Genomic DNA, 250000 nt, shown 5'->3' on the forward strand with positions numbered 1-250000 from the left:
CATCTTTGCTTTTTTGACAAACATCTCAGTAAAGTTCGTCACATGGTTCCAGTTAAATTCTCAGTAGAGTTTGCCAAGCTTCATATGGTTAGTAGGAACAAAACTGTTTTGTTTTTAATCTGGCATTACTTCCAAACAACAGGTTGACTTATTAAGCTATTTCAACCTATCTGTACAAAAAACAAGACAGAAATATTAGATGTATCATTGCCTTCACAGTTGACATGTCTGCATGCTGTTAGCATATAAAACCAAAGTTAAATTCCTTATTAAAGCTGTTTCTGATTAAGAGATGTTGATAGGATCTAATAATGAAGAGATGGTAAGCCCAAGATTCCAATCTTTTCTGCAGCTATTTAAATTTTTTTTGCCTCTTTTACCTTTCTGCCCAACAGCTGATTGCTGGAAATAGATTAGCTCTTGAGTCTTGAGATGGAAGAGATCCATCTTTATTTGTTTCATAGCAAACTGTCACGACGTGGTGACAGTTTTAAAAAACGTAGAACACATGTTCTTTATAAAAGTGACATATTACAACTTTAAAGAAGTTATTGGGGGGTACAAAAAGCTGTGCCTGTGTGAATTTCCTAAAAATCATTAGCTTCAAAATATTGGAATTTGGACTTTAAGAAGTTAAGAAGTACCTTATTGTAAGGCTGGCATCTTTATCAGCAATAAATTTCTCCTTGTCTGTATTTGATCAAAGATCTTTATCTATCTCAAGCTGTAGACAAACATCAAATAACCAGATAGTTCTGTTTATTTGAAGCCTAGGCAATATGTTGCCTAATATATGCAATCTTCCAGTATAAGTTATTTCCAACACTGTGTTTTCTTTCTAGGTGAGAGCAAGGTTCCCATGCACATCATGTTCCTCCTGGTGTCGGACATCATCAGCTTCTTCAGTCGTCCCTCTGTGGATCATAGCATGGAAGCTGACCCGGTCTTCTCCAGAAATGGCACAGACATCATCTTTTACTTTGGGATCATTTCCAACATCTCCCTCATGCTGTTCATAGCCCAGGAGCGCCATCTGCTGGTGGCCTACCCACAGTGTCTTGGCTGTTACACCAGTATCAGACAGTCACCTGCAGTGACCTTCCTGGCATGGGCCAGTCCTTTCGCCATGCTCACCCTCGCCTTGCTAGGCTACAACCTGTGGTTTGCCGTCTTTCTGCTCGTTCCTTTTCCCGTCCTCCTTTTTTTCGCTGTGGATTCCTGGCGGGCGCTACACTGCTCCCGATCCAACCCGCCAAGCCCAGAGAAGAGGAGGACAGTGTTTGGCATCGGGGCAATCTGGGCCAACTACACTTTCCTTTATGCCCCCTTTATCCTCAGCATCCTCTTGGAGGCTCTGTCCTTCAAGGATAAAGTCCCCTACCTGGTGCAGGTGTCTCACCTGCTTCTCTACCTCAGCCCACTGGTAGACCCCTTCCTTTATATCTTCATGACCAAGGGTCCAAAAGAGGTACTGCGAGCTCTACCCTGCTGTCAAAAATTACAAAAGAAAGAAAACACGACACCCACAGTAGAAACTGTGGCTGAAACTATAGAAACAAGACTTTGAAGACATGTATGTTCAGTATCTCTACATTGTGAGCATCCAGTTCTCTCAGTTGGATGAATTAACCCTGTCCTTCAAGGATAAAGTCCCCTGTTGGACTTCTTTAATTAACAAATAAAATTTAATGGAAAATAATTCTATACATTTTTAGGACTAAAGATGCTATTCATTGCAAAATATGCTCAAAAATTGAGCAATGGGAACAAAATCAGTTTCAATAAATCTACTTTGATAGCACCTGCTTTGTTGATGTGAGAAATATTTATCTCCAGATGAACCTCAAATTAGGAGTAAAAACTATTGACCTACTGTGGATTCTTGCTGGAACCGGACTCGGACTGAATGTCTTTTACAATCTTTAACCAATTTTTCTGCTTGTTGACAATGAAGACTCAACACGTTCATTGGCGTCTCCTTATTCAGAGTTTCAGTGTCAGGCGAATGCTGCAGATTTGGTTTCTAATCATTCTTTATCCTTCCTGTGTTTTTTTTCTTTATCCTGTGATCCTCGTCTACGGTCAGATTGAGACCAAGTGAAGTAAGAACCTAGCAAAATGTTTCTATAAGTCTGACTAGACATAAACTACATTGCCAAAAGCCTTCGGTCATTCCTTCTGATCAGCGAATTCAGGCTTGGAACACTTACCTGTTTCAAGCTAATTTACAAAAGGCAAAAGTAAAGGTTTAGTCTCATTCAAATGTATCAGGATAAATTTGGCAAGATATGAACAGTTACATTAGCAGGAAGGATTCTTGTACCCATATTACACCAATTGTCAACAACAAAGACTTCCTCCCAGGAGTGAATTCAGCAGTATTTGGAAACTGGCATAAAAAAGGTATCAAAAATAATATCAGATCTATTTGACAATAATAATACATTGATTGGCAAGGTCTATGGGAAATAGGTTTGGGAGAACTGCTTTAAATTATCCCATTCTTTGTTTTTGAGTAATAATTTTAAAGAAATTTAATAGATGAATAGATCTAGATCAATAGATGAATACATAGACAGCACAGGATTCCATATTTTCTTAATAAAATAAATTCCAATTGATCACCATTGTGTCCCAAATGTAGGACAAGGACAAGAACTTATTTTCATCTTTTCTGGGAATGCCCTTCTATATCTAGGTTCTGGAAATGTGTAACTAACTCTACAATTTTCCTGATGGAAAATCCCAAAGGGATTAATAAAATTTCTATCTAAAGAGATCAGTGCAACTATAAAGAATAGAGTTTGTAAAGATCCAGGGCAGTGTCTATTGGGGCTGTCTTCTCCAGATAAAATAATAAAAGATACACAATTCCTGCTGACCAATAAACTACTATTAGGCTGGAAATGTATTCTGCGAAACTGGATTTGTGATAAGCCTCTTACGGTAACTCGATGGTACAGGGAAATATTTGGTAAATGCCACTCTTCCAATGGAGAGTCTAATTGCAAAATTAAATGGCAAAATTGAAAACTCAAAGGCCCTTTGGCCTTTAATCAGAACTGTGACTATAATAATAATAATAATATAATAATAATGGAGCAAGGGGGTTGCGGTCTAAGAGAGAAATTCAAATGATTGACGTAGATCACTGCCAGAATCTACATTCTGATCTAGTGATCTAGCTTTATACTTATGTACTTATGTATTTAGTTATTTAATTTAATTATTTTATTGTTTATTTTTCTCTCTTTAATCCAGAGAAAGAGTTTTTTTTATGTGTGTTTTTGTTTTTTTCTTTTACCTCCTCACATGTCAGTTTATATTTAACTACACCAACTGTGAGTTGTGTTCGTACTGTTTTTGAAAATAAATTTTAAAAAGTGTTTTACAAAATGTTTCCAAAGACTTCCACTTTTGTTCAGTGTCAGTCCCAGAAATATATTTTTTTCTGGGACTGACACTGACTGACACAAGAAGCATCAAGCATTCTTTTTTGACAAATATGAAACCGGTCTTTTTGTCCTTTTTGGTCATTGGCCCATTGATGACATCTTTATGGACACTAAGGCTAATTAGACTGTTCAGAGTTCATTTGTGACCTTTTGGGTGAGTCATCAATGTGATTAATTTTTGATTGGCCAGCCACTATTTTTGAATTTATTTATTTCCGCGGCCAGCATTTATAAAAGATAATTTGAAAACATATTTTTGTACTAACAACATCTCTGCCTGATATTAAAATATGCTTGATATGAAGCCTTTAAGTTTAAGTTAAGCTTCAGTACAATGTGCTGAAGCTGGTGCTGCATTCTAAGAACTGCCATAAGATGTGGACAAACACATCTTATGGCAGTTAAACACATGTGTATTTAATTCCTACACATTGGGATTTCCATGGGGGAAGCTGCTCTTCTTGACATTCTTCTGTCCCCTATTGTCTCTGGCAACGTCATATTCATAGTTTCTGCAAGCAACATGGAGATAAGGATAGAAACTGGGACTGTAGAGCAGATAGTGAGGAAAGTGAAAGAACTAGTTGAGTCAACAAGATTTGTTTTCACATTTTGATGTTATATTTGATAGTTCCTTTTTTTCACTTTCTGACATTAAACATGCCAGACCAAATGTTTCCTGTTTTTGGTCAGTTAGGATTACTAACATTATTTCTACACTGAACAAAAATATAAATGCCCATGTCAAGAGTTTTATGAACATTTCGGTTACGCAACATACAGAGAAACTCAAAATATATTTTCAGTACTTACTGATCTTCATATCAGTAAGTTGATAACATCGCTACAAATAACATCAGGCATTTGTAGCGGATTGACAGTCAGGTTGAGGAATTTGATTTTGACCAAGTTGACTTCTCGTAGGTGTTTAAGGACAGTCTGAGGTGGGATGCGTCTGTTGTGAGAGTAATAGTCTCATCAGTCATGGACGAGCCGGGTGATCAATTGTGACCCCATCCAGTTGATGCCATTTGAGCTTTTCTCCCACAATTGATAAAAAAGATTTTGACGGAGAGTCTGATTCACCAGCTATGGTTTCATCACAGATTGAAAATGGTGGTTGATACGTTGTTGTTTGAAGAGTCTGCCTTCACTCATGCAGTGACGTAAATCAACGAATGCAGTCTGCTGCTAATCAAACTGCATGCGCACAGTGCATGGTTTGGACTAGCTGTTCTTCAGAACCATTGGTGATTTTGAAAAAAAGGGAGGAACCACACAGGTGGACACTGAAAGTGAATGAAAGAAAATAAAGTTATGTGTTTTTATACAGTGTAAATGTGTGGTTTGAATTGTAAAAATGCCATCAATATATCTTTGTATCCTAGCCAATAATATTATTATTTAGATACTTTAGGATATTTTAATCCATGATCACTTTAATTTTCTGTCTACACGTTGTGTTTTTCTGTTAATCCAAGCCCTTTGACCTTATCCCATCAAAAGATTTATTTTGTGGCCCTGTTCCTGATCAGACCAAATTGGGATTGAAAAGGGTCAAACAGTTGAATGACTGAGTAATCGTTACGTAAACTCTTTGTCTTTGTGCTTCCGATGTCAGAACAATTGCTGATAATACAATTCTAGGCTGAAAAGGCTTGATCTGGCCAAGTATTGTATGAATGACGAATGAAAGCATTCCCACAGGCAACAAAAACCCAGAAAAGACTTCAGTTTGTAAATAGTTAGGAGTCGGTAGATAGCCATTGTGTTTCTTTCTCACTAAAAGGACCAAAATAGTTGGAACCCAGAGTTAACATATCGAATGCTGACTGATTCAGTGAGGTCTGCTTTCTGCATCATTTCTTAGTCTTCAGGATCTTTCTCTACCTTCATCTTTATTTTTGGTGACATCAGAGTCAGACAGTTTTTATGTGTTGAACTTTGGCTGCAAACAGGCTTGTCTGCAGCCAAAGTTAAACGGCAAAGGTCAGCTGAAATGCAAAATCACATGTGTTGCTGGGATTTTGGCTCAATAATGTGATCAGGTTAACAAAGACTTTTATCTTATACAAATGTAGATTATGGAGTAAGACATTCTGTTAGGCACTTTGTGTATCCCACAGTACAGACTCTGGCGTGACTCTTACGCTCTTCAAAAGAGGATTGATTTCAGCTGTGAAAGAGACTTTCAAACTGGTTTTGCCTGAAACTCAGCATATTTTTTAGAAGAGAAGCATCTGAAGGAAAAACCAAAAGCTGTAAGGGATAAATTAGCTAGCTGCACAGAAAATCTTCAGCTTGCATCGGGCATCTGACCTTTAACATGGGAAAGGGCTTGCTTTTTTCAGTTTTATCGGCGCTCTGCTGGGGGGAACAGTCCCATGCTGCGGTATGTTTTGAGACAGAATCACAAAGTAAACAGAAAGTCCTCGGATCAGCTCAGAGGACAACAGTCCCAAGACACGCAGGTCCCACAGGACATGCAGGCATGCCAATAAACATACAGTCAGGGCAGATTGAAATAAGATGAGTCAGATCCCATCATGACATTGCAACGAACTCAGTCCTTCTGAAGAGTTTTACCGTTAACGGTAGAAGGTGTCAGGGCAGCAGTATATTGCAAAATTCATGCAATGTTTTTCACAGTCACATAACAGCCACAAGCTTCAATTCATTTTAGGAATTTTCTTTTCATAGACCAACACAAAGTAGGGCACAACAAAGAAAAATGTAGAAAATCATAGAAATGGTTTTGAGAAAATATTTTACAAATCTGAAAAGTGTAATGCTTAGAAGTCTAAGTGTTTCCTTCTGAATATTTTCTGCCAAAGTAGATTTAATCTACCTAACAAAACTATTTTGGACCATTTTGTGCTTACCACATAAAAGCTGGGGTAAAAGCATTGAGGTTTGTGGTTTAATGTGATAAAAATATGAATACAGTTCAATATTTTTGCCAAGCTCTCTGCATGTTTGAGTCATGGATTGTTGTTCCTCACATTTCTTCATAAGATTAATCTAAAGTCTTTCCTAGTTTTTAAAAAGTTTTATAAAAAAAATACTAACAAAATCATACCACATGGAGAAAAACACATTGTTTCATTTCATTTTTTTCTACTAATGTATAAGATAAATCGTAATTGTCTGTTTCTGTCATTGTTATGCATGTGAGCATAACAGTGTTTGTGTTTCTTTTTCATAATTCAGATGCATCTGCCCGCCTGTGGCTCTGCCATGTGCAGATGCAGACGTTTGACACATGATGACATGTTTACAGAAACCAAACACTTCATCACATTTCTAAACCTCCCAGTAGACATGTGGTGAGTATGGGAGTTTTTAGAAAGTTTTGGTGTGGCACGAATTGTTCTGCAGCAGCCCGTTGGATAAAGAGTTGCCTCAGAAACCCGAAACAAGAGGAAGCTGGTCAGCCTGAGTCGTCGGTTCCTCCCAGTTTTTTTTACCTCCACCATGTTTTTTCTGACTCCCTGCTTGAGGGAAACAAAAGTTTGGAAAAAGCTGGAACAAAGGGTGTGCGTGTGTGTGTGTGATGTTTACCTGTGCTTCTCTTTGAACGGGCTACATGCTTGTTTTGTGTGTGTGTAAAAAACACTGGGTTCCTGTCTTCCTACAGAGGAAGGAAGACGTGCAGAAGACACATAAAAGCAGAGTGAATTCAGGCTGATAAGCCTCATCAGGATGTGTTGGCACGGCTGCTCGTAGCGAGACTTTTTAGTCTTTGGTTTCAACATTGTAATTGTTTGCCATAGTCCTCTGATGCTATGTTGCCTTTTGTTCCTTAGATGTGTAACTATTTTTGTTCTCAAAGTGAAATGCAACTGAAGCATCCAACACTGGCCAACAATTGTAAACTGTTCTGTGCAGTTTGTTGAAAAAGTATCCACACCCCTGGAGAAACACCTGAGTGAAGTTACACGCCCCACCTCTTACCCCTAAACCCCTGCTCCTCCCACAATCCCCCACCCCTTCTTTAAATCAAATGAAACTGGCGTCAAATGTTTGTGCTGCAAACATTTTAATTTGTGCCACTATCATTTTAAAGATATCAATAAATGTTTTCAGAGGTGAAAGGTGAAAGGTTAACCAGTCCAACTTACAAAGTCAAAACAAACTTGTGTCATGATAATAAATTTTATTACAATTGACTTTTTAATGATAAAAACAACATGTAGAACATCAATTCAAACTAAATATAGTCCAATAAACACACTGAGTCTCTGTTAGGTAAGATCAGTATGCTTTAATAAGACATCAGTGCAGAAACACAAACTTCTTACTGGGTTAAAGTCCCCATAATGATAACAATATATTATAAGATCATTATGAAATTTAGCATATTAAAATATATCTGAATTAGCTCATATAACTGTATGGTATGACAATGACAACAGCAGAAAACAAGTAGTTGGACATGGATCCCAGTGGGAAGAAGAAAAACGATGAAGAGTCAGTGGAAGAGGAAGGCTTCACGCCACATCCATTTGTCACTTTTTGGGGAAACCCTTCAAGGAGCACAGTATGTTGAGTTAAATACAATGCCAATGTCTTGTCTATTTTACATTCCAAAGTGTTTCTTTTTTTTTTTTGTATTTCTAAATATAAAATTGCTGTTTTTCTGTTTTCTTTGATCAAATTTTCTCAAAACTTTGTTTCTGGTTGAAATTGTAGGAGCAGACGCTCATCTAAATGGGAGGTGGGATTTCTCCTCTAGGGAAATGTTTCTAATTCAACTTCTGCTTGGCCAAACCTTTCTACATACAGTTTTGCAGCTCATTGTTTTGATGTGGTCTTAATGTGAAGAGCTGATTAAAGAACAACAGAATCCATCTCAGGCGTTGTTCTGGTTTGATTTTTATTCACCATGCTGGTTTCCTGTCAGTCGTCCCTCTTTGGTCTCCAAAAACATCAACTGGACAATATTGCACTTTTATTTTCAACAACTAACAATCTTAACAAATATCTAGTAAGGTGCTTTTTTTTTTTTTTTACTGGAAACTTATTTGAGTAATTCAAAAATTCTACATTCTATACATAATTCTATACATAATTCCAGAAACAGATATAACTTTTTTTCCACTTTGAAAGACGAGGAACATCTTATTTGATTAGAGATAAAATTGTGTTCTTGCCTTAAATAAAAATGGACTCATAGAACAAGATGGTGTGTAGAGAAAAATAAGTGATATACAAAGCGGAAAAACGTTAATGTGTTAAAACTATTCTCATGTTTTGTAGAAGTAACTATTTTAGGTGAATGTGTGAAAACATAGAGGAAAGTTAATCCTGCTCTGACTTTTACTGTATTTGGGGGCTGGCCTACATCAGACACAGAATGGTACCACCAATGTTTAAAAATAAAAGTAAAATCTTAACAACTGAAGGTTGCATTCATGTTTAGATTATGTGACCTGATGGCATACTTTGATTTTTGTTTGTTTTATTTAGTTTTAACCAAACATGACCACAAACAGGAAGTGTGTTAATTTGAAAGGGTCTTCCATTCCATTCAGTTGTCTTCCATTTTGTTCCTCAGATGCGTGTAATGCAAATGAAATTTAGCAAAACTATCAGACATTTTCAACTGAACATTGATTTATTTACTCTGAAGTAAGATGAGGTTATTTTTACAGTATAAAATCTGCAATAAAATGTGTGATACTGGCTTATATTCCCCAATTAACATAATATTTGGCTTGCAATTAGAGTAAAATAAAGTGTTATACTGAACAAAAAGAGGCCTGTTTGATGATTTTCTTTAAACTCTTAAAGGAAATAAAGTTTTGCTAGATTTTAACTGTAACATACAGTACTTACACCTAGCTGCCATTACTACTGCCAGAAATCCTCACTTCAGCATTCATCCAAACTGAAATAAAAGTTCAGCTTCTCCCTGCAGTCAAATCTTTTCCTGCTAATCCTAAAACCTTTCAAACAAGAGCAGCTTCATCAGCCAATCTGACAGATTCCTGTTTGTGTGAGGAGCTAAGTAATCCATTTCCATGAGAAGTTCATTTGACTTCTCATTTGTTGTTTCCATGGAAGTTCTGCTTCATCAGCAGCTGCGTTTACATTACAGTGAGCACAAAACTTTGTCACTGAAACAACACAGTGTTGCAATTTAGGTTTCCATTAAATAAGAAACACAGTTAAAACCAGACATGAATAAGTTTGTTCTTGTGATATGTCACTAGAAAACATCCTGCGCCATCATGCTCCAACCACTTCCTGTCGTCTTCGTTTTCATGGCAACATCCAGAAAAAAAGTGTTACAATTTCAGCTTCATATCAACCAATTTCAGTAAGGCCAAAAAAACCTCTCATCTAACTTTTTATTTGTAAAACGTGGCATTTTTCTAAATGAAGCAAATTTATTTCTGAAATGTCAAATAATGGAATCATGTAATATAAACTGAGCTCCTTTTATTTTACTTGGGATTATTGGATATTTAGGGAATGTGTGAAGGAACAACTAAATCATCAGTCAAAGTTATAAAAATAACTACCCTTTTACTAATTTAACTGTGATTCCTAGATTCTTAGATGTCACGAATTTCAGTTCTTGCGGTTAATGTTTTAGCTGTTTGTCTCTTCTGCTCCTTATGAACAACTCTAACCTGATAATCTGGCTAGCCTGCAGGTTGCTGCTTTACAGATATCCCACTTGAATCTCCAGTCCTTTTTTAAATTTTTAGCTGATAGCAAAAACCAATAATAACAATAATAACGGTACTGCTGTTTCACATGCAAAATGTTAAATATTTTGTTGGAGCAGAGTAACCAAAAATATTTTCACAAAAGTTATTTGTTAATTAACAACTGCTGAAGCTGAAGGATTTAGTCGACTTTTTAGAGGGAGCAAACTGTGCACTTGAAGGGTGAACTCAATACATAATGTCATGATAAGGCACATTGTATGGGTTCAAATAATACTAATTACTAAAAAAAAAAAGAAGAAGAGGACATCAAAAAAAAATCAGTGTTAGTGAGTCCAAAACATGTAATAAAAGTACTAAAAATGACACATACATGGTCTATGAAGCACCATTATTTTATAGAAGCAACTTGAAAACTATGCAATTATGTGGCAACTTCACCGTCCTTACAATATTTAAAATGCTACATATCTCAAAAGTGAAACTTAGAAAACACATGTTCAACATTTTTACTCTGATCTGTTTTTTTGTCCTCTTTTTTGTGTAAAGTAAGAACAACAACAGTACTGGCCAGCCAACAGATTCAACAGATATTTCAGAATAAAAGAGAGGAAAGAAAACTGGTGGAGGAGGGAAAAGGTGGGGCCCAACACCACAACACGGAAACGGGATGACAGGAATTGGCCCAGAGAGAGTTCTTACCTAAACAGCATCTATGGAAAGAGGGTTGACTGAGAACAAAGTACCAGGATACATTAGACACTAAAAACACCATGTTCAACATTAGTTCTGATTTTAAATACATAACATGTATGTGTACAAAGATCAATACTTTAAAAGTGATCACCACACAGAGACATTAGCTTCAGAAACAGACAGCGAGACACAGAAAAACAAAGAAAAAAGGAAAGAAATATGTTTCACTGAAGGCATACTGACATTATCAGGGTGGAAATGAACTTATGAGCAATAATAATATTCTGTAACAAAGCTCTCTGGTGTTGGCAGCCACTCTGGTGAGAATAAAACAGGAACTGGCCTTGTCCGATAACTGTAAAATATATAAACTCTGCTTTCACAAGCTGCTGCTTTTTTATAACATTCACTTTTAATGTGAAAAATATGGGATTTTCTTCTTCCTCTGTCCGGTTTGCACAGCAGTGAGCACAGAAGTCATGGCCTGACCTCAGTGCTCTACAGGGACGACTGAAACTATATGACTTTTTTTCTACAAGCCGAACCCATAACACCCTCAAACATTTCTACATGGTTAAAGTGCCCTCCTAATTGGCCAAGATGCCCGTTTCAGTCCCTCCATACGCCCTCTGATTAACCTGAGTGATTGTCAAAAACACCTTTAAATTCTTTTACAATCTCACATTCCTTTTATTTATACCTTTTCCCCATGCTGAAAATTGCCTTTTCCACCATTGTATTTGTTCATTTCCTTTTCAGTATTTGGAAAACAAAAACTAAAAAGTTATACTCATGTATTCCTTTCATGTTTCTCTCTTATGCAATTGACTATGAAAAAAGGTCAGTTTACGTAACATTTTAGAGCTAAAAAAACAAAACCTTAAAACTTAAACTTAATGCTTTAGGTGAAAATTATTATTTACTGATTCTTTTTTCAGTCAAGTGATTTAAAAATATATATATTAAGTCAGTCTTCAATTGGAAACTAAAAGCAAGAGATGCACAGACAAATCGACCGCTATTGTACAATTTTAGATTGATTAACTGAGTGATGAATAGCTTGGAATAAAATTTAAAAAAAGGACATTTATCAGATTAGTAAGTATGCAGCTAACAGGCAAACTCAGTGATGTCAGAAGCTTCTAGAAAGAAAACCATATTTTATACAAAGACATGTTGACTGTTCATATAGGCTGCTACAGCAACCATCTGGGACATTTGAATGAACGAACTAACCAGGAGTTGATTCACCAACCGATGAAATAAGAACTAACTAGTTAGCTATGTAGCTATGTAATGCAAGCAACCATGATAGCAAACACAAAGTGCTAGAAGCTGTTTTGTCATTTTGTCTTAATTTAAAATAAAAACTCAGTTTTGGTATGTTGTCTCTGCTCCCTAATGAATGTCCGCTAGCGATGGAAAGTTTATGAACACAACAAAACTAGACATCGGAAATTAGGAACAAATCTCTGATTTGTAATGGAACGAAAATCATATGGATTTAATTATTCTAGAACCATGAAATATAAAAACAGATCTGTATTTCTCCGCCCTCCCTAGTAATCTGTGGACGTCACTGCTGCCTTTTTATCTCATGTAAAAATGTGTGCAAATCCAATTATTATGTGTAACCTGAACATTTGGTGAATAAAATTGGCACAATAAGAAAAAAAATACCCTGTTGTCATTTAGGATGTTATTCTAGATTAACACAGACACATTCAAAATAATCTGATTTAAGACAGAAATGTCTAATATTTAACTTACGCAGGAGTACATGTATGTAGTTATACAGCTATGAGAAACAAACAGAAGAATCTACTAGCTGGCTGAGTAAGAACCCAAAATACATGAGAAGGCTAGTCTTAATACAGCAGTGTTGCATCAATTCAATTAAGATATTCAGTTTGGTTAATAAAAGTAGAAGGAATCACATCAGTACAGACCAATGAAGGCTAAAGTAAAAAATATAAAGTAGATTTAATAGAGGTCTAACGCTGTGACCAGTTTGTGTTACGGTGCCTCAGCTCGAAGACGATGCGAGCTGGTGAGAAAGGCTAAAGTCTGTCAACAAAAACAACAAAAGAGCACAATGTGTGTTGAGGAGAATATGTTCTCCTCAAAGCTACACTGAGAGAAGGCAGGCCTGGGACTGCAGCTGCAGCTCCAGACATCCTGACAAAACTTTAATACACAACACAAGTGAGAGTAACATGATATAATCTGTTAAATACCAGCATTGACCTTTTTCTCCTCCCCATTCTGACCCGTTTGGTGTTGGTTGGTCGCTCTTCCACTCAGCCTGCGTCCAGTTTATGCCGCAGTATTTTAGGGTGAAAAAAACATGAATGTAGCTTGGGCCTGGTATTATACTGCATGTTTTAGTTTATGCTGAGAACTAGAGGCAGGGCAGGAAGAAGGGTGTGGGGCTGAGTAAGGCAGGATGTGGTCATGGATACTGTGCTCTACAAGTAGCTTCGTCTCAGGACTCTGAAGTCGGCCCCAAGAGGTTCAGAGGCAGAGAACAGGCAGAAGTCACGGACTGCAGGCTGAGGCTCAGAGGTGATATCCAGGCTTTATGGTGGGTTTGAGTCGGTGAAAGGGGGCGGGCTTTAGGTGCTCTGGTCCAGGGCTCGCAGCAGGTCACAGCCCTGGAGGAGGTGGAGGTTGCCCTGCAGTGGGACGTTGACCTCGCAGTCGTAGCGGGTCAGCTGCGGCAAGCAGGAGGGCTCAAACGAAGGGCCCAGCAAACGACTCGCTATGCCTGGAAGAGGACGTTAATAAAAATGTTGGCAGGGGAAGTTTGAACGTCTTGCCGACGCTTTTGGTTACTTCAGATGGAGGTTTCAGATGGAAACATTAGCAAGAATTGCTTCAAACACAGCGAGAATGTGCCATCAGTTATAAGATCCTGAGATTTAAATCAGGATAAACACAACCTCGTATGGAAATGCATAATCAGCTGTTAATAAAAACAGGGTTTCTGCAGTATAACTGACCTGTATCGTGAAATGTATGAAAGAAAACTGCTTATTTGATAGTAGTACAGAGTTCATGTAGCATAGTACATTTGTACCTGAAGACATCACATTATACTCCGTGTTGCTGCAGCTCTTTCTGGAAAAGGGTTTTTCATTTGGCCCACTAATCCCGTCCCCTGGATACCGTGATGTCCTGTGTTGTTGCAGCGAGGCGGGGAATGGGGGCCCGATGCCTGAAATCATCCGGCCCATCGCCGTCGACTCTGAGAAGAGACACAAGCTAACAGGAAGACTCGCGAATGTTTGGAACAACCAGGTGAGTGAAAAAACAAACACAGAAAGATACCTGTGAGTGACCCCGCACTGAGGGAACGGTCCATGCAGCCATCGCCCCTCATCTTCTTCCATATGGCATCCGTCAGCTTTCTTTCACCCTGAAAAGCAAAAGGTACAGTGAGGCCATCCATCCTTCCAATGATCAAATAAAAATTTTAAATGTACAAACCGCTCAATTCTTTTCAGCTCTTAATGACATGCACAGACCTGGAGCAAAACAGTAAAAGTTTGTAGTCGATATCCTAGTTTTAGCTCTCAAAACCAGGATGTTATGTTTTTGTAAAAAGAGCAATAGTAAAATATGGTAATTTGTACTTCAAGGGTTTTTAATTAAATGTAAAAAAATTATCACAGTTATAGGCCAGGGGCTGATCTACTGGGGCGACAGGGGGTGGCAGTTGACACCCCAACTGAGAGCCTTGCCACTCCTGTTGCCACCCCAGCCGGCACCTATGAATTCAATAAATAGTTATGGCAAATCGGACATTAAGCTCATGAATCTCCTTTTTCTTTCAACATTGAAAGCTTCAAATGTAAAAGTTCATAGTCTTGCGTACTGATTATCTACATTTCTGGTGACAAATTTCTTCATTTCCAAAAATCTGCATGGCTAGTCAGCGCTTAGCCATGTTTCCAGACAGCGGCAGTCACACTACGGCTCCTGTGTCTGACTCTCAGAAACATCAGCTCATTGCATATACAAAACAGCTTGATGTGAACATTGTTTCCTACAGTTTAATTTACACCCTGAATCCATGTATGCAGTGGTAAAAATGGACCTTGAATAATGACCACTCAGAGCATCTAAAAAGGCTGTGAAAGCTGCCAGTTATAGTTGTTGAAGAAAAAATGATTGAATCTGAACAATCAAAAATTGGCCACAAAACTAATGGGAGCATCACTTTATAGGAAAAACTCACCAGCGCCATCTGGTTGAAAGAACGCTTGATGCTGTTATTCATGGCCACTCTTGCTGGATCCAGATCTTTGTAGGCTTGCACAAAATTATCAATGGACCTTTACAAACCAATAAATACAAATATTTATGAACACATTCTACAGTTACAACTTTTTCTATTTACACCGTGTTCCAAAAGATTATGAAAGTGAGGATTTCTCAGATTTTCCTCAATGGTCAATATAAATGATAGTCAGTATGATTTTCAAGTCACAAACTATTAGAGTATAAATCAAATTTTATTGAACAAACCTGCCAAAATAAAAATAAAAAATTTAAAAAGCACACTCCCAAATTATTATGCACAGCAGATTTTGAAAACATCTTATGGGTTATAAGGAACTGCAAATGGTCATTGAATGTGCAGCATTAAGTGATCACATTTACTAAAGTTTAAAGCTATTTCAATCAAAAACATCTTAACAGACCGAGTTACATGTTAACATAAGACACCTTCACAGTTCTTGCATCCATTGAACTTGTGAGGTTGTGGATAGTTTCTGCCTGAGTCACCATGAGTTTCTCCCCTTTTATGCCTATAGCAGTCAATGACACAGTGGTATTCCTTGCACCATGAGATGGTGCATTGTCATGCATGAAGATGATTTTGCTACGTAAAGTACGGTTCTTCTTTTTGTACCATTGAAAAAAGTGACTCTAAAGAGGCCGACAAGCTCTCTCCCCATGATTCCCGCTCAAAGCATGACTAAACTACCTCAAAGTGGCAACTTTGTTCGAACATGGTGGCCATCCACCACCTATCCATTACTCCATCCATCTGGACCATCCAGGCTTGCACAGCATTTATCAGTGAACAAGACTGTTTGAAAATTAGTCTTCATGTATGTCTAGGCCCACTGCAACAATTTCTGCTTGTGAGCACTGGTTAGTGGTGGCCTAATAGTAGGTTTATGCATAACAGGGTTTGATCCTTTGCAGCATCCTACATCGCTATTTTCGTGGAACTAGAGAAGCACCAGCAGCTTCAAATAACTGTTTGCTGCTTTGTAAAGCATTTTAACTGACGCTCTCTTAATTTGATGAATTTGTCTAACAGAAACCTTCCTCATTATGCCTTTATCTGCACAAATCAATCTTTGCTCTGAATCAGCCACAAATCTCTTCACAGTACAACAATCACACTTCAGTTTTCATTAAATATCTAATGTTTTCATACCTTGTCCAAGACACTGCACTATCTGATGCTTTTCGGCAGCAGAGAGATCCTTTTTCTTTCCCATACTGCTTGAAACCTGAAGCCTGCTAAAGGTTTCAGATTTCTTATAGTGATTCAAAGAGCCCTGAGACACAATACCATCGATGAATTTAATGGAACAACAAAAATTAAATCTTTATGACACTTAAATCCAATTTTCATAATATTTTGGAACACGGTGTAAACCCCTTAAAGCTGCAGTAAGTAACTTTTACAAAAATATGATTTTACCATATTTGTTAAAACTGTTACCTTGTCGTGACAGTTTCATATGAGATAAGTAATTTGTGAAAACATCAATCTCTTCCACCTCCTCTGTGAGCTCCTACTGTCATCTAAAGAAACACAGCTCCCCACCAAAAACAACTAATCAGAGCCAGGACGAGGGGCTTAATCTTGTCAATCAACCTCATGTATGCTGCTCTTGGTGAAGAAACAACTCACTGTTCCAGGAAAACATGAGTAGCTATACTAACTAGCCTTAGCATTTGTGGCAGGCTATGTTGTGTAAAACCAGTTGTAGAGGCAGGGTTCTGAGCAAGAGAGTGATTGGCAGTGTTAAGACCCGCCTCCTGGCTCTGATTGGCTGTTTCTGACTGTGTGTTGTCTTTCTGCAGTTAGCACAGAGAGAAGCTCAGTTTTTTCACAGATTATCCATCTTATACTGTCACAACATAAAGATAATTAACAAATATGTAAAAAAAATTTTTTTATAAAAGTTAAACACTGCAGCTTTAATAAAGTGTGCTCTGACGCAACCTCACCTCTGTTTGTGCACTAGGTGTGATGTGTTCTGCTGGCAGGACGGCTGCTCTTCGCCCAACATGTCGTCAATCAGACAGGCCTTCGGTGGACGTTGCCGCTGTTGGTAGGTTATTATCGGGTCTGGAGGCCACTGCATGGAAGACAGCGGCGTGCCGGCCAGGCCTCGGAAAGGGGGGTTCCGTATGGGGGGCATCATGCAAGACCTTTGTCGCGTTTCCATGGCACCCTGGTTGGAGCCTCTCCTCCCACCCGTGGCCCAGGATGCTTGTGGTTGCGGCTGGTAGCGGTTCTGAGGCTGAGGGGAGGTGAGAGGTTGGAAGAGGCTGGCTACATTGTTGCAGCTCTGGTGGATGCTAAGGTTGCTCAGGCTCCCTAGGGACCCCGCTTGAGCCGCTTCCTGGGGCTCTGACTCCGGAATGATCGGATTGAGCTGGAAGTCCTCTCCGTCCATCGGGATGTATGGGGCCAGAGTCTCCAAATCCAAGTCACTCAAGTCCTCCTGCAAAAGAAGAAACAAACAAAATGGGTAAAAGGTTACGCTCAACTAAAACATTAATAGCAAAAAATCACGTTAATATAAATACAAAACAGAAGATATTTTAATTAAGGGAATCCTGTAACAATTTGACAATGAGAAATTTGTGTTTATTAAGTAGCAATGGATTATTTCAAATTGCATGAGTTTGAGTTAGTAGAGATTGCTAATTATTAGTGGATTAAGAATTTCATTTTACAAGATATAGAGCCAGATCATTTACTGACATTCAATCTCTGCAGCATTTCTAGTCACAGTCTGCCAGCATGACTTTGTCTGGTGTCTGACATCCTGTTCTACTCTTATTTTGAAGTAAAACAGAAAATAGTTCCTGAACAAACTAATTCCTGGGGCTTAGGGTTTTTATCAGACAAAGTTGAGTAATAAAGATGAGATAAGTTGACAGAAGCTTCTACCAGTTTTAATTGTTCATCTGGCAGAATTTGGATGTGCATTAAGAAAAAAAAGGAGAAATAATTTAAGAATAATTTTGTTGTTACATTTATGTGTAGCACAGGTTTATTTAGATCTCATCTTTATGTGGAGTATATAATAGAAAGAAGGTAAACCCATACAGTAATGTCATCTTATTGAGATAGTGCAGTAATAGTATCAATGCATGGGGAAATACAGTAGTGGTAAGTATTGTCACATATTTACATGTCTTTACTCTACTGGTGGGACAGATAAGAAATAGCTAAAAAAAAAGTCAGTAATGAAGTATTTTTGGATTTCAGTTATTCACAGGTGACTTTGGTCCCAAACCGTCATGAGTATCTGGGCTCCATTGTATTCATGTTTTACAATGTTTACCTTCTGTAAATTCCATCTACAACTCTGTCCTTTAAAGCGTCTTTAAAGCGTGAGAACAGCACAAGGCATTGTGGGATGCCCCCTCCAAGACCTGGACTCCATTTACACAGGCCGGGTCAAGAAGAGAGCTGGATCCATAGCCATGGATCCCAGCCACCCGGGCCACAGACTGTTTGTGCCGCTGCCATCAGGCAAGCGGTACAGGAATATACGGACTACAACAAATAGACTGAGAAACAGTTTCTTCCCCACAGCCGTCAGAGCCATTACTCCCTGCCGCCCCCCCCTCCCACACATATCATAACCTTGCAGTCATACATATATATCCCCCATGCCCACACAGCCATACTGTTCTGCACTTTGCACTGTCACATTATCTGTACTTTGCCATAATTGGACCTGCTGCTACTTCTTTGGTGTGGTTGAGTGCCTTTAGTTAATTTAGTTGTATATATTGTTATTATTATTATTGTGTGTTTGCTTATTTTTACTGTATATATTTGACCTTTTGCACGGGAGCTGCAATGGAAATTTCGTTGAATTCTGTTCAATGACAATAAATGCTATCTATCTATCTATCTATCTATCTATCTATCTATCTATCTATCTATCTATCTATCTATCTATCTATCTATCTATCTATCTATCTATCTATCTATCTATCTATCTATCTATCTATCTATCTATCTATCTATCTATCTATCTATCTATCTATCTATCTATCTATCTATCTATCTATAACATTCTCAACTCAGTACAAATGTTTCCCATTTTAGTCATTTCAACCGTTTAAATATTCTTTAGATTTATTTTTAACAACAAAATGCTCAATGGGAGAGGAAAAAGCTAAACGTTAGCTGCTAATAATGCTAAAGTTAGCATCTGCTCTTCAGCCTGACACTTAGCCTAACTGACTACAGATAAACACCTCAAAAACTATTGAATCTTTTTTGAATCAGTGACCGGAGTCCTATAGCCATACATGGCTGCTCCATCAAATAGGTCACATCTTTTAAATATTTAGGTTTGTACATAGATGGCGATCTGAGTTGGCTCACACATGTGACAAATGTATGTGCAAAGGTTCACCAGCATCTCTATTTTCTTAGACGACTTTGATTGTGTGGCATTTCTAAAATGATAATGTTGATCTTTTATAGGGCAACTGTCGAGTCTATTCTTAGATATGGCATCATTGGATGGTTTGGAAATCTTACTGTTAAAATAAAAACTCAAATTCAAAGTCTGGTGAAGATGGCAAGTAAGATTATCAACACTCCGGATCCATCTTCTCCACTGCACTTGTTTGAGTAGGCTACTATCAGGCAAGCTCATCTTGTCCCAACAGGCAAGACATGTGACCCATCTAATCTGATGGGTCACATGTGCTCGCATCAGAATATGTTCTTATGAACTCTGGGAGAAGGTTCAGGGTTCCCCTGTGCAAATATAACCGTCTGAAACATTCATTTGTACCACCCTCCATTAACCAGATAAATGGCAGACTAGCGGGGCCTGGACAGAGTAACAGGAGGTCCAGACGATGAAGAGTAGTATGTAGAGGATGTATTGTATGTGAATGGAAATGGTCATGGGGATGTACTGCCAATCTGACATTTGTGCTTTTAGGTATTTTTTTTGTTTTTATGTATATATTCATGGTTACTGTCCTTTTGGATGGGCTTTTATTGTTGTATTGCAGTTTTGCCCCTGCTTCCAAGATAAATTTCTCCTATGGGAGACAAATAAAATTATCTTATCTTATCTTATATATTTTTCGTTTTATTAATTGTAAGCTATATTTGATTATTGGTAGTTGAAATTCTCAACTACCAATGTACACTAACAGAGATTTATAAAATGCTTTAAAAAGTATTTTAAATACTTCTTAGCAATATGACCCTGAAATGGAATAATTCTGCCTTGATTTCTGTTGTTAAACCCTGAAGTGGATGTTTGGATCCCACTGGATATGATGAGATGCACCTCTGTGTGTGCAGTGCTGTCGTTTCTCTCAGCCTCCAGAGCAAACAGCTTCTCAGTGAGCTCCACCCTCAGGTCACTCTCCACTGAGCTGTAGTAATCACCTGGGCTGCTGGGCTGCAGACGGAAAACGGCAAAATGAGACGAGTGGAGAAGCCGGGAAAATGGACAGAGGTAAAAGACATGAGAGAAAAGAAGGAGCAGAAGATTTGTCACGACAAAGGCTCCATTGAAAGCTAACGGCCTGATCTATCCAAACTTCCACCCCCGATATTCTCACACACTTTGACTGACCTCGCTGAACACAGACCAAATAAACCAGGATATAAACTCAATCAACCAGTGGCAGCCTAATTAAGTCATTCAACAGAACAATGGGGCTTCTCAACCTTCCTCCTGATCCTTCTCCTCACCGTGGAGCAGCTGCTGAGGCTCGGGGTGGCGCTGCCCGGTGGAGGTTTTCTGCTGCACGGTGAACGCCCTGGCTCTGTTAGGTGCGTCCCCAGGAGCTGGAGCCAGGGTCTGAGCTGTAGCCACAGGAGCCGGCTTTTGGCTCTCGATTGTCCAACACGCAGGTCCAGGAGGGGGCATGGGTGAAGAAGACACCGGGGTGAAAGGTGCTGGCTGCTGGGACTCCTCAAACTCAGTGCGATCTAAGGCAAAGAGTCAAAAACAAAAGTGAAACAAATAGAAGTGTCTCTTTTGAGAGTAAAAACATTCCAAAAGATTTCCAGAAAATTCCAAACTGGTCCAAACTGACCAAAATCGAGGGAGATGATGGTGTCTCCAGGAGTCGGAGCCAGCTGAGCCAAATCTTCCGGCTCTGTCTTGAACTTCTTGTAGAGAGAACCTCCTGATTCTGCGTTCATGCTGGCTCCTTCAGTGGTGAAGAAGCTGCTCATGTTTGGTGACTTGAACAGTGCCTCCGTCTGCTCCAAGGAGAAAATGACCGACTTCTCCTCCACGTCACTGCACCGTGTGAGAATAAACAGTAAGCTTTCAGGAGTCAGAGAACAACAACCTCTTCCAGGCATTTTGCTCAGAAAGTCTTCACGACCTCAGGACGTAGTTGATGCACACGATGCACTGAGGCTGAGAGTTGCGGCTGTTGTAAATGACAGTTCCCTGAGTCTCCACCCAGATGTAGCCGCCATTCTTGGCCAGCATACGGTACTGACCGCTCACTGCCTGACCTTTGCTGCACACTGCCGAGGAAAAAGTGGAGATATATAGTTATGAGTGACTCATGTTCAACAGCACAACTGATTTATATTCAGCTACAGAACTGCAGCTCCAAATAAATTGTTTGAAAAATCTTGTCAAAGATTTTCGATTGAATTTAGATCAGGCAGGTTCTGGGCTACGCTTCAATTTAAACTGTTGCCTGTAGCTCTGCCTGGATGTTTAGGTCCTTCTCTTCCCAGAAGATGAAACTCTGTCCTAGAACAAACATTTTAGAAGACTAACAGGTTTTCCTACCATTTTGATGCATTTATCTTCCCCTAAACTCTAATAATCTTCTCTGTTCTGGTTGAAAAAAGTCCCCAGGCCATGTTTCATGGTGAGGATAGTGTGTTCAGGGTGACGTTTAGTGTTTTCTGTCACTTTGACCACAGATTGTATTTGGATTTTCTCTGACCAGAACGACGTTTTGATTCAGATTACTGACTTCAGCAAACGCCTGTTAATCAGCCGTCAGCTGGAATCATCTGGCCTGATGGAAACACCTCAAGCCTGCGGGACTTTAACTGTGGTACCAATGTCTTAGAGGTTTCTATTTTTAAAAGATCGACTTCGCTGTGCTCTGTGTGATAAAAAAAAAAATCAGACACATTCTACTTCGGTAAAACTGAACTTATGTTTCTGGGTTTAAGGAAGCTACTTCAAAAATTTAAACTGTCTCAGAATCATGACTTCGCCAAATCGTTCTATTCAAAAGTAGCTCACAAGCATCTGTTGCAAAGAGTCCCAGATCAACCAAACGTGTGTTAGCATGACAAAGCTAGATGTCTGACTTTAAGCTGAGAACGGGATCTGCTGGCTTCAGTCCAGGGTTCAGCGCTGGCGTGGGAAAGGAGCACGACTGGTCAAAACACGTACATTAGGCCACTGACACTATGGGTGTGTGTGTCTGAGTCACTCCCTGAGGACGTTTAGGCCAGCGCTGCATGTTCAGCGGGGAACGCTGTTCCATGTGCTGATCAACAGGCTGCTCACGTTGGCTGGGAGAGCAGAATCATGCTGACAGAGAGCGCTTTTTATCTGCTTAGCTTCCAGCCAGCTGATGTTTGGAGATCTCTTGGAGCTGAACACATCATAAGCACTAAAATCACCGATGAGATTACTCAAGCATAAATCTGTTGGTTGCCCTGGGAATTCATGCCTTTTTTCTTCACATTTTTATATTAACGTTTTGTAAATGTTTCTGGTTTCCAACAGGACAGAGAAAAGCTGGATTTAAAGGGCCAACATGGTTCCTACAAAACCATGTTGTAGGATCCGCCCCGGATTTAAGAATCCATCCATGCAGGATTTATCAGAGGTTTCCGATGAGATGACAAATTCTTGGCTATTTTAATATTAATAACATAAAAATGTCATAAAAGCTGCTAACAAATCTTTTTAAAACAAATATTTTGAGAAGAATTTGGGAATATTAATGTTGGTAAAATACTTCATACAAAAAAACTAACTAAAAGAAAATATGATGAGAACAGATGCAGAAAAATAATTATCATCAAAGACCTGAGACATAAAAGATTTGAGAAAGATTTGACTAAAAATATAAACTGGAGGTTTCCAGTGAGTTTGGCTTGACCAATATTTCTTTTTGAGAAGTTTTTTCAGTTCTTTAATTTCTTTCCTTCATTAATCATTAATGAATTTCATTAATGTCTTTTTCTGTTTTCTATTCAGCGCAAAAAACTCCAAATAAATAAAATGAAGAACAGCAAAAATATTGTTTGTCCATTTAGCAATTTCTTCATCCTAGCACAGTGTTTCTCAAACCTTTTCAGGCCGAGGACCACTTAACCCATTTAACAAACAATCATGGACCACCTACCCTGAAATTACCCTCGCGATAACAAATCTGAATATATAATGCAACCTGAAATTAAAATATTAGTCTCTTAACTCATATTGTTGTTTTCTTTGTTCAACGTAATTAGAAGAGTGGTGCTGTTTGGTAAATGTGACTGGCCACAACAAAGCCAAGAACACGTCTACTTGGGCATTTTGAGTTATTTAGAGATTCTGAAAGTGTCTAAGCTTTCTAATGATGTCAAACACATGGAAATAAAAAAAGCAGTTTTTCTTTACTACCAAGCATTAATAACATTTAAGACTATTTGTGATTAAGAAGCACAATTAAAGAAAAATGGACTTGATTTACTTTAACAGAGACAAAAAATCCTTTTCTGCACCATCAAATATAAACATAAATAATTAACCCATTTCTATCAATTGTTGTCATTTAGTTAGTTTTATTGCTTTTTAAAACTAAATTTGGACAGAATTTCCACAATAAAATGGCATGATGTAAAAGGAAACATTTAGCTGATACGGGTTTTCTCATAATATTAGTTTATTTTTCATAATTGGATCCAAAACATATTTCCCCTCTCTTTTGGTTAAAACTTTCTTTGCTATAAAATTTAAAGCTTAATATGAAGCTTAACTTCATCAGAAAACAGTTGCTAGATTTTGTTCTTGTAGAGAAACTTTGTGTGAGTTCTACCATAAAATATGACCAGAAGTCGATCTGTTTACCGGTTCAAATGTTGCTGTTTTGTTATCTACCTAAAGCAATGGCAGAAGTCTACTTATGGAAAAGTTTTATCTTCAAATGTTTTTGTGTTTCCCTTCAGATCACAGTGCTCCTGTCAGCACAGAGAAAAGCCATGACACCTTAGATCCTTGCTGGCACACAGACGCACACAAACAGTGTCATTACATTGTTGCAGAGGCCACCTTATACACCCCCCTGCCACCCGCCCTCCACTGGTTTTGGGTTTGTGGCATCAGAGGTGTGCAAACCTCATCAGGCCATCAGTGGTTTCACTTAATTTGATTAAAGACATCTTAATACCCTGCTCTGCACGCACGCACGCACGCACGCACAGAGAGAGAGAGAGAGAGAGAGAGAGAGAGAGAGAGAGAGAGAGCAAGAGAGAGCAAGAGAGAGCAAGAGAGAGCGAGAGTCACATGTTTAATGACCAGAAACAGACATGGAAGTGATCAGGTATACATCCTGCCAGCTTCTCACAACAAACTCTCAGTTATTTGCTCAATCAGCAGATTGCGCAAATGACAAGATGACATTTCACTTTCTAAAAATGATTCATTTGATCACAAATATACTCACAGTATATTCTCTGTAATGCAGATCGTAATTACATTGCATTGTAATGCAATGTATCGTGCATTCAGTAATAGATACAATTTAGGATATAACTCTGAGCTTTTATATCTCTATAGTTTTTTTTATATAAGTTTGATGAGACATTTTTAAGGGAAATAATTTGCTCTCAGGTGCTTTTCTGATTCATTCTTGATTATTTTTGGATAAAGAAATCATGACATTTTTGGATTGAAGCGCCTGCCGTTATATGTTTGCTCAAACTGATAAATCTTTGAAAAAATGCGGTAATAGATGTTTTAAAGCATCTATTAAAGCACCTTAATAGATGTTTGAAAACAAGGGGATGACAAATGACATTTGTCATTTTTTATAACGTGGCGAACACCGCCACGTGATAACATCATCAGTATCCTCTAGCTTGTATCCTCTAGCTTGCTTAGGGTATAACAGCAGTGGTAACTAGGTTATTATAATACCTTAGTTACCACAGCTATATTAGCAGCTAGTTACTGCTACGCAATAAAGATGAGAAAAAAAAAAAACACAAACAGAATATCCAAGATTAAACAGTCATGCCACAACAAAATTTAAGATCTGAGATTTAATGTATTTAAGGTTAACTTAAATCTTCTAAAGGAATTTAAGACAGTTTAAGGCCTCAATGTTAGAATCACGAATTTAAGACTTTTTAAGGATGTGTGAACAGCCAGGAATCTCCAGCTTTCAAATGGATCTGGTGAAGTCTCAGTCCGGCTGTGGAATTTTCTAACAAAATTTTTAGAGATTTCTGAAGATTGTAAAATTTAAATTTTTAGCCCCAAAAAAGAAAAAACAAACTCTTTCTAATGAAATGAGAATTAGTTTGAACATGCATGACTTACAGTTATGGTGGCTCTTGGTGACGCTGTCTGAGTCGAGGGCGTGATAGAACTCATAGACCGATCGACCCAGCAGATCCTCAGGGGTGTAACCCATCAACTCTGTCACCCTGCAACACACACACACACACCCACCCCATCATTCTCACACGTAATAATACTGCACCACATCATGCTCCTCTGAGCTTCAAAAGGCATCATGCAAGATTTCAAAATCAAACAGAATGGTGGAATATTATTCCTAAAAAAACAAGAAACATTCACATTCTCTGCCTGAGAATGGTTAATATCTCCGTCACTCTCATCACAAGTTCATCTCCTTAATCAGGACTCCACCAGCAGCTCTGGTTGCCTTAAGGGAAGAAATCCCCTTTTTGTTTTATTTCTGTCTAGCTCTTTTCAGCATATCAGTATCCAAGGCTTGGAAGAGAAATATAGGATTAAAATATAATGTTTAAGGTGCAAACTGACACAGAAAAAGCTTTATCAAATTACAACAAAATTTTATGTATTTTATTGGGATTTCATATGACTGGCCAACTCAAAGAAGCGTATGATTGCAAAGAGGAAGGAATATTTTAAATTGATGAATTTCACATGAAGTTCAAAGTCTAAGCTTTAATCCAATTGAGAATCTGCAAAATTGCTATTCATACACTCTCCTAATCCAATTTAACTACGTAAGTCTGAATAACTTTACATTAAAGTTACGTATAGGATAGAAAAATACATCAGTTTCTAGATATGTAAAGCTGGTTGAGACGTTTCTGAAACAAATGTGCATCTTTTGCAATAATTGCAGCAAAAGATGTGTCTATAAAGAACAGTAGAACCTGGAAAACTGAAAACAATAATTTCTAGATTTTATTAGTCTTTTTTACAGTGTATATCTGTTCCCCTCCACTTTACAATCAGGCTTGACTTGTGCCAATTCATAAATCTCAATTCAATACATTAAAGTTTTAAGTTGTGACAAATACTTTTGCATAAAAAATGACCAAGAATAAACAAGCACTGGACAAATGTTACTAAAGTAGCCATAAAAGAAAAACAAATGGGGATAAAATTTCATACGATGTTAACTATTCTGCAAAAGACATGTGTTAGTCGTTGTCATAATGACATGTGAGCATCTTAGTTTAGAGTTTCTGATTATTTTTCATTATTCATATCCATCTGCTAGTTTGACATGGCATTACAAAGCCAGTCCACTGCATAAAGTTGATGCACAGGTTTTAAAATCTGTGGCAAGACGTTTAAATGCCTATTCATACTAAACTTGAGCTGACTTACAAAGAGGAACAAGCAAAACCATGGATTTCCAGATGTGCACAGCTGGTAGAGACACTCCAAATGTAGCTGAAACTGGATTTTATATTAGGAGCTTAAACATACCCAGCCTCACAAAGTTTTTCCTCCCCTTTCGCTTTTTCACATTTTGTCACGTTACAACCAACAGACTTCATTCATTAAAATGTGAAAATTGGATGTATTCCACCTCAACAATACGTTGAACTTTTTACGCTTTTCACTGTTCTTACAGCTGTTTCCTTTTTTATTATTGGACTTATCTGTTAGCTGTTTGGGTAAATTTGAAGCCTGTTATAAATCAAAAGCATCATGTCAAAGTTCACTGGTGGAAGAGACTCTTCCCAAAATAAGAGCTGGACCCAAACTCTCAGCAGGAAATGACCCGAGAGCCAAGGATACAGGAAACTAAACCACAAAAAGAGGAAAACTAAAATATAAAGAGCTTAAGGAAACAAGAGAAAAATAAAATAATTGTAGAAATCCTTTAGCTTTACTTTTTCCATGTAAATCTAAAGCATGCTTTTGTGGTGAAACTCTCAAAAGTAGGATATAACCATTCTCGATTTTGTTCACAAGTTTAACGTCTTAAAATGGAAACATTAAAGATTTAACACATTTTTACTCTAGAATCGTGGTGGCTGCAGCTCTGCTACATTCGTTCTGATTTGTTCTTTTACTTTATCAATCTCTTGGCTGTGGTATTGCAGTTTTGGACAATTATTCCCTTTTGTCTGGAATGCTGTGCAGCTCTTTACTTTGTCACTTTCAGACAGTTGCCATGACAACAAGGTATTGTTTATACCTTCTACAGGGGTCTCAAACTCCAGTCTTCAAAGGGCCTCTGTCCTGCAACTTTTAGATGTGCCTCTGCTGCACCACACCTGAATAGAATAATTAGGTCATTAGTAAGGCTCTGGAGAACTGATCTACACAAGGAGGAGGTGGATGTAAGGTAAATGTAAGCCATTTCATTCCAGTGTTTTGTACCTGTGGCACATCTAAAAACTGCAGGACAGCGGCCCTTGAGGACTGGAGTTTGAGACCCCTGTATCTAGAAGCTAGACAGTATCTCAAAAGCTGTGCCCAAAGTCGGTCCTCGAGGGCCGGCATCCTGCATGTTTTAGTTTTCTCCCTGGTTTAACGCACCTGGATCCAATGATGGCTCGTTAGAAGGCCTAAGAAGAACACTGACATGCTGAAAAGGTTGTTACTACCACCAGGGAGAGAACTAAAATGTGCAGGATCCCAGCCCTTGAGGACTGACTTTGGGCACCCCTCTAATGATATCTGAACTATAAAGTGTAATGATTTCTTGTATTCTGTTGCATAAAGAATCCTGGAATGGCTTTGTGTCACGCTTTAAAACAGGAATGCTACTAAATCAGAAAACTGAGTTCTCTTAGTGTCTGCAGCCAATTCGAGCTGCAAAACAGTGAGAGAGAGCAGGACTTCAGCAGGTAACAGGAAGGCAGTACATGGAGTAGAGCAAAGTCAATCTATTTCAGCTCTTTCAGCCTCTTTCTGTGATTGGCTGCCTTTTGGAAACTTAACAGTTAATGTAAAGGTGTGAGTATTTTCAGGAGAACACACAGAGATTGCTGTTTAATAATGCTGGTCTTGCCAGTTTAAAATCTCAAATGCACATATGTGCTAAAATTAGATAGTATCAAAATTAGTGTATTTCACAAATCTTCAATGGAAACACCTTTTTCATATCACATGAGTCACGTGACCAACTACTAGTGAAAAGCTGAAGAAGACAACAGGAAGTGGTTGGAGGACAACGGCGCTGTGTGGTTTCTAATGAATGATCGCATGAACAAACTTTTAACTGTGTTTCTTATTTAATAGTATGCCGCAATTGTGAAATTGTGTTTTTTCGACATTAGTAGAATATTGACAAAGTTTTGCGCACATTTGTAACGCAAACAAAACAGTTGGTGAAATATACTATCATTTAGGCCAGTAAAGACAGCAGTCCTCAAGGGCTGCTCTCCTGCAACTTTTAGATGTGCCTCTGCTGCACCACACCTGAATGACCTAATGACCTGGTCATTAGTGTAACTAATGACCTAATGGCTAATTAGGTCATTAGCCATCAGTAAGGCTCTGGGGAACTGATCTACACAAGGAGGAAGTAATTAAGCCATTTCATTCCAGTGTTTTGTACCTGTGGCACATCTAAAAACTGCAGGACAGCGGCCCTTGAGGACTGGAGTTTGAGACCCCTGATTTAGGCTCTATTTATATAGAACACAGAAACTGATATTTAATGCAAGGAAGACTGTAATTGTCAAAAGCTGAAAGATGCTTAAAATGAAATACTGTAGATATAACATGGAGATGTTCATTTATGACTGTATGAGAACATTCTGTCGTTTAATTAATTTAAATTTATTTCTTGAAGTTTCATCTGCAGTTTCTGGCTGATTCCTATTCAACCAGGAATAAAACATGAAATTTTTCTTGGTTTTCCTGAAAAAAGTCAAAACTTTTTAAAATCCTAAAAATCATCTACAGACATTTTTTTTCTTTGAAAGTTCAGAGAGCTTATTCAGAATTAATATCTTATTGGAGCTCATTTTATAATTTTAAAGCTTGAAGTGACATTCAGTGTTTGAAGCCAAATCCTTGTAGATTTCACTTTCGAGAAAATGTAGAGGTTTGTTTGTTTTAAGCTGACAGATTATCCAATATGGGGATTTATGGAGGAAACCTCACCTACTTTCAGATGCAAACCCTGATGGGAATTAGTTAATATTAATCACTACATTCTCAAAAAAAAAGAAAACCTCCAACTCTTGCTTAAGACCATGCAAGCTGTGCAAACGGAGGATTTTGGACTAGCTGCCACTTGTTGAAGCCATGTTCTTTCCCTTTCTTTTCCTCCTCTTCTCTTCACCTCTCCTTTTTTGTTTTCCATCCAGCAGGCGCTCGCACTGCCAGAGCAGGGCTAAAGAAACACTCCGTCCTGTTCTCTAATGAGACCCCGTCCTTGCAGGGCCTGCAGACCCACCCACCTACTCATTTGCGTAATTAGAGAAAGAATTCGAGCAGCTATTAAACTCGACTTAAAAAGGTCAAAATATAAAAACAAACACATGAAATCAGCTCATTGTTTTTGTAAAAGTTCACACTTTCCTTCAGTTGGGAACCTTTGTGCTACATGAGCACTTGATACGGTTATATGCGTGAGTGTGTAATGTTTATGTGTAACTCCAATTTCTGCAAAAGAAATCATAAATAAATCAGTCATTGTGCTTTCATTTTGTTGCTGTTTGTCTCATGATCAAATATTTCAGCAGCAAGAAACAAACAAAAAATCCTTTAATCATGTTTGGAGTTTCCAGTATTGACGACAGTTGGGTAACAATGTGTCCCTCCACTCTGACAGCGTACTATTGGGGTATTAATGTTTCATCCTGGGCTTATCAAACAAGCCCAGGATGTGCACAGAGTCGTTCTTGACAAGTTAAACTGATCAGTCAACACACCATCATTACTCAAAGTGGACCTTCTGTGTGTGGGTGCTGCTTTAATAACTGTGTTTTAATTGGCAGAAGTCCAGAGTGAAAAATCGGCATCTCTGCAATTCCTCTGAACTCTGACAAAGGTTCTGTAAGAAATCCAATGCTCATTTGGTTTTTGCAACAGTGTGTTTGAAAATTTGTGGAGGAATCTTATACAATTTAGAGTTTATTTTTGAAATAATTTTGAAGTTAGAGAAAATATAATATAATGTCCAAGAAACATTGCAGTGGTGACTGCATGCATGTTTCCCCATTTCAAGTTGCTGCTGAGCTCATACAGCTTAAGCAGGCGCAACTGGTTCCACTCTGCATCTTGATGAGAAGCGTATACAGCTGATGGAGAACTGATCTCAGTTCCTCTTGGTCATTTGGTCCAGCATGTGTGCTGCAGCTTTGTGGAGGCTTGTATAGATGAAGATGCCAGGTTCATGGTTTCTCAGGTTAGTTTGCTGGAGGATTGTTTCTTATTAGAAACCCTGGATTTTGTTATTTACACTCATTTTTTCTTCAGGTTTTTCCCTGCCACCTTCAAGATTCTTCCTGCCTTATTTTTAAATAAAATTTTAACTATACTCTCCTGGTTTTGCCTCATTATTCCCTGGCCATTTGTTACTCTCCCCCCCCCAAATCCCTAAACTGTCTCGGGGATGTAACAAACGCTGAAATATTTACTGGGATATTTAGATTCAACATAATAAACATTACTGTTTATTTTATTTTTATATTTTCAGAAAAAAATGAAAAGAAAATTACAAAAAAATATTCCTTTTTACAAACAGCTAATATTATCTCAAACCAGGAATATCTTGGTGTGAGATTATTAGGTCTAGTGCTGGTATCCTCTTGTAGTATGGTTTTAAAATGGTAAGTTTACTAAAATCACAAAATCTTTTAGTGAAAAGTCAAACCAGGAAGTACGTGAAACATGAATAACAGCAATAGTGACTCCACAACGGCAACTGGAAAATTTTAAGTTCCAGTTGCCATTAGTCAAGATGCTGAAAATTTACTTAAAGTGTCAGTTTAAGCCTTTTGGGTATCTTCTAGATTGCATGTCCATGTGTTAACATTCAGTAAATAATATTTTACACAAGTGTCTCCACCTGCCACCATCCATGTTTCTCCCTGGCTTTGATGCATCTCCACCGATTCATTCAAAATGCTGCCTGAGGAATCGTTTACTCACAGCGCTGCCTGCTTTGTGCTGCTTGAGGTCCGGGAAACAGCGGCATAATTCATCCAGGCAGTTTGATGGTCAACTGCTCTTCAAAATCAAACAAGCAGCTGCCGCTTGGATGTGCCAAATTGGCCACCAGGCTGGTATTATGCAAGTGATGATGGCATTATGATGAGGTCATGTTGATAAACATGCGACCAGGACTTCCGGTTGAAGGGTGGTGCAGTGAGTTGGGTCTTGGTGTGCTCCTTTAGGTTGGTTCTTTTTAAAATTTTTGCTAGGCACTTTATCTCAGCTTCGACCTCAAACGATATAAATAATCTTTACATTGTACACAATTTTTTTTTTTTTTTGTTTGGTCACTAAAATGCCACCATGCCTGTTAAAAAAGGAAATTTGATCCAGTCTCACCTGCGGCCTGCTCCTGGTGGTGAATCCTCAACTAGTGGTGAGTCCTCTCCACCTCACACCATCATAGCCAAGCTACATTACTACACTGACTGTGTTAAAATCTTGTCGAAGGCAAGAAAGCTTCAGCGGGTCAAGGTGAACGGTATGACTATCTTTGTTTTCCCCGATTATATTGCCAGGATGACCCGAGCGCGGGCGGCCTTCACAGACTGCCGTCGTCGGCTCCATGGCATTGAGGGGGTCTGGTTCGGCCTGCTCCATCCGGCCCGGTTGCGGATCACCCATAATGGGGTTACACAGAACTTTACCTCTCTTGAGGAGGCTAATATCTACATCAGGTTGATTACCAAGTGAGAACTATAACTAGAACCCTTAGTTTCATGATCTGGGGATTTTATTTTTCTCTCTCTCTGGTTAAGTAATATTTTGAGTTAAGGAAAAAAAAATACCTTTTAACATCCGCGTTTCTTTAGTGTTACTATTCTTTCCCCCTGGCTGAGCTAGGTTGTTATATTAAATGGGGGCTTGTCCAGGATCTAATTAATACATTCCCGTGTTTACAGTTTAGGAAAAATTGTTTGGTTTTGTGTCATGAGGGTGCCTCTGTGAAGTTTGCACAGTTGGTTCACTTTAATATTTAAAACCACTTTAACATTTAAAACCACTTTAAAACTGGTCAGTTTAATATTGACCAGTTTTTGGAACAGCCTTCTCTTGATCAACTTGCTTGTTGTCATAAAGCTGACTTAGATGAAAATGCTAGTTACTTTTCCATTTATTATTCTAAGCAACTCATTAAGAAGGAGTTAAAGGATCTAATTGTGAGCGAACTGGTTGAGTTGAACTTGTTGACTTTGCCATCTGAGATTCCTGTCTCATCTGTTCTGCCAACTGTTGCTGTGCCTGCTGCAGAGACAGAATCTGTTGGCCCCTCTAATACTGCAAAGAAACCTCTGGAGCTAACAACATGGATAGACACTGAGGTTGTTGGTGGGAGTAAGACTCCTGTCACACTTCCTCGGTTTGACCCCCTCTCGGCTTCCTCTGGATCTGTTGGGTCCAAAGTTGAGGCTTTCTTGAAGGTTCGTTTTGCCAGACTGTAATTTGAGGCCGAGGAGAAAGCACTGCTCAGGCAATATCAGCTTCAAGTCAAACGGTTGGAAATTGAAGCTGAAAAGGTTATAAAGCTTTGACACCTAGAGCTTGAATATCAAGTGAGGTCCAAAGTTCAAACAACCACTGAGAGTCCTGCCATTACCTCTGGTGGGCCCTTTGACGTTACTAAATATGTGGCTTTAGTACCTGAGTTACAGAAATTGACTCGTACTTTTCTGCTTTTGAGCGGATAGCGCAGGTTTTACAGTGGCCACCTGATGTTTGGTCACTACTTCTACAGTGGAAAATCAATGGTAAAGCTCAAGAGGTTGTAGTCGCCCTCCCTCTTAAGTATGAGGTAGTTAAAGTTGCCATTTTGAAAGCTGATGAGCTTGTTCTTGAGGCTTACTGGCAAATTTTTTGTTTTTTTAAGTAAAGCCCTACTCAGACCTATGTAGAATTTGCCAGGGAGAAGGAAAGTCTCTTTGACCGATGGTGTGCTTCAAATAAGGTGAATTTTAACTCTCTGAGATAAGTAGTTCTATTAGAGATGTTCAAAAATCGTCTACTTGAGTATGTTGTTGTATATCTGAAAGAGCAAAAGGTAAAGTCTCTGTCTTCTGCTGCTGTTAGTAGATGAATATGTTCTTATACATAAGTCTACCTTTCAGTCTTGTGCTCATTGAAAGTGTGCCTGCTAAAACAGTTATGGAACAATCCAGGTTAACTCCACAAAAAGATGACAAAGAATGTTTCTATTGTCACAAAACGGATCATCTTATTGCTAACTGTTTGGCTTTGAAATGAATTAAGAACAAAGCTGAACTTGACTGCACCCCTGATCTTTGTTTTGAACCCTTCCTGTTGGATGGGTTAGTTTCATTTTCTGGAATACCTAATGATCAGCGTCCAGTTCGTATTGTGTGTGATACTGGATCCTCACAATCTGCTATCCTGGCAGACTCCTTACCTTTCTCTGAGCTGTCTGCTTGTGGCTACAGTGTTGTACTGCAAGGAGTTATGTCCCCTGACCTGTACATCTGGTACATTTGCAATCAAACAGATTTCTGGCACTTTTCCTGTTTCCGTTTGTTAGCAATTAAGGGCATTTCCTTTCTGCTAGGTAATTATATTGCTGTTGGTAAGGTAACTTCAGCACTGGAAACATTAGAAAACTCCTGCTCTCTTCCTCAGGAGGAAGAGCCTGCAACACCTAATGCCACTACTTCTTGTGTGCTCACTCAAGCTCAAAAGTTAAACAGAACCTCAGCAACTGATGTTGACTTCTGACAGTTTACTTATGTCAATCTTTTCAGAGGAGGAAAACCCATGAAGTTTAAAAATCTGGGCACGTTTAAAAAGCAATGGAAGTCAGTACTGCCACAGCTGTCACACCTCTCAGATAACTGGTAAGCCTGACGAAGGCTTACCTCCTCCTGGTCTTCACCATCCCGTTTATTACCAAAGTCCACAGCGGCCAAACCCAGAGATGTTGATGGCATGTCACTGGGAAGTCAAAATAAGAGCCATTTCTGAATTTCCAATCCTGAGCACAAGAAAAGCCCTTAGCCATCTCCTTGGTATGACTAGTTGTTACAGGAACTTATGTAGAACCTTCTTAACTATAGTCCTCCTTCTCAGTACCTTGCTGAGACTAAAAGTAAACCTTGTTTGAACTCCATAGTGTCAGCATGCATTCGAAAATGTAAAATCTCTTTTGTTTCATGCACCTGCCCTCTCTTCTATGTCTAAGGCTTTCAAACTTGAGGTTTATGATAGTGCTGCGGGAGCTGGAGCTGTATTGTTACAGCAAGGTGATGACGGAGCTGATCATCCCGTCTGTTACTTTTCTTGTAAATTTTTTAAAAGTCAGCTGAATTACTCCATCATTACGAAATAAACTCTGGCTTTGTTTCTTGCACTTCAGCACATTGAGGTCTACCTGGGATCTAGTTCTGTGCCAGTTAAAGTTTACACTGACCATAACCCCCTTATTTTCCTTTCTCGAATGTACAATCACAAGCAGGCGCAGACTCAGGCGCTGTACAAGATTGCCATCTTAACATTAAACATGAGCAGGGTGCAGTCAACTTCTTAGATGCTTTGTCTATACCATGACTCATAGTTAGCTTGTTGAAAGTGTTAATCCCTAACCTTTTGGTTTAGGTTTTAAGGGGGGAGGTGTTACGGCCAGTGGTCTTGTATGTTTTCTTTTTCTCTTCCTTTTCTGTATAGCTGCAGTTTTCCCAGTGGAATTGACTCCACTGGGAACTGGATGCAGCTCTCATTCTCCTGTGCCACTCCCTGAGACCTACAGCAAAGCTGATTGGCTCATCAATTGTCAACTCCAAAAAAATCCCTGATGAGGCCTCCCTTTATAAATCCAACACTTCCTGGGTTGAGACAGCTTGCCACTTTGATGGGTGTCTGACTGCTTTAAATAGTAGTGATGGGCAAATGAAGCCTCATGAAGCAAAGAAGCTTTCCAACCCTTTACTTTGCAAAAAGGTTCATTACTCGATGCTTCCTTCATCACTCACTAGTGACATCTGCTGGTGAAACTGTAACAGCCTTGTCACTCAGTTGGATCATACCTCCAAAAATTAGTAAATACAATACTGTCACAAAGTTTTCATCAAACTCATGTTTAGTAACAGGAGAATCAATTAAATCATATATAATTGCCATACGTTTTAATTATTAAAATGATTTGTAGCCAATCTAGTCCTGGTATATGTTGAACGTTAGTGGTTGTGATGGGGTTTCTTTTATGTCATAGACTGATTTGACAATAAAGACATTTGATGTTTTAGTATCTTGGGAGTGCAGTGCTTGTTGGGGCATTTGATTTTTCTTGGATTTCTAATTGGCTCTGATCCCTTATATTTTGCTACATGCAGAATTTTAGTCTTGCAACAGCATTAAATCTGTTTCTGCTGTGCAAGACTGATCTTTGCTGATCAAACTACAAATATAAATGGAAATTTCCAGAAGGTGAGAAAGGGGTTAATTATTTTTATTTAAGAAGAATTTTATTGTGAGCGATCATCTCAAAGTATTCCCAGAGGTCAGAGATTTTCCTCCATTTCAGACAATCAATCGAGTTTATTTGTGTAGCACATTTCAGCAACAATGCAGTTCAGAGACTTGGATAATAAAATCACAAAACTATAGTCATAAAAAAATACCATAATTGACAATTGAGAAAACCAGTAACAAACATTACATTTTGATGAATGCCATCATCAATACACATCAAATATGTTGGTCAATATTCCTTTTATTTTGGCCACTGAAGACAAATATTCTAATCTGATGCACAACCAAATGACCTACAACAACCCATGAAGCAGCACGGCTCATCGTGCTTTTATTTTGAAAACTGACACGCAAAATGAAGCAGTCACTTGTCCCAGGTGATGCGAGGTGTTGTTTGTTGTCAGTCACATGGTTTTCAGCAAGACGATACAAGCATCGAAGCGGGGCTTCATCTGACACGCCCCCTTTTTACTTGGTGCACGCCTCGAAGCCTGGATTCAGATGTCCCATCTCTATTAAATAGCACTGTCTTTCTGTGAGCTTTTTGTAAACTTTTTTGATAGCTTTGTCTCTCTGGGGGTTTAATATGTAAATTTCCAGTAGCCTACTAGAGATTTGTAGTTTGTTTTTGTTTAACGTTAGGTTTTTGGTCCAGTTTTGTGTTAAGATCTTTAGTTTACAACTCTGATTGCTTTGTGGATTTTGTTTTATTTGTTAGTTTTGGTTATAAGCCCCTACCTTTATATTATTGTTGGTTTTTCGCCTTTTATTTTGTTAACCCATACAATAAATCTTAAACTGTTAAACCCTTAACATCTGGGTTTTTTAATGTTACTTCTCCTTCCTCTTGGCTGAGCTGTGTTGTAACAGGTGTAAACTTGAAATTCAATCTATTATTGCATCTTTTTCACCTGCTTCAATTATCTATTCATCACTACCAATTAAATTATCCTCCATTACTGCAAATCCTTAAGTGTAGTGCTCTCTACACTTAAGATCTGGTCAGAATTTAGATCCCATTTTAAATTTGTGTCTCCCTCTAATAAAATGCCGTTGTTAAAAAATAATCTATTTTCTCCTGCGGCTACTAATGCTGCTTATAGAATTTGGCATGAGAAAGGCATTAGAAGAATGAGAGACCTTTACAAAGATGGCTTATTAGTTTTTCAGTATTGTCCTCAAAATGTAACCTGCCTACTTCTCATCTGTTTCTCTATTTCCAAATTAGACATTGTGTCCATTGCTGTTTCCTACTCTCCCTGCTGACTCACCATGGGTCGACCTTCTAGTTTTTGAAGGTCCAATCTGAAATCACCTCTTTCTAATAGAAAACTTGAGGCTATTGAGTCCGACTCATCTGGTAAAACCAGAACTGCTTTGGAACGTGAATTGGGTGTCGAACTGTCTGATTCATGGTGGGATAAAGTTATTCTCAGTATACGTTAAAGTACACCATGTGCTAGATTACAGCTTGTACAGTAAGTACAGTCCATGGCGTGTACAGTCCACTTCTCAAAATCTCATCTATCTAAAATTTCCCCTTCAGATGACAGATGCCGGACCTCACCTTGCAACTTAAGTCATATGTTTTTATTCTGCCCAAGTTCACATAAATTTTGAAGTAATTTATTTTCTATACTCTCAGAGGTTTTTTAGAATCCAGATCCAAAGTGATCCATTAATGGCCATTTTTGGAGTTCCAGTTACCACACTTAACCTGCACCCCCAGCAGAGATCTTGGCTCTCTGTCCTCTTCTCGCCAGACACTGTATTTTACGCTCCTGGAAATCTCCTACACCTCCGTCTACATTACAACAGCTGTAAGAACTGTAAGAACATTTTTGCAGATAGAAAAAATTTCATTAGCAGTGAGGAGCAGTTCAGGAAAATTTACTCACAAGTGGACACCTTTTGTGGAATACCTAAAATCTCTGCCTTCATAATGCATAGAATGATATAACTGACCCATCTGTGACTAAGTAAAAAAATGAGGTAAAATACTATTACCTTTTGGCTCCCCAATGCCACCCAATTTTTCACCTTTAAAAAAAAAAATGTAATTAATTAATTTATTTTTTTCCCCAAAAAATGTCTTAGACACTTGCAGAACAATTATTTCCATTGCAAGTGGAAATAATTGAAGGAAGCTGCCAATCTTCCTAGAAGTGACATCCCAAAATCTCTACATCCAGATTGTGAAATGCTCAGAGAAAAAAAAAACAAAGTAAAAACCCAATTGTTGGACTCAGTCACGGTAAGTGTTACAGTTCATGAAAGGACAAAAAAAGACAATATGGGTTGTACGGAAGGGTTGCTTGGAGAGACAAAGGTTTGACTGCAAGAACAATGTCCCTTAGACTGATGACTGATTGAGATCAAAGTCCAAACGCCTCACATCAGCACAGTGGTGGAGGGATGATGGAGTAGGGTGGTGTTCCAGGACTTGGACACCTTTACAGTCATATGACTGACCATGAACTTTGATGCATAACGAAATGTTCAAATTTACAAAAGGCAAATAATAGTGAAATTATCAAGGTATTCCATAGACCCTTTGAAAATCCAGACTTCCATAGAGCTGTTCAAAAAGAAAGGTCTACAAATCTCAATGAACCGAAGCAACACAATACAAATGAGTCAATCATGTGTCTGAATTAAGAAATGTTGTTGTTTGATGTTTTCCTTAGCTCTAGTGCCCATCAAGAAAATTGTTTTGAACTCATGAGTTGTAAATAACAGAAAACAATAAGAAGGGCCCCACAAAGTCAAAATGTGACGCACTGGAAGTTTCTCACTAAGACTGATCCGGACATCTGATATGACTGCTTGGTACGCCAAGATAAAATGCCGGTTTCTATGTGTTATGGGATCAACAAACGGAGTGCGACAGAGACAGTTTTCCAGCAGTTAGGGTCAACCCGACACACCGGATTGCAACAGTAACAAAAGCTGGATATTTTTCAACTTTCTTGTGTTGTGCAGCTTAGCCTGCATGTGCGCATCTACGCATACAAACTCGAAACTTCAAACTTGAAACTTCACGTGTACGAATTTGAGTCACTTGAGTGAAAGAGGGCAAGCAATTGTCACCTCATTGCACAAGTTCCATAGAAAATGAATGAAGAGGGAGCGATGTCTCCTCCAGTAGAGCCCATTGGTTTGTTACACAAGCTATCGTCCACATGCAGGAAGCTGGTTGTGAAGTCGCTCTGAGTTTTAAGGTACCTTAAAAGTTTTCAACCTAAAAAGAGTTACGAACTCTTGCAAGTTAAAAAAAGAGAGGTTTTACATAGTCAACTACACACTAGAAACACTTTAGTCCTGCAGTTCGTAGAGGTTTTTAGGATTCTTATTTTGGCGTCAGCTCAGAAAAGCACACTTTATGAGCGGCGTTACTGCTATAGTGGTGCCTGCTTACTTTTCATCACAGTAGGTGAACTTCATGTCCATGCTGTGTCGGCTCAGGAACGTCCTGCTGTCCAGCGGCGCGTCGATGTTAGACGGATGTGGGATGGGTTCGCACATCAGGATGGCGCAGGTGAGTGGAGGCTCCTTGTAGTTGCAGAGAACCCGCGATGGGCAGCCGTTGTACATCTTCAGTTGGCCGGTGCAGTGCAGCACCTGGAGGAATGGGAATGTCAGAACATTTTGCCTCCTGCGGCTTTTACGATGGAATCGGTTTGAATGTCAGCCTAGCCGTCTCATGTCCATCCAAGCCTTACCTTCCAGCTTGCTGACTTGAGGTTGACGGTACGTCCTCTGTTGGTCACTGTGCATTTCATCCTCATGAAGAAGTCTCGCTCTGTGCTCTGGTCTTTGCCTTTTTTACGGAAGCTCCCTAGAAAACAGAAGAGTAATAATTTAAGGTGGACCGAGATTTCACAGAATCTCATCCTGTAGAACAGATCAAGTTAATTCTGATAACAGCTAAATGATGGCCATAATAACCCAACACCTAGGGTTTCAACACCTATTTTTAAAATGGTACATTTGTTTTTGAAGTATCTGTGTCACAAAAACCAATAGGTAGAATTTTACGTAAATGTATTACAAACCCTTATCAGGATTTTTTGACACACCAACCCAAAGCAGAAAATGATGAAATGGTTTTCTTTCCCCACACTAAAAACTGCCCAAAATTCAAAAACACTTTATTGATCCCAAAGAAAAATTAAATATTATTGTGTCTTTGAGCTGCTTCTGCATACTTCTCAATAACTCCCTATGTGCCTTCCTGACTTATTAGGGAAGCATCTCACAGTTCTGGTGGGGATGCTGCTGTTCACATTGTTTGTATAGTCAGTCACACACTCAGTCATGACATGAATGATCTCTCCATGTGGCTGGCAAAGAGCAATCCAATCTGTAACCTCAAAACAACCCTGTAGGGTTTCTTCAACTTGCTGTGACCATTTTCTCAAAGCTCTTTTCTTTGTAGGCTGTCACTGAAAAAAGAGGTTTATATAATGATCAGAGAAAAACTAGGTGGTGGTCTCCTTTTTCCAGAGGAGGTCTGGCTTTGGAAATATATTAATCCTTTAGGTCTGTGTAAAACAAATCCAATGAGTTGTTTTCTCTGGTAGAGCAGTTGGCAAACTGTTGAAACATTGGTGTAAAGAGTTAACACTTCCTGTCGAGGACATTTAAAGGGCAATAATATACACCATACTGCTATAATGAATGGACTCTGTGCAATTTGTCTCTTTGTCGACTTTTTCATTTTAAACTCCTACACGTATCAAATTATATTCTTATGCTTTCAAAATATATTACAGTCATACTAAAAACCTAAAAATAATTATCTTTAAGCCTAGATATTTGTTTTAAATGACAGAAGTTTCTATTCTTGAAATATTTTTCTAACCCTCACTGGCGTATCTTGTAAATGCAGCATGCATCCTGCTACTCGGTAGCAGACTGTTTAAAAAAAGTTCAAGTCAACACTCCAGATATCTGCCTCCCCATGTGTGAACTGGAAAACAGCCCAACAGGACGTGGAATTAGGTTGAGCTTGAGGTCAGGGTTCAGCTGTTGAGTTGCAGCCACAGAGCCAAGCGTTGTGTGGTGTCTTTCACCAACGCGCCAGTCCCCGAGTGCGTTTTTATCTTTACACCAAACAAAGAGGGAAAAATGCCTTTCTGAGTGAAGGCAAAACACAAATGTAAAAATGAGGAGTAAACTAGTAGTGGAAGAGGACTATAAACCCAACGGAATTGATCTGCTTCAGTGCTGATAAGTTATCTCCAACAAATTGGTGAATGTGATTGTCTGAAGGGCAGAAATGACATTCTAGTATCAGCTTGTTTCATTAGATTATTCCTTATTTCAGGAAAGTAACACAGTTTTCTGTTTGGAGACTAAGCAGAAAACCTTCAGTATGAGTCAAATCTCTGGTGCAGACATATTGGAATCTTTCCCCACCAAAACACTACCACTTCTTATCCTTTTTCATTTGGTTCAGTCCAAGTAAAGCACAAAGAGTGCACAAACCCTTCTGTTGTATCTGTCTTTAAGTTACACTCTGCAGTATGTAACCTCCGACCTTCTGTCATCCTTTTTCTGGATGCTTGCCCATTAAATATACAGGATTATGCAATGTCCTGTACTACTGTGAGTGTTCTTTATTTTAATCCAGAGCTCAGAACAACAGGTCTAGAAGCTGCAAATTAAGTTAAGACTTCTGAGAGTTACAAACTTTATGCCCATCATTAAATACCTCACAAAGAAAAGGAAACAGTGTGGCACAACAGCAAACCTTGTTTGTTGTTCACTCACACTGCAAAGATCCTTAGCTCAGGTGGAAGAAGCTGTTTGTCAAACATTTCACTAATTTATTTTTTATGTAATATTGACAAGAAGAAGAACATTGTTGAGAGAAAGTGATGAAAAGTCCAGTTTGCAGTTTGCTACATGCCATATAGGGGACAAATCAAACATGTGGAGGAGCCTGCTCTGCTCACATGAGACCAAAATTTATCTTTCTAGTCAACATCCAAAATGTTATATGTGGTGTAAGACTGAACATCCCTTCTCCAGGGTGAAACATGGTGGGGGCAGCATCATGCTGTAGCAAGGCTGTGCTTGAATATTAGCAGGTCAGAGTTTATTGTTAGATGAATGAAGCTAAAGACAGGGCAGAGCTGGGAGAAAATCTGTTTTACGCTCCAAGTGACTCAAGCCATGGAAGTAAGTTCACAGGTCATGAAATTGCACAAATTGAAATTACAAAAATAAATTTGCTGAATGGAACACGTTTTTTGATCAAATATTTTTACGTTAGGGTGAGGTGGTTTTTCAGCCATGTCTAAATTTTTGCTTTACTAAACTGCAATGGAAACACTGTTTTGCATCACATGAGTCACCAGTTTGATTAGAATAGAATAGAATAGAATAGAATAGAATAGAATAGAATATAAGTACTTTATTCATCCCAGCAGGGAAATTACTTCGCAGTTACAGCATAGAGACAAGACACAATAACAACTACCACTGAGTAGTAGTTGTAGATAAAATAAAAATAAAAAAATAAAATGCTATAAATTGTAAAAAATAAAATGCTGTTAATATAAAAAGCAACTTAAGAGCAGTCCTGCAGTCCTTACAGCTGCAATGAGTTTATTTGTAAGCACAAACCTCCTTGGACAATATAGCTGTGGATTGTCCAAGGAGTTGTCCAACTCAACTTTTGATTGACATCAAAAGTTGAGTTTGCCATTCCAAAGAGTTGAATCCATCGCTTCTGTAAAACCCCCGATTACAAAGTCCAAAAAACACATTTGTATATAAGTTATGGAGCAGTTCCTATGTGTAAGGGACTCGTCGCTCCAATGTTTCCTCTGATGGCTGCTGATGAGCTCTAGGGCTGTGGTTGAAATATGTATGTCATATAGGTGTTTACATCTGTCGCCACCATGATTTTTAATGACATAGTCACATGTGAAAGTTTTGTTTTCACACATTTTCACATAAACAATTAGCAGAACAAAATTTTATTTTGCACCCAAAACATTTGTTTTGAGCACATTTTTATGGAAATGCATATAGTCATAAACATACAGAAAAAATGGGCAACACTTTATTTGACTGGGTGTGCATAAGACTGACATGACATTGTCATAAACATGACATAACATCTGTCGTGAACATGAAGAAGTCTTTATGAATATCTATGACTGTTGTCATAAAGTGTCACTCAGAAAATTAAGACACTTTTAATGCAAAGCTGCATTAAAAGTCCATTAAAAATTCCAACTTTGCGGGGTGTGCCGTGGTGGCATAGGGGTTAGCGCCACCCATGTTTGGGGCCTTTAGTCCTCGACGCGGCCGTCGCGGGTTCGACTCCTGGACCCGACGATATTTGCCGCATGTCTTCCCCCCTCTCCTTCCCCCTTTCCTGTCATCCTACTTTCATGTAAGGGACACTGGAGCCCACAAAAGACCCCTGGAGGGGTAAAAAAAATAAAAAATTCAAACTTTGCATTAAAAGTGTCATTATTTACCAAATAATTCAAAGTTTGCACTTTTAATTGACTTTTAATGCAATTTTTAAAGCAACTTTGCATTAAAAGTTATTTACAGAATGAGACTTTATGATAACAGTCATAAACATTCATAAAGACTCATTCATGTTCATGACAAATTTATGTCATGTTATGACAATGTCATGTCAGTCTTATGCACACCCAGTCAAATAAAGTGTTACCAAAAAGGTAATTGAATGTTTACAACATTCAATTACCTTGAATCCAGGACTATTCTAAGTCCTGGATTTGGACTTAGAATAGTCCAAATCCAGTTCAATCCAACTGAGAATCAAAGCATGGATGCTAATGCATGCTCTCCAACCAATCTAAAGGAGCTTAAGCTGTTTTGTGAATAAGAATGTTTCCAGATGTTAAGAGTTAGCAAAGACACACCCTATGGTATTACATGACATTACATGATATTCTCATTAAAATGTGTAGCTATAATGTAACTTTATCTGAAAAATCTCAATGGATGTAAATATTTTTCAATTGCACAATATGTATATTGAAGGTTATGGAACATTGTTTTTATATCAGCTTACCAAAACGCAGCCAGAGTTGTTGAAATCCTTCTAAGCCTGACTTGACATTGTCCACCTTTTAACTATTTACAAGTTTATTCTTTTATGTATTATTTGCTTACAACCTTCTATAAAACTCTGGGTTTGTCTATTTAATATATTATGAGTCTTTTGAGCCATATATTTTTGGCAGGTCGATAACATTTATATTTATTGAGGCTCCTTTTTGAGTCAACAGTGATGGGAAAGTTTTAGAAATTTGCAGCTCACTCTCAGTTCGTTATGTGAATTTGTGTCTTCTTGTGGAATAGAAATGAAAGCGTTAAGGGCCTTTGAGAGAAGATTAAAAGGCTGAAAGGCTGAACACATGGGTTTTATTTACTGCTTAGGAAGGCAAGATTTGCAATCAGTTCCCCTTAGAGGGCTCAAAGGATAAGGATGACTGTGGCTCCATTATTGCTCAAGACTACTGTGAAGTTTAGGATCATACCTCACTCTGGACTTTCCTGCTGGCTCCTTCAACCAGCCAGCATTGATCAGAAATGCAGCATCCACCGCTAAATACGGTGGATGTTTTATCATTTTGTTTTAAAGGCATAAAAAACTCGTTCTTCAAGATATTGATTTAAAGGTCCACCAGTTCTTCATACTAACACATCTTGTGACAACTAACATTATTTATGCTTTTGTATGGCTTAGTAGATCTGCTACAAAGCAGGAGAACTAACCAATCATAACTACAGAATAAGAAAGAAAATTTGTTTCCCCTTAAAATCTGTTTTTAAAGCTTCCACATGTTAGGAAAGCCCCACAAAAAGGGATGTACAGCTATTGAGATGTAACAGTGATCCTTGCAGTTAGCAAAGGCTCATTTGTTCCAATTCAGCAGCGCAGCATAACTAAATCTGGTGATTTTCTGCTCAATCATTAACCCTGCTGTGTGCTCATACTGTCCTAGTTTCCAGCTAATAGAGCAGACTTCTGCATTCATTCAGTCATTCACAGGTTTCCCAATCTATAGAAATGTGTATTTCCATTCCCAACAGATATACACAACTTTTCAGTTGTGTTGAGGTTGTACAGATTTCCACCATCAAAATGGTTCATTCAAATAACACGGCTGCTGTGACACTCTTCCAACTTGCTGTATATGCTGGTGTGTTGAAAAATGTGTTAAGTGGATCTAAAGCTGAGTGAAACAAGGGAACTTTGAGAAACTTTGAGTCCTGCCTTGTTTTGGAAGTATGGGTGTCACTTTATGTGTTCCCGTTGGGAATAGTGCATGTGTACTGGGACCTGCGGAGTAGAATTCACAATCTACAAACACTTCACTACCAAGTCTTTATACTGACTTTAGAATTAAAAAAGAAGCTTCATTTTCTGGAAAATGGCTGTCTCAGAATGAAACTTCAATGCTCTATCAGTGTCCCAAAGTGGAAGAATAATTTAAACGTTAACCAGAAAGTAGGGCATGCAGTCGCCTTCATTTTCAGTTTCAAGCATCCAGCATGCTGATGTGAGTGACGCATGTGTGGTTTTGAGTGTTAAAGTTAGAGTGTTAGATGTGTAATATGTAATGGGTAAGCATATCTTTCCATGGCATCGTGTTTTTTATGCCTTTAAAACAAAATGATAAAAAGTAATGTTAAGACACAGGTATAATAGAAAAGAACAGAAGACGTTTACTGAAAATTAGATGTTTAATCTTGCCTCCAAGATATCTCCATTAGTTTCAAACTACAAATCAAAAATATATCTTCATGTAGTTTGCCTTGCAAATAACCAAATACAAATCTGCTTCTGTGGAATAACTTATGCTCGGATGGTGAGCTCACACAAAGCTTTAATAATTGTATTAAAAATATGATGTTTTTGTTAGATTAAAATCAAGCAGAATGAGCGTGAGATTTGTTTATGTAAAAATATCTTGCAGTTGTAATGTGGGTTAGTAAGATTGAATGCTCACCTGCTGACTTCAGGCTAAGGTTTTCTCTGATCTCCTCGTGGTCACATGGGTGGGTAAAGTCAAAGATGCTGTGACCTGTGAGCTCCACCTGACACAAAACAGAATGAAGATTCTTCAGAATCAGAAGCCAACAATCTAACATTACTTCCTATCCACAATAAATGTCCACAAACAGTTTTGAACAAAATACTTGGTGCTTAAATGTAGCGGCGTCTTTTTCCTGATTATAGGATTTTTAAAGGATTTGTAATTCATGTTATATAGACATAAATATATGGAAACGCCTTCAGTATAAGGACCGTGAAAATGGTTTACAAGTGAGACGTGAAGTTGTCTAATAAAGAAGTCTGTTGATTTCTAAATGGGATATACAAATCATTATTTAGGCTAATTAATGCTATAGGTGAAAAAGCAAGGGAACAGCATCCTGTAACTTTTGTCCACAATCAATTTAATGTAACCCCATTTTGATTTGCTATCAATTTGTTATCAAAATTCAGATCAAAACATAAAGGAAACATGCTAGCATTAGCATAGCAATTCATCTAATCTGCTCACACAAAAACATCAGCTAGAGTAAGACATGAATATATTGAAGACTGTTAAAATATAATGTCTTCAACTCATGTTTTATGAGGCAAACAGTTAAACTATTTAATACTCCAATATATTCATTTTTCTAGAATATAAGACTTTGTTTATTAGAATACACTTTTAGCAATTTTTTAAAATAAGTTTTTGACTATCGTTATTTTAATGAAAGTGAAATATTTCTACAGGTTGGCTAACTTTGAAGGGTGCTAATTAGCATAAAACATGAATATTATTTAATTAGCTAACTGAAACATCCCATTGAACAGAAACAAAAAACTCTATTAAAGCTTCTTGGTAAAATACTTACTTTATGTCAGGATAAGACTCTAAGAACCTATGAGTATGAACATGCCTACACTTTCACAATACTATTTACTTAGTGCTGTTTTATTAGCAACTCACACTAATTAAACAGCAGTCATGCAAGAAAGAATGGAGGCATTGCACTAATTTACAAATTTGGATGTGGTCCGCAGATATTCATTATTATAAGCCATCTTGTCACTGGGCTAATAAGCACTCTAGGTCAACATAAATAATGTCACCAGCTGTTCTCATTAGCTACCAGTAGTGATTTATTTTGTAATAAACACACTGGAAGAACTGGGTGATGATTAGAGTGAGGAGCAAAAAAAAAAAAAAAGTCACCTCCAGATACCTGGCTTGTTTGCACCAAAACAGTCACACAATGAACTTCCTTTCTTGGATGATTCAGTTTTAAAGTGTTTGCCAAAAAAAGAAGAGAAATGTTTAGAGCTGAAACTGTCCTGTGTATACCACACACAGAGCCGACCTCACAAGTACTTCACACAAACGGAGTGGGCTTATGCGACACCTTCCGTGAAAGTCTTCTGTTTGCCTGAGTTAATATTCTCTATTAAAATAATAGTAATACATAACCGCAAAAAAACATATATACAGTCATTGGAGAAATTTTAAGCAAAAATATAATAAAGGTTTTTCTGCTTTTTAGTTTTGTCTTAATTATTCATATTGATACACTTTCTGACTGTTATTCTTAATGCATTTTAAATAATTAGTCAGACTAAACAAACTAATCCCCGATGTAGTTGTACAGACTGATTTTATGCCAGTTGCAGCTACAACGCTAGCTAGTAATCTGTGCAGCTGCATTTTGCAAGTTCAATAATAACAATAAATACTTTTCTACACATTTTTGCTGCATGTTATTACCTTAAACCACAGTGAAATGAAGTGAAGAATGATCAAGTCAAATCAAAACCAAGAGCAAATATGCTAATGTTAGCATAACCATTTAAGCTAACTGCCTCATATTGAAATGTGGTCAGCAGGATTTCGAAGGGAGTTAATTAGAGACTGTAGATGTATCTGCTCAATCAGACATGGCTTTAGAAGCAAGTGATAAAGCTTAATAGCAGCTTTCTTAATTAAAATAAAGAAAAAATAAAAATAACCTTTTATGAAAGCAACAAAGCAGGACTGTTCCACAGAAACTTAACTTTAGTGTTTATAGAATGGAACGCTTGTTTTTGCAAATGCTTAACCCTAATTTAGTCAAATTGGAAACAAAAATAAATAAATTGTGAGTGGGACATTAGTATTTGTATCTCTTTCTTCTAATAATGCTTCATTTTCTGTTTCAGTCTGATTCAGCAAAATGCCGTTCTCTCACAGAACTTGTGTACCTGCGTGAGGCCCATGAATTTGTTGATGTTCTCGGACAGGAAGATCATGTCGCCATCTGACGTTACCACTGTGACGAAGCCCTCCAGAGACTTCAGGTACAGATTGTCCATGAGCCTGTCCTCCTCGGCGTCACAGCGGCTGTGGCCTGGGAGCGGAGAAGAGATTGTTTCTGTCACTGGTTGCTGATGTTAGAACTGGCATCAGCGTAAATCTCAGCAATAGGCTTGTTTCCCCTTTTGCAACCAAATAGAGATCGTCCAGACTTGAAAAGATAACATATTAAGCAATTACTTTCAAATACACAGCGCAGCACAGTGTCCAAACATTTACACAGAGAGACTCCGGTCTGTCCTTGAGGTCTCCGTCCAAAGATAATTAATATAAAAAAAAGCACTTCTAGCACAGCTGTGCATGTGTGTGTGCGTGCTTGGACAGCAGCTTCAAGCTGAACAAAGCCCAGTAGTTGGTGGGGTGGAGGGTGGGAAGCTCGCAGTTCCTCCTCTGTGCTTCCCTGAGATAAGAGGGGAGCCGTTCCCAAGGCTCCCGGTGAGGCCTGGGGATTGAGTTTGGATCCAGGCCCGGTTCGTGCAGAACTCCCACAGGAGCCTGGAGCTTTTCCCATGGGCCCCCAAAATTGCAGCAGAGTTCTTTGGGATCCTGGTCCAAAAAGTAAGTGCCACCTTTGGCCTACATACTGTACTTAGCCGTGATTACCAGTCATTTGGACCGAGCTGCACTTTTTTCTCTGCTCTGTTTTTCGGTTGCGTAACTGACCTCGTTTGAAAATAATGGGCTGCAGAGCAGAGTCTGACACGCAGCTGCAGAACGGATAATTCCTCCTTCTTTCATGACGTTTGTGCTGCTGCCGTGTGCAGAGTACGTTGATAGGAAGGAGATTGTGTTTAGATTGTGTAACACGAAGCAGAATATGACAGAAAATATGAAAGGACCAAGTTGAGGGTGTGTAGCTAACTCCCGACAAAATCATCATGGTAACATCATCTGCTCTCTGGTATGGGCTGAGGGGACTCAGGCTCATATTTCTGGATTTCACACCAAAGACAGAAAGACATACTAAAAATCCTTAAAAAGATGGGAAGTGCAATAAATTACAGAAAATTGATAAAAGTATATTTTTGTATATCTTTATCTGGTTTAAAAATGAAGCAATGATAAATCATTTCAAAATGCTTGCGCACATAATGTGATGTATATCCTGTCCAATTAAATTAAGAAAAAAGCAAATCTGTTAAGTAGAAAAAAAACACAGCATGGCCGGTTTGCTCGCTTCTGAAAAGAGGCAATAAGTTTGACCACTAGCTGTGTTTACATTACAAATGTGTGCAAAACTTTGTCAACATTCCACAAATATAAAAAAAAGCACAATTTCACAATTTTGGTGTTTCCATTAAATAAGAAACGCAATAAAAAGCTCCCATGACTACATTTGATTATGCAATAAGTCATTATAAAACAAGCCGCTGTCATCCTCCAACTACGGTACTTCCTGTCATCTTCTTCGTGGTTTGCACCGTGGCAACCTCTGGTGCTGTTCATGTGACCCGTGTGAACACCTCATCCTAGCGCCAAAACATTTTCTAGACAAGTTTTTTCAAAAGTACCGTGTTTCCATAAGGCAAATTTATTTGTGAAATGTTGTGCAGTGGTATGGTCAATGGAAACACAGCTACTGATAGTGTTGATTTGTTGAAACAGATTCCGATTTATTTTTTATATACCGGTAAATAGAAGTGGTTAAATTTACTTTAGAAACATATTATTTTATGCAATTATTATTATTATTATTATTATTATTATTATTATTCATTTGGATAAAACTTTCAACTAAAACGTAAAAAATGTTAAAGACTTTATTTCAAACAGGTTCCCTGTGTAAGCCCGGTCAGCCAAAAAGCTCCTCCTCATCAAAGTGCTTCATCTCGCATTCATGTTATGTAACCAGGTGTTTTCTCTGCACACGCAGCACAGACAGCCGCGGATGTAGCAGCGCGCGCGGCTCGTTTGGCGCCACGGCGGTCTGCTGTTATGGCTAGCGGGGATACCGCCAGCAGCAGCCGAACGATGGGCAGAGCTCTGCTTCCACTCCGGTATCTGCCCTCATCAGCAGCAATCAGAGCGGCCCGATAGCGCTATCAGCAGCTGCATCGGATGGATCTCCCTGCTCTGTCCTGCCTTCTCACACTTCTTCCTACCCTCATCGCCTTCGCTCCTCCTCTTTCTCGTCTTTCCTCCTTCTCACCTCTCTCTCCGCACCTCCTCCTTCTCCTCCTTTACAAAAATTCCTGCAATCAATGTAGTGATTTAACTTGAATTTCAGGAAATTCAAATTAAGATGCTTAGATTGCGTTGTAATTTAAACTTCAAGTTTTGCGTGGCGCCCTGATGTTTGGTTGCCAGCAGAGGGTTCAAAAGCAGGTACGAGATCTCTTTATTAATTTATTTTTATTTGTGTCCTGTCGGCAGTGTAGCACTCAGAATTACTGTCAGAGTACCAAGCTGAACCCAACAGATTTGCTTTCACAAGTGGAGGGTTACAGCTGTGATGCTTTGCATCTGGAAAGTATTCACAGCACTTCATTTTTACAAAGTTTTTGCTATAATCTTATTCCAAATTGTACTGAATTAAAAATTTTATCAGAATTCTAGACACAAATCCTAATCTTGACAACTTGGACAAACATTTATGTCACATTTGTGTCATTGTGCCAGCTCTTTAGAAAGGCCCTTTAAGAATCTACAACGTCAATTAGCTAAAGCATAACCTAAGAAAAATTTTAGAAAAGTTGCTATACATGAGGTGGCTGTGGCTGTTTCTTTATGTTATTTCTGGATTCTATTATTTTTTGAGTGTTAATACAAATTGTATGAAAATGAACACTTTCCTCAAAGTTTTACATGCAAATATCCCGTTACGTTAATGTGGAAGGTTTTTTTAGTGTTTTAAAATTGTATTAAAAATAGCAAACCAAGAAATGAAATTTGTGTAATTATTCAGAGCCTCCATGAAGCTCAGGTCAGGGGTTGAGGAGTAAAATAAAATTGAGCTACAATAACACAAAAAAAGTTACCATATATTCTGTCTGCTATTTATAATGGTGTTAAAATATTTTAACATTTCTTTCCATTAAATGTAATTTCTCTAATTTCTCCATTACTTCTATGTCAAAGTGCTTTACTCCTTCTGGATGTCATGTAATTCCGTTTTAGCAGATCTACGACTACAGAACTGTAAATGATTTCCTTGATTGATGAAGGTGTACAAATCAAATTATGGGAAGCAGCGATGGCTGTTTGTTAATGAAGCATTGCCTCTATCCTCTGCACACAATGCAAAGCAGTTCATTACACAAACAGAACATGGACAGGCACATAGGAGCAGAATGATGGCACATTAAACATGGCGGTAAAGATTCATAGATAACATTAAGCTTTTGTGTAAATCAAAACAATTTCCTGTTTTGCTGACATGTTGTTATAAGAGTGAATTGTTGAGCTGCTGGTTATTGTTTAGAGCTGCACAAAATCGGCATCATTAAGTGCAGGAAACCACTTCTCTATAAAAAGGCATCTGAATTATGTAAAAAAAAAAAACATTTATCACTCTAAATATAACTGTCTATGGAGTATTTAGGTTGTATTATTGGTGGAAATTGTTCAACAGTGAGACACGATTTCAAGAGCTTTAATTAATTTTACTTGGAAGTATATATCAAATATTAAAAAACACCTAATCAATAAATCAAAAAGTTGAACTGGGATATTGCAGTGTAAACGTATTCATAATGTGTGAACTATTTTTCATGTTGTGTCACAATACAATAGCAGATCTAAGTGCATTTTATTGAGCTTCATTGTGAAACAGAGCATAATTAAAAAGTGGAGATAAAAAAATCTAAAAAATGTGTATCCTGCTCTCTGAGTTAATACTTTATAAGCACCCCTCACTAAAGGATGACCCTGAACATAACATCGTCCTCATGTTTTAATTGTTTGCTTGTTTGTTTTTAGGTTTGCTAATGTTCTGTTAAATTGTAACTAGAATACTTTAAAACATAATAAAGACAAAGAGAAAAAAAACATTCAAGAAGCATGATTATTTTTTGAAGAAGCAGTAAAAACTGATGTTAAAGTGTTTTCATTTCTGAATCTACATGACTGAATTTGTTCTGTATTTATTTAGTTCTTCGAATATAATTTTATTTTACTCAAACAAAATGGCTAACTTCTCCATTGTTGCCTTTACAGAACTCAAATATGAAAGAGTCCATAGGATGCAATATTTAGATTTTAAATCATGTTTCTGTTTTCATGTTCACTCTATAAGAAGATATTTGTAAGTTTTTAATCATATACTAAATTGGGGAAAATCCCTTCACATATAGGTAACTGAATTTAGAGAAAAGTTTAATAAATTCAGAGAAGAAACATGTAAATTTGCTCACTTATGATGACATTCGTTTTTTTCATAGAGTGATTAATTCTAAAGACTTTTAATTTTTATTATGGTACCAAACTCAGTTTTCAATTGTTCTTTTCTCTTTCTTGTACCCAAACGAAGGAATAACAATTATCCCAATCTGTTCAAACCTTTCCAACTAAAGTCCTTAAGAAACCAACAGCAGATTTAACTTTAAATAAACAATTGAACTTTTCATTTCCTTTGAGCGTCGCAGACTGAAGCCTAGCTTCCCACTGTTGAGCTGAGCTCACAAAGGCTTTTGTAACAGTTAGAGAAAAACAAACCTTAAAAAAAAAAAAAAAAAAACCCAATGACATCGACCAATGACGTTGCAAGTTGTTTAATTTGTTTTCCCTAAGATCTTGTTCTGAGACACCAAAAGCAGAAGAACAATAAGTCTGCTGCTTTTGTTGAATTTCCTTAGGTTCTAATCTTACAAAGACAAATAGAGGAGGATCAGGAGGAGCCTTCCAACGAGGGTTGACAATAAGTTGCATACAATAAGCCTGTAGCCAGGGCGTGCTCGCCATTTGCATTTTTCCCTTTCTGCAACTTCCACCTGTTTGCATATATAAATGCATGTAGCAGTAGTTTGTGTGAATGTACTTGTGGTGAGCAGCTTGCGTGTGCGCAGGAAGCTTATGGCCAGCCTCATGATGGAGGCCTTGTCCAGGTGGGAGCTGACGCTGTGAGGCAGTGGCAGCTGGTGGGCCAGCTCGTAGAACACCTCTGTCTCTTTGCTGCGCCTGCAGCGTGCCGCATCACGTGACTTCTCCTTACGCCGCTCTGAGCTGCTCCTGTGCCACAAACACACACACAGGAAGAAGGCAGGTTAAAATAAACTATTAGTCTGTGACAGTCCACTTCAAAGTTTTAATGTCTGCCTGCATCATTCATAAAGTTGCTTTCTGTTGATGGTTACAGACTTCTGACTCGTTAGCACCATTTAGCAAAAATCGAGCCTAAATAAACTCACTGTTTGGAGGATTTCCAGTTTGAACACTGCTGCAGGCTAGATTCAGTGTAAAGAAGGCCATGTAATTCAACAGGCATCAACACAAAATGTCGCCTTCAGAGTGTTCACTGCAGCATCAGTCATACGGACTCTCATGGTTTCCATAGAACCATGCCAATCCACCAGGTTACCTTACAGGTGATAACATGAAAATCATTTCTGGTTGTCAGTATGCTTTTACTGCTGGAGTTAGTCCATTTTGACATATACCTATTCAGTCTAGAGACAGGCCAAATGACCTGAAGGATTTTATCTAGCAGGTGCTTTTGTTCTGTAAATAAGGCCATTATCTTATAAGTACCCTGGTAATGGCCTCAACGCATCTCACAGTTGCACAATTGTTCCTTAGACTTCGACTTCGATTTAGACTGACTTTGTTGTCATTTTCAATGCACAGGGTGTATACAGAACGAAATTTCGTTGCATACGGCTCAGGACAATGTTTGAGGTTCCAATGTTGTGAGTAAAATAAAATACAGTATAAAATATGAATATAAATCTAAATATAAAATATAAAGTGCAGGACTGACAGTAAAATAGAAGTTATTTAGCTCTGTACATGTGCAAGGTATAAAGTGGAGACCAGTTTTTGAGTGCAGTCCAGTTAAGAGTTCAGCAGTCTGATGGCAAGTGGGAAAAAGCTGTTTCGGAACCAGGTGGACCTGCACCGGATGCTGCGGAACCTCTTTCCAGAGGGCAGCAGGGAGAACAGTCCATGGTGGGGGTGTGAGGGGTCACTGATGATGTTTCGGCCTCAGGACACGCATCCTGCATCGATGGTTGACCTGACACTTCGCCCTTTTGCCTGAGCTGGGTGTGGAAGGTTGTTGCCGAAGCAGTTTCTCCTTGTGTGCCTTCTTCTCACTCACATGAGAGTTACCGAACTCTTTTGCAAGCTCAACCAGGAAGTCCACCTGTCTCTCCTGCACCCCAATGCATGCCTGATAAATGTTTCCATGTTTGCCAGGTTTGCTGACCAGCTGTCACATAGTGATGGAACCTTGGTCACCCCCCGCAAGATTATGACTGAAATAAATGCCATTAGTTCTTGTGAACTAAATAGGTGAAGCAGTCACCTATTTATCCTCCACAGCACAAAAGGCTGCATGCAAATTTGCATGTGCAAAGTCTCCCAGATTTCTTTTGCTTACACTTTTTGCATGATTTTTTTGAGGTGGATCAACACAATTAATTTGGTTAGTTTATTTCTAAACTGTCATTTTATACCCTCTTAGCTTTATTTCAAAGAGAAACATTACTAATTTCTTTTAGAAAAACCTTTGCATATTTTTTGAAACAGATTGTATGTTTTGCAAACTCTATGTACATTTGGCAAAATGACCTGGATAATGCAGCACAACATCATGGATCAGCTGCAAAAGGTCACATCTCTCCAAAAACACTTCATGTATGCTTCAAAACTAAACTGACTAGTTGTAGGTATCATAGATACCCACCCCCAACATGGATTATTCACATTCCTACCTTCTGGCCTGACGGTCAACGGCCACATTTACAATTGAAGAAGAATGCTAATTTGAGCCATCAGAGTCGTCAGTTTGGACTCAGGGTCTTTTGGCCCTGTTTCAGTAAGTCTGGGGAGAAATCAAAAACCTAGTACTCCTAGTGTCAAGCAACTTTTTTGTTTTTGAGGTTGAGTCATTTAGGAACTACTTCAGTTGGATCCAGCCTGACACTTCACAGGTCAACATTTTGCAGGGAAACACTCCACCTAGTGACGTGCCTCAGAAGATAATAGGATAATAGGATAGATCTTCACATGACTGATCCATGAATTTGTTTTCAGCACCCTTATAGTCCATACATACATAGTCTTGTACATCTGTAAATAAATATTTATATCTTGTAGAGCACTTCTGGATAGATGCAAACTACATCTCGTTGCTTGTACTTGTGACAGTGCAATGACAATAAAGTTGAATTCTATTCTATTCTATAATTTCAAAATTTTTAAGGGTCAACATTACAGAACTTACAAATTGGCTGTTTCAATTAAGAATGCACAGCTATGAACATTTGGGTCGATATCCGATACAATTTTTATCTTTTCAACACAGTGACAAAAAGTCGACCATACAAACTGACACTGTTTCTCTTCTTCAGCTAAATAACCCAGAGGCCTGTCACAATAACTAATTTTGATAGACAATAAATTATTTATTGTGATAAATGATAATAGTTTTATATTGAGACCATTTTCAAGTAATAAACTGATAACGTCATAAGGTCACCCTCTCAAGACCAATAGACATTAATTTAGTAATGAACACTTCACACTGGAAATGGAAGATGTTTTAAATATTCAAAATAAAACCCAAGAAAAAACAATAAATAAATAGGAAATTTAAAGCACTTACTTTGGCACAATGAAGCAGACTTTTAAAAATTACGAAACAGAAATGGAGATATTCATGGAGACGGATAGAACCATAGACTCCATATACAAATAAAGCAAAGATCATACACAACTTTCATTTTTAATTTGTTAAAATGAGATCAGTCCAGAAAAACACGAAAAATAATAATAATAAAAAAACTTTTGACATTATTTTAAAAATCCTTTGTTTTTCTTGCCATCATATTCTTGAACAGTATGGAATTTATGAAACCATAACTAAAAGTTTTTAAAACAAATAAATATTTCAATTAAGGCTAAAAGTGTAAAAAAAAAGCTTCTGTGTTGGGTTTATGTATTTGTACATCTCGCTCCAAACTCACTACGCGTCACTCGGCATGAGAAAGAAGTCCTTCAGTGTCGGCGGCGGTTTGCCAGGTTCCCAGGGGGATCAAAGTTTCACAAACCGAGGAAAAAGACAGAATTCGAGTGCTGAAAATAGACTGTAAGTATTTTATCGTATGACATGTCATTTTCCTCATCACGTTAAAGGAATTTGTTGACTAATGAATGTCATCTATAACGCTTGAAGTCTTTATTATTATACAGACACAAACAGGAAGTAGACGTCTCCGTTGTGGATCCTGTGTTTGTTTTTAGTCACCGTTTGATTCTGACTGAGAAACACATATTGAAGCAAAAGTTGAACTTTGGAAACATACATGAATAAACGTGTTTGGAGTCCAGCAACAAGGACGCCGAGCAGATGTTCCACTGAGAGGAAACTAGTATGAAGAGAAGACGATTTGAATTTAAAAAAAAGATTACTTTGAGAATGAAAAGCCACTTGAAGATGAACATTAGAGTGATTATTATCATTTCCTCTGCTTAATTCAGTGTTGCTCTAAGGCCTCATTCAGCCTTGGATCATACACAAGGCTTGCAGTCACATATTTTTATGTTAATGCATAAAAATATGCATTCACGCTCTGTTTTCACCCAAGCAAACATGCCAGTAAATAGATCTCTGTGAATTTTTAAAAATGCAGATCCATTTTTCTCTCTGTTTTTGTCTCTGTTATGAAAACCGTTCCCAGTCTGAGGTGAAAACTCAGACAGACAAACAATCCAGATGCTACCGCATCCCAACTTCGACATATTAGGAGATTACACAAACATTTCTGGCCTCCCTCAAGTGTTCACCTTCATGAGTGATGAGTATGGTTTTATGAGCCTGTAGCGCATGCATCTGGTAAGATGGAGTGCGACAGCAGTCAGAAAAAGGCCAAGCAGCAGAGCGAGCGGTGGGGAGTGATGGCAAACATGACTTCACCCTGCTCGGTTTACCCCACTTCATCTTTTCCAGACAAGCAGCAATCTGCGTGGGAGCTCCAGCACATTTACGTAACAACAGCAGTTACCAATGGGACACGTAGAATGCTCCATGGAATTTAGCCCAGGATTCCCCCCAGTTCCCCCCATAAGCCTAGCGGCCAGCCATGCTTTACTAGCCCCCTGCCAGGCCAAACGATATTTACTTTTGTTTTTAGAAAAATTAATAATAATAAAAAATACAAAAAATTATTTTATTTTATTTCATATTTTATTCGGATTGCAAGTGTCTCTGTTGCTCTGAGTGTTTCACTGGCAGAGCAAATTTATTTATAAAATTCATAACTTATGCATTTAAAGCCGGGAGAGCGGACCAATCAAAACTGCTTGATATCAGCGCGGATCGCGCAGACTGGACACAGGATGACCTGTATGGATATTTACATCAACCACATGTGTGGAATTGTTGTTCTTTGGCGAACTCCAAATTAATGTAAGAATTTAAACCCCACCGTGTTAGCTCTGATTGCAGCTCAATGTGGGCCGCAGGAATAACTTGTAGTGGCGCTTTCAGACGTGCGCGCTGAGGATGAGAATGATTTATCTTTGTGAACAAATAATTGAGGTGTTTACATCTCAGCACGCTCCCCAGCTTGTTGAGATGATTATAAGCAATTTATGTATGTGTTCACTGTTGGCGAACACGTACATAAACAAACCTGAAAGGGGGCCGGTTACCAGCGCTAACCTCATCAGGCAGGTTCAGCCAGGTGAGGAGCTTTTACGTTGTCCTCGTAGTCACCCATCAATCTGGTTTTATATAATTATATTATTCTTTTAGTATCATTTTTTAGGCTACATGATGCACCAAATCATATTAAATGCTTTATCCACTAAGTCAGCCAGAGTTGATGCGCACGGCCGCGCGGAGATCAGAAAAACTCGTCCCATAAACTCGAGCAAACAAAACAGTTACTGTGAGCTTATTAAAAATTCAACAAACAGTAAATGGAAGAGCTACTAAAGCCACATTAGAAGCAATAATTAATTCTCCGTTTCTTGCACATCTCAGATTTAACTCTCATGCAGGGCCGGTCCAAGGCTGTATGAGGTCTGGAGCAGATTTTGACTTAGGAGCTTTTGTGTTAAGTAAGTTTACTAATTTACATTTGTGAACAAACAGAGCTCAAACCCAAAGATAAACTCACAGCATCAGATTGTAGATATGGTAACAAAACATTCTATGAATATTGTTCTTTGAACGTTTACAAAGTAAACTTACCAGCTCCTTAAAATCTAACATTTAAATGTTAAGCAATTTACAATCTTTTAATCTATGTATGCTGAAACTATTAAATCAAATTTAGCAGCTTTTATAATCTCAATAAACGAATGTTACATTTATGTAGCTTTGGTCTGTGTTAAAATATTATCATTTATGGGCTCCTGAAGCCCTGAGGGGCCTTATGAAGCCGCTGACGTAATTTGGATTAAACAGAAGGGCAAATAATTGATATTCATTTTAATTGTATTTTTTGATTTGTTGTTTTTGAGACTAGTTGTGGATTTAAATACTGTTTCACTGGTAATGTTTTCCTGTATAAAATGTCAAGTTGAGAATTAACATATAATTACACAGTAATATTAGATTTCCTGTCTACTTAACATCTTTTACTACAAAAACACGGTGAACCACCTCGGCGTCTCGACCACCAGGCTTAGCAAGTTTTCTGGGGGAAACCCTGTAGCCTGATTACTTAAAAATGAAGCTGGAGAAGTTGTCAAAGAGCCGCTTCTTCTTTCAGTTAATCAGGAGCCTGAAGATATAACAAACTGGTTCAGCAGTGTGCATTAAGTGGTAGGCAATATTGAGGCCAACCAACAAACGACAATTTTAAAACTGCTCAAATTTTCCATCATACCATTCCAAGGGTTTGAAGTCCCCATAATGATAGGAAAGTACTGATAAATTGGCCCGATCTGCTTAGTTTTGGGAGGTCAACGGTTGGCTGATACGTTCTTTATGTCCCATTTCACTCTGCAGTGAGAGAGCACTGACTGACACTTCTCCTACAATACTCACTCCAACGTTGACAACTTGGCAACTTTGTTTCTATATTTATCAACTTTTCAGACAAAACAAAAAAATCAACATCAGCCAAAAACAGAGTCAGGCTTTTTAAAGATCTGTGGCTGGCCAAAAGACTCCAATTGGTGCACCTCCAATAATTACTGCACACTGCCGGTCAGCTGAATGATATCTTACAAAAAGGTATGAGATTACTAGTCAAACAAACTTTTATGTTTCATTATTCTTATGAAATATATATTTTGCTTTCTTACTAATTTCTTAAATTTTTTCTCTGACATTTGACTTATTTGAAATGACTAAAGATTTTACTTGAGAAGTACTCCTGAAATTATCCAGGGTAAAGTATTTATCATTTACAGTAGTAGTCATATCGTCTTATGTTGTCGAGAACTGAATATTGAGGTAGAAGACTAACGGCTAGCCAACTGTTCTTTGTGATTAAAAACCAAATCTGACTCTGTTCATATCCGTGGTGTAATTAGCGGATATTAAACATCTACTCGTTTGCCATTGCTACGTTTTTTTTGTTTTTTTTGCCGAACAGGATTTATGTCACTCTGTTAAGGTACGTTAGCAGAGGCTGCTACCTGCATAAATCCATGTGGTTAGATCACGAAGTACACTTTACCATCATTTGCTGAGGCTCTAAAGCTCATACAGTCCTTTACTTCTTCAGATCTCATTATGACTTAATCCCCAAGAATTCTGCTTCATGTTTAAACTTAAAACAGCTTAAATATTCTAAAATAGAGGCCTCAACTAATTAGCTGTTAGTTTGTTTCTTACAAACTCATGGTGATATGACATTGGCCTGCCAAGTTAGGAAAATATTACTTAGAAATATTTTTACTAAACATTCTTTCAAAAAGTCGCAAGATTCAACAAATATGCTGTACTCCTCCACCGAGGAAGATGTTACCAGTTTACATACCACATTTAAGAGACAAATATGTTGTGTTTAAACAAACCAAAAAAACAGCTCCGGGTGGAAAACATGTCCCTGAACAAAGAGCTTTTTTACTTCTGATCTGCAGACTCTCTGCTGAAGATAACTTGAACAAACCACAACAAAAGAGCTGCAGTCCTGCTGAACTCTACACACCTGAAACAGCTCATTTTATCCAACCTGATCACATGCAGGGGAACAAAAAAGGGCGAAGGAAAAGTTAATATTATAGCAGTAAAACCTGAACAACGATGTTCAAACAATTAAGTAGAAGCACAGAGTGAAAAACACACTCTGGGGTAAAATAAGGAGGTTTTCCTCAATAGGCTGAAAGATAATGAAAAATAAAGCTTTAACTGAAAAACAACAACAAATGATGAACTTTTGAACCCCTTATCTTTTGATTCTCCTACTACAAGCACGTTTAATTCATAAACCCGTGAACACACTGGTATATGAGAGGAAGATGTCAAACCAAACACTGGGACCAGTCCTCCCAGCTGGAAGTTCCTTTAACACAGGAAATAAATGTTTTCATTCTGGCCAAATATCACTTCAATTATTCTTAACTTTTTCCAGCTTCATTAAAACACTTTCATGGGGCCAAAACAAACATTTGGAAAATCATTAAAAAAATTTCCTTTAATGACTCTCATCAGTTTCATTCCTCATTTCTGTCACTCAGACAGAAAAAAAGTTCAAACAACCAAGACATTAATACTCTTTTCTCATGGTATCTATTTCAAACAGACAAAAAGTAAAAATAGGAAAAGAAATAAAACTAATAATCATGCCCACTGACATGAAACTTTACATGGCTTATTTGAAAAGGAGCAGATAGAAGATCCCCTGATTTCCTGCCTCTCTCATACTCATAACCTACAAACATTTAAATTTCCAAACACCAGATAAACTCTTAAATTATTCTAACATTGAATGACACTTAAACTTCACAATCTCATCCATAAATGTACAATTATTTATATTTTTAATATCATCAGTAGCATTTTGATTTTTGAAACACCCCTCCTAAACATATTTCAAAATAAACTCCTTTTTAAGCTGTTTTTAAACTGGTTTATATTTGTACTTTTTTTTAACTCATCATTTAATCCACTCCATAAATCTACTCCACACACTGACAAACAAAAACTCTGTTTGGTTGTTCTAATACATTGTTGTTTTAAATTTCCTTCTCCTCTTAAATTATAAGCCCCCTCTCTGTCACAAAACATTTTTTTGAATATTGTTTGAAAGCAGATGGTTTATTACTTTAAACATACTTTGCGCAGTTTTGAATTTTACTAGGTCCCAAAATTTGATTTAGAAAATAACAAGTTTGTATGTTCCCAATATCCCACTTTATATAATATTCAAATGGATTTATTAATTTATTTATTTTTGTATTTTGTACAGCGGCTGTAAATTAGTTTTGTATGTATTGCGCCAAATATCCACACAATATGCTAGATGTGGAATTAGAGTATTATGCAATATAAAATAAAGAGAGATTTGTAGTCCAGAATATCTTATTCCCTTCAAAACAGCAACACTGTAGGCTTGTTTTGATTTTATTAGGTCTGGTCTAGTTAAATTTATGATTCAATATGGCAACCAGAAATCTGATCTCATTCACTCATTCTAAATCAACTCTGTCAATAGTTATTTTGATTGCATTATTTTCTTGTTTGTTGCAAATATCATGAATTTAGTTTCATTTAAATGTAATAATAATTTATTGTTTTTGAATCAATGTTTTGTTTTTTTCATTTCTGTAGTAACCACCTCTGACAGTTAACGGATATTTTCTCCTTTACAGAAGATACTAGTTTCATCTGCTAAAATAATGTATTTTATTATGATGTTGTTTATTATTATAATCCTTTTATAATGTCATTCATCCAAATTAAATAATTAGGGTCCCAACACTGATCCCTGTAGTAGACCATAATTATGTTTGATAAATCTGATTTGAATCTGATCTGTTTTCTCTGAAGCCATACTCAGTCTGTCAGAATGTTATAATTTTTAATAAAGTTATTTATCATTTTACTAAACACTTTTTCTAGTATCTTAGAAAACAGAGAAAGACAGCTAGCCTGACAGCGTCCAACAAAGGAAGCCTTCAGCACTTCCAGGTTCCGTTCCAGCATTTTGTGTTTTTATTTTTCATAGAGACAAGATGAGAACGATTTGTAAGCTGGGGAATTGCTAGCTGCTAATGATGCGTTAGTAGCTATTTCCTAGCTTCCTATCCCTGCTAAGCTAAAGTGATATTTCACATTAAGGAGTCATGAAAACATGGATAACCGGTGTGATGCTGTTTCTAAAAAAAAACATACATTAAACAACACATAAACATTAAAGTTTGAACAATATAAAATCCCATGTTCAAGGGAATTTACAGAAATGTTTGTTTTAAACATTTTAAAACATCTGAAGTTTTTAAGTTTAAAACTGTGCTTATATTTATTTATATTTTTTCACTTCAATCCCTTGTCTTTCTTTTCTTGTTTATAAAGAGATCAGAACTTGTGGCAGGTATTTTGTAAAGTCTTTTCCAGCTGTTTTGATTTGTCCTCCATTCCACGTTATGAGATGTGACAGCAAAATGTATTTTCTTCTGTGAACAGTCATTAATTTTTTTTATATAAGACACAACAAACTATTTCCTTAATTAGCTTCTTCCATCTTTGTTGTTCTTCTGACTTTATTTTTAAAACACATCATTAACACATAAAAAAAATTGCCTTCTTCATTTAGTAACAACTTCTACACCGAAGAGTGTTGTTCTCATGACCCTGAGAGAAGCAATTAGTATGCCGGATTTACTGATCAGGAAAATATCTGATTTGTTGCTTACTGACTTATCAGTCGGGGCCAATCAAGCGAAAGAATATCAACCAAATAGTAATAAATAATCAATAATTTTGATACTGACTCAGAAATCTGAAATTTAATATCAGCCAACACCGATCCGATACAGAAAAACAGTCCTGAACTGACTGAACAGAGTTAAAGGTTTGTTTTTTTTAAATACAGACAAATCTACTGAATTGGACATTTATTTTATAACTCTGCACCAGCACAGCACACTTAAATACAACAACAGCTTCACAAGCTATTCAAACATGGAAAACTAAACTGCAACAAACTTTCTTTCAAATGGTTCAGGAAGTGCAATTAGGAAATCTAAATATAATCGAAAATAACTAAAACATGAGGTCACTCATACGCCTGTCGTGATTAACGATAAGTCGTTCGATAGCTTTATCGTCTCTTGCGCCTTTTTCTCTTTCTGTTGATTACGCTAAACGAAAAATGGCTCAACTCCGGTGCTCTCCACTGACATCTCCCTTCCTCGTTTCCTTAGTGTAATGCTCAGCGCACACTACACGATTTTAGAGTTGTCGGCCGATTTTCAAAACCACACGAGACCACACATTAGCCGACAGAAATCCTAGGTATAGGTTCGATCGGGTTCGATCGGGCGTGGTGTCCAACAATGGGCACAAAATAATGGCTACAAGTCCAGTTAACTAATTTTAAAACCGGGCATTAATCAATGCTTTACTGCAATCTACCTGCAATGCATGTGGCTAGTGTCAGTCCTGACTGAATGAAAATCATTATAACCCATTTATGTCACGTTAACGAAGAACAGCTGAAAAGTTACCGGGTTTATCAACTGCGGTAGCAATTTCGCTCCAACTACCCCCCCTTGTCATTTCTGTATTCTTTGTACGAAATGTTGAATAAACATTAATGTTATTTCCACATATCATCTCCAATGTCCGCTGGACTTCGGGTTGCGCTGTGTCAGCTGTTTGGGATTACCCTTTGTAATTTCCCCTCAGAAAGCACAAAAGGGAATCTGCGCCTTCTGATTGGCTATCTGTCACATTCAACAGGCTGCATTAACGCTCCCAATCGGGGAAAACCCCTGATTTAGATCGGAGCGGCCACGACTACCTACTGTAACACACACCACACTACAGGATAATCGGTTATGAAATCGCAAGCGACAATCTTAGAACGGCCAACGTCCTAAGATTGTCTTAAGGGGAAAATCGGGGCAAAAAAACCGTGTAGTATGAACTATTGCATCATGTAGTCGGATGTGCCCATTTTCTCTATTTAAATCTAATTATTACTGAAGGGCAACATAGTATTCAGACTTCATAATCTGCACTCTTTTGGTTGAATGCAGTATTTATTTCCACTTTGGCTTTATGTTGTTTAGTTTTTATTCAATTACATTTTTTGTTAATGGAGACTGAGAATCCATTTTATTTTTGGTTGCTTTGTTTATTTTGTTTATCAGTTGCAGTGTTAAGTGTTCTGTTGAAAATAATGTGTATCTATCTTTGGCAGGAAATCGAATGCATTATTACGTCATTTCCATTAAATCAGTGTAAAAAGGTCTTCAAACAATATTATTGTTTCTCGCAATAATTTTTGAGACAATTAATCGGTCAGCAAAATTTGTTATTGTGACAGGCCTAGTCGCTCAGAGCATAAAGTATAGAGTTAGACAGAATAGATCTACTCTTATTTCCCTCTAGGATTAGTAACATTCATTCATTCATATGGAACAGGCACATTGTCCTTAGATTACCTGGTCTAGAATTTTTCTCGATATTGGAAGTGAAACAAATATTATTATCATATTACACCATGTTCCAAATTATTATGCACATTGGATTTAAGTGTCATAAAAATAAATTTTTTTGTTGTGCTATTAAATTTATAGATGATATTGTGTGTCAGGGTTCTTTGAATCACTATAATTAATTTCAGAGAGCTGGGTTGATTAGTTTGTCTGGTGAGCTCAATTAAAGGAAATCTACTTAAGAAGGATGTTCCACATTATTAAGCAGGCCACAGGTTTCAAGCAATATGGGAAAGAAAAAGGATTTCTGCTGACGAAAATCATCAGATAGTGTAGTGCCGTATGACAAGGCATGAAAACATTAGATATTTAACGAAAACTGAAGCCACAAAGAGATTTGTGGCTGATTCAGAACAAAGATGGGTTTGTACAGATAAAAGCATAATGAGGAAGGTTTCTGTTAGACAAATTCATCGGATTAAGAGAGCAGCTGTTAAAATGCCCTTACAAAGCAATAAATGGTTAGTTGAAGCTGCTGGTGCTTCTGGAACCTCAAGGTGGAGGATCCTCCAGAGGCTTGTGGTGTATGAACCTACTATTCGGCCACCCCTAACCAGTCCTCACAAGCAGAAACGGTCACAGTGGGCCCAACCGTACATGAAGATTGATTTTCAAACAGACTTGTTCACTGATGACTGCTTTGCAACCGTGGATGGTCCAGATGGACTCAGTAGTGGATTGGTGGTGGATGGCCACCACACCCCAACACGGCTGTGACGTCAGCAAGGAGGTGGTGGAGTAATTTTTTGGGCCGAAATCATGGGGAATGAGCTGGACGGCCCCTTTAGAGTCCCCGAAGGTGTGAAAATGACCTCAGCAAAGTATATGAACTTTCTGACTGATCACTGTCTTTCATGGTTCAAAGCAAAATCATCTTCATGCATGACAATGCACCATCTCATGGTGCAAGGAATACCACTGTGTCATTGGCTGCTATGGGCATAAAAGGGGAGAAACTCATGTGTGGTCACCATCCTCCTCTGACCTCAACCCTATTGAGAACCTATGGAGTTTCCTCAAGCAGAAGATCTGAGGGTGAAATGCAGTTAATATCAAAAGAGCAGCTCTGGGAAGGTATTCTGAAATCCTGCAAAGAAATTCAAGCAGAAACTATCCACAAACTCACAAGTTCAATGGATGCAATAATTGTGCAGGTGATATCAAAGAAGGGGTCCTATGTTAACATGTAACTCGGTCTGTTAAGATGTTTTTGATTGAAACAGCTTTAGATTTTAGTATATGTGACCACTTAATGCTGCACATTCAAAGAATGACCATTTGCAGTTCTTTATAATCCATAAAATGTTTAGAAAATCTGCTGTGCGTAATAATTTGGAACAGTGAATTTTGAGTTTTCTATTTTTGAAAAAATGACTGTTCTCATGGGGAGCTTTGTTCAATAAAATTTGATTTATACTGTCATAGTTTATGACTTGAAAATTATACTGACCATCATTTGCATTGACCATTTAAGAAAATCTCACTTGCATAATAATTTGGAATACAAGGTAGTGCATATCTAGCTGGAACAATACAGTTTTCCAATTTAGGGACAAATAAAACATATAAAAATAAATTTCTGTATATATAAAGAACTCCTTACGCAACAAACAAAGGTTATGGCATTCCTCATGCTAAAGGAAGAAACAGACTTTAAAAGTAATCTCTCTCCGTTTTGCCTCAGATGCTAAAAATATAATATTACCTTTCTGGCTATGACCTAAAGCTTTCACAAAAATGCACAGCAACCATCCAAACAGATTAAAAAGCAGATAGCATACAATTAGCAGAAAAGCAGAGCACAGAAGCACCATTATCTTATCTGATGCAGCATATGTCCCACCGTCTGCCCGTCTTTGAGGCTTAAACTCATTAACCCTCGACTGACGATTGCCTGAACCCTCATTACTGATGCGACAGCCACCAGATCAGGTCAGCCCAAAGGGCTAATTTCAGCCAAGCCCTGGTGTGTGTGATTCTCCTCCTTGATTGTCTGGAGCCATTGTTGCCCCCCCGTGTCCCAGCAGTCTAGTTTCAGGATGTGAAACAATGGAGGTCCACCAGGCCGCAGAGGCTCCTGATGCACCCGCTGAACCCGTCCGCGTCCATCCCCACAAACACAAAGCAGAGGTTAAAGGTGACGCCCAAGGCAGTGCACTCAGGTAAAGTTTTAACTTCTGTTTGTTTTTTTTTCTCATTTTGCTTTGATGTTACTGCCTCTCCTTTGTAGCTTCATGTCATATTTGAATTTATTAGTGCTGACACGCAAGATTATTTAGGGCCCTATGATTTCTGCATATAATAAACAAAATGGAACCCACTATACCACACATAGTTTTACTGGATGTGATGATATCGGTGGGTTCAGATGGGAGAATAAAAATTAACCAAAGTCCTTGTGGAAGTCTGCAGGTTTTCATGGTGTTCAGTTCAACTCTAAAACATTTTTAAAAGGGAAATTTAATTTATGTTAGAAACAAGATTCTTAGTTTTGTCCATAATGTTTGAGTTTTCAAAAAAATTAGGTGGAAACACTTTTTGTGAAACCAATGTTTTGTTGCACTACATTAGTTTGAGACCAAATTCATTTGTTAAACAGTAACAGGAAATGTTGACTTCTAGCTATTGATTTGTTCTTTTTTTCCATACACACCATAAATAGGTACTTTTTGGGTTAATAAATGTGGTTAAAATGGGGAAAAATGGAATTCAGAAAAATAAAAATGGAAACATTTTAATTTAGGAGAAAATAAAAATAAAACGGAATGTGGAAAAAAATAAAATGGGGTCTAATTATTATTAGCATATTGCCAATTTAAAGCAACAAAGCATCCAGATATTCATGTGCTTACATTGCAAGTGACAAGAAATCAATTTGTGCGATAAAAGCAGGGCCGTATTTAGGAGCATAAGGGCTCCCGAGCTAGAGCCAGTTTTGGTCCTCTATCCAAAATAAAGAAAAAAAGCATTGTTCATGCAAATTACAGTGCAGTAATAGGTAGAAGTTTCACATCAGTAAGTATAAAACATCCCATGTAAGATGACTCTATGTTGGTCCCAAAAATATGTACTATAACTTCAGAAGTTTCAAACATTTCAGCAGGGTTTTCCCCAGTGTATTATAAGCCTGGCAGCTCACCACGCTGGTTTTATATTATTATATTATTATTTTTAGCATTATTTTTCTGGTTACACAATGCACCAAATCATATCAAATGTTTTGTCCATTTAGTCAGCCAGAGCTAAGGGTCCCTCTTCCTGCTAAAAACATCAGCACCTCTAACAGCTTCTGTGTTAAGTAAGTTTACTAATTTGCATTTGTGAACAAACAGAGCTCAAACTCAAAGTTAAACTCACAGCATCAGATTGTAGCTATGGTAACAAAACAATCTAGGAATATTGTTCTTTGAACTTTTACAAAGTAAACTTACCAGCTCCTTAAAATCTTACATATAAATGTTAAAAAATTTTCAAAAGCACTTTGATTTTACCAGCTGGAAAATCTTTTAACAGTAAAGATTAAGTTGGTTAGAGGTGTAAGTAAAATTGAAAAATACATTTTAGTGAACATGAGTGGTCCAAAATACATAATATTCACAACATATGGGGTTTCTAAAAAAACATATTGAAAGTACAAACTGTGTGCCATGCTTGAAATTTGCGGCACCAAAATGAAATCGGGTAATCTCAGATTGAATTCTGTCATTATTGTAATCCCAAAGGTCCTACAGAATGTATAACTGAAGAGAAAATAAAATACTTTTTCACTCAACATTACCTACACGTCATGGAATCTGTTATATTTATTGACCAATAACACTTAGTAAAACTATTGACTGTTCTTGTATTTGTTCATTGACAAAAAAAATCATTGACCTTATCCATTATTTAAAATATTTTTTTAAAAATCACCCACCAATAAATCCATGCATTCAAATGATTTAATGGATGAGTTTGAAAGGTTTAACAAGGTTTTTGACAGCAACAGGGACCTCCACCGATTCATGGTTCAGTATTTGAGAATGTTTCTGTGGAGCATAACTCCAAATTATTCAAGAAATGTCTGCATAGTCACAGACGTTTTGTAGAGCATATCTAAGAAATTTGAAAGAAATGCAGCTTGAAAAAGCTGAAAAACCAGCTACAATGCCATCTGACGCTATTGGCTGGTGTTTGAGCCAATTTACTTTCGTCGCTGTGGATACAAACAGGTGAGTCTTTATCCTCACCTTAAAGGAAATCAGTATTTCAGCATCCTAACAGTAGTTTTCTGAAAGTTTCTTCCAGATTTATGGTGCATAGAAACCGAATTCTGCTTCTCTGTGTTCTGGTTCTGGAATTGCTTAACTCTGCATAGCTGCATATGAATTGGGCTGCTCTGTAAAATTCCTGTTATAATTTGAAGCCATAAAAATGAACTGAACTGAGCAGACAGCATGCTGTTATAGTGCATAAAGCACCATAGGTATGTGTTGTGAGTGCCATAAATAGATCAATCATTCATAAATAGCAGCAACAACAGTTGGTCTCTTGTGCAACTGCGGCGGGTTGGTGATACAGCATTTCAGTTGTAGCCAATTACAGCTGTGTGCACAAACACCAGCCTGTCACAACCATCTTGTGATGGTATAGCTGCTGTTTGTATGGATTCATCCCCTTCAACCTGCCCTTTGGCCAGAAACTAATCCATAAAGACATAAAGGCAAACATGCGGCAGGCCAACATACCACAAGTTGTTGCCGCAGCAGCCTGACACACAGAGCATGCAATCAGAACTCTGAAAACACTCAAGAGAGGTCACCTTTGAAGAGGGGTGTGTAATGAGCCTTCACTCTAAAGATTCCTAATAAAGGGGGCGGCAAAATAACGTCAGGGCAGAGAAATGAGAAAAAGGCAAACTCCATGGCCTCTGCTTATTGACCTCAGCAGGCTCTGAAATCAAAAACTCACACAAATCGTGGCTGTGACTTCTCTCCCTGCCAGACTACGATGTAAAAAGGGCCGATAACATTCTTTGTTCTGCCTCGATTCACAGGCACATCTCCTTGCCGCTTTTAGTACCTGTGAGAATAGCAACCCGAGCCGGGCGATGCGGGCGGCCGCCCTATTTTCATCGTCCCACACTCACGTAAACTTTGGCGTGGAGCTCTAAACGGATACCTGGTTGGAGGGGTTGACCTGTCGGGAGCCGTTCAGAACTTCAAAACTTGAAAAGAAAAAGAACCATGTTGCTTAAGAGAAAAAAGGATTGACAGAATGGCAGGTAGAGAACACATACCTAGCATACTGAAATCTCAGTGAGAGAAGTAGAGCTGTCACTCTAAACCACAGCGGGTAACATGAGCACAAAACACACACAGGAAAAGAGCACAGACATACACACACCACAGCCTGAACCACATTGAATCATTAGAGCTATTCAAACAAACAGTAAACCTTTATGCACATCACAGGGATTAACTGGGATTCCACCTTCACCAAAATAAAAATATTATAAGAATCATGCATTCCAATTATGATCCAACATTTCTTTGAAAGTAAAATGATCAAAGAAGACTTTCTTTGGTATGCATCCTTTAATATTTAAAGTTTCCTCAAACCCCCCTTCTACAACTCACTCTACTGATGGACATGAGCTTCTAGCCAGTCCTGCCTTGTCTTACGGTCTTGGATTGATCCAAATGTCTTTGGTTCTGCTTATCCTGTTGCTTTCGGGGAATTGATCACCAGTTCTCAGATCGGAAAAGATTTAAAAAGTCAAAATGTTCAGTATTCTGGGCGTGCCGTGGTGGCGTAGTGGTTAGCGCAACCAGTATTTGGAGGCCTTGAGTCCTCGACGCGGCCGTCGCGGGTTCGACTCCCGGACCCGACGACATTTGCCGCATGTCTTCCCCCCTCTCCTTCCCCGTTTCCTGTCAGCCTACTGTGATATAAGGGACACTAGAGCCCACAAAAAAAAACCCTGGAGGGGTAAAAAAAAAAAGAAAAAAAAGTTCAGTATTCTAAGCTTAGGGTAAACCTTAATCTTGACCTTTGTCCGTTGGAGACGGGCACCAACCGATTCGTGCCTCTACATGGATTAAGCGAGTATAGAAAGTAGATGGATGAAAGACTGCAGTCACTGTGGCCTTATGAAATGGTCTGGTATAGGACTTATGATCTGGACCAATACCAATAGCTTTCTATACAGTCTGAAGTAGGATTAATAATTCTGTTGTGCTTTCTGCTGAATTTCCATCTGTCCTTGATGTAGAAAACTTCTTGAAGAAAACTCATCTGACACATTAGGAAATAGCAACAACAATAGAAACCTGTGATGCAGCAAATATTTTTCATATCCCTGCATATCCAGTCAATAAAAGACGCTATAATTTAGACCATCCTAATAAGAGCAATCAGTAAACGCTGTCAGGTGAAATCCGATCAGATCAACCGACCTGATAGTTGTGTTTCTGTGGAAGCTTGCCTCAGGCAGGAGGAAATGGAAACCTGCTGAATCTGGTGTGACAGCTTCATCTTCACACTCTCATTCATTTCTCTTTTACGCCACGCAGCTTTTTCAATCACTTCTCCCACTTCGCATGCGTGTGATTAATGTGTCACTCCGCAGCTGTAGCAGGAGCTAAGTCGCAATCACTGCTGCACAACTTCCCCACCCCAAAACAAAGAAGATCTCCTAATGCAACTCCAAATCTCTGCAATAAAAAAAGGAAAAAATAGAGAGAGGAGGCAGAAGCAGAAGCAGCTCTGGGGCATGGTGGATCAGTTTGTGTCACTGCTGGGAGTAAAGGAACAGTTCCCCCTTCAGTGTTTGGATCTGCATGCTAACATGAACTGGAGTGTTGATCGCAATTATCCCAGGCATCAACTTGCATGAGCTAATGTAAGAAAATTGCTCTGTGTGCTTGTATTTGTATCAGCTGGAAAGTGACACACAGATAAAAGACTAAAGTCATTAAAGCTGCTGGATCTGACAGGCTAACACTTCCAGCTTTTCATGGCTTCAACACAAACTTATTCAATGCAAAATTATTTTGTACAATTGATGTCGTCATCATTTTCTGTTTAGACAGTGACTTTATTTAGTCACTGAAATAAAGTTGTCTGCTTTAAATTTGCTCCAGGGTTATTTCCATCTAAATGGAAAAAAAGAATGCAACAATGCAACAAACAACTCTTTTTTTTCCAGCTTTTTAGTTTTATCAGCAGCAGATGCTAACATTTTAAGAAACAGAACAAATAACCCCCACAGTTTTTCCAAATGAATCCATAAGCTGTGTTATCAATTAAGAAATGATATTGAATCTATGAATTGTGGAACATGAGAAGAAGCTTCAGAAGACAAAAGGAGAAAAGAAAGAAAAAAATATCCAGAAGGATTGGCATGCATCCTTTAAATCATTTTCAGATTATAATAAATATGTGAAAAATGTTGGATTTTTTTTCCATCTTGTTCTTTATTGTGAACATCTTTCAGATGTAACACTGGCTCTAGTGACAGTCTGGTTTCAGCTCTAGACATGTTTCCTACTGTCTTCAGAGATCAGACGCTCTTATTTAAGAGAAAAAAACAGATTGAACCAAAGATTCACTGTAGCTGTGATTACACCAGAGTCCACACACAAACATCTAACAAGGAAGTTTAACGTTTCACCTGTTCTTGTAGATAAACTTCTAAGCACCAAAACTTTCTTTGGTATCCTGAAAATAATTTGTTGTGTTACTTAGTCCAGTGTGCGCATATTTAATGTATTGTGGCTGAATTTAATTCAGACTCAAGCCAACAGCCAACTGTTTCTCTCTTCAGGATTCATCGTGCCGTCACATTCCTATCAGCAGAGCTGGTTCTTACCTCTGAGGTCAAAGTGACTGTAGTGATAACAAGGCAAGAGGAGTTCAAGGGAAAAAGGTCCTGTAACCACAGCAGGTGGGGGTGCATGTGTGTGTATATTGGTAGGACCTGAGTCTCACATCCAGCCTTACATGGAACGTTTGAACTTTGACACTAGCTAAAAAAAAATTCTCATTATTTTGTGTCAGTTTTCGTCACTGTGAAACCTGAATGTCCGATCACTACCTTTGTCTCTTAAAAGAGAAGCGCTTTTTTTTTTTTGGAAGATCCTTATTGATTTTTGAAAGTGTTGTGAAGGCGCGAGCATCTCTCTAAGTTTATGGTACGCTTTCAAAGCAAACCCTGGCTGTTTTTAATTAACAGCCAGGGCTTCAATATGCAAAAAGATGAGGGAATATGAATATTACTTTGAAAACTACGGAGCCCCCTAGAGGACATGGGGAATTTTTTTTCTTTTGCATTCCCTCGCAAAATCTTTTGCGTTCCCTCGCAATAGTGTACTGGTCAGTTATGCAGCATAATTGAATACTGCAAGCCTTTCTTACAGTGGGTGCCGTACTTTATGCTTTAATATAAGGTTATGTGAGGTTTTTCCATGAATGTTAGTATCTTTTTGTGAAATATCTGAAGTTTTATATCTTTCTTTAGGATAGAAAGGCACCACAAACCTACGATATAAACAGAAACCTTCCGTAAGTAGGAAAGAAATAAAAATACATTATAATTTGGACTATTTCTGAGTTATTATCGCGGGTAATAAATCATCTGACAGTTTTGATTGTGTCTCTGTTGTGTTCGTAGTCTGAATGGTTTAAAGAGCTGCTTTTAGTGCCGCTCCATCTTAGCCTTAACAGACATAAACATACAGTAAAAAAATCGATTTTCAATCAGTGTTTTGCACCAAATAGTTTTTATTAACAAGTTTTTATTATTAAAAACACGACAAACTAATGATGGTAAAGGGCCGCACTGGGTTAACTCGGGGAATCTCATCTGTCCGTGTATCAATCAACTCCAAACCTCTTCTTTGTTCTGTCACAATTATCGATTTCCATTTTGATGATCAGGCTCCAAACTTTGCAAGGACTGACCGCCCTGCTCACCGCTTCCTAATACACACAAAGCCAGTATCCTTCCCATTCATACCTGGTGACGTCACTCTCACGTCGACACACCTAAGTGTCAAAGCCGCCTGCTCCTGTCATATCAATAATTACTTATTTCATTCATATGGCTCTTACAGAGCCTCAGTGAAAACTTATTTATTATTATTAACTGTTTTTTGCAAAAAACAGATTGAAAATCGATTTTTTACTGTATGTTTATGTCTGTTAAGGCTAAGATGGAGCGGCACTGAAAGCAGCCCTTTAAACCATTCAGACTACGAACACAACAGAGACACAATCAAAACTGTCAGATGACTTATTACTCACGATAATAACTCAGAAATAGTCCAAATTATAATGTATTTTTATTTCTTTCCTACTTACGAAAGGTTTCTGTTTAGATCGTAGGTTTGTGGTGCCTTTCTATCCTAAAGAAAGATATAAAACTTCAAATATTTCACAAAAAGATACTAACATTCATGGAAAATCCTCACATAACCTTATATTAAAGCATAAAGTACGGCGCCCAACGTAAGAAAGGCTTACAGTATTCAATTATGCTGCATAACTGACCAGTACAGTATTGCGAGGGAACGCAAAAGTTTTGCGAGGGAATGCAAAAGTATTGCGAGGTAACGCAAAAGAAAAAAATCCCCCATGTCCCCTAGGGGGCTCCGTAGAAAACAGCCCAACAGGAGAGAAGTTAAAACAGAGGAATTTAGATATTCTCACTAGTCATTTTTTTTTTAATTCCGATATTTATAGTTACTTTTCTTGTGAAATACATCTTACATTAGGATATAAAAGGTGATCTAAGGTCTAAAAAGGCCAACTGCCTGCCCACACCCACCCACACACACGCACACACAGCTTTCCTTGCTTACAGTGAGCCTTCCTGAAGTTGTGGCGCCTGGCCGAACACAAACACAGAGCAACAATACAGTACCGGCTAATCTGTGATCCTGAGGAACATGGAGTTCTGGAAACTCAGCCAAACACCAACTCACGCACACGCACACGCACACACACGCAAACAAACAGCTATCCCAGACAGGGGCCCCGACTTTGGCTCAATCAGGGGAAGAACGATGCAGGAGATTGCTGATGATTTTGATAGTCCATGAAAGAGGCACAAACACACGGACACACACCCACGCACACAGTGCGGTACACACAAACAAACCCGCCCACAGCACACTGATGATTGGGATAGACTGGCTTTGAGAGAGGCACAGAGGGGGCGCAGAGTAAAACCACAGGTGGCGGGCCGAGGGCATGCGCTGCAGAATATCAAACACGTCTGACTGAAAACAAAATATATATATATACAGGGGCGCAACTACATATTTTTGAGGTGGATGCGAACATCTCACCGGCGCCACCCCCCGACATAGACTTGTACAAGTGAGCCAAAGAGCCGCTTCTGTTAGCCTGTGTCTGCAGGTCTGAGGCTTTTTGTTAGCATGTTTTCTATCATTCTTATAGCTTGATAGGAAGCCTGATCCAAACTGGCAACCCACATTAATAAAATGGTGAAATAATATTGACCACAAAACACTGTATTTATAAAAGATATCAAATTTTTTCCTACACAATCCTAACAAACGTTTTTAATGTTCTCTTCACAATATTTATTTACTATTAATCTATTTGTATGATTTGTTCTCTAAATTGCCATCTATATTATTTTTCGGTCTCAGGAAATGATTGCTGGATGAAGAGACTGATGTCTGGTTCTTTAGGTTCTGACAGGTCTGCGGTTCCTCCCCTGATCCATTCTGTCTGATATGAAACCCAATGGGTGCCACTGAATGTCAGCGACACATTTATTTTAATGCCCCTATTAAACTTCACTGTGATTGTTTAGCCTGTGTCTTCCCACTACCATCTGTATTTTTGCCAGAGGTTTTACTTCTAAGGACGGTGTAGTATCGGGTGGACATTTTAAAAAGACACTGGTTGATAGCAACTCTCTGCGGCTGCGTAGTGTCCGGCTCTAGGTAACCATGACAACAGCGTCAGTTCGTGGGGTCCCGCAACGACAATTTAGCTGACCCTAATATTTCCCGTGTTTTGTTTTGGTCATTATTATTATTACACTTATTGTTGAGATGTGTGTGATAGGTGTGTCTATCAGATGTTTATAGCAATACGGAATAAATCGAGTCCCGTATTGGTTCAATACGGGGCGGAGACAACAACAACCGCCTGTCATTTTAGCCTAGCTTAAGCTAACCTGAATATTTACAACTCTCTTGTTGATACACTGACATTTCTTACCTACTGTCTTTCAACCACTTTGAAAAGCTTTTCTTCGTCTCTCCAACATCTTTATCCTTCCCCCTCTTCCGTTTTCTGTTTTGTGCCCCGGAGTTTTTTCTGCGCCCATCTTTAGCTCCCTGTTGTCTAGGCATTACTACAAATTTAAAAGAAAATAACGCGCCTCAGGGCGTTCTCAAAGGGCCGCTGCCCAAGCTACCTGTATGGGAGGGGAGAGCGGCTGGCAGGGAGGGGGGCGCCTAATCAGTGCTGTTCCTCTGTTATTGATCATTTCATACACAAACAGGTGTTAAGTACATAAAATGCTGACTATAAAAAAAAAATTCCCCACATAGTTTTTGCGCCCCCTCTAGTGCAGCGCCCCTATGCGTTGCATACACTGCATAGCCACCTGTCCCAGATGTGCTCAATCGGATTCAGGTCTGGGGAACGGGCTGGCCAGTCCATAGCTTCAATGCCTTCATCTTGCAGGAACTGCTGACACACTCCAGCCACATGAGGTCTAGCATTGTCCTGCATTAGGAGGAACCCAGGGCCAACCGCAACAGCATATGGTCTCACAAGGGGTCTGAGGATCTCACCTCGGTACGTAATGGCAATCAGGCTACCTCTGGTGAGCACATGGAGGGCTGTGCGGCCCTCCAAAGAAATGCCACCCCACACCATTACTGACCCACTGCCAAACCGGTCATGCTGAAGGATGTTGCAGGCAGCAGACCGCTCTCCACGGCGTCTCCAGACTCTGTCACGTCTGTCACATGTGCTCAGTGTGAACCTGCTTTCATCTGTGAAGAGCACAAGGCGCCAGTGGCGAATTTGCCAATCCTGGTGATCTCTGGCAAATGCCAAGCGTCCTGCACGGTGTTGGGCTGTGAGCACAACCCCCATCTGTGGACGTCGGGCCCTCATACCATCCTCATGGAGTCGGTTTCTAACCGTTTGTGCAGACACGTGCACATTTGTGGCCTGCTGGAGGTCATTTTGCAGGGCTCTGGCAGTGCTCCTCCTGTTCCTTCTTGCACAAAGGCGGAGGTAGCGGTCCTGCTGCTGGGTTGTTGCCCTCCTACGGCCTCCTCCACGTCTCCTGGTGTACTGGCCTGTCTCCTGGTAGCGCCTCCAGCCTCTGGACACTACGCTGACAGACACAGCAAACCTTCTTGCCACAGCTCGCATTGATGTGCCATCCTGGATGAGCTGCACTACCTGAGCCACTTGTGTGGGTTGTGGAGTCCGTCTCATGCTACCACGAGTGTGAAAGCACCACCAACATTCAAAACTGACCAAAACATCAGCCAGACAGCATAGGTACTGAGAAGTGGTCTGTGGTCCCAACTGCAGAACCACTCCTTTATTGAGTGTGTCTTGGTAATTGCCAATAATTTCCACCTGTTGTCTATTCCATTTGCACAACAGCAGGTGAAATTGATTGTCAATCAGTGTTGCTTCCTAAGTGGACAGTTTGATTTCACAGAAGTTTGATTTACTTGGAGTTATATTGTGTTGTTTAAGTGTTCCCTTTATTTTTTTGAGCAGTGTATATATATATATGTATTATAAAAAGAAAATGTAATTTGTTGGGGATTAATTGAAGGATGTAATCATTGAAATGTATTTTTCTACAAACTACTTCAGTATTTTGCATCCGTGTACTTTATTCATATCCTGAGATCAAAAGTGATTGTTTTCCTGTGAACATTGCAGTTCGTTTTCTCATCACGACTCACCTGTTCTCCATCTTTTCTTAAACTTCTTAACCCGTTAAAGGTTCCACCAAAGGTTTCTGCTTTTCTCAGCTGAATATAAGGCGAAAGAAAGCTCTTAAAATATATGAGGGACGAGCGGAAAGGGAAACCCTAATCTCTTTCAGCTTCCTTTCTGCGCACAAACACCGACTAATCCTGAAAACAGTTGGAAAAAAGAAATCAAGACACTCTACAGTAATTTTTCCTGGAGAGTTTGTTTCCTGAGCATGTCAGTCACATGAAAGACTACTTGTAGAAATTGAAACATTGGGGTTTTCTAAATGTATACAGGTTGATGGTTAGATCTTGAAGTGGCTGACAACTCCCTCTTGACCCTAAAAGGTGACATTTTTTTGTAAAATATTTTGCTGAGCTGATTGATGGCTGGTAGCAGGAAGCGGAGCCTCCAGGGGCCATGCAGAGTTCACACAGGTCCGCAGACAATGACTTCTGTGTACTTACTCTCACACTTGAAACACTGAAGAGTGAGGAAATGTAGAGGTTTCTGTTTTGTCCCCAACAGACACATCACTCTAATGTACAAAAAGCATCAACGTTTCCAAAAAGATTTTGTTTCATGTTCAGTTTGTGTTAACCTTTACACTTATGATCCCAACGCTGGAAGATTGGTCAAGATCCATTTATATAAGGACAGGCGATGTCAATAACTATCCAGTCTCTGTATATCGGGTTTAGCCAACAAAAAGACCAAATGATTTTGAAGTTATAAACTGTTACTTAGGATTTGACATTGGCATGCGTTTGGCTTGCCTGGCCGTTGCCCTGCTATGCAGTTCGAATCTCAATTCCCTGCTCCACCTGGGATAGTGTTGTAGTCAAGACCACCTAACCCAAGACCAAGACAAGACCAAGACCAGAGTGCGTTGAGACTGAGACAAGACCAAGACTTTTAGGGTCCGAGACCAAGTCGAGACCACGACCGAGGGAAGTCGAGACCGATTCAAGACCAAGACCATCGCCCTGCGCTACATGACACGATAAAATGTGAAATAAGATCACAATTGCTTCTCAAATTGGTCTGAAAGATTCACATTCCCATAAAAACACCTAGATATTAAATACTTGGAGCTGAAATAAATTTAACCAATATCATTATCAATTCAAACTCTTTGTTCTGCTTTGCTTCCATATGTGTACTAGAATCCGCAGAGGTCTCGTACCATCCCTAAAATGATAAAGCCCTGTCTGCACCATTAAACATAGCAATTAAGTCAATGCCCTAATGGTAAACAACGCTCAACTATGAACACTGACCAAGGAGCAACAAGCAAGAAGTAACCAAGCACAAGGTGCTCACCTAGACTTTCTCACCCTCTCTCCAGCTGCATGAAGCCAGGAAGCGCAGTGATGTCTGCCACCATGTCAGGTGATAAAAACAATCAAAGAGCAAAGAGCATGCTCTGCTTGCTTTTCCGTTCTTGTGTTTTATTTATTCGCTAATTAAATAAATATCAGTGTATATAAAATAGAATAATAATAGCTACTGCTGTGTACACAGAGCATTACAAGTACAAACGGCTCTCAATGAGGCTCCAGTACTATCTTCTTAGTAAAGATAGAGCCCAGAAGAATCAGATCGTTTTTGGATATCACATCACTATATTGCAGACTTTGGTCACAAAGTTGTTCCATATATGCGACACGTCAGTTAACACCTCCGCACAATAATTCAGCACAGTGACAACTTTCTTTCATCTCAAATGCAACATATGTGTCTCTGTACAGCTAGCTTTGCTAACATCACATCCACAGAGATTACCTTTCTTTGCACTTCTTTTCTAAGTGACAAAAAATGTTAGACATAGTCCCACCGACTGTGAAAGTAAAGTGCTGTTGAATTAGCTGTTGCCATAGGATTTCTTATGATTTATGTAGCGCAATTCTATTACTGACGATTAGACAGACATCTGCCGCTCACAGAAAACCACTGTGCATGTCTTGGAATTGGCGCCTGCGAGTTAAAGGGGGAGGCGTCGGGTGGCAGCGGTAACAGAAACACATATTTAGTAAGTCACGTTATTGCTTGGATTTTAATCGGATGTTTTGTATCCAGTAAAAAAAAGATGTTAACAAATAAACTATAAAATATGCAGGAAATTTTGTGATAATTTTACAGTTGCAGTTTTTAAATAAAATCTCGAGTCCTCGACGCCCGAGACCGAGACCATCAAACAGTGGTCCTCAGACTGGTCTCGAGTACTACAACACTAGTCTGGGATTTCTCCCACTGAGCTCAATTTCTCCAGAAAAAATTTCAAGAGGGCCAATCGGTGAACAGAAGGAGAATTGTGAATGAAGACTTTGATTTTGTGCTCAGTTTTAAAAGTGCTGCAGTTTCATCAATGGGAGTGGAAGAAGCCATTCAGTCGTATTGGCCAGGTCTCCAAATATTAAATTAACATCAACAGATGCCTTGTTTGGATCGTCTTCTTCTTTCAGGGACAAGAAAGTCTGAGGCAGATGGATCTGGGCCAGGTGACACAGTAGATCCTGGAGCCATTCCCATTTGAGTAACAGAGGAAAAGGAAGAAGGGGAGCTGGCCCACAGGAAGGAGGAAACAACCAAGAGACAAAGTTCTGAAGGAGGCTGAGGAGCTTATGGGAAGCACAGAAAACAACAAAAGCGACGCAGCTGGGAGTCAAGGATGGATCCCAGACATTGTGAACTGAGCGAAGGGACAGAAGACGAAGAAAGAGGACGGAAAGGCTGAAGAGAGGAAGTGTGGGCAGATGAGAAAGAGAGAGATAAAAATAACACAGAAGAGGAAAAGAGAGGTTTCCCTGACCAGCGTAACTTCTCTCTGGCTGGTTTATGTCTTTAAATGGGAGCAAACTGAAAGCTTACCTCTGACCTCTGGGCAGGAGCATCGATGTTGACTAATGTTTCACACATGATCAATACTATTTAAAATTGGCAACAAACATATCTTTGATAATTATAGACCTATCTCAGTGATCCCCCAGTTTTCCAAAGTGCTTGAAAAATGGTTTGTCCAGAAATTAGATAGCTATATTGAAAAGAATAACTTGTTGAGTGAGAGTTAATATGGACTTAAATCAAATAAGTCAACATCCCTGGTATCATGAAATTAGAATTACATGAAGAAATTACAGAAGCAATAGAAAGGAAGCAGTATACAGTGGATATGGTTGTTGATTTAAAAAAAACTTTTGATACCATCGACCACAACTTATTACTTTCCAAATTACAGGGTTATAGGATAAGAGCGATAGTTTATAATTAGTTATTTGACTAACTGCAAACAATTTGTACAGTTAGGAAATGTTAAATCAGATCTTCAAAGTATAAAATGTGTAGTTCCCCAATGTTCAGTGTTAGGACAGAAGCTTTTTATTTAGTATATTAATGACATTTGTGAAGTGTCTGAAATGTTACAATTCATAATTTTTGCAGACAATATAAACTTATTTTGTTCTGGAAATAACTTAAAAATCCTTATGCAACATATGGCTTGTGAGATGTCTAAACTTACTGAGTGGCTAGAATACAATAAATTATCAATAAATTGGAATAAAACTAAATTCATGATTTTTGGAAACAGAGAAATAGATGACTCGACTGTAATGTCCGTAGTTGGTAATCTAGTAGAATGAGTACAGGAAGTTACATTTTTAGGGGTTATTTTGGATCATAAATGTAACTGGAAATCTCACATAAAATATATAAAACAATAACTATGGAAATGTATTGGACTTTTACACAAAATAAAACATATTTATAAAACATAGAGTTATCAACACTGCAGACTTTATATTATTCATTTGTTGTTCCATATCTGATTTTATTGTATCAAGGAATGGGGCAACACATATAAAACTAACACTAAGCCTTTGTTTGTGACACAAAAGAAAGCTATAAGAATTCTGTACAAAGTGAGTCCTAAAGAACATACAAATAAATTGTTTATTCAATCAAATGTTTTGAAATTAAGGAATTTGGTTAATTTAAAAAATGTTATCAGCCATGTTTAAAGCTAGAAATACATTATAGCCATTTAATTTACAAAAGCTTTTTTTTAAGCTCAAGTGACAGAAATAACCGAAGTAAAATTGTATAGATTACTTTAAAACCAATTTGTATTTCGGTGCATGGAGTCAAATTATGGAATAGTTTGGATGAGGATTTGAAAAAATGTGCCATTTTAAACCAATTCAAAATACTTTATAAGAAAAAAATGATTAAGTCTTATTAACATTTGAGTTAGCATTGCGGCCATGAAAACAAAAAGATTTATTTTGTAATTATTGAGAAAGGGGTGGGTTTTCATAAGGTTTTTCCTCTTCCTGCTCCTTATTGTTATAAGACAATGTTTTTGTACATTGGTGATAGATAGATAGATAGATAGATAGATAGATAGATAGATAGATAGATAGATAGATAGATAGATAGATAGATAGATAGATAGATAGATAGATAGATAGATAGATAGATATTGATTGGTTAAACATTGTCTGTATTGATTTGATTGGTTCATTTTATCTTATGTTTTTATCTGTTGCTCAACACAGCGATTTGATTGAAAGGACTTTATAAAAAAAGATTACTATTAAAATTATTATGCATTACTGTGTTTTGATCCACTGCATAAAATCCCATCCCATGGTGATGTGCTGTATTATTTAATATAATTGAATTAAATCCCAAAGAGAGAACCATGGCTGCCCCCTCCCCACTATGGAACAGATTTACACTTCCAGGCTCCACAAGAAAGTTTTGGACATTTTAAATGACTCTTCACACCCTGGCCATGGTCTCTTCCAGCTGCTGCCATCAGGCAAGAGATACAGAGCAATAAAAACCAGGACAAATCGCCTAAAAAAACTATTTTTACCCGATGGCAATCATGGCACTAAATTCAAAGGCATAAGAACTTCTGCTCTTGACACCACTTTGTTAAAAATGTAAATTCTGTTGCGACACCTCCAGGCGCTGCAACCATCTTCTGATGTCTATTTATTTCTCATTTTTGTACTATTTATTTCTTTATCTTTGTATATTATGTATATACACATAACATGCATCTTAACTCGAGTAGAGCAAATCTCAATCTCGTTGTAATCTGTTGATGACAATGACAAATAAATCTTATCTTATCTTATCTAAACTCCAAAAATTGGGGATTTAATATGACCAAATGTGGCAAAGTTCAAAACATTTGACTTTTTGTTAATGTTAAGGGTTGTTACTGAGAGTAAAAGTTAATATTTAATTAAACTTCAAATCAAAATTCATTTAAACATGAATGTGAACCAGCGACAGCAGGAGAGTTGACTGATTTGGATTTGCATTAAAAACAGTCAACTTGATTCTCCTTCTGCAGTTCTGTCTTCATCTTCCTCTCACTTCTTTACACCGAAGAAGGACCTTAAAGTGTGAACAGAAACAGACTGTTTCAACCACAGTCCAGATATTTAATAATGATACTGCTAAGTAATTCCATTTCAGTTCACAATTATTCCCCTCAAAATGTGAACAGAAGGTGTGGTATTACTACAAGAAGCAATAAATACAGTGCAGAGGTGGTATCTGTGGTAAAGTTCACCTCTGGACTGGGAGTCAGTGCCAACCCAAATGGGAAATTCCAAATCTATCGCAGCTTCCAAACAAAGAGATTAGCCGCGAGAAAGAGACGCAGCAGTTACTGAAGGCTTCTTTTTCTCCTGCTGCGAACTTCCTTCCGTGAAACCAAGGTCAGCTTTATGTTCAGGAAAATCTACTGCTAGGCTCTAAACAAAAGCAAACACGTGTCAGCAGTAAAAACACTGATAAAGTAACAGTCCGTGCCAGATTCTGGCTGATAGTACATGAGTTGACAAAAAAATAAAAAATCAAGACTCAGTGACTTCAGAAAATAAACGAAGGAGAAACACTTCATTATGTTTAATGAGTTGAGGAACCTTAAAAGAATTATACAATTTTCCAGTGTTAAAACCAAATTAAATTAGAGAATGAAAAAGAAAATTTGAGTCAAATAATGATAAAATAAAATAAATCTTTGAAAGCTTTTCTGCCAGCAATAAAATCTAGAAATAAAACTGCAAAAGGGGGTTTTAAAAAGAATTTTCATATTTCCATCCTTATAGAAACAGGACAAAGTTACATTAGGCAACAAAACTACGTCATTTCATCTCAAGTTACAAAGACTTTGTAATTTGATCTTGTACAAAGTCAAAGGGACTTTAGTTAAAATGCTGTAAAATCTATTCGCCGCTCCAAGACGAAGAATCAAAGTCAACCTGAACAACGTGAAAGTTTGTAAGAATCTGAGCATGTCTAAATCAGTGCTAGGCTACAGACCTGAAACATTTTTCCAAAAACAATTGCACCTGCTGATTTTCTTCAACATAACTTGGTCTTTCCTTTCAGCTTACATGTTTAATGGAGTGAAATGATGAGAAGGTGATTAAGGCATGGATAATACCTACAAAAATGGTTTTGTTTTGGTTTTGTCCATTATAAAAATATAAATTTTTGTCACAAAAAGTGCCAATGCGACAGAAAATTTGTTTGGTGTTTTTCACAAATTTTCCTGCTCTTGTCCTTGACCATTTGTTGTTCAGTATGTAACAAAGAAATTTCTACATACAGTAAGTAATGTGTTTATACAAGCCACATGTTTACGAAACAAGACGAAAAACGTATATGTAGACCTGACCCTGTTTCTGAGAGAGGCACCATCAGCTGGTTATCTACTTATCCAGATGCAGCATATGTTTGGCTTTTTTCACAGATTCAACAGAAGAAATGGGAACAAATTGTCAATTTGTGACAGGCTGCTGGTAACAAAGCGCCTCAAAACTCAGTTGGAAGCCTTTGCAAGTCTAAATGATTGAGGGGTGGCCTTAAAAAGCAAACACACAAAATAAAGATTTGGAATTTTATCAAATTATGCATGTGTGTGATTTTGTTGTATTGAAAAAATCCAAAGTAAGAAATATGATGCGCAAGAGCTAAATCAAAGCTTTGCTGCCTCTTAACCTAGTAAAATCCAGGAAATCATTGAAATTTTTAAGGTGACGGAAAATGCTGCACAATCCCTCACAAAGGACATAAGATAGTCTTTGTTTTCTACACACCAAGCTGAGAGGGCCAAACACCTCCACTACTCAACTTTACTCAAAATAAACTGCTTTGAAAGAACTTTAGCCTTCACAGAACAATGAAACAGCAAAACAAATTAAAAATCTTATGGTACAAATGGAGCAGTCAAGTTAAAATATCACAGTATTCAAGTAAAATGAACTCTTTTACTGTCAGCATGAAACATTGTCTGGCGAAGAAAATGTGAACATAAGGGAGCTAAGCTTGACATCCTGTTTCTATGATCGAGTTCTTGAGCTAGTTTTTGTGTCGCACTGTTTTGTCAACAGTGTCAATTTGTAGTCGGGCAGGTTGAGGACATCTAAAACCTTCACCATCTACTTTAAAATCTTTTCTGTGGCGTCTTTTTCTGATTGATAATAAAAATATAGGAATGATTTGTAAGTGCTGTAAAAATACTGTCATTGGCTAAGGATTTGCAGTTAATGTTGCTAACGTTAGCATCCGCATTGAAGCTTTCTATAAGCGCCAAGCTGAAGAGTCTGGTTAGGTCTTTGTCAAATCTAATTAAAAATCTAAAATATTTTTATCAAATCTGAATTGTACAATTCTACTATTAGGACCACATGAAGAATACAGCAAAAATTACAAAAATGAAGTAGAAATATTACAACTTTATTCTCAAATTATTATGGCTATTCTCATCTTATGACTTTATTCTCGTACTTGTTTATTCTCATAATAAAATTTTTTTGTTTTTCATTTTCTTCTTGTTATGGCCCTCTGTCATATTTTCCTACTCAGATCAAAGCTTTAATAAACATTTATGCCATCTCCAAAAACACAAACAGAAAGCATTTTTAAAACATAAACACCTGAGAATTAAGCTTACAACAATACATTATGTGGACACGCGAAACCGGGACTGGGGTTTTCTACCCTTAAAGGCTTTTTAAGCACAGTATAATGTGTGATAAAACACAAAAAAGGGAGTTTTATATTGCGTGAACCCAATAAGGTTTCATCTTATGAGCTGGTTAGAGAAATACAACCCTTATAATTACACTAATTCAGTAACAAATGGATCAGAAAAATTCCAGAGAACTGCACAACATTTAGTAAGCAGCAACTTTAAATTGCTAAAGCCTTACCACCCACCACCTCGCCATTCTCCATTCAGAGTCCATCAGCGGACTGCAAAGCTAGAGAGGCAATAAATCCACTCGCATCTCCTCCCTCCGTCTCATTTTTGCATTCCTCCATCCTGCACTGGGCCATTGTGCTGTAAAGTGATGCTTTGGTAGTTTTGGGGGACCGGATCTGACCAGCGGGGGTTAAAGTCAAGACCGGCTCTGTGCCAACTGGGGCAGAGCTGTGATGTGAAATGTTGAGTCAGCAGGCTGGTAGCTTCCTCCCTGCACGTTTTCTGATCAGTCTTTATTTCCTTATTGATTTAAATGGTGAGGTAAATGGGCATAGTGCAGAAATGCAACAATCTGATGCACTGATAGGACTTCCAAAGACCCAATTCAATGCTTTGGGTAGTATTATGTATTTTCAGGCACATAGTGCAGTTTTATATCACAATAGACTAAATGTTACCTTCAATTATTATAAAAAATTTTACGTATAGCTAATATGACTTAAAGAAATTTGATGTCATAATTTAATGCCTTCAAATTGGGCCTCTGTCTCTTGAAGAAGCTCCTGCTCATTCTGAAACTCTGCCTTCCGGAAGTCATCCCAGCATCACTCCCCTTTAACAATGTCTTACCAGTGTTTCACTGAGAAGTAGCTCCTATAATGAGCTCAGCAGTTCCACCAGATGTGGAATTGCTGATTGCTGCTGGCTAGTCTGAAGGAGCTGAGAGGCGGAAGGCTTCTCTGTGAGGTGGAAGCTCTGAAGATTGGAAACTGCAGCTGCAGGAGCTGCACCTCGAAGGCGGAGCTAGGTCCACCCAAGCATTTTGAACAGCTGAATGGTTGCCATGCATGAAAGAATCAAGACGTCACTCTTAGGTATGTTTTTATGAGGGAATAACATTATTTAACATTAGCATGACGTAAAGCTAAAGAGTTGATTTTACATACCTCTACTCCTTTAAAGTGACCTTTGAACTAGCTAATGGAAACAAACAGGAGAATAAACTTTTTTGGCAAAAAGTACATCAAAAATATGACAAATATGCAGCTAATTCTTAACAGGAGAATCTGTTTTCTTCAATAAAACACTCCAGATTTATCCCCATCTGGAAATTTCCTGCACATCCTACACGTTTCTTCTCATGATTATGCATCAGGTGCTTATCTGCTGTTTTTCTTTTGTTTTACACTCGGCTGTATAATCAGGTGGTCCGCTCCAGCTCTCCATACAACCACTGAGAAGTAGCATGGATCACCCGCCATATAGCCGTGAAACCTATATCTCCCTGGCAGCTGGTCCATACTCTGACCTTTGCACATTGTTTCCAGTAGAATCACATGTTGGGAGACGTGAAAGTGTGTGTGTGTGTTCATGCGTGTGGGTGTGTGTGTTTGTGTATGTGGGAAGGGGACAGGGTGTGGGTGGGGAGCTTGGTTCCTTTACATGCCTGCCACTTATTTCTGGTGGCAGTCAAGCAGGGTGTTTAAATAAAACCGTTTGACGGAGTCAGCAGCGGTGCTGACGGGGGGTTAACAGGCTGATGTGCTAACAGGCCTCCGCTGCCACTGCTGATCAGAAACAACATGGCAGCTGGGGAGCTGCTGAGAAACCAGAAACATCAGACTCTTTATGACATGTTCCTCAATCTAGAACTTTATTAGCAATTGAAAATGTGCACAAAACGCTGTCAATATTCTGCCAATATCAAAAATATTCAATTGAGGAATTGCAGTGTTTCTATTAAATAAGAAACACAATTAAAATCATAAGTGAATAAGCTTGTTCTTGTGATAAGACATTAAAAAACATGCTACGCCATAATAATCTACTACTTCCTGTCTCCTTCTGCACCAGCGGCAACGTCTGGTAGTGATGCAAAAATCATGTGATGCAAAAAATTATGTTGTAGTTTTGCCAAATAAAACAATTTCAACATTGCTAGATTTGTCCTATAAAACAAGATGGACTTTGCTGAATAACTCTTTAGACTTTAAATATTTATATCACACACATTTAACATTAACTGTATCATATACATAATATTAAAAAACTTTTTTTAATAAGCATTATTTGTTTTTTCATTTAGCTTGTAAATTAGATGTTCTGTCTGCATTAGCTAGAAAACTAAATGACATAATTGCAGCAATTTTGCACAATAAATAACTTTAAGGAGATTTTTCTTTGGACAGTTTTCTTCTTTTTTTGGTGGATGAAGTAAAAGTTAAACCGTAGGAGTAATATTTGAAGATCAATGGCAGTAATAACGGAGATAAAAAAACAGGCAACTTCCACAACATAAAATAGCTCAAATTAGCGTTTTACGATCGGCAGACACTTCAAAAAGCTGCAGTCCTCAAAGGAATCCTTTCAGTTTGTGTCACAAAGGTGATTGTGAAATAAAACTATAAAACAGAATTTAAAACAGAAAGTAAAGCAGACTGGATGGGAGGAATGATTCATCTGTTTTTTCTCCCCTTATTTGTTTGCTTTCTGGACTTTGCTGCTGCAGAATCAGCATTTGAGTTTGGACATGACAGATATATATTTTTTCAGCCACCAGAGAACAGCAGCCTCTCTGATGACTTCATCCCATCACATCGTCATCTAATAAACCTGATCTGAAGGCACTTGAGCTCCCAGCTGCTGTGAATCACACAACTTATCAGAGCATTTATGACTTCGAGGCTGCGGTTGCCACAAAGAGCTACTGTGTGACACAAAGACAAACACTCAAACAAGAAGGGGATAAGAAACCGCTCAACTCTTACACACACACACACCCCAACATGTCCCAACTCCCCTCCCTAAAATGGACGATAGGAAATGCTTGTCTCCTCAGATCATTTTTTTAAATCTTTGACTCTTTAGAGTCGGAGCGATTCTGTTAGCCGTGGAAATTCCTGCTCCGCTCCTGCTGAAGAGCAGCAGAGCCTCAGGTTGGACTGGACAGACAGTCCGGCGTCAGGCAGCCTACAGCCTATTCATATTAATGTCTACACTAAGAGCTCTATAAATAATAATAATAATAATACAAGAAATTCAAATTTTCCGCTTTACGTTTGACAGGATATTGAGTGCCTCCCCCCACACCCCTGACTTCTGTTGCTTCTTTAACAACGACTGGTGGGTGAGCGATTCAAAACCAGCATCAAACTGGAGTATCATCCTGCATAAAATCCAGCAAATTAGCTGCAGATCCATGAATGTTGTCAGAAACTCGAGCAGGTCCAAAGCGGCGCAGAAAGCTGATGTAATCTGACAGCAGAGACATCTAAAAGTTCTAGAAATTTCCCAAGCAGGCGGCCTGATATCTGCTGCAATCGCTGAGAGCTGATTACCCTGCGCACAAGAAGCCTGGGAGTTTTTTTCAAATAAGGTCAAAGGTCACAAAATGGAGATTTGGATCTGCCTTGCGTTGAAAGGCTTCATGTGGGTGTCATATTAAGTCGTTTTGTAGACCTTATGACAATGTGCATGATGCAAAGTGTGTACTTTATCAAACTAATTTTTTCTTTTGATTTGGCTCATTTGCAGTTTTTTATTGAGTTGTTGTTGAGTTCATGTGCTACTACAGCTTTAAAAGTTACATCTACACAGTTTTAAGAAAACTGCATCCATAAGCAAATTATTGGTGATTTGTGCTTAAACTGAGCACAGAAAAAAAGGTATTCACTGGATGCAATTCTGAAGGGCGCCAGGGAAGAAAAAAATCTGACCTTTCATTATCATTGTTACCTGACCAATTTATTTTATGTTATTTTATGTATTATAAGGGAGTTGGTGGTTGGATGTAGTAGTTTTAAAATCTGACAGAAAATGAAGGAGTTACCCCATTTATGCATTGATGCATCTTTACATGATCGTTATTCGACTTAAATAAGAACATCAACGTACATGCCGTTGGTAGACCAAAAATGAAAACATTTTTCAGTATTTGACCTGCTGAATACAAATTAGAGGTACTCAAATAAAAATCGTCCGTTTCCGATAATCTGCTGACTGACTGATGCATCTCTAGTTTTAACTAAATGCTGCAGAGCATTCTGCACGATGTGAAGTTTTAAAGTTGCAAACAAAAGCCTCCCCTTTCAGAGAACAGCTCTAATAAAATTAATCAAAAGTGAAGCATTAATTTCGGCTCTGCACACATTAAAGCGACTAGCTGAGTGAATCCCGCTCAGGTCACGTGGAGTGCAGCAGCAACAGGTCGTGTGATTTCTGTCGCAGCTAAATAAGAAATGACATCTTTCCCAGATGTGCTTTAATCAGCTTCCAAAGATCCAACCGGGGCTCTTACCTCTTTTTCTCCTTATCAGCCGTCATGTTTGCAGGTAATCTCAGTCGCAGTCTGAGTTAAGTCCAACTTGAGTCAATAGAAGTTTGTTATTGAATTTGAAAATGCAAAAAAAAAAAAAAGAGCCGGTATTAGACCCAAATGCGCAGGTTGAAGTAGCCCAGTGCCGGATCATGCCATGAAGCAGAGAACCGCTCGGATTAGTCCAGGAATCTAGGCTGGGGAGCCCGCAGCAGGAGAAGGGGGAACGGGGCCGTACAGTCTCAGAACACTGCCGAGGATCGTACAGCCTCTCACCCGCACAGGAAAGCGTTCCACTAGACTGGAAGAGAGCAGAGCTACCGTCGCAGCTGTCGAGAGAAAACCGCCCGCAGGTCCGCTTGTCAAAACTTTTCCTCGCCTTCTGATAGCAGAAGTCCCTCCACAGGCTGCTCGGGCTCTGACCTGAGTGTCAGCTGGCACGGTGACAGCGCTCCCACGGCGCTGATTGGTTCGCACCGCCGCCGGGAGCCACCCCCTCTCGGCTGATCATCGCCGCCCTCCCCGGTGAGCCCGGAGCGGCGCGCCTACCTGTTTGTCCCCCTGATGTGCAACAGGTGTCTGAGGGAGTAGCGCAGGCAGCGGCGCCGGATTCATTTTTGAGGTGGGGAGGGGGCATGAGGTGTTTCGTCACCTCTGCTACGCACTTTGAATGTCAGGCGCGCACACTTGTTCAATTGATATGATGGCACCTGTCAATCAGTTCAGTGGGTTTGTCGCAATTTGTCCCGAAGTAAACAGTAAACATCCCTTACCTGGAGGACAACGTTGTTGGGTCTACCATGCTGCGGTCTGGCTAAATTTGATGATTGTTTGCTATTAAATGCGCTGCGGTCATAGTGATTTGGTGGAAAATAATCAGAAAAAAATGTTGTCAGCGGGGAACATGAAGAAGTCAGCTTCATACAGAGCATTTAGATGGTGGAATGGACTTTATTCCATTTTCAAAACTGGAGTCTAGAAAAATGTAAAAGAGGATAAATGCCTGCAGCCGACCTAATAACAGCTGAATACAGAGATCACGGTATTAAAACACCATGTTTGTATGAAGGTTTTGTCATCATTACATCACTGGTAATGATGACATTACCAATGATGTCTTGTGTTTCACCCCACCAGTAGCATTGTCACAGCTCTATAAATGGTGACAAATACAGAAATCTCATTTAATTTTTTAGGCAGAATTGGTTCAGACCTGGACCGGATCAGAGTCCAAGCCTTTTTTCAGATGTCAGACCGGTTCATGATCCCAACCCGACCCGAAGCTGCAGCATGTGTGTAAACCTTTGGGTGACTGTTATGATCTGGAGCCTTAGATTTGGTCCAATCTCAGTGCTGGAGGTTTTATCTGTTCTTCTGTCTGCATATAAACACAGAGAGATGTCAGTCATGGATTGTCAGAGTTGTGTGCAGCCTGTGTAAATGTCTGGTGGGACCAGCAGACGGGCAGGGCAGGGCCTTTAACCCTCCTGTTATGTACAGGGTCAAATTGACCCATTTTAAAGTTTTAATTTTTTTTTTAAATAGTTGGAAGTATTTTTTGGAAGCATGAAACTTTTTCTATTTGTCTTAATAGGTGCACTCTACATATAAATTGAAAATTTATTAATTTTACACATTTGTACCAACCCCTAGATCTACTTTATACATAGATACTGTTCGGGTCAATTTGACCCATCAGTCAGGTTAAAGTGCAAAAAAAGATTAAAAAATGTCTAATTCTATATGTTTCCTTGCAGCTATGAACCATATTTCACCATGGTTCATAGCTGGTGAACACAAACACAACACACCACACAGACATGCACACACAAGCCCACTTTCTCACTACTCTCTATACTTCACTAGGAAACTGCGAGAAAGCAGGTGTTCATACAACTTTTGACGGGAATCTTTTCTGTTCCCGTGGACAAACTCCACCCACACTGAGTGACACTCAGCAGAAATGGAAGGAAACATAAATATTCTCTGCATGACTCATTTATCTTGATTTTATTCAGTGGGTCAATTTGACCCTGAAAATATGTGTGTCTCAAATCAATTATAAAGATCACCCATTGAAAAAAAAAAGTGTAATAATTCCGGCGCCTATGAGCGCAGGGTCATATCAAAGTTAGATGTTTAAAGGAATAATACAAACTTGAAAATAAAGTAAGATTGCCCACAACGATTTAAAAAAATAAATCTTTAAAAAGTGTGGTGTTTACCGTACATGTTTGCCATGCAAACATGTCAAGTTCAAAATACAGAGAGAGACACAAAGTTTCTTTTCATTTTCAAAAAAGAAAAAAACTATTTCATTTACTGGTTTTTATTTTTATCAGCTAAACATAAACTAATTTAATGAAACAAGAAAAGTTGCCTTCTTGTGGAAAAATAATTTTTAAATCACTGTAGAGAATCAACATAAATAACATTCTTGTGGATTTGCCTGTGAAAGAGAGGAATATAGGAGAGCAAGAAGAAAGAGAGAAAGAAGGAAAAAAGGAAAATGGAAGAAAGAATGAAAGAGAGCAAAAGGCACCCCTTTCAGAGAGAAGGAAGGAAGGAAGGAAGGAAGGAAGGGAGGGAGGGAGGGAGGGAGGAAGGAAGGAAGGAAGGAAGGAAGGAGGGAAGGAAGGAAGGAAGGAAGGAAGGAAGGAAGGAAGGTAAAGAAAGCTTTCATATATTGCTGGCTTACTTGTCTTGCTGTCAGTACATGTTTCAGACAGGAAGAATATTCCTGACGCACTTCCTACACATGGATTCTGATGTAAATAATAATGGAAGATGTTCAGAAGAATTCCATCTTGCTTTTTAATTTTAAAGAAATAGTCTTTCAGGACAAATTCCTTCGAAGACTGAAATAGCCATGCTGAAACCAAGAAAGTCCATTTTTTAAATATAAAATACAGCTAAGTATTAAATTAAATTGGTAAATATTTTGGTAAATATTTGCATTGTTGTTTGACATAAAAAATGTCATTTTTTAGTATTTTATCAGAAGGATAAACATAGACCAAGAATCAATATTTAAAAAAAGAGTGAAACTCAGAGCTTCTCGATTACTAACCCAAAGGTTTACCAGTTGATCTATCATCTGTTCCTCATCTAACGTGCTCTGCGCTCGCTCACAGACTTGGTGCCGCCTTATAAGGGTTTAGCAGCTTTGGTTGGAAATTATGTTTCATTTTCAGCAACTGACTTTCTTCTTCTGGGGAAACAAACTGAATGTTCTCTGCATATTTACCAGAATTCCCCCAATTTCTTACCTCCACATAAAAACATTGAAGTTGTTGATGTGATATCATGCCTAAAAAGAATTTAGAATGTGATAAACTTTCTTCCAGTTTAAAGATTTCTTAGCCTGATTTGAAGACTTTTTTTTAGTCTTTATTAACTAAATGTAAACTTAGCCACTCAGACCAGGCAGTTTGGTTTGAATCTAGTTCTTAGAACTAGAATCTTAGTTCATCTAAGAACTAGATGAATGTTTAGTTCTTAGCCAGCGCTACATACACACTTTATACTTGGAGCATTTCTATTACAAATGTGTGCAAAACCTCATAGTTTTACACACAAAACTACAAGGTTTTTTGTGTGCAAATGAAAAACACATTAGTAAATGTTTTTTCAACATTTGCTAATGTTGAAAAAACAACTTCATAATTGAGGTGTTTTTGGTGTTTTCAATAAAAATCACACCTGAAAAAGTTTGTTATTGTGATATTAAAAAACACACCTCGCCATCATCCTCCAACTACGTCCTGTCGTCTTCTTCATGGTTTCCGCCAGTCAGCCTTTTACATCACGTGACTTGTGTGATGCGAAGAAAGTGTTTCTATTGCAGTTTTGCGAAACAGCCTAATTTTGATACGTCTGAAAATACATATCAAAATTACATATTTTCATCCTAGCTCCAAAACTTTTTATCAGAAAGTATCCAAGTTTTTTTTTTTTTTTAAATTAGCGTGTTTCCATGAAGCAAATTTATTTATGTAATCCAAATTGCACAATTATGTGGTCAATGGAAACACATTTCCTGATCCGTCTTATCCATGCAGCACCACTTTCTCAATCAGGTTAGAGGCTAAATGGGAGTTAGTGAACATGAACATTACTTATGAGCCAAAATTAGTTGAAAAGATACAAAAAATTCTACTGGTGGTTCAGGTGATAGCTGATAATGATTATTTAATTAGTATATTGAAAGGTGGTGTGTTTACTTGTTACTTTGAATCCACAAGGTATCTCCAAGCAGATAGGTAAAGCTTCATCTTCAGAAGAATTTATTTTGATTAGGTCAGAGCTAAGCCGAAGTAGTCAGGCCAGAGCAGCATTCTGCCTCAGCCCCGGCTGTTAAGCTATCAATACAAGCCGGTCCAACTACATTTTTCAGAAACAAAGAACAAGATAAACTACTTCTGACGGTTGTTCTGATTAAAAAGATAATTGAAGCTGCAAGATAATACCTGTCTATAACTGTTTTTCAGTAATAGCCTAATATAAGTATCAATAAAATCAATAAAGAACAGAGAAGTTTCATTCAGACATCATATTTAATTCCTTTCAAAAATTAAAATACACCTTCATATCCTTTGAAAATACAGTACATCTTTCACAACCAAAGCACAACCAAATAATAAAATAAAATAAAAAAATAGGCATAAACTCACATGACAGGCATGAAAACAACAAAATAACACCACGGGTTTGATTACAGAATGTACTGACAAATCTTCACAAATACAGGACCCACAAAAAAAAAAAACTAAATGTATGCAACCAGAAACGATCTGTATAGAAGAGTGATTTTAGCACTTAGTTCGGTTTTCACTGCTTGTTACTGATGTGAAAAGAATCAGTGAACATTAAGCTCAAGGATGTTTTTGTTGGAAACGGCAAACGGCAATGGAAGACTTCTGGGACACAGTGTTCTTTTTTGGGGGGCGTAGTGGGACATACAAATTGACATTTAAATATTTTCAACTAAACAAAGTTGCAGATGGAGACATAAAAAGAGGAGGAAGAGAGGAAACTGAAAATGATGGACATAAGATACGTGACTAACTGTTCTGTCTGCTTGGCTTTCTGTGGAGTTCAGAGTTTAAATTCGGAATAAAACATTTGCTCCATGTTCTACTGTTAAGTGAGATACATGTTTACTGCTACATGTATGTTGCTAGTACTTAGTTGCAGCATTACAGCATGCCAGGTCTCCCAAACTGTAATATTATGTTCACATGTTGACATAAATACAGTTTTTTAGAGTTTGAGTGACAGGAAATCCATCAAAAAAGCCCAGTGCTGGAATACTAAAAGTACTTAGCGAGAGTCCACATCTTGCTTCTTCAAATAATTCTATTATTTTTCACAAGCGTCATTTAAAAATACATTATATTTTTTACATTGTAAATTGTTGTGCTGCTATTACTATTCTCTCTAAAATGGCCTGTTTTAACCTCTGTCACTTTAAAAGGTTGCTGTTTTTTGATTGGTCAGCTGTGGTTCTAGTACCAAATTTGCTACTACACTACATCATCTCAATATGTTTTCATAGTGACTTCATAAGATTTTTATAAGTGATCTGTTTTACTGTGCTTTGCAAAAGTGATTATCATTTTTCACACTTATCACAGATCATCTACAACATTTCATTCAAAGTCATTTATTGGTATTTTATGAGATCGTTTAATAGAGTGGTGCATCTAATTGATTTAGAATAAAACTGAAGCTCAAGGTCTTCACCAGAGGCTAATAATAGTTTAAGACTAACACTCCACATTCAACTTAACACACCATCACCAGTATGAAGCATACTGGAGCCAGAACTCCACTGGGTTAGTTCAAATTAAAGCAGGTTTTGTCTTTTGAAAGGCAAAGTCAAAGTCCAGAGCTAAATCTAGTTGAGAAGTTGTAGGAAAATCTAAACAGTGGCATGTACAGACGCTCTTCATCCAGTTTGAACATGAGCCATTTCCAAAGAGGAAGGGGCCTAAATTTCAGTTTGTCAGTGTGCAGGGTAGCTAAGAAACCCCACCCATAAAGCAACTTCTTGTTGGTTCCTCCAACCGTTGATCCGATCCAACCTGCAACATTTCCACTGGCATATTATGGACTACATAAAATCACCAACAAAATACAATAAAGTTTGTGGTTTTAAAGAAATCAATGACAAAGTAGGCACAGTAAAGGCAGTGCTTTCCACAGACCAGTGATTCTCCTTTATTCTGGTCTTTCTATGAATAAAGCTCCTTTTCCACAACCAAGGCTTTAACCAGTTCTTCCCCAGTCAGCCTGACCAGATTCATCTCCATTTGAAGATTCTGTTTTTTCCGTTTTTTAAAAACCACCTCATTAGTAGTACAAGGCAGATCTAGCCAAGCGATTTGATTGGAAGCAGATTGAATTTGTTGATTGGCCCATGGATTTAAGTCAACAACATCTCAACCACCGTCTTCAAACTATGACAAGACCATAATATTCATAGTTTCATGGTCAAACCTTCAGATCCAAAACTTTTCATCAGTTGTGTTGGAAGAGCCTATTCACCGTCAACTGCTCAGGGCAACAAACAAATGAACCAAAAGATGTCAGAAAATCTGGCCTCCCATGGGTACAAGAGTAAAATAAAATATTATCAGCAGGCCTTCGGCCACATAGTGAGGAACACTCTGACACGCCCGACTGGGCCAGAAAGGAACCAGACATTAACCACACAGAGTGAGACTTGTCATTGGAGAAGGAGCTCAACACGCAGAATGAAGTCAAGCCGGCCCACATGGTTCCCCCCAAACCTTCCTACCTCTCTGCTCAAACCTAGAATTTCAATCTAAGCAAACGTCTATCTAAAAACTTCTAGGGAAGAGTTTGGATGTTATGCACATCCAAACTGCAGGTGTTGCTACTGTAGGAGAAGCACTCCCTTTTGGATCCTTTTAGATCCACGGTAATCAGTTACACAATGTTTAATGTGAGTGAACTGCAATATTTGTATGCTTAAATTCTAGCAGTACTGAAGGTCCCAATCGTCTAAAGATCCAGTTCCAGTAGAGGGTAGGAACTGCCGGAGAAAACATGATATATGCAAAAAAATACATACTTGGACATGTAATTCCAAATGATTCCAACTGATATATGACAAAGATATTGAAATATGTGGAGTCATCCTCACTCATCTGCTCGACTGAGAACTGAAAGTAAATCTGTGTCAGGGAAGAAAGGAAGGCCTGGGAGTGACAGAGACAGATAGAGTACATTTACCTAAAGGAAACAAGTTTCTCATGGAGTATTGAACATGGAGTTTTCTCAGACCTTTTCTGACCTGCAACATAAAGCAAAGCCTCTGAACATCAGAGGTGGGAGTGACGAGTCTCTGAAGATGGGAGTGTCACCAAAATTTATCACACAAACTCTACAGACAGCGATGAAAACATAAAGACGTTTTAAATAAAACTTAAAGACAACATGACAACAGCTCTCTGCATAATGTAAACACACACTGCAGAGCAAATACATTCAGTTTAACATGAACCCACCTGCACTCTGAGTGTAGACTGCTGAGGAACGATACGTCCAATATGTCCAATACATCCAACATGTCAACCAATCACAGCCGCTGCTCAAACAAAAGGTGTTACAGAAACAAATAGTGACCATCAAGCTGCTGACCTGATGCCTGGATGACCAACACGCGTAGCAAATCTTTTTTTTGTTTTCTGGCTTAATAACCAGCCCTGTAGGTTGTTATCACCTTGATAAGAGATCCAGAAGCTTCTTGCTCAAACTTGCTTCCTGCCAAGAGGCACTGAGAGGGACAAAGCAATGGTGAGGTGAAGAATCCAGAGACATTTCATACAGTTGGTTCCTGAATATTTTACATTTCTGCTGAGGGTACAGCCAATCACTCAATGAACATGCATGCTGCTCCCTGATTGGCTGTTTTGCTAATGATAGCCAATAGCATGTCATGCTTCCCACCCATGCTGCATTTTCTTTTGATTTAGATTTTTCCGGAAAAAAATCGATGTAAGGGCAAATTTTCCGTGAATATGTGGAGTGGGGTTCACTGTATTTTAAAATGTTGTTGGACTCTTCACATCACCATCACCTTCACAAGCAAAGGGACTTTTAATTTTTTGGTCCAAGCATGTCCATGTGACAATGCAGGAATCTTTTTTCAATGAGTAAAGCCAGATTTTTATATAAAGGAATGTAATAATTATCATAAACCACCTTCAATGTGTAAATGCTGTAGAATCAATGGTCTGGAAATGCTTAGATTTTATTCTTTCAAAGGAAACCCTGACAGTTTCAAATGGTGCTAAGAGACATGTAGGAATGTATAAACGGTATACCTTATGGTACGAATATGCCTCAAGATTTATTTGTGATGTAACACAGACCAGATTGTTTCTATTTGTAATATAACTAGATGTCTGCGTCAGTGCAATGCAGAGCCAGTCAAACTTTTTCCATATTTTCTTAGCTGAAAAACACAAACTTGATTGAATTTAAGTAAATTTTGTTTTGTAAGAAACTAACACAGAATAGTGCATAAAACTTGGAAATGAGTGGCATCTACTTGCATTCAGACCCCTTTAGTCTGATATTAATGTCTCAGAATGGTTCAGTCAAAGTCCAGACCTAAATTTAATTAAGAAAATATGGCATGTTTTGATGTCTTCCACAGGAAGACTCCGGGTTTCCTAAGGACAAATAATGGGGCTGAACTGATTATTTATCGAAATATTGGAAATCCATATTTTATTTCCCTTCCACTTTACAGTTATGCACTACTATGTGGTTTTATTACGTGAAAAATGAGAAAATAACTTTTGATTAAAAATGTCAAAGTTTATGGTTGTAACCTGAAAAAACTTGAAAAAGTCCAAGTGGTAACTCTTCAGTGCATCATAACTGAATTCAGGTAAACATGTTGGTGAAGACAGTCTGAGGGTGGAGGAGTTTGACAATTCTAATCATTATTATTATTTACAGAAAAATAAAAGTTGAGAAACTTTTTTCTACCTATTTTATAACCATGATGGAGGTTAGCTTTCCCATTTGAGTTGCTATGCCAACACACTTCGCCTGGAAGCACAAGCGCCTTTATAGAACTAAAAGCCTAAACATGAAGGCAGATCTCGCTAAAATTGTGTTTGGTAGCACAGGCAGCGGCTCCCTAACCAACATCATCGTCTGAAAGGGCTTCACTCAGCAACAGACGCTCCCAGTGTCACGCTACATCAGGCTCAGTTAGCAAGAAACTAATGTACCATTTAGGACTAAACTAAGAGCTGGAATATCAGTTTCCTACGAGGCACATTGTAGAAAAAACAAAAATTGTAGCATTTCTGAGTTTATTGGTGGACAGTTACTAATTTTTTTTCTATATATGATGGCCCTAATACGCCATCATCATTTTCTGCTTTCTCTCCATTCTTTGCTTCAAATAAAACAGCTGGACTAAAATTAAAGCTTAGCAATGCAAATGTTGAGGACTTGGTGCCTCTTCCTAACATTTCCTTTCTTGCTTTGACTAAACGTAAGACACCAACTTCTCTGCCTTTCCTCGCTTAATTTTTCAGGGAATAAAGCACTTTTTTTTTTTGCTTTAAATACAATTATTCATTCATGTCTTTGCCATTCAGACATGTTCAAGAGAAAAAACAACAAACATTCTTTACAGGCAGATACAGGACACGTCACATTGTATGAAAGAATGAGAGTCTCTCTGGAGATGCATGCACACACCTGCCTCATGCTGCTGAAGCGTACAGTTATAGTTCATATGTATGAAAGGACAAACAAAAGCACAGGATCCGTAATGAAGACACAATTCCTAATTCCTGGGGTAGTTGGGATCCAACAGGTCGGCAATCTAAGATGTTTCATCTCCGAAGTACGAGAATCCTTTGAACTCATCTTGGTTGATCTGTTTGATGATGCTGTCATCCACGGGTGTCAGGACAGGTTCTTCACGTGTAAAGTCCTGGTCAAAGTTATTGACGTCCCTTTTGGTTTTCTGTAAGAAGCAGAACATCAGATAAGGTGCTGCTTGGTCAGATTTCAGCCTTTGCACTCGTGGGACTCCTGCAGCCGTGTCAGCGGTTTTTAACCAAATTAGAAAACAAACAAGAACTTTCTTTGGAAAGCGTTAGCACACAATCTCCCAGACTGAACTCACAATACGAGGTTTAAACGGCGGCTTGATCTTCCTCTGGTCCAGCAGCATCCAGTCAATTTCTCTGAAGAATGGATGGACCTTGATGGCATCCTCACAGCCTTGCGCTGTCACGCAGCCCAGACGCTTGTTCGGACTCTTCGTCATGAACTGACAAACACAAGGAGACAGAGGATCATTAGTTTAAAGGAACAGTGTGGAAGGTTTAGTAACATCTTGTGGCATCGGCACAAACTGCAATGTATGTAGAAATTAAAAGGAGCTCAATCATTTTTTTCAACTGCATTTTGTTTTCATAATCTTTTATATCAATTGTTTCACTTGTGTGTGGTTTTTATTTCCATTTTTTTATTTATTTATTTTTTTAATTGTTTTTGGTGGTTGTGGTTTATTTTAGATATTTAAAATACATTCCAGTTCCAGTGTGATGCTTTCGGTAAAAAATTTTGTTTACTTGTCTTTGAGAGAGCAAACTTGGATTTTTTAAAATTATTATTATTTTCTTTCATTATCAGTATATTACCGGAAAATGGTCTCAAAACAATTATATTATTATTTATTGCTATAATTATGGGGAGGATTTAATGTCCAGCAAAATTTGTCATCCTAACCAATCAAAAGCTGATATTAAATAAACATAAAAAAATGTTTGGGGGGAACAACTAAAGGAATACTGTATTGTTTGTCTTAGGGGCCGGTGCCATGGGGCCTCTGCCAGAGGGCCGGTGTCAGGAGGTCGGTGCCAAGGGGGGCAGCTCACTCTACCAGCACAAAAAGAAAAGAAAAATTAAGTTTATATGTCACAGTGTTTGACAAGATGTAGGGAGGGAAACCAAATATCTTTAAAGTCTTCAAGCTTCCCTCTATTATACAAGTCAGTTTTTTTCCATTGCCAGGTTGTTGCTCAATAGTTTGATCCATTCATTTATCTTTGGTCTTTCTGTGTTCCTCCACTTCAGAGCAATCAAATGTTTAGCCTGCAAAAGGCAAAAACTCACAAGCTTCTTTCTCTTCGTAGGTACTTTAAATCCATCTGTGCAGTAAGCAAAGTTTACTGTCCACTGGCATGTCCTGTTCAGTCAAGCGAGAAATGAACATAATAACTTCCTTCCAGAAAGTTTGTAGCTCCATACATTGCCACATACAATCAAAAAGAGTACCCTTATCTATATTACATTTAACACAAACATCAGAAATATTTGCATTTAATTGGTGAAGTTTTACAGGAGTGATATACGTTCTAAATAACCATTTGTATTGTAATAGTCTAAACCTTGAGTTAATAGTTTGCGTTTGAGCCAATAGACATGAGTTATTCCATTCATCCTCAGGGATTTCTGTTTGCAGATCAGTTTTCCATGCTTGTAAATATGAGATACTATTTTTTTTCGAGGCTAAGAGTAAAATATTATAAAATTTGGAAAGTAGGCCTTTACTCTGATTATGGTGAACGGCTATATCCTCTATGGTTCAGCAGTAGATTTCAGTGAGGCAGTAACATAGCTTCTAATCTGTAAATACTTAAAAAGATGCTTTTGGGGTAGACTTTATTTGTTTACCAGTTGTTCAAAGGACATCAAAGGTCCTTTACTATAAAGGTCCACTATTTTATTTAAGCCTTTATTCAGCCATATTCAGTTTTTTTTGACCCTCTGTCAGCTCTTCCTGGTGTGAATCTGTTATTCCTCCAAATAGTTGACAGACATGAGATCTTGGACACCCCATCTATAACTGAATGTGAGTGGTGCCAAACTGATACTGTGTTTTTGAGAAATGGATTTTTGGTGTTTTTTAATAGATGTTTAAGTTCAGCTGAGTAAAGATAGGATGTCAAAGGTAATGTTAATGAGTTGTTCTCTATTTGTACCCAAGAGGGTATGCCACTAGTGAAAAAATAACAAGTAGCAGAGGAGAGATCAGAGGAGAGAAGGTCTCTGGTTATAAAGTTATGAAATAAGCAAAATTGCTACCATTTTACTAATTAAGCCCTAATAATGTCTGTTACCTCTAGAACAACCTGGCTGCAGACTGATTTATAGATTCAAAAACTCAAAGGGGTTAACTCTATATAATAGTTTGATGTTAAACCTCTAGATCTAGAATTAAAAGACTGGAATATCAAGGCAAAGAAAACTCAGTAGCTGCTGGTAGGGGCCATTCAGGGGCCTCCAGACACTCAGGGGCCCCTAGAAATGGTTTAATTGTAACACAGATCATAGATCTAAACCTGTAGCATCATTTATAGAGAATGACAATGTTATTACATTTTATTTAATGCATTCAGTAGAGAAAAATAAATAGTACATTTAGGATTTAATTAGGAAGTTTAATTTGTAAAAGTTTAAAGAATCATCTTGATAGGTTGATTGTTGTGTTACCATGGCTACAATATGGTGTAATCTTTGTGTTTGAATTGGGTTTGTTCACAAATACATCACAGCAAATAACCAATAATCAGCGATTGATTTTAAACTCTGCCAATAAACCTGGTCTTCCTCTCACAGACTTCACTTTATCTATATTTAAACATGTTAGTGATGCTGAGGTTCTTAGTTGGACGGGTTCCGGGGAGGTTCTGTCTAAAGCCCCATATTACCTTGGGCCGGCCCTGGAGGAACAGCTGCTGCGATGTGCATCTCTGGAATCTACCTGGAATCTACCTGGAATCCCCCAGTGGCCCCCCCGTCAGTCCGCCGATGCTTTGGAGACATTTTGATTCATTTCATTGTGGCATGTTTGGCTTTTTGCTGCGGTTCTAATTATTGCTACAATATTTTCTCTGATGTTTATTTTGTGAACTCTAATTGGGCCAAATCTTCCTTTAACACTTGAGGTTCTGCAATAACTTCTATTTACAGCCGCGAACCTCCAGCCCAGATCCCGTCAGCAGCGGCTTTAACCCGCCTGGTAGAAACGTTAAGAGCGCAGAGCGAACAGAGAGCAGGTGGTACCAGGTGGTACCGGGTGGTACCGGGTGGTACTGGGGCTTTGATCTGCGTTGTGACTCGCAGTGACAGTCGCAGTATCGTGTCTTATATCAGGATGTCTGATATAAAGACAGATATTCTTTATATCTGTCAGTGGGACCGACTCAAGTTGCCTGTAGTGAACCGGGCTTTAAGCAGAATGATGAAGTTAAAGTCAGAAGTTTTCTCTGCAGCTGAAACATTTCTGTGTTTAGGGTCAAGGCGGGTTTTGTCCCGCTATTGCAAGGACGATTATAAAAATATAAATAGAAACAGTTTTTCTAACGTCAACATCAGACCTACGTTTTTATTCACAAACCAGTGTATGAAAAAATATTCTTGCCCATAATTTGACAGTTAGAGGACACAGATCTGCCTCCTCCTCACCATGGACCCGGAGTCTGAACAACATGGAGGCTCTCAGAGTCATTATTTGACTGAGGGCAGCCAGACTAGTTTATTTTTACTAAATTATTATATTTAGCTAAATATTATTGCTGAGGGGCACAAGCAGGCCCTCTGACATACAGATTAAAAAAAAAAAAAAAATAAAAAATAAAAAATAAAAATAAAAAAACAACTCAAAAAGGGCACTAGGGGCATCAAGGATAAAAAGGGCAGGGGCTCAAGCCCCCCACAGTATGTTCCAGGCACGTGCAGTGCCCAGATCCCGTCAGCAGCGGTGCAGTCCCTCTGCACGTGCCTGGAACATACTGTGGATGCATTTTGGACCTTGAGTTAAACAAAATCCGATTTGGAAAAATTGTAATTTTTTCGCTGTGAAACGCTCAAATATTCATAACGAATGTTTTTCATGATTTGGAATGACAATATATACCAAACATTTCTTAAACTGATGTAAAAAATATTGCAAGCAACACAGTTTATAACATTAGCATGAAAATGAAGACAATTATATCTTTGTATACAATTTTTGACAAAACATCATAGGTCAAAACAAGATGCCAGAAAATCTGTATGTGGCGGGTGGAGTAAAAAAAGTATTTTGGACTAAAGGGAAAAGGCTTTTCTACCTTGGCTCCGGGAGTTAGCTGTGGCTGTAAGCTGTTTACTACTAGCTGCTGGGGGAGTGGCTCTGCCTCACCCCGCAGTGATCAATTCTTTGCAGCTGAGCAACCCAAGCATTCCCCTGCTTGGGTTTCTTAGTAGCTGCCTCTCAGACTGCCAGGATCTCATCGTACTCTCGGTCTCTGATACTCTTTGTCAGTTGCTAATATGAATGATCGATTCGCCATCGTCATCATGGCAATCCTCACTGTGCCCAGACTCTGGCTGCGGGTTTCCTCTTTTCGTCTTCCAGCTCAAAACAGAGGGCAGCTGCATGCTGAGCGTTCATTCTTCAGGTAATCCTTTATATACAGAACAGAAACCACTAAGCTAAAAACAAATTACGAAGTGGATGCCACTAGTCGTTCCAATATCCAAACTTTGCATTAATTTCGGTATCTCACTGCTTTTGCCGCTACTCCGTTCGCGCCGCTACTCCGTTACCGCTTCTCTTTCACGGTTACTTGAGCAACTTTACTTTGTTTCTTAGCAACAAAATACACCCCATCGTTATTTATTGAAGTTTTGAGATTTCCCAAAACAAAGAAATCTAATGTTGCGTTTCGTTTTTTACTTTTGGAAGCTCATTCCCTTTTACATAACCGGAAAAGCCGGTTTTTAACATTTCTCTGACATTCGGAAAAATATGGTTTACTTATTTTAGTATAACTCCGGTTTTACTTGGCCTATTAACACAATTTAAAAACTGGTGTGAAGTTTATAATGTGCACTTTAAGCATGAGTAGAAAGTGAGGCTGGGGGAGGGAGTCTTGCTGCTACGCCGTCACAAACCAGACATGTTAAAAAGACGGTATAAGCATATGGACTCCTATAGTTTAACGTATCGATACTCGTGGATGAAAAATCGATACCTTCCGAGGGGGGAAAAAATCAATAAATATCGTAGAATCGATATAATTATATAGCCCTAGTGTTAAATGGGATTGTTTTCCCGAGGCATTTCTCCGGTATATCCATGGCTTCTACTAGTTGAATCAAGGTAATTTGCGTGTGGAAGCAGCAGGCCAAGTTGGAGCTCATAGGAAGGAGAAGCTGTGGGTCAGTTTCCTTTTGTAAATTCTAGCTTCTCCCTCCTGATGTTTGTTGATTTGAATTCACGCCACATGATTTATACCACCATGTCATTAGTATTGCTTCCTTTAACACCACAGAAGTGTACAAATGTCTAGATGCTATCCAAGTTTTTTCGTACATAGTAGGCTACATATGGTAAGGAATTTTCATGGTTACTAATGAATCAATGCGTACCCAATATTTGATTGTGCCTTACTGATCTTCCTGACTTAAGAAGTATATTAATGTTTTACCTTGTAAAAAGTGTTTGACATAAATCACTGAAAACAGAGTGCTGCCAGTCGTGACCGACGGCTGCTGTCCCTTATCGTCTTCTTTCGTCATCTAAAGGTTTACCATAAGATGACACATTTGGTTTGCATCCTTATCTGTTGGTACAGTCGACCCAGCACCCTATGACCATTTTACAGTGAAATTCACTATACAAAGGCCACTGACTGTCTGTTATTTGATAGGCTTTTCAGGAGTTAGCTCATGTTGTTTTGACATCTGTCATGGTAAAGTGGCTCGTTTTCCTCACACCTGGAAATGGTGAGATTATTCTCAAGTTAAACTTAGCTCTGATTGCCTCTTCTTTGCTTTGCTTGCTTTGACTCTAACAAGCAAAGCAAATTTTTGAGTCTAAATATCTTAGAAAGAAAGTGAGCAGAATCTGAAGAACAAATCAAACAACTTTTGCTGGTGTTGTCTCAAACCAGCAAATGACAAATTATTGTTAAGGTAGTAGAATGTCTAAATTGTACACATTTCCAGAAATGTAGGCAGAAACTCTGTGATAGTTCATTCTGGTGTTTGAATCTTATTCCATTTATTAAAGTTTAAGGGATGTTGGGATCCTATCCCATGTTTCAGATCAGGGTCCATGTTACGGCATTTAGAAATCATATATCAAGTCAGTATCAAAGTTCCAGACTAAATCCAAACTCCTATCGGTATTTTTTTAAAATCTCAGGTTATTTTCCTTTGTGATGTAACTATGGCTGCTGAAAACCGTAGCTGAAACGCTATTTATGAAATGTTATAACAATGAAAGGGAATTGCCAAATTCATGATGTAGGAAACCACTTTGACTGTGACTTTGCCAGCATAGGATCAATCGAAGCTGCATCTAAATAAGCTGCTCGTCGAATTATCAACTGATTAAAAACGCAGATATGCTAACATCAGCAAACCGCTCCAGATGAGAGATGAAATTTGGAGCTATTAGCAGTAGCAAATTGCTAACAGCTAGCTTGCAGTAACAGTTTGTGAACCATAGCTATCTGTTCACAAACAGATGACAAAACTATGTGAGAAAGTTGTAGCTGCAGCAGCATATGCAGGGTGCCTTGCAGAGACCCCTGTTGGGCAAAGATATCTGTCACTGTCAAGAAAAATAACAATAAGTAGTATTGATGATATTTAGTGTCTTATTGTGTTAGATTTAACAGATTCCCATAAAGTAACTGAGTTTTAAAGGAACTGAATTTATCACTGTAGCTGTATGGCCCCCCCAAAAAATAAAAATCCCAATCCCCACTGGGAAATCCTTACTAAGCTTGTACACATTACTATTTAGTCGAATATTTAGCTGAGACTGATTTTGTCACAGTAATTTAACTTTAAGCTGTGCTTTAATCACCAGTTTGAATTTTCTTAATTATATTTTGCAGATACATAGAGTAAAAAGATAAATGAAAAAAACAGGAAGCTAAAAGGCAAATGTCTGATCTAGGATCAAGAACTGGGTCTAAATTACTTCCTTAAAGGGACAGTATTGTAAAACCTTTTTTTGAGCTTTACATCATATTATAATGTTATTTCCTCATAAAGAAAACATATCTGCAGTGTTGCTTTGATTCTTTCATGCATGTTTGAGAACTCCTTTAATCTCTATGGCAACGATTCAGCTGCGCAAAAAGCCTGAGTGGACCTAGCCCACTTCCACTTTACAAAGCACCCCTCCCCTGTGACTCTCACTCTCAGCTCCTTCTGACTAGCCAGCAGCAATTACCAAACACCTGCTGGAACTGCTCATTATAGGAGCTACTGCTCAGAGCAACGCTGTTAAACCATTAAAATGTTAATAGAGGAGCCATGTTGGGATGACTTCCTGAAGGCAGAGCTTCAGAAAGAGCAGGAGTTTCTTAAAAAGACAGAGGCCAAATTCCAAGACGTTAAATTACAAAGTCAAATTTCTTTTAAGTCATATTTGAACATTTTTATAACAACTGTAGGTAACGTAGTTACTTGGTTGTGCCATGAAGTAGAGCTATATGTCTGGAAAATACATAACACTGGCCCTTTAAGAAGCTTCAAGACCTCTGCGACTGTGAAACACTAAAGCCTCTAAACAGGAGTAGCGCCTCCTACTGACCGCTCTCAGAATGGACACGGCCTCCTTGCTGAGCCACACCGGGTAGAGGACGTCGTCATGCAGGATAGACTCGAACAGGTCGTCTTCGTTATCGGCCTCAAATGGCGGCTGTCCCGCCATCATCTCGTACATCAGCACCCCCAGAGCCCACCAGTCTACCGACGGACCGTAGTCCAGCTCCTGAAGGATCTGATCACATGCAGAGGAAACAGAGGCGTTTCAACAAAGTGATTATTCTCTAAAGTTACTGACCTGTTCCACTTCAAGGTTTTGGTAAACAATCAAGCTTTTGAGCTCAGTTACACAGTTTTCTGCTGTTTGCAAAAAGTTGCTAAGGGGAATGCTAATGCTGTCGTGGGTCAGAGTTCCATTCAGTTTTATAAGAAAAATATTCTAAAGGGATAAATGGAGCAATCAGATCTTTCCAGCCCAATTAATGTCTGGAGGTGATTCCACACATATCTATTATTATCGCAGTTGGTAGCACAGCATTCAATTCTCAGCCTGGGGTCTTTCAGTTTGCATGTTCTCCCTGATTATGTGTGGGTTCTCTTTCTCCCACAGCCCAAAAACATGACTGTCAGGTTGATTGATCTATCTAAATTCTCCTTAGGTGTGAGTGTGCATGGTAGTTTGTCCTGTCTGCCTCTGTGTTGCCATGTGATGGACTGGCGACCTGTCCAGGTGTCCCCAGGTGATGGATAGCTTGTAGTAACAGTTGAAAGTAGGGAGAAAGATTTCTTTCTGGTAACTTTAATTACAAGGTTTGATGCTTCACATTTTACAAAAATAAGACCTCCTAAAATATATATTGATGTATATCTCGATGATAAATGGAAGTGTGCGATGGCTAATCCGCTAAATAGGTAAATATTTAGATTCCCCTAAATCAATTTTTCTGGATAAATTCTGAAGCACTAATTTACTTGGCAGTTTAGTAGACTTTTGGTTAAATAAAATTTGACATATTGAAGTTTTGGTTATCTTGAATTCTTCAAGTAATTAGACATTTATGTTGAAGTAGTAGAAAACTTAACTCAGTCGTTCCTTTTCCTTTCCTCACTAAGAATTTTATAGAACATTTAAATAATCTGACAAAATTTTATTTGGTGAGCAAAGGTTGCAGTCTTTCAAGGGCAGCTACAAGTTGAGTTGAAGTTAGCCCTTTAGCATTAGAGAAACAATTGTTTAGTGTTTTGGGGTTAGCATAACTAACCTTTTAGCTAGCACAGTGCTGGTTACAATTCTCCAGCAGTCAATGTGAACACTTGTAATATCTTGAATTTGATCAGAAGTGAATTAACTTGAGTTCAAAGTAATCTAGCTCAAATCTGACCTTCCAGGAAGGATTCAGTGGAAACAAGGGAAGATGGCTCGTCTAAACAAAACATAAAAAGAGAGACTGAAACTGATATAAAGCAGTTAAATGGGTGATTCTCTGAATTCGGTACTTTTTGGGGTCTCCGGTTACTTAAAAAAATACCACAAAAAATTTTGTTTTTGAACACTGCATCTATTGAAGGACTCTTTGAACGTCCTAGAAAATGTTTCCTCACTTTATGCATGACATCCCAAACATTATTACGAAGTTCTTTGTTACTTAGGTTGCTTTAAATTCAACCCCGCAACAGGAAAATTTCTTTCTTTTATGAGTACAACTCTATAACAAAATTAAACTAATTCTTCCAGTTCCTTTGAAATCACTTGTCCCTTGATTAAAATAACTAATTGTAAGTACATTTTGTTTGATTCTGAATCATAATAATTAGACTGATAAGTGCAATATGGCAACTTGATGTAACAGCGCTTTTCATAAATCATGAAAATACACTTTAAAATAAACATTATATCAGGCTTTTTTATATCTTTGACTTATTCTTTAAACTTTGCATACAGTCCAACAAATATTAGTCTAATATTTGCTGTTATTATATAAAAAATCATAAAAATGTATCAAGTAATGGGGTTGAACCCACTGTAACAGTTGACCACACTGTAACGGGTTTGAACACTCTGGCTGGCTTAAGAACAGTCCAACCTTCAACCCCGTAACAAAAACCACCGTTTTTGTAACGGGATTGACTGTTGAGGGGCTGAAGATTTTCACTACAAGTAGCAATAAGACCACATCAGCTAGGGTATGGAGCAACATATGATATGATCAAAACAAGAAATTAATATATGTTTCAAAGACAGTTCTTTATGTTTTCCCAAACAACAATAAATATTATTTACCTTTCTACATTTGAAAGCTCAGCCTTTCAAGTGTTGAAAGGTTGAGCTTGACGATGATGATCTATGGATAAAAATAATCAAATATAGGCAAGAAACTTTCCTAACACTTAAATCTCTTTACTGTGTGAGCGGGAAAAGAGTTAAGTGATGTCACTTCCAGGGTGCTGAGGAAATTGGACTGAACCATTATTTATAAAAAGGAGGGATTGGTATGTTGTTACGGGGTTGAACAAAACTGGAGGGACATGATTAAAAAGTGCTATTTTATAAATAATTCATGTATTTTTCTCATATTTCTTTTATTTAGGTTAAAGTATACCTGAAATGTTTATATTAGTAGAAATAACTTACAGTTTACTGGCTATTTTTATTTGTTATATATTCATTGAGAAATTGACATTGGTCAGTGGGGACCTGCTCATTTGGTTGACCTCTACGCTTCAACAACCCACAAAATTTTTCAAAACATAATTTTTAAAATATATTTGCATGTTATATTACCAAGAAACATGGATATTTCCATTTATTGATTTTCTCCGAAAATGTGGTTTGCATTATATTAAAATCTTTGAGATAAACCTGTGAGACACAAAATGCACCGAATTCAGAGAATGACCCAAAAATCAAACTGTGTGTAATTTTCTAGGACCTTTTACCTCTGGTGCGATGTAGTCCGGCGTCCCACAGAAGGTGGTGGTGGTGACTCCATTCAGGATTCCCTCCTTGCACATCCCAAAGTCTGCCAGTTTGCAGTGACCGTCTGCGTCCAGCAGAATGTTGTCCAGTTTCAGGTCTCTGCAGAACAAAGAACACAATTATCCCAAATCAATGTTCACTGCTGTATATTTAATGCAAAATAAATCTAATGTGATGTGATTCCATGAATGCTTCTGATGAAACACTGGATAGCTGAGGGACAAATTAAATAACTTCACTGCAAGTCCCACAGGGAGCCAAAAGATTTGAACTTGCAGAAGAGAAAGTTGATTGTTGAACAGCACAAAGGGAAAACAGACAGAGACAGAAAGAAGTCTCTGAGATAAGACTTGTGGTGTTGACAGACGACAGGGTCGGTCGTGAAAACAGACGCTCTTCGCTTGATGGTTGATTGCTAGAAAAATGTCAACAACTCCGCTGCATCATTCAGCCCAGAGGCGTGTTTCAGAAAGTGCGTTCGCACCAACAGGCAGCAGAAGAGCCATAGTGAGCGTGCTTCTGCACCGGGGACTTATGCAAGTGTTCTGTTTTTGTAAGTCCTAAAAATAAATGCTAAGAAAAAAAAAAACAATTTGGAAACCATGATCAGGAGCTGCTAGGATTTGTTAGTTGGAGAGCTTGTTCTTTTTTTCCCCTTCATGTTTTAAGACGTTTTCCCCTGGAGCAGCAGTGAGAAAACTTTTAGGGAGAAAACTTAAAACAAAGGAGAAAAAGTCAAAAGCTGTATCAAAACAAAGAAAAATTGTTAAAATCCTACATTCCTACCCAGATACCACATTATGTTTCTCTCTCCAGTAAATGAGAAAATTTATTATCAGCAGCTATGGAGGTATTTGGATATCGTGCAAAGTAAGCAAAAATCCCTAGTATGCTAACATCCTTCAGGTCTAAAGGACGAATATCACAGCATGGCAGATGACGCAAAGCTGGCCTTAGGTCGTGCTGGGGTCAGTGGATGGTAAACAATATAATCAATAACTGACTTTCAGGATTCAGAGGTCAAGAACGAGCAAACCTCCAGGCTGATCTTTTCTTGAAGAACCAGAAAACAACAAATTAGACATTCGCAGGAGTTTTCACACCCCTTGAACTTTAACAGCCAAAAATGTGTTTTCTTGAGACTTCAATTGATAGGCCGACGTGAAGTAGCACATAAATCTAACCTGGCCTTTCTACACAGTTCCACTTGATTCTCATCTCCCTTCAATGCTCTGTCTGGAATTTCTTCCTTTGAGCTGGATTCGTCCAGTAAACTTTACACTGAGCCAATCAGAAAACAGAAGAAGTAGTGATTGATGACACAAATCTTCTGCTCTGTTTTAGAATCATAGTCTGTCTGTAGTTTTAGCAACAGTAGTGGCGGAAGTGAAGGAAGCCGTTCAGCCCGTGTTGGTCATGCCAACAGATACTAAATTATATCACAGCACTGGCAACCAATGCAGTACAAGGAACTCACTAACAAGCTCAAAAAGTTAGCTTGAGATGATTAAAACTTTGTGACTTGATTCATTCATGCTGGACGTGGCCTTTGGAATAATGGAGACATTCCAAACACTACAGCCAATGTTTTTGTTTAAACAATTCTTCTCCTGCTGAATATCCGCCTCACCTTGTCTGTCTTCTCAGATGGCTGTTTACAATGCAGGCAGTTTCCAAAAAGCTTCTTAGCGTTGAACTGGCGCATTGCACAGGTCATCGGGATACATTAGGGACACTTAAAACCCCACCAGGCCAAGCCTCCAGGAAGCCATCATTTCTCCATAGCAGAGGGTCCGGACCCTCTGTAAGAAGTGAGGAGTAGAAGTAGAAGCTGATTTTCACCAGGCTAGCATAAATGTGGACATTCTTTGGGGTAATACTTTTGCAACATGCATTCGGTTTTTACAGTTCCTGGCGGTTGTTTTCACAATGTTATTGTTTTTGCAGAACTGCATCATTTGAATTTTCCTCAACTCCGACTTACATCCAAAATGTCCGTCCCTCTCCAACCCCCAGCCCGCTGTACTGCAGCGCTGCTCTGGAGTCTCCCAGGCAACAGATTAAAACCTGCCGGCCTCCAGCGACTTGCACGAGATGAAGCAGGTCAGCTGCAGTCGTGCAGAAACGTGACATATAAATTTAACGCATTGCAGATTGAATTTAAACAGCCGCTGACGTTAATCGTTGTATTACACATAAACTCGCTAGGGGAAGATTTAATATTAAGTGGCTGCAGGTGTTCAGCTGAGATAATGGAATGATATTTGAGACAAAATGCTTAGCTGGAGGAGATCAAAACGCCCTACCAATATCATATAAAAAAAATACAATTATTGTTTAATTTCTCTTTACTCTTTAGAATATATATTAATGAAAGTACTTGTAAACAGTGCTAAATTGGAAAAGAAATCCAGTAAGTCTCACTGTTATTTATTTAACCAAAAGGTAACAAATATATCAGAGAAATAGAAAACCGCAGCATAATTCTCTTTAAATTTTTCTTTATATCCTTGAAGATAAATAACAAAATGAGACCAGGTTCCTCTAGGCAGTTTTACACAAATAAAATCTTTATTCTACTTTTCAAAACACAAAAGGAAGCATTTTCAACATGTCATTAATCCTAAAAAAAAAAACAACGCAAGAAAACATCTGAAATGAGTTATTACACACTGATGACGGATTCTTTACAAAAACGTTTAGAAAACCTTCACATGTAAACAGAAACAAAAAATTAGTTCAATTTATACGTTCTTGCTCTCATGAACAAAATGCCATTTTGTAAGCTAGATGTGTTGTTGCACTCTTAATGAAAACAAACTTAAAAAAAAAGGTGTACAGTAGTCGTTATACACAGTGTATTTGGAGGTTCCATCATTTCTTTATCAGTAGGTTTGTACATTTGAAAAGAATTTTGTCCAACAATTGGATAAAAAATAAAAAATCACCTCCTCTTTCTTTCCAAAAGATATTTTAGGCAAAAATAATCACTTTTGTCAAAAAATTATTTAGTCCATTATTTTAGTTAAGAGATGATGTTGTTATATATCACTCCCTTTTGTCTGTACATAGCAGCAGCATCTGAAACTCCTCTATCTGCTTGGTTGTGGTTTTGGTTCACCAACCTTATGTTACCAACGGCCCCCATCTCAGCCCGACTCGGTAAACTTTGTCTGGACGCCCTTGGAGGATGAAATCTGATGAAAACTTGTCCTTGGTGTCACAGAGCTCCCGTTGCCCTGGGAGACCCACTGTTATATTTCTCTAAAGAAGCTTTAATATTGCTCAGGATGCTCTGTCAATAAACAGAAGCCGTTGTGAGGCGCAGGAGGCAATCAGGCTCAATTGAGAGCATTTCCTGTGTTTCGCTGTAATACAGAGTGATTTTTCCATTACATCCCCGTCGGCCACCACTTCCCCCTTTCAGCTGTCCTTTGCCTCTTCTGGGTGACTAAATGTTCCAAACACACATCTGCTCACACACACAAACATTCACAACGTGTTGCCTCCTGGTATATTTATCTGAGGGATCGGAGCGTGAGAGGCTCATCACCGAGAGAGGATATTAAAATCAATAAACTCAAGGCTTTTAGTTATTATTTAAAAATATATATATATATTAGGAAAGATGCAATCATGAAGTTTAGATTGGAGTCAATGTTTAATGAAATTAAACCATTACTAGTGGGAGGAAAGCAGAAGAACTGGATCTGGATCAAAATTGTTGTGTTTCTAGACGTTTTCCTTACATTTCCTTGTTTAGATCCTTCATCCACACAGGTGACAAAGAACCAAAGGGACTGTTGTACAGAGATGTGATTCAGGACAAGGATACAAAACAAATCCAAAGAGTTAAAGCTGCACTATGTAGCTTTTATAAAGAATATATATATATATATATTCTTAAAACTGTCACCATGTCATGATAGTTTATGAGACAAATAATCTGTGAAAAGATGGAGCTCCACTTACTCTCTGATCTGCTACTGCCATCTGAAGAGATGCACCAAAAACAATCAATCAGGGCCAGGAGGAGGGGCTTAGTGCTGCAAATGACACTCATGTACTACTCACTGCTAAATGTGTGGAAAGGGGATTATACGGGACATTTATGGGAAAATACTAAACTACTAAGTATCACTGATACTTTTATCAGCATGGTGGGACAGGGAGGTAAAAAACGATACTTTCCAGGCAAAAATTCGAGACTGGACAGGTTTGGTCTGGATATGGGTCACAAAATATTCCAGAACTCTCTGTGAGAATGAGTTCTGGTCTTGAAACCAAACATAGACAAAAACAACATTCTATCCTACCTAAGGAACGCCACACCCACAGTAAAACATGATGGTGGAAGCAATATGATCTGGGGTTTCTGAAATTTAGATGGAACTGTTTTTTTTATCATGAAGGTTTCAAACACCTGCGAGTTATGACCTGCTGAATGGTTAAAGAAGAAGAGTTTTCATTTTCCAGTATCAAAGTGTTCAAACATCTAATTAAAAAAATTGCATATTTTTTAAATACTCATTTTTAATCTCATTCTATCAATAAGATAGAATGAGATGAATGAGACAGTAAAAATTTTAGCCAGATGGATGTAGACTGGAGTCTGAAAGGTTTGGAGAATTATCAATTCAGGAACAGCGTCTCATTGAAACGGGAAAACTTCATCTTAACAAGATTTGGAATTCATTTTTTGTTTATTAAATTTTGTTTATTAAGATTTCAGTGCAACATAATTTCCAGGATTTAGAACATTATGAACATTTTTCTTTGTCCAAAACAAACAAGCAAATCAAAGATGAAAAAAAAAAATACAATAAGATATAAGTTGCATTAATGCATTATGAAAAATAATAAATCAGAGCAATTCATTTCAATGAGAACCAATCGTACTCAACAAGGGATGCACAGAGATATTCAAAGTTAGTTTGAACATTTATATCTCATTAAAATCTAAATATCTTCTCTTTTAAATAAGAAAGATTGTAACAGGAACTCACAATCTTTCTAGAAAATTCTGAGTTTTGAATCTCATTAAAATCACAAACTTGTCTCGTCTTAATGAGAAACATTTTTGTTTTAACAAGTTTAATATCTTGTTAAAACATGAATATGTTTCATTATGATGACATATCACTCCTGAATTTATTTCCGATCTTTGGCAGTTAAACGTTTCAGTTCTGATTGACTAAAATTAAGTAGAAACATTATTCTAAATAAATAATATTAAATCAAATTAATTTTGTTAGCTTGTATGGTGAACTCTAAAATATTAATCTCACATTATTAAAAAAAAGTTCTGACATGATTTATTATTTTAATTTTTTCTGACATCACAGAAACTTGCTGAATGTTTGTGTGATTTAACAGGAACCTGAATGAGCAGGTACTGTTAAAATCACATTTGGGGCGTGCCGTGGTGGCGTAGGGGATAGCGCGACCCATATTTGGAGGCCTTGAGTCCTCGACACGGCCGTCGTTGGTTCGACTCCCAGACCCGACAACATTTGCCTCATGTCTTCCCCCCTCTTCTTCCACCTTTCCTGTCAGCTTACTTTCATATAAGGACACTAGAGCCCACAAAAGACCCCCTGGAGGGGTAAAAAAAAAAAAAAATCACATTTAGGAAGCACTTTATAATGACGCCTTATTTAGCTATTAATAAATAATTAGTTAACCTTGAAAATATCATTAAGGATTATTCATGATTAATATGCTATAAATGAAGATTTATTAATGCTTTACCAATAAACAATAACTAGTAAAGCATTAATATTTAGATTTAGACGGGTTCATAAAATGATGAACTGCCTTGACTATGGATGCACTGCAGGATTATTACAGAGCCATTTCAAACATTCTCTAACCATTAATGCACATCTAACATGTTTTAAAAGTATATTTATATGTTATGTGTATATCTGAGTGTTAACATATACACAGACTATGTTGGTTTTGGGAGGAATTAGTTATCAGTGCTGGGTGAAGCATTAATAAATGTGTTAATTTATAGCTTATTAAGTATGAATCATCCTTAATTAATGATGCTTTGGAGGCTAATTAACTATGTTTTAATGGTTGAAAGAGGCTAAATAAAATGTGACCCAAGATGGCAGTACATTTTGAAGAGCCAAGCTCAGCAACAGCTGTGTGTCCGTCTGTTCATCCAAACATCCTCCCTGAAACCAGTCAGAACCCGCTCCGTGAACTGGATCTCCTCCCAACATCACCTCAGGCTGCATGGCCAGAGCAGAAAGAGAGAGCATGTGCCGCAGCACTGCTGGGAGCCGCAATGAGGGGAGGGAGGGCCGAGCAAGGCAGGAGGAAAAAGTGGGAGGAGGAGAGAGAACGAAAGTTGGGACGTAATGTTCCCAAAACACTTGCTGTTCATCCGCCTCTGGTCAACAAAATGGGCCAGGACTGAGGCAGGCCGACAGGCGGAGAGAGAGAGAGCCAGGTATATGCTAGACCCGCATGAGTTAACGTGAGGAACGTGGGTGTGTGTGTGTGTGTGAGGCCCGCTAACAGAGTAATACTCACTATCAAAACATCGTGACAGGGAAAAGCAATGTTGAAAGACTGGAGCATTAATCTTGGTGCTTCAGACTGTCAACTGCTGGCAGTCTATTTAAAACACACACATCTAAAACAAATTCTTTCTGGAGGTGGACAAACCAGACGGCTATTAGCGGATAATATGCCTCAGTCTGGTTCAAGAGCTACTGCGAAGAGAATTAGAACGAGAGAAAACAGACTGAATAATTTTGCAATGATGAATGGATGTTTACTATCAAATGTAAGAATTACAGCTAAAATATGCAGATTTTAGACAACAAACTCCACACGGAGCCACTGAACTGATGTGTTCTGTAATGAATATCGCAGAAATACTGCTAGTTCCAGGGCCGTGCAGAGAGCTTTGGAGGGGGAGGGGCTCAAGGTAAAAAAGGGGCACATTGAACAAGATCTTGAAACACCGTACTACAACAACATAGCGACAACACATATTAATGTTGCTGTTTCTGCTGCTGATAGTACTGGGGGGCTGTGTTGATCTGAGACTGTAGTTGTTAAACAGACCACAGGAGAGAAGGTTGCTGGTTATAAAGCATGTTAAGAAATAGGCAAATTTGCTTTTATTTTACTAAATAAGCCCTGCTATTTCTGTTTAACCTCTTTAACAACTTGGCTGCAGACTGCTTTATAGATCAAAAAAACTCAGAGGGGTAAACTCTACATAATTGTTGATGTTAGTACCAAAGGTATCTAGAATTGTAAGGTTGAGATATCAAGGCAAAGAAAACTCAGTAGCTGCTTGTAGGCCCCTCCAGACATTCAGGGGCCCCTAGAAATGATTGAATTGTAACACAGACCATAGATTTAAAACCTGTAGCATTCATTTATTGAGAATAACAATGCTATTAAATTTTATTTACTGCATTCAGCAGAGAAAACATCTAGGATTTAATTAGAAAAAACTATTAAAAATAAGGTGCCATTAAGAAACACATTCACATAATGTGAATGTGTTCCTAAATACACCCTCCTAAATTCACTAATAAAACAATTGTCGCACAACTGTGTGAAACAATGAGTCCTGGTCCGGCATGGTCCAGGCTCACGTACCACAGTAAACCTCCAAAAAAAGAAAAGGCAGAGTTCTGAGAAACCGCCGGAGTAAATTGTAGCTGATTGGATCCTGACAGACATTCATGTTACAGTTTCTGTATCCTTTTTTAAAAATACTATTTCCAGAACTGGTCCCTGCAAAAAGAACTTTCCCCAATCCCCACAGAAACATCTTCAGATTCTTATTAAAGCCAAGATTCTGAGCATTTTTTCAAGGTTTTATTTGATACATTAAAAGTAAAACTGAGTTTAACAGGCAGAGAGTGGTGGAGCAGAACTGCTATCTACCAAGACCAATTTTTAAAGTGTACTTTTTAAGTAAACTTTATTTTGTAAATATATTTATGAGGAAATACATGTGAAACATTAAAGGACCAGGAACAATTATATATTAAAAATATTCACATCTGCCAACAATTAAAGTAAATTGAAATGAAAATAAAGGCGCAAAGATAAACTAAAAGATCAAAAAACTGAAATTGAAATATGAATTTATGTCTGATATCAATTATAAGTTGTACTGTTTTTTTAGTTTGTTGCATTTAATTGCACATTAATTCATTTTGGTTAAACTACTTATTGCGTCAGTAATTTATTTAATGAGCTATTGATTTATTTCTAAATTAATTTTTAGTTAATGCCATATTTGGTTCTTCGTATATATGGGGTGAAATGGGAACTTTGTGACAAGGTGAATCACTGTACAGCTGCAAGGGGAAACTGCAGCAAAGAGAAATTCTTGGTGACCATTTTACTGGAAATTAAATTATTCATATTTGAAAAACAAACACTTGATGTCTTTTAGACCCTTGAGAAGAGCTACTAAAGTCACATAAATGCATCCAGCTGCAGAGATGCACTTTGCAGCGGGTCTAGCTTATCATGCAGGGCCGGTCCAATGTTGAATGAGACCTTGAGCAGAATTTGACTTAAGGGCCCCTGTTGCTGCTAAGAACATCAGCGCCACTAATAGAATTTCACCATGGATTTTGTGAAATCTGGAATAGGGGACCTAGTTTAATTGACCGAGCAGTCAAATGTAATTGTAAGATGCATTAATGAACAGCTAAAACTCAACGATTAAACTCATTGCATCAGATTGTTGCTATGGTAACAAAACAATCTAACTATGAAGATTGCACTTTGAACTTTTACAAAGTAAACTTGACAGCTCCTTAAAATCTTAAATTTAAATGTTAAACAATTTATAATTTTTTAATTTATCTATCTATCTATTTATACCATTAAATCAAATTTAGCAGCATTGAAAATCTCTTAGTTCATTTATGCCTTGGGCCAGTTCTAAATGTGATCAGCACTAAATTATGTTTTTAGATCTACTAACTGATGACTTAATTTGGATTTAACAGAAGTGCAAATAATTGATATTTATTTTAATTGTATATTTTTTTACTTGTTTTTAAGATTCTATAGTTCATCTTTTACATATAGTACATCTTTTAATACAAAACCCTGGTAGACAGCCTCAGTATCCTGACCAGTGGGCTTAGCTAGTTTTCTGGGGGAAACTCTGCATTAAAGTCTGCAGGAAAGGTTTTGAGTCCAACATTTGAGTTTGAGTTAACGGCATTGATTTCCAGAAAATTGATATATGAGAAACACATATATGTTGTTCATGAAGAAGATCAGGATGGACCAGAGCCTTAACATGCGTCAATAGACAGTGGAAACGGACTTGGCTCTGCCTCAGAGGCCTTCCTCATTTTCACTCTTGGGGTACAGCCAATCAGTGCCTGCTTTGCAAACGGCAGTCAATAGCACGTCAACTAGCATTACGTCGTCGAGGTACATTAGCTTCTATGGCTGTGTTTACTTTAAAACATAGATATGCGCTACAAAAAATATATATATATATACATTCATAGTCAAAATTTCCTTGAATAATTTGAAGTTATGTTCTACAGAAAAACACGCTAATAGGCGAATCCCCAAATACTAAGCCGTGAAGCGGTGGAGTTCCACTGTTAAGGGTTATTTTAGTGTAGCATTGGATAATGCCGCTCAGGTTTGGCCACTGTTAGTATTTTAGATTTTCAATTGATCCAAAGGCATTAGAGTAAAGGCCTGTTTGCTTTAGTGCCTTTCTAAAGGGCTTCTGAAAAGCATCAGATGCTAAGGCCAGCATTACTTCTTAGAATGATTCCCATGTGGAAAGATTTGCTGATCAAATAGGAACATGAAATGGTAAACGTATTAATTCACAAGAATATGATTGTTATTGTCACCATTTGCTTCCCTGTTCATGGCAGCATCTATCATGAAATCTTGCAGAATATACCCAATACACCAGATTATAATTCTTAGCCTCAATGTTTGAATCAGTCAAAAAACCCATTGATATTTCATAGTGCTTTATTAACAGTCCTCTCAAACCCCACAGCTGGGTGTCGAATGTCTCTGCTTACTGTGAAGCTCACTACAAATTCAAAGCTCAGTGTGTCTGCTGTCAGTCCTCACTGCTGTGACCTCAGATTCACACAGAGGATGATCAGCATCTCCTTACGTAACAATTATGATCAGACCAAAAAGTACAGTTTGAAGACAAAACAGGTATTCTGGATTAATGTATTAAAAATTAATTGTAACTGTTTACTCACTTCTTTTTACAGATATATCTTTATTAGTTTGGGGAAATATTTAAAAATCCTTTAAGATGTTAGTACTGGTTTAAGGTGGTGCTTTTATTTCTTAAACAGTTCTTAAAACCTTCAATATCTTCATGGAAAGTAGGTAAAGATTGTGGGCTTATCAAGCTGCTTTTTTATTTTCTTGTAGAGTGAAATTAAAGACATCACTGGCATTGAGCTTGACTAGAAAACAAATCAAAGTTTAATGATAAATAGTTCAGCTGTTCCAGACTAATATAGAATTCATTTGAACATTTGTTTGCAGCATTTTCTGTCAACATTAAGAATATTGTCTGGTGATTATATTTAAGAGCATTTTGCTAAAATGTTCTTACTTGAGTGTTTAAGATCATTTGTATAAAATGTAATGTCAACTTTAGCCATTTGGAAACATTTACACACATTACAGAGGAAAATACTTGAAGGGTGTGTAATCATTCCTTAAGTGATTATTGGCTTCCAAAGTGTAGGGAGGACATTTAAAAAAAATTGTGTTAGGGTTAATTTATAGCAGGAGATGACATTTTTGTTGAAAAACTGAATTTGAAATAAAGTCTCAAGTTAAGCCATCTATCAAATACAAAAAGCCTCTTTAAAAAAAAGAGTGTAAGGAAAACACAAAGTCACATACACAAAAACTCCAAACACCTAATTAAATGTATGAGGGAGAAAAAACACAAACACAAAATGCAAAGTCCCTTTTCTTCCTGCAGATATTTTTGGAAATTAAACTGATCATCTGTCTGCCACAATGGTGTTATGCTCGCTTTTGTGAGCATTTGTGACTGCAACACCCACTATGTGTTTGCTGTCAGTTGACAATGATATTATGGCTGAGGAGGTCCTCACAGACAGATGATGCATAAAATAAAAGGACAGCAAGGAAATCTTGACACGCAGATCCAAAAAGGTCAAAAAGTTAAAATTTCATAACTGGAGAAAATATTTAGAAACGTGTCACTGTGACTGCACTCCAGAGCACACCATGATAGGCCGACAGCAGACATGATAAAATAACATCAGACAACTTCCTGCTGGAGTCATGGTGACCTCTCCAGCCTGACCATTGTTAGCTCAGCCGTCAAGATCCGTCACTTTCATGTTTTCACAGAAAAATATGTAGCTTTAGCTCCTCAGCCCGGAATGACGTCAAACAAGCAAAGCCTCAGATTAGGTCGCATTTTCTGTGCTTAAAATTTTACATTTGAAAGGTGTTACATTTCTATTATATTTACTATTGAAGCTGAGACTGTGATGAAATCAGCAAGTTCTGAGTTCTGACTCTGATCTGTTGTAGAGCATTTATGTTATGTTTATAAGTGACTGTTCATGAAGCAGTTTTGCATCAGTGGACACAGCTAGCTAAAATGTTAGTTGCGCAAAAATAGAGCGCCAAGCATAAACTTTAGTTCTGCTGTTTTAGAATTCCCTTAGATACTGTATTTCTATTTGTACCTTGTTCTCTGTTGTCTGCGTTTTATTTTGTTCCAGTATGTTTCTTGTTTAGAAATAAAGTTATCAAAAAAAAAGAGAAAGGAGAGGTATTGAAGTTACTGCTAAAACAATCCCAAAATAAAAGCATGAAAATAAACAGATTATTTGAAGAATTCATAACAGTCGATGACCAGTTTATTCAGCCAGAAGTTTACCAAACGCCCAAGAAAATTATCACTTTCGAATTTATCCAGAAAAATTATTCAGGGGAAGCTAAGTGCACTAAATGTTCTCAAAGTTAGCAAAAGTTTTAAGCTAAAAATGACCTCTGTTACTAGCACATTAGTGGATCAGCGGAAATGGGCCCACCACTACAATTTTGTTTAGTTGGCGTTTGTGAAATCAATTCTTTAAAGAATAATCTTTTATTGAAGACATCTGATGTTAGCAAAAATGAGAGGAAATCACTTAGGCATAATTACACGCAGCTTCTAAGTTAGAGGCATAAAAAATGCCTCTAACTTGGATGGAATAATTTATTCCATCATTAATAAGAACTGTTCTTATTTATGATAGAAAATACAAACATATGAAATATATGTGTGAGCTGCAATACTCAAGTTTGCCAAATGGCACAATTTACTTCATATTTCCACATTAATGTTTATTTTATTTAAAGAGGAATCCTTCCATAACGCAGATCACAACTGGTGGCACTAAATCAAATAAGCATCAAACTTCACAGAATATCAAATGATACCAGAGGAGAGAGAGAAAAACGAATAAAGAGATCTAGCCAACCAGAGACCAAACTTCTCAACATGCTGCGGTCACAATGTGTCAAAAGCCGTGGCTCCTACCTGTAAACGACTCCGTGCCAGTGCAGGAACATCAGCGCAGACGTGACCTCAGCGGCGTAGAATCGGGAGCGCGCCTCGTCAAACTTTCTAGACCGCTGGATTTGGAACATCAGGTCGCCTCCATTTACGTACTCCATCACGAAGAACAGACGATCCTAGTCCCAGAGATTGGGAGATGCATGAAAGATGCTCTGAATTTATGATGTAGCTACAGTCATTTATAGTGAAGCAGAATGACAAGAACAATTAGCTTTATTCCATTATTGTTTACTGAAGACATATTTATAGGGTCTCCAGTTATTGTTCAGGTTTTCTTCCACACTGATTTCTTCTTGGAACGTTTTAGTGACATGACTGCAGTTCAACCTGGAAAGACTCACGCAGAGAGAGACTGTGGTATTAGAAAGTTTAATTGAGAACTGTAAATCTTTGCCGTTGGTAACCGCTATCAGAGAGAATGAGCCACTGCGTATGAAGATTAGAGACATATTCCAGTTTGAATTTACACCTAGGCTTCATTTTAATAAATTTTTGTTGTTTCATGTATTCAGTTATGACGGGAATAAATAAAGATATCTGAAGAACAGCTCTATCAACAATTCCAGGTTCAGTTAAGATCTACAAAAACGTCCTAATGGCATCTGATGAAAGAACCATTCTCATCCTTCTTAGTCTGACTTTGGGCTTTGACATTTCCTCCCATTTCTCCCTACTGGACATGCTATTTATTAGCATGAATGTCAGAAACTTCAGCTGGTTTAAACTCATCTCTCTGGCAGTACACTGAGATCAGATACCACCGGTGTTCCTCAAGGTTTTGTATTCAGCTGGATCGGATTTAGAAGGATGTGGGCTGGACCTGTTCTGGTTCTGGGACCAAATCTGTTTAGTACTCATGCAAATGACAGTTCACTGATAGGTGGACCAACACATCAGTAGGTGTGTATTAATGCATTTTTGGCCTAAAAGGTCTGGCAGATGTCTACATGTTGATCCCAAAAAGATGTACTCTAACTTTACAATTTTACTGATTTATTTACTTGTATTGTTTATATTCAAAAAATCTAACATGATCAAAACAACTCCGTTGATATGTCTTAACAATTTTTGTAAAACATGGATTTGCAAAAAAAAAAGAAAAAAAAAAAGCCTTTGGATACCTATACTATAAACTTGTGGCCCTGGGCTACTGTCCCTGTGAGCCGTTTATAAAGGCCAGCCCAAATCACCAGGCCCCTTTTCTCTTGACAATATTTAACACTGTTCCTCTGGTCTCATTCTCCCCCTTTGTGTGCATTAGAGAAGATTTTAGTCCACCTCAAACTTTCTCCAAAGAAACTGTAAACACTTCTGAGTGTTGATCTGTACAGCAACTTTTGCTACCAGAACATCTTCTACTAGTTACTCCTGTCCAGTCAAACTTCATTACATCCCAAATTTACTTCAACATCTTTCAAACAATCTGCATGAACAAAACTTCCTGCCCTCCTATATTTACCTCAAGCCACTCATAAGGACATCTATCTGCAATACCAAATCTTGAAATGAATACCTAGTTCAAGAACTCTGTTTTAGTGTTTATGGTGACTCTATTTTGTATTTTAACTTTTTAACCTACTCTTTCACTTTGTGCTTGCTGTGTAAAGTGACCCTGGTTATCTTGGGAGGTGCTTAGAAATACAGTACAGACCAAAAGTTTGGACACACTTTCTCATTGAATTCAATGAGAATTCAATGAGAAAAGTTTGGACACACTTGGACCAAAAGTTTGGACACACAGTTGTGTCCAAACTTTTGGTCTGTACTGTATATTATAACTATTAGGAAGTGATTGTGTTTTTTTTTCTGAATCATTAGTAAAAGTTTGACACTAAGCATATTGACTTCCCTTAATGCGATTTTTTTTTCAAAGCACCTTCATTTGAGTCTTTTTGTATCATATACCGTCATAAAACACTGACTGCAGCGATCACGCCCTCTGTGCCTCCTTATTCCCTTGGTAGAGCAAAAACAACCCCTTCCTGAAGCCCACCTCCCTTTATTCATATAGGAAATAAAAGAGACAGAGTGTGTGTTGCAGACATAGCTGTGATATAAACAGCAGCATATATAAGAAACAAAGAGAGGTCTGTCAAGAGTTATAGCAGGAGTAATTAGGATTTGCACTTTAAGTTAGAGAAACATAAACCGAGTGTTTGTTCGTTCTTTCCTCCAAAACCTTTAGAAAGACACAGGAAGTGTGTGAACTACGCTTTTATTTAAAAGAGGATACATCTATGTTTAGATGGCACATCTAAAAGAGTAAATTTTGTCTTTACCCGAGGGTCAGGTTAGAAAAACAATTTCCGGCCCAAGTCTCATGGAGCAAGAGTCTAACATTAGTCTTTGCAGGGAACCAAACACGACTATTTCTATCTGGCACACACTCTGTGACCACTTGGTCACAGAGTGGTCAAACTATGCAGCTCTAGATCAGTGTACAATGTAAAATTTAATGTCACACTAAAAAGTTTTCTGCTGCAGAACAAAGGACAGGCAGAAATACCAGCCTGGCAGGAAGTAATTTATTGTAGTATAAAAGTAAAAAAAAACATAAATATGTTGCTCACAGCAGCACGAGGTATTTCAGCGTTCAGGAAAAATTATTTTTAACAGAATCACTCAATTTTTTGTACCTAAAACCATTCCTTTAAAATAACGTACCTGAATAAGGGCTGGATGACATGGTTACAAACACTACGCACTTTCCTTCACTTTATCTTTTTCTGAACAAACTAATGTTAAATCTTTGGTTTTGCCTCATCTTTCCCTGCAGCAGCCAAAAACAAAAGCATGTTTTCAAATTTAGAGAAGTTCTTGTAGGACTGAAGGATGTAATACAGCAGTGGTAACAATTCATAATTTTGATTCGTCACTCTGACTTTAAATTATATTGTTGAATACTTCCTAAAAAGAGCCACAAACAACAGCTGTTCGCAGAGTGGAAACCTTTTTCTAAATATTAGAAATAATTTTCAAGTTTTGCTAATAACATTTGCACTAGTGGTGTAATGATATTGCTGAGATAAATTCATTAAAAAAAAATTACATTTATGGCAATTGGTGATTCCAATTTCTAGGCAACAGTAGCTGCATTTCATTACAGATGAGCACAAAACTGTGTTTGTAATTGTGGTGTTTAGATCAAATAAGAAGCACAAATACAATCACATGTGAATAAGTTTGTTTTAAGTGGTTAAAAATCATATCACGTCATCATCCTCCAAACACTTTCTGTCTTCTTCATTGGTGTTATTAACATCCCAGTAGATCATGTGGCTCGTGTGATGAGAATAAAAGCATTTCTATTGCAGTTTTGTGAAATATTCACATTTCAACATGACTGAAAAACTACCTGATCCCAGCGCAAAAATTTTTTAATCGAAAAACAGGAGTTTGTTTTACAAAATTGAAGCACTTTCATTAAGCAAATTAAATGTTGTAATTCCCTTGAAAAATGGAAATGCAGGTTTATGCAATTTAAAGACTTAAAATGAAGAGTTGGTCTATCTTACCTGAACATCTAATGATCAAATAGCAAAACGGATAAAAAATTTCCTAAAGTATTACTACAAATCAGATTTGCAGCCTAATCTTCACGTCATTGTTATCTGGAACAGCAGTTCCAGATAACATGCAACCTGTGGTTGCATGGGCAACCACAGGTCCCTCCGTTTTATTGACACATAATGACCCACAGTGACTATACACAAACAAAAGGATTTAAACGGCTGATTGACACCCAACATGAAGTTGAAGTAGACGTAATTGTAGGAACAAAACAAAGAGCTGAAGCTGTCACTTTAAGACGGGGGAAGTCAGGATTGGGTGTTACATAACCGAGCAATGCTCCGCCTCTTTTCTCCCTTCACTTTAAACAGGATGCTCAAATAGTTTGTTTAAATGTCCCGACTGGTCCCACCCAATCAAACATGAATAAACATTTCCTGACTGTGATTACAAATGTACAGATCCTAGCTTCCCCTCTGCTGACACACACACATGCGCACATTCCCCCGTTCTATAGGCCCACAGCCAGATGATCCACAGACAATAATGTCTCGATGGTTATCTCGGTATTGTGTGTACGTGTCTGTGGTGTTTGTGTGCGCCATGCCCTCAGAATGCCACCCTGATGAAACATATGTCACCAAGTCTGAACTCGCAGCCTTATATAACCAATAACGCACGCTGTTTACTGTCGCACACACACACACTCACGCCCACGCACGCACATCCCCCCCCACACACCCACACACACAGAAATGTTAAGGAAAGGCTGGTGCTGTCATATCTTTTGGCAGAGAAATACTTTAATGATGCCGTCAACCCACATGGTACATCTAGAGGTATTATGCTGGTGAATCTAACTTTAGTAACTGAGCAGTTTGAGAGGGATGACACTTTTTATTCCAAATTAGATAAATGTATTTGTATAATGGAAAAAAGCTCCTGGAAGAGATTCCAGATAATCATGACATGCTGCTGCACTGTGAGTTTGTGTGTTGTCACCCAAATGATGCTGATGATAATATACATTTGATTTTGTTTCAGGAAATATAACAGATGAGGATTTATAGAACAAAACTCAGAATGAATATAGCTAACCCTACCAGATTTACTAAATTTTTACATAACAAACATATTTCTTCTTATTGGAAATAGCACTAATGTAATTTTCTTAGATGAATTATTAAATAAACCGCACTGCTTTTACTTTGTTGAATTATGCTTTGAGACACAGCCTCTAAATTATTACTATTAGAAACAAACTTTTTGGTTAAATGAAAATAATTTGACATGTCTGATAAACTGTATTTATATATTTGTACTACTATTTATTTACTATGCTGGTTTTCTTCCTTAGACATTAAGGTATGTGTTTTTACAGTCTGTTTAAAATCAGCCTTCAATCTGTTCCATTCAGCTAGATATATTTTGAAAATCAAGAAATAAACTAGCCTTCAGTTGTAAGTAGCAGTGACATTTAATGCTGGTGTTATAAATGGTCAGTGGCTGAAGTTGCAGAGTGTCTTAAAACGTCTTAAAAGTGATTTGTTGACAAAGTGCTGTTACCTTAGTCAGATTCTGTTATGCTGACTTCTATTTTGGACCCAGCTTATCATTTTGAAACATTTTTGTCATTCTTATAGATAAATTAAGAGTTTTTTTAAATTCTAGTGTCTGTTTGTTTGAAGACTCCATGTCTGCTGGTTGCCATGACTTTAAGGGGTTTGGAAATGGGTTAGGTAGTCTGTTGGAAGACTTTGACACACAACACACGTTTAAAAGCCTATAAAATACACAAAGAAATCCAGTTAGCAATACTACACACGCTAAAGCTAACGAAAGTTGTTAAATCGGTTTAAAAACAGTCACGTTGCTTTTGTTTATAAATAATTACCGTCTATTCCTGCCTTGTTGAATTACAAATAATTTTAATGACGAATAAAGTGACTTTTGATGTATTTTATTTTAATCAACATTATTTCTAGAAAAAGCCTCCCACTGAACTGCTAGCTCAGATTTAGCAGCTGGAGCTGGCAGAAATCTGATACAAGAATGAATAGTCATTCAGAAACTTATGTCATTATCAATCTGGAAAATCAAATTCAGTGGAGAATGTTGGCAATAGTTGCAAGAGTACAGATGATTTATATATTATATATTTTCACATCAGTTTATACAATACCAGGATAATAATTTTCCTTTAAAAATCTTTCAGATCAGAAAATATCAATATAAGCGATATTTAAATTGGCATTTGTCCTCGTTGTCTGTTCCTGTTTTGCACCTTTATATAATCAGTTGAGGTTCAACATTATCAGTTGTAAAAATTTTGTAAAAATGTCATTAGAAGAAGCTCACCAACAGAACCGGAGAACAGAAGAGATTTTGTAGGAAAGTAGGTAAAGTGAAGATGATTTTAAATATATTAGAAAACTATTAAAGGGTGGAAAAAAAATAAATGAAAGAAAAATAGTGAAGCTGCTCTTGTAAACCGTACCGTATTAGCATGACTAGATTAATTGACGTGTTTAAGTACTTTTCTACAACATAGCTGTCTTTTCAAATTGTTATTTATCATTTTAATCTAATCAGAAGATGATCATCAAACAGAAGTTATGGAAAGTTCTCTTAAAGCACGAGGGGTTAATTTGAGAAGCTAATGCAATTAAATCAAGGTTAGATAACAGTTACGTTGCAGTTCTGAAATTATGAAAGTTTTTCAAAGCACAACCAAATATGTGCAATATTTCCTAAAAAAAGAAAATAGACTGTTTTTGTACTGGTATATATGCACACGGTGTATAAACTTACAATATACAGTATACATTCATCATAATTACTCAAAATGGTGGAGAAAAAAAACAACACGAGGTTTTGAACTTTTGTCCATGTACCAAGAAAAAGAAGAAAAAAAAAAGGAAAGTGAATTGCTGCCCTATTTTCCTCGGAACATTACAAGCCATTACTGTTTGGCTGCTGGCCATTACCACACAGAGGCCACAGCAAAGATGCACTGAGTGATTTCATTCAGCGCAACTCAAAGCCTCCAACAGTCTGTTTGTGGTTTATATCACATTATGGCACGAATAAATCTGTGTTTTAAAACAATAAATAAATAAAAATGAACTGCTAATTGTCTTTGAGCCCTTCTGATGTTACTTTAAAATATGACATCTAACAATGATGTAACTGAATGGGTGTTTGGGTGTACGGCAAAAAAACGAAGTAAAACTGTTGCTTTTAGTGCATAATAACTCTGACAGGCTACTCTACACCTAAAGAAAAAAAATAGCATTTTATATGAAAAAGGTTTTTTCAGACCCCCTGGAAATGTCAGCTTCTTTTCATTCTTAAAAGTGTTTGGGAGTCAGCCCCTGCTGGCCATCAGAGTACTGCATGCCACCACAATGAATACCTGTAAACTATTATTCTGTTGTCACGTGTCCAGTTGGTGCCATGGTGAAGAGAAAAAGTATTTGGCCAATCAAATTTCATCTATTTTTGTTTGTCCCATTTTAATGAAACAAAATAAAAACATTAGACAAAGATAACCTGATAAAAAGAAAACAATTTTCAAATAATGAGTGCATCAATTTCTCATCCAGTGAATCACAAAACAGAAAGCCAGAACATCTGAAGGTCTGACAGCTTCTGTAAAAGTCACTGTTTGCTAGTTAAACCTGACATGCAAGAGTGTCATGAGGTGAAATCCACTGCTGACCAAAAACACCTGAAACACTCAAATATGACAGAAGACATCCTGATGATCTCTGCGACTTTTGAAAATAAAAAATAAAATCTTAGAAACTGACCAGACAAAAGCAGGTTTATGGAAGGTGAGTGTCCCATTCCACCTAGCAAAGAGCATGCAGCCGTAAAAAAGATGTGTTCTGGGCTTAACAGAACCAGAAATTCATGAAGGAGATTGTCTGACCATTGAGTTACTTGGATTTTGCAGCATGACAATAGCCTAAGTCACACCAGCAAGTCCACAAGAATAACAAGTAAAAGTTTTGGTGTGGATGAATTAAAGTTTAGACTTTTAATGTGACTGAGATGGTGTGGCATAACCTTAATGTCTTTTATGCCCGAAAACTCTCCAATTTGAACAATTCTGCTTGTTATGACAAACACTTGATGAGGGCAGTGCCACCGGATTTGAGGGTTAGAGTAATTATTCTACACATCACTTGCTTTGGACAGATGTTTTTTTAAATAAAATCTTGATTTGAAATTGTGTTTCCTCAAGTTATTCTTAATGATCTGAAACAATTGCTGCGATTCCATTGACCATATAATTGCGCCTATTGGAATTAGGAAAAAAAATTTGCTTAATGGAAACACAACAACTTTGGCAAAACTCACATTTTTCCATCACAGGTTTTCGCTCGAGGATGAGGCGAGTTTTCAGGCGTATCAAAATGAGTGTATTTGCAAAACTACACAGGAAAGGTTTGTTCACATCACACAAGTCACATGATCAACAACTGGCTGTTACTACTGGTGGAGATGAAGAAGACGTCAAAAAGTGGTAGGCGTGGCAGAATTTTAATGACTTATCGTGTGAACAAACCTACTCATGTGTGATTAATTGTGTTTCTTATTTAATGGAATTACCACAATTCAGAAATTATGTGTTTTACAATTATCTGAGTATCAACGTTTTGCGCTCATTTGTAATGGAAATGCACCAAATTAAGAGTGACGAAAAAACAGAAAGACTAAATCTGTAAGGAAGGAATCACTTTTCACAGCATTGTTACATGTTCCTCTTCATGTCTGTGAAAGCGAGCTTTGTGCTCATCATATCTTTTGCCACATTTAAACCCCAGAGCTTCACTAAGAGATACGGCTTTCGCCGAGGTCTCAGAAGACGTCAATAATGTGCTGATTTTTACAGGCTACTAAAACAAGAAAACAAAAACTGAAAACAAAGGGTGACTTCTTATCACATTTGCAGCACAGTTTTTGTGTTCTTGAGGCTCCTGAGACATAAATGATCCAAATCCAAATCTTCCAGCACTGTATTTCTTAAGAACAGTCATTACTGGAGGTATACCCGTGAACAAAAAACACAACTTTAAAGAAACAGTTTGGTATAATTTCAGTTCACTTTGATTTTAATCTTAGCTGTGAGGATAATTACTGGCCTAACCTTTCCAAAGGCACTGAGAAACCTCAGTGCTTCACCTTCAACACAAAATCATTCAAACATCTTGTAATAAGAACTAATAAAACTAATAAAATTTATCCAAATATTTAAAAGCAGGTGAAGCAGAATAACAGAGATATTCCCAGACAGGCAACGTCTCTCTCTCAAAGGCAGAACACTAATAAATGCTGCTTTTGTGCAAAACTGTGTCTCAACACTCCTAATCCTGCCATAGATCTGTGACTAACTCCAGCGGAATGCAACTGGGACAAGCTGAAGGCAACACTACTGGAACAAGGCTCCTTACTGGGCACCATGGGCTCATCTGAGACCATTCAAATATAGAATCAATATAAGAATGAGTTTAAAAAAATTACAGAAAAGATAACCTGGTAATCAGCTCACCCTACAGCACAAAGATACGAATGTTCTCTGACCTGCTAACTCTAAGCTGGTTAAGTAAGTGAACGTCTAAGTAAAGGTCTGAGGACCATGCTATGCCAATAACACTCCTGTCAAGGATGAAATTACCAAAGAGTACGCTCCAACTGAAGCCTCAGAGCAGCAAACAAATTTGAACTAACTGCAGAACTTTAGGAAAATAAAAAGAAAGAAAAAAGCATTATTAAGTAGGGTAATTTCTGTGTACGTAACGTCATATTTTAACACTTTTTTTCACAGTGAATTTAAAGAACAGTGTGGGTTGTTCATTGGATCAAAGTCTGGTTTCTACTGGATATTTATTCTACTGGATATTATCATCTTGGATATTCTGTCCTTTACAGGATGTGTGTGAGGTTTTTTTTTTGTTACATCACTTAGCAACAGAGAAGCGTTGTAGTGTTCATTCAGACACGTGCATAAAGTGAAACAGGATGAATGGATGAAATATCTTACTGGTCTCTATTTGGTCTTTAATGATGAATAGCAGACTGGCCACCATTGTAGTTCTTTCTTACAACCTTAGCATAATATACAATTGATTAAACTGATTAAAATCACACAAATGTTCAGCTATTTTCAGTTTCTACAAGTCATCTTGGTAAAAAAAACAACTTTCCTCCTATTTCATAGAGTGATAAAAAAAATAATAATTTCACTCCTTATGTTTGATTCAAGAGATTATGCACTACGCTCCCAGACTCAGTAAAAAAAATTAAACAGACTGCTATTATATTAAATACAATAGTAAGTTGTTTCTTAATTAACTCTTGTTACAAGTAATCAACTATGAAACAACATCTTTAGCAGCATGATAAAATATACAAATTTGTTTTAATCTAATTTTACTTTGTCTATCCTCATCCATCCATCCATCCATCCATCTTCTTCCGCTTATCCGGGGTCGGGTCGCGGGGGTAGCAGCTTCAGAAGGGAGGCCCAGACTTCCCTCTCCCCGGCCATACCTGCCCGGAGCAGAGTCCGTCCGTCTGTCCATCCATCCATCCATCCATCCATCCATCCATCCATCCATTTATTTTCTTCTGCTTATCCGGGGGTCGGGTCATGGGGGTAGCAGCTTAAGAAGGGAGGCCCGGACTTCTCTCTCCCCAGCCACTTGTTCCAGCTCTTACAGGGGAACCCCAAGGCGTTCCCAGGCCAGCCGAGAAACATAGTCTCTCCAGCGTGTCCTGGGTCTTCCCTGGGGCCTCCTCCCGGTGGGACGTGCCCGGAACACCTCACCAGGGAGGCGTCCAGGAGGCATCCTGACCAGATGCCCGAGCCACCTCAACTGGCTCCTCTCGATGTGAAGGAGCAGTGGCTCTACTCTGAGTCCCTCCCGGATGACTGAGCTTCTCACCCTATCTCTAAGGGAGAGCCCAGCCACCCTACGGAGAAAACCCATTTTGGCCGCTTGTATCCGCGATCTCGTTCTTTCAGTCATGACTCAAAGCTCATGACCATAGATGAGGGTGGGAACGTAGATCGACCGGTAAATCGAGAGCTTCACTTTTTGGCTCAGCTCTCTCTTCACCACGACGGACCGGTACAGTGCCCGCTTGACGGCAGACACTGCGCCAATCCGCCTGTCGATCTCCCGCTCCCTTCTTCCCCCATTTGTGAACAAGATTCCGAGATATTTGAACTCCTCCACTTGGGGCAGGACACCCCCCCGTCCCGGAGAAGGCACTCTACCCTTTTCCGGCTCAAGACCATGGCCTCGGATTTGGAGGCACTGATCCCCATCCCGGCCGCTTCACACTCGGCTGCGAACCGCTCCAGCGAGAGCTGCAGATCATGACCCGATGAAGCCAAAAGGACCACATCGTCTGCAAAAAGCAGAGATGAGATCCTAAGGCTACCAAATCGGATCCCCTCAACACCTTGGCTGCGCCTAGGAATTCTGTCTATGAAAGTGATGAACAGAATCGGTGACAAATGGCAGCCCTGGCGGAGTCCAACTCTCACCGGAAACGAGCTCGACTTACTGCCGGCAATGCGGACCAGACTCTGACACCGGTCATACAGGGACCTGACAGCCCGTATCAAAGGGCCCGGTACACCATACTCCCGGAAAACCCCCCACAGGGCTCCCGGAGGGACACGGTCGAACGCCTTCTCCAAGTCCACAAAACACATGTAGACTGGTTGGGCGAACTCCCATGCACCCTCCAGGACCCTGCCGAGGGTGTAGAGCTGGTCCAGTGTTCCACGACCAGGACGAAAACCACACTGCTCTTCCTGAATCCGAGGTTCGACTATCCGACGGACCCTCCTCTCCAGGACCCCTGAATAGACCTTGCCAGGGAGGCTTAAGAGTGTGACCCCTCTATAATTAGAGAACACCCTCCGGTCCCCCTTTTTGAACAGGGGGACCACCACCCCAGTCTGCCAATCCAGGGGAACTGTCCCCGATGTCCATGCAATATTGCAGAGTCGCGTCAGCCAACACAACCCTACAACATCCAGAGCCTTAAGGAACTCTGGGCAGATCTCATCCACCCCCGGAGCCTTGCCACCGAGGAGCTTCTTAACCACCTTGGCGACCTCGTCCCCAGAGATTGGAGAGCCCAACCCAGAGTCCCCAGGCTTAGCTTCTTCAATGGAAGGCATGTTGGTGGGATTGAGGAGGTCTTCGAAGTACTCTGCCCACCGGCCCACAACGTCCCGAGTAAAGTTCAGCAGCACACCATCCCCACTATAAACAGTGTTGGTGCCGTACCGCTTCCCCCCCCTGAGACGCCGGATGGTGGACCAGAATCGCCTCAAAGCCGTACGGAAGTCTTTCTCCATGGCCTCTCCAAACTCCTCCCACGCCCGAGTTTTTGCCTCGGCAACCACCCGAGCCGAATGCCGCTTCGCCTGCCGGTACCCATCAGCTGCTTCGGGAGTCCCACAGGCCAAAAAGGACCGGTAGGACTCCTTCTTCAGCCTGACGGCATCCCTCACCGAAGGTGTCCACCAACGGGTTCGAGGGTTGCCGCCGCGACAGGCACCGACAACCTTGCGGCCACAGCTCCGATCGGCCGCCTCGACAATGGAGGCACGGAACACGGTCCACTCAGACTCCATGTCCCCCACCTCCCCCGGGACGTGTTCGAAGTTTTGCCGGAGATGGGAGTTAAAGCTCCGTCTCACAGGGGATTCCGCCAGACGTTCCCAGCAGACCATCACAACACATTTGGGCCTGTCAGGCCTGACCGGCTTCCCCCCCCCCCCACCGGAGCCAACTCTGGCTCCTTCCCCACCAGAGAGATGGTCAGTGGACAGCTCCGCACCTCTCTTCACCCGAGTGTCCAAGACATACGGCCGCAGATCCGATGAAACAATGACAAAGTCGATCATCGAACTGCGGCCTAGGGTGTCCTGGTGCCAAGTGCACATATGGACACCCTTATGCCTGAACATGGTGTTCGTTATGGACAATCCATGACAAGCACAGAAGTCCAACAACAGGACACCGCTCGAGTTCAGATCGGGGGGGCCGTTCCTCCCAACCACGCCCCTCCAGGTCTCACTGTCATTGCCCACGTGAGCGTTGAAGTCCCCCAGCAGAACAAGGGAGTCCCCAGGAAGAGCACTCTCCAGTACCCCCTCTAAAGACTCCAAAAAGGGTGGGTAATCTGAACTGTCGTTCGGCCCGTAAGCACAAACTACAGTCAGGACCCATCCCCCCACCCGTAGGCGGAGGGAGGCTACCCTCTCGTTCACCGGAGTAAACCCCAACGTACAGGCGCCGAGATGGGGAGCAACAAGTATGCCCACTCCTGCCCGACGCCTCTCACCTTGGGCAACTCCAGAGTGGAAGTATGTCCAGCCCCTCTCAAGGAGGCTGGTTCCAGAACCAGAGCCATGCGTCGAGGTGAGACCAACTATTTCTAGCAGGAACCCCTCAACCTCACACACTAGCTCTGGCTCCTTCCCCACCAGAGAGGTGACATTCCACCTCCCAAGAGCCAGCTTCTGCAACCGAGGATCGGACCGCCAGGGTCCCCTCCCTCTGCCGCCACCCATCACACAATGCACCCGACCCGTTTGGCCCCTCTCACGGGTGGTGAGCCCATGGGAGAGGGTACCCATGTTTCCTCTTCGGGCTGAGCCCGGCCGGGCTCCATGGGTAAAAGCCCGGCCACCAGGCGCTCGCCATTGTGCCCCCCCTCCAGGCCTGGCTCCAGAGTGGGGCCCCGGTGACCCGCGTCCAGGCGAGGGAACGCCAAGTCCAATGTTTTTGCTCATCATTGGGGTCTTCGGGCTGCGCTTTGTATGGTCCCTCACCTAGGACCTGTCTGCCTTGGGTGACCCTACCAGGGGCATGAAGCCCCAGACAGCATAGCTCCTAGGATCATTGGGGCACTCAAACCCCTCCACCATGATAAGGTGGCAGCCCAAGGAGAATCCTCCTCCATATTCCTCCATATTCGGTTTACTTGTGATATGCTCTTTGCAAATAAAATAAAACAAATGCTAGCTAAACCATTTTCTGTTTAGCTAGCATTATTTGCAGTGCTAGTGCTAGCTAAACAGGAAATGAGAGTTGGTTTATTCCTTGCTGCTGTGTGAAGCAAATTGCTGTGAAAAAAGACTTTTTAGCTCTGCATCAGACTGATGCGGAGATGCATTTCTCAAGAAAAATGCATCTTGAAAACATTTGAATGTCTGACTTTGTGTATTTTTGGGAAGTTGTGAACATCTGACATAAAGCTTTTGTATTCTCCTGATGCTTATGCATACATGAGGCCAAGAAGATGCCTGATATTTATCCAATCACATTTCACATTCCGTGCAGCTTTAAACTTTAACATTCAGGGTTCAAATAACAACTTTTGTTAAGGTCACTGGTTTTAATGATTGTGCATTATGGCTGGTTATAAATAAGAGCTGCTGATATGGTAGATGGAGTTCAAACTCAACATCAATGACTCGATGAGCTTTGTTTTGTTTTGGTTGGATTTTGTTCCACCTCAGTCCTCTGTATGAACCTCCTGGTGTCCCTGTCTGTCTTTATCTGTTCATCGCTCTGCATCGCTCCATGAGTCTGTCGCTGTCCTGTCACAAGCTGCCCAGAACAAAGCCTCCCTAATGCACCTGGTTGATTTCTGCTCGCCTCTGCTTCCTCTGATGTTCACCAATTACACTTTGTTAAAAAGAAACACTCTCTCTTCACTGTGTTGCATGTGGTTCCGGACTATTCTGTCCCGTTTTCGATTAGTTTATCGTCTCGCTTTCTCATCACAACAGGGAGAGAAGAAAAAAAATCAGAACAAGCTGTCCCTTCCTCTTGTTGCTTTTTCTGTCGCTTTCTTCCCTGACATCGGTGTGAGCCTCAAAAAAGAGGCCCAACGTTACAGTTGTGTAATGTTATTTACATTTCTCTGTGGTAATTAGGCCGATAGGGGAACGGCCGCGATCCCACAGTCGATTAAGAAGAATGAGAAGGAGGAGGAGGGACATGGAGGGGAAGGGGTAGGTAGGACAAAGGTCACAGAAAGTACAAACACTTTTAAATGAGAGACGTCACGGGGAACATCATGATTTCTTCTGAAGAGGGGGATGTTTTACATAAAAATTTATTTAGAAATCCACGTATGTGAACTTTTGTTTTAACAAATTGTAATTCGATTTCAAATAGTCTTATCTGGCAATAGCAAAACATTTGTATAAAGGTTGTTTTAGTGTTTCCTTCAAAAGGACTTGAAGAGATTAACCTAACGGGCCTTCCAGCTATTCAGCATCATGAATGTGTGAGGAACATGCAGGAGCAGGGAATTCTGCGCCGAGGTTTTCCAGGAGATGCAACAGGACGGAAAGATTAGGAGAGGGAAAACAGGTGGCTCCATGGGTAAACAGGTAAATATCAGAGAAAATATTCAAATTTAAATTGAATTCTGTAGATTTAGAGTGCTTAAAGCAATAGTGTCCACAGTTTTTGTGGACACTATTGATACAATGCACTGACTCTGAGGTGCATTTACATCTCATGGATTGTGACCAATGCCTGAAAGCCTTCATCGGTCTCTTCTCTATCCAGGGAGCACAGGGAACAAAAAATGTGGACTTGAACATTCTCTACTTCTCTACTCTCTATACCTTTATAGAGATTGGAGCACATTGTTTCCTTAAACAATGTGCAGAAAGGTAACAAAAATCATCCAAATTCTCAGTTCCAGAAGAAGACAACCTGACAAGGACAACTGGTAGACATCTTTGCTACCTGGAACAAGTTTGTTGAAAACATTATTACCTGCTACCCCTGCTGGTGCTGAGGTGGAAACATGACTGGGATTCCAGGACCTGGCAAAGATCAACTGATCAAAAGATCTGAGAGGAAGAAATCTGAATTTAGTTTGACAAGTAACACAACGAAAGTGATCTAGCTCTGAATGAAGGTCACTAAGGGAGGTAACGAGGAAACGCAGAGCATGTGTATCAATCTGAGATAGAAACCAGGTGTACTTCAGAGGCAGGAAACAAAACTAAGTGGACACAGAACCAAAAACAAGCAGAAAGCAGCAAGTTAACCCCTAACCCTAAGCAGAAAATATAATAAAACCAAGGCGGCCCGCCATGCCTCATTCTTCTCCAGGCCAATAAATAAATAAATATTTTATTTTATTCGGATTGCAAGCGTTTCTGTTGCTCTGAGCGTTTCACTGGCAGAATTCCTAAAAGATACGTTTATATTTTATGCATTTAGAGCCGAGAGAGCGGTCCAATCACACAGCTGGTGCTGCGCGTTGCCTCGTGAGTTGTCACTGCTTGATCTCAGCGCGGATCGCGCTCCTCCTTTCACTCAAAGTGGACACAGGCTGACCTAAATGGATATTTACATCAACCACATGTGTGGAATAATTTTTCTTTGGCGAACTCCAAATCAGGGTAAGAGTTCAAACTCCAGTTCTGGTTGCGCAACTCAATGTGAACCGCAGGAATAACTTGTAGTGGCGCTTTCAGACGTGCGCGCTGAGGATCTATGAGAATGATTTATCTTTGTGAACAAAGAATTATGTGCGTTGTTTACATCTCAACATACTCCGCAGCTTGTTGAGATGCTTATAAGCATTATGTGTTTGTGGTTGGCAGGTTCAGCCCGGTGACTACTCTGTCCTCGTAGTCAAGCACCACGCTGGTTTTATATTGTTATATCATTCTTTTTAGTATTATTTTTCAAGTTAGACGAAGCAAAAAATCATATCAAATGCATTGTCCACATAGCCTTGTCCATTGTCCAGAGTTAATGTGCGCAGCCACGCGGAGATCAGAAAAACTCGTCCCATAACCTCGAGCAAACAAAACAGTTACTGTGAACTTATTTAAAACTCAACAGACACGAAATGGAAGTGCTACTAAAGCCACATCAGCAGCAATAATTAAATCTCTGTTAGTTGCACGTCTCTGCGCACAGTGCAGGGGATTTAACTCTCATGCAGGGCCGGTCCAAGGCTGTATGAGGCCTGGAGCAGAATTTGTCTTAGGGGCCCCTCTTGCTAAAAACATCAGCACCTCTAACAGCTCCTGTGTTAAGTAAGTTTACTAATTTGCATTTATGAACAAACAGAGCTGAAACTCAAAGATAAACTCACAGAATCAGATTGTAGCTATGGTAACAAAATATGAATATTGTTCTTTGAACATTTACAGAGTAAACTTACCAGCTCCTTAAAATCTTACATTTAAATGTTAAACAATTTAAAATATTTTAATCTATGTATGCTGAAACTATTAAATCAAATTTAGCAGCATTGATCATCTCAATAAACAAATGTTACATTTATGTATCTGTGGTCTGTGTTAAAATATTAGCATTTATGGGCTCCTGAAGCCCTTGGGGGCCTTATGAGGGGACTTAATTTGGATTAAATAGCAGGGCAAATAATTGATATTCATTTTAATTGTATTTTTTGATTTGTTGTTTTTAAGATTTGTTGTGGGTTTAAATACCGTTTCAGTGGCAATGTTTTCCTGTATAAAGTGTCAAGTTGAGAATTAACATATAATTACACAGTAATATTTTTACATTTCCTGTCCACTTAACATCTTTTACTACAAAAACACGGTGGACCGCCTATGTGTCCCAACCACCGGGCTTAGCAAGTTTTCTGGGGAAAACCCTGCACAGGTTAGTTGTTATTTTTGGCAATATTTTTATCCATGGTACCCAAAAACTTTAGCTAAGGGTCCTTATGACTATGTCAACATAAACACCAGCAGCAGGTGACAAAATTATGTTTTTTGTTTGTGTCTTTCACAAATCTGATTACATTACAACAAATTTTCCCTCCAACACAAAGTTTGGAGGGAAAATAAAAATGTTCCATGTTTTCATTCATTTATTTATTAATTTTTGGAATAAGGCTGTAGTATAAAAGTGATGCACTGTTTATTTTTATGGCTTTTATGTATTATCCGTAATGCAAAAAACAATGTAAAAGCTGCTAGAAAAGTGTCAGTATCACATATTTTTCTCTCCATCACCATCAGTTTATAAAACCACAAAAAAAAAAACCTGTAGGAGTGCACGCATGGTTAGTGTGACCCCCTCTCTTATGACTATGACACAGCTATAAAAGAAACCCATTTTGCAGCGGTCAGAAATAAGAATTGTTCCGTTTGGTCAATATTCAGTGATTCTTTCAAGGTTGCTAAGAGCAAAATATGAATATATTATATTTTATGTTATATAACTGCTTTAAAAAGCATAATGGAGAATAGAAATCTTGTAGAAATGTAAGCAATGCTTGTCAGCGTCGAATGGCCCGGTGGCGGCTGGGCAGATCTTCCTGGAGGTTGACCTGCCCAGTACGTCAGCTTCCGCGTTTGGGGATAAGCGACTCGGTCTCTTCTGGTCTATTGAAAATGGCAGTTTACACTCATTAACAAGATGGCATTTTGTTACCTTGGGCTTGCAGGGCTAGCCCAAGGTAACAATTCATGATGTACATCGATCTAAAGCCCCAACAAATAAGCTGGAGAAAGGTTTTAAGATGTACGCCTCGTTATCCATTCAGAAACGAAGGTTACTTTCTTTACACTAGGTGACATGCATTACCTTTAGCATATGCTAGTAGGCAATAGTCTAGGACAGTGGTCCCCAACCTTTTTAGTACCACGGACCGGTCGAGACTTTGCATATTTGCTGTGGACCAGGGGTGGGGCTGGGGTACGGGTCGAGATGACCGACACTGATGCTGTTGCTGCTGTTTCTAACACATTCTGCTGCTTGTGGGCTCAATGTTGGCGCACAAGACGTAACTGACAGAAACCGGTTAAAGGTTTTTCAAAATAAAATAGCCTCCAGACTCAACACATAAAACAGAATTATTTCTTGCGCGGCCTGGTACCAATTGGTCCACGAACCGGTACCGGTCAACGGCCCGGGGTTTGGGGACCACTGGTCTAGGACATTTTTTTTCATAAAAATGTGATATGTGCTGTTGAGGTTCAAAGTTGTTGCTTTTAGAAAAATATGGCTTTGTTCCTTAACGTCTCCGTGTTATTTAGTTTTATTACTTTTGCATGCTTCTTATGAACAGCTCAAATAGGATGGTATTTACAGCAGTGTGTAAAGGCAGATTAGTTGCTTGGCAATCTGGCTCTGGTCTGCTCACTCGTTCCTATACACTCGCTCTTTCAGGCTGAATGCAGAAGTGATTCCATGGAAATAACACAGGGACGGCTCCTTTATTTACCATCCGTCTCCCCCGCGGTAATTTTTTTAGGCTGAAGAACCTGATCCAGAGTGAAGTGAAGGCTGCAAACTTTGCTGTGCGGGGTTAGCTTTAACTTGTTGCAATGAATATTTACAAGCCACCATCTTCTTAATTCAGGATCGTTTGGAAATCCATGAAAACTTAAAAGCCCATTATATTCGGAAGACAACAATGTTCATGGTATTGCATTATTTGCTTCTGAAATACGACTTTATATTTTTTAGCTGTCATGGTAATTCAAAGCGGAAGCAAGAAAGCCGCATTTCACTCATGCAAATATGACGTCAGCGCCGTACGTGCAAAGAGCCAATAGAGGAGAAGCGCGACGCGGCGGCCGTAGATGTGCAGTAGATATACACAGCAAGGGAGGGCAAGGGGAAGTGAGCACGGAGAGCCAGGTGATGAGAGAGGCTTTATGCAACATATGGAATACGCATCAGGTTACTGATAACGATCAAAGCGGTTATATAAGTGCCACGGTTCCTTTGTTTCATTCGACAACACACAGGCAATCACCCCTGACAGACCGTTGTGTGTGTGCGTGTGGGTGTGTGTGTGTGTGTGGGGGTGTGCGTGCACTCATTTGAGCGGGAGTCAGGTTGTCAGGAATGAGAAGAAAAGAAGAAATGCAGAAGAAATGGAAAGAGAGAAAGAATGTACAGCAGAATTTGAGAACAATGTCCCCTCTCTGCTTCTAATCTGTCCACCCTGCATGTGTTTGTGTTTGCTGCATGGCATAATAACAGGAATAAACAAAGTGAAAAGGAGACGCCGATATGAGACTTCCTAGAACATCCAGAGAAAATAAACAATGTTAGCAGAATAACTCCTGTCTGAGTCTAGCCGAACCCCGGAAAACAGCTTTCTTTTTTTTTTTTTTTTGTCTTTGTGCGGAAATTCCCTTCAGATGGAGAAACAAAAGTTGGTAAGATAAAAAGAAAAGAAAATGTATGTGGAAGATGGCCACAACTGACTCTTCAATTATGTGGAGTAAATCAACAAATCAGCAGCTTTTCAGGTGGACTAGTAGAAGCTGCTTTTATTTTACAAGTGTTTCATGTAGCTTTTGTGGACCTACATATATTTCCTTTAGTTGGACTGAAGACACAAATGGCTGACATTTGCTTCACTGTGAAGCAATGCGCCACAGTGACAGTTTGAGTTATTTAATGGTGCTCTGACACACATAATGTCACTTAAAAATGTATATGCTTTTAATAAGTAATAAGTTTAAACTTGAGCAAGTGAACATTACATTTGAATAACTATGTATCTTAACATACAGATCTGGAAAAAATGAAGAGAACACTGAACTGAACCCTCATGGTTGTTCCACCAAATATTGATTTCTGAACTCTTCTTGAGTTAAAATGCTAGTATTGTTGTTTCTAAATGAATATGAACTTGTTTTCTGTGTCTAAACTTGGACTACCCCCACCATCTATGACCCAGATACAGACAAGGAGGCGAGTCAAAATTCTAATTAAGGTGAAATTATATCTGCTAGTGTCTTTTATTGTCCGCTGGACTTCAGTACAAATATGTTAAGTAAATATTATGTTGTCACCAAAAACATGACGACTAAGATTCTAAGTCAAAGGAAAGCACCAAACACAAAGAACACTAAAACTGAGCTGATATCACTGAAGTACTGAAAAATTTCTGAAGACCGACCAGTGATGGCATAGTTACTTTGAAAAAGTAACTTTAATTGGATTACTGATTACTCCTTGAAAAAGTAACTTAGTTAGATTACTGACTACTTGATTTGGAAAGTAACTAAGTTACATTAAAAGTAACTTTTTTAGTTACTTTCAGCAGTTGCTAACAACAACGCTCTGCCTCCTGTGAAAATTACATTGAGCTTTGCCAATACTTAATTATAAGCTATTTTATAATGGTATCAACAATGTGTCTCCACTTATAAGGTTGAACTGAAGAGGAGATTGTTTAATAGTTACAACAGTACAAATAAAAAACGTGATTAATTTGTTTTCCACTGTTGTCTGGAAAACTCTAAGAAGGATTTTAAAGTCCCCATATTTCCCCCCAGCCTCCAGGTTCTGCGTTACGGCCCTGCGTTTGGTGTCAAAGCGCAGCGCACAGAGCTCCTCCTGCAGCTCCACAACTCAGATGGCTGCACAGATTTGTGACACTTATCTTAATATTAATAATTATAATGGCGTTAAGTTGACATTATAATTATTGGCAACTACAGACACATTTATTCGTGGCTGTTTTCATGTTTATTGCGCTGTTCAAATTAGTCTCGATGTTTGCAGTTTTCTGGAGCGCAACGCGAAGCTCGACGTCATTCAGAGGTAATATATTAACTGACATTAACAAAGACACAGCGGGACGGATCATCCGGGAAATGATGAACAGGGAGAGCCTGACTAAGACTACCTTAATGACGGACCTATTTTTGATTTATTATGTCTCTGTTTATTTCCAAGCCCAAATGAGCAACTTCACATTCAAAAACGAGCCCAAAAAGGCGCAACCCGCCACTCATTAAATTTGCAAGCGACTTAAAAAACAAAAAAAATCCCAAAGCCGCTTATAATAATTGGACTTGGCAACAGAAACTCAAAATAGTTCCAGATTTTCCACCAAGAAAATGCGCATCTCCCTCCATTGTTTACATTTATGTAGCATAGAGACGTCGGTCACTCGACAAGACGCGTAGAGGAAATACGATTAAATAACAAAAGAAAATAGTAACGCAAAGTGATTTCGATAAGTAACTGTAGTCTGACTACTGGATTTGAAATAGCAACGCGTTAGATTACTCGTTACTGAAAAAAGTGGTCCGACGTCTGTAACGCGTTACTGACGTCGACTACTGAGACCGACTACCTAAAAGTACTTTGAGAAAAGCCAGCCACACATTTTATCAGGAGTTCAGGAAATACATCATCTTATACCTTAAAAATAAATGCTGTTTTACGTGCTTTCCATTTCCACTGCCTGTTCTATTTTAGTAGAAGTCTGCTGATAAAGGTCACCACCTGTTCAGGCCTCAAAAGAAAAAAACAAAACAAAACAACAGTGTTGCACCGTCAGGCTCAAGTTGCAGTGAAAGGACTAACACTAACACGGTACAGTAACAGCAAGCTCTTACATAAATGTACAAACCTGCTACATGTTTTCTGATGGGAACAAGGGCGGCTTTGTGTGTCTGTCAGTTTTAGGACATTTAGTGTATAGACGGAAAATCGTCTGAAAGTGGAAATGATGAAAGCAGAGAGGCAGGTTTAAATGACTCTATCACTGTGCTAATGGCTCCCCTGGTAAAAATTATGAGTTTTTCTAAATTATTTAGGAATAAAAAGCGTTTAATTACAATGATCACTGACACAGTGCACATTTAGTGATCAACATTTCGATCATTAATGTGTCAACCATGAATTCCGCCCAATTTACAATTTTTGTGTTTTTTTCTTGCTCTGAGCAGTTACCCAGAATGCCCTGCGATACAGTCCACTTAATGGTTTCGAAGCGGTCTCCGGTCCGCTTGCCGTTAACGCATTCAACCTAGAGGTGGGCGATATTTTGTGGTACTATTGTGATAATAATAAAAGTGACGTTAAATATTACATTTTTTAGGTAACTTTGTGACTGTGTCTCAGCTATTATTGTACTACAAACACTGCTCTTCAATAGCATTCCCATTTGTAGTCTGTTTCTTTAGGACACCAGTCACATGAAGAAGTGTGATTTATCACTGAGCTACAGATGGTAACTGTATTCTGAAATGTGTTTATATTTATTGAGGCTTTTATTAAACAAACACTGGAAAAAATAGTTAGACTATCTGATGTGCACCAGCACTCCACCCGACCCCACTAGGGACAAAGGTGTACAGAAAATGGATGGATGACCAAACACAGCAATATTTACTGCCAGAATACCTACTAATCCCAAAAATATGAAACCTATAAAAGCACAATTGACTTTTTATTGTCTTTTTTCTACCAGATAAGAGATTTTATCCTAGACTTTCTCCAAATCAAAAAGAGGCATTGAAGCTACAGCTCTGGAAGAGAAAAGCACAGTTATAAATGAATAATGTGTCGTCTATTGTTGTCGATCTTATCAATCCCAACAATAAGGACAGTTTGGGGGGGGTTTAAACATCAATTGGACTTTATCGTGATAACAATAAATCAAAATCCTTATCATAATGAGAAATTTACTATGATAAATTATAAACGATACAGTAAATACCTGGCCCTACTTCAAACCGAGCAGAGGTCACCTCAGCTGAACCGAGGTTTTTAGGTGTCCAAAGTTCACGTTTTGGTCACACCTCCCCAAACAAACCGGACTTTCTAGGTAAGCAATTTATATTTGGATTAAAGCGGGTTAAACATGGCCAGTGTGAATGCATACATTATATTCAGTTCATTCAATTTGGCCCCATAAACTCACTGACTTTTAATACACACTCATAACAAGTATCCCTGTGGTGTACTGGTGAGCTACATGTACACCACAACTTTGGTTGTGGTTGTTTGGTTAAGTGTTATTGCCTCTCGCTCAAAGGCAGCTGGAGATAGATAGGCTGGATGTATTTAATCTGGTTATCTATGGCTGCTGTTTACATAGAGCAAACACAAAACAAAATGGCTTGAGAGGTTTGGATGACGATTCAATGGCCTGCAACTCAAAAACTCTGCCAGAGTATGTAAACTTATGAGCACAACTCTGAGTATGGACAGTGCAACAACACAGCTTACATTACCTGTGTGGTTTATATATTTTAGTTTTTACAACACAATCGTTGGGAAAAAAAAGAAAAAATGTTATTAGTAGATGTTTAAATATCAAAAAAGATTGGATTAGATCATCTCTGTTCACAACAACTTAGTTGCTGCAGATTCATCATGGGAATAAACCCTGAATATTTTTCTTGAGGGCCTGAGAATTGCATTTTTTCTTTGATAATTATTTATCTGTCTAAGAGATTAATTTATTTTTATATATTAATATCAATGGCCAATCTTTATTTTTCTATTAAAAACTCCTCTGTAAGTTAATCCATGTAATTGTCTGATACCAATTATATATTTGTCTCATTATTTTTACTAAACTTAATTGTATTTATATTTTGTAATTTATCTACCTGTGATGTTGTTTGTTGTGAAGCACTTTGGTCAACTGAGGCTGTTGTAATTGTGATATATAAATAAACTTTGACAGACTTTCTCCTTCTACTTGAGAGAGATGTCCACAAATATCTCCAGATTTAACATGGTCTGACATTGCCCTCCGGTGGCATGACGCTGTCCCTGCATGTGAGTAAACCTTACTTTAGTCTGGAAGCAGCAGAACAGCTGGGTCAGATACGGGTGCTTCCTGGCTAGCGCCAGGATCCTCTTCTCCGTCATGGTGCAGTCCACGTCGTCATCCTGCAGGATCACGTCCTTCTTCAGCACTTTGACGGCGAACACCTCGTCGGTGCCCTTCAGCTCGGCCAGCATCACCTGGTTGCACCACACTCACAGTAAGAGGAGAACGCCCGCTCCAAACCTATTCACTCTTCTCAATCTTTTTCACCAACCTTTCCAAAGCTTCCTTTCCCCAGCACCTTTATGAACAGGAAGTCGTGCAGGTTCATCCTTTTTATCTCAGGAGCGCTGTGACCTTTGACCTCGCCATTCTCCTGGCTTCTCTCTTCCTTTACCCCATTTCCATCGACGCCCCCTGCCCCTCTTTCTCCCACCGTCATTACTGATGATGGCGAGGACAGAGGGTGTGCTTTGTGCTCCTCAACGCGATGGTCGAAGGACAGAGCTTTCCTGATGTTCTCCAGCTCCTTCACATCTGCGCAGAGCCAAATGAAAAGAGGTATGGTTGCCCAGAAGTGCAAACCATATCAACAAATCACTAAACACAACTGCAGATTGAAAAACACAACAACACTAAGTAAGCAGAACTGCAAATTAAGAAAAAACAAGAATTTTACCAAAGCAGAACAGTCCAGTCCCAGTCGGAAACTCAAAACATTGTTGACTGGACGATTCCACTTTTGGAGTTAAAACTGGAAGTCAATCTGGCGTTTGTTGAAAACATGAATGCTATCAATGATCCAAACATAGCAACCGCTATCCAAGAATATGCTGAAATGGGACATACTACAAAGGTCAGCTTCGGTCTTTTTCAGTTTGGACAATAGATGGCACTGTGACTGTGTTCTGCCTATCTAAGCAAAGAATGCCAGAATAATTTCTTGGTCTAAAATCAAAAGTGGTGTTGTCTAATCAACCATGTGTCAGGTTACCCACTGAGATTGACCTCTTCCATTTTGTTACTGTTTTGCTTTTTTAATTTGTGGCTTTGTTTAGTTAATGTTGTTGTGTTTTTGTAGTTGTGTTTAGTGATTTGTTTGCACTTCAGGGTCACCATACAGATGAGCTATGACGTGCTTATTTCAATACTTCAGTGTATACGGTCACTGTGAGATGATTTTCCCTACCTTGGTCACATGGAGAAGTGGGAGCGGACCTCGAGTGGTCCTCCTCTGTCTGATGTAGCTCTGATGGCAGCTGCTGAGGATCCTGAGCCTGAGGAAGCTGCTTAAACACATACACATACACCCACACACTGTGCTTTATTGAGTGTTTACATTTGTTAAACACTCACATGTGTGAGTGTTAAACACTGACATGTGTTTAACCCAGTGTTAAACTCACATGTTTAACACACATGTAAATGTTTTCATTTACTGATTATCAAATCCAGTAAATGAAAACACATTTAGTTTCTTAAAGTACAGACACTAAGTAGTCTCAACCTTTTTCCGCCTCTGGGCGCTGTTGGAGATTTTATCTGGTGTCAATCCAAGATCTGACAGGACGGTCGCAATTCTTCTGGCGTCCACTCCACATGTCGGAGCGACGTTGCTCTCGCATCGCCTGTGTACGTTCACTTTACATACTGCAGCACAGACAGAGGAAAGCTCACACACCTGATAAGGCGGGAAGAAGTGCTGTGGTGAGCTCCAGGTTTACCTTTACACTGGAGTCCCTGTCGCAGCAGGCCCCACAGCAGGGAGCCGCAGTGATCGCAGAAGGTCAGAACTTTAAAGTTGTGGATGCTGAACTTGTGCGGGACGTTGACACTGAACCTCTGAGACCCGACTTGCTGCGAGAAAACCAGCATGCTTAATTAATTAATTAAATACGTCTGGAAATATCTAGAAACCTTCACTTTGAGGAAGGCTTTCCATGCTTCTACAATAAACTGACATCAAATGAAAATACAGAAACGGTCGCTAAGTATGACATAGGAACAGAGCTTTTTTATTCCATGAAGTATTTGTAGGAAACATCACGTCTTACTTCTCCAACTGTGTCGTCCTGCTTCTTCATTCCTGCACACTTGGTAATGATGAGCTCATGGCAGCGCTTATGGACCACACAGGTACAAACTGGCAGCAACACACAGAACCAGAACCAAGTGTTTAGCTTCTAAGTTTCTCTAATCTGGGGGAATTTATTATAAGTAATTGTCTCATTACATAAGTACCATACATTACAAGCTGATGAAGTACAAAAGTCAAAGTCCAAAGAAAAACTAAAAAGCACCTCAAAAGCCTAAAAACTTTTAAAACCTTCTTAAAAATTAAAAAGTCTGTTTCTTTACATAAAGTATAAAAAGTGAAAAGTGAACTGTTACATAATAGTGTTAGTTAATTTCTTGTTAAGACACAAATGATGTTCACTTTATTTATGAATGAAGTAAGTTACAAATTGACCTTTCAGAATGTCACTGGTGGTAGCTTTAAAGTCATTATAAGGGAAAAAGACATTACCTTGACACTGGTAACCTTGCTTCCCTAAAACGCCCCTGCAGAAAGACAGACACGTTAGAAAAAGAAAGCTCACAAAGAGTGATGAACATGTCATCAAGACATGCTGAAAAGGGCTGCTGACAAAAACAAATGGCAGGCATAAGCCAATTACAGTTAATAAATTAAGCTTAAATGACAAAATGCAGTTGGTAGAACTGTTGCCTTGCAGCAAGAAGGTCCTGGGTTCGATTCCCGGGCTGGGGTCTTTCTGCATGGAGTTTGGAGTGCGTGTGCATGCATGGATTCTCTATGGGTACTCTGGCTTTCTCCCACAGTCCAAAAACATGACTGTCAGGTTAATTGGTCTCTCTAAATTCTCCTTATGTGTGAGTTGCATGGTTGTTTGTCCTGTCTGTCTCTGTGTTGCCCTGCGACAGACTGGCCACCTGTCCAGGGTGCACCCCGCCTCTTGCCCGAAACGTTCGCTGGAGATAGGCACCAGCACTCCACCCGACCCCACTAGGGACAAGGGTGTACAGAAATTGGATGGGTGACCAAACACAGCAATATTTACTGACATAATACCTACTAATCCAAAAAGTATGAAACCTAAAAAAGCACAATTGACTTTTTATTGTTTTTTTCCTACCAGATAAGATATTTTATCTTAGACTTTCTCCAAATCAAAAAGAGGCATTGAAGCTACAGCTCTGGAAGAGAAAAGCACAGTTATGAATGAATAATGTGTCGTCTATTGTTGTAAAGAAAGAACTGATTGTTTTCTTGATGAGAAAATAGTTCTAACGGATTCTTAAACACATTTCTGGACACATTGCCAACATAGCAAAAAAAAACAAAACAGAATAAGCTTTCCAAAAACATTCTTTGTGTCAGAAAATATGGGTATTATGTTCATGGCAGGTGCCATGTCAGTGTTATGAACACCCCTTCAAATAACGTGTTACCCAAGCATTTTTTAGTTTCAGTTACTCAAGAAAAAGGCGCTCAACTTGCACAAAAGTGAAAGTAAACCTTGAAACTTTTGGCATGTTGGAGTGTTTTCATGTCGATTCACATCAGTAGGTCTAAACACTGAGAGACTCAAGCAAAGTTCTCCCTCCTGACTGGTTACACATCAAACACTCTCAGAATGCTACATAGTTCCATGTGAATGTGATGAACGCAGTCCTTCAGGATGGAAACAAACACAGCTGGCTTTGTTTGTGACCCCTCCACTTCACAGCATCACCCTATGCTCATGTACAAAAACAAAAGGCACAGGTTACTGTGAGGAGCTGGGTGAAGCAGGAAACCAGGGAGGATCTGGTTGTTGTAAAGCCACAGTTGGTCTCCAACACAGCATGTGCAAAGCACTATGCTTCCTTTCACCTGCCTGCGCCACCGTCACCCTTCCCATCTGATTTTAATGACCATGGAGTTTTGTTTTCAAAAGGCATGCAGGTGGTAGAAAATAACACTTGAATTAAGTTGTATTTATCAACTCAATGAAGACTCCACTGTTCCAATGTGTTAATTCATTGTTTTGAAGTAAGATTCTGACCAGATGAAGTCCCTGCAGTGAGAGCAGTAGGTGGGCTGCCTCAGGTAGGTGGCCATGAACTTGTGCCCGTTGACCTGGTGAACCCTCCGCCGAACAGCCCCTTGCCGCTTCCTGGGTCGCATTCGCTGTCGGAAAACCCGCTCCTCATTGTTGGTAGACCCCGCCTCTACAAAACAAAACCAACATGTTACATATGTGATGCAATATAAGTACCAAGAAAATCAGTCTGGCATTAAGCAAAGTCTACACAGCTCCCAGCTGGGCTACTAGGTGTAGTTATGAATGCTGACCTGAACTTTCAGAGCCACATAAAGACAGCTCCAAAGTTGGCCTTTTATCACCTGAAGAACATTTCCAAGATCAGAGGAGTAATGTTCCAGCATTAGAGGAACTCATCCATGTATTTATCTTTAGTCACATTGATTGTTGCAACAGCGTCTTTACACTTCCAGAAAACTGCAAAACTGCTGAAACACTGAGTTCCTTTAAATCAATCCTAAAAATCCACCAGGTTAGAATTGCCCTTGTTTAGTAGTAACTGGAACATTGATCAACATATTTGATGTCTACTTGCTTGATGGGTTTGATGATAACATTTGACGAAATGTAATGCTTATTGCTGGTTTCCTAATTGGTTGCTGTATTATGTTTTTTTTTTATGGTGCAAAGCACTTTGAACTGCATTGTTGCTGAAACTTGACTTGATTTACCAGCCACTAGATGGAGACAACACTGCATGGCTGTGTTGCCAAACACTGCTAAATGTTTTGCTATTTGTTTTCCTTGGTTTTAATGTACCATGAGCCTCCAAAGTTTGTTTTCATGTATGCCAATAAGGATCCAGTTAAAGCCAATTCAGCCTAACCTCAAGATGTCACCCCTTCAGCCCTTTTCAACTGTACTCCTTCCTATCGGTTCAGCTCCTCTCTGTTTCACTCATCAGGTCTTTTTGGCCTGTGGGACTCCAGAAGCAGCTGATGGGTACCGGCAGGTGAAGCTGCATGTGGCTCAGGTGGTTGCTGAGTCAAAAACTCGAGCATGGGAGCAGTTTGGAGAGACCATGGAGAAAGACTTCCACATGGCTTCAAGGCGATTCTGGTCCACCATCCGGCATCTCAGGAGGGGGAAGCAGTGCAGCACCAACACTGTTTATAGTGGGGATGGTGTGCTGCTGACCTTTGTAGAGTGCCTTCTCCAGGTTGGGGGGGGGGGGGGGGGGGGGGGGGGGGGGGGGGGGGGGGGGGGGGGTCCTGGCCCAAATGGGGGAGTTTAAGTATCTCGGGTCTTGTTCACGAATGGGGGAAGCAGTGGACTGGGAGATCGACAGGCGGATTGGCGCAGCATCTACAGTGAAGCGGCCGCTGTACCGGTCCGTCGTGGTGAAGAGAGAGCTGAGTCAAATAGCGAAGCTCTCGGTGTACCGGTCGATCTACGTTCCACCCTCATCTATGGTCATGAGCTTTGAGTCATGACCAAAAGAATGAGATTGCGGATACAAGCGGCCTAAATGGGTTTTAGGCCGCTTGGGTGTCTGGGCTCTCCCTTAGAGATAGGGTGAGAAGCTCGGCCATCTGGGAGGGACTCAGAGTAGAGCCGCTGCTCCTTCACATCGAGAGGAGCCAGTTGAGGTGGCTCGGGCATCTGGTCAGGATGCCTCCTGGACGCCTCCCTGGTGAGGTGTTCTGGGCACGTCCCACTGGGAGGAGGCCCCGGGGAAGACCCAGGACACGCTGGAGAGACTATGTTTCTCGGCTGGCCTGGGAACGCCTTGGGGTTCCCCTGTAAGAGCTGGAACAAGTGGCTGGGGAGAGAGAAGTCCGGGCCTCCCTTCTTAAGCTGCTACCCCCATGACCCGACCCCCGGATAAGCAGAAGAAAATAAATGGATGGATGGATGGATGGATGGATGGATGGACAGACGGACGGACTCTGCTCCGGGCAGGTATGGACTGGATGCGACCAAACACCAGGAATGCGCCTCCAGTCCGGGCCGGTTCCAGAGATAGTCCTCTCGTCACGGTGTCGTCGCTGGTTCCCTCACAAGTCATGGCTTTGGACCCGGACACCAGTTGCTGGTCCTTTATCCTCTGCAGCCTCTATCAGAGACGTCAGAATTACCTGGATGAAGTTCTTCGTCACCTCCATGCTCATCACCAACACTCAGGCTGATTATCACGATGCCACTGGTCACTTGACTGGCCTTGATGACCCCCAGGGTGGCCTGCTGGAGGCTCAAATGTTCCCATATCATCTTCTACAGCGACCGCATGAAGACCAAGATGAGGCAGACATGTAACTGGCATTGTAGCTGCAGGTCAACTTCAGGGTAATCAGAGTTCCAAACATCTGGGTGGGGTTGGTGTGGCTAGTTGCTTGGGACAGAAAGGAGTGAACGGCCCGCAGGCCCCCTGTCACAACTAATATATTCAAGAGTAAGATGATCACACATCTCAAAAATATGACATTGCTAATAAAAAAAACATTTCTGTCTTAATGTAATTCTAAACCAAAATTGCTTGAGCATTTTGAACATATTGACTAATTTAGAAGTCACAATAGAGAAAAACCTATCAGCAGAATAAAATGAGCATAAACAATTTGCAAGACTAGTCAATATTTAGAACCTTCCCATACTAAATCATTGTTTCTTCACTGGATGGCGTAGTGATGTCATCATGTCCCAGGGAGTCCTCCCCTTGTTGCACTCCATCCAGTGTTTTGGTGGTGGAATCAACCCGTTAATTTTGATGGCTCTAATTATAATCTTGTTTCTCTATTTTCCAAACAATTTTTCCTGCTCAGTGGCAATTTTTAGATCCTTATCGTAACTTCATGTTGTATTTTGCCATGCGCCATCTTTCTTAATACCTGAGTGGTGTTCCTCAGTCTGGAGAAAATTCAGCAGGCTGGCTGGCCAAATCGTGTTCCTGGGCACCTTTGGTCTTGATTCCCTGGTCATGTCACTGCTGTGAACACCGTGTCTCTTAGTTCAGATGCTTCCCAGTCTCAAGAGTCATTCTCAGTCCTGTCATCAACTTTACTCTCTGGTTGATTAGCTATATTTGGCTCATGTACCATCTCCATTTGGCATTTGTGTACTTGATCAGGTCTCCTAGATGAGGCGGCATCTCGCATTTTGCTCCAATCCATTCATAGTTGTAGTAGCTTCTCTTTTCAATGTTGTGTTCCCTTCTGATTCACTCCAGTTTTACCCAGATTCATGCCCCAGCAGACATTCTCTTCATCTCTCTCTATTGATGCCGTTGCAGTCAAAGACTTTCATTTGTTAAACTTTCTTATACCACTCTCTCTGTGTGTGAGTCTTTCCAGGTTGATTTGGAGGTACAAATGGATAACCTCAAATTGATGCTTTAAAAGTCAAATAGAAATGAACAATCACAAAAAATATAGGAAATATACTAGTAAAAACATAAAACTAATTACAAAGTTACATAGTAAATAAGAAGGTCAGAATAAAACCGACACAAAACACACTAGTGTTAGCCTAGTCAGATATTGCTCTGCAGGAAGTCCAGATGGAAAACTTCGCTGTTTCAGAAAAAATAAATAACTTCACAATAGCAACTTGAAAGACACAATTAAGTGCTTCCCAAATATAATACTGATGTGGACCACGTAAAACTGGTGTTACATTATGTGTTTTTAAAACTCTTGTGCTAACTTCAGTTGGCACTCCAGTTGGCTAACTGGAGTGCAGAACCATTTGCAGATGGTTCTGCAAATGCCCATCGCTTACGACTTTTAAAAAGTAATGGGATTTGGATCATTTTTATTTTAAAACAGAGTTTTATCTAACCAAAACCATCAAACAGAAACCATATTGTATTTTAAATAAGCTGTCTTGGCAGCCGCAGCAGACTTTTTTTTTGCATTCATTTTGGAGACCCCAATACAAATATAGAATGATTTCTGACCATTAACAAGACATCCATTTTAAACATGCTTGAAGGGAGTAACTACATTCCTTTACCAGTAGATTAGAGATTGGGGATTTAGGTGTTTGAGGCCCTTCATTGCAAACAAACCTTGAATGCTGGGTATGTTTAAAAATATCTGGACATCATTTGAAGCAGATGCAATCAGTGATAGCCAATCAGGGCATTAAGGGGAATTTATGTAAAGTTCAAGTAAAGCCACACCAATGTTCAATAACTAACATCTAACTTCTGATAATTCTTGATTAGATAAAATTGTGCAATGACTTCACTTCTTCATGTACCTTAAGAAATAAATACGGTAAATAAATTCTCCTACTGAACTCCAGAATACAGTTTCCCCAAGACAAGTATCAGGAAAATGAATGCTGCCCTTAGGAAACCAGTAATTCAGCAACAAAGGCAAGTCTAAACATCTGAACATAGCAGATGAACTAAATAAGAACAGATCTGCTTAGACAAAAATAATATTTTCAAGAGCAGTCATTAGCTTTGAAAACGACTGCTTTTTCACAGCGTTTTTCATTTGGCTTTTATTGCTGCTGCGAGGTGTGTGTGTGTGTGGAGAGGGGTGTGTGCGTGTGTGTGTGTGTGTTCAAAGTCTTTCCATGGCCTGACAGGATGATTCCACACTCAGACAAGAGAACTCTTCCAAAGTTTGTTTCTCTGTAGCATCACCCTTAACACATTCTTTCCTCCCTTTTCCTCCATCTTGCTCCTTCACTGAGCAACATCACCATCGCCTAACAACTGACAGCTACACATCAGACTTATTAGAGAAGAGATGGAATGGTACAGGTATTTTTGCTCACACCTTGGTCTTACAACTGCCAACCTAGTTACTAACAGGTTAGCAACAGGTCATCAGGGTCTCACACCCTTCCTTTGGAGAAGAAAGACATGTCAGAGTCCTTAAAATTTTTAGAGAGCCCACATGGTTCTCCACTCATCTTGTGTGTTGCTTAGTTGCAAATGACCAACAACTGGTGTAATAGTATTAAAAAGAAGAAATGCCTTTTAGAAATTTGCTTTCCTACACACCTATTTTTCATCGAGCCAACAGTGGGACAGTCACTGGGACAGAGGAGGTGGCTGCTGGTCTTCCAATGACTTTTCCGTTCTCCTGGAAGTCATTTCCATGAATCCTTTGCCTGAACCAATTCCCTCCTTGTGCTCTTTTCTGAGCTGTTTCCTGATCTCAGTAGACGCATCTCTTTGAAAACAAGATGGGTGTAGTAGCGCGAGTCTCAAGTCTCTAGACTACTGCCATGCAGCTCAGAACTGATCTTTCCATGAACAAGTTCATTTTTCGTATCACTACATATTAAAGCCACAACTGTATATTACATTTTAACTTTTTTTTTTCATTTAGGTTTTACAAACAGAAAAACAAAAAAGCAATATGTCCATTTTATTTCTAGGATTGTGTTTTGAAACAGAAAAACCAAAAAACAAACCATGCAAGAATTCTGTGTCCATGTTTGCTACATTTTCTTCTACCTGTAGAGTATTTCTTCCCACCACATGCAACAAATTACTGGTGCTTGGCTTAAAAAAAACTTTATTTTACATGTTTGCCCCATGTGTTGTGCAGCTTCTAAGAAAGTGTATCATGGGTTTAGACTCAAGTTCACATTTCAGACGACTACATTTTGCTTTTTTTTTCTGCCCAGGGCCCAAGTCATGCTAGGACCACCACTGTTGGTTACAATTTTCACCTTTTTTACTCGTGTTTTTCTCTCTCATCTTTTGTGTCTTGAAAATCTTCAAACAAACCAAAAATATATTTATGTAACTCCATTTAAATGGCCGGGCCAAAATTTAATCCATTGCATTAGGCTCAATTAAATCTTTACTTGTTTTGACAATAATCCTTCCCTAGTTGAGAACAGCTGGGCCAAAAGTGTTTCAAGAGCTTTTAACCAAAGGCAACAGTTTGTCATCCTGCTGTGTCTGTGCGTTTCTAAGTGTGTATTAAATTTAATAGGTTGCATGCAGCTCTGCGGACCGACTTTTCAACCATCTGCTCTCTGCTACGCCAAACACATACAAGTAATGAGTGCTATTTCAGCAGATTTCACTCCTGTCCACAGTGGGACTGTGCTGCATGCGATAAAAGGAGCAGAGACACAATAAAGGTCACAGAAGTCCAGAACTAGTTTAAAAAGAAACCATGAAGTGGATATTTCTATCATCCTGAGCTGACCTGCTGTTCATTTTGTTTCTCTTCTGCAATGATGTAACCACTCCATTAGAGAACACACCACTTTACTAATCAGTTTATCACCACACCCTTCTCCTCTCTGCCCTTTTCTTCCACAGATTCAGTCCCACATATTATCTAGTGTAAACATCCAGAATGACTTTTTTAAGCTACTTTCATAACCCTTGAGTTTGAATATCATTCTCAAGAAAATAATGTATTTTTTGTCTTATTAATAAGCAATTAGCTGTGCTCAAATCTGCTCCTGTATAAGCAACTTAAAATGCAGTGTAAAACTCATAAAAATCCACCAAGCAGGTGAATTACATTTTTCTGCTGAAAAAGTAAAACTGCATGCATCATCTGATTTCCTGACTGCGCTAATGTGAAACTGATAAAGTGGCAAATTAACATACATATTTGAAAAGTAAAAGTTTTATTAGAAAAAGGTGAAATGAAGTAAGAGAAGTTGAAACTGAGAGGGAAAGCCACTGGTGTAACACAATGTTAAAATTTGTTGAAATTAGGAAATTTTAATAAATCTTTTTCAAAGTTAATGTATTTTGAATTAATGTAATAAATGACATTGTAAAAAACTTGCATGTCTAGATGTTAAATTGTATTATCATATGAAACAAGGACTTAACAATACAGTCAAAAAGTCAAAAGAAGTTCCTGAACCATACAGTAAGTGGCGCTTATGTCTGAGAATGCATGTTCTCTGAAGTAAATACAGGTGAAATAAACAGCAGTGAGAGCTAAAAAGTATGCTTTCCGCCCTTCCCACCTAGTTTTAAATACGCTATGTATCAACACACATCAACACCACATTTAATTTCATTGTTATATATGCATATGTTTGTCACTGTGGTTTCTCAGTACTCCGGGTTTTTTCTCTCTTCCTGCAGGTGTAGAAGCAAACTTCTAAGGTGTTTTCATGAATGCTTCATCTCTATTCTTTCATCTTCATTCGTCCCCTTCATCTATCATTTTTTCACACACACACACCCCTATATGCGTATATGTGTGCGTATATATATATGCAGTATATACACATACATATTTTTTTGTGTCACTATTACAACACATCTCTGATGTAAATGCCAATACTGCCGCCTTAATGAGAGCATCTTAACAAATGGTAATGCTAGCTTTAGTATTTAAGACTATTGTCTATTTCATATTTTTACTTTCAGTAATTATTCATCTCCAGATCGGCAGTAAATAGATCAATTTAATTAACCTAGAGTCATAAAAAGTAGCTTTTGTATGCATCAGGAATGATAGATGAATTGGTTTTATTTTATACTATGATTAAATTCCCTACGAGTTGTAAAGTTTGAAATTTAATATTACAAATTAAATTTACCATAAAAGAACAAAAAAGGGCAAGTCATCTATTCTTCATCGGGTGTTAAAATAAAACAAATAATAACACAGCATATAAAGCCGAGCCATAATGTACAAACACACACGATGCCTCGATGAGTCAATGGAAACCTCAAAATTAATGCAGGATTTTGCAACCGTTGCAGCATTGCAAGTTGCATTTGCTGTGCTTCTGAAACCGGTTGCAATCATTTTTCATAAAACAACAAGAAGCCATGGAAAGCAATAAGAGCCGCAAACAAGACCGAAACTTTCAACCAAATGACTCTAACAGCAGGTAACTCAGAGAAATAAGCAAGAAATAAGCACTTCAATCCAAATAAGACAATTACACAACAGCTTCTGTTAGCAGATCCACACAGTGATGAATCTCTACTTGACATTTAGCTCAGCATGAACTTACCTTCACTGGAAGATCCTGATAAGTCAATAACAACAAAGACTCTCCCCTCCGGCTCCAGATCAATCTGTTGACAAAGAAGAAACAGTCATGTGAAAAATTGACTTAATTGGGTTTTCAATTCTAATTCTAAGCAATTTCATGAATAGAGTAGATTTAAAAATCTGTATTTTGTTCAGTTCTTTGAAAAGTGTAACAAAAGTTCATATTTAGACTTGGACAAAAGCCGAACATTAGATAAACACTGAAACATTTTCCCGCAGAGAAAGCATCATGTTGTTGGATGACAAAATATTCTGCAGATCTAACATAAGCATAATTAAAAATCAGACAAAGACCAAGTTGAGCTTGAGAGGCGAACAAATTTAATAACCTAGTTAAACCCGCATCTCATGTAGAGCTAATGTAAAGTTGTGCGGTTCGCAGTGCTTTGTCAGGTTTTCGTACACCAAACTTACTCAGCAACAGCTAAAACATCAAGGACAATATACTCTGGTGAACAGTGCAATTGTCAATTTGTTTTTGATTTATGTGCTAATAACCATGTTTTACTCATTAAAAGAGAGAGAACACTTTCTCTTAGCTGTAGTCCTTGACAGGAGAGAATCTTTATCAGATGTCAGCCCTGACTCAGTGATAACACCAGACCTTCTGTTTCAGACATGTAGTTTTACTTCAATTCACGCTTTAGCACAACTTGTTTTTCTGTTTAGCAGGAATAAAAGAAAGTGAGTCCTTTTGGCTAAAAATTCTGCTGTATTGATGTCTGAGTGTCTCATTTTGTAATAAGAATAGAAGTAGTTCTTGACTTATCTGGCTGCCTGACAACATTTGAATACTAAAACATCGAAGAACCTTCCGCTGCTTCAAAGTTGTAGAGGAAGTAAACACTGACAGAAAAAATATAAACAATTTGTATGAAATGAAATGGAAAATTGTGGAAAACTTTCCACATTTAGACGGCGCCACCAAGACACCTTTAATCAGCTGTACTTGTCATGGCAGACCACCAGGTGGCGCTGTGATTTTATCATGTTATCAAACACGCATGAGTTTTTGATCCCTAGGTTCCTCCTTAGTAGCGTCCACCTCATTTTGAAAAATATGGTGTGAATATTAGCATTATTCCCACTGTGGGGATACCACACCATAAAGTTTTTCATAGAACGCAATGAGCGGAGGAAAGTGCAACATGTATACAGAGTATAAATGTACACATAGAAAAATGATTTACTTTGACTGTCTGTCAGTAACCACAATGAGAAACAAGAAACTTTGACATGTTTGGCTAAAATCTGATAGTCACTCGCAGCATGCTAGTCAACACATGGAAGAAGAAAGTTAAGTAAAAAGAACATGACTGTGGTTTTTGACTTGCTGTTATGTAAAGGTTGACACAAATCCTGTCTCATTCTCTCTCTCTCTCTCACACACACCCACACATGCGCACCCCCACAGTTTACTTACCGGTACATCAAACGGAAGACTTTGTATTGACTTCCCTTAATTTTATTTATGCATTATCTAGACATTTTTCCTAACCCTACATAACCAGTACTAGTACACTTCAAAATTTTACCCTAGCTTAATTCACATCATACCTCTAAACCATTCTTTCTCAAACTGTGGTCTACAGACTACACTAGGGGGCGGGTAAAGAGGCCCTGCAAGGTGCTGCATGTAAACGACTGTTTATTTGCCATGACGTGAGGTCAAAGTGTGACACAACCAGCTAGCTTACCAAAGGACGGTGTTTAAAAATAATAATGGATAAGTGGCTAAAAACCGGATCACTGAAAAGAAAAGCTGAAGATAGTGGTAGAAAGAAAACAACTCCAGGAGTTGTTTTCTAAGTTGTGATCTTATATGATCAGAGGACGTCAATTCAGACCTGATGAGAGTTTGATGTGTTGTTCACAAACTATTCTATTCTTTTGAATGGCTCTAAGCTGTCTCGTCTCTGTTACTGAGAACTGTTCTTATTTTTTACAACTTCACTTGCTTATAATGCTCTGCTCACACATCAACAGTTATCTTTATTTTTATTTAATTTAAAATGATATAACCAGCAAATAAATGCAATAAATAAATACACATGATGGAAATACAGTAGGTGGATAATTTTATATGTAATGGTGCATAAGAGGATTTTAGTTTCTGCCAACGTAACCCAAGTCTATTTTTCTTTTACTATGCTTCTAAACTCCAAATAGTCACAAAATGTTGTTAATGCACACAACGCAACTTTTTTTATTTTCATGTCTCTGACATCATTGGAAAGCTCAGAATCCACACTGTAAGAATCTGCAAATACGTAACTCAAAGCCCCCTGAGTAGATCTGTTGATGGTTTTGTCATGACCAGTCACATTTACAAAACACACTTTCCAGTAGAAGCTTGTGCTGCCCACAGCATCCGTACACCACCACCACCCTATACCCCAACTGACATTCACATACTAGTACACTCATAACCAAACAGCACTGAGAGAAGACATGGTGCACCAAATGTCAGTGGGATTCAGTAATACAAACAGTGAGAGAAGGAACCCAGACAGCTGGATGAGGGGGAGGACAGAGAAAGTTTGCTCCAAAATCAAAGTGCAGAAGAAAGGGAGAGAGAAAAGGAGGAAATGGGGGGTATGCCTGATTAGTTTTCGTTGTTAAAACCCTTTGGTTCAGCCAGCGTTCACTCCAGATCATGCTGGTGTTGTTCTGCAGCCTCAACACAAAGCAGAACAGTACGTTGTGAGTGTTTTGAGGTTTAATAAGATAATTATTCTCATCCATCTGCATTTTCTGGAAGGAACGGAAGGAAGGAAGTTGTTGTGGCAGATGGACAGATGAGGGAGGCACAATATTACCATGAGTCTGACAGAGAAGGAGCTATACAGCACACATGGCTGAGCGACTTAAAAAACAAGAACCATTATTTTCCATTTCTGTCATTTGTTCTGATATGGAAATCAACCCTCAAAGCTGCTTTTCAACACTCGCTTTTAAATTTATTGGAAAACACTCACCAAATAGTACATTTTAAGTTACATTTTTGTCCATAGCATGATTTGACATAAGGATCTCGATATGTTGGGTCACTAATAAATATGTATTAATGACAACGACACAAACAAACACACACAAACCACCTCCCTTCCTCTGAGGTCACAACCATCCATTCCTCCGTTGCTCACTGAACACGTTCAGACTCACAGGTGCAGACAGTCCCTAAAGATAGAAAAAAAGGAAGGAAAGGATCTCTGGTATACATGTGTGTATACACCACTTTCTACAAGATGGAAGAGGGTGAGTTCAAAAGGTGCTCCCCGTCCATCAGAGTAGTTGGAAGTCAAAAAGTACAGGAAGGATGTGCGGACGTGATGCAGTTTCACTTTTTGACTTTTATAAAGCTGATAAAATCTAAATAAATAAATAAAAAAGTCTCACAGCTTCAGGACACTTTGCTACTTTAATGGATCTTTCAAAGTGAAGAGAAAAGCTTGTCATAAGTGATTCTGTTGGAAAGCAGGAACTTATTGGGTGTATGTTGGGTATGTTATTGTTAAAATAATTTTTGATACGCAAGAAAGAGTCCTACCAAACATTCTACAGTCTGATGTTAGATATAACAAAGCATAAGCAAATTACAACCCCAACACAAATGCAAAGTAAAGCCACAGATTCCACCCAGGGAGTATTTCATGCCTTGATTCTTCATTTATTTCATGTAAAATTAAACCTTCAATTTTCTTCTATGTGAGGTTATTTGTTTCACAGGGGACAGTTGTTGCAGTTGTACAACATACTTATGTTTACATACTAAGAGTTGTTAGGTTACTCTTGGTATGTGCAGAAAGTTTGATTCAAACTGCACATAAAGCGTTAATCAAAAGCTTTATGTACAAACCGTTAAAATGTTCAAATGTTCTCCAGAAAAAACAGAATTTTTACAGAAAGCTAAAGTATTGAAAGGATTATTTAAGGGTTCAACAAGAAAAACAGCTAAACTTTATGTGGCCTTCACATTAACTCAACAACATTGCATAAAGTAATTATTCAATTTAATGGAACAGTTTTTTTATGGAAAAGCAGCTCCATGCAATGCAATCTATGGATGTGGAGCAGGAAAGCAGACTGCCACTGTACTCCAGCCCTGAAGAGACATGTTTTCCATTTTGACCAATCATGTTTTATTGTCTTGAAATCTGATGAACGAGCCTGGGTTTGGCTGTTCCCAGGAGAACGATACTTTGGCTGGTGCCAAGAGTGAAGTTTGATGGAGAGAGTGTTATAGTCTGGGATTGCTTTTGAGGGTGTGTACTTAACTGCTTCAGTTCTAGTGATGGGAACACTTAGTGCTGTGCTATTCTGGATAATTTCATGCTCCCAAAAGCATTGGGTTGACCTTGAGCCAGTGTAAAAAGCATATTCCATAAGGTCATGGAGTCTTAACATTAACTTCACAACTTTGAAAACCTTTTGGTTGAATTTGTCACGAAACGGTGTGGTGAAGGTGGTGAGGCAAACGCTGTAGACCCAGGTTGAAGTGAGAAATTATGATTTTAATGAGGGAAGCACACAATCCAAAGTCCACAATCCTGGCAGCACAGCAGAGCAGAAGACAAAGGCTCAGCACTGGTAGCAACAGGGTTTACGAATGGACAGCAGACGAAACAATAACTAGGACCTGACAGAGACGCAGACACACAGGTGGCATTAAATACACGGGAGGGTAATCACAGAAACGAGACACACCTGGGAACAATCAAGGGGAGGACAGGACAACGAAGAGACTCAAGGACACAGAAAACAATAAATAAATACACAGAAAAACTCGGAACATGACAGTACCCCCCCCTTAAAGGGAGGCTCCAAGACGGCCAAAACAAAAAACACACAACCAGGGTGGGCGGAGGGGCACTGGAACGGGGGGCCAGAGTCCATAAAAAACGAAATACGACCCACAGGGTGGGCGGAAACACAGGAAGGGCCAAGAGTCCAAAAACAACAAAAAAAACTACCCACAGGGTGGGCGGAGGCGCGAACCACGGAGATGGTTCGGCGGCCGTCTGCGGCGTTGGAGGCGGGAACCACGGAGGTGGTTCGGCGGCCGTCCGCGGCGCTGGAGGCGGGAACCACGGAGGTGGTTCGGCGGCCGTCCGCGGCGCTGGAGGCGGGAACCACGGAGGTGGTCCGGTGGCCGTCCACGGCGCTGGAGGCGGGAACCACGGAGGTGGTCCGGCGGCCGTCCACGGTGCTGGAGGCGGTGACGAAGAGTCTCAGGGGCCGCCCGGAGGCGGCGACGACGAGTCTCAGGGGCCACCCAGAGGCGGCGACGAGGAGCACTGAGAGTCGGGGTCTCGGGAGGAGCACAGAGGGTCTCGGGAGGAACACTGAGGGTCTCGGGAGGACCACTGGGAAAGTCTGGTGGGGCCGAGAACCCACTAACTGGGGCCGCCTGTCGGCCTGGAGCAGTCTCTGAAGCGGGGACTGCTACGGGCTCTGGCCGCGGAAGCTCCGGAGGTGCTGCGGGCTCGGGCGCTGGAAGCTCCGGTGGCGCGGAGACCGCAGTGGCGGCGAGAGGCGGAAGATCCTCAGCGGCGACGAGAGGCGGAATTTCCTCAGCGGCGACGAGAGGCGGAAGATCCTCAGCGGCGACGAGAGGCGGAGAAGCAGCGGCTGTGGGCTCGGAAAGCTCCGGAGGCGCTGGAGCTGGGCTGGTGGAGCGGAAGTCTGGCTTCGGGGGCAGAGGGTCGCCAGCCATGATGGCTAGAGCTGCCTGGCGTTCTCACTCTGCCTCCCGCTACAGCTCCACCAAACCCAGCAGACGGAGGTGAGCGGACCAGTCCTCCAGCACTAGGAGAAGCCTAGTGGCTACACCAAGGCGTCGATAAGCGAAATATGGCCCCGCTACGATCTCTCTAAAGTCCTTTATAACTCACTCCTGCGTGCAGGGTCCATCTTGATGTTTTTTTTGGGGTTTTTTTTTGCGTTCTTCACCGTAAGTTGTGGTCGGGTCCTTCTGTCACGAAACGGTGTGGTGAAGGTGGTGAGGCAAACGCTGTAGACCCAGGTTGAAGTGAGAAATTATGATTTTAATGAGGGAAGCACACAATCCAAAGTCCACAATCCTGGCAGCACAGCAGAGCAGAAGACAAAGGCTCAGCACTGGTAGCAACAGGGTTTAAGAATGGACAGCAGACGAAACAATGACTAGGACCCAACAGAGACGCAGACACACAGGTGGCATTAAATACACGGGAGGGTAATCACAGAAACGAGACACACCTGGGAACAATCAAGGGGAGGACAGGACTCAAGGACACAGAAAACAATAAATAAATACACAGAAAAACTCGGAACATGACAGAATTAGAGTGGAGATTGGATGCTACAACATCTCTTCCAATATCAGTGTAATTGTTCCTATTAATACATCCGTATTTAAATTAATTACTGTATTTTCCGCACTATAAGGCGCACCTTCAATGAATGGCCTATTTTAAAACTTTTTTCATATATAAGGCGCAACCGCATTATAAGGCACATAGAATCAACCCATTCTCACTCCCAAGTCGTCATATATTGAGGACGGTCCGTCCTCGTCACATATTGACGCGCGGGGTACCCCTTTCGCGTCACGCGAGGGGTTTTACCCTATGCCTTACCATAATTTTTGCCCTAAACCTAACCAAATCGTCGGGTTTTGAAGGTTCGGCAGCGGTTGCGAGAACCCTTCGCGTTAATAATCCACGTAAAACACGTAACCTTCCCAAATCGTCAACATGTGACGCTGAAGGACCCTGACCATGCGAGGCATGGTCAGAAATCGTCCCGACTCGTCAATATATGACGAGTCGGGAGTGAGAATTACAGATGCTACAGTAGAGGCTGGGGTTACGTTATGCATCCATTAGATGGAACTGCGCTAAAGGGAATGTCAACAAAATAGTCAGATAAGTCAGTCAAACTTTATGAATAAATTGCAAACCTTTATTAATAAATTACAAACCAGACAACTCCGTTAACTCCCAAAATGAAAAAACAGTTGTATTATTATTTTCCCCGAGTCAGTGACGTAGCTGTAAACTTTAAACAGCAGTTCAGCTGTAAACACACAAAATAAACATGTAAAGCTCACTTTATTAATTCATTACTCATCCACGAATCCCTCGAATTCTTCTTCTTCAGTGTCTGAATTAAACAGTTGGGCTAATGCGGCATCCAACATGCCCGGCTGCTTCGCCAAAGTCCTCATTAATCGAGTCAGTGTCACTGCTGTCTAGCAATTCAGTGACAATTCCTGCCTTCCTGAAAGCTCGGACCACAGTTGAGAATGATATATCAGCCCCGGCATTTACGATTGCTAAGGAAAATGATTATTTAATGCTAAAATACACTTAATCTTCCCACATGTGTTAATCACTCGTATTTGAAAAAACAGGCTTTGGGTGACCTTTCGAAAGAGGCCCGAGGAGACAAGCAGACGCCTTCAACTGTTTGTTTAAGAGCATACAAAAGCCATAAAATTAGCATCTCCATGGAAACGGCAGCTGGAATGTGGTAGGAAGAAACTCCAGGAGAGTCGGCGAGATTTATAACAGGACTTCGGTGCGGGGGATATTCGTGCAGGACTGGGGGTTTCCCTCCGATTTGCTTGGACAAAAAACAGAGCACCTTCGAGGCTGAACCAGGTCTCTGATTGGTCAAAACAACAGAACGCCTTTTTTGCATATATTAAATAGGGAAACACCCTTTTGGTTTATAGTTTCAGGTCAACACCGGAGAAGGGAGAGTTTTTTACCATCTTTTCTCCACGTGGGCGCCTTTGTCTGTCTCTGTGTTCGTTTGTCTTCCCTTGTGTGTTTTTATTTTCATGAGAAAATGCATATCTCTGTTCCTCTGCAGCTTTGTTGTTCATTGCTTTTTATGAGATTAAACTCTGTATTTCTGTGACGTCATCGTGCCTTGCCTTCTCCTTGCCAGCGTGATGTCATCCGCTCGCGACCCGGCTAACAGGAGGAGAGGAGAGCCATGCCTTTTCCAAAATTAAGCTAACTTAATAACTTTCCTTCCTTAACACGATCCACTGGCAGATAGTGGCATATGTCGTCCGGCGCTGTCTCCCCGTCTTGGTGAATGTGTGTTCGCCTTCTGCCATCCACTGTTCCCACACAGTTCGCAGTCTAACTTTGAATGCCCTGTTGACACCAATATCTAGCGGCTGGAGTTCTTTTGTCAATCCACCCGGAATGATGGCGAGTACTGAATTAGTTTGCTTCACTTGTTTTTTGACACCATCGGTGATATGGGAGCGCATGGAGTTGTAGATCAATAGGGACGGAGCTGTGTGAAAAAAGCCACCCGGTCTCTTCACGTAAATTTCTCTCAACCACTCACTCATCTTTTCTTCATCCATCCATCCCTTCGAGTTAGCTTTGATGACGACGCCGGCTGGAAAGTTTTCTTTTGGCAAGGTCTTCCTCTTGAAAATAGCCATGGGTGGAAGTTTCTGGCCATTAGCCTGGCAAGCAAGAACTACAGTGAAGGATGACTTCTCATTCCCTGTGGTGCGAACATTTACCGTACGTGCTCCCGTTTTATCCACACTGCGGTTTACAGGAATATCAAAGGTGAGTGGAACCTCGTCCATGTTAATGATGTGCTCTGGCCGGATCTTTTTTTCAGTAATATTGTTGTTGCAAATGCGCGGAAAGTGGCCAACTTTTCTTGGTAGTCTTCTGGCAGTTGCTGTGAAACAGTAGTTCGTGTGCGGATGGAGAGATTACGTCTTTTCATAAACCTAAAGCACCAAGAAGGACCGCCTCTAAATTCGTTAATGTTAAGTTCGCATGCTAGCGCTGTTGCCTTGATTCGAATAGTGATGGTATTGACACTTCTACTTGCTGCTCTCTGTTCAACAACCCACTGTTCGAGTTTGTCCTCCAACTGTAGCCATCTCGCTTTGTTCCCTCGGAAACTCTTTTTAGTCTTTTTTACTTGGCGCAGGTCATCTTCTTGCTTCCTCCACTTCCGCACCATTGATTCATTAATATTAAATTCTCTCGCTGCTGCTCTATTCCCATGTTCTTTTGCGTGACTGATCGCCTTGAGTTTGAACTCTGCCTCGTAAGCGTGTCTCTTCTTAGGAGCCATTTTGGGGTCTTTACACAAATACAAATGGAAATGGCACACTTCAGTCATATATCCCAGTATGGACCGCACGCTTCTTCTGCTATGGGGGAAAATGAAGTCGGCGGCTGCTTACCGTAGTTCCGAGACCTGCTGTGGCTCAATATTGGTCCATATATAAGGCGCACCGGATTTTAAGGCACACTGCTGGCTTTTGAGAAAATTAAAGGTTTTTAGGTGCGCCTTATAGTGCGGAAATACGGTAAATTTAAATAATTGAATTTATAGGTGCAACAGATTTGCATGCTTATAGAAGCTTTGATTAAAACTTGGCCTCACTTTACAAAAACCATCATATTTTTCATTTAACATGATAACTTTAACACCACTTATGTCACAATAACTATGACTATTTATATACATAGGGTATGTTGTTTATAATGGACCACTGAAAATGAAAACAGGATGTACTTCTTCTTACCAACTGCAATATATATTCTCTGGTTAAATGCTGTTTATTGTCCTCACAAAGATTGATTCAATTACAAATCAATTCCTGACTTTGTCATGAAGTGGTGGTGAATGGTGGCGGTAAGGTAAGGGCTGCAAACCCAGGTAGACGTGAAATGATGTTTTAATGGTGAAAAATAGGCAAACAAAGTCCAAAAGTAAAAAACCCTGGCAGCACTGCTGAACGGAAGATTAGAGCTCAACACAGGCAGCAAGGAGCAAACGAACGGACTGCACATGACTGACTGAGAACACAATAGACTGACAAGGACCCGACAAGGAACAACACAGGTGGGGTTAAATACACTGAGGGTAATCATGGAAACAAGACACACCTGGGAACAATCAAGGGGAAGACAGGACAACACGGAGACTCGGAAGACACAGGAACTCAAAAATAAACACAGAGAACTCAAAAACACAGAGAAAAACCCAAATCCTTACAGACTTATTACCAGTGTATCCATCTTACGGATATACGGAAAGAAACAAAAGCAAATCTATGACATTACCTGATGGAGTGCAACTTTGATTTGATAGTTTGTTTTATGCATTGCATTGACTATTTTATTCGCTTTTAATAACATAAATTTTTATGTGATTTAAATGGCAAGTAAGCAACCAGCAAGACTGAAAGCTTGAACAAAAAGTGATTCAGCAAAATGTTAGCTCATGGATGTGCATTAGAAGTGTGCCGATTGATGGGCCACCAATCATTATCGGCCGATTTCTGTGAAAAAGTGTATGATCGGTGATTGTCGATCACTGTCTCTTGTTGCTGATCACCAAAACTGATCACCTGTATCTCACTTCATAGCCTTCATGTGCAGCTTATCTCCCCCTTTACTTAACACTGTGTAAGCTCATGGCACCAAATAAGCAATGTCATGTGGAACTTGAACGCTCAGAGTGAATAGGGAAATTTGCGTGTTGAGACAGAAAATTACCTGCAGCACGTCAAAATGCATCAACACAACAAATATAATATGACATTTACAAAACAAGCACTTGACGGAGTATGGCTAACGAGGCTAACTGCATGGGAAAAAAAAGACATCCGGAACGGCCAGACAACAGGTAAAGCAGCTCACAGCTACCAACACTCACTGGGATGAGTATGATGGTCAGAAAACTAAACAAATAACCCGAAAAATAATTTATGTCAACGCGCTAGCGGTGGAAGACACTGGTTCTGCTCTCGCTGTTGGACCTCTCCTATGCGCTACTGGTAGTAATATTTCACAGACAGAGCGCCGTTCAAGCTCCACCCGGCAGGGAACTTTCATACTGAAAGTCTACTTAAAGGTGCAGCATATAAATTAAACAAACAAAAAAAGATTTTTGTCTTTTATCAAAAAGATTACATACGGATTCAGGAAGATGGCGGCGTAGGAAGTGGTTGACTTCGTTGAACGGCGCACCATATATTCCATATTTGAGCAGAATACCACCCTCTTACTACGACTTTCCAACTAAATGTGGTAATACAACGCTGATAAACGCTCTTCCGACTCACTCCAGCACAATGCCTCCCAAAATCCTAAAGAAAACCAACAAGACCTGCGACGTAGAGTCTCAACTGGCTAGCACAGGTAACATGGCTAACACGGAGCTAGCTGCTAAGCTGCCAGCGGCTGGTGGGACCACCACACTCGATCCTGCTCTTCGCCAAGTTATTGAGGAAATCACTGGGAACATTTCATCAGTTATCTCCCAGAAAGTAGACATCCTGGCTGAAATGCTTAAGAGCCAGGCCACGGAGATAAAGGAGTTGGTCCGACGCACTACAGATGCGGAGGACAGGATTGCAGCTCAGGAGGACGGCCTGGACCAGGCTACGGCCCGCATAAAAAAGTTGGAGAAGGAGGTCCTCACGATGGCACAACGAATCGATGATATTGAAAACAGAGGCAGGAGAAAGAACATTCGGGTGCTCGGCTTAAAAGAGGGCATAGAGGCTGGCCTTGGAGCCCTAAAATTCTTTGAAAAATGGCTGCCCAAATTTCTACAAGTCGAGACCAAGAGAGGCCGGATCAAGCTCGAGAGGGCTCACCGCACACTGGCTCCACAGCCCGGGCCTTCACAGAGACCAAGACCGGTGCTGATCAGATTTCATAACTACCGAGATCAACAGCAGGTTCTTGAAGCAGCGCGGCGTGCGGGGAGCGGAGACCAGCCCCTGATGTATCAGAACTCTAAGATCATGTTCTTCCAGGATTTCTCGGCAGACACCATGCGCAGGCGGAAAGGATTCGATGCGGTAAAGCGACGGCTGCGGGAGGCAGGCATCCAGTACTCCCTTCTTTACCCGGCCAGGTTGAGGATTGTAAGCGATGGGGAAACAAAGATTTTTATGTCGCCGGATAAAGCAGTGGAGTTCATGGACAGTTTAGGCCTGAAACAACGCCAGCGTAGGATCATGGAGGTAGAGGCTCTGGACCGGACGATGTCAGGGATTTGATCTCTAAGCATGTTCTGATTCTTTTTGTTCCCCTCTTCTCGCATAAGGATAAGGGATGTGAGTAATTGTGATTATGACTCATTTCAATTTGATCTGCTCAGCTGTACTTTCTTGTGATATTTAGTGGTGCGCGGCAACGATGGATATGTGATGGACTTTTTCCTCTGGGTTTGTTTACCTGTGTGTGTCTTCATCAGGGAGATGAAACACACGCGCTTGGTTAAGGAAGGGATGGCCCCCTGTAGGTTTAGGGGGAAAGCGCGCCCGGAATGCGCATTTTTCTGTTTTATTTTGGTTTTAATCTGTTGGTTTTATTTGGTTCCTGTTCAGCTCAGCACATTGCAGTCCTTGTATGTAGTCATTATCTGGGTGGCATCGCTTTATGATCCTGGATTATAAATGCTAAGAATATGTACATGGAACATTAAGGGAAGTCATTCACCAATTAAAAGAAAAAAGGTCCTTTTAGCCCTTAAGAAGGAAGGCGTAGATATAGCGCTGCTGCAGGAGACACATTTAAACGACTCCGAACATTTAAAATTACAACAATGCGGTTTTGAACATGTTTTTTTCTCCTCTTTTACTAACAAAAATAGAGGAGTTGCAATTCTTATTAAAAAATCTGTGCCCTATAAAGTCATAGAATGTATTAAAGATGCAAATGGGAGGTACGTACTTGTTAGAGCAATGATAAACGGGGAAGAATTTGCCATTTTGAATGTTTATTTTCCACCGGGTCACCCTATTAACTTCTTAACGGAAATAATGACAAAACTTGCAGGTCTCTCTCTTGAAAATGTTATTGTAGGAGGTGATTTTAATTGTCTTAAGAATCCACTGATTGATAGGATCCCCATTAGCCCCCTTCCCATCTCAGGGAAATCAAAACAGATTTTTGATCTTTTTGAGGAGGCGGGGTTTGTGGATGCATGGAGAAAACTCCATCCTGCTGGAAAGGAATACACTTTCTACTCCAACCCCCACAAATGCCACACACATATTGACTATTTTTTTCTCCCTAAAACTATTTTAAGACAAGTTGCTTCGTGCAAAATAGGACACATTGTTATATCTGACCATGCTGCAGTGTATCTAAATTATACCTTTAAAAATGCTAGGGTTCAATCAAATCACTGGAGGATAAATCCTTTAATTTTAAAGGATGGAAAATTTGTGGAGTATTTTAGAGCAGAATTCAAACAATTCCTCGCTATCAATTCTCCCTCTGCTAGCAGCCCCTCCTTGCTCTGGGACACAGCTAAGGCATTTAGTAGAGGATTAATAATATCATATACGTGCAGCAAAAAATGAAGAATTGCAGAACAACAAAACATATTAGAAAGAAAGCTCAGACTCGCGGAAGAAGAATATATAAAAAAACCTTTGCGGTCTAAGTTGGGGGAGCTCAGTGCCATCCGATGCTCGCTGAACACATACTGACACAGAACGCTACAGACAAAGTTAAATTTGCTAAACAAAGACTGTTTGACTATTGGGATAAACCAGGTAGATACCTTTCCTATCTTACAAAAACACGGAAGACCTCCCAAACAGTTGCTTCAATTTCTGATCGGAGGGGTTTATGTTCTACAGACCCAGAGAAAATAAATGCAGCTTTCTTTGAATTTTACAAAAATTTGTACCAATCTGAGCAATGCGACAACTCTCAATCTTTAATGGAAACATTTTTCTCAAAAATTAAACTGCCCAATTTGCCAGAGGACAAAAAGAAAGCTCTAAATGCAGAAATATCGGAGGCAGAGGTGGAAAGAGCCATCAGATCCCTACAGGGAGGGAAAGCACCGGGCCCGGATGGGCTCACTTCGGAATTCTATAAAACATTTATGGATCTGTTGTCAAAGCCCTATCTATCCATGCTGAATGACTCATTTGGTACCGGTGTCCTCCCCCCTTCCCTCCGGGAAGCAAATATATCCTTAATTCTTAAGAAATCAAAACCCCCAGAAAATTGTGGCTCCTATAGACCCATTTCATTACTTAATGTAGATTTAAAAATACTGTCCAAAATTCTAGCAACACGCTTGGAAAACATTCTACCCCTTCTGATAGGGATAGACCAAACGGGTTTTATCAAGGGTCGTAATTCCTGCAATAACCTCAGACGTCTTTTGAATGTGATTCAGCTGTGTCAACAGCGGGCGATGGACGGTCTCGTAGTCTCCTTAGATGCAGAGAAGGCATTCGACCGTGTGGAATGGTCATATCTATTTCATACCTTGCATCAATTTGGACTGGGCCCCAACTTTATCAGCTGGATTAAAGTCCTCTACAGTTGTCCTTTAGCTTCAGTTATTACAAATGGGCTTAGGTCTAGAAACTTTGAGGTGGGAAGGGGAAACAGGCAGGGCTGCCCCCTTTCGCCTCTTTTATTCACTCTTGCAATTGAACCGATGGCCGAAGCAATTCGTAGTGACCCCACTGTATTCAGTGTCCACACTGATCGGGGGACCCATAAAATTTCTTTATATGCCGACGATGTTCTGTTGTTTCTCTCCAGACCTACCACTTCAGTCGACAGAGTCATTGCTATTATTAACCATTATGGCTCATTCTCGGGATACAAAATAAACTTCTCCAAATCCGAGGCTATGCCCTTGGGTAGACAACTTTATATCCCTAGTTCCCCTTTTAAGTGGTCCCCTGCAGGATTTAAATATCTTGGCATATTTGTCACACCTGTCTTCGATCAGATGTTCAAAACAAACTTTGTCCCATTATTTGAAAAGATTAAGCTAGACCTTGAACGCTGGAATTGTCTTCCCATATCTTGGCTGGGCAGAATTTCGCTTCTTAAGATGAACATTCTCCCTTGTTTGTTGTACCCAATTAGGATGGTTCCTATTTTGTTTACTCAGAGGTGGATCCAAAAATTAAAGAGTTGGTTTGGTTCCTTTATCTGGGCCAAAAGAAGGGGATTCATAAAAATGTCAACACTACAGCTGCCAAGAAACATGGGAGGCTTAGATCTTCCAGATCTAAAAAAATATCAATTGAGTTCTCTGATATTATATGCCCGAGAGTGGATATCTGGAAACTCATCCACAGTGTGGCTGGATATAGAAGCCTCGTTATGTGATTGTCCTCTTAAAAGCCTGCTTTTTCTTAAAAATATGAAAACAATAAAGAAATGCTGTAACAATCCAATCACTGTGAATACAGTCAAGGCCTGGAGGGCAGTTCAACATATCGAGGGAAGAACTGGGAAGACATCCCCATTTACACCCTTTGTCCAGAACCCTGACTTTCTTCCGGGTGTGTTAGATGCAGGTTTGGGGAATGGGTGGCTAAGGGTGTTTCCTCTTTGGGCTGTCTTTTTAAGGAAGGGATCCTAATGTCTTTTAATGAAGTTATGGAAGCCTTTGGAGTAGGGAAAAATAACTTCTTCCGTTTCTTCCAGCTAAGAGACTTTATTAAAAAAGAAACAACTCTACTCAGGGACACGGATGTTTCGGGCACTGAAAAACTGTTTTTCGGAACTCGTGAAGTGTCACTCAGTATGTGCTACAAAATATTAAAATGTCATAAGTGTCACTTATCAACTCTGGCCCAGGCCTGGGGAGGAGAGCTGAATATCGAGATTACTGATGAAATGTGGAGCAGTATCTGGAACTCTGCCAGAAAAATTACTATTTGTAATCGCTCCTGGGCATTGCAACTTAAATTACTACATAGAGCTCACTTGGCCCCAAACCGGGTGTCTAAGTTTAAACCGGGGTCCTCTTCACTGTGCCCTAAATGCAAAATACATGAAGGCAGCCTCACACACTGTCCTTGGTCATGCCCCAAGATCCAGATGTACTGGGAATCTATTCTGGTTGAGACTAGGAAAATTATCAAAACTAATATTGATCTCGATCCAGTGTCTCTTCTCCTTGGTCTACCAAATAAACATATTAAAAATCAAAACAAGAGTAAGTTATATAATGTCCTAATTTTCTGTGCTCGAAAGAATATTTTGTTACAATGGATCTCTAATAAATCTCCTACTATTATTGGATGGAAGAGGCTTATTTTGGAATATATCCCTCTCGACTTTCTAACATGCCTCGTCCACTCTAAGACTGACATTTTTGGACGCATTTGGAAGCTCTTCTTGGACTATGCTGAAGGACACTTGTCTACCATCCTGTCTCGAGCATTTATAAATGCTTAGATGTGAATGATGATGGAAGTATGTATGCCACCTATCTTATCTTTCCTTTTGACTCTGGACTGCACTGCTGAGCTTTTGTTCTGTGTTGTGTTGTTGTTGTTATTATTAAACAAAAAATTAATAAACATATCTACAAAAAAAAAAAAAAAGATTACATACAGTATGTATTAAAACTTTCGGTAACACTTTATTTGACAGGTTGTGAATAAGACTGTCATGACACTGTCATAACCTTGACATGACACCTGTCATGAACATGAGTAAGTCTTCGTGAATATTTATGACTGTTGTCATAAAGTGTCATTCGGTAAATCATGACACTTTTAATACAATGTTGACATTACTCAAAATGTCTTCGTTATGACAACTTGACATGATTTACCAAATGACACTTTATGACAACAGTCATATATATTCATGAAGAGTTACTTATGTTCATGACAGGTGTTATGTCATGTTTTTGACAGTGTCATGACAGTCTTATTCACAACCGGTCAAATAAAGTGTTACCAAACTTTCACTATGTCCTAACTCATGTTAGATAATCTCTGAAAAATCATCAATCTCCTCTGCCTCCTTCCTGTGTTCTGCAGAATTACTCAGCTCGGTCAGAAACAGCCAATCAGAACCAGCATTCATCAGCTAGCCATGCCCTCAGGAAGTTGTGATTTAGTAACTCAGGAATATTTATTTTGATGCAACTTGCATTTGACTTTGAATAAATGTCTCTTTTTTTCTTCACATTATTTGATATAGGCAGTGTTATAAGATTTATTTGACTCCACATGTGTAATTTATGGTACTGAGAACCTTACTGTTGGATATTGTTTAACTTATTGTAGGTTTTTCAGTTGTCCTTTTCACTGAATAGCTGCTGCATTGTGCCTGAAAGTATTTTGCATGTTTATGCCAAATTAGGTGAATTTATGGCCAGATCATTTTTAAATTTTGCCAGATCACATAACAGCATTTACACCTAAAGCAAAAAATTAACAATCCAACTACTGTTAATACTACTGTCAATAAAACAGAGAGGAGGAATACATGTTTTATGAAACCAGACCCCTCTCATAACGTTATGCACACATGATGATCCAGAAAGGGCCTTGCATATCAGTTTCCACATAATGCATCTGCAATAACGCATCATGTGTTAACACAAAGACTGTGTGCTTTGTTCACACTAGATGCATTATGTCATGTAAACTGCTTACATGCAGTTTGCGGATGCAAGACTGCATGTAAGGATTCAAATTAAATGTACATATATTTCTGAGAACATCCTCAAACTGATAGTCTAGATTGTATTTTTACCCATATTAGAAATTTGCATTGACTTCCACTCCTTTTATATTTATGCTAATCCTTACTATGACCAACATATTGCTATCCATAACTTACTGTAAGTGTAATTCATAAAATATGTCCAACCTAGACCAATTACTCTAAAAATTAAGATTCACTGCATTAGTACAGGGCTTTGGTCCCCATAACGCCATCGGTCTTCAAAAGGTAAGTAAATGTCCCAAAAGGTAATTAAAAAAATACACATACACACACATACATGCACATGGACACAGACAGAAAATCAGAACTTGTTCTAGATGGAAGAGGCCAGTGAAGGGAAAACCTGCTCAATTGAGTTAAAGCTTTCAATTCAATTTTACTGTGTGGTTGTGTGTGAGAGTCTGTGTGTCAGTGTTGTACTGGCCGCTCATTACTGTGGAGCTCTGAGATTATCTGACCTGTTTAGCACTTTCAGCTAGCATGTTGACTGTCTCCTCATGCTTGGACTGAGGTTATATAAGGAAGATAAGCAACAATACTGTAAAACTACTTTTGATATAGAGTAAAATTGATAAGTTAATAGAGCTATAAAAAATAATCATATGGAAACAATGGGAAATCTGAACAGAACCTGTGAAAGGGAATGTTTCTGTCGGTGACAAAACTTTTGGCCATGAATGTAGTTGCGATTCAGTCACTGTAAAACTAATCAACTTTTGGCTGAGCTGAACTGTCGGTCAGGCCATTTACAGTGACTCACAAAGACAAGGTTTCCCCAAGTGTATTATAAGCCTGTATAATTTAAAAACTCAACAGACACCAGGGTTTCCCCCAGAAAACTTCCTAAGCCTGGTTGTCGGTGCGCTAAAGCGGTCCACCATGTTTTTGTATTAAAAGATGTTAATTAGACAGGAAATGTAAAAATATTACTGTGTAATTATATGTTACAGGAAAACATTGCCAGTGAAACTGTAGCTGCTGTCAAGACAACTGCATCTGGTTTATTGTTTTGATGTTTGGTTTAAGGTGGCAGTAGTTAAAGTTTATTTAATATTAAACATTAAGTTTAATATGTATGGTAGTTTTAGTAAATTTGTATTGACGCTCATTAAGTTTGGTTAAGTGTACATTCAAATGTCGGGGGGGACCTTTTATTTTGTTCCACGGACCATGTGTTGCCTGGGGAAACATTAGCTGGCGCACTTAGAGCCACATGGGGCATTCAAGCTCAAGAAGCTGAAACTTTATTCCTCTGGAGTCAATGCGGCTAATGAGGTACGGTTTTGTTTATTTGTATCTTTTATTTATGTAAATACTCCATTTATTGTGAACTGATCTGAGTTTGTGTTACCTTTTGTTTTTAGTTCTGACGGCATTTTTGGGGACTTTGTAAGACGTGTCCACAATAAATGGCTGTAGAAACCAAGAACTGCGTTAAGCCTTGATTAAACTCGAGAGGAGTAACAGAAACGGTATTTAAACGCACAACTAGTCTTAAAAACAACAAATTAAAAAATACAATTAAAATGAATACAATTATTTGCCCTTCTATTTAATCCAAATTAAGTCCCCTCATAAGGCCCCCCAGGGCTTCAGGGGTCCCATAAATGCTAATATTTTAACACAGACCATAGATACATAAATGTAACATTTGTTTATTGAGATTATCAATGCTGCTAAATTTGATTTAATGGTTTCAGCATACATAGATTAAAATATTTGAAATTGTTTAACATTTAAATTTAAAATTTAAAGGACCTGGCAAGTTTACTTTGTAAAACTTCAAAGAACAATATTCATAATTAAATTATTTTATTACCACAGCAACAATATGATGCTGTGAATTTAATCTTTGAGTTTGAGCTGTGTTTGTTCACAAATACAAATTAGTAAACTGCAATTATAACTTATTGCTTTTTAGGTTGGACAATTAAACTACTCCCCCTCTCCCAGATTTCACTAAATGTAATACAGAATCTGTTAGAGGTGCTAATAATTTCAGCAGCATTGAATTAAATCTCTTGTTTTAACTCATCATGCAGGACCGGTCCAAGACTGTATGTGGCCTTAAGGGCCCCTCTTGCTTTTTCAATTTGTTGTTTTTAAGACTAGTTGTCGGTTTAGATAGCATTTCACTGGCAATGTTTTCCAGTAACATATAATTACCCAGTAATATTTTTACATTTCCTTTCAACATCTTTTAATACAAACTCACGGTGGACCATCGGGCTTAGCAAGTTTTCTGAGACACCCTGCAAAGCTATTCAACACTTACAATAATAATAATAAACAATTAACAATATGTAAAATATGCTATACGACTTCATGTCAGTCCCTGTAAATCAATACTTTGTAGGAACAATCAAGGGTGTCAGTGAATCTCAATTTTTAAGTTTTGCTACTAATTATCAAGTGAATTTATAACTGAAATACATTTGAGTTTTCACTGTGATGCGGAGTGGTGAAGAGACACTGGGGGAAACTGATGGGGAAACACAAATTGTAGTAACACCAGCATTGTCAGTAGTTTCTTCTTCTTCTGTGGATTGTAGGAAGCAGCTATGTTTTGCGTCATACTATGCATGAGCTAAGGATTCCCTGACAGAAAAGATCCATTTATTCTGTTTATAAGACAGACACCGGTACGTTTTAGAACCATTGCACTATGGAACCTGTTTTCAATCTGTGCCGTTGTCAGAGAAAACATTCGGTGGTTTCATATAAATGTATACTACAAAGACAACAAAACTCTTCCATTTTCACCAAAAATAGTCGTCATGTAAACAGGGCCTGCGTTTCAGTTGTCATTATGACATGTAACCGTGGTAACAAGGTATTTTTTCAAGATGTTCAAACAATCTCTTCCATTGATCATAATGGGCAAGGATCATATCCCCTACTCCAACGTCTCTCTAACTGTACAGACAGAGATTTAAAGAGGAGCGGCAAAAGAAAATGAGGCAGATTAGCAGTGCTTGCCAACATCTGAGAGTCTCATCAATTTCATATCGTAAAAATTTTGTTAGCATGTCACAGTAGTTATGAGACAGTTATACAACAATAGTGTTCAATCAAAGGCCTTCTCAGATGCATTGCCCACAACATCACCATTCACAATAACTCTTTGGAGATACTTGGATGATATGAGTTACAGCAAAACTTCCTCTCTATTTTTAGGATTAAGTATTTTTGAAATTGAACAGAATTGAACTAATCAGCAGTGAAAAACAGATGGTGTCTGTGAATTCCAGGACAAAATATGAAAGCTGCCCAATGATTTAATAGTGTTTAATGTTAGCAACACATTCCAATACATCAGTAGCCACCCTGGACGTGAACAAAACCAAAGAGTTTAAACAAAAGAATCCCAGTGAGAATGAGTGAGAGACAAAGCCAGAGAGAGAGAACAGGGAGGACATTGTGTTTTATCTGTTCCCGATGACAGAGAGCACACGGCAGCCATGGAGTGACACTCTGCAGGCCCTTCAGGCTCACACACTGCTACACTGCTATACACTATTACACTGCTATACTTGTGAGGGCACTGACCCAGATGATTTAACACACGCCTAACAAAAACCCATACAAGGTAAGCTGTAAAAGTTCTCATGCTAATACGGAATACAGTGCTGTGAGAAAACTGTTTCCTCCCCTTACTCATTTCTTCTGATTGTGCTTTCTGTGGTCACACTGGGACATTGAGCTCATTTTATTACCAGAAAAGATGGGTGATATGGAAAAGAAAAAAAAAACATTTTATTTTTCTGGATTGCTTCCAAGTGTGAGTGACCTGCTTAAGCTCAAGTCACATTATCTCAATCAAATTCAATTCTGGACTTTGACTAGGCCATTTCAGAAGCTTCATTTGCTTATTTGGCTAAGCTAGGTCATGGATTTCTTATCACAAGCTTGGACTACTGTAAATTTTTACTACCAGAAAGTCAGTTTCTACTACTCTCTAATTTGCATTATCGGGGGAGCATCAGCTGATCCTGCCACTATCAACCACACCTTCTTTCACCCCTCCTATTAACGTTTTACTGTTAAACAGAGAAAATACTTCTATATCAGTTCATCAGTTTCTTTTTGTGAATCTACTGTCTGCTCTGATAAATATAATGGTTTTTTATGTAAATATTGTCGTGAAGAAAATTTATGAATGAGTTGTTTTCTAAAAACAACCCATTCATACAACCAATAGTGGCTACGAACCCCATATGTGTTTGTGAGGCTGTAACTGCAGTGACATTCAGTAAAAGCCATAAAGTTCCCTTAAAAAGGGACAAACAAGAACAAAAAAGAAAAAGTTTTAAATATGCATTATTGTTACAATGAATTCAACAAAAAAGCACAACTGAATTTTAATTCCATATTAGCGACCCCTACAACTATTATTCCACTCTTGTTGCGCATAGACTAATTTCTTTTCTAAAGCGACAAAATAGAAAAGAAATGGCTTCCTGAGTTGAGGAGTAAATCTGCCGTTAAATACAGAGCAATCCTGAAAGAAAACCTGTTAGCAAGAACAAAAGATCTCAGCCTGATTCCTCTTCCAGTCTTCCAACCCAAGACTTGATCTTTGTTCTTTTAAAACACAGAAGATTGTGGTTGAAAACACTGAGCTGCTGACCGTCATCTATTGGCCAGGCAGTTTGGACAAGTTATTTTGTTTTGGTTCTACATCTTATGATTTCTAGGACTAAGAAGACGTTTCTTTCCATGAATCCCTTTGGGTGCATTCAGGGTAAGTAATTTTCATTTTAATCTCATAAAAGTCCTATACTTTATGTATAACTGAAAAGCATACAGCATTATGTTGTCATAACTCAGAAACAAACTCGGGATATGATCTGAAGCAGAAGAAAACATGGGATTTTCAGAAATCAAAGTGATTACACTCTCATCTAAATTAACCTCAAGGCATTTTAGCTTCCCAACATTATAGAACCAATAGTGGTTAAAACTGAAGCAGAAATGGTCTGGCTGGAGTTCAATCCATATTCTTGTACTTCCCGTGCTGTTACTGGGCCACTAATTGGTTGGTTGAGCCACCCACTCAGCTGCTCACACTCGCTTTAAGGGAGTAGAGTTGGACACAAGCTTGAGAAGATTCAACAACAATGTTTTCATACATACTTGTGTAGTTTCAAAAATGAAAACTTTCTATGTCCTTTTCTACAGATTAGCAAGAAGCTCGATGTTTTCAGAAGAGCAAACACACACAAACCCCATTTCCTAAAGTCTGTTTTACAACACTAAAAACGACTAAAAGGTTGCATTTTGACATTATAAGGGTATGGAACCCCATCATAAGACTCTACTTCGTCAACAAAAGTGAATTTTCTGAACACCCGCTTTGACTGTTGTTAAAAATGCTCAAACTCGCATCTGTAGAAAAAGTGGCAGTTGAGGTTTGAGGCAGATGAAGATCAAGATCACACCCATGAATAAAGGAAGAAAGGAGAGGGAGAAACATGCGCCTCAGCCTCTAACTGACTGCTGGTAGGGTGGATGACACATTTTACAGGAACAGGAGGGAGGCAGACTGAAGCGACAGGTTGCAAATGGATGCAGGATGGTGAGACTGTAAGGGACAAACTTTCAATTAAAGCTTGGACTGACCAGGAAAAGGCAGCGGCGCTCCATGGATTCAAAATCTCCTCCTAAATCATCTTTTTATGTTCTATCTCACTCTCAACATGAGTGGAGGAGCTCTGAAGAAGCAGCCCACACATCCATCTGCTTCCGCTTCTGTGCAGTCTCCTACACACACTAATGAGCGAACACATGCATTTCATTTTATAGAAGACGTGCAGCAGATAGGCAAATTTTCAGAGTATAATATGGTTATCTAATTTTGAGGTATGTCAACCTTAGAAACCTTTCACCAACTAGATCCACGTGTCAGTTTTTCATATCAGGAATATCATCCATCAAATTTATCTCTGTGTTACCTGAGATTGACAACAACACAAGGCATCTCACACTGCATGGAAATTCATTTAAATAAAATTACATCAGAATGTAGAGGCAGAGTGTTAGAAACTTGTTCCAGCTGCTGAACAGCTAGTCAGCATCAAGTACTAATTTTCTGTATGGCCTTATCAGACTCATGATGTTTGTAAACATGATGGTTAGCTCTTCTGAAGTTAAAGTATGGACTTTGACTGGGATATTGCAACAAGTCTTTCTTAGTTATTTTTCTCCAGATCTGCTGCTACGTCAGGGTCACTGTTGCATTGTATAACCCCGTTTTGGCCAATCCTTAGCTGTCTGAGACGTGGCTTCACTTCTTTGAATTCAGGTTCAACTCAGTGACTGCAGACCCGAATCATCAGTGTTCCACCACTGACAACTGGTATGAGTTATTTGTAAGGAAACCCTATCTTTAGTGTATCTCGGCATAGCGCCATACATCAGGGTTTCCCCCAGTATATTATAAGCCTGGTGGCTTAAGAGCCCCACCGCCAGGCCAAGCGTTGCTTGTTTTTGTTTTGAGAAAAATTAATAATTAAAATATATATATATATATATATATATTATTTTATTCAGATTGCAAGCGTCTCTGTTGCTCTGAGCGTTTCACTGGCAGAGCAAATTTATTCCTAAAAGATAAGTTTATAGTTTATGCATTTAAAGCTGAGAGAGCGGACCAATCAAAACTGCTTGATCTCAGCGCGGATCACGCGCCTCCTTTCACTCAAAGTGGACACAGGCTGACTTGTATGGACATTTACAACCACCACATGTGGAATTATTTTTCTTTGGTGAACTCCAAATCAGGGTAAGAGTTTAAACTCCACCACTTTAGTTCTGGTTGCGCAACTCAATGTGAACCGCAGGAATAACTTGTAGTGGCGCTTTCAGATGTGCGCGCTGAGGATTGATGAGAATGATTTATTTTTGTGATAATTTAATTTATCTTTGTGATATCTTTGCACATAAAGAATTATGTGCAGTGTATAATCTCAACACGCTTGTTGAGATGCTTATAAGCAGTTTATGTATGTGTTTGCGGTTAGCCGGAGCGTTAGTGGTTAACGAACCAGTGCTAACCTCATCATGTAGGTTCAGCCCGGTGAGGAGCTTTCACGCTGTCCTCGTAGTCACGCACCACGCTGGTTTTATATTATTATTCTTTTTAGTATTATTTTTCCAATTAGACGATTAACCATGTCATATCAAATGTTTTATCCACTTAGTCAGCCAGAGTTAATGCGTGTGAGGAGATCAGAAAAACTCGTCCCATAAACTCGAGCAACCAAAACAGTTACTGTGAGCTTATTAAAAACTCAACAGACACGAAATGGAAGCACTACTAAAGCCACATCAGCAGCAATAATTAAATCTCTGTTAGTTGCGCATCTCTGCGCACAGTGCAGGGGATTTAATTCTCATGCAGGGCCGGTCCAAGGCTGTATGAGGCCTGGAGCAGAATTTGTCTTAGGGGCCCCTCTTGCTGCTAAAAACATCAGCACCTCTAACAGCTTCTGTGTTAAGTAAGTTTACTAATTTGCATTTGTGAACAAACAGAGCTGAAACTCAAAGATAAACTCACAGCAACAGATTGTAGCTATGGTAACAAAACAATCTATGAATATTGTTTTTTCAACTTTTACAAAGTAAATTTGCCAGGTCCTTTAAATCTTACATTTAAATGTTAAACAATTTAAAATATTTTAATCTATGTATGCTGAAACCATTAAATCAAATTTAGCAGCATTGATAATCTCAATAAGCAAATGTTACATTTATGTATCTATGGTCTGTGCTAAAATATTAGCATTTATGGGCTCCTGAAGCCATGGGGGGGCCTTTTGAAGTTGCTGACTTAATTTGGATTAAACAGAAGGGCAAATAATTGATATTCATTTCAATTTAATTTTTGATTTGTTGTTTTTAAGGCTAGTTATGGGTTTAAATACCGTTTCAGTGGCAATGTTTTCCCGTATAAAGTGTCAAGTTGAGAATTAACATATAACTACACAGTAATATTTTTACATTTCCTGTCTAATTAACATATTTTACTACAAAAACATGGTGGACCGCCTACGTGTCCCAATCACCGAGCTTAGCAAGTTTTCTTGGGGAAACCCTGTACATTATGGCCACATAGTTCTATTCTGGTTTGAGTAGTCCAAAGGAGATTATTCCAGAAGTCTTGTTTCTTTTAAAAGTAACATCCCGCCACATTGTTGTAAGACGATCAATACTCAATCCATAACTACAAGATGTTAACATCCTGTGGCTGCAAAGCAAGCCCAATCACTTCTCTTTCATCATGACTGACAGTTGGTATGAGTTGTTTGTACTGATGAGTTTTGTGGTCGATTCAAATACAAAGTTACAAATGTGACAGTATAATTTCATAAAAAGCTTCCACCAGTTGACAGTTCTGGATAAGACATACTTGTTCATGTTTATTTTTCCAATTGTCCTCCCATAAACTGAGGCCTACAGAGGGTGAGATGTAACTGTGGGTTTTTTAGAAATTTTCTTTAGTATTGCCTTGAAGAGACCTGCCATCTCTCTCGTTAAGGACTTGATGTTTTTGGCAATGGCCTTATAACCCTTCTCAGATTTATGACAAGCAATATTTCCTTCTCTAAGGTCATTACTGATTTCATTTCCTTTTGATGGTGTGTCATGTTTACGCCAGTCCAGCAAGCTGCTGCCAAATATCAACACCAATAGCATGAATCCGTTGCATCACATGTACACAGACAACCAGCCACACAATCTTATACAACAGTCATTGGGTCATTCCAGCTAATTAGCATATTGTGATTGTGTGTTTCAATGTTCTGCCCACATATATTGAACTGATCTTCCTGAACACTAACAAAAAACATCCTGAAGCATTAAGTCAACCATTACCTAGTCTTCAGGATTTAGAGTTGTGAAATTTATCTGCAACAAACAGTCTAGTGCCAAAGACTTTAAATACACTGTAACAAAAGAAATCTTCTTGAAAATAGCTCAGAGTGCTAACAGCCAGAGGCGCACTGATCAGAAATCTCATTTTTAACAAAGCTTTGATCCTGAATCTAGCTCATCTTTAAAAACAATATGAACAGCACTCTGCATGATAAGTAAGAAAATCTCAAACAGATCAAATCTGTAATGAGAAAAATCTTAAGTATCTTAAGATCTACAGGGAGGCCATCATTTCTAAGTCATCAAAGTCTGTGACAGTAAAAGTAAAATGTATGTAATAATACAGATAAGATGTAATAATCAGGGTTTCCACTGTACTCTTTAGGACCTATTTTATACATCACAGTCTGCTCTACTGTCTACTTGACATTGAAGGGTGTAATGTAGATTTCAGTATATGTACTTGTCCTTAAGAGTCCACCACATCTTCCCAATAAACCCCCCATTCTAAAGGTAACACTAAACACCAGGTGAAAAAAAACTCAAGTCTAATCCTGAGATAAAAATAAAAATTATGTTTGTTGCTAAGAAAGATCTTATTAGAAAATCATTACTCATTTCCTCACAGCTCAACCAGACATAATTCTAGAGTTCTGCATCTAGTTCTTCTTTTCTGATAGTTTCCAAACCAGCGCAACAGAGTACCCCTTGTACCCCCTAGTGATAACCCTATATATGCAAATGAAAGATCTTTGTTCACTTGAGTTAAAATTAGCATGAACTTGTCAATGAGGTCCAAGCAGCTAGTGTTCACAGACATGTATGTGAGAGCCTTAATTCTCAATTTCTCATTAAGTAGTCAGTTGGAATGAACAGCTGGAATAATACTGTAGAAAAAGTTGTTTTCCATCAAACAGCTTCTGACAACTTCCATGACGTAGAAAGCAAAACTTGGTGTCTTGCTCACTCAGGAACAACGTCCACATGGAGGAGTGTTGCTGCTACCGCAACCTGATTATGAGTTCCCTGAATGAGAAAATTAGGGATGCACCGATCAGGTTTTTTGCTGCCGATTCCAATTTTGATCACCCACAAGGGCCGATCAACTGGATTGGCTGTTAATTTTTCGCTATAGGTATAATTTTTTTGCTGTAGGTATAAATGCTGCTATGTGATCTGGCAAAATGGAAAAGTGATCTGCCAATAAATTTACCAAATTTAGATATAAAACATGCTAAATAGTTGCAGGCACAATAGAGCAGCTACTCAGTCAAAAGGACAACTGAAAAACCTGTAATCAGTAAAATAATATTTAACAGTAAGGCTCTCTGTACCAGAAATTATACATGAGTAAAATAAACCTCACTACACTGCCTATATCAAATAAGAGAAAGGGGAAACAATCACCAAAGTTAATTGCAGGTTGCATCAAAATTAATAATCCTGAATCCAAACTTCCTGAGAGCATGGCTAGCTGATCAATGCTGGTTCTGATTGGTTGTTTCTGACCGAGCTGAGTAATTCTGCATAACACAGGGAGGAGGCAGAGGAGATTGATTATTTTCCCCAAAGATTAACTGTCTTATGTTAGGACATAGCAAAAGTTTTATTACATATGTAAAATCTTCTGTTTGTTTAAGCTACACTGCAGCTTTAAGCAAACGTTCAATGTACTAGTTCACTGCCGAGTGGAGCAGAAACGGCGCTACGTCTGTGAAATATTACTACCAGTAGCACACCGCAGCTGTCCAACAGCAAGAGCAGAACCAACATCTTCCACTGCCATCCCGAAGACTTTAATTATTTATTCAGTTATTTGTTTAGCTTTCTGACCATCACGCTCATTTGGGTGTTGTTAGTTGTGCACTGCTTTACTTGCTGTCTGACGTTCCAGATGTCTTTTTTTCCTGCAGTGAGCCTCGCTATAGCCATACCATACACATACCATCAACTGTTTGTTTTTAATGTCATATTAGATTTGTTGTGTTGATGCATTTTGACGTGCTTCACTCCCGAGGTAAGTTTCCATCGCAACACGAAAACTTCCCCATTCACTCTGAGAGTTGAAGTTCCTCACCACTTTACTTAGGATTTATTGCCACGTGCTTGCGCAGTGTGAAGAAAAAAGGAGATAAGCTACACACGCAGGCTGAAAAGTGACATACAGGTCTTTGGTTTTTGTGATCAGCAACAAGAGACAGTGATTGGCGATCACCGAGCATACACTTTTTCTCGGAAATCAGCCAACTATTATCGGTGGCCGATCGATCGGCACACCTCTGGAGAAAATATGTAATATTTTCCAGTTTGTGACAGATCCATCTCAGTGTATCTCTGGTTACAAGAGAGACTACTGGAATAAGAAAAATGCTAAAATAGTTCAATAATAACCATAGCAGGAGCATTTGTCCTTAACACCTTGTGCAAAACAAATGGATGAAAAAAGGATTTGCCCAAGTACATGCTGGGGTACAATTTCTCCCTGTACATATAGTTACTGACAGCAGAGGTTTCTTGATTATGCATGATTTTTAATCATGTGACAACTAACAGCAAGAGAAGGTACTGGGAAAACGTAGTGTTATTTAGCTGTTTGCAAGGTCTCCATAGCAATTCTCCATGTGAAATCTCCAGACATGAGGTGTGTGTGAAAATGTTTAGACACCTTGAAAAGAGTTTGGTTCTTTTCTGCACCTTTGAGGAAGGTTTACTTAACCAAAACATCATTAATGTCACATGTCATCAACTGTAACTTCATTAACTTAATTTTGACCAAATTCCACTGACACAAACATAAACACACACACAAGGCTGTCCTGAAAGCTTTTTTGTGGGATCACATGAGGTTTAGTCAAACTGCAGTCATGTGGCTGTGTGTATCTTCAGAGACCTTCACAGCTACAAAGAACTGCTTATACTGCTGAATGACTGTCAAGACAAATGTTTTTCAGAAAATGGCTTCACCTTCATCCTTAAAGGTGGAGGGAAAACATGATTCTTCTGAGAAACATGCTGCATTCACCATATCTGAAACTGGCATACATAAAACTTTCTATTTCTGAATGTTATCTTTGGTCTGAAACTCAAAAATCACTATCTGATCTATATCCATAAGTGTGCTGCAAAAATATTTATACCTTGTGAACTTTTCACATTTTGTCATGTTACAGCCACAAAATGCTATGTAAATTCAGCAAAAAAAGTATGAAAATTAGTGTTGATTATATTTTAACAATACTTATTGCCCATTATGGAAGAGTTTAACTGAGGTAGAAAATAAACATAGCAGCAGTACCTTTAAAAAATAAATAAATAAAACAAGTTTTATATCTTAACATCAGTACCATCGATATCAGCAATGTCAGTCATTAACATATCAGTATTGGCCAAATAGGCTGACATTAAAAAACAATGTTTATGCTCATCTTGGTGCTGTTTATTTTTCCTAAAGGGTACAGTAGGTGGCTGGCTATGTGGTATCTGATCATGTGAATGTGTAATAGTGATTGTGGGTGTTTTATTGAAGCAGACAAAATGTCAGCAAAGTGCAAATGTTTCTTGGGATAGGTAAATATTTTTTACAGGTTACAGCAGCACTGTTAATATTGGCTATCAATATCGGCCATAATTTTCATATTGGTTGTGATGGAGACCATGGGTTACATCACTCATAAAGGATTATTGATATTATGTTGTGTTTAGTTTATTTACAATCCAGATGTTTCCTGTTTTGGTTCTTTGTTTTGGTTGCATTGTGACGTTTGGTTGGACATTCTTTCAGGTGGGGAGACTGGCCTTCTTCCCTCCCTGAACATTCTTCCTATTCAGGGAGAATGTGGAGGAAAATGTCAGTTTGTTTCTGATAACTTCCATGGGTTTAATTTGAGTTTGCTAATTGAGTGCTTACCTTTCCTGGTGTGTCTCCTCAGCAGGGAAAAATGCTCCAGGCACTGCTGAAAAGCTCCTGGAGCATCCCATGCATATTAAGTGGGGTAATGCTCTGTGAAGTTGTATTAAATTAAATGTATTCTTTGATTGACCTCAGATTAGTTTACTTCTAATGATTTGCATCCATGTAAATATTTATTGGTACCATTATTGTTTTGTGTTGGGTTTGTGTAAATAATATTTATTTCTCGTTTTGTTTTTGACAACCCCTTTACTTGGTATGAGTGGTGAAATTGCATGAGGTATAAAAGCAAGCTTCTTTGTCTCACTTTGTAATGGGTGTCGGTGCAAATGTAACATGCAGCTCTGAATAAATGCACATCAAATGCATTTTGTTGTCATGCCTCCCTTCTAAATGCTGAGCCTCTGCCGGTCACAGTAACAAATGGTATCAGAAGTGTGGCATTAGAGGAACAATGAGGCAATGATGACAAAAGGTGGAAAAAGAAATAATGAAACTGAGAGTCAAGAGTGTACTGCAGCTATTAGCGGAGCTGAAGCTGCTAGTGGTGCTAGCACTGATGAGAAACTGGATCAGCTGGCAAGCCTTCTCAAATCATTGATGCAGTCTCAAACTGCCCAAGTCCAGCAGATTGAGAAGGAATCAGCATGTCAAGAACTGAGATGGAAGAATTTACATTAGTTTTGACAACTCCGGTCTCATGTGGAGGAATTGAAAGAGGAACAACAGCATGATGGTGACAACATGGAGGAGGATCCTCACACTCATGAGGATGAGGGGGACAGCCATGATGATGGACAAAGTCAGATGTCCTACCAGCCACCAGCCGCACAGAGAGAGCCAAAGCTACTTCCATTGACTTCCGATGATGATGTTAAGCACTTAATAACATTTGAAAGGATGGCTAAGGTCTGTCATTGGCCTAAAGAGGAGTGGGCGGCCCAACTGGTTCCACCACTTACTGGGAAAGCACGTAGTGCTTATGTGCTCATGGACATTGCACATTCTCACATTTATGAGAAGGTGAAAAAATCCATTTTGACCAAATATGATGTAACATTAACACCTATAGGAGGAGGTTTCAATCCCTACACATTTATCAGGGTGAGATACCAAAAGAACTTTATGTTTGACTCTAGGACATAAGTGGGTCAAACCGGAGAAGTCTACAGTGAAGGACATTTCAGAACTGATGATAATGGAGCAATTTCTGAGGATGGTGAATCCAGACTCGGAGGTGTGGACCCGAGAACAAGTCCCAAAGTCTGCAGAACAGGCCACAAGTTTGGCCGAAGTATTCTCCGTATAAATCCACCTTGACTGCATGTGTTGCAGTCAAACGCTGAGCCCCACCAGTAAAAGTGACATTGGTGCATCATTAGTTTAAACAAAGATCACAATAGTAGAATGGCAACACATCATGAGATGTTAGGATGTCATCTAGAAAAACTGAGTGAGAAGATGGAGAATCAGAAGGAGCCCGTTTTGCGATTTCAAGAAGTCACAGACTATCAGAGAAATGTATTTCTGCATAAGAGTAACAAAGTAATCTCATTAGAAAGAGAAACTTTCTGGTTTCAACAGGTTTTACATTTTGTTTTCTTCCATGGAATGGTTACTTTGTCAGTATTTCATTATGTTAAAAGTTTTTTCTTATCATTCTGTTTGGGAGAAAAGGAAACTGCTACTATCCTAATATCAACTGTTTTGTGTTTGGTATGAGTCTTGCAGATGCCTGACCTCCACACTACAAATTCTCATACATCAGGTGCATTATGGTTGTGGCATAACCTCTGCAGTATTTCTACATCTGTGCATCTACAAATACTGCATGTGCATTTCTCTCACACTCAGGTGTTCACTCCAAGTTCTGCTGAACCGCAGCTTTTACATTTCTGTAGCACAGAGTCTTCCCTGCAACATGATCTCAACTCCATACTGACATTATCAGTTTTTTCTAGTATCTTTGCTCTGTTGGACATGAATCTTCACTGTCTAAAATTAAGCACACAGTGAAAACATAAATGCAGATAAAAATGGATAAACCAGTGGTTAATTTTAATATTTTTCCAATAAGGAAACAAAACAAGCTTTAAATGTACTGCATTTATAAGGAAATATTTTGCAAAATATGAGCTTTGATAAATAAAGACTAAATAAGGTTATAAAAATGTAAACAAAGCAATACATTTCATGTGATTTCAGACTGATAAGACATATTTTGTCTTGAAGAAAACATTAATATTTTGCTGACTTTTCAAAACAGAGAACCCAGAATGCTACATGTTCCCCCTGTTATAATATTAGGTGATCAGGGAAAGACTTTTAACTATGATCATCATAAAGATCATTTCTCACCAAACAAGTGAACATTAAATGTGCAAAGTGTGCACTCTGTAGTAAGTCGTGATGGAATTTTCACTTCAGACTGCTTTCACCAGAGACTCATTTAGAATTCAGTTTAACCTCATGTTACAGGAGTCCTAAATGTGATTTTATAATTCAGTTAGTTCTATGTTGTTCATCGACTATGATTGTAAGAGTTATAGTATTAATATAGTGATGTAACAGTTCAACTTTATTTGAATAATGTTTATTTTAGATGTAAAAACAGTACAGTAACAATACTGTAGGCTGTTTGATTTTTATAGATTTAAATAACATATTGCCAGATCAGTGGTTTCATATTCTGTATCAGTGGCAGTAGCATTATCTTATCTTTCCCACTGTGCTCTTCTGTTTTTCATGTGAGAAGCATCCAGATTCACCTCACTCTCTTTTCTTTTTTTTAATTAGCCAATAGTGATGCAGTGTGGCATGACACCACTGAAACGCAACATGTTTAACAACGACTCAGGTAAAGTTAGTCTGCCTGTGTTTATTCTGAATGGACCTAATGATGTCATCAACCCATCAACGAAAAAATGGTGACCTCAGTGTGTGAAAATTATACCAAAAGATGTACATGTTTTGAAGTAATTATAAGGTGTAGAATATCACAGAAAGCAAATTTTTAGTTCATGGAAAAATTACATATTTAGGTGGATCCCTTGAAGTTACTCAGTACCACTTTCTGGTAATTTGTGGAATCTAATTGAACCCAACATGCAAACAAAGTGTACATATAAAATAAATAATAAAGCATGACTTTGATTACAGCACAACATATAGAATTACACTTAATAGATCTGCCCTTATGGATAGGGTACATTGTCACAATACTCAATCTAGAATTTCTTACAATATCTGGACTGATACAGTTATTGATATTGCATCGATGCATCTCTAATACAGACAATAGATAGACTGATGATTCCAATAAGCCTCTGCCCCAGTGTTTAGCAATTTAAAAGAGTATAAACAAAACTGCTCAAAGTGTATAAAAAAACAAAACTGTAATGGTTCACTAGAGGGACCCAGAAAATTAGCCACGACACAGGAGTGAGCTGTAAACTCTGATATTTATTAAAAGGCAGCTTAAACCGGGCACGCAGGATCGTCCGCTGCAGCACTGGCTTGGCGATCAGTAACTGAAGTGATCGGCTGAGGAACAAGGAGGAGCGCAGATGCTGCGCTGACGCAGAGCTCGGCAAGAAGTGCCTGGGGAGAGAAGCGCTGATGCAGGGCAGCGTACAAACTAGTTAGGCAGCAGAAGAACCAAATCCAGATCCGAATCCTTAGTCAGACGGGCCGAGGTCATGCACGATCGGGGCTAAGGGCAGAATCCGTGGGAGTGGGCGAGAGCGGTGTAACTGAAACAGGCGTGGGTCGAGATCCAGAAGGGCGATAGTAACAGTCCGACAAGGGCAAGGCAAAAGGGGCAGGTCCGAGGAACAAAGCGTGGTCGTGGCTATGAGGGCGAGGTAAAAGTGCTGGAAAACTACTTGCTGAAAGCGTTCGATAATCTGGCAGCGTGGTTGCGACTGAGAGAGGTTTAAGAAGGGAGACAATCAGGAAGCAACACAGGTGCAAGGAATAACGGAAATGAGGGGCGTGACTAGGATTGGCTCAAACAGAAAACAGTACAATGTGAACATCACAAAAACAAAAAGAACCAGAAATTCCATCAAAATGCAACACGCAATACATGCACGCCCTTACCATCTCACTGTTCATCAATTCAAAATCACAGATCAGAGCGAATCAGATTTCAATCTTTGGCCTATTGATTTTGCACCTCCATTTGGATATCTTTTACTAAAATGTTTCAGAACATTTACAACTCTGTCAACCACAGGACAATAAATATGTAGCCTGAATATCGTCAGTTTGGGACAGGATCAAGGTACAGCAGAGACGTAAAAACCTCTCCTGGTTTCTGCTAGCAGTTCTGGAGTTAAATGCTGCTGACAGGAAAGCAGAGCAGCTTTCATCACCAGCAGCTTCCCTCTTCATTGCGCATTCCTCACATATTTCTGTGACTATACTTGGCTGCGGCGTTCTGCAAAGATATAGAAACATGAATGGTCGCAAACTTTTCGGGAGGCGGGGGGTTTGGCACCTGAGAGCCATCCCTCTTCTTCCTCTTCTTCTCTGTGGTGTAAACATGTGACAGTGAAAACAGGAAGTAGGGTCTACCGTGTTACTCAAACATGCTGCCTCTAATTTTAGTCTCTCTCTCACACACACACCCCCACGCACACGGTCCAGCCCCCGTTTCCTTCAGACCAGGCCGAGGACATCCCTCTGCAACGGGGCGCAAGGAAACCGGGGGTCAGAGAGCAGGCCTGGGCTCTTCCTCTGCAGACCCTCAGTATGCACGAAATGACTGCAGTGAAAACACTTCATGACTAGGAGGTAAACCACTCAGCTGGTAAATGTCAAAGGCAGAACTTTGGAATTACTAATGTGTGCCTGCAATCATAGGCGTGTGAAGAAATCCAGCTGAATGTCAACAATTCTCCTCAGGTTTGAGTACGGCCGATAATTAAAGGAACATTTTTAGATTCTATATTACTACTAATGAGACTGGGAAATTCTAACACACAAATAGAATAGAATAGAATAGATTTCAACTTTATTGTCATTGCATTGTCACAAGTACAAGCAACGGGATGTAAATCTGCTTTGATCCGGAGCAGGAGTGTTCAAAGTGCGGCCCCTTCGTTGATACTGTGTGGCCAGTTAGAACAGGTGGTTCTTTGATGGAGACATTTTTTGTATCCAAATCAGCAAAATTATGCTGAACTAGGTAAAAAGTGGATAGAAGATGACTATGAAGCGTGGTATATTTGGTATTTCCATCAATCAGGATTAGTGAAATGCATCAGCCTACATTAAGACTGCAAGTGGTTTGAGATGAGTCTGTGGTTATTCATTACAATGGACGTAAAAGTCATAATTCTAGCTCAAGTAATGGATTCAATTCCCTTTTGAGGTATTTAAAAGTGATCATAGCTTCCTGATTAGACCGCTGGAGTAGACCAATCAATACATAAATTCATAATAAAAGATGTGGCAGCACCATGCAAAATTGATGAAGATGCAAAGGTAAAGTGTCTGAGTTTTGAATTTCTTTTCTTTAGTCAGTTTCATAAAGATCCTGACGAATGGATGAACAGATTTAAGCATTTTTATGTAAAAATATCCATGAAAAATAATGAACCACAAAGAAAAATAAAGTTGTATGCAATAATTTATTGCTACAAAATGGGTGTAGACTTAAAAGTTTATTACAAAAAAATGACTGTATGTGACACCAGTTACATAAAGAAGTGAGATTTTTATCTCTATGCTGCACACAGTAACTACATTTAATAATATTTTTAATTTATCTGTGTTTATTCATGCTCTCATGGAACATATAGTGAAAAACATTACGATATGTACTGATTTGAAAATTAGGAATAATGTTGTTATCCGATATTAATATTTTTGTTATGGCCAATAACAATATTGCCAATAAAATATTTACTGACATTATATATTTTATATATACTACATATTTCCCTACCATTAGTAAACACTGGCTATTAATTCATCGAGGCCTTATTTGTGGAATAGCAATATGTTAGAAAATGACCAACTTCAGCCAATCAGAAGTCAATGGCTATATATTGTGCATCCCTAGAGAAAATGGTAAAAATAACAATTCTGGCAAAACCATCAGTTTTTGGAGTTTTCAAACATGATAAATTCCAATAAATGATGACAACAAGTAATAAATATTCTTAACATAATGAAACACAGTACGATAAATGCCAGTGAATGAATCTAAAGAATGTCGCAATTGTATCACTTGCATTGTAACCTCTGACATCAGCTAGAAATAGTCGTTAACAGGGATGTCATGGTAACAAATTTGGCAGGACGATAAATTGTCCCAGAAGTTATTGTCATAAATGATAATATTGTTATTTTGAGACTATTTTCAAGTCACATAATGGCAATGGCATAAGAATGAAAGAACATATTCTCAAAGTTCAATAAACTTTAAATTCTAATGAACATTTAACACTGGAACTGGAAGACATTTTAAATATCCAAAATTAATAAAGACATCAAAAGAAACAACAAATAAAATGAATTATGAAGTCAAACTTGTCCTTCAAAAAAGTTAGGTTCACAAGACTGAATACTTTTTTCATCCAGTTTTTGGTAGAAAAAAAAAGAAAAGAAAAACAATAAATCACGAAAGTAGAAATTATGTAGCTAGCTTAGAATTAATTCATTTATTGCTTACTGAGACAGGGCTAGTTGTTAAATATTAATACACACAGAGAAACATTATGGTTTTGTTAAACTCAGAAAAACAATAAAAATCAATATTTTTACTTCTTCATAATTAGAGTAAGTTGGTCTATGAGGGGTTTATGTCTAAACGTTAGAGGGGGAAAAAAATGTCCCAATAAAGTGCCCTTTGACCCCAAAACAGAAACGGCTACTAGTTTCTGCAGTGAGTTGACCTTTCCAGTTCATAAATATCTTCTCACAAGAAAGAAAGCTTCAGAATAGCCGTCAGTCTGCATGCCTGACATTCTTCAAATGACTGGACATACAGTATGCAGCGGATCAGCGCCCGACCCTCATTAACATGACACTCACAGCATGCCACACTTGTTAGCCCATCAGTCAAAGGCTGAAATGGCATGTTTCTGCCTTTGGAGACGTTTCCTTTGTGTGTCTCTGCTGTCAGCTCCAGCAGCTCAAACCACAATCACTATAGCGTCAGATCACAGACAGCCGCACAGCGGTGTGGCTCTGTCGCAGTTGAAACACCAAACGTTCAGAGTCAGAACCACAGCTGCCACCGTGCTGAATTTTAGCCCTGATTCAATGAAATACTCTCCTATGTTTAAAGTGTGGTTATTAGTACAAAGGTGGAAGTTTATCTGTTTGCTGTTGTTTTAAACAAAGTTTAGGTTCAGTTTTCGTCAGATTAAACCATTAAAGGTTGCTTCTAACAGTAATTATTTGTTCTTTGAGAAACAATCATATTTTAAAGGTTATCTTGTTAGAACAGATTGTTTTGTACCCTATTTGTACATAGCTGAAGTCAGGGCTTTGATCAGGGATCACATGTTCATTTGTTCAAACAGTCACTGGCAACTAGCAGCAGAACGGACATGTCCAGCCATCACACAGTTGAAGAAGGAGATCGACTCTGTGTCCCAGAGATGATATTCATATATTGTTTCAATAATATATGACTATTTAACTCACAGCATTGCTTATAGTTTGTCTGGAAAAAATTGAGTGAATCAACTCCAAGCAAAATACTTGTGAAGATGCTAGCCTTAACGAGTCCTGTATGGACATAGGCTGAAAGGTTGCTCAGGGATAAAGAAGCCATCACTCCCAAAACAACAGAAAAAGCCAGATTACATTTTGCTAAAACACTTCAGGGCAAACAGCCTAATTTGGATGACATGTCTTTTGGTTTGATTGGGAGAATGTGTGCATTTTTTCCAGATAAGGACCATTGTTACATTTTGAAGAAAAGCAGGGAAGCTATTTTGAAGTATGACGGTGGTAGCATCAGGTTGCTTTAAAACCATGCCAATGATAAGAAAAAGCTTGAAGCGTTTTGCTACTTCATCTCAGAATTGGATTGATTCTAGCCAAAAACCAATGATGTCATCCTACAAATGTTACAGTGAAATTTTTTTCTCTCCTGCTAGGATACTGAGCTGTACCAACTGGTACATTATGGTTGTGGTTGGTGAATCCAACCACAACCATAATGATTCTTAGAAGATGCCTGGATGAGTTATGACAAATTCTGAATTTTCTTTTGGATAAATAAAGTGTTTTTAAAATTGCAATAAAGTGAACTAACTCTTTTTAATGTATTTTCAAGATCATATAAACTTTTAGATGCTTGAAACACAAGACTTAAAAAATAAAATAGGGGTGGTTTTACTCCCAGGATATTTTTCAATATGCGGTGTTCCTTAAAGGAGAACATCATTTTGCTAAACGTTTTGTAAATGTAAAGTAATGACATACAATAAAATACATTAGGTCCTTTAAACATACCAGGATCATGAACTGTAGCCTATTCACAGACATGCACATTTTGGGCAATAGTAAGAAAATAATGTTAAATATATTCACTTTTACAACAGCTGCATCAAAGCCAAATTTCCATGTTTTTTATTGCAAACTAATACTAGCTTTGTCAGGGTCTGCGTTCTTTTCTGTTTTATTTTGTTTTTCTTTTTGGTTTGAGTTTTTTTTTTTTCTGCCATTGGAACCGGCATTCCTCATGACATCCACCAGATGTCGCCAACATGCAGAGCCCCTGGGAAGCGGCTGAGTTCAACCCGTCTACACACCTGCAGCTTGTTTTGGAGGGCGTGGATTATGGACTTAAGCAGCAGCTCCTCTTCTTCTCATCGCCTGAGTGTTTGCTTACTTCGGTAACAACTCGTTCCAGAAATAGGCTCTCTGTGATCTGCTCCGCTCTAACCCTTTGTTGTCTTCCTCGCCAGATATCCTGCTGTTCTCTCGCGGTTCTGGCGAAGAACAGTCCTTCCCAAATTCCGTGTGAGTCTGTGCCTCCCTCATTGTGGATACCTACCTCCTGTGTCCTCCCTCGACGCTGTCGGTGCTACCGGTCAGACGCCACTCCTCGTGTGCTCACCTTTTCCTCTCGTCGATCCCTCTCCGGTGGAATCCCCTTCCTTCCAAGTAAGACAGACTCTGAATCATTCCTGAAGGATTCTCACCTTACTATTCTAACCCGGCTTCTCCTGTTGGTAGCAAGACGACCCGGTCATCAGCTCCAGTGTTCGCTTCCTGACCCCTCCCCTGACTTCAATAAAACGTATTATTGTGCACTTTATCGATCTCTTCTGCTTGTGTTCTTGCATGTGGGTTCGTAAACTGAAACTCAACATGACAGAACACTCAGGCCATGCTACGACCTCCGCAGACGCGATCAGAAGAGCGATATCAGACCAACAAGCCCTCATTCAGTCCCACGATGCAGCTCTGAGAGAGCTGGGAAGTCGCCAAGCCGAAACCGACGATTAACTGAACTCTCCAATTTCCTACAGAACTCAGTACCACAGGACGCAAACCAATCTTCTGTTTCCCCATCTGCTCCGTCATTAGTCCCGGATCCGCCCGTCCGCTCCGGGTTCTCTGAGGTCCGCCCGGCAGCTCCAGATAAGTTTTCTGGTGACATCAAGAAGGTAAAAGGATTTATCCTCCAATGCACCATTGTCTTTAACCATTCGCCACAGAGTTTTCCCGATGATGACCGTAAAATTTCTTACGTATTATCCTTGTTGACGGGCCGAGCCTTAGAGTGGGCCGAAGCCCGGTTTACCACAACAGCTAATTATGGATGGATTCCTGGCTCTCAGGAAACTGAAGGAACATCCTCTTCCAGAGACTTGCACGGGCTAAAGCAGGGTCAGAAAAGCGTTTCTGATTTCGCCATAGATTTTAGGATCAAGGCGGCAGCATCTGGCTGGAACGTTGTAGCTCTCAAGAGTGCCTTTTTTCATGGTCTAAACGAGCAGATAAAGGACGAACTAGCCACGTTGGATGAACCAGAATCCTTGAACGATTTCATAAACCTAGCTATAAGATTGGACAACCGAATCCGTGCTAGAGCCAGGGAACGCACCCATCGAGTCTCTTCTCCACGCGCTTTTCTAACCAGTAGTCGTTCTTCTGCTCAGCACTCACCTCCTCCCCCAGCCCCAGGTGTTGAACCCATGCAAATAGGAAACACGAGGCTCACACCCGAAGAGCGCCAACGGAGGCTACGCTCCCGGCTCTGTATTTACTGTGGTGAGCCGAACCATGTGATCGCTAACTGTCCTGTACGTTTAAACCCGCAGGTCCGGCAGTGAAAGCGGGGAGACTGCCGGCATCGTCCACTCCTAAACCCCGTCTCACCTTTCCTGTCACCCTATTCACCGACAATGACTCACTTTCAGTGTCAGTTCTCATTGACTCCGGTTGCGAACAAAATCTCATCAGTTCCGACATCATTCACCAGCTCTCCGTGCCTACTGAACCACTACCAGTTCCTCTCCGTGTCGCTGCCCTGGACGGGAAGGGTCTACCCCAGATAACCCACCGGACCAAGCCACTACGCCTGCTAATTTCTGGTAACCACACTGAAGAGATCATTTTCTATGTGTTTCCCACAACCAGTTCCCCCATAGTCCTAGGATTCAACTGGCTATTCACGCATAACCCCCAGATAGATTGGGTTGAGGGAAGGATTGGTTCCTGGTCTTCCAAGTGCCACACCACCTGTCTCCGTTCCGCTGTTCCTTTGCAGTCCACACCTTCTACGATGGATGAGGTTGATCCGCCCGACGTCACCTCCGTTCCTAGTGAGTACCATGAACTCATTACTGTTTTCAGTAAAGACAAGGCCCTCTCTCTACCCCCTCACAGACCGTATGATTGTGCCATCGACCTCCTGCCTGGGGCCCCTCTACCTAACAGTAGACTGTATAACATCTCCAGGGCCGAACGCCAGGCCATGGAGGATTACATAAATAAATCCCTCGCTGCAGGTATTATCCGTACCTCGTCTTCCCCTTTGGGTGCTGGTTTCTTCTTTGTGGGGAAGAAGGATGGTTCTCTTAGGCCCTGCATCGACTATAGAGGCCTAAATCAAATTACCATCAAGAACAAGTATCCTTTACCCCTGCTCTCCTCTGCCTTCGAACCTGTCCAGGGGGCAACCGTCTTTTCTAAACTGGATCTTAGAAACACTTATCATTTACTCCGTATCAGGGAGGGTGACGAATGGAAGACCGCTTTTAAGACCCCTTTGGGGCACTACGAGTATCTGGTCATGCCTTTTGGTTTGTCTAACGCCCCCTATTTCTTCCAGGCCCTTGTGAACGACGTCCTCCGAGATTTCATTAATGTGTTTGTCTTTGTCTACTTAGATGACATCCTCATCTACTCAAGGACCCTTGTTGAGCACCAAAGACACGTCCGTCTAGTTCTCCAGAGGTTACTAGAGAACAAATTGTATGTGAAAGCCGAAAAATGTGAGTTCCACCGCCCATCAGTAACTTTCCTGGGGTACGTCCTTGAGAGCGGACAGGTCAGAGCGGCAGAAGACAAGATCAAAGCAGTTCTGGACTGGCCTCAGCCTGAAACGCGTAAACAACTCCAACATTTCCTAGGCTTTGCCAACTTTTACAGAAGGTTCATCCGGAACTATAGCCAGATAGCTTCCCCCCTCACAGCTCTCACCTCCACAAAAAGGGTGTTTAGTTGGACTCCACAAGCCGAGGCCCCCTTCACTGAACTCAAGTCGCGGTTCTCCAAGGCCCCTGTCCTGGTTCAACCCGACCCAAGTAAGCAGTTTGTAGTGGAGGTTGATGCATCCGATATTGGGGTGGGGGCCGTTCTGTCCCAGATCACTAAGCAGGATCAGAGATTACACCCGTGCGCTTTTTTTCCCGCAGACTCTCTCCAGCTGAGAGAAATTATAATGTGGGAGACAGAGAATTGCTGGCCATAAAACTGGCTTTGGAGGAGTGGCGTCACTGGCTGGAGGGAGCAGAACACCCCGTTCTAGTCTGGACCGATCACAAAAACCTGGCCTACCTCCAGTCAGCTAAAAGATCCAACCCACGCCAGTCTCGCTGGTCTCTGTTCTTCGCACGCTTTAACCTTTCCATTTCCTATCGTCCAGGTTCAAAGAACGTAAAGCCAGATGCCCTGTCCAGGATACACTCCCCTGACGATTCGGAGGAAAGCCTGGCTCCCATTCTCCCGCCTAGTTGCACGGTCGGAGTAGTAACGTGGGAGATGGAGGACATCATCCGCCAAGCGCACCAAACCGAGCCTCCTCCTGAAGCCTGCCCTCCAGGTAAACTGTACGTTCCCTCCGCTGTCCGTGCCCGCTTCCTACAATGGATTCATGCCTCCAAGTTCTCTGCTCACCCTGGAGTCAGTCGCACCATAGGGTTGGTCAATCGCAGGTTTTGGTGGGGATCGATACACAAGGACGTTAAGGAGTACGTCTCCGCCTGCGCAGTCTGTGCACGCAACAAGTCGTCCAACCGACCCCCTGCGGGCCTCCTACAGCCGCTACCCATACCAAGACGACCATGGTCCCACATCGCTGTCGACTTCGTCACCGGACTCCCAAGGTCCAAAGGTATGACCACCATTCTCACAATCATCGACCGTTTTTCCAAAGCCTGTCATCTTGTTCTCCTACGCAAACTACCCACCGCTGCTCAGACAGCTAAGCTACTTATCAAGCATGTTTTCAAGCTGCATGGGATACCCCAGGAGATCCTCTCCGACCGCGGGCCCCAGTTTATCTCGCAGGTCTGGCGTCAGTTCTGCTCTGCCCTGGGAGCCAAGGTGTCTCTCAGCTCCGGGTATCATCCCCAAACCAACGGGCAGACTGAACGTATGAACCAGGAGCTGGAGGCCACCCTGCGATGTCTCACCTCTACCAACCCTGATGATTGGGCTCAACACCTTCCGTGGGTAGAGTATGCACATAACTGCCACACTTCTGCAGCTACTGGTCTCTCTCCTTTTGAAATAGTCCTGGGATACCAACCTCCTCTCCTCCCGTGTGACGAAAGCGACATCTCTGTCACGTCGGTCCAGCACCACATTCGCAGAAGTCACAAGATCTGGAAGGACACCATCTCTGCCCTCAACAACTCATCCGCTATTAATAAACGACTCGCTGACCGACGTAGGATCCCTGCCCCGACATACTCCGTTGGTCAGAAGGTATGGTTGTCGACACGTGACGTTCCCCTCAAATCTATGTCCAGGAAGTTGTCCCCTAGATTCATCGGTCCATTCGAGATACTGGCGCTCGTTGGTCCCTCGGCTGTGCGACTCCGACTTCCTCCATCCTTGCGTATCCACCCGACCTTCCATGTGTCCCAAATTAAACCTGTTCTCTCCAGTGAACTTTGCCCTCCGGCCGAACCCCCTCCTCCCTCCCTGGACGGGCAGGGCCACCCCATTTTTGCCGTCCGTCGGCTGGTTGCCTCCCGGCGGCGGGGTCGGGGCTACCAGTACCTCGTCGACTGGGAGGGCTACGGCCCTGAAGAACGATCCTGGGTCCCTGGATCGTTTATTATGGATAGCTCCCTCATTAGGGAGTTTTGGGACTCTCAGCCCTTGTCCTCTGCTCGGCCGCCAGGTGGCGTCCGTTGAGGGGGGGGTACTGTCAGGGTCTGCGTTCTTTTCTGTTTTATTTTGTTTTTCTTTTTGGTTTGAGTTTTTTTTTTTCTGCCATTGGAACCGGCATTCCTCATGACATCCACCAGATGTTGCCAACATGCAGAGCCCCTGGGAAGCGGCTGAGTTCAACCCGTCTACACACCTGCAGCTTGTTTTGGAGGGCGTGGATTATGGACTTAAGCAGCAGCTCCTCTTCTTCTCATCGCCTGAGTGTTTGCTTACTTCGGTAACAACTCGTTCCAGAAATAGGCTCTCTGTGATCTGCTCCGCTCTAACCCTTTGTTGTCTTCCTCGCCAGATATCCTGCTGTTCTCTCGCGGTTCTGGCGAAGAACAGTCCTTCCCAAATTCCGTGTGAGTCTGTGCCTCCCTCATTGTGGATACCTACCTCCTGTGTCCTCCCTCGACGCTGTCGGTGCTACCGGTCAGACGCCACTCCTCGTGTGCTCACCTTTTCCTCTCGTCGATCCCTCTCCGGTGGAATCCCCTTCCTTCCAAGTAAGACAGACTCTGAATCATTCCTGAAGGATTCTCACCTTACTATTCTAACCCGGCTTCTCCTGTTGGTAGCAAGACGACCCGGTCATCAGCTCCAGTGTTCGCTTCCTGACCCCTCCCCTGACTTCAATAAAACGTATTATTGTGCACTTTATCGATCTCTTCTGCTTGTGTTCTTGCATGTGGGTTCGTAAACTGAAACTCAACATGACAAGCTTAAGGTTTCCTTCTTTATATTAAAATATTAACTTATTCATAATTTGATTTTGCGGAAGATGTAGCTTAAAAGAAATAATAAAAAAGAAGTTAAAACTCTTTTAGACAAGCCTTTCCCTGAACAAATTGAATTTGAACACAATTCTTCATACAAACTTGAAATTTTCTCATCGTGTCAATTTTGCACTAATATATTATCATTTAACTCAGCATTGCTTATAGTTTGTCAGTGGTTAAATCCTAATGATGGCAGCTGCAGTTTTTCTGCTAATAGCTAAGAATGTGTATAGAACTGCAACTTTTTCATAAATCACTCCACCAAACCATAATGGAGAGATCAGATGCTCTATCACCCACCAGCCAATCTCCTCATTTGTTTAGCCATTCAAAAGTCGACAGCTAGCTTCAACTCCCACTTTGTCTCACTCTTGACACTTCACGCTCTCCGACTGTCTCCCAGTCACACCAAAACACTCGCCCCTTTCTCCCCGCTCCTTTGTTCTGCCGGCCCACACATCACCCCTCTCTCTCTGTTCAGAGAACTATGAAGACTCCTGACAGATTGAGGAATCCAATCCCAATTTATCAATGTGAACTTGACATTGGTTGTGATAGTTTAGTCAGGGCCTTTAGTGGATTTCCTTTGGAGCTCAGCTGAAGCCCACAGACAGGGAAGTATTTTAGAAAATGACGACAAGGTTTGGGGAAATCGCTCTTCGATGGTTCAGTTAGTCAGATTCAACAAGTCAAAGCTGTCATTTCAGAGAGCTGACTTGAAGCTTTCCTGAGCAATGTGCACAATCCGTTAAGCAACAGGCTTAATGTCTCTGCACTGCCTTTTGTACTTCATGCATGCCTGAATTATGAGCTCAAATTTCTGGGGAGTGGATTCACTGCAATGACGATATGCGTGCGTGTGTGCGTGTTTGTGTGTGTGTGCGAGGTGACCTGTTCAGTAGGTATCATTTTCTGCTGAAGGTGAATGTTGGCAGAACCCTGTACAGGCTTGCAGCTGAACAGTGACAGAGTGAATGTTTGCTCTGATGGCTCTCTACAACCTGCTGCATGCCCCGACACAGCAAGACGGTTTCACTTCACACATACAGCACAGACCAAAAGTTTGGACACACCTTCTAATTCAATGGGTTTTCTTTATTTTCATGACTATTTATAAGGCAAGAAATCCCACTTATTAACCTGACAGGGCACAGCTATGAAGTGAAAACCATTTCAGGTGACTACCTCTTGAAGCTCATCAAGAAAATGCAGAGTGTGTGCAAAGCAGTAATCACAGCAAAAGGTTGCTACTTTGAAGAAACATAATATAAGGGGTATTTTCACTTGTTTTACACTTTTTTGTTTAGTGCATATTTCCACATGTGTTATTCATAGTTTTGATGCCTTCAGTGTGAATCTACAATGTTAATAGTCATGAAAATAAAGGAAACTCATTGAATTAAAAGGTGTGTCCAAACTTTTGGTCTGTACTGTACATCCTGGCCACCCAAATAAAATAATTTGTGTTTATATTATTCACCTGTGTTAATTAGAAGGATAAGATCTTAACTCTTCCTTTCTTTCATGCACTTTAGAATTTACACACATTATTTAGTGTGTAAATTCACCAATAACATAAAACCTCATTAGCCATTTCCAGACTTTGTTACATTATAACATTAATTAACAGTACTTTAGGCTTCCTATCTTTTTTAAGCACTTGGGACTTTGTTAATTATCTGTTTTTAAGTTTTTTCACCTGACCATGGCAGCATTTGTGCTTCAATAAATTAGAAATGTTCTTGGACAAAAACATTGAGTTTTTGTTTTTGACTGAATCCAAACTAACAAACAACATTTTCATAAATTATTAAATATTCCCTATCACATATATATAATTTTCACCCCTTTTTGTGGTAAAAACATAATAAAGATCTTTAACAAACAGGAAATGAAATCCAGCAATTCCTTTGACTTACCTGCTTGGTGCTAAAATACTATTTTCCCTTCAGTCAAACTGCACTATCTTTAAAATGGAATGGAATGGCTTCCTGTCTAGACATGTTTATTGGTTTTGCAATGACTGAAAAACGCATGTTGCTCACATCTAAATGTGAGGAAACAATGGGTATTCTGTGCTGTGTCACTTTTAATTCAACTCTATTCAGAAGATAATGGGATCAAGGGTGTGGAACTCACAGTGTTCTGCTGTGCTGTGATGGGAAACCTAACTTTTGTCATGACTTCACTGTTTCTTTTTGTTTATTTTTTGAATGCTAAAGAAACATCTGACAGACTGGGAATTAAACTGTAAAGCTCAATGAGTGTCCTGAAGTGCTCAAAAACATCTTAGTAGAGTTAATCAGAAAGTAGGTCATCCCATCAGTTTCACTTTCTGTTTCAAGTTGCGAGCACATAACTAAGTAGGAGATTAGGTAATGTCCCTTTTGACTCACTGTTACTATCTTTGAGTAGCAATGGCATAAATTTTTTAGCAGTGGCAGCACATCTGGAGTACACATGTGCAAGCTATGTGGCTTAAATATGTCAAATACTCAGCAAGGCTCTCCCAGAGTAGTGTTTCTATACAGCATTATGCCTTCCTATGCAAATGAATTAGAGTCACGATTAACTTAGTATTTATAGTCATAGTTTAATCTAATTAGATGGGAAAATATCTGCAGGTAAGAAATGTGTGTCAAACAACCAATAGTGCCTAGTTGTCTGTAATATCCATACAAAACATGTCTCTCCCCTTGAGTTTCAGCCATTTAGACTTCAAAGATTCAGGGGACATATCCTCTGCTCGTTGTGTTTTTTGTAATATTGTGAGAAATTACAAAAAACACTTAAATTTTCTTTCCTCAGCCAAAAAAAATTCCCCAGCTCCCAAAGAACATTGTATTCTCTGTTGAGTTCTTTGCTGACACCTAATTTATTTATCAAACAAGTTTTAACTGGCTGAAAGAAGTTTCCAGTGTGTAATCTGTTCCTCGCCTTTCACCACTTCACTCTGTCTATTATCTGTTTCTCACATCTGCTCAACTTGCGGTGCAATTGTGTCAAACTTTCTGGAAGAAAGAAATGTAGATGTTGTAGAAAATGTGTCTAATAAAATGTTTAGGGCTTTAAAAAAAGGGGAACCAAGAAAAATATTTCATCCACTCAGATTTAGGCTGCGTTAGTACAGAAACTACAGCCATCATTTCCTGGCTCACTCACCTGTGTAGATTGGAAAATGAGAGGAGTATATAAGAAGTATCCGGCTGCAACTTGGCAAACTACACAATACTTGCGTTTTGAGACAAAGTAGATTTTTTTTGTAAAACAGCTGAAGACAGATTTCTAAGTTATTATTTATGTCTAATCTGTTGTCAGCAATATACAGCAGGTATAAATAAAACTTTCACAATGTGACAACTTCAGTGGAAAACACCAAAGTGCTTAAAATGCAAGACATTATCCACATCTGGGGCCAAATAGTGTTGTGGTTTTTTGGCTCACAGGTTCAAGTCAGTTCAATTCAAAATTCAAAAATAATTTCTCATTCTCATGGCAGTAGCTTTGTTCCCATTAACCATAAAATTGTGCAAGTCGGATTAATATGTTATCTTATTTAACCCTCTATGGCATGGCGTTGCCCTCAGGCAACAAACCACATATCTGTACCTCACATTGCTCCTTTATTTTATTTTTTGGGGGGCATGATTTTTGACATATTTTTGTCCAAAAAAAAGTTTTTTTATGAATATAGTTTTTGTTTGATTTGTATTTCATTTCTCATAATCAGTGTAGAAAATCTTGGTGTTCTAGACCAATGTTACCCTGAGGCAACAAACCCAAATCTGGTTCCAGGAGGTGTCAGAGTCCGATTTTATGATTGACATGTAATTAGGGACCACCAAGCTCCCAAAGAATGCAGGAAAATATTTTTTCCCCCAAAAAATAAAAAGTCATGCCATAGAGGGTTAATGGAAACACAGCAATTGTAAATTTGTCTTTTTTTTACATTAGCAGAATATTGACAAAGTTTTGCGCACACCTAATCATGACATGCTAACAGCTCGATATTCAAGCAGTTGACAATATTCCATAGTTACATGTTCTGGATGGCACCATTAGCACTGCTATTCCACCTCAGTTGCTTTAGCCGCTCCTCTTCAAATCTCTGTCTGGCTGTGTGGTTAAAAAGTCGGGCAGAGAGATGCTGGAGTAGGGAATATGAGTTTGGGTATTTTTGTAAGAAATTCACATGATCTTCTTGTTTCTAAGTTCTCTCAGGTTCCTCCCACTTTCCAAAAACATGACTGTTAGGTAAATACTCTACATTGTCCTTAGGCGTCAGTGTATGTGGGCATAGTTACTTGTTTTTGTATTGTACTGGTGACCTGTCCAGAGTGTGTGCTGCCTTTTGCCCAGTGATTGCCTCTTATAGAGTAATACAAGCACAACAAGCTGATTTTAGCTGGTTTATTGGTCATCCCTTCCAGCTAGCTGAGCAGCGGTTGTTAGCAAGAGGTGTGGAAGGTACATCTCTGTGTTGTGCTCAAGTCCAAAAACTTTAACGCTTTCAAAACTTTTTGCATGTTTTTACACTACGCAATATTCATCATCAAAACATCACTTTTCTTCACCTATAGAATGTCTGTAAGTCAAACAGGTGTAAAGCAGAGATGCCACTGATGGTTTAACCCTAACGCTTAAGTGTCTCTCTCATCACTGTTTTAGTACAACCGAAATGAGAGAGGACCTGCACTACAGAATTAATAACACATGATCCTAAAACAATGTGCTGACGAACTACAAGACTCTCCCCAAAGCAAAGTCTCTTCCCAGAAGGCGTGATTTCTATCTCTCAGACAGGTGACGCAGCTTTCCTCAACATTTACATACACACTCAAAAAGCAATGGACTCGTTATGCTTTCCATGTGCTTGTGGAGTCATTATCTCATTTCGCAATCTTTCTTCAAACAGATGGAATCTCATAGAAAAAAACAAAATGCTTTTTGTGTAAAAACCAACCCTATATTTGATTATTCTTCAACCAACCAGGCAGCACCACTATCATTTCCTCTGCAGTTAAAGTAATATAACTTGATCAAGCTGTTGTGGCTTCTTTAGTTTTCTTAAGTGAAGGCTGTAAAAAGCCAAGCAAACAACAATAGAGCTAGCTATCATACATGGGGTAAATCTGTGTGAAAACAACTCACAACTGAAATGTTTGAACTGATCAGGGCAACTAATTACACATTTATTTTGTAAGAAGGTGTAATTAGTTTCTAAGTACCTCTTAGCCTACACTTGATGCTCCAAGAACTCTGCCGTGGGTTTCTCCTTCACCTATTTAAATACACACAGCACTGCTTAGTCTGTACGTACAAACACAAATCAAATGCAAAGAAAGTAGTGCATATCTGATCAGGCTTAACCAAACTGTGACAAATGTGTTTTGTGCACATTACTATTAAGGTATCAAGTGTTTTAAAGCTGAAAAAGACAAGTAGTTTACAGTTCAAAATATGAAGTCCTATTTGATTTCCTGCATCCAATATTGATGTTCCTTTGCAATCAGTGTGTCCCTCTGTGACGTTTTTCTGTTTAATCAAAAGAGGAAATAGAAATATGCTTGAAAGTGGGTTAAGCTATGCTTAGATAAAAACCCAATTAAGTTAGTAAATCCCCTCTAAAGGTTCGATGCCAAGGATGTTTGCTTCAAATGAAACTGGAAATCAGACTCTTAGTGATTTAGCACAATGTCAAAATGAGCAGTGGTGAAAACTACACTGAGAAGGTTTGTGGGCAAAAGTTTGTGAGACCAACTTGTTATCTGTCATCTGTCACCAGATCATTTTGATTACATCAAGGGGGTCAGAGACGGAGCTTTTCAAGTAAAAGAAGCAACTTCCGATTCTGAGGGGGCAGGGTTTAGATGACATCAGACTATGATGATATAGGATCGTTAAGCATCCAACCAGCATCACTTATGCCAAGATTGGTGCCAATTGACCTTTTTAGGTGAAAGTCATAGCATTTTGTTTTCTTTGGCGAGTATGCCAACTTCGCAGCTCGGCCACGCCCCCTAAAAATATATGAAAAGTCAACTTTTTTTGATAACTTTTAAAGCTCCACCCCTTAAATACATCCTGATCAAGAATAAGGCCAATAGGTCGAAATCCCTAGGAGGAGTTTGTTAAAGTTCGACGTGAGTAGAATTGAAAAATGGCCAAAATTTGACCTTAGACCCAAAATGGTCACCTTCTTGTACATTTTAGGGGTGAGACTTTTTTTTCTTGATTTGGGGAGATCTACCTACATACTGAGTTGCAGATCTCTATGACCTACGGTTTCTTCTATCTCATGTTAGGGGGCGCTGTAGAGCAGTTCGGCCACGCCCACTTGCAATCTGACAATTTTACTTGTTTGGCAATTTTGAGTGGAGTCTAGTGAGTTTTTGAATATGTTAAAGCCCCCAAAAAGCCAATTTATTTGATGGAAGCGGAATCAGAGTACTAACTTATACTATAATTACAATAGGCCTTCACAGTACTTTCGCTGCTCGGGCCTAATAAAAAAAACAATCCAGAGGCGACTTCTCCTTCTAGTTCATGCTGACGTTTCTCACCAGGATATTACACAAGAGTTTTAGTTCCCACAAGGTTTCATGTTGTGGTTTCTCCTCTGACATGACCTAATATTTAATGAGTGTTGAGTCAGGGCTTGCTCAGCCCTTAGGGACTTTGAGAGTGAAATGTTGCCAGATATGCAAAGAATTGAGTTAAAAACTGTTCACTCAGGTAGATAAGACACTGACACTTTGCTCTAGTGACACATTTAATCAGAAACATGGTGATCTTCATTTTTAAGCATGTTAAACAGAAACTTGGTGCAATTTCCACCATTTTTGTTGAATTTTGAGGTACAGTGCCCTGCAAATTTTTCACACTCCTTGAAATTTTCCATATTTTGGCACACTTTTCCTCCACTCTCCCCTTCTTTTCCAGTCTTTAATGGGAATGTTCCTATCAATACTGACTAGTTAACATGCTGAAGAAAAGTATCCCTTGATAGTGATGTCCAATGGAAAAAGTGCAAGAAGTAGTGGAGTTTTCTGAAGCAAGTTGTTAGCACTGATTCCTTGCATCAAGAAGTACCTGGGTTTGAACTCTGGCCTTTGGTCTTTTTGAATTGGATGTGCATGTTCCCATGCATAAGTGGGTTCTCTCAAAGAAATTTCTCCCACAGTTCAGTTGACTGTTAGGATAATTGCATTCTATTAGGTACAATTATGTGTGAGTGTGTGTTTGTGCTTATAGTTGTGTATAATCAATGTAGAGTTTTTCTTATGTTGTATGTTTAACTTAAGATCACATCATTTATTTCATTTTGTTTTATGTTTTTTAGAATTGCCAATTTTTTGTACTTTCCACACACTAAATTTACCCATTAAGAGACCCACAGCACATTATACCATTTCATTCTACTTAATTGTAGAATCAGCCAACCTAAAGTCTGTCTGCTTTCAAACAGACCTCAGACAGCGAGTAGCCTATCCAGATTCTAGACAAATTAAATTCCTTATTTTCATCTCCACAAGGTTCTTTTGAAAAAGTCACATCTTGCTGTTTTGGCAATGAAACAACTTGTACAGCGGACGTAGTCATGAAGGTTCGAGAACACAACCACCCGTGAATGGCTGAACTCCACAAATACTTGAGGTCTCCTCTAACGCTTGTAGGTGCCTATTTTAAGAGCTTAAAAACTTCATGTCTGTCAATATGCATTAATGTTCACAGCAGAAACTGTCTTACAGCAGATAAGCAAAAGCAAACATCTACAGTGTTCCTTCTCTCTGCTCTTTGTGGTAGAGCCAATCAGAATCAAGGAAATGAATGGCGCTATTGGCTGGTTTGCAAACATGTCGATCATCAATACATCTTGGTATTTCAGCTTCGCAAGCTGCATTTCCTTTCAATAATTTAGACATAAACATATGCCAACAGATGACGTTTGTGTGGAAAATTTGTGTTAAATTGTGCCAAGGAAAATAAATTATATTCTTGGATTAGCTACTTTCAAAACAGGAGTGAAAAAAATCTATAAAACAGTGGATTATCCATGAATACTTTAGAGTTCTACAGAAAAATCTGCAGACAGGTGAATTCACGTATTCCGAACTGCAAGGACAATAGTTTGTCACTGAACTCATCAGAACATCTTAATACCCAAATTACACAATTTCTTTTGCATTATACAAGCATTGTCAAACTGGCAGAAAGCACCTGAGGGCATGGTACATGTATAGTTAGCTAATCTAATATTTATTGCCAAATAAGCAGTTCTTTGGCATATTGATAATTACATCAATACCACTGTACACTGATACCACGATGACAATACAACATTTTGCAAATTTCTTTTTTGTTGGGGGTGCAAAGACGGATCATGTTTCAAATCATGTTTTAATTTCTGCTTCACGGTGAATTGCACTTCATGTTAGAGTTTAAATTTATGGCCCAAGTCCAACCTGAACCAATAAGCCAACCGAGTAGATAAATTCTCATTCTTACAGTGTAAATAGAGGAGTAGATAGTTTAACCTATTGAGGAAGGAAAGACAGTAAGTAGGGTGCATAAATTAGTCAGACTGTAACAAGGGTAGTGCATTGCACAATGTACACGCAGCCCCACTCTGCTCTGCTCCTATCAATCACACATCCCAAGAGATTTGTACCTGACTCAACCTGCAGTTACAATAAGCAACAACAACCCTAACCCTACCCTAACCCTTTTTTACCCAAGATGGAGCTGGAAGACATTAAATAAAAATTAGAAATGGGAGAAGTTACACTGGTTTCACAAATTATGGTCTCAAAACAAAAGCAATAAAATTGTAATTAAAAGAAATATGTTTGGCTTTCTTCGGGTTCGGGCCTCTAATTAAAGTTAATTAGTTGGGTCGGATCGGCCTCAGAAACGATGACTATGGGTTTGGGCCGGGTCAGGATGGATTTTTTTTTAGGTCTGATCTAAACTCAGGTTGGTCTGTCACATAAAACCCCAGAAAAACACAATAAATCTTGTGGTTCTAAAGAGAGAAATTAAGGAATTCTTTTGATAGGCACTGTATGTTTTAGTAGTTTTTCTCTTTGTTTCAGAAATGAACAACGCAGACAGCGATAATTAAACTCACAAGGGCACTGGTGCCACTGAGGCATACTTTCATCTCGTTCCACAATCTTAAACCAAAAAGCTCTTTTCTTGTAAATCAGAAGATGTCTGGCACAGTTTTCTGCAGCCTTCATTGTGTCTACCAAGATTCTTTATGATGAGCTTTTAAAAAAGAAAACTCTCCTTTCATCTTGTCCTGTTCTCCTCATTCTCTCTCTAATGGACCTGATTGCCTCATCAATAATGCAATCAAACATTCATGTGCTCCAAAGGCTTCCAACAACAATGGACCACTTCTTCAGCACTATGTACTTGTTTACGGCGCAGTGCAAGAACTCTGCAGTTCGTGCTTTCTTTCCTAACCATCTTCAAAGGAGAAGATGGTTCTCCTTTGAGATTACAGCCATGCTTGTAATTTTCCAGCATGGCTTTAAAAAACATCTTGCCAGAGTTTTTTTTTTCTTTTGAATATTTGTTGTTTCCCTGTTGCCACATACTTGATTTTAAAAAATGGTCAGGTTTTGTAGGACTTTATGTCATGCTGAGAAGGCAAGGCATATGAATTAGGTTTATGAAGAAAAAAAATCAAAATCAGTGATCAGAAATATTGACTTGAAACCAGAAGGTTATCTATGCGGTAAAAAAAAATGCATACTTAATTTTCTCATTATCTGATATTACTTAAATATTTTTCTTCCTGTTCTGGGTCAGTTAGTTTAAGCTGTTTTTTTTTTTGTTTTTTGTTTTTTTTTTACTGTCTTGAAAGCCAGAGGTTCACACATATTAATAGGTTTAAGTTGTAAACACAAACACATTTTATTGCAAAATGTATGCTTCAATCTCAGAAAAATATGTGAAAAGACTTTGTGAAGATGGCCACAAAATAACGACTGAAAAACCGTCATAACCTCAAAGCTTCTAAAAAGTCATAAATCCAAAAGCAACACGAAAAGTCGGTATATAGCATACATTCAACATTCAGGGACAAAGACTGTCATTTTTCAAGACATATGTAACCTTTGGTCTTATAAAACTAAAATATACCTTTTTTTTGTCTTGATCTTTGTCTTTTTAGACAAAAGATCAAGATTTTTATTTACCCCTCACTGTGGTTTGGCTGTGGCAAACCACTAGAGAACAAACTTCTATACACTTGGAGTGTGTAGACCCTAGTAAAGACCAAATCATTTATGTATCAATACTGTACTTTCATTTTACAATGACTGTATCTAGAGTAAACAGGTCTAGCTTTACATGAATAAAGACTTCAACACTTTTGGGGTCCTTGAAATGCAAAGAATTATGATAGTGTGGTATTTTTAATCAACAAATAATCTTGTTGTCCAAATTAGTACAATCAGAACATGGTGCTTTCAAATTCCAACATTTGCTTAAGCCTTGCTAACAAGATTTTACATGTAAATTCTGGTGTAATAAACATACTATCAAAATGCCAGTCCTTATTACTGCCACCATTTGTTTCTGGCAATGTGTTTAAAAATACATAAAAAATTAGGATCTCATAGAAAACCACTACCACCAATATTTAAAAAGCCTGACTTGCTAATTCTGATTTTGTCTGATGCATATTTTATTTGCCTGAAAAGTCACTTATATTTACCAAAGTCACTAAGTTGGTAAATATTGGTTTTTCAGCAAATGTATTTTGATCCATTCATGCCTTCAGGCGTCATAGCCCATCATAACAAACAAATTACTTACTGTGCAATAAAGCTTTTCCATAAATGTTTTACACAGCTTCAAATATTAGCTTAGCATTCCATCAATAAAACTTTACTTCAACCAGATTTTTCACCATAATCAATCATAAGTTTTTTTCCCCCATTTTTTGATTGCGGGTAATTTCTGTTTATTTCAATGTCAAAAAATAATCTCTCCTTCTCCACCACAAATGACACTGAAATACAACAGCAGAAGAACAATTTGACAAGCAGCGCAGAAGAAGAGCAGCTAAGGGAATTTGCATTCATGTTTTATTCAACAGTGATGTTGTTTCTGAATACTAGGTTGAAAAGGATCGTTGCCTTGGAGCATTTGTCATGACCAGATGCCACACATGTTGTATTGTTTGATTAAAAATAAAAATGGAGTAATTTTTTATGCATGTGTGATGCTGACAATGCTTGTTTCCTTTTAATGGTCCACATTCTAGAGAATACACACAGTGACAACTGAGTTTATCATGTTAGCTACTAAGCTCGTTTGAAATGTCTGCTACATAACTTTTTCTTCTGTTATTCAAAAACAATAACACACTGCTTATCCAAAAAAAAGTCGCCATCTGCATTTAACTAAGTAAATATGTCCGAGCCTCCTATTGGATAATTACTGCATGGGCAATTATGTATTCAACTGTTGCAGTGAGTTGCTTCTCATTTCTAAAACACCCATGTCTAGAGACCCATCATGGGTCATGGGCCATGGAAAAGATCTCAGTCTGTTTGAGAAGGGTCAAATTATTGGCTTGCCTCATGCAGAGACACCATCTAAGGAGAAACTGCAGAAACTACTAAAATTGGGTTAAGAACTGTCCAACACATTATTAAAAACGATCTGGGGATCCATCATCTTTGAGGAAGAAATGTGGCTGGGAAAATATTCTGCCATAATCAAAGCTAAAGGCGGTCCAACAAAATAATAGTGGGTGACCTTTTTTTTTTTTTCTGTGGCGACTTTTTTTTGGCCAACCAGTGTTTGGCTCCATTTTAAAAGTCACTATTATGACCAACCTTTTGCTCCTAAAGTAAATATTTAATGATGTTCACAGCAGGAAACCAAAAAAAATGTTTTGAATGTTGTTCTTGTATTTGTTGATATTATAAAAAATTGTATTGGAAGAGATCAGACACAGACCTTAAACTGTAATTGATGGATCGCTGGCTGGAAAGGTTGCTGGAGTGTCTACACCCTGTGTAGAATCGGCTTCAGAGCCGCTGCCAGAATGCTGTCAGAGACTCCTCATACATTCACCATTTTTTAAACTGCTCCCATTAAGCAAACAACACCACAATATCAAAAGCAGATCCTGCTTCACTGCTGTTAGAACCCAGGACTTTATATCATTGCACCTATTTTGTCACACATTTCATCACACAAGTGTTTTTATGTATCTGTACTGTATAAACATTTTTTTTTACATGATTCTATCAAAAATCTTTGGATTTGGTACATAATTAATGTAATAAAATCACAACCAATGAAATTTGTGATTATGGGATAAAAACCTAAGTATTCAAATCTGTTCAGTTTACCTCTTGAAGTTAATATTTATAACATCAGTTTTTGAGAACGATGTATTTTTCCCCCCTCCACTTTACAAACATCCACTACATGGAGTTTGTATGTCAAATATAATAGGCGATTTATTCAACTGATTTATTTTTAATTATTTTAATCGTTTGTGTTTATGTCACCTTACCTTGTTTATATTGCAAACTATTGTTGGAGTCATAGGACAGTGATGTCTCCTGTATTGTCTCCAACAGGTGTTGCATCAATATTCACATTTATGTGGTTCAATTCAGGGCAGCAGCTGACTATTATGTTAGTAATCAATTACTCTACTGAGTATTTGACGATTAATCAATTAATCAGCTAAAAAAAAGGCACATCCTGCAGATTAGCAACTGAAGCCTTTTAAATATTGAAAAGGCTTTAAAAGATGCAAAAAAACAACAGCAAACAAACAAAAAGAAAACATTTTATTACCTAAAATATAACACAATTCATTTGATTTGGCCAATTAATTGTTTCAGTCCTAGTTCAATTAATTACGTTTTGTGGCTAAAGACAACAATTGATGGCTTAATTGACACAGATAGCCATAAAAACTCAGCATATTTCTGTTTGATTTGTGTGTACAGGGCTGCAGAGGGCATTTGTGGGTCAGACTCACCCAGTTCTCGTAGTGCTTGCTGCCGCTGTGCAGGATGTCCTCAAACTGGATGATGCAGTTGGCCACGAAGTCGTCGTAGCCGATGGGGGCGTCATGGAAGACGGACAGCTCTATCCTTCTGCCGTCGATGACCTCCGTAGTGAACTCGTCGTTCCACGTGGGGCTGTTGGTCTTCTGCTTGGTGGAGGTCTGACCCACGCGCGAGTCGTCCACGTTCAGGGCGATGTACGTGTCCAGGAGGAAGGTCTGAGTCTTCGGACCCACGGCGTGACGCAGGGACCAAGCCGTGGGTTTTAGGTCCAGCGCCTCGCATATTTTAATCTTCAGCTGCCCGTTGAAGACCACCATGTCGCCACGAGGAAAGAGGTCCAGTTGTTGACGAAATGTTCTCCTGCGGCGCGCGCGCGGAGGCAATCAGCTGAGCACCTCCGGTGTAATATGACGCGGTCCGAAAGCTTCTGAAGCTTCTGTTTCTTCTTCTTGTTGTGAAACGTCAGCAGTTCAGCAAAGTACCTAAATGCTCCCCCCACCTCTGCCCGATGTAAGCTGGAGGGCAGCCCCGGAGACGCGACAGTTAGCCCGGGAAAGGCTTCCTCAGACGAGCCGGGAAGAAATAGGTACCAACAAGCGCGAGATAGCAGAAAACATCCGAGCAGAGGCCACAGATGTGAGCCGCTGTGTCATTGTTTTTACCTTCGAGGAATTGAGAAGAAAAAGAGAAAACCAACTCTCTCAGCTGGGCTCGAGCTCACTGGAAGCAGCGGAGCGGCGCGTGTCCCCACTACTGCACCGTGACGCGGGTGTGAGGCTCCGGATGCAGCCGCCGGGACTCATCGGCAAATGTTCGCCGGACCGCTGCGAGCAGACTGCGGCTGGTGGCGACCGCTGCAGGGGCGTGGAGGTGGGGGGAGTATCCGGAGAGTGGGGGTGATGGGTGGATAGGTAAAGAAGAGGGGGGAGACCGACTCCTGCAGCTTGGGCCTGGTTTCATCCACTGCTCACTAACTTCATATAGCTGCCTGCTTCTCCCCTTCCTCTGTTTCGGTGTCTGTCTGGTGCAGGAAATGCGAAAAGTACGTCAGATTTATGGGTGCCTGGCTGGTGCGAAAGACGGGGGAGGTAGTGCATAGGAAGTAGGGCTGTAGGGATGGGGAAGGTATCTTCATCTTGCACGCAGTTCAAAATATACCTAGAGGGGGCTGGAAAAAGCAACAGCCTTCAAATACAGTGACATGTTGACTTGAGCCAGGTGTCCTCATTCTCATCTGCTGGAAGTTTAGGTGCAGAAATATGAACATTCATGTACATTTACTCAAAAAGGGCCAGCTGCCAAGTCCATAAAATATAGGAGCTGAGATGAATGCAGGAATATGTGAGGCATGACTGGAATTTCAAGAGATGACTGCAAACCACGACACTCAGAAGCTCATCAGTCCAGCACTTAAATCAATATAGATATGTTTATATATTTCTCCGACTACTTTCACTGGAAATTTGTTACCTAGTGTGTAATATCAAACCCAGCTGAGACTTCCGAAGTAATTGTAATGTAGCATAAGTGTCAAAACAAGAGGGAAGGGAAGGTAATTTTATTGATATAGCACATTTTCAGCAGCAAGGCAATTCAAAGTGTTGCACGTTCCAAGTTAAGTCCAAATAAAGTCTCGAGTCCAGATTCCCCAAATTACAACATGCTTGTTCTGAGACAAGTTTCATGTCTTAAACTGTTAATTGAGTCTTTAATAAATATGATGGCCAAACAATTTCTGTACAAGACAATTTCTTTTGTTTTGTCTAAAATATTATGAAAAAACAATAAAAGGATAAACTATAAATGAATACATAATAGGAACACGTGTTTACCTCTGTAAAGCAGCAACAATATGTACATAAAATGCAAGCTTCTTTGATATATATTGTTTCAGGAAGATATAAGGTAAAAAAGGACAGTAACTTTTGGCTTTATTGTTGTTAGACACTAAGTTCAGGTTCACGTAGTGCGTTTTCTTGCAAATAAATGTTGAAAGATAAATTCATATGATTGAAACAGAATATAAGAATGTATTTTTAGATGAAACATCTAATAGGAGTGAGATAGAATAACATGAGATTGTATGAAGATAACTATAAGTTGCATAAAACATATATAATGACTCTTGTCCACATCTATGGTAATCTGGATACACATACAGTACAGACCAAAGGTTTGGACACACTTTCTCATTGAATTCAATGAGAAAGTGTGTCCAAACCTTTGAATTCAATGAGAAAGTGTGTCCAAACCTTTGGTCTGTACTGTACATCCTCCTCCCCTGAAGGATGCATGACCTTCACTATATGCAGCATTGTCTGAGTCCATCCAGATTATAGACACAGAAGCAATATGAAATATATAAATGATATTATTTTTTGCATTTCAATATATGAATGTTTTCCTAAACATAAAGAATTCTTTCATTCACACATTTAGCTGTTCCCCCTGAAATGAATTATGAGGAACAGCAATTTGTTTCATATTTGAATGTATCTTAGTCCAAGAAGACATCTCCAGAAAGATTTCACATAATAAAACTTGACATCAAAAAAAAGAAGTGGCACATAGTGGTGACCAGAAGCATAATGTGCATTTAGCTTTTCTCTCTCTTTCTCTTTTTAATAAAAATCATTTTTAAAAAAGGGATGCTATAAAGGTCTATTTTAAAAGGACTAAATCCAATTAATTACTTTTAAAATTAATTTTCCTTTCTTTGTTTATCCTTAACTGGTTTAAGATATTTAGTCATCATTTTTATTCTGAGTGCCATGTTTAAAAAAATCTATAATCCGAATTACAACATAAACCCATAATAAAAAATTGTGACAAAAAGTATGTTGTGAATGGTACAAAATACGAGTTGTACCATTTACATTGGAAGAAACTATGCCATAGAAGCTGTTTTTTTGTTTGTTTGTTTGTTTCAATCCATACGTTTTACGTTGAGAAATTATGTACATGTAATTTTGAAAGAGTGCTGCCCTCTGCCGGTATCTTACTGCAACTTTAAGCCGGGTGAACCCACATTTACTGCAGAAGTCAAGCAATTTGGTGGATACGACGTATTAGGACCATTGTAGATAGAAAAAAAAGACGGAAGAGTACATTTACACCAAAATGTTTTTTCTAGAAAATTTCTGAGATCTAAAAATTTCTGAGTTTTTTTCCAGCGTTAATGCCCTGGTGAAAAATAAATATACTAAGTATGAATAATCATCAGTACAGTAAGTATTTTATTTTGGAACAACTAATTTTGTACTTAGTGTATTTTAATAGTAATTAAATTGTGGAAAATCACAATTTAAAGTGTACTATAATATGCTTTTTTGGAACAATTAAAGTTATACTTTGTATACTGTAAGTATACAAAGTTACTTTAAGTAATACAAACATGTACTATTTTTGTGATCAAATTACATTTAAAATATATTTAGAATATCTTCTAAGTATATAAGCATTACATATTTTATATATTAATAGTGTGATTACAGCATACTCTAATTACTCTTTTAGTTTACTATAATTGCTAATGAAGTACATTTTTTAGTTAATTATCAATGTCTTATTATTCTTCTTTGCTACTTTGTACATTACATGATTCTTACACACTACAGTACACAGAAGGATCAATTACAACACACTTTACGATTGAAAAAAATTACATTATGCAGTCAATATATTCACATCTTACAAGAGAACATTGCCAATATACTATCAGAGAATTGTACGAATTGTCAGTATATTAAAAGTTTATAGACAACATGCTCATGAAAATTAGCACAATAAAACAATAGGTACACTTTAGAGGAAATGTGAAAAATATTTCACCAAGGACAGAGTATTGTTTTAATACAATGTCATAGTATTCCAGTATTACTCCAGACAAACTGACATTTCTCCTTCCTAAGAACAGTGAGGATCAACAACAGAACATTACCATTCACTGCACCACTGCACTTAACAGAGACCTACAAAAAAGAACAATAGAGCAATTAAACAGAGAAAGCACTTGTAGTCGTAAGAGTAAAGAAAAATAGCAAAGAAAAAAATATGACTTACAATTTTAAGACGTTGTGGATTCGCTATGTATGTGACATCATCAGAAGAACTGATAATGATTGGGACCAGATGCCTGGAGTGAAAAAACATTTCTGGGTGTCTTCTTTGCCTGTAAGTGTTAGAAGTAGAAAAAAATAGTCAGCAATATCATAAATCAGTTGATGCAACTTCAATAACTATGAAGTTGTTTTAAGTGTGGACTTAAAGGGGACAAACTGCCTTAAAAGCTTTCTATCCATGATCTGAACACGCTGATCCTGGTGGCTGGTGGTGGTCATCGGGCCAGAGGCGGGGTTCATCCTGGACAGGTCACTAGTCCATGACAATGAATAAAATGTATGAAAGAGAAATGGCAGATTAACAAGGCAAATACATTCTGTACAATTATTTTCAAATCAAATCATGTTTATTAAGCACTCAGTGTTGGAAACACACCAGTTTGTGCTGTTGTTAAAAATGTAGCTCAGTGTAAAAAAAAACAAACAGCATACCTTACACCATGAAAACGCTGTGGAGATTCATCCTCAAAACTGGGGCGATGATCCAGTGGAGCCAGAGCCTCTTCTGAAACAGAAAAGTATTTAGGTTTTTCATATTGATTTGCTTAAACTGCAAAAATATGTTGAAGATAAAAATGATGATGAAGGAGTTATAACAACAGCCTCAAAATATCAAAGTCTCTTTGGCATACTGAGCTTAATTAAAACCAGGTTAAGTTTATGAAGAAAACTATATTAAGTCACAGCAAACAGGGCCTCCATACAGTTATAACATGAAGTTGAATGATTGTTATAATAATCATAAAAGTCACAATAACATTGATAAATGACTATTTCTGAAACCAACGTAAGTTTGCTTATACATTTACTGCACTGTTTATAGTTAAACTAAGATAATTAGGATTTTGATGCAAACTTACCACCAGCTAGCTACACGTTAGCAGCCTTTGTTCCTTCAGGTTCCTTTCGTGACCCACATTTCATTTCCATCCAGTTCTTATCCTGTTGTGTTATTGTCTAACTCGGACTAGGACGTCACCAACTTGAATTTACCAAAACTACTAACTATTATCAAGGCTCTCTATTTTTAAGGCAATAATGGGCGACTAAAAATGGCGAATTTGAACAGCATATCATATTATGTTGTGTGATGTTCTTTTTATGGCACTTTTAAAAATAAAATAAAATCAATCAATCAATCAATCAAATTTTATTTGTATAGCACATTTCAGCAGCAAGGCATTTCAAAGTGCTTTACATCATATCAAACACAGAAACACAATGCAACATACAATCAACAATCAAAACACGACATTAAGTCAGGCTCCATCAATAAATTTGTAATTGATTACGTTTCAGATACAATCCTAAACAGGTGGGTTTTTAGTCGAGTTTGCATCCATAGAAGGTTTACCTGTTACACTCCTACTGTGTTATATGGAACAAAATACCTATTGCTATTTTTATTCCCACTCACACTCACAATCACACAGTCTTAAACAATGTAGACAGCATTTTAATGGGCTTCTGGCACAAGGTTCCGTACATCTCTTTCACGGAATTTCGAGCAGGGACTCCGCCGTCCATCACGGATTTTTGAGAAATTCTATGGTACCTGTTAGTGTCTAGAATTTACAGGGTTTCCGTTACGCGCAATGACCCTCAGTCACTCGCCGTTTTTCTTCCGTACACCTCTTTCACGGAATTTCGAGCAGGGACTCCGCCGTGAGCATTGAAAGTGAGCATTACCACCATCTGGTCTGGAGTGTGAACTGGAGCTAATGCTGTTCACTAATAGATAGATATTACATCATACATCTGAAAATGGATTGGACAAAAATAGCTTCTGTGTTTCAGTTAAAAAACTGAAAACAACAGATCATATTTGGAGAGATTTAAAATTGAAGATACCTGCTATATTTAGTGTTAAGAACAAGTAATGAAGCCTAGGCGCAAATTCAAACTGGAAGACTCTTTAGCCCCACCTGCATCATCCAGTCGGCGCGTCCCGCTCATCACCGCCGACCTATCAACGCTGGACCAAGCCACGTCACGTCCAATCACCGACCAAGGCCCAGTTGATAAGGACCTCCATCCATGACATCTTCCGCTTTCCAGCTGCGCTCAACCCTGTTCAGCCGCACGCCTCAGCTCCCAGCCAGCTATCTCGCCAGATCCTTTTCTCCGTGATTGCTCGTCCTTCCACCTCTAATGTCCCTCATAAAAGCCGCTTGCTCGGCCCCTTCCTTCCCTCAGTCGCTCCTCAGATGGAAGAAGAATCCCCCTGGCCTCATTCATTCTAAGCAGCTTCTGCCGCCGCTCTCTCGCCTGACCGGGATCCACCGTCCCTGGCTCCCACGTCACCCACTCCACGGCCCTGGCCGACCCGCCACGGTCTCGCTGCACCGATCTCCGTCGCCCTCCCAGCCCGTTGCTCATCATCTCTCCACCGCCGTTCATCGCATCGCCTTTCCACCGGTTCCTCGCTCTGGTTCAGCCACTTCAACAGCTTCAGTCACTTCCGCATAGCTGCTGGCAGCCCGGTCATCAGCTCCTCCCTTCGGATTTCCCACGCTATGCCCGCCTCGGGCTTTCAGGGTAAGACGTAGCCTCACACGTCTCATTCATGTTTTGCAACGTTAGGAAACGCGGAACTTAGTCTATCCCCTTCCCGAACTTGCAGGCCCATTTCGCATGCGCCACCCGGGCGCGTTTCAAATGCTGCAGAGCTTTTAATTGTATGAATGCATAAATGAATTAGTAAACAGTGGCTTCCCTGCCAGCTGTGACCCAAGGCGGATCGCCAACCTCTTTTCTACAGCTTCCCGCTCTCAGTAGTAGCCTCAGTTATCAAGCCCCATATATCCCTCCTCTAACTTTCTATGCCCGCACTGGACTTACTGCTCCTTTTCTCGGCCCCTCTCAAGCCAGCGTTCGTGTCTGGTCACGTTTATCCGCACAGCGGGATTATTCATTCATAAAAAACAGTAGACGCATGCGCACCCAGCACGTAGAGCCGTTCATGGGCCGTCATGGTTACGGCATTCATTTCTCTGCTTCAACAGTGACCATCTTAATTGGTGCACCCGCCGTGTTTAACCGCGTGACAGTACGTCACGCTCCCATTGATATTACTACCGCTTTATCACCAAAGAAAAAAAAAAAAAAACCTTGACGTTTTGCATGCCGTTGTCCGGAGTTGAGTTTTCTGCTTATCTATTTCGAGTTTCTGTGTTTTTCCGAGTCTCCGTGTTGTCCGTCCCCCCTTGATTGTTGCCAGTTGCGTCTCGTTCCCTGATTACCCCTGTTTATTCGTCACCTGTGTCTCAGCCTCTCTGTCGGGTCCCTGTTAGTCGTCTGTTCGTAGCAGTCATTTGTCATTCATTTTCTGCCCCTTCATTCACTCTGTTCCTGCATTGGGCCCTGGTTTCCGCTCAGCAGTGCTGCCTGGGATTTAGGACCGTTTCGGATTGTCATACCGTTTATTCATCGTTAAAACTGTTTAATCCATTAGACGTTGTAACCTGTTTCCCGAGCCGCCCTCAAAAAAAAAAAAAAAACGCAACTTGAACTCTGAGACGCTTGCCGGATTTACACCGGTGCGGCAGCGAAGGAGACCTGCTGCTGCTGCACAGAGCTGTGTATGTCCATTATAATCATGCCACAACCGCAGAACCCTGCTAAGTTTTCCCCCAAAGTAACCGACCAAGTTGAGCAATGCTGTCGGATGCAGTTAATGACAGATAAATGATGCTCAGCTGATATTACAGCATCTTAAGTCTGTTAACAAGTAGCCCGCGGCTACAGAGTCGTTATCTACGTAGATTCATTTCTAGTAGATTCCTTCATCTACTATCATCCCGCCGTTCGAACACTCTCGCTTCCCCAGCTGGCCTTCATCCTCCAGCTTCCTGCCATTCTAACACTCTCGCTGATAAGCTATATCTCCCAGCCCTTGTACAGTCCAGTCCAGCTACTAGACAAAATAATCTATTTCAAACCCTCATCCACGCCCCGCACCGTAATTTTATTCCCTATAGTTCCTCGGTTTCTCATCCTCATTTCCAGTTTTAGCTTCCTCTTCATGCTCATCCATCATTCCAAGCCCCTGCATTCTCACAATCTCGAGGCTGTAATTTATATACGACATCACTCAACTCTTTAGATCACGTTTAACCAGTATTCCAGGTATTCTCTCGACCTTACGCCAACAGCTCCATAGTCATCTTCAGCATTCTCTTCATATAATTTTACGTATCTCGTCTCCGTCTTCATAGCTTCCCTCAGTGCCCGACGTGCACTGCGCAATTCACTGGTGGTGGTTGGTCAACCTCACGCAAAGCGCATACTCCCATCCAGCAAATGTTATGCTCATCTTTCCCTGTTGTCCTTCACTCCCCTATTTTAAGTTTCATTCCAGAATGTCCCCATATCTCGCTCGCATCCTCTAACGTCACCCTGCGAATCTAATCCTGGTTCTAGCATCTCACCTCCAGTAGCAGGCAGCTATCTTCTTACATCCTAATCTATTCCCTCTCCCATCCTTTTCTCGCTATCTCAGTACCATGCAGCTGATCTCTTTCCTACAGCTAAATCATCATTTCAGTCGGTCTACTCTACGAGCACCCTGCCATTCCACGCCCATCTATGTCTCCGGCTGACCTTCATCCACTGGCTTTTATCATTTTCCCCTACCATCAGTAACGTCACCCTGTATAGCCTCCTTAAGGTTCCAGCCCGCAAGCCCCGAGTTGACGTAGCTCCCGGCCTTTTCTCACTCTCCCAGTCTCTAACTCCCAGCTCCGGCCCGAGCCTCAGCTTTCATTTTTGGGGGGATATTATTTCTAATTGACATACTATCGGCCTTTATCTACCAACTTCCTGCCGTTTCATCTTAACGGCGCCCCCAAGTTAGCCCACATCCAGTCTTTTCACAAATAGCGGCTTCCCCAGCCGGCCCACATCTACCAGATCCAGTCATTTCATGCATAGCGGCGTCCCCAGCTGGCCTTCATCTACTAGCATTTAGTCATTTCATGCATAGCGGCGTCCCCAGCTGGCCTTCATCTACCAGCATTTAGTCATTTCATGCATAGCGGTGTCCCCAGCTGGCCTTCATCTACCAGCATTTAGTCATTTCAAGCATAGCGGTGTCCCCAGCTGGCCTTCATCTACCAGCATTTAGTCATTTCATGCATAGCGGTGTCCCCAGCTGGCCTTCATCTACCAGCATTCAGTCATTTCATGCATAGCGGCGTCCCCAGCTGGCCTTCATCTACCAGCATTCAGTCATTTCATGCATAGCGGCGTCCCCAGCTGGCCTACATCTACCAGCATCCAGTCATTTCACGCATAACAGCATCCCCCGCTGGCCTCCATCTACCAGCATTCTGCTATTTAACGCCGCACCTCTTCCCCAGCTGGCCTTCATCTACCCACATCCCGTCATTTCATACCTCGCACCATCCCAGTGTCTTTCATCTACCAGCATCTCGCCAATACACGCCTAGCAGCATCCCCGCTGACCGTTATCCACCAGCTTCATAATTTACCCCTATCACAGTAACATTACCTACTACGATCTCCTCAAGTCCTAGTCTGTAAGCCCCGAGCTAGCGTAGCTCCCCCACATTACTCTCTGACCCTGATGCTAATTCCCCGGCCTCGGCCCCGGCCTCAGCCTCCCTTTTTGGGGGATGACATTCCTAACCTACATCGGGAATGCTCATCCGAGCTGATCGCAATTCACAGCTCAATGTCCTCAGCCGGGGCCCGAGCGCCAAAGAACTTTAAATTCATGCATGTCAATAAACCTTTTTAATCGCTGTTTTTTCCGTCTGAGTCTCTCCAGATTGAAATGAAGCCTAGGCGCAAATTCAAACTGGAAGACTCTTTAGCCCCACCTGCATCATCCAGTCGGCGCGTCCCGCTCATCACCGCCGACCTATCAACGCTGGACCAAGCCACGTCACGTCCAATCACCGACCAAGGCCCAGTTGATAAGGACCTCCATCCATGACATCTTCCGCTTTCCAGCTGCGCTCAACCCTCCTCCACCCCTTCTCCACCTCCACTCTTCAGGCTCCCATCCTTCACCGACCCCCACCACCAGTGTCGGGTCCCGGGGGATGACATTCCTAACCTACATCGGGAATGCTCATCCGAGCTGATCGCAATTCACAGCTCAATGTCCTCAGCCGGGGCCCGAGCGCCAAAGAACTTTAAATTCATGCATGTCAATAAACCTTTTTAATCGCTGTTTTTTCCGTCTGAGTCTCTCCAGATTGAATTGTATTTGTTGTAGAAACTCTGTCACTACGTTTGATGTTTTGAGGCATGAACACATTATGTACTACTTTGTTAAGCAACATTACATCAAGTTCCACTATAGGGACTGCTTTTTTTTCTTTTTTTATTCTTTTCCACTTTAAAGAAATAGTAAAAGACTATAAGGCACTTAATAAGGCATACTTTATTAGCCTAAAATATACACTGAGATGTAATTTAAAACATACTGAAATGTCAGTATATTTAATAGTTTACTTTTAAAGTAAGGTTTATGTGAATTTAAAAAAATATATATGTTGAGCATATATTATAAAATATACAAAAAATATTTTTAAAATCATATTGTTTCATTGGTACACTTGAGCAAATACATATTTTGTTCACTTAAAGTATACTTTTATTTAATATATTTCTTAAAAATGTATTGTGGTACCTTTATATTTAAATGTGTCTTAAAGTTATAATGTCAAAATTGGTACAAGCATGCTGTAGGTATACTTTGTATATATTTATATGTAGTATACTTAAAACTTTTGTATATTACCTATGCTTCACACACACACCACAAAAAACTTACTTGCATAAATGTAAGTATGTTTTCTCCACTATGGTATATAACATGAATATATACACTGCCTGGCCAAAAAAAAAGTCGCCACCAAAAAATGGTCACACTCTCTAATATTTTGTTGGACCGCCTTTAGCTTTGATTACAGCCTGCATTCGCTGTGGCATTGTTTCAATAAGCTTCTGCAGTGTCACAAGATTTATTTCCATCCAGTGTTGCATTAATCTTTCACCAAGATCTTGTATTGATAATAGGAGAGTCTGACCACTGCGCAAAGCCTTCTCCAGCACATCCCAAAGATTCTCAATGGGGTTAAGGTCTGGACTCTGGTGGCCAATCCATGTGTGAAAAAGATGTCTCATGCTCCCTGAACCACTCTTTCACAATGTGAGCCCGATGAATCCTGGCATTGTCATCTTGGAATATGCCCGTTCCATTTGGGAAGACAAAATCCATCGATGGAATAACCTGGTCATTCAGTATATTCAGGTAGTCAGCTGACCTCATTCTTTGGGCACACAATGTTGCTGAACCTAGACCTGACCAACTGCAGCAACCCCAGATCATAGCACTGCCCCCACAGGCTTGTACAGTAGGCACTAGGCATGATGGGTGCATCACTTCACCTGCCTCTCTTCTTACCCTGATGCGCCCATAACTCTGGAACAGGGTAAATCTGGACTCATCAGACCACATGACCCTCTTCCATTCCTCCAGAGTCTAATCTTTATGCTCCCTAGCAAACTGAAGCCTTTTTTTCTGGTTAGCCTTACTGATTAGAGGTTTTCTTACGGCTACACAGCTGTTCAATCCCAACCCCTTGAGCTCCCTTCGCATTGTGCGTGTGGAAATGCTTTTGCGTTCACAAGTAAACATACTCCTGAGTTCTGCTGTTGTTTTTCTTCGATTTGATTTGACCAAACGTTTAAGTAATCGGCGATCACGATCATTCAGGATTTTTTTCCGACCACATTTCTTCCTGGAAGACGATGGTTCCCCACCATCCTTCCAGTTTTTAATGATGCGTTGGACAGTTCTTAACCCAGTTCTAGTAGTTTCTGCAATCTCCTTAGATGTTTTCTCTGCTTGATGCATGCCAATAATTTGACCCTTCTTAAACAGACTAACGTCTTTTCCACGACCACAGGATGTGTCTTTTGCCATGGTTGTTTAAGAAATGAGGAGTTACTCATTGCATCAGCTGGGGTTAAATAACTTGTTGCCAGCTGAAAGATGCAGTACTTATCCAATAGGAGGCTTGTACCTATTTGCTTAGTTAAATCCAGGTGGCGACTTTTTTTTTGGCCAGGCAGTGTATTTATACCATAAAAAAGGAATATATATATATATATATATATATATATATATATATATATATATAGGTTGATATATATATAGGTTGAGGTGCCAGAGATACCATCATGGCAGGACAAGCCCCTACATGGGATGTACCACCAGCAAATAACCCAAGTGGCTGATATCAGTAAATCCTACCAATGGCTGGAAAAAGCTGGACTCAAGGACAGCACAGAGGCCCTCATCCTGGCCGCCCAGGAACAGGCCCTAAACACCAGAGCAATAGAGGCCCAGATATACCACACCAGACAAGACCCAAGGTGTAGGTTGTGCAAGGAGGCCCCTGAGACAGTCCAGCACATAACAGCAGGGTGCAAGATACTGGCAGGGAAAGCGTACATGGAACGACATAACCAAGATGCAGGCATAGTGTACAGAAACATCTGTGCAGAATATGGACTGGAAACCCCGAGATCAAAGTGGGAAACACCCCCAAAGGTGGCGGAGAACGCCAGAGCTAAGATCCTGTGGGACTTCCAGATCCAGACAGACAAAATGGTAATGGCGAACCAACCAGACATTGTCGTAGTGGATAAACAACAGAGGAAAGCCGTTGTGATAGATGTAGCAATACCAAGCGACTGCAACATCAGGAAAAAGGAGCACGAGAAACTAGAGAAATACCAGGGCCTCAGAGAAGAACTGGAGAGGGCCTGGAAGGTGAAGACCACAGTGGTGCCTGTGGTCATCGGGGCCCTCGGGGCAGTCACCCTCAAACTGGACCAATGGCTACAACAGATCCCAGGAACAACATCAGACATCTCAGTCCAGAAATGTGCAGTCCTTGGCACAGCCAAGATACTGCGCAGAACCCTCAAGCTCCCAGGCCTCTGGTAGAGGACCCGAGCTCAGAGGATAAGAACCACCCGCGGTGGGTGAGAAGGGAATTTTTTATATATATATATATATATATATATATATATATATATATATATATATATACTCCCTTTTCACCATAGAAAAGTAGTGTATGCTATTTTTTTTCTTTTGGAGAAGTTTAAAAAAAAATTCTGCGCATCCCTGAATCAATCAATAAACCAATCAATAAGTCAACTTTACCATTAGGTAGATTTGGTTACAGTGAGATGAGTTAACTTTCTTACCAGACAGTAAACATTACATCGACACTGACTAAACAGTAATATAACATAATAAAATGGCCCGATTTTCAATACTTTAAAATATTAAAAACCATAACAAACAAAAACACAAACTCAAATACAGTATCCTTATTAGGACAAGATTAAAAATAAAACAATATTAAAACAATGCTAAATCGAATTTTGGACACTTATGGCAACATCTTATTCTAAAGCTTATTTTTGGATAGACATTTTTGATTCCTGCATTAGCAGCTGTAACCAGCAGGCGTCGCCAAACACCAATTAAGATTGATGACCCTTTCCCAGTGCCCTTGCAATTCATCGCTCTTTTTAACCCTCTTTATTCCTTTTGTTTACTCCTTGTACGTGCTTTACCCGTGTATCTTGTCAAAGTGCAAACGATGAGCGCTTTCAGCCTGCTCTGGTCTAATTCAGTCAGCTTTGATAAATGTCAAATAGCTCTAAGCTAGGACAGTCACCAGGACCTAAAAATTTAACAAGACCCAGACTTCTCCTCATAATCCCCGCCCGCTCACCCCTGGTGCCGTAAGCCGCTCGGCTGTTTAATTATAAACAAACTGACAAAAATCAATGTTTGTTTATTTGTGCCTTTTTTTGTGTGTGTCATTTTTCTCACAGCGGGTCCTTTGTGTAAGCCAATCAATAGCCGGTCCTTGAGGGGAGGTTAAAAACGATCTATAATAGGATTCAACTCCAGCAGCAGAAATAACAACAAGCCAAAGCAATTTCCCGCAGGCTAACAGTGAGGTTTAATACCGACCGTTGTCCGTCGGAGCATTAAAGCAGGCCACGCGAGGGTGGCGCCGTGTATTTATGAGGCATTTCTCTGGCGTGAAATTATTTATAAAGAAATGTCCCCTTTTGTTTTGTTCCAGTCAAACCAGCACCACTGCGCCAGCCTGAGGAAAGCTGAATATCATCGCAAAGTCTGTCTATATTAACAGCTTTGACAGCAGGAGTGACTTTATCTTAGCAGAAAATTGATGTCGCGAATCCACTTCCTGAGCCTTGTCATTTATCTCAGGACCTGGATCAGCATTTGCACCACAAGACGTTCAATAAATGCTCTCCCCTAATTTGGTGGCAAGCAGATGGTTCCTGGTGTTGGTGTTAAATTATAGGGTGAGGAAGTGTTTGTCAGCATCAGCAAGGTGCGATGTGAAGTAAAGGAAGCAGAGCTGCAAATCCCAGTGGAGAAAAGAAAAAAAATACATGGCTACAAAAAAAGCAGCTGTTTCTTGGAGAAATGGCTGCATGCCTAAGCGCCTGCTGTGTCTTGATAATGCGGAATCACAACGAACATCAAGCAGCCATTTCGATAAATCTAGGAGAGAAGCAGGAAGAACTAAACTGCAGGGCCTTGCTAAAGTAAATCCCTACAGATTTTGTTATATTAGGGCCACAATTTACAACATAAAGTGATGCATAATTGTGAAGTTGATTAAACTTGGCTGTTAAAATCATCAGTTATTTTAATATGATTAGGCCTGGACTTTGACTGGACCATTCTCACACATGTACATGCTTTGATATGAGTCATTCTTTTGTGTCTTTGATTGTAGGTTTCATGATGTTGTCTTTTAGTGTGCCTCTTTATCAGGTATGTTTCAGTTGAACCTGTCATGCTAGCGTTGTTGGATTTATGGTATCTCTGGGTTTTTATGATCAGCCTTAGGTCCCGTTTACGTGGAGCTACTCTTCAGTTGAGCCATAACATTTTTGTTGCAATCCAGCTGCTGGTTTTCACAACACCAGTGACCAGAGCGTGTAAATTTAGCTCTAGTGTGTCTTTCCTTTTACCAGACTTTTATGAGTTGTTGTTTATGCAAGTTAGAACTGTGTATTCCTTGTGCTTAGTCATTCTTTGTTCCTTTAACATGTAGATTCTGTCTGCCTGCAGATATCATATTTTGTGGCTTGAGTTCACTAATAACTTTCTTCTTGCCATTCTTCCACAGTTGTCCTGTCAATAGATTCTCCTACTGTTGCTGTGAGGAATCTCTGCTGCTCATCCAGAGTTGTAGACTTCTTGGCTGCTTCTCTGATTAAGTCAGGTTAGGTACCATATCTTGGCAGGTTTGCAGTTATAATACTTTTTTCCATTTTTAAGAAAATGGATTAAACAGTCCTCTGTGAGATGCTTAAAACATTTTGTATTGCTTTACAACTTAATCCAGCTCCCCCTTGATTATCGTTGATTCTAGTCTGTTGTGTTCACCAGAGCTGTCCCTTGTTTCTTTTATTACCCCTGTGTGTATTATGTTATGTTCCCACCTGTCTCATTGTTGCCCACTGGATTTTAGCGTCAAACTCTGTTTGGTACTTCTGTTTTTTAGGCTTAACCCTCTATGGCATGACTTTTTATTTTTTGGGGGAAAAAATATTTTCCTGCATTCTTTGGGAGCTTGGTGGTCCCTAATTACATGTCAATCATAAAATCGGACTCTGACACCTCCTGGAACCAGATTTGGGTTTGTTGCCTCAGGGTAACATTGGTCTAGAACACCAAGATTTGCTACACTGATTATGAGAAATGAAATACAAATCAAACAAAAACTATATTCATAAAAAAACTTTTTTTTGGACAAAAATATGTCAAAAATCATGCCCCCCAAAAAATAAAATAAAGGAGCAATGTGAGGTACAGATATGTGGTTTGTTGCCTGAGGGCAACGCCATGCCATAGAGGGTTAAATTACATCACTCTGCTTATGACTGCCATCCTGTTGAACTGTGGATTCTCCTCAACTATCAGTAAATCATGACAGTTGTATGTATCTGTAAATGTAAGCGGGACTTTTAGTGAATGTTTAATGCAGATTTTAAAAATCGTAAGGTCTGGTGCTGAGGGAAATTTAGAGTTTGTTCTTGTTTCTAAAGCTTAGTGGTTTGTAGTTTAGACAATCTCTAGGAAAACATTTAACTTTTGAATGAACTCGAACAATATAGTCCAATACTTCATGTTTCAATAAAATACTTAAGAATTACCTTCATAAATCATTATGATAACAATAAGATGGATTTTTTTTACTATATATTTTTTACTTTATAAAATTAAGAAGTCCAGATTGGACAAATCCAAGCATTTAAAAAACAGTTATTACTTTTTACAATCCATGTTATCAAATCATGTTGATGTCCAATCATTTCCCCCATCTTAGATTAGTTTTCTAAAACATATCTAATTTACGTTTTTCACAAATATATTTGTTTTCATGTTTTAATTTTGTATATTCAAAACGTTTATTTAAGATCGCCCCCCGCAGTTATGTATAATTTTTAACATCTGTCATTTATTTATTTATTTTTATTTTCACTTTCACTAAAACATTTTTCTCTAACTACATTTCCATACAACTTCATTTTGCATGTTCAAAATCTTTTGTCAGATGTCTTTATTCATTTGCCTTTTGGACCAAGCATCTGGATTTAGCTGCAGATCGTTTAGTTAATCATATAACTATGCTTCAGACATCCGTCCTTACTATGGTGACTCTTTATCACCTCTGCGATCTGTCAGTGCTTCAGGTGTGTGAAACCAGGCCAGTGATGCCGCTGCAGGCGTTTGTCACCAGCTTTGGACCTGCCCCTTTAACCGCGTGCCGTGGTCGTACTGCTAATGCTCGCTCTGGGGGTTTTGTGCAGGACTGCCCCCACCCCCATCCCAACCCCAGCTGTGGAGTTATCACACAGCGGAGCGAGGGGAAGCTCCGCTTCCGGACAGCAGCAGGAGCCGCGGCTGTCGCGTCCACCCACCGCAGATCGGAGCCCAAGTCTTTGTTAGCAGATGAGTGTCAGCGCAGGGCGATGAGATCTCGCTTGGATGTTAATTTCCAACGCGAAGAGCGCTTCATCCTTCCGCGGCTGTGTGTTTACTTCCTGACGCAGGATTCTTCGCCGCAGCTGAAGTTTTCTGGAAGACTTAAAAATGCAGAAAAGGGATTTTCTTGTATGTTTATTTGCTGCTCGGAACGAATTGTTCCAGGTGAAGACGCATCAGTAGTGTTTTCTAACTGCTTCCATCAAAGTTTCTTGCCGTGTTCTGCCCACCTCCCCCGGCTTCAACCCACGCCGCTCAGCATGTTCTGACAGCCCGCAAGTAATAGTTATCTCCAGGCTCCTTCTTCATCGGGGTTACAGGTACGGCAACCTGAGCCGACCCGCCTCACTGCTGATCCCCGCGGATCAGTTCCGGGAAAGCGGCAGCCTGTGTTGAGCTCAGCGCGCTCCCATCATCATGGATCCCGCTGGATGTAAACATCTACCCGCCTGGGCCAGGTCATCATCTGGGCTGTGGAAAACATATCTGGGATTACTGGTGCTGCTTCATCTGGTGCTTCACGCCGGGGCTTCGTCGGCGCCCTGCGATAAGAGCTGTTTTTCAGGGAAGTGTGTCAACGGGAGCTGCGTGTGTGACCACGGCTGGGTCGGGGATCAGTGTCAGCACTGCCAGGGAAGATTCAAGTAAGTCCCGATGCCTCACTTTGTAGACTTTAAAAGTTCTGCTTTCATCTTTTACCTAATCATTACTTTTTGTTTTGTATCTGTCTACGAAAACTGGGTATTCACTATGCCATGCACAGGGGCGCCAGGCTAGAGGGGTGCCAAATGTTGGTGGGAAAATTGTTTCTAAAATTTTCAGTATTTTAAAGCTGTTGTTAATGTGTGAATAATATCAATAAGAGTAGCAAGACACTGAATAGGTGACAATAAAGGGAGCATATGCCTCAGAGAGTATTACTCCCATAGAGATATGATGGGTAACTAGTGCCACATCAAAACAAAGATAAAGTATCTAAATGTACCCTTAATATATTATTACTATTTAACTGCATGCTGGTAATCTATTATCTGTGCATGAAAGCAGCACTTACTCTTAGTCAATGAACACAACAAGCAGGCGGGACATGCGTTAAAAAATGACAATATTTGTTGTGACAACAGAAACTGTCAGATTGCTGACAGATTGACAGGACTCTCAACATCATAGATTTAGGCACCAATTTGACTTCAATTTACTGGATGGTAAATGAATAAATACTGTGTTCAGATATTTTTTATGACATTTTCCACAGTATGTCATGTTTTACTTTCAGATTTGGGTAAACACAAACTGTGTTTATTTTATGTCGCCTAACATAACACATTTGTCCATGTTGTAATTCCATACTTTTCCACATTCCTGAATCATTTCTGGGTGATTTTAAAGTCTAAATACAAAACTTCATAGATGATACCAATGCCAGATAATTTTAGTGCTCAGACTTGAAATATTGAACAAAGGAAGAAAACAAGAAGAAAGGAACAAAGAAATTTAATCTCTCAATCTCGTTGTAATCTGTTGATGACAATAACAAATAAATCTTATCTTCTTAAATTTAGTAAGCAATGAAGGAAGGTTTGAGCAACAACTTATGGATTTATTGGATTTACTAAGTATCAATGGATGGACTGACAGATCAACAGATGGATGAGATGTGTAAGGAGGAATGGATGGGTTGATAGCTGGTGAAATGGATGGAGAGACAATAGAAGGGAGGAATGGATAGAGGAACGAATAGATGATAGGTGGACAGAAGAATGGACTGATGGATGAATGTTAACAGGGAGAATCATATGGGTGAAGTTTTAGAAACGGAAAGGGGAAGTTAATAACAGTGTGGAGTTTTGTCAGTAAGACTTTTCATTCTGTGTAAGGTCGATGGCAGAAAATATTGTATGTGCTGGTAAAGGTGCTTTCCTGTCTGAAGACCTGAATTAAATGGGTCCTTACAGACATTTCTCAGCAGACCATTGTTACTCAAATAAAAAAAGTTGATTAGAGGCTGGAGCATATATAAAGAAGTCCTGAAATTGATTGGCTGCTGAACTAAATTGATTTCAGATGGTTTAAAATGGTAAACAACACCAGACACACGTTGAAGATAATGGAAAACTATTTCTTGAATAGACTGAGGATTATGGGAAACATTCAGTTAATGATCAGCTTTAGAGTGATCAGAGAGGTTATACAGTTATTTATGACAAGAAGACTCTAATGTTAAGCCAATCGATTGGCCAGACGTCCCCGAAATGTCCCAATCTAGAAAAACTCATATGAGAAAACATTCTGTAGACAGATGAAAACATTATTGTTCTGTTTTGGTTGATGTTGAGAATTTTGTTCATCAACCCTAAACATGATTTAGTTTGAGAGTATGGTAGTAGTTGAAGAGAAGAGATCCAGTTGTTCAAGACATACTGTTCTTGATATTGGTTATCAACTCCATTCTTCTCGCTGCTGGTGCACCAGTTGTACACTGCTTGTACAACTGGATTATTGTTTTTAACCGCCTAATAACCATTTTCTACTTTTTGTAGAATGATAATGTTAAACAATTTCTTTCACTTCTGACACGGATATCTGAGGTTAAGTATCGGCCAATACTGATCCGATACAGAAAAACAGCTGAATTGACTGAAAATGTTTCTTTTAAAAAAAACCCCCAAAAAACCTAGACATGAATGTACTGAATTACAAATTTGATAACTCTGCACCAGTATAGCACTTAAATCCACCAACAGCTTCACAAGCTTTATCAAATATGTAAAAACAACTTTAATTTGTCAAGTCTGTGAAATTAGGAGTAGAACAGCCAATGTACGGTAATGTAAATAATAAAGAAACTGAAACTGACTAACTTGGTCAAACATGTACAAATAAACTGCAGCAAACTTTCCTTCAAATGATGCAGAAAGTGCAATTAAGAAATCAGAAAATAATGGAAAAAAAATTATGATGTCGCTCAGAAACAAAGCGCAGAATTAGACTGAATAGATTTGACCTTACCGATCAGGGACATTGTCACTGATACTGAAAACAATCTACATTGAGTATCGGGACCGATACTGACCAGTCCATATATCTGTTTTTTCTAAATGCACTGCTATGATTTCTCACACAACTAATGTAATTTTTAAGCAGAAAAGTTGCTGGTTGTTTCATCTTTTCCTGACCAGTCTGGTTGGCGCTGCTGTATCTCACAAACACAAGGTGTTTGCTTCCAGTTAAGCTTTTCTTCTTGTTAGAAAACCTGCTGCTGCTACAGGAAGAAATGTTGTACTTTCTCTCTACCCGAGAGAACAGCTCAGACAATTAAATCCTGTTCTCACTCTTTCTCTGTCTGCGGCCTTATTCACCCCTCATATCCTCCAGGGAGGAAGAGGTTACCTTGTCACCTCACTTACAGCCTGCTCTGCACAAACATGCAGGAAGTCATGGCAGCACTTCAGTCTGAGCTTTTCTCTCTGGAGGATTGCATCGATTTATTTCCCTCTTCTTTTTTTTTTTTTTTTGGTCTGTGTGATTGTTTGGATAGAGGCAGACAACAGATAACAGCTGTAGGCTGAGTGACAGTCAATACAACAGGGATGCTTTTGTTCTGGTGTCTGCACAGTGGCCCGTTACTCTGCGTTAACACTGAGCGCTTCTTAAATGCTCTGAGTTCTCCTGAAGTCGAAGAACAGCTGTGCTATTAAACACTTCTCCAACAATCAAGTCTTTATTTTCAAGCTTTTTATTGTTTGTACAAAAACAGTTTTTGACAATTTAGGTGGTTAAAAACATTACAAACATGACTGGAAAAATCAAGACAAAGTTTTTTGTCAGAAAATTTACCTTTTTATTACTGGTAAAGGTGAAAAAAGTGTTTCCATTATGGATTTGTGATGTAAACCAATTTTGATACGGCTAAAATAACCACCCCATTCTAGAGCCCAAAACTTTTTAGCAAAAATTGTATATATTTTTTAATTAGTGAATTTCCATTAAACACATTTATTTTTGAAATGTCAAATTGTACAATTCCATGATCAATGGAAATGCTGCCAGTGTGGGTACGTCTACTATTTTTTCCCTCTAGAAAGTTTATTTTTCAGGAACCTCAAGGACACAAAACCGTTCACATTTTCCACATGTTGTTATTTCAAAACTAAAACTTCAATGTATTTCAAAAAAATTTTGAACATATAAGCAAATAAATGTGATGTTAAAGCAAAATGATTCAGTTACAATGTAGTTTTCTAATATTTCTTTCAATTAATATCTGAAAAGTGTGGCAAGCATATAAATTCACATTGTTTATTCTGATACCCCCCAAAAAGAACGGGTTTGAGCTGATGGGATGAACGCAGTCTTTCAGCTCATAAACAAAGGGAAGTAATCAGGCAAATATGCTAGCCTGTCCCCTGTTCAGACCAGTAAATATTTTCAGAGTGATATTACAGAAGAATCCAGCAGCGCACTGTGCACCGCAGCAGATGTAGATAAATCTATTTTCCGAATGTTTAGCTTGAACGAGCATTAATCTCACTTTGTCTCCTGAATGCAGAGTGCAGGCAGCCAGAAACTCTGGAGGCAACAGCAAGCGAGCTGAAGCTGATCAAACATTCGTAGTCATTATCTCCCAACAGAAATCCAGAGATCTGGAAAAGGACGGATTCTAATCAGTAGAGAAGAAAAAGACAGAGAAATTGAAAAGTTGGAGTTTTTCGCTTCAATATATGCTAAACAAAACAACAAAGCATCCACAGCATGAGATCCGTGTAGTGAAAACTGCACAATTTTTGGTCAGTGTGTGGATTAAAGTAATATTCCCCTTTCATCCTAAAGAAATTCAGCAAATTAATTTTATTCCCAAAATGGGATTATAGTTTTGGATTAAAGTAGTCCGCTTCCTGACTGATTTAATCTGATATTAATACTGTGAGCGCTGAAAATCCCTCTCTGTGATATTGGAGTCCATTATAGTTACTAACTCCCCTCATATGTCAAAGACTTTTTCTGTAAAGTTTTCTATACCTTATACCTATACTAAAAGCAACCAATTTTTTAGGAAATACTCATTCACTATATAATAGATTGGAGTTGGTGTTGCATAATTTCTAGGGATGCAACTATTGATTCTTTTTCTAATCAATTACTCTATCAGTTATTCTGACGATTAATTGGATAAGAAAATGGCAAATTCTACAGATTTTTAATTTAACCACCTTTTTATACAACATTAGGAATACATTAATAATAATAAAAAATATTGCTTAAATGCAATATAGCAGAATTCCTTTAGTAAATGTGAACTGGGTTAAGATAAAACTGTCACTTGAAGAGTTTAGGCTAAGACATATTTACAGACAAAGGTGTTTTTATCTTAAATTAAAAAAATTCTTGTACATTCTTGGTTAAATTAGAACTCTGAAGATGTTGGTTTATTTTTTTTAGTAAATGGTCTTTTTTGAGTCTGAGCTCTCCAGTTAACAATTAATTGATTATTAAATTAGTTTAGATTTGTTTCAATAATTGATTAATTACAATTAGTCCAATTAATCACATAATATCCAACTTATAAATTCAGCCCTAATAATATTTGCTTAATATGAATATTGTTGAATATTGCTACAATGACTGCAGTTAATGCAATCATTATAGCCTAACAACAATGGCATTGATTTAAAACATCAGGTATGAGGCTCTTTTTTTTTAGAACATCTAAACTTTTATGAATTCTCAAAGAAATGGTTATTACAAGCTTAAAAACAATAATTCAAGTCAGGGCCTGTATTTCAGTTACACAGAGGCCATATTTGAAACCTTAAACATTTTGAAACTAAACCAGTTTTGCCAAAGTGTTCAAAATTTCATTTAGTTCAGATAAAAAACACTTTAAACATTCAGTTGTCTTTACAATAAAGTACTTCTGTGAGAAACCATGACAAGTTTGTGTACATCGAACCTGCTTGGATTAATGAAGAGAAGAACCAGAGAAAAGTAAGAGCAGAACAAATTTTTAAGAGAAAGACCAGCAGAGAGCTTTCTGACATCAGAGTCATCATCTGCTAACACGGCCTTCATCCTGCCATTTCACTCTGTGTGTGTGTGTGGGTGTTTGTGCGTGGGAGTGTGTATGTGTGTGTATTTAAGCCTCCAGCAGCGCCCGGAGACAGCGCCGCGGCTTGTACACACCATGCGGCGCCGAGTTGTGGTGTGTGTGCTAGCGTTAGCATGAGTGTGTGTGGGAGGGAGGAGCACCACACTACCATCTGTCCAGTGTGAGTTAATCCTGCCATGATAAGAGTGAGAGCAAGGTCAACACACACATGTGCACGCCCACACACAGATACACAGTTGGATTGGTAGGTGTGTTACATGAATAATATTCCCCCATGTGTTTCTCCCTGAGGCATTGGCATCTTTAAAATCAGAGGAAGGATTTTTCTATTCTGACGTCTCTGGGCTGTTTCTGCAGAAGCTTTGGTGTTCTGTCAATTTCTAACATTATTTTTAGTTTATTGAAGCAGATCCTATTCTGCTTCAATAAACAGTAATCAGTATTTGTGTTTCTGCTTTAAATGCAGCAGAAACCTGGTCACAAATCCTGAGGGATTTTTCTAAACATTAGATGTTTTAAAATGCTGACATTCTCCTTGATTTTTTTTGTCTAATTAAATCATATGCATTTACATTAATTCTTTGTACCACATCCATTTTTCAAATGAAATTTTTTTCTGAAATTGTTTTATGTACTTATATTGCAGAATAAAGTGTTTTATTATCATTAGTTTTGCCTTGTTAGTTTTTACTGTCATTAATACAGGTCATTTTGACGTTTGGCAAACATCATCTGCCAATGCTTAGTGAATGTTTGCAGCTAGACGTCAAAATGAAATGACTTTAAACACCCAGCAGACCTTCAGCTTAACCTTTAGCAAACCATCCAGGCAGCGATCACAGCGTCCGCCAGACGTGGAAGGTTTTATTTTGACGTCCGCTGAGTGTTCCTCAAAAGTTTGCTGAATATTCATGGCAACTTTCAGGGGACGTCTGAGTGGTCATGGAAACCTCTTGGTGAATGAAAATGAACGACAAAATAACATTTTTGTTTTAAGTGCAGTTGATTAGTCAATACTTTGTAGAAACTACAAAGTTGTCAAGTTCAAAGTACTCATGGTTCATCATTTTGTATTTTTACAGATAAAAATGGCAAATATTGTAAAATGTTTTATTTTATGTATTTATTTTTGTATTCTTCGCAGTTCCAAAAAAAGCTGCGCAGTCACCATTAACATTTGTTCAAATTAACAATTTTGTTTAAAAGATTTCAGTAAATCCAGAGGATATGCCAGTGTGCTTCTCCCACTGCTTTAAATCAAATATGCATTTTCATTGTTAATTTGCCACAGTTCAGAGCTTCATCAAATCAGAGCAATAGAGATCAGTTTTCTCTCCAGTTCAGAGGATGTAAAGTTAGATTTTTTGCACTTTGTTAGAAGAGTTTAACATTTATTTGAAACTCAAACTTCCATACACAGGCAGCGTTTTTTTTACTAAGTGACATAAAACAGTGGAGTTTAACTGTGTGAGCTACACAGAGGCTCCGTTGATGGCACTGTTGTAGCAAGAAGGTTGTGAGTTCAAATCCCGGTTTTGGTCTTTTTTGAGTTCTCATGCTGTTCTGATGCTTGGGTACGAAACGTATAGGCGATGTTGAAGAATTAGGTGACCTCTGAATGTTCTGGGTTTATTGGTGGGTGTAAATGTGGATGAAACACACAACTTTTCAGACTTTTATTTGTAAAATTGATGAAACTCAAGCATCTTTTATCTTCCACATCACAATTATGCGGTACTTTGTGTCAGTCTGTTGAATACAATCTAAAACAAAAAGAGTAATTTAACATAGTAATTTAAATTTTTCATAGAAGACATTCACTTCAGTTTATATGACACATATTTTCCTAACTTCTTCTGGTTTGATGTAGACGTGTGTATATCACAGCTACTGGATCTAGACAGACAACAAGCCCAATAGGTAGAAACTAGAGTAAAAACAGATTCAACATCCATCCCTAAACAGGTTGATGCTCCAAACCGCTCTTCAGTTCTTTCTGCCTTTTTCTCTCCTCCTCTGTCTTACATAAACACACAGGAAGACGGGACTGAGTGGAGAGCCTACCACAAATATTATGTCTGAGATGGAGGAAAAAAAAAGTTAAACTGCATGAGTAAACAAGAAGATACGAACAATGTGGACTCTGCTCTCTGCAAACACACCCACCTTCCATATGTCCACAGTCCCACAAAAAAGACAAATACACAGAAACTCCAGGTACACACAGGAATAACAGCACAAATACATACAAAAATACATTTTGGAACCAATTTGAGATTTTTTTAATATAAGGAAAAGTCTTTAAAGTGTGTTTTTGTGTGGATTACCCGGTATGGACACAGAGTGCTCTGATGGAGAAAAATGGGAGAGAGAGGAAGAAAAAAAAACAGAGGTCTGAATCCAATGAACCCTGCTGGAAAATAACTGGCGTGTCAGCAGAGGACGTAAGGATCAGTAAGTCCTGACTGACCACCCCCACACGCACACACACACACGCATGTTTGCGAATCTTTCTGGGGACTTTCCATTGACTTCCATTAATTTCTACAGGTTTAGGTTTAGGTAAGCCTAAACCTTACCCTTATCCTTACCTTAACCCTTACATTACATACCTAACCCTATCCCTAACCAAAACTCAATTCACACCTTAGTCCTAAATCTAACTCCTGTCCCAAAAGCATTGTTTCCCCTTGTGGGGACCAGGCTTCGGTCCCCACAAGGAGCAGTTAGTCCCTACAACATAGCACGTGTCAGGAAAATGGTCCCAAAGTATTACAAACAAATGCTCACACACACACACACCCCACGCCTACACCACTGCTAATGAGAAATAAGCTTATTCTCACTCAGGCGTCTCTTTGAACTTGGGTTCATGTGTCACACTGTATATTGCAAATTGAGGTTGTTTTCACAGCTGATAGTCCGTTAGACTCAGTTCTATTTGAGACTTTCTACATTTTCAGCTGGTGCAGTTCACTTTAATGTTTCACCAAGTCAAACAAACCAAACCCTTTGAAAACTTGTTCCCCTTCTCACCTGTTGGGGTGTTGCACCAAGAACCACTGAAGGAAACGAGATGAAATCACTGAAGAAGACACTGAGCTCAACTTCCTTCTAAACAAAATGTAAATAGAAATTTAGTAGCTTCAGATTTTAGTGATTGTAAATTTCTTTTTTGTCTTTGGTAAAAGACAATGAGCCGTTTCTCCTGCTAGCCCTAGACACGCGTTTTGTTTTGGTTGTATATACCCAAAATGCCCTCCGCTGTAGTCTACTTCCTGCTTTTGGAGTGGTCTCCAGTCCTCTTGGCATTCATATATGCATTCAAACTGAACCAGAGATCACTTCAACCAAACCCAGACCAAGTTTTGGAGGACAGATTTCACGTTTTTGATCTGCATCAGATTGATTCTCGTCTCTCCAACAGACCCGTACTTTCTAGGCAGACAGACTAGAGTTCGATTAAAACGGACTGAACCAGGCTGCTGTTAATCTAAAGACTCGAACCGAAGCACAACTTCTAGAAATGTAAAAATCTTCATTATAATTTGTCAGAAAACAGGGAGTGGGTAATTCAAAGTCCTCATAAACTGCAACTGATATGATTTTTCTGTTTTTGAAAAGTACAGTTTTAAATCACACAGCCAATAAAAATATGTTTTAAAAGCAACAGAGAAACAAGAACATCAGATGTTCTTGTTGAATGGCACTCTTTGTAACCTCTAAAGCAGTGGTCCCCAATCCCCGGGCTGCGGACCAATTGGTACCAGGCCGCGCAAGAAATAATTAAATACTTCCGTTTTATGTGTTGAGTCTGGAGGATCTTTTATTTTGAAAATCCTTTAACTGGATTCTGTCAGTTACGTCTTGTGCGCCAACATTGAGCCCACAAGCAGCAGAATGAGTTAGAAACATCAGCAACAGCATCCTTGTCGGTCGTCTCGACGTGCCCCCCTCGGTCCGCAGCAAATATGCGAAGTCTCGACCGGTCTGCGGTACTAAAAAGGTTGGGGACCACTGCTCTAAAGGATGAACATATGTGAACAGTTCTTACACTTTAGTATATACAATATGTTTAGTTTTCGTTGGCAATATGAACTAAGATGTTAATGGTCATTACAAGAAATATGCAAAGAATGCAGCCTTCGGATGTGTGCCTGCTGCTCTGTCCAGTCTAAATCAGATCAGATGATGTCAGCATTACATTAGTTTATTGTCACATTCATCATTTTAGCACACCACACACTACATAACCTGGAAAAATGTAACTGACCGTTAGGGTGTAGCAATTCCTTGAGGTCACCAGTTGATTCACATGAACGAGACAAATATATTGGCAATATATTTAAATAGTTAATTGCTTACAAATGACAAACTTTGTTCTAAGTGATCATTTTAAAGTAATCCGGTGGAGGCTTAAATAGCCCATATACTGTGTTGTGTTTTTATGCTTATTTAACTGCTATACTGTCTAAAAGTGCTGAAAATGCTATTTTTAAGATTCCATAAAAGTGACAAAGCTCAAACTGTTTTAAAGACTAAACATTAACTGATTAGATTTAATTAGTCTTAAGTATCTTCTATTCTGATCTGGAGGTGATCCGATGCAGCCCACTCTCTGAAAAACTGCACAAGTAATGCTCAATGTAATAAAAGCTGATCTCCATGGACTGCAAGTCATCTTTCTTCTGATGTTCAACAAGCCAACCTCTGCCACCCTTGATATTTATTATTATGATCTGACCCCCTTCCTTCCCTTTGTTTTTATGAGATTGTGTGTTCTGTGGGTTTGGTGTTATGTAAAACCGTCCCATAATACAAGTGAGAGGCTGACATGGGGATTTTACGACTCACTGCTGTCCCACAAAACACAACAGCATTTTAACACACAACACATGTGATGGAGCTCTCTGTCTCTAACAAACCCCCACACACGCACACCCCCACGCACATATTAGTGCTGGCTTTAGGACACTGTGTGTAATCAGCTTGTGGCCTGGCTTGGTGAAAACTGTAATAACAGTGTCCTGTTGTCCTGTTAATGGTTCGGTTTCTGCATGGAGGACACACACGATGTGCAGCATTGTTTTGTCAGGATGCAGAAAACACAAAACCCTCTTTCTCCATCAAAACCCTGTAAAACCCCAGTGTTCAATACGACAATGTCTATATTTCAAACAAAAACTGTACAAATGTTGATTTTTCTTCTGGTTTTTCAAACCAGTCTTAGAGATCGGAGCCTTTGTTCAGTCTCTGAATCCTTTTGGCCAGGAGACAACACAAAATACCACAACTTAAAAAACCTTGGCTGAATATGACTCACCATCAGATTAATCCAAAACAAAGTAATATGAGTGATCATCAAAATGTGCACATATGTAATTTTTGTGCAACCCTTGTACAAAATGCAAAAGAATTTGATTTTAGGTTTTGTAAAAGTATATTAACTATTTTCAAAAAATGTGAACACCTATTTTTATTTCCATAGTACTCCCACAAAACTATTGAATTGGCTGACCATTATTTTTCTTTCATGTTTTTCTGTCTGGATTTGCTGAATTATAGAAAATCCACAAACTGGCTGACTTATTATGATTTAGAAAGCAAACTTCTTTGCAAGTGTTTCAGTCCCTCGTCATTAAGGCTTTAAACAGCACCAGCAATACACCCAGAAGGTATTTTTTAAATTGAAAACGTATGTAAAATAGCAACTAATCCATCTGTTGACATCAGAGACGTGAAGTGAGGCTCATAGCTGGTGAGGCATTGACTTAATCAGATTTAGCGATATAGACACCTTGCATGTTTGTGTATGTGTGGAAATTTTGTGCATGCGTACAATGCTGGAGGGCAAATACTATTCTTTTCAGGGTTTCCCCCAATGTATTATAAGCCTGGCGGCCTGCCATGCTTTAATAGTCACCCCACCAGGCTAAGCGTTGCTTGTTTTTGTTCTTAATCAGCATATCTTGTTTTTGTTTCTCCCACAGTCCTAAAACATGACTGTTTTAGGACTGTGGGAGGAAACCGGAGTACCCGGAGAGAACTCATTCATGCACAGGGAGAACATGCAAACTCCATGCAGAAAGACCCCGGGCCGGGAATCGAACCCAGGACCTTCTTGCTTTTATTGTGATTCTTTGGAGAACTCCGCATCATGGTAAGAGTCTAAAACATTTACATGTCATCCACAGCTGCGTTAACTCAATGAAACTTGGAAATATAGGTATTAATTTTGTGCTATGCGCCAAAGGGAAAAACCGAAGTACAACTCGAAACCACTTCTTTCTCGCCCTTTGAGTTGGCCAAGCTTCACACAGACTCATTGCCATAGCAACTGACAACAATACAACTTTATGTTTTAGGATTCAACACCAAAAAACAATCAAATATTTTGCACAAAGAACAAAACATTCAGTCTGTTGCAGTAGTATGTTTTGAGGCTTAATGTTTTATTAATAAGTGATTGCTGTGGTAAATTAGCTACCGCTGCTATTAGCTAATCTAACAGTTTGTGGATTGTCTCTTTACTGAATTCTTTACACATGCAAACTGCAGGTCACAACATGCACATTTCATTAAAAACTAAAAAAAAATGTATTGCCGTCTTACCTTTACTTATAAATAAAGTCCATGCGCCACTCATACTACACAAAAATATCAGTTCATCCAAAGCCAAGTCTATCCTCGACATGCCACTCCGTTTGAGAATCATTAAACTGTCTTGAAGTAAACCTTTCACTACCAGTGTTGGTCTTTCTATAGGTATAATGTCCTGCTTCAATTGAAAATTCACCTTAGAAAACTGTGTAAGTGTAGAAATGTAGTCATCCGTGTTGACGTCGGAAGAGAGAAGAAAACAATAAATATATCACTGTACTTTACTTATTTATCACTAGCTCACTGTCACATACTCTGCAGTTATGACATCACAAGACCAATGTCTAGGATCATGAGTGCCTCCTGCCATGAGGCAAGAAAACTACCTGCCTCACCTAGAATCTGTTCTCTGCCGTTTATGATCGCTCCTCAGCACACGAAACACGTTACACACAGTGGTGTGTGTGTAATGTTGGTGACAAAAAACACTCTACATTATATACATAAGCTAAATTATGGAAAATCAGTTCATATATTAAATGTTTTTAACTATTTTATTGGCGACATACAGAGAGGAGGAATGTTCCCATCGAATGGCAGCTAGTACAGTTAGTGAGAGGTTACGCAATCCAAGATGAGGCTCAGCTCGCTGCTGCCTCACCAGCTGCTCTTCTGAACAATTGAATGGAAAACTCCGAAAATTCAGCAATTGTGAAGAAAAAATAATCAAAATTGGTTAAACTAAATGAAAAATAAATACTTTATAGTACAAACCACAGGGTGAATATATCAGTATAAATAATTTTTTATCATTATATATTATTTCTCCTTGATGACAGATGGTGGTTTTGCCTCACCTGCCTTCCCTGACCGCACGCCACTGGTTGACATCTAGACCAATGTGAGCAAGGCAGAAAGAAAAAAAAAAAAGACATGGACGCAAAAGTCTTTACTAGATGAGCTACACAATCACAGATGATGCTTTAATAATATCAGGATGTTTAAAGCTGTACTACTACTGATATAAAATTAATTACATGAATTAGATTTGCTTAAACCTGCTGAGTTACCAAAATAACTACTGTGGTTTACAGATTGCTGTATCCATCTGTTTAGCAGTTAGCAGGGTCCTGACTTAAAGCTGCAACCTTTTACCTGATTTTAATCCAAAATCTGTCTTTTGCTAAAGCTGGCATCCCTAAATCAGAAAAACATGATACAAAAATAACTACGTGAAGTATTCTGAAATCAGTACTTTTGACAGAATTTTGGTGTAAGTCTTAGTCATTCCTGTCACACTCTTCCCTATTATATTTTCTGGCATATGGATAAACCTGTTACTTGGGTGTAAATATGAGAAGTTAAAGGGGATTTTGGTGAGTTTCAAAGTCTGTCACATATTCAGTGTATGAGTGTTGCTTTTACTACATTGGGGTCCTGAATAGAGCATGAAAATTGGGATCAGTAATGTTTCATGAAGACCAGGCTTTCTACTTCTTCATGATCTCACTATGTCTTTTAACTTTTTTCATATAAAAAGATCAACTGACAGTCTAGGAATGGAATTTTGCCTAAAAGGTCAAATAATCATTAGATTGGTTAATCAGACATGTATTCAACCACAATCAGTTATTGCAGTCATTTTTTCATAAAGTGTATCACACTTAGCATGCTGGCTCAAAAGCGTCTTCATGATGGGTGAGATGTAGTAATTGCTGCAATATCAAAACTAAAGTTGCATCAGTCGGCTTTAGTGCACATGTGCAGTATTTATTTTCTATGACAAAATAAATACTGCAGTATTTATTTTCTGCAGTATTTTATTTTCTGCACATGTGCAGAAAGTGCACAGGCCAAGTCCAAGTGTGGGGCCATTTGGCCCCACAAGCCAAGGTATGCTTATTCATACCTCTGACCAGATGGTCCAGACAAATCAGGACTGGCCAGGTAGAACCTTCTATATCACCATTATGTTTCCTCATACTTCCATTTATATTGGGAAAAGAAACCA

General features: G+C 39.3%; 3 protein-coding genes and 4 long non-coding RNA genes across 13 annotated transcripts in view; 4 read left to right on the forward strand and 3 right to left on the reverse strand.

Annotated features, from left to right (window-relative positions):
• Nucleotides 1-7699: 7699 nt before the first annotated feature.
• On the reverse strand, nucleotides 7700-91485 carry LOC116712858 (endothelial PAS domain-containing protein 1-like). Its single transcript, XM_032552700.1, is given in 17 exon segments — nucleotides 7700-13595; nucleotides 13908-14075; nucleotides 14159-14246; nucleotides 15069-15165; nucleotides 17087-17586; nucleotides 20422-20535; nucleotides 20832-20879; nucleotides 20881-21071; nucleotides 21179-21387; nucleotides 21476-21623; nucleotides 25663-25769; nucleotides 39641-39843; nucleotides 39945-40060; nucleotides 46236-46323; nucleotides 48497-48642; nucleotides 53584-53774; nucleotides 90896-91485. Coding segments are annotated over 17 exon segments (2592 nt in total). The 5' UTR covers nucleotides 90922-91485; the 3' UTR covers nucleotides 7700-13443.
• Nucleotides 49015-52597, forward strand: LOC116712866 (uncharacterized). Its single transcript, XR_004337706.1, has 2 exons — nucleotides 49015-49166; nucleotides 50482-52597. It is a non-coding gene; the product is annotated as an uncharacterized LOC116712866 (long non-coding RNA).
• A 3965-nt stretch (nucleotides 91486-95450) lies between the features above and the next one.
• LOC116712859 (protein kinase C epsilon type-like) lies at nucleotides 95451-218517 on the reverse strand. Of its 3 annotated transcripts, none has more exons than XM_032552702.1 (15): nucleotides 218036-218517; nucleotides 160248-160311; nucleotides 152298-152463; nucleotides 150758-150792; nucleotides 150285-150373; nucleotides 149955-150087; nucleotides 149738-149880; nucleotides 149420-149516; nucleotides 148505-148767; nucleotides 148254-148427; nucleotides 124090-124244; nucleotides 111473-111611; nucleotides 108582-108770; nucleotides 101100-101246; nucleotides 95451-100937 (listed from the first exon to the last, which is right to left on the reverse strand). In XM_032552702.1, exons 1-15 carry the CDS (start codon nucleotides 218381-218383, stop codon nucleotides 100794-100796), a joined length of 2286 nt encoding a protein of 761 aa, XP_032408593.1. In that variant the 5' UTR covers nucleotides 218384-218517; the 3' UTR covers nucleotides 95451-100793. The 3 variants fall into 3 exon arrangements, with proteins under 3 accessions (XP_032408593.1, XP_032408592.1, XP_032408594.1); XM_032552701.1 differs by having other exon boundaries at nucleotides 149420-149519; XM_032552703.1 differs by lacking the exons at nucleotides 149738-149880; nucleotides 149955-150087.
• Nucleotides 199238-199877, forward strand: LOC116712864 (uncharacterized). Its single transcript, XR_004337703.1, has 2 exons — nucleotides 199238-199452; nucleotides 199525-199877. It is a non-coding gene; the product is annotated as an uncharacterized LOC116712864 (long non-coding RNA).
• LOC116712863 (uncharacterized) lies at nucleotides 204366-204892 on the forward strand. Its single transcript, XR_004337702.1, has 2 exons — nucleotides 204366-204467; nucleotides 204540-204892. It is a non-coding gene; the product is annotated as an uncharacterized LOC116712863 (long non-coding RNA).
• A 3093-nt stretch (nucleotides 218518-221610) lies between the features above and the next one.
• LOC116712865 (uncharacterized) lies at nucleotides 221611-223384 on the reverse strand. The gene is made up of 3 exons (XR_004337705.1): nucleotides 222620-223384; nucleotides 222129-222440; nucleotides 221611-222037 (listed from the first exon to the last, which is right to left on the reverse strand). It is a non-coding gene; the product is annotated as an uncharacterized LOC116712865 (long non-coding RNA).
• Nucleotides 223385-234815: 11431 nt separating this feature from the next.
• Nucleotides 234816-250000, forward strand: part of LOC116712856 (attractin-like protein 1) — a 191756-nt gene continuing 176571 nt past the window's right edge. For 2 of the 5 annotated variants that reach the window (XM_032552696.1, XM_032552697.1), the window contains exon 1: nucleotides 234827-235927. In XM_032552696.1, the coding sequence (XP_032408587.1) occupies nucleotides 235701-235927 (227 nt within the window). In that variant the 5' untranslated portion in view covers nucleotides 234827-235700. Of the gene's footprint in view, nucleotides 235928-250000 lie in introns of all 5 variants that reach the window. The other 3 variants (XR_004337700.1, XM_032552699.1, XM_032552698.1) reach the window with 3 other exon arrangements.

The sequence above is a fragment of the Xiphophorus hellerii genome, chromosome 22, assembly GCF_003331165.1.
Source record: "Xiphophorus hellerii strain 12219 chromosome 22, Xiphophorus_hellerii-4.1, whole genome shotgun sequence".
NCBI lineage: Eukaryota > Metazoa > Chordata > Actinopteri > Cyprinodontiformes > Poeciliidae > Xiphophorus > Xiphophorus hellerii.

Excerpts from the sequence above, each read along its gene's own strand:
- LOC116712859 (XM_032552701.1), bottom strand. The coding sequence starts at position 218,383 with ATGGTGGTCTTCAACGGGCAGCTGAAGATTAAAATATGCGAGGCGCTG. Across the intron at positions 150,088-150,284 it reads AGGACGACACAGTTGGAGAA|CAAGTCGGGTCTCAGAGGTT; the intron begins GTAAGACGTGAT and ends GTTTTCTCGCAG. Across the intron at positions 108,771-111,472 it reads CGGACTACATCGCACCAGAG|ATCCTTCAGGAGCTGGACTA; the intron begins GTAAAAGGTCCT and ends GCATGTGATCAG.